The sequence below is a fragment of the Ammospiza caudacuta genome, chromosome 6 (genome assembly GCF_027887145.1).
Source record: "Ammospiza caudacuta isolate bAmmCau1 chromosome 6, bAmmCau1.pri, whole genome shotgun sequence".
Classification (NCBI taxonomy): Eukaryota; Metazoa; Chordata; class Aves; order Passeriformes; family Passerellidae; genus Ammospiza; species Ammospiza caudacuta.
Window position 1 is genome coordinate 192,778 of NC_080598.1, and position 248,320 is coordinate 441,097.

Below are 248,320 nucleotides of genomic sequence, written 5' to 3' on the forward strand. Positions count from 1 at the left end.
TGTGACAAACTGTGGCACACCCACAAGTGAGTGTCTGCCTCCCTCTGCCGGATCTCAGCTGTGTAGCTGTGATGGCCCCAGCATTGGAAAATGCACCCAAAAAACACACACAGGCAACTTCTGTGTCAAAACTCTGCTCTTTGCATCATCTTGTCTGTCCATATGCAGAGCAACTGCAACTGCCCAAAAAACACACACAGGCAACTTTTATCTCAAAACTCTGCTCTTTGCATCATTTATCTGTCTATATGCAGAGTAACTGCAACTGCACCCAAAAAACACACACGGGCAACTTTTGTCTCAAAACTCTGCTCTTTGCATCATTTATGTCTGTCTATTCATGTCTGCATCATTTATGTCTGTCTACATGCAGAGCCCAGGGTTAAGTGTTTCCAGTTTTGCTACCAAAGTTTCAAGGCCAAAGGTGGAAGGCAGGTGTGTGAACTGTGTGTGACACTATAAATAAGGCACAGGGATCTTTGCTAAAAGCAGAATTTTCTCACCTCTCACAGCATGGCAGTCTTGATGGGCAGAAAAGAACTGTCTGAAATTCATCAAAGGCCAAAAGGTCCTGCAGCAGGCTGGGGGCCAACCTGCTGGAAAGCAGCTCTGGAGAAGGACCTGGAGGTCTTGGTGGACAAAAATATCTGTCCCTGAACCTGAAGTGTGTCCTGCAAGCCAAGAAGGCCAATGGCATCCTGTGGGGCATTTTCCCTCCCACCACACCCAAACATTGCCAGCAGGTCAGGGAGGTGATTCTGCCCCTGAGCATGAGGAAAAAATTCTTTACTGTGCAGGGGACTGAGCACAAGAACAGGATGCCTAGAGAGAATCTTGTTATCAGACATCTGCTCTGATCTGTGTTTATTTCAAATACCTGTGTTCCATTTACAAAATATGCAACCTGTACTGGGATTGCACTGGTACTGGAATTTTAATTATTTAGGCACATTGCATGTAACACAACTCTGACTTAGAACTCTAACCCTTAACACTGTGCTGTAAAATAAAATACTGAGTGACTCCTGCCACTACTTTTCTGTCCCCACCACTTTTCAGGGCACTGACTGTCACTCTGGTGACAGCCAGCACCTGTAGATCTGACAAGTTGCAAAACATTCACATCAGCATTGCCTCACAGCTCAAAGCACTGCACTTAAAAGTGCACACAAGTTCTGCTTCTAGAAAATCTTTTGAGTTTATTCAAGGGAAGGATTGAAAAATGGAATTTACTCCAGAGTACACAGCAATCCCTTCGGGTACTGCTGAAGCCTGCTCAAGGCTGCATTAGTAGTGCAGTGGGATTTTCACCCCTTTTTAAGTGAATTTATTGATCCTGAATAACCTCCACAGCCCCTGCAGTCACCAATACTTTATCAACAGCACTGGTACAGGAGCTCTATTACTAGGGCTGTCCAGAATACCTCAAATCAGCCTAAATCCATGCCAAAAGTCCTCCTGCTGGAAGCCTGAGAGGATCTTTTTGGCCTGCTCTGAGCTCCACAGAAGCAATCAGCAGTGCCCTCACATTTTGCCTAGGGCTGGAGGAGGGTTGCCATATTTAATGGAGAGAAGCCAGGCTAAAGAAATAATTACCAACCACTATTAATGACAGGTCCCATCCTCAAATACAAACAAGCAAAATGGGGAGAAGGTGAACAACTATCCCCACCCACCAAAACCCCCAGAATCCTCAACAGCAGACATGCAGAGCATCAGCCACCCATGCACAACCACCTGAAGATGAATTTTCCCCTCATTTAATCACCAAAACCCTTCCGTTGTCAGTATCTGGCTTATTTCACTTACAGCCTTGAAGAAAATCCTCAAAAAGTTGAAAACTTTTAGGACAGTTGAAAACTTTTAGGACAGTTTCCTCTCTTCCTTTAACCAATGCCATTTCCAGAGTTTACTGCGCCCTTTCAAACACCCATTCTTGACCCAGATATAAAACCATTGGGTTGAGGTTTTTTGAGGAGGACGGGTGGGTTTTGGTTTGGGGATTTTTTATGCCTCCAACTATCCCTGGCCTTTATTTTACTCATTGCTACTCGATATATTTTGCATGTACCAAAACCCTCTCAATTGACTGGTGTCTGTGTTGGTTTTTTTGTTGTCGCATCGCGACTTTGAGGGATTTGTTCCTTTGTGCAGCAGTGACTACACCTGTACTTTGTCTGACTCCTCTAACCTGGCTCCATTTCCATGGGAAAACTGGGAAGATGCTGGTGTTATAAATAAGGAGCTTGACGAGGCCAATATTCAAGCAGCAATAAATTTATTAATTAATATGGTCAAGCATGAGCAATACAGCACAGGGTGCAGTGGAGGAAGTTTTCCCTCCAACTGCACACCCATACTTGAGGCTTACAGGTATTTATAGGGGTACTCATCAGATTTCTCAGCAGTTTCTATTCCAAATTTTTATGTCACAATTCTATACACTACTGTGGTTTAGTTTTTCTCAGGATGTATCCCAAAAGGAGTATTCCCAGATGATGGTGGTTGGTTTCCAAAAGAAGGAAGAAGTCTCCCATCTGGTGAGGTCCAGCTCCCCAGATGTGCGTCCACCTTTTAATTGCAAGGACTATAAATCTCATAACAGTGATGTCCAGCTTCCCTTGGTCGAAATTATAAATCCTTGAGTTAATGTTCATCTTCCTTTCTCAAGCTGCTTTTCTCTGTTTGGTTTCCGTTATATATATTCCAAAGCTATAGCTTCAAGGATACAAGCAATATTCTAAAATTATACTGCAAAAGGTTATTATTGCAGAACTCTTTAAGGCTTAACTACAAGCAAAGAGCAACATCCTTAATGCTTTAATTCAAATGCTCCTAAATTGTGAAAAATGCACGTATTTTATGATTGGCTTTTCGCAAATATTAAAATGAATATTATATGTGTTGTGTTAGAAAGTGATGCCGTATTAATTCTTAAGTACTGTGTTAAATATGATTTTAGGTTATAAAAAAATGTTAAAATAGAAACGATGCCATGTAGGATACTTTTCTTAAAGGAAGGACTTGCACTGAGATAGCAGCCACAGGACACCTGAATCTTTCAGAGAAAGAGAACTTATTGCTCCATTATCAGAAGAAATGAACTTCTTCCTGCCTTGAAGGTGCTGTTTTAGGATTCAGAGGAAGAAGTTGATGATGACCAGACAGAATCCTGTGTTTTAATGGAATTTATGCATCATGTAACAAGACAACCAGTATGAATATGCAACAGGCTGTTGCTTTTAAGGGTTGATCCTTTTGTCCTTTTTCGGGCTCGTGCTGCCCAGAAAAAGGCACCTGGACCTCCGTAACTCTTTATCTCTATTGTCTCATATTGTCCTAATTCAATTTGTCCAAATTGTTATTAGTCCTATTTTATTACTCTTTTTTATAACCATTTTATTACTACTAAACTTTTGAAATTTTAAAAAGAAGTGATTGGCGTTCTTCACATAAATCAACTAAGGCTAATTGCAAACAAAAGATAGGTTCAAAGGCCTTCTTCCATGCTTTACTTTCCTCAGTCATTATTAGAATTCGTCTTTAGAACTGTCTTTAGAGGTGGACAAAAGCCTCATCCAGGTGTGTTGCTGTTGTCAGATGTATCAGGGTGGCATCGCTGACTGTCTGGATAGATGCAATCGGCTGCTCCCGGCCGGGGTAGTCAAAAGACATGGTTTGGATTTCACAATATTTTTATACCATACATTAATAGCATGAATTATCTCTACCATATATTACATACCTGACATGAAACACGGCTTTGTGTTTCACACCAGGGAGCCTCGGGGACAACGGTGGAGACTGTCCCGGGGACACCCGCGGGGCTGTGCCGGGTGTGAAAAATGCATGTATTTTAGGATTGGCTTTTCGCAAATATTAAAATGAATATTATATGTGTTGTGTTAGAAAGCAATGCTGTATTCATTCTCTTAAGTACTGTGTTAAATATAGTTTTAGGTTATAAAAATTGTTAAAATAGAAACGATGCTATGTAGGATGCTTTGTTTAACAGAAAGGGCTTGCAGCGAGATAGCAGCCACAGGACACCTGAATCTTTCAGAGAAAGGAAATTTATTGCCTTCTTATCAGAAGAAACGAACTTCTTCCCGCCTTGGAGGCGCTGTTAGAATTAGAAGGAAGAAGCTGACGCTGACCAGACAGAATCTTGCGTTTGAATGGAATTTATGCATCATGGATGGGATGTATGAATATGCAACAGGTTATTGGTTTTAAGGGTTAATCCTTTGTTAACGGGTGTCCTTTTTCGGGCTTGTGCTGCCCAGAAAAAGGTACCCGGACGTCCATAACTCTTTGTATTTATTCTCTCATATTGTCCTAATTCAGTTTGTCCAAATTGTTATTACTCTAATTGTGCTACTATTTTTACAACCATTTTATTACTATTACACTTTTAAAATTTTAAAAACGAGTGATTGGCGTTTTTCACACGGGGATAACGGCGGGGACTGTCCCGGGGAGCCTCGGGGATACCCACGGGGCTGTCCCGGGGATAACGGCGGGGCTGTCCCGGGGAGCCTCGGGGACAACCGCCGGTCTCGCCGGGCGGTGCCGGGCGCCGCGGGGACAACGGCCGGCTGCAGCGGCAGTGCCTCGGCTGTGCCATGACCGTGCAGCGCCCGTCGTGGCCGCCGCTGTACTTCCCGCACTTCCACGGCACGGAGCCGGTGCCGCGGCCGGCGGGCGGCGCCTGGGCCCCGCTGGCCGCCCTGTGCTGGCCGTGGCAGCCGCTGCCGGCCGCGGCCGGGCCGCCCCGCTACGCCGCGCTGCCCGCGCCCGTGGTGCCGGAGCCGCCGCGCCTCTGCTGCCCGCCCGCAGCGCCGCGGGCCGGGGAGGTGGCGCGGCGGCCCCCGGAGCTGGCGCAGCTGCAGCTGCAGGAGGAGATGTGCGAGCTGGGCATCCGCCTCAAGGAGCTGGAGCTGGCGGCGCTCATCGGCGACGGCTTCGATGCCAGGCAGTGTGCGTGCGCCGCCCGCCGCGCCCGGGCTGCGCGGGGCGGTGCGGGAGGAGCTGCGGGCATCGGCACCGGCACCGCCCCGCACAGCCCGGGTACCCCGGCAGGGAGCCCGGAATAGGGCAGGATGGATGTGGGGCGGGTTTGGGGTATCTCCGCCCCGCAGCGCCCTAGCGCCAGCCCGGGGCAGCGCAGGTGCGTGCGGGAACAAAAGGCATTAATTGTCCCGGGTCAGCCCGGTCACCGCTCAGGGAAGCCGGCTGAGGGCACGGTTAGAAGAGTCACGCGAACTACGGGTGTAGTAGTCACTCGCGTAGTCACAAAACCCCCAAAGTCGTTAAATGACAGCAAACAAACCAACGCAGGCATCACTCAAGCGAGAGGGAGTTGGTACATGCAAAATGTATGGAGTAGCAGCGAGACCCTGCGGTTGTGCACCGGCACCGGCCCCGCAGTCCGGCCGCGGGTCCCCCTGGCAGGGAGCCCTAAAGCAGGATGAGAGTGTGAGGCAAGTTTAGGGTATCTCTGCTCTGCAGCGCCCTAGAGCCAGCCCGGGGACACTGCGAGGCGGCACTGCAGGGACAAATGGCATTGATTGTCCCGGGTCAGCCCGGTCACCACTCAGGGCACTCCCCCGCACACCACAAACCACGTAAAACAACGACGCATTAACCAGACAACTAGCATTGTAATTGCCATCTTAACCACCATGTCCGTCATCCTCCTTCCTATATCCCCTATCATCCTTACCATCGTCTGAGAAATTTAGGATTACCTAAGGAGTCACACGAAGTACAGGTGTAGTCACTGTCATAGTCACAAATCCCCCAAAGTTGTTAAACGACAACAAACAAACCAGTGCAGGCATCACTCAAGCGAGAGAGAGTTGGTACATGCAAAATGTATCAAGTAGCAATGAGACCCTGCAGTTGTCCATCAGCTTTGATGTCAAATATAGGCCAGGGATAGTTGGAGGCATAAAAAAATCCTCGAACCAAAACACAACTGGCTCCCCCAAAAACCTCAAAACAACCCACACCAAAAGAAACCACCAACCAAACAGAAACCCTCCTGTGAATTTGGCATTTTAATTTTGCAACCTGCTGGCCATGAAGAAAATGCAAGGAATAAAATAGTTCAGCAGATGATGGTGGTACTGAGAGTTCAGGTGGGGAGGCCAACAACTGTAAGGATTTCATGCTCATCTTTTCCTCCAAGGTCAAACAAACCAACGCAGACATCAGTCAAGCGAGAGGGAGTGGGTACATGCAAAATGTATAGAGTAGCAATGAGACCCTGCAGTTGTGCATCAGTTTTAATGTCAAATAAAGGCCAGGGATAGTTGGAGGCATAAAAAAATCTCCAAACCAAAACACACCTGCCCTCCAAAAAACTTCAACCCCTTGGTTTTATTTCTGGGTCAGGAATGGGTGTTTGAAAGGGTGCAGTAAACACTGGAAATGGCATTGGTTAAAGGAAGTGAGGAAGGAACTGTCTTAAAAGTTTTTAACTTTTTGAGGATTTGATGTAAAATAAAGGCCAGGGATAATTGGAGGCATAAAAAAATCCCCAAACCAAAACCCAGTTCCCCCAAAAAACGTCAAAACAACGCACACCAAAAGAAACCACCAATCAAACAGAAACCCTCCCATTAAATTATAAGTGAACTTGGCATTTTAATTTTGCAACCTGCTGGCCATGAAGAAAATGCAAGGAATAAAATAGTTCAGCAGATGATGGTGGTACTGAGAGCTCAGGTAGGGAGGCCAACAACTGTAAGGATTTCATGCTTATTTTTTCCTCCAAGATCACAGGAAACTTTCAGGAGTGCAAGAGTTACAGGAACACAGGGGAAATGCCCATCAGATACATGCATTCAAAGCAAAATCTCAAAAGAAATTCCACTTGGTAGTTTGCATGTATTTTCCCCTTCATTATAGCAGTACACACCACTTTCCATTTTTAATACCTAGTATTTTGAGAAACTCTAATTTTGAGGTATTTGCTAGCCAAGGCATTGTAAGGATTATTAGTTTGCTTAATACATTATTGGATTTACTTAAAAGTACTGTAAATTGTTAATGACATCATTAATGACAATTCGTGTTTCATTCCTGTTTAGATAAAATCCTGAAGGCACTGGAAGAAAAGAAGATACAAAGCATGAAAGCAATGCAGAACATGAAGTAATGTCCACCAACACACTGTGGATTATTTCAGCTGGATATTTTGCCACTATGACTGTGGATTGTTTTAATGAGTCTTTAATATTGGGTTTCTACTCACCATATGTTGTTCTCCTCCTCTTAAAAGTATAGCATATTGTTGACTTCTTTTGTGTATTATTTGTCTGGTACTAGTTACTGATAACACTACTGTGTATTTGAACCTTTTTCTTTTTATCCAATTACTTTATGCAGGAAGCATATAATATTTTCTTCAAAAACACTGAGAAATTAACACTGTTTTTGTCAGGATTCTCAGCGGTCCATATCTGCAGCTGGGAAATGCAGAAATGGCAAATATAAAATATGGTTGGGTTTTGTTTTTTTTTAATTCTAAGTATATTAAGTGCAATTTTGAGTAAACAGGTATGGCCAAAAGTCCTAAGCCTCTAAACCAGCTTAAAGAACTACTTTCACCTTAGCATAAAAAAAACTTTTTTATAATCACAGTGTATTCCTTTATAACCATAAAATTACAGAAGCTGTGACTTGAGTTGGTTTTTAACAGAGCAGGCACATGACATTTAGTGTTAACTGATATTTTACCATAATTTTAGGAATAACAGTGCTTGGGCCAAAGCCTGTGGCAGTTTTTGAAGTGACAACATCCTTATGTTTGGAAGGTACATCCTTTCATAAGTAAAAATGGACAGAGGCAGGGATGGCAGACTGAAGATCTGGACAGCATTCAGCATTCAAAAATAATGTCACCCATTAAGAACACCACAAAGGAGCAAATAGGCTCATCAGACTGATAAAAAAATACTGATTACTTTTTCCTATTCCATTTCCAAAGCAGTAGGTGGCAGCATGAAATAATAAAGTTACCGACCCTGAAGCTGCAATATTTTGGCAAAGAGCTTTATTTTTAGGAGGACTATTTTAACCTCTGTTTATTTAAACTGTGTTCAAATTACTCAGCTGTGAAATGTTTTAATACAATCCAATATCAAAAATTTATTTCCTCTTACTGTTTATTGCAACATTCATCCTTATAGGGCCTCAATCTTTCTAGCCAGATTTTGATCTACTGTACACAGAGTTTATATATTTTTTTTTAATCTAGTTTATAACTCCCATTTGTCAATCATCAAATTACAGCAATCACATTTTAATGTGATTACAAATGAACATTAGAAATCTGGGCTGCAGTGTTTCACTGCTCCCTCTGCAGAAAGAGGATAAAAAGTCTCTCAAAGGGTTTTGAGGCTTAAGTAGAAATGGTCAATTGCAGTGAAAATGTGAATGGTTAAGCTGAAATTGTTGGTTTCAATGAAAATGAGAACTGGTTTAGTATCCAAATTAAATATCAGAAAACAAATTTGGATTGGACAAAAAGGGCCATTATACAGAGGCCTTCAGAGGCTTTGTGGGCAAGTGAGGGCTTTAAAATCAAGGTAGGTAACAGAGGAACTATCTTGATTGTCCCAATCTCCAGATCAGTTTAGTTCCTAAACCACAATAAATTTTCCAAGGTTACTGCAAGGGCCTACAGAGGTTTCCATTACATGGAATTGCTGCTTCCTAACAATTACTTCTCAGCTTTTACCAAGTCTTTGACTTTACATCCAGCTCTCATCAGCCATTATTCACTTTTTTTCTTTATTCCTTTGTTTTCTTGGCTTAAACAGACCTGCTTCCCACGGCACACAGTTGAAATATTTTCCATCTGTTGTTCTGTTTTTCATATGGCCTTTATGTTGAAACAACACTTGGAGTTTAATTACTGGATGATAACACAAGGAATAGCATCAATTAATGTGTAATCTCAGAGCTGCCTGGGATCACACATCTCCTGAAAAAATCATCTGGACCATGGCATTTAGCAGAGTGATCACCCTTGTGTCACCCACAGCACTCCTCCATCAGGATGCTTTGGTCAAAACCTTTCCTTTGGGGAAAAAAATAAAAGGGGGGAGAAAAAGGCTATTGGTGCATAATGGCAATTAGGCTGATTTCCATTTGCCCCTAAACATTTAACTTACTTACCTTTACTTTTCTGCTCTGTTTCCACCTGATCTTCTTAAATCCAGTAATTTGCTCTCATCTGAGGGCTTATGGTTTCATCTCAAAGCTGGTCTGTTTATCATTCCCTTTGTAAAAATTAAGCCATGTATTAGACAAAATAGAACAGCATTCTTACCACATTTTCCTTTATTCACAAAGGACGTGCCATTCATTTTTTAATTGTTTCTGTTCTCTTAGATTGCTCAGGGGAGGCTAAACCTGGCATTCAGATGAAGGAACAATTCAGATCTCTCTCATGTAGCTGCCTTGTGACTCAACAAATCTATCCCTATTGCATTCAAGGCAGAAATTTAAGGCTACAAATTTGATTCCTAGGCAGAGATCTCCAAACATCAGTAGGTTGCTCCAATTTCTAATCCCAAATAAGGCAAGCCTCTCAAAAAGCAGAGTGTCACACCTTCCCAGCCTGAGCCTGCACCTGCAGTGACACCCAGGTGCTCCCCAAGGAGAGCTTCAGGTCTCACTTGTGAAACCTCAAATGGCCTTGGCTGCTTTATGGTGGGCAAAATGAGATACAAAGCTATTCAAGAACCAGAATGCATTTCAACTTTATTTTATATCAAACGGTTGGGTCCATTAAATTTCACACTGCTGTGTTTGAGTTTGCCACATTAAAATTCTCCAAATAGATATTCAGCCTTATTACAATGGATCATTAGAATTTAAATTAATCTTCAAGTCAAGCTGCCTTAATTAGTTCAGGGGCAGATTAGAAAGGAAATCCAAAAGCAGTAAGCCATCATGAAATGATTTTTCTGCTTTCAGCAGCGTCTTCTGCATTTTGGATTCACCTGATCTGAAAATTCAGAGCTAATATCTCAAGGGGAGGTAGGGAAATTGAGAAGCACCTAACTCTGGGAAAGTTGTCCTCATTTGTGAAAACTTGTCAACATTTGTGAAACAGCCTCAGATTTTGGTGTATCTTGAGAAAAGCCAGAACAACCCCCTGAGGCAGTTTAAGTACTCACAGTCACAGCATGTATATAAAATATATAAATACATATATACATTTAAAAAATTATATCATAATTAGGCCATCTGTCTAGAACCTTATTAGTGATACTTACACTAGGAATTTCATTTATCGTCTATTTTTGGAAGATCCTTTCCAGCCTCTTTCTTCCTCTGAAACTACAAAGTAGTAGTAAAGGAACTTTTTATTCCGAATTTCTTGCATGACAAATTATACAAAAGCAGCCCTGTCAAAAGCTGCATTTTCCTCTTCCTTCTGCTTCAGACTGACAGCACGAAACTTAGGCCTGCATAAATTATATTAAAAACCACAAAAACTGGATCTAAAGAGGAGGAGACAGCAGGAACAACCAATAAGTAGCAACACAGATTTTAAAACATATTTTATTTCATGTGCAAAGTTGCCAAGGAAAACACACGTACAACTTCAGCTAAGCTATAGCCACTAACATGAAAGGAACTATTCTATGTACTCATAAGCTTTATTTCTAGAATCACCCTATGGCTCAGAGTAAAAACATAAGGATTTGGTAATGATCCAGAACATTTTAAATCCCCCCTTTTCAGTCATATGTAAAATTCTACCATCAGCATGTAGTTTTAAGTAACAGGTCTTGGAGATTTTCCTTCTGATTGCATAGTATAAAATTTTAATTATTTCTTATTCTCTTGATTTAATCCCTAGACTCAGCTTTAAATTTGCTCTCAATGTTGCAGCTTCAGAAAATTAATTTTCCCACTTACAGCTGAAATACTCATAAATTTTGAGCAAGTTTCACAGACACAGCCGTTACAATTCAGTTGAATCAAGCTGTGAACACCAAAGATAACATGGATTTTTGTAATCATGCAGAGCTAGTCCTTTCCATAGTTCAAAGATGTAAGAAAAGTTCATTTCCTTGGAAAGTGAGATCTGTTGCCTGGGAAGTGAGACAGTTTATTGATATAAATTCTGTAAATCTCTGTAAAAAAGTGTAGAGGCTGTTATTGGAAAGGCTTCCTAGAACATACTGCAATATTTTCAAGAGGTTTTTTATTTTCCCTTGTAAATTCACATTTATTGAAATGCTACCATAGGAATAGGTACTTTATAGTCCTGAACAATTCCCAAAGCTCCATGAAGTAATAAAGTAGCCACTGCAGTCCAGGTCTGAGTTTCAGCAGAGCAGTGAGGAGAGGCAGTTCCTTCACCCTGCCCACACATGGGACACTGAGGCACAGACACATTTTGGACCAATCCAGAATCCTGAAGAGCAGCAAACTGACCTCCCATCTCCCAGTTTCCAGCCACCCATAACCAGACAGCATCCTTCCTCTCCTGGCACAGTTTTAAGACACTTGTGATGGCTAATTTATTGGGGGGGTTACTGCTCAGCCCTGTTCTCCTTGAAGGGAGCAGGTGTTTTGCCAGTAAACAAAAAAAAAACAAAAACAAAAACAACAAAACAAAACAAAACAAAAAAACAAAAAAAAAACAAAAAAAAATTGCCAGTAAACAAAATCTTGCAGCAGAAAATTTACCTGTAGCTGTGGTTTGCCTCAACACTAAAAGGAGAACACACAAAAGCACACTGTGGGCTGAAGCCATGCAGTGCCATGGCTGTTTAAAAATTCTGTCCTGTGTTGGTTCTTACTTCTGTCACACCAGCTGTCAGCAAGGTAAACAGTGCACTTCTTTGTGTACAACATGTCAAATTCATATTCAGAATGCACAGCAATGGCAGGGAAGACTTCAAATGAAAATAAAAAGTCAAAAAGCATAAGAATATCTGTGCTGGACAAACATGATTTCTGATGAATCCAAAGAACTGCCCTGTTGTTAGGCCTGAGCTGTTTCTGTTGGGTTGCTAAATCCTGCATCAAAATTTAAGCCTCAGCAAAATGGGTTCTATCATATTTTCCAAAATCCTTGGCTTCACTCTCATTTTTTTTCTATCAAGTATGACGTTGAATACAGCTTGCAGAAGTCAGCAGCAAGATGAAATGAAAAAGCCTTCCCAGTCAATTTGTCACAGAAGGAAATATTAAAATTTGTTTGTTGCAAAAAAAAGTGTTCAGGTTTTTCCTCATTGCAGCATGGAGAGTATGAGATAAAGACAGGGATAAAGAATAAATTTCAGTTTTACTTACATCCAGATCTCCTTGCCAGATACACAAGACCTTAACTGATGACCCAGTGTTTGGACTGGTTTACACAGCACAGAAATGCTCTGGCCTCCAGTGAAGAGAGAATACTCTGGAAGAGAAATTCACCTGCTCTCTAAATATTGTAATCAGTGGAATCACCTTTCCTTGTGATTTACAGTCCTTTGCACCCATTATTGCCCAGTGGCTAAATGTAAATTTCTAAAGTTACAAAATTGTTTACAGACCCCAATATAGTAACAACTTACTCCTTGGGTATGAATTGAGTGTGGAAAATTCATGAAGTCAAACTTCCTAAAACAAGAATTATTTTTAACAAATTCAAAAAAAGAAAAAGAAAATCAAACTCCTGAAACACCTCTTCATGACACTTGTAATTATTTTCAACACATCTATGATACATTTGACCACCTAACTATTTAAAGCCCATTTCTCCTCTTCCATGAGCTTCATAACAGAACAACTCTGAGATTTATCTCTTCATTACTACCTCTCTACCCCTTAAGGAACCTGAAATGGATGGGGACAAATTGATGGACAAATAGAACCAGTTTTGAAAAAATATTTAAATATTTTTTGACACACAGATATATAGATACGCATGAATATGATACAATATTCATCAGAATATGGTCTTAAAGCAATTTTAAAAGCATGAAATATTATATGATTTGGGGGCATTTCAACTATTTTTAAAATCAGCACCTAAACCACTTTGTGCAATGCAGTTATTTTCAGGAGAAATTCTGCAGTATTGACCAGCTGTGCCTTTATGACTTGGTCATCTTGAAAGATTTTTAAAGAGCAAGTCAGTATGCAATTTCTTTACTTATCTATATATAAATCTCATTTCCACAAGTTGAGTTTTGCATTATTTATTTCTGAGAGAAAGGCAAAAGTTCAAAAAAAGCATTCTCAGAGAGTATTCTTCTCCTTAAAAAATGAGAAGAAAAAAATAAAAAAAATTTGAATTCTTTTGATAAACAAAAAAGAAATCTGCTGCTCATTCCTGGAGTTAAAAATTAACCCATGAAGGGAAAGCTGCATTTTCTAGTATGTGTGAGCAACATGCAAGATCCCTGTCTCGCTGCCATTTCATGTCAGTGTGGGCTGGGAAGCCACTGGGATTTATTAGTGTATAAGAAATTCAAGAGCAGGACAATAACTGGTTGGACACAGAGTTTGGAACTCCTGGGACGTGCACAGGATGAACAGGGGCAGCAAAATGCAGTGAGCTCAGAAAACTTGCTGCTTTTAAGCTCCCTCTGACTTCCAGAGGCTGGCAGTCAGCTCTTACACTGGCAATGCAGGGCTAAAAAACATACATTAAATGTCATTAATTCCTTAGCAATCAGACATCTTGAAATGTAATGGAAACTGTGGTCAGCTTGGTACATATCAGCCCTTAAACAAAACAATTCTGTCACTCAACCTAATGTTGCATTTTCTACCTGCCTCTCATTTTTACCTCACACTTCTTATGTGTCTCTTTCAAAGAGAGTCTAAAAAAGAAATGATCACAGTTTAAGATAATACCCTCATTTCTATATATAGGGCTTGCATGCACCTTTATCAAGTTCTACTCACAGTATTATGACATAAAAATATTACTCATATTTCCAGACTGAGTGCTAGAGTTTCCAACACAGATTATATGTCAAGAAATGACTCTCAACAAGTCAAGAAATTACTGCCAACAAGTTCCCTTTTATCCTTTTACTGTTCTACTGATGCTAATAAATGTCACAAGTGTTTTTTCCAAGTGAAAGTGGTCAGGACACACAAACCAAGAAGGATTTTTTTTGTTGTTTCATTTGCAACTGTTTCTACTGATGATTTACAACTCTGAAGACAGACAGTGGTCAGAACATCAAGATTTTGTGTGCACAGTAAACAGTACTTTCACCTTAACATTTAACATATCTTTAAAGAAAATTGGGGCATTGAATAGAAAAAACTAAATTACTACTTTTTTCTCAGTAAAAGTGGTATGGATATATCTGGACAAGGTTATCACTTTAAACACAAATACTTTCTTCTTTGAAATCAGTATTGAAAAACTATATTGTACTCGTAGCCATACAAAATGTTTATTATATTACAAATAATTTGTACACTATATTTTCACTTTATCATTGCTTTGTGCTCAGACAGTATAAATATTACAGCATGATTTTTCTTTCCCAGCAATGTCCTAACTGTCCTGATATAATCTGACTTGATACTTAAAAAAAAATTACAGAAACATATTACAAACAGGATAAAAAGGCATCATGAATGAAGAATGTAAGATGGTTTTCTGAATAAAGTGCACGACAATGGTTTCAGTGATGATTCAGGAAATATTCAGTAGACTGCACATCATCCATAATAATACCAAACAAAATAAATTTTGAATCTCTAACAGGTCTTCATCAGAAGTATGAAGAGTACTTTGTTTAACTATACTGAAATGGTTTTTCTTTCTAGAAGGCCATTTAAATGCTTTTGCTCAGGGGTTTTCCATTTTCTACAGACATCCAAACCCTGGACATCTCTATATTTTCCAAAATTTTTAGTTTCCAGTATGGCAAGATACAAGATCCATTGTGTAAGATGTATGAGACTTTACCCTCACACATTTTTAATAGAACTATTAAATTGCCACAATTTAAGAATGGGAACAGACTTACAAACAGAGTTAAGTGTCCAAAAGATGCTGTTTAAAACTGGAATGCCCTGTTTCCTGTGACTTTTTTGGGAATACACTGTTACATCTCCCTTCCCACCTCTATGGCTTCAGCGTGCTCATCCATGGGATCCTGGCTGCTTGCACAATTTCAGCTTCAGGAGAACTCTGCAAAACTGGCTAGAGAAATGTATTACACAGCACATTTCACCCCCATTGCTTAGAAGGACCCATTTACTTGCAAAATTTCACTGGGCTACATAGAAGAATCATTCAAAAACTGATAATAAAGCTGATGCAGAATGTGGCTGGCACAACCTGGTGTAGGTTTACTTTCCAGGTTAGCCCAAGGCAGCTGTGAACTAGCTGAGGCTAAATAAAATCAGCTGCTCTTCCATTATATCTGCACTCATGTTACAGTGATCCAACTGACTGAAAAATAAACAAAATTCTGTTTGAGGGATCTAGTGAAATTTGCTTTTATAGACAAAGCCCAATAGAGAAAATAAACCCTGCTGTCAGTGAGTGAAATTCCCACTGAAGCCAACCAGAACCTGTCTTTCTGTGGTACACTGAGTTCGGCCCAGTATTTTTCAGCTGTTATTCTTAAAGTGTGATGCTCTTAGCCAGCTATTCATTTAACCAAATTTGGCTGTGTTGTATCACACTGATAATATCAGCATTACCTGGCTGACAGGTAACTGAGACAGCAGTCAGCCTTTACTAGACTTGCATTTATATGAAAAATTGAGTTTCTTTGGTTGTTTAGTATCCAAGTCACCCAATTGTATATTTGTGTACTCCAGACATAGCACGATTATACTGATCAGTAAAATTATCAGGGTTTGTTCTTTCTTTTTCCACTTAGTTTATGGAAATTTTCTGACTATAGCAGACTAGTCACTTATATAAATATACAGCACATATATACATAGAAATTACAAAAATACATTTTTTTATATCTGATTTTAAATAATAAAAATGAAATTTCACATTTATCGAAAGATTAGCTAGCATTCCAAATGCTTCTGCAATATTCAAGGTATTGGAGCAGAGGATGTCTGTATATTCTAGGATAATTACGCATCACAGTCTCAGGGTTTATAGTATAATTATTAAAGGGAAAAATAGCTCTGCTTTAAAAGTTTGTGCTTCATCAATTTCTTCCTCTATCCCCTATTCTAGTCTTCTTTCTCCTTCTCTCAATTTACTGATGGCCAAAAAAGCTAAACCAAGTTCCCTTTCTCACATCAGTTAAGACCAAAGAAACTCAGAGAAATGAAATGATCAGACAAAATAGTAATTGAGGATAACTAAATAACCCACTGAAATGAAGGACATTACCTTTAACTCCAGTTGACATCAAACACCCAACACAACAAACTTTGCAAAAACTTCAGATCCTGAAGCTAATTGCTGAAGGAACTGAAAACAACTGTTCATGTCTCCAACTAGTTTGTACAACTGCAAAATATTAACTACTGTCCCATCCCAAGTGGTTTGATTTTCTTTTGGGATTGGATTCCTACCACAACGCAGTGTAACAATCAGTGACCTTTATCTTGCACAATATGAAGTCAACATCATTTCTGGCAATGCTCTCTTTTTCACAGAACATTCATATTTTTGTTAATCCATGTAGCTGTTAACTTATTTACAAGTTAATATAGTAATTAGGTCCTCTACATTCAGAACTTCCTGGGTGCGCATTCACCGTGCCAGCACAATCAAAATCAACTGCAGCTTCAGGTAGCACTTTCTGGCATCACTTTAGTAGATAGCATTGCTAAAGAAAGAGGGAAAAAAGCACTGTGTTGAACAGAGGTTTCCCTGTCCAAGCAGGTGTATTCATTTTTCCAGGTTGGAAGGATTTAAAGGTCTCAGGTTTACCAGCTTCACATGCTTTCAGAGTGAAAAGCCCGATTATAAAGCAAACAGGAAAAACCTTTTTTCATTTATCTGGGAAGCTTTTAGCACCAATATCCTTTGCTGGCTCTTCATGCATTGTATTCTTTCACGCTGAAAAAAAAAATCTCCTCCATAATTCATCAGTGTCACTGAATGACAAGGTAGCCACCAATCACGGAAATGTTATTCACCTTCTCTACAGTCCTCTCTTCTTTCACTTCTTTGCACTGTTAATAGGATGAAGAGACTCTGAGCTATTTACAGGACTTTTATTTGTATTACTTAATTGTGTTGAATTCTTTTGGTTTGAATATAGTGTCTGGGATGAAAAGGCCAAAATGACTCTGCATTGCTGAAATCAGCACCCCTTATACAATGTCCCACAGCAGACAATTAACACGGCCACTGCCACACCAGCCATGGCCTCCAGCAAACCCTGTTATGCAGATTTTTTCTTCTCTTATCAAAGTTTTGGCATGCAGAAGTTATTTTCAGCAGCTCTGCCTCTGGGCCTGTAAATGGAACTTCTTGTGGCACAGACATGTTCAGCAGCATCTTTAGTGAGGATGGGTCATAATACGAGAGCAAAGTGACAAACAATTGCATATGGTTGATCTCATCAGTATGAAACAGTTTCCTGGCAGCTTTTCCTCAGCTGGAAAGCAGAATTTCATTTCTTCAGAGCCCTGTTGCTCTGCTTTAAGTCATTTCATAGTGTTGACTTTTCATACAGATTAAAACGCCATCGCTTTGGCACAATTCACAGAAAGTTAGTGGCTGAAAATTAAAGGAGCTGCTTTCTTGGCTTCCCCAGGTCACAAGACACAAACACCGTGCACAGAAGATACATTAGACCTGGAACTCAAACATATCTGTCTGCTTCTTGGCCAGCTTGGCCACTTCTTCCCTTATTGCCTTGACGAGGGCAGCCGTGGAGATGTTGGTGAGCGGCGCGTCCGAGGGGTCGTTATCGGCCAGGCTGTGCTGCGAGGCGGCAGCGGAGGCCAGCGGGGCCTGCTCCAGGCTGGGGTGCAGGCTGCCCTGCTGGCTGTACTGCCTGGGCAGCCTGGAGGGGGAGTTGTGCTGGTAGCGGGGCCTCGGGTAAGCCTCGATGTAGCCAGGCAGGGGCACCTGCAGGAATTATATTGCACAGGGTTATGCGGAACAATCGATCCGCCAGCGACCACAAACCTCCCTGGGGCAGAGGTGAGAGAGAGAGCACCAAAGGAAGGGAATGCAAACCTCAGAATTAATTCCCAGCTTCAGGGTGACCCCAACTTCTGGGAATGATTGGCATCTGACTCCATGATTCAGAAGAGTGAAATATTGCCTTATTAAAACTATATTCTATCACATTATACTATTCTAAAGAGATACTATGCTGAAGAGATACTAAAGAAAAACCCATGACTGTCTCCAGACAGTCAGGACACAACTTGGACCTAATAGGCCAATTAACATAAACAACCATCACCAGAATCCAATTAAGAACTCACTCTCAGTAAGCAATCTCCATAACACATTCCACATGTGCAAAAACAACAGGAGCAGTGAATAGAGATAAGAATTGTTTTCTCTTCTTCTCTCTGTGCTTCTCCAGGAAAAATCCTGGGACAGAGAATTATATCTCCCTCTGTTCAGAGAATGTGAATGCCACAAGCTTCTGCCTACACATGCCTGTCCTGGCATGTACCATTTATGTACGTCCCAGCTGTGGCAGCAGAAACATCTGCTTGTCCTCATTTATCATCACCTCCAAAAGTCCAAGGGAAAAGGTTTTTCTGGAAGTGAGCTCTCTGCTTAGCAAACACTTAGGTTTTAAACAAACAGCATGATTTTAGTACACCAAAAACCTGTAACAGAAAAGCAGTTTTCTGATTTCTAGCTAATCCAAGCTAGCCAAGTGTCTGGCCTCACTGGTCCTAACAGAAACTCACTAGATCCAGACACCAGGGATAAGCTCAGGTGTGCCAGTTTGGAAATTCAAGGCTCAAAGGGATGTTTGACTGCTCAGAAGTGTCAGGATTTCTGGCCATGTCTAACAGAATAACATGAGGGATTAATAATTTTTGTAACTCCACAGATTTACAAGCCCCATGTTAGCTAAAACTAAAACAATAACATAGGCCCTTAAGTCACAATGAGAGATTAAATTTCTTTCACCAGTCTTTTTGGCACTCAGAAGATTTTAATGCATCAAATAAAAATCAATATTTATGATTTCCAAAAGTCTATAAAATGGGAATCTACAGGCCTTAATTTTGAAGAAGGCTTTATGCCTGAAGCTTGACCTCTACACAGCCTTGGGTATCCATCAAATGCTGAAGAGAATGTCAAACATGTTCACTATGGTGTGATGAGACAAATGTAGGAAGCAGGTATGGTACGAAAGTGATCATTAGATGTAGGCACCTCTGTTTAGTTTACAACAGGCTCTTCAAAAGGTGATTGTACTACAACAATATGTGATCACACCACTAGAGGCCACCAAGTTACTCTTTTCACTAAGCATCCAGCAGCTGGGAAAATAATTGCTTTGTGGATACAGTTTCATTGTCCCACAGAACTTAGTGTTTCAACGCTTACCATTTGTCTCAGAGAATAATATATTACAGTAATTGTGCTTATAAAATAGTTCCTTGTTGTAAAATCTCCTGTTTCCTCCCTTGTTTACAGTCTAGGCTAGCAGAAATGTGTGGAAAATGAAGAATCTTATAGATATTTAGCCTCTGTTCTCAATAATTTTAAGAAAATCTTGGAATTGTGATCAAGCTATAATAAAAAGGCTCAAAACCTAAGACATGTCCAGGAATTCAAGCCCTGAGTATTAGTGAGAAAATCTGAGCATTACTTCAGATCTTTATGCTATTCACTTTTATTCAGGCTTTCTGACTGTGCTATATTGCTAATGCTATTACTAGCTCCTCTAGTAACGATTTTCAAATAAAGACAATTTCCTGACACATTTGCAAAATCATTATAGAAACTGCAGTAGTTTCTACATTTTTAACCCTTCTGCAAAGCCACTGGAGGGTTGAAATTTTGACTAACAAGGAATTGTTAAAGCTCTGCCATGGGTAAGTGAAAAGGGACATTTTTTTCCTCTGAATTCTATATTGCCATGGTTATTTTTCTGACAGTTTTTTACATCCCTCTTCATTCCTCTTTCCCTGAAGGAAACCCACAACAGGTTTATACTCTTCACTTTCCAGAGGAAGGAGCTGGGGGCTGGAGACTTGGTTTGCAGTTTTGACCCATTTGTTTCAGTCTCCACTTTTGACAAGTGATACCTGACTCTATTTCCACAGGACTGCAATCAAGAGTAGGGATACAGGAGAGAGAATGAATGGGAAACAAGTAAAATTTCCTTATTTGTTTCATGGCTTTTTCCCTTCTTAGAGAAAAAGTTCAAAATCGTTGCTAAGATACAATGGGCCTCCTGGATTTAAGATGTAAGGGTTAAAAACACACATAAAACAAATAAATAAAAAAAACCCCCACCAAAACAACAAAGGAAAATAAAGCTTTTCATGCTTTAAAAGGCAGCTCTGAGAAGGAAATTTATACCAGAGCATCACAAGCCTCCAGGAGTCAGGGGCACATCAGCAGGTGTGCTCAGCTTACAAATGAACAGCTTTTCTTTTTTTTTTTCCTGACAGTTCAGCCTTCAAATTCAGACTTGCACCTCAAAGTCATACTGAATTGTTTTCCTCACAGGCATTGGGAGCAGTAATGAAGAGTGAAAACAAAAAAAGCTGCCCCCAGGAACATTTATATGACTGTGTTGTCTCCTGCTTATCTGCTCAAAGCCAACTTAGATTTCAACTGCAATTCATTAAAATGTTCTGTGGACGATTTGCACAAGGAAATTGAATCTGTCTCCCAGGTTTTTTAGTCAGAGTGGTTCTGCATAGATACCAGATATGAGCTCAAGTAGAAGAATTTATCTTTTTTTTCCCTTGTGTAAAAAAAGCCCTACATTTGAGAAATTGTTTCAAACATGATAAACTACTGCAATTCATTTTAGGATGTTTCAACTTCAATTCTTTGAAATGTAGGTTTACTTTGGGCTAAAAATTACATCTGTTCCAGTCTGGGATTGTGCAATTAATTATTTAATTTATGATATGTCACTGCAGCCTTTGGGAGGATTTGAAACACTGCACAGCAGGGCTGCAGCAGTGCTGGGAGGTAAGATTTGGGAGCCAGGCTGTCTTGAGAAAAGCCTCCATGAGGGTAAGATGCTTCCCCAACTTTCAGACAGCTCAGGACTGTCTTGAGAGGCAGCATCACCTTTTCCTGACACGTGTCTATCTCAAAATTTAACCTTTCTCAGGAAAGGAAAATGACATCTAACCCACCAACTTTAAACAGGTGCCAGGCCCTAACCTAGTGAAGGATTCCACCCTCTAAAGATCTTGCCCACAGTTCCTGCTTGAACAGCTGAAGTATCTATGTCTAAGCCATCTCTTATGGCTTTTCACTGCTAGAGATTATTCCCATTCAAGGAAAAATTATCCTTTTCTGCTTCTTTGACGACCAGTGAAGAATTGCTGAAAATCCCTCCTGTGCAAAACACATAAAAAACAGGTGGTTAGAAAAGCAAGGATGCTTACAGAGTCTGCCCACTGCCCTGGCAACTCATTCTCTCCAGCATAGGGCATCCAGGCTTGGTTCCTGTAGGCAGTGGGAGGAGTTGGGATGAAGTAGCCCGTGAAGCCAGGTCGGTTTGCTGGAATGGCAAACACTGCTGGTACCGTATTTCCTGGCAAAGACAAAAACAGTAGGCACCATTAATAGCTGAGATTTTCACTTGTAAATCAGATGATAGTGCTTATGAAATAGGGACTTCATGCTTGTTTGTTGAGGTTTTTTTTTGTCTGGGGCTTTGGGTTTGGTTTGTTTTGTTGTTTTGGTATTTTTTGTCCTACCATCTGACTACTGCAACTTCATAATGCTGGGAAATACTGGAGAAGGCAAAATTTGCAGTTGTCCTCATAACCAGGTACAGCCTTCAGGTAAAGAGTCCCTAGGATTTGATCCTTGTAACAAATGATCTTTGTCAAAACTTTGACTCATTAGAGAAAAGGATTTTTTCCCTTAAGTTTGCCTCCTTGTATTCAATTTTCAGCTGTTGTTACGATGGGTTTCAGTGTAATGCACCTCTCTTTTCACTGTTTATCCAGTCTTTCATGATATCTATATTATTAATATTATGATTAATACCTATATTGTATTATATGCAGGTAAAAAACCCACAAAAATGAGTGACTGATATGTTTAACAGTCTGTACTCTCAACAATTCCATCATAAAACTTCAATGCTTCTGTAAAAAATACCAAGGTTCTACCTGTTCAGTTCCTTTCCCAAGAACAGTCTATGGCTGCCATAAATGACACAGCAACAACTCAAAGAAATATTTCTTGATTATTTCCAAATCTGGTTTATCACCTCCTGATTAAGATGCATGCCATAGGAATATCCAGGAAGCCTCCTGGATTAAAATCCCACTTTCACATTCCAATTTGTGTGGAAGGAGCCAGAGTTTCAGCCAAATCTCTGGGTAGGGTCACATCTGCTTTCAGGGAAGGTTGATTCCTGTGGCCCACAGAGATGCAGAGAACAATTTGTTACAGAAATAATCCACTGGACTGTCTGGAAGACCAGCATCCTAATGTGCATATTTCCCTTGAGATATTCTTCATATATTCCCTTTGCTATCATAACTCTGTGTATTTTCCTAGTTAAAAATAGACTACAAACAACTTTCTTGCCCAGTCAAGTCTTCCTTCCTCTAGTGTCTATTTACATGCAAAGACAGACTCCAGCAGTGAATCACCAACATCACACTGAGGGCATGAAATCTTCACCCCTAAATCCTGGATGGGACAGCTGCATATCCTCTTCATCAGTTATTACATTTTCAGTTTATTCAGTTATATTACATGGACATGTATCTTACTTTTCAGACAGCAAATATAACATCATTTACATGAAAGCAGAAGGGCAGGAAACCCTTTAAAACCACAGCAAAGTACAACTCCAGCATTTTCACTGAGGAACAGAAGCACAGCAGCATTACACAGCTGGGCAGATTCAATGTAGTAGAATTAATGCAGAGAAAATAAAATTTCTCCCCCTTCCAACTGCACATCATTTGAATATTGCTGCTAATTGCTCTCAGTAGCTATGATACCACTATGCTGACAAAATCACAAAGACATGGGAAGGCCCATGGAATTCATACAGAGTATAATTGAATTAGCATCAATTACTGGCTGCTTCAAATATCCATTCCCCAGAATCTCATTTACAGCCCTGGCATATTTTTTGTTCCTGAACAACCTACCAGAGGGCTATCCTGGTAGGCTATCCAACCTACTCTGACAGATGCTGGGACATTGCATGGGCAGGTGCACAGAGACAGAAAGACTCCACCAGTGACATCCATCCCCAAAGCAGTCTCCATAAACCCAGATATTTACGGTTTCTCAATGACCTCCCATGCAGTCCCAGGCCAGAATTGCTATGGATGCAATCAGGAGTAACAGAAGAGGAGTAAAATATGGTTTTTAGCACATTTTTCTCCAGAGCAGAAACACACCACCTCTATCCCAATTCCTCCAGCCCCATGGTTTGGAAGAGGGTGGGCTAAGAGAAGAGGTGTGTCAATCATTTGTCCTTCCAGGCAAGAAAGAGCACAAGGGTTGCTATTTTAAATGAGTTAGCAAGGCTGAAAAGGAGCATTCTTCATACATGTACAGAGAAGAAAATGCTGCTCCTGTACATGGCAAAGGGCTCCTACACTAAAACACTCTTTCTATTTAACCACAGCAAAAGGAGCTACTACTCAAAATGAATATTCAATTGGCTGATATTATACCTTATCCTAAACCATTATTGCAACATCCTTATCTTAGAGCTGATGCTGGGCTGCATGAAGGTCATTTTGTCTCTTCTGAACTGCAGCCACCCTTCAGCAACACACAATAATAAAATCTCCCCATCTCTGGACCCAATCAAAAAGTGTATCCCAGAGATCCCATTACTGCACACATAAAGAAGAGGTCTTGGTAGTGTGGCACATTTCATAGCTTGAAATGTTTTGAAATGGGAGGGTGAGCATCTGCTCCTTTCAGGTACTGCACCATGTGCAGAAGGTATGACAACAAGTGGGAGCAGAATGGATCCTGCAAACCTACTCTATTTAATTAATTGACAACTCATTTGCTTAGCCACATCATGATTCTCAGTCAGTGATGTCAAAGACAATGCAGATAACTCTCTATTACTTCTGAGGAAGCTAAGAAAGAATTTTTTTCTGGGAGATTAACGCAGCAATATCTAACAAACCACTAATTTCAAAGCTTTGAACTAATGGAAAATTCTTTTGAATATTGGAAGCTCTTTTCCATAACTCTTCAAGAAAACACATTTTGCCAATAAAAAGCCATTTGAAGTATTTTTTCCAGCTAAATATTTTCCAGACACCATCAAAACAGTCTATCAGCTTCATCTCATGATTAAATCAATTCATTTATAAATACCTATCAAAAGGACCAGGAACTGACTAGACATTTAAAACTGGGACTTTTACACCCAAAACAAGTTCTGGGCAGAAACTATATTCTCCAGAATAGGAAGGGTGAAGAGCTAACAGATTACCTTTGACTGTGCAATAGCACCACCGTTTTGTGTTTTGAAGGGAAGGGGCCATGTACCTTCAATTTGCCTTCCTCAGTAGCCCACTGTTGTGACAAGAGTAGGGATAAAGTTTCTCAAGAGGCCATCAGGAGCCTTTAAAAAGTTTTCAAGCACTTGGATCAGTATTCTTGACTGACAAAATATTGCAAGGATCTAACTCATTTCTCCCCCATCGCCTGTCTCTCCCATTTTGCTTGGTTGGTACAAAGTGCAACACAAACAAGTCACACAGCTGTCCCAATACTGCATCTTATTTTGCTACCAACACCTTCTAGATCCTCCCTAAAAATTCTACTGGGTTTTGCTGTACAAATGAGCAGTTTTACTGGGTTTTATCAATTCAGAGTTCTTGAACACAGAACATCTGGGACATTACTGCTGCATCCTACCTTCAGAAAAGGCCATTTCCTGGTGCTACTGCAGGATGAGTATTTTAGGATGCAGCTGGTGCTGCACTTACAAAGGGACAGGCCATCTTCTGCAGGGCTCCTTCAGCTGCACCAGGAAAAACCCCACCTAATACAGTCTTTCTCCAAATAATCATCCTTATTTGCTATATCCCATACTTTCATTTCTGTCCAAAATAACTTATAAGGTTCTCAAAGCTGAATCGTGTCACCTGAGTGAAAAGCAGATTGATCGAGTGGACCGACAGACATGGGAGCTCTGGAACCCGGTGCAAAAGGTGTCTGATCATGGTGCTGGGCCTGATCTGCTCCACTGGACTCAGGTATTCTCACTTTGCTGCCAATATCTGATGTAGACCTGTGTGTTAAAAAGAAAAATAATACAAATTTTTTGTTATTCTGACCTACAGATGTGATTTGTAGGTACATACATGCCTATCAGCTCCAGCAGGACAAACCAGTGAGGAGCGATCTGCCCAACTTTGCTCTGGCATGACAGAAGCCTGGAGAACAACTGCACAACAGAATTTTGGAGAAGTCTGGAGAAGTTTGCAAACAACCCTTTTAGTTTTTGGTTGCTCTTTTTACCAAAGCATCGTATAGGGCCTCTGCTTTCTGCTTCAAACAAATGCTTGAGAAACACACCACTAAAACCAGAGATTTACCATAAATTCACCAGAGCTTTACCATACTTGATTCACCACCACAGACTACAGACAGTCACAACAGTGTACATGACATGGTATCATACAGTTGGAGACCACTGTGGTAAATAACATTACTGTACTTGGGAAGTGCTGAGGTCTTTGGAAATGTTGCAATTTCAGGAAAGCAGGAGAATGATGGTGTGAATTATCTGCCTCAATCCAGCACATCATTATGAGAGCTGAGGCAAAGAATGCTTTAAAACAAACAAGAGCCTGCAGATCCTAATTTTATTGACGCAGACTGGCTAACAGAAAACTCATTGTTATTTAATTTTGTGTTAAAATGAAACAAAACCAACATGTTTCTAATTTTAGGAATGGATCTTTTTAAGTGCTCCTTCAGGGTTTGGCCCAGTTATTATGACAGTGGGCTTTAGAGACCATGCCTAAAATAAAACAAGAGATAAATACCTCCTGAGAGAGGCAACAGCCACAGGACCAGTTCTGGGAGGGACAGGAGGGGGAGGAGAACCCATTACCATCTCAGGAAGCTGAGAAAATCTATAAGCCTGTAAGAGAGAAAAATACATATTTTTTGAAACACCAGTAGATCTCAGTCAAATTGAAAAACAAAACAAAATCAGAACTTAAATACTTGCTCTGTGTGCCAGTCAACTGGAAGCTAACTTTTTGTGGCCTCAACAATAATTGCATGTATTTGGGAATTTCCACTGCTTTGGTAATTTTTGAATGTGGAAGAAAACCTGAAAATTAGCTCAGAGACAAGATGAAGTCTAATCAAAATATAACATATTAAACACTGTCTCTGTGGCATTTGTAGCTTGCTGGCAAAGCAGATCTGTTGTGATTATGTGAGATTCAACAACTGCTCAGGATCATGGGGAAAAGACATGAGTATTTTCACTTTCTCAAGGAAAAAAGTATTTCAAAGATTCAGAAAGAACCCTCAGACCAGTGTGTACTGCAGTGAAGCTGCCTGTGAGCAACCCATATTTCAACCTCTTCCTTTCAGCCTTCAAGAGATGAAAAGAAAATTTTCCACAAAACCCCCCAAATTCTGTAACTTTCCAAAACAGCAACAAGGACCTCAAACAGTTCTGAAAAGGCAGACTGATCCAGAGGAACACCAGGCCCACCCACAAAATCACAAAATTAAGCAGCTTGCCTGCAGTAATTCTGAATTTCATCACCAATACACGTGAAGGAGGACTAATTATGTGCATGAAACTCAGGGCACCCCAGAAATGACATGAAGGACAAAATTTTCCTCCAAAATCCTTTGCACTGCTATAGATTAGAGGCTGTAATTTTTCAAATACACATAGAGGAATGATATCTCACTAGATGCTTCACTACATCATGGGTGAGGGTTTTGTTTTCCTATTGCTTTTTGTTTTATTATTTAGTTGTGATTCTTTTTTAGTTGTGGTTTGCATGACGATGATTCAAAGCAGTGCATGGGAATAAAGATAAAATCAGAGGAATAACAAATAAAAAATACGGGAAGGTTGACCATTATTAAGACACTGGCATTTTGAAAAATAAAAAAGGGATCCAGTGGTGGGACTTTGGCCCTCTAAACAAGAGGAATCTGGTTTACCCAGAGAAACTCCTCCACAAACAGCAGTGAAAGTTAAAAGCACATTAAAACACATGGGATGAGTCACACTCTGTCTCCTGCCCAGAGAAAGAGCATACAGGATTTACGTGATTATTTCAGACTTACCACCTACATTTAGATTGGAATTTGGCAATATAAATCCCACACTATATATCAGAAAAAGCCTTCTGTAATCATCTTGTAAAATTACACATTTAGACCATATTCCAAATGCCTTCATTCTCAAATACCTGCAAAACTAGGTCAACAAAAAGAAAAGGTAACTTATCAAATTGATTTTTGATGTGTCTCCAAGGGAAAAGCAGTACAGACCCAGCATCTTTCTCTGTCCTCTCACTGCTACCCCTTCTAAAACATGTTAAAAACCCTCAAAGGCATGTCTTTGAAAATAATTTTTTCTTGCATGCCACCTACAAATTCTCCTAATATTTACTTTCACCATGCTACCATGATATTTAAAGCATTTCTACATTTAAGTGGGAGGAAAAAAAGAAGTCTAAAAAGACACTGCTACATTTCTTAGCCAGGGGTCAGAAACACTTGATTTTTAATGAAAGAACTGTAAGGGAAAAACAAATGTTATTTGCATCAAAGAAAACCTCAATTATATTTCTCCTGATAGTGCTGGATGTGGAATGGTCTGCAGTGCCTCTTCTGCATCTCAAAGGCTGGCAGTGCCCTCACAGGCTGCCTGAACTCTCCCTTCTGCCTCCACGAGCCTTTCATCCCACATCTTGCTCGCAGCATGCATTTCATAAAAAGCATGAAATCCTTTTTATTCCCCCTGTTTTAAAGGAACAGCACATGGGATAATGTTTGGTAGTGGAAAGCGAGTCCAGACAGTTTAGCAGGGTAGGCAGAGACTCAGATTTGGGTTTTCTCTTGTGTGTTGTGCTTTGGAAGAGGGACATCAAAGGAGGTATTAGGTATTTTAAGGAATCACAGTTCACAAATATGCTGTGACTTGCACTGGAAATTTTGAGGAAAAAAGTAAAATAGAAAATCTAAGCCTTTATTTTGCTGCTTACACAGAAGATGAGCAATTTTGAGTGAGTGGCAATATTTTGCTAATGGCTGGGCAGAGAGAATTCTGTTAAAGTGAAAAATCTTGTAAAAAGATCTGCTCCACCACGCTGAGGAACTGTTTGTCCAGCAGGGACAGGAGTCAGCCCTCATTGCCCTGAGATGCCACACACCAACATGGTTGTGGGAGGGAATTCCAGTGAAATTTCTAGAGTTTCTCTAACCTGTTGGGGCGTTAGTGTTTTCCTGCAGGCAACATATAAATGGGAAAGAAGTGTTCAGAAGCTAAATGAAGCCAGGGTTTTACCACAGATGCCTGTTAAAGATTTGTATGAGCCCTTAGGCTCTTGGCCAATGGGCCTGATTGTAGAATTAAAGTCACTTCACCACTGTGAAACGAGTCAAAGAGGAAAACAACAAACAGAAAACACAACCCAGCTGATTTCACAGATTTGCCTAATTTTACTCTTCAAATATTTATCTTTTTTAAATGATCTCTTGGTTTTTAGCAAAAGAAAAATCCAACCAGACAAAAACAAACAAACAAACCAAAAGCCCAAAAACGAACAAAAGAAAACAATCTTAAGAAGGAAAACATTCTGCATGGGTTCCAAACTCTATTTTATGAAAAATTAGAGAGTCTGTAACACAAAGGCTATAACAACCAGGCAGAGGCAACCCCACTTGAGACCCAGGACAGACTGCACAGGTAGCAGAGAGCAGACCCTGTGTCTCCCTTTCAGTAAGAAATGCCAGTGAAGGAGTCTGCTATGGCTAGAACACTGACAATTTAAAAAGCAAACCAATAAATAACTTTTAAAAGTAGGAAGTGCAGTTTAGCAGCCATTGGGCCAAGTACAATAAATCATCTGGAGGATAAAGTCCAGCCACCAGCAGAGACCATTGTCTCCTACAACCCACGGGAGCCCAAGGTACCACTTGTCGGGATGGAGAAAAGAAAAGAAAACTCACAGACTGGCTTGGAAGGCACCTTAAAGATTATCTAGGCCCAAGCCCTTTGCAACAGACAGGGACTCCTTCCACTAGACCGGGTTGTTCAAAGCCCCAACCAGCCTGGCCATGGATGGGCCACACACAACTTTTTGGGCAGCCTAGTCCAGTGCCTCAGCACCCTCACAGTACAGAATTCCTTACCCATATCTAATCTAACCCTGCCCTCTCTCAGTTCAGAGTCATTCCCACTTTACTTGCCCTTGTAAAAAGCCCCTCTCCAGCTCTCTTGTAGCTCTTTTAGGTACTGGAAGGTGCTCTAAAGTCTCCCTGGAGCTGTCTCTTCTCCAGGCTGAACAAACCCAAGCCTGTGTTCATAGGTCAGCACAAAATAACTAATGTCCAAAGCAGAAACTTTGCAGTTAGTTTTAAGGCTACATTTTCCTAGCTCAAATATTTAAATATTTTTACCACTTTCCACTTACAGATTTGTCCTGAGTGAAAGTATTCTATGTTGCCTTCTAATTACAGAAATATCCATCTCCTTACATCTCACCATAGGAATTAAAAGGCCAGTGTCCTTGCTAACTCATGGAATGATTTAACTTATTTGTTTATTACATTGCAATCCAGGAATAATGCAAATTTATTGATTTGGCTTTGCCTTTATAGCTGTCCTGCTTCGTACTAAGCAGCTGTTACTGAAAGTGGCTGAATTTGGGTAAAATACTCCTGCTTTACCCCTGTTAAATGAAGGGGAGCTCTGAGAACAAGGATGCTTTATCAGTCTCTCAGGCTGTAAGTTCTGGTCATCAGTGCCTGTTTGTGGTGCTGGCTCTCACCTTGGGACCCAGAGCTCTGTTTCTCTCACTCCTCTTTCCAGAGCACTAAAGAGGAAAGATGGAAACTGGTCCAGCCTTGTAATGGGGGAGGGTTTTCTTCTCTGCTCTTAGCTCTCACTTGACTCAGCTGAGCATATTTCCAAAGCAAATTTCCAAACAAGATCGACCAAGGCACGGAGCTGGCGGTTGGTGTCACACGTTCAACACTTTAACTCCATCCTCCAGTCACAGCACACCAGCTGGGTGCCAAGGACTCAACCAAGTGTTACTCATCATGTTTTGGAAGCTCCAGAACAACAATTTGCATTCCACTGGCTTTCCTCTGCATGAGCCCTGTGTGGAGGAATCCTCTTTTCACAGGTCACCCAACAGGCAGGTTGGCAAACAGGCATTCCCTCACAAGAGCTACAGATAATTTCAGTATTAATGGCAGCACATCCAGAAAAACATAAACAAACAAATAAAAAATACGCAGAATGCCTCAAAATGGAGAAGAAAAAGGAGAAGGAAAAAAAAATGTGTGCACACTCTGGAGAGATACACAAACGATTGATGGTGGGACTAGCCAAGAAGTTGATAACAAAAAAATAAAGATCCACAATTTGGAGGACACCAGAAGCGACACAGAACTAAAGAGTGGCTCTGGACCCCTCAGCACTTGCTCCATCTAAGCAGACAAAATGCCCTTGAATTTTCAAAGATGAAATTTTCATTTTCAAAATTCTCAGCGTTTTGAATTGTAACAGCATTGTTGATGTTGACTTCTAATTGCCACTCAGAACTGAATTTTAAGAAAGGGAAAAATTACTAATTATTGGTTTACAGAGGTAACAAACACCCCAGTGCACAGGTACCTCTCATCCCCAAAGATGGGGATATTTTCAATTCCAACCCTCCATGCCCATGAGAACAAACCAGGAAATGGGGTGGTTGAAGCACAGTGCATATACATGAAACTGATATGCAGAAAACTATGAATTACTAGCCCTTATCCATAGCCCAGCAGTCTGTGCCTATACTCATCTGTGGCAATCAACTATCTGCAGGGAATTCAACTCTTTAACTCTGTCTTCAGAATGCCAGAAAGATAAGCAAAAGGTTCCAAACATGCAGATGATTTAGGAGAGTAATAAGTCTTAGAAAGACAACAGTGAATCATTCACCATGAGAAGAGCGGCTATTATATTTTTTTAAAAACCTCTCACCATATAATATTTTGAATTTCATTTAAAAAGGATTCTTTTAAGTGTCAAGGTAATTTGACTCCCTATTAGCTGTCTCTTAAGCTTTTAATCGAATTCTAACCATAAAAAATGATTATACGCTGTACGAATTTCATCGGACCAATTTCAAAGTGTCAGAAATAACCTAAGCATGATTTAAATAGCACCAACCTGAACCTTTGCACTGGCTTTCAGCTGTGTTCAGAATAGTTCAGAAGCAGCATCCCTTAATGTATTTTTTTATTGTCAAGGAAGTCATGGTAAGGGTGATTTTGAACTGAGGACATTTTTCTGCATTATCCTCTTATTCTAGCCAGAGTGTTAGGAACTCAATTTGAAATATATTCTTAAAAAAATATTCTGACCAAAAAAAAGGCCTTAAAATGAACAATTTATCACATTGGCATTGTTAGATGGGCTATTTCTTATCTGAAAGCAATCACCTCTTGGTTTAGATTTGTATCTGACACAAAAGAAAATATATTGTTGAGTTTCACATTACCATATGTGGGAATTCAGGGGCAGTTTCTCATGTGAGGGTGTGCACAGTGCTAGTGTCACTGCTGTCCAGACCCCTACAAAATTCCATTATCAATTTCCACCCTCGGGTTTAAGTTCCTAATTCACGTATTACTCTGCAAGGTGAGCTGCTTGAGGCTAGAAAATGAAGGATAAAGTCAGTTATAAGGTCAGCTGAGACCTGTGGAATTCAATCTTCTCTAGATTTCTTCTCTAGAGACCCAAGCTAATAGCTGTAAGTGCAAGATTACCAATTACAGCCCACATTTCATGTTGCTCTTCAGTGCTCAACCTCCCCAGTGATGCAGAAGAGTTGGTGTTCCCTACCCAGAAGTCACCATAGTTAATCCATAAAACCACATTGCTTCCTAATATCCATTGCCTGAGCAGAAGGAAATGGGCAAACAAGTTTGGTGTGAGTTGTACAGCACTTCACTCTAACAACTAAAAATTGAGTCATATTTCTCTCTCTACAAGGCTTTTTAAGGAAAAACTGTTTAAATAAGAAATTATACGTCAAATATTTTTACTTTTACCTTAATAACTAAGTACCCATGGTTCATAATGTGGACTTTTTAATCTAATTACATAATATTACTTAAGCCCATGAACAAGAAGGTGAAAAAGAAGGACTAGCTTCTAAAGGTCTATCTAGTCTTAAGGACCAGCTTTAAAACACCTATCTTGTTTTAAATATATTATTATATTCTAAAACTCTCAGTTTTCCACTATGTGATATTACGCACTTCTATTCAAACAATACACTTATAATCTTAGCTCTATCATTTAATTTTGGAAGCTTTCTCTACAGCTTCAGGTGAAACACAGTGTTCTCTTGGGGATCAGTGTCTATCAGTACAGAAAGTCTAAAATTCTCAGCAGCAGGGTTCCAAGAGTTTGGGGTCTGTTGGACAGCCTATTTTAAATCTTCAGCCTATTCTGCAGCCTATTCTTTTAAATCTTAGTACAACTTAGAAAAGACCACCTTGCTGCTAAAATAAATACTGATAAAATAGAGTCATTCATGGTGTACATGTGTGGCTCATGGTGTATGTGTGTAGCCCAACTGCAAAGTCTAGGTTGGTGTTTAGGCAAGCACACATGTAGATGTATATATATATACACATCACCCTACACACACTTATTTTTTGGTTTTAAGCACCTAAATGGGACTACTTAAAAAAAAAAAAACACCGCTCAGAGCAGAAGCACCCTTCTGACATTACAGTGTGGCAAAGAGAAGCTCCACTTACGGGCCTTGGCAAGCTGTACTGGTACATTTCTGGCCTGTAGGTGGGCACCCACTGCACGCCCGCCCGCGGCCGGCTCATGGTGCCAGGGGCACTGGTCACCACCTCGGAGTAGGGCAGGTGTGGGGCCGAGCCGTAGGCGTCCTGCCGGGGCTGGCCCCCGTGGCCAGCAGAGGCCAGGCTGAAGGCCTCCTCCAGCAGCATGTGCATCTGCTGCCGCACCTCGTCGATGGACGGCTGCGAGCTCAGCGTCGACGTCTCCGAGTGGCCCTTGGCCTGACGGGCCCTGCCGTAATTCCGTGGCTCGTTGACCCGGTCAACGTTGGTTTCTTCTATGATTTCAGGCTCGGTCTGGTGGGGGGAATAGAAGTGGATGTCACAGGCTTTACATGTGCTTTGATAGCATTTACAAATCGCATTTGTGCCGCGTCAGCATTCTCAAACGCAGACATAACACACACAGATGTAACACACACAGACATAACACAGACATAATACACACAGACATAACACACAGAGGTAAGACAGACGTAACTCACAGAGACATAACGCACACAGACGTAACACACACAGATGTAACGCACACAGACATAACACACACGTAATGCACCCAGACATAACGCACATGTAACACACACAGACGTAACGCACACAGACGTAACACACACGTAACACAGATGTAACGCACACAGACGTACCGCACAGACGTTATACAGACATAATACAGACATAACACAGACGTAACACACACAGACGTAACACGGACATGACGCACACGGACGTAACGCACATGTAACACACACGAAACACACCCAGACGTAACATACATGTAACACACAGAGACGTAACACACACAGACGTAACACACCCGGATGTAACACACCCGGATGTAACGCACTCATAACGCAGGCAGACGTAACGCACACAGACATAACGCACACAGACATAACGCACACAGACATAACGCACACAGACATAACGCACACAGACATAACGCACACGTAACACACACGTAACGCACACGTAACGCACACAGACATAACACACGGAGACGTAACGCACACAGACGTAATGCAGACGTAACTCACACAGACATAACGCACACACAATCAGGAATTGTAATAATGTAGACACATGGAAAATGGAAAAATAGAAACTCCCACAGACACAGGAGGGTTTGATGTGCAGTCTTGGGAGAATGTTGATGTAAAAATAAAATATACAGACATTAAGCAGAAAAATCATAAATGTGTGTTTCTGTAGTTGTAAGTAAGAATATGTCTTAAGTAAGTAAAAAAATGTATTAATAAGATGGTGAAGGGTTTATAATGTAGGGGTGTAACTGTATAGAGTAAGCTAAGAGTTTAGATTTCTAATAGAAGCATAGGTGTGTATGTGTAATAGTAGCCCATTGGATAAAAGTATCTGCATTGCAGTAGAAGTAAAGGTAATAGGTTAGGAAAGCAAAATAAACCCTATGGCAACTGTTCATTGGATTAAAAAGTTAATATATTGTCTTGTAACAAAAAACCTGTGACTACTTTGTGCTATGGCCAACTGCTTGCTCTCATAAATCTCACAGCCTCTGATACTGATGTTTATCTGAGCAATAAATCATTTTCAGCCCAACTGTGGTCCCATCCCTTTACTTAAAGCAGCAATAATGATATAGACACACAACAAATATTGGAAAGAAATAATACAATGCAGGGGAGTATAATAGCCCTTTATATTCTACATTCTTTGCTGGGAAAAGTAGCAGGGACACTCTGTAGCAGATTAAACTGTCAATGGCTCACTTAAAACCAATTAGAATTAACATTTGAATTCTTGTCTTAGTTGTATCAATGGCAGTGCAACTGTGCCAGGAAGAGAACGGTTCCCCAAATAGTACCATCACTGTGAAGGACCCCTTACAAGGGACAGATTATTATAGCTAGAGACACTGAAATTCCTTTGTTCAGGCTCTCACATTAAGATTTCTGAAGAACTAAACTTCAGGAGTTCTTCTGAACTTCCACAATGACATCACAAATTCAGCCCTGCCCCTTGCAGAGAACACCGTGGCCCAGCTCACGTGTCTTACACAGCCCCCATGCAGGAGTCACAGGTATTTACTCAAAGTTAACCTGGGAACAGGGAATCAAGCACATTCTCCCACAACCAGACAGTGCTTGGGCAGCTTAGCTTGAAGGGCTACTCCTAGGGTGATTCCTTCTCTACAGATAAGTACAAACAGAAATCACCTCCCTTTTTTTTTGGCTCTAACTCCATGACAGAAATCAATCACATTGCAAGAAGCTGAAAGTAGAATACCACACTTCATCTGCATTTTTTAAGATCAATTTTACAGCCCAGAGTTTTAAAAACATATGTTTTTAACCAGCAACTATAATTATATTTATAAAATATATAAATATATAATAATAAATATATAATTATAATTATAATTTAAAATTCTTTAAATACCTGTAAAATGCATTGACTGTGAAGGATAAATGGGATGAGCAATAGGATCTGTGCCTCCTTCTATATATAGCATGTGCTTAGAAACTGTGCTAGTGTTTAAAATAGCCCTAAATAAAAGAATACAACAGGATGTTCTTGCTAAAAATTCCAGCACTATCCTGATCATTTCAGTGTTCTGTAGCTCCTAGTGTGGTATATCTTTTTCCCCTGTAATAGTGATTTTCTACACCTGAACAGATAAGTGACTGTGCCCCCAAACTTTTGGGACAAAAGCTGTGGGACAATCATAAAATATATTTATTCCTTTTCAGAGGGAAATACCAAACTGGTGTTCTTTTTCTGTTATCAGCCACTCATAAAAGAGTTATACTGGTAGTGAAAACTGATAATAAATCTAAGTAAAATACTAATTTGCTTTCCCTGTTTTAAGCATACCTATTTTGTATTGAATGAAATTATGGCAGTAAAAAAGAAAGAAAAATTAAGATAAAAATTAAACATTTGCACATTAGAATTTAGCCATAATTTACATAGTCATAGTTACACAGTATATTATCTAAATTCAAAGCCAGAAACTCAAATTCAGGCTTCCCAAGTGGTACACACATCAGATTGGGTGAAGGGGAATGCAACTGCACCAAATTATCTTAAATGGAAAAACTTCGTAGGAAATCTTCAACTAAAACCTCTCCTATAATTTCATTCCTTCATTTTAATTCCATTGGTGCTTGTGTTGCTACAATAAATAAAAATCAGACACATTTTAGAAAGCTGACTATAAAATGCAATGGTAGTTTGTGTAAGTGCAGCCAAAGAGCCTCTGAAATCATAATATCCTGACTGGATGATTAACAACCATGGTTCTTCCATTTGCTCATGCCTGCAAAAATGTAAGTGGAATCCCACATAGACCTATTAGTACCCAAAGCTGAAATAAATCAGTTTTTTTTACTACAACTCACTGCTGAAGCCATTAGACCCCCACAGAATGTTTAAAATATATCACATGTATACAAGATTTATATTAGCAGCCAACATTAAGGCAGCTTTGAATCATCAATATAAAAGCTGACATGTAGATTTTGCAGAAAAATAATAATAATTTCTTTTCCTCCTATTTTAAAATCTATTTCAATTCATCCTATCACTTTCTGAGTGTTATTTGTTATTTTGTTTGTTATCCTTTCAACAGAAACACTTAGCTATCCTAAATAGAGGCCACCATTACACAAAATCATACACAGGTACTGCACAATAGAAGGGACTAGAGGTACTTGAAGAAAGCAAACAAAACCCTGCAGTGAGAGACAGACTCTCTATATCTCTTGAATAATTCTGCTGCTGCAACATTTTCAGTAAAATTCTTTATGTGAACGTTAATCTATAACCTTTGGGGTGCATTGCATTAATTTAGCTATATCAACTAAATTATGCCCATGAATTCTTTTGTATACTGATTATTTAGATATGTATAATAAGGTCATTTTCTTCCTTTGATAGCAAAACCAGCCTAAATATTTTCTGCTCTGGTATAAGTCTAGAGGTTCTAGAATCTTTTGTTATGGCATGTACTCTACACAGAGTTGTTCATGAACTTGTTGAAAATAATAAACATGTTAATAAAGTCTTCTGAATCTAATTCCTACTTGAAGGTGATGGTAGTGAAACCTGTTGGGACTCCTTAAAATGGAAAGCTAGATACTGGTCAATAATAATTCATTTATAAAGGCACTATGAAGGCAAGTAATATACTGAGAACATCAAACAGTAGAACGTATACTCAAAAATAATATTAAAAGCTACATATTCCATATGGACAAATGTAAAATATTGGATCTTTATCCTCATATCTTCACCAGTTTTTAGCTCTGAGAAACAGAACCACAATTCAAAGAAATATCACAAAAATTAATTATAGAGAATGAAGTATTTTCAGAAAAGTATAAATGAAGTATTTTAGCAAATCATTTAGAAATTTGTTATTGAAAGGAAACTTTGTGGTTGTGCACATGAATGAGGAATTCTTAAAAAGTTTTTTTAAAGAATCTGGGAGATCTCAATCTCTTTTCTTTAAAAATAAAAGCATTATTGTTGCTGGGAACGAAAACCTCAACACATAACCTGGGTGTACTGGTAACAGCTCAAATTCCCTCCACAAATTTTTATGCTGTAAAAAAAGTCTCCCGACTTTTTTTAGGCAATACAAACTATTTGATTCATAAATTGAATGATTTGGCACTGCTTATAAAATGCAGATTTCACTATTCTTTGGAAGCACCTGCTGCTAAATAACATGCTGGGAGGAAGAGTTTAGCAGCACTCTGAGAAGGCTGGAACATTTAATATGACAAATTGGATGTCAAAAATGGGTGCCAAGTGTTGCTGTATGAAACAGAAAGGGCACATGAGTCAGCACTCAGAGCAGCCCTTCCTCACCCATTTTCAGAGGTCAGATTTGCAGAGGTGTTTAGCTGGTGGGATCCATGAATTCAGCCATCAGTGGGTATCCTGGGAGACAGAGCCTGTCAGACACAGCTCCCAGGAGCCTCAAACAGGAGAGGGGGACCAGCCCACGCTGCAGGCTTAGGCTTGGCAGCTAAATTTCAATATCCTGTCCCATTTCCCAGCAGCATTTCTGTGCTTTCAGATGAGAAATGCATTCAGAGCTGGAAGAGGTGCACTGCAGTGAATCTGCAGTGCATCGGGCAGAGGGATTTTATGTAACTTATCAGTGAAGCACTGTGCCAGGGACAGGTTGCCCGACTGCAGCACCAAAGGCAAGGCAAAAGCAATGTTTTCTGTGATGTGCACACATCTCACAGCTTAAAATTACTCTGAGGACACTTCAGAATCTGCATAAGCTCATTAATCTACTTCCAAGGTTTTTAATATATTTTCTTTTTTAAATGGTTTTTATATAGCATACACAATATATTGAAATATATTTTTAAAATCTGCTGCCGTGCCTGCTCCCCGAATGTTTTCAACACTGATTTCCTGGGAAATATCCCCTGTGAAAAACTAGCTTTTATTAGCATAGTATTGGCATCCTAATTCCTCAGAAAGCAGTGTACCAGTCAGCCCACTCACACAGCTCCAGATGACTTCTGCAGTCTGATGGGAAGTGTCCAAATGCAGGGAATCATTTCAGAAATCTGACAACTACAACTTACCCTGAAGAATTCCGTAAAAGGTTTAAACTTTCCTGAACACATCCCCCCAACTTTGGTACTTTCTTTCTCCTTGCTAAAATCACATTCCTGGCAGAGAGAGGGTTGACAATGAAACATCCCCCCACAAAAAATGTTTTTCACCTACAATGTTTAGAGGATGGGCAACCACAGGTGAACTTCCTTGTTTTCCAGAATGGTTTAGACCCTCTCTAGGACTGATCTTCAGGGCTGGCTGAGCAACAGTAGTTTGCACATGTGACAAAGGATTGAAAAACTCAACATTTCCCCAGTGTGGGGGGATATTTTTAATCCTCCTTCTGGGTTCACACAGCATCAACTTGCACCCAGTGTTTGTTCAGACTGCACAAGACAACTCCTCTGCCTTGTGCTGCCTGCATGAACTCCTTGGACCACAAAGCAGCATCACCTCTAGCTGAGTTTGACATTTACCTACACAAAACTCCCCCAGTTCTGATGGGAGCAAGAGGACAATCCCTGTCCCCAGGGGATTTCCAAAAACACTGCCATTGGGACTTAGTTCTTAGGATGAACTCCTAAGTTCATCCTCTGTTTATTCTTCTGAACCAAGAGAGCAGCTCCAGGCTGTTCTTCAGAACAGAGAATTTTAATTGCAATGAAGAAAGCTCACTGTCAAGTAGCCACACACTTAGAAGAACTATCTAAATTCAAGATTTAATACTTTGGCAAATAATGGGGTTTGGGCAAAGGTTTTCTTTGCATTTCAGACTGTAAAATGATGTAGAATGATAAAGTACACGAAAGAGTCTGAGCTTTCTTCAGGATGCTGAGTGTGGGATCTCAGCACCTCAGGATGGAGGTGCAGAGAGGCCGAGACCACCCTTGGGGGGCTCGGGAATCCTGGAATGTTGCCAGAAGTGTCTGGTGGCAGGATTTTGATCCTACACAGGAGATGAGACCTGTATGAGGACTGGGAGGATTCCACTGGGTGAATGGTGAAGGGATAAGTTAGTTAAAGTGTAAAACACAGGGTTTAGGATTTTGGTACAGGGGGGTCTAAAGAAGTAAGATGGAGGAATTGGGGCGTGTCCTGTCCTTCTTCTTCTTCTTCTTGGCCTCCATCTTCTGTGGTGGTGGTGGCACTTGGGGATTGGTTGTTACTAGAAGTGCACAGGTTAATAAGAGTAGAAAGTATTGGAGAAAAATGATAAATATTGTACACGTAACTTAGGGTATAAAGATAAGTGACCGCCCGGGGGCTTGGGAGTGTGCCCATGGCTGACTTGCTGCGCAGACCTCTGTCGGGCTGAAAGAAAATCTTTTAGATAAACAATTAATAAACACCGAGACCGAGACAAGATCAGAAGTCTCTCCTCGTTCTTTGAAGCGTCGGCTCTCCAAGGCCATCCCTGGGCCTTTCCAGGCCACCTAAACAGCAACAGCCAGAAAACCCTACAGCTGAGTGCACATAAACTCCTGTAACACTAAATATCTCATGGCAATCTGTCTTGTGGCTTATGAATTGTTGCCTGGAGCAAGTTAAGGCTTTGCTGAGCAGATTTCTGTGCCTATACCCAACAAACTTACATCATATCCACTGTTCCGGATGCCACGCCTCGGCCTTTCTCGAGTCACCAGCAGATCCATCTCCGTTTCCCCTGGGCTGGGACTGTTCAGGGACTGCCTGCTTCTGTACACTGAGTTCTTCAGGGGCTGCCTAGAAAACATGAAACAAGAAAATGGTAAAATGAGAAAGAAGAAATTATGACAGACAGTAATTGCCAATACTCACCTTTATTCTAAAATTATGACGTTCATAAAAACGCCACTTTGTTACAGGATATTCTTTCTACATACATGAAGTGCTAGAAATCTGTAACCTTATTAAGAGATGATTAATTGCTTGTTACAGTTTAAGGAAAATAAAAGTTACGTAAAAGGCATGGACATTGTATGTGGGAGCTTGCCAGATGAAATATGTCCCAAGAAGATATCAGGACCCTTTTAACTTCAGCTGATATGATTCAAACTAATTTTAAAAAACATATTAAAAAATAACAGGCTCTCCCACACACACAGATGGGGAGCAGAGCTTTTGGTTGCTGATCCTGAGCGCTGAGAGAGAAGCAGGAAAAAGCTCCAATGAAACAAACCCCCAGCACAGGGAAAGGGAAGAGATGCAGCAGTGGGAGGAAACTGTTGCAAGATGCTGGTTTTAAATAGCCAGTTTGGTAACTGGCCACAGCTTTCTCTGAGAGCTGTCCTTCCTGGCATTCAGCTGCTTCACTGGGACAAAGTGCTGCTCATCCCTGGGCACTGAGCTCCCACTGCTGGGTGCTCCAAGCCAAGAGGAAGGAAATGCAATAGAAAGGCAGAATAAAAGTGAATATCCAAAATACCTGGTAATCTCTCCAGCAAAACAATTTCTGCTCTTGTTGCTGGTTATACAAAAACAAATGCAGCATCCCTCTGTGAAATACAAAGCATATCTGTACATATCTGTAGGAGGGTTTGCCAAATGGTGCTACAGGAACTTTATGCTTCATCAAGCTGCATCTTTTAGGAAGGCTACTTCTACACCAGCAGAGTTTGTGAGTTGTTCTCATGCTTTGTCTGGTCATTACTCATTTTGTTGCACAGTCCAGAGGAGCATTGCTCCTGAAGTAGATCAGCAACAGATGAAATCATGGCATGCCAGCTTCATTTATTAACACAGCAATTACTCTGCTAGAGCCTGATACAAAGTTATCTTTGCCTAGCCATGCTATTTTTCTGCCTTGTGCAATTACTCCATTCAGAATATTAAAATTAGATCAGGTCATCTAACATCTCTGTGCTGCTTATTTCACACAGAGGACCTGCCAGTGCTCATAGTGAACTAAGACAAGTTGCACTATTATGTCTGAAGTCACATTTTCAAGTCACTCCATGGTTTAACATCTCAAGAACCATCAATGAAATGAACAGACAAGACAGTCCAAATTAATTCACTGATAAATAATTCTTCAGTTATTCCAGATCTTGTTAACAGCACTTTTTGCCTTGACAGATTAGAGCAGCAGAAACTGGTTTGCAGAAATCCAGAAAGTAGGACATTTACATGATCAGACAGGATAAAAGGTAGGACAAAAAAACCCAATTTCACGCTTCTGATTAAATAAATTACTCAGGCATGTACTTAGTTCTAAGACAACTTTCCAAAACTTCTGTGTGACCTTTGATCACAAATCACCGTGCTTGTGTTTCAAAATCCCAAATGCACTTCCAAAGCAGAAGGCAAGCAGAGCTTTTGGAATAAGTTTCTCCTAGAAAAATAATATTGAGTAAATTCTTTCTTGCTATATAGTCTTTCTCTGACTATATCGTTGGTATTAACAGAAAACAGGGTTATGCACAGGGTAACCAGATCTGACAACCTCCATCTTCTTACATCAAAAGTCTCCAAAATTTCATATGTTTTACAATAGGTCCATAAATACTTAGTTGAGGCAATCGTGATATATTTTATAAGGGATTCAAATATTCAGCTCTGTGAAACGTGCAGATTCTTGACCTGATTGCAAACTATTAAAGAAAACCCAAGAATAGTGCATCTCATCATTAGGCTCTTAAAAATTACCTTGAGATTGCCAATTACCTCATTTAAGAGAGTTTTACTAATGAGAAAGGAGGTATGAACAGGAACAACTGGCATCAAATGGGTTAGGAAGTGCCTTCTGGGAACACAGCTGGAATGTTTTAAAACATGGGGATTATGGTACTGATGACTGAAACGTACCTAGAGCACAAAGCTCTGTTCTGGAAAACAAACCAAATCATTTAGCAGTAATGCTTTGTAAATCACTTTTAAATACAATTTTAAATTAATTCAAAATATTAAGGTAACCTTAAGTAATCAACTGCATCCCTATTTTCTGATATGTTTTAGAAGTACTGTAACAATGCAACTTAAGTTAGAGGAATATATAAAAAACAGAAAATATGCTTACCCAGATTGCTTTTAAAGCAATTTTATCTCATTACAGAAATGCAATTGTTTTGATTAATTTATCAATAACCAAACCTCACACTACCTTGTTGTATTTTTCAAGGTTTTCCTTCAGCAGTGTAATATTTTAGCCATCTTAGAAAACTAAGGGCAATAATTTTCATACCAAATTTAGTTCCAGTGTGGAAATTTTAGCACAGAATTCAGAACTGGTTTGTTTGTAAACACTGCAGCATCTGTAAAGTTCATTAAGGGTTCTGTATCTTCACAGAAATGCATCAGAAGCAATTCTCTCTCCTCATGTGGGGATACAGGTCATATATTTAACAAGTCCAGCAGCCAGCCTTTCACGGTGCAGCTGGAATCATTCCTCCACAGGAGTTTCTGTCATTCCAGGGATCCCTGGCTGAAATAGACTGTGGCAAATTTACACAACACACAGGAAAAAATGTATGGGATCCTCCCACACACTGGCACGTGAACAAACATCAGTGTGTTTAACAAAAGGCACGTGGCTGTGTTAAAGCTTGAGTTTAAAACTTTAAACACTTCCTGTGAGCTATGTGACACATAATAAGCATCCAAATTAATGTGTCACAGCCACACCAATGTGTTGAGGGACTCTGGACTAAATGCATTCCTCAACACAAGTTCCCAGTGCTCTGTCTGTACCTCCTGGACACAGAGTGTGCAGAGCAGTGCTCCCATGTAAGGACAGGCTCCATTTTTTACCTTCTCAGTGTACAATAAATTGGAAAACTCCACAAGGAAATGGTGCCCCAGGACATCCAACATAACATACAGCTGAGTCAGTCTTTTCTCCTCAGTGACCTCTGCAGCCCTGGCAAACAGCTCTTCCAGGGCAGTATCCCTCAGCCACTGAACTCTAGACCTACAGAAACACATCTGATCTCAACTTTTGCCCATAATCTGAGGCAACAGTGCTCTTGTAATTCCCATTACAGTCTTTTTCATGCCTGTGCCCAGAGGGTAATTGCTGCAGCTGCACTGTGTGCAGTGCCTGTGTCACCAGCAGTACTCTGATTGCAGTCCACTCATGCTCATGGGAAAATTCTGGTCTGAGCTTTCCAGGAGATGGGATGCAAGATTGCACCTGCAGGCATGAGGGCCATTTCCAGGGGAAAGGTGCTTCAGTATCCCTTTTTCTCTCATGGATCAACTGATGTTAGTCCCTGATTACAGTACGAACCAGAGCCCTCCTGTGTAAGGTGCAATGGCAAACACATTCTCTTACCATCACTCATCCTCCAGAGCTCCCAAGGAAGAGGAATCTGCACACTGTGCCATTCCTGGGGTAGGACTGGTGTGATCTCCTCTTTCCAACGTGCCAGTTTGTGTTTCAGAGAGCACCAGCAACAGAGCACCCACCCACAGCTCAGGCACAATCAGCACCTGCTCTCCCTCCTCATTTCTAAAATGGGGTTTTGAATGCTACTGCTATGCCATCCTCAGGAGACAGTGAAGTGTTAATCAAACATTGGCAATGTTATACAACATGCCAGCTTCACGTGACAGATGAGCAAATTATGAATTTCTCTGTTAAAGGCACTGGAAGATCACCAATAACAGGCACACAGATACTATCACTGCAGGACTTACAGGGACAATGCACTGGTTCTGCTATCTCATGCCCTCTGCAATAGTTATATTCAGATTAAAATAGTGACAAAATAGTAACACCACTGTATTTTGAAAAAGAATCAATGCTAACTTCCTGCCTAAAGTCTGCTCTGAGTATCACCAATAACATTAATACCACTTTTTCTGTTTACCTTTGAGAATGACTCACAAGAACTTGCAACAGTCCCTTCCCTTATTTTTTCTCTTTCCATTTGTTTGTTTTTATCCACACTGCAGTTTTACCAGAGAACACGTTTTCCATGGGCTGTATGAATTTTCTTCATAAAGCAGAAGGGGCAGTGACCAGATACAACAAACACCTGGCTCATTAAAATGGCCCCCCTGACTCCCAGGACATCAACTCTCTTCCCAGATGAAGAACTGCAAATAAAAAGTCTCACCTGTTCTTAGGCTCAGCAAATGGAGATGAGACATCTGCATCTGGATCCAAAATATGGTCAAGTTCTTTCTGGTTTTTCTCATACATCCTTTTTCTGTCTGTCAGTGCCTTGCTGCTATCAACCTGTGGGAAATCATAGTACCCTTTCCTCTTGGCTTTCAGGCGCAGCTTGTTGCGGTAGTGCTCTATATCAGACTTCTGCTTCAAAGCCTTGTTCACCTAAAAGGCAAGAAGATGTTTCAGGGCTGCTGGTGGGCTGGCTACCTCCAAAGGATCTCGTCAGCGCGTGTTTGATGCGCCGCGTGTGTCATCTCTCTGTAGCACACTGTGCCATCTGCAAGCAGCGAGGAACTGCAAGTGAACAGAGCCGCTGCATTTTTATGGCTTGGCAGATGGTTAAATAATTTTAGCCTAAAAAAACTGTGTACCATTACAACAGTGACTCAGAGACACCCACTGAGGAAAAACACGAGTGGTGTCAGCCAGCCGCCATGACCCAGCGCTGCATGTGCTTCAGGGCACAGCATGAAAACTCTGAAACCATGAAAACTCTGCTGGGGTACAGAGACATCCCCCCTGACTGCACAAAACCTGAAATAAGTCACCACTGATGGCTGGGGAAGAAGTCCAGTGAAATGTCATCAAATGTCTATTTTGTTTATATGCTTTCTGATGGGCTCCTGTGTGGTGGTGTTCACAGGGGTCTTAGGATGAGGGAAGAGACGACAATGTTGACTCTGTTTCAGAAGGCTTGATTTGTTATTTTATTATATATATATTATATTAAAACTATACTAATAGAATAGAAGAAAGGATTTTATTAGAAGGCTAGCTAAGAATAGAAAAGGAATGATAACAAAGGCTTGTGACTGACCAAGACAGTCCGGACAGCTGGACTGTGATTGGCCATTAATTAGAAACCACTAACACAAACCAATCACAGATCCACTTGTTGCATTCCACAACAGCAGATAATTATTGTTTACATTTTGTTCTTGAGGCTTCTCAGCTTCTCAAGAGAAAAAAAATCTTAAAGAAAAGATTTTTCATAAAACATGTCTGTGACACTCCTGTCAGAGAGGAACCTTTAAAAAATGGGTGTTTGCTCCATCCTGATACAGCTTAGTCCCATGGTTTCTCTAAAGTACTGAAAAAACTTCCCTCCTGCTTCAAACTGCAAGTTACCTGGAAATCAGGGATGTACTTCATCTTCCATAGTCAAATTCCACAATCTCCTCAAACTACAGGAAGTGTGTGTGTAAGGGTGCACACAGCACCAGCAGTGTCATCCTGCTGCCTTACAGAAAAGAGATGTTGAATGCTAAATAAGCCTGTCTCCAAGTTTGGAAGCTACATGGCACATCAGGACTTAAAATGCCAGTATGAAATGGAGCACAACAGGCTGCAATAATCCAGGCCCACATGGGACCTCTGTCTTTTACAGTGTCCCTGGCAGCAGCCCTCCCTGCTGCTTTTAAACTGTTTTTAGCTGTTTAAATGACTGTTGCAATGCGAGTTTGTAAACAAGGCACCTCTGTGGCTTGTTCCCATCATGTTCAACAACTTCATGAAAGCCTCAGTCCTTTGTAAATGGACTGGTCTTGATTAAATCTACATCAAAATATGAGTATAAAATAAGTATTGCAGTCAAAGCATGCTTTTTGGCCAGCATCTGGAGCAGACATTCGTGCCATCCCATTTTTTCCTTCAAAACAAGTGCACCCTCTGTGCAGGGAAGAGGCTGGAGTGCAGAGCAAGGCCAGGGTCCCACTGCCCCCCTTCTCACTCTGATTGAGATATAGTGCTCAGTACAGAAAGATCAGCCTGGCACCCAGATGATCTATACACATTTTCATAACCAGCTACAGAATTCACATAGGAAAAGATGTTATTCTGCTGCCTTCATTAATTATTTTTTTCAAATAGGAGAGAGGGACACTGGGAGGGTAGGAATATAGAAAATCACCTCTTCCAAGGTCACAGGCACTCACAGGTGCATTGTGAAAGAGCAGATCTTAAATTCTCAGGTCTGTGCACCCACAGTGCTAATGGAACTTTATGTAGCATAAAGGTGACAAGCTCCTAGCAGCCCTCAGCTTTAATAGGCTTAAGATCCTTCCACTTGTGGCTGTAGCCAAGGAAACACCTGGAGACACTTCTCAGGCAGTCCTTACCTCCCCATTGGTGATGGCAGACTCCTGGCTCCTCTCTGAAGCAGCATGGACAGCAGGGAGGGCCACAGGTTTGATGGCGATGAGCTGCACTGAGCCCGAGGAGGTGTCGAAGGGGTCCACAGCAGATTTGGCCACATTGTCAAAGAGAATCCCTCCTTCCTCTTCATCACTCACAGCCACTAGAGCACATCAAACTCACTCAGCACAAAGACACAGACATTTCTGCGGCCTGCTCGAGGGGAAATTCAGCAAGCACACGCTTTGGATTAATGATGTGCTCAGTGCACTCGAGGTGCAGGCCTGGGAGACCTTTACACCAGGGAAAAACATCCCATTAGAGCACAGGAAATATTATGGATTCAAAGGATTGTCTGTCCCTTCCCCAAAGAAGGTTCCAATCCGTGCTAATAAGATGGGAAAAAGGAGAAGAAGGACACGGGAAATGGTATGAAAATGACAGTGAAAGTTAAGGTAGATGTTTTTCTAGGTTTCACATGGAAACACACACACAGGTGCCCACGTGCCAAGGCATCAGTAGCTACACCTGATCAAACCCAAGAGTGCAGCTTTTTTTCTGTCTTATGCTGCAAGAGCAAGGGCATACTCAAAATATGCTAAAATAAGTTTTGAAAAAGAAACCTGTTTATTAATGCTAAAAACACCACTTATTAAAATAAAAGCATTTTCTGCTGTGTGTTAAAAATGCTTAAGAAACTGATGGTATCTAATCTTATGTTAATTTTTTGCTTTGTAAGCAGTACCTCAGGTCTCTGTGAAGTTAAACTTTACAATTTCTTAAGAACCAGAAGAAGGTTTCTGTAAATCTTTAAAATTAAATGGCATGGCAAAGTATTTTTAGTTTTAGATTTCTATATAAATAAATAAATCTCCCACATGCAATTGGGCTCTTTCTCCTCCAAATTTTCTTTGCAAACCTGCATCACTTTGTCAGCTGTTGAATCTGAAAAATCTTACCCACATTTTGAAATAAAAGAATGACAGTAAAGCATAAGCACAAATTCTACAAAGAGATCCTTCCAAATATTTTTGAATAATTATGCTATTAGAGGGAAGAATGCTTGCTCCATCTCCTAGCTGACAGGAGCAGAGATCCTCTGCTAAAGAACAAAGTGGTCTGCTCTAAATTTATTTCCTCTGAAAATAAACTCTAGTTTAATATTTAATCACTGCACGAATTACAATGGACTTGTATAAACTCAGCAGTTTAGACAGCCAATGATTTTGGTAAGAAAATATTTGACAGCAGTAACATAAAACATGAACCCACTGAGTAAGCTCATTATCTCTGTCTGTGCTCAGTGTGACTGCACTTGGCACCACTTGAGCTTTTGAGCAATGGATGGGTTAAATCACTGTGTCATTAAATACTGTCCCTGCAGCACCACACAAGTGTCCAAACATTGAGGCTTCAGTGGGTGTTGAGTGGCCCTGTCCCTCCTGGGGGTCCTTAAACACCCCAGATGTGTGTGCCCTGTCCCTCCTGGGGGTCCTCAAACACTCCAGATGTGTGTGCCCTGTCCCTGCTGGGGGTCCTCAAACACTCCAGATATGTGTGCCCTGTCCCTCCTGGGGGTCCTCAAACACCCCAGATGTGTGTGCCCTGTCCCTCCTGGGGGTCCTCAAACACTCCAGATGTGTGTGCCCTGTCCCTCCTGGGGGTCCTCAAACACCCCAGATGTGTGTGCCCTGTCCCTCCTGGGGGTCCTCAAACACTCCAGATGTGTGTGCCCTGTCCCTGCTGGGGTTACTCAAACACTCCAGATGTGTGTGCCCTGTCCCTGCTGGGGTTACTCAAACACTCCAGATGTGTGTGCCCTGTCCCTGCTGGGGTTACTCAAACACCCCAGATGTGTGTGCCCTGTCCCCAGATGTGTGTGCCCTGGGGCTGCTCAAGCCCTCCAGATGTGTGTGCTCAGTGGAATGAGCAGCTCACAAGCCCAGCTCAGTGACAGTGCCCCAGACTGCCAGGGACCACCAGGACACCACAGCAGCAGAAGCAGGGAATTAGGGGGTCCTCTCCTGGCACTGACCACATGTTTCACATTTCAGTGAGTTCAAAGGCATGTCTTTATACTCACTGTAAGCATGGGTGCTCTTCCCTGGGGGCATTTTGAAACCTGGTAGCCACAGAGAGCTCAGCTACCTGCAGATGCATGGGGTGTCCCCTCAGACCTGGTTTCAGGAGCAGAAACCAAGAGTTTTTCTTAATGAAAGATAATTCCTCTAGGACTCATTAAAGGAAAGGAAAATTAAGGGTGAAAAGAATCAGAAACCACAGATAACAGCTAATTCTGATGGGGAGCACTCTCAGTATCAGCCCTCTCAAAGGTAAGCACAACTCCTGCACCTACTGCAGTGCTACCAGCATAGAAATGAGAGCCAAATGGGGCTAGAAACTGGAGTTTTATTCCATCCCACCTTAGCATTTGTTCATTTATAGTGTAAAAGTAGGGTTTTTTCCCCACTGCCCCTTTTCCACTGGAAGATGATAAAGAGAGCCTGTGATCTGCAGCCACTGGCACACTGCTATAACAGGGCAGGGAACTGTAGCAAGCACTGGGAAATTCATCCTTTGCTCCTATCCATCTCCTCCCAAGAGAATTTACAGCAACCATTTATGACATGACTGAACCATAACAACCTCCAAGCTTTGAAAAACAACCCAAAGGAAGTCCAGAGAAATGTTGGAGAAATCCTGGTGTGTTTGTTTTTGCTGTGTATCCCTGCCCTGGGTCAGTCCATCCATGGGTGAATAACTAGCCAGCATGGGAAACTTCAGGAAACTGCCCACACATTCTTTATAGTCACTCACAATAATCACCTTTGCTTGTTATAGCTGGCAACATGGTTTAAAAGTGATCTTTTACATTTCTGTTTCCAAACAGATGCATTCCATCACTATTGTGGAGTTCTACTCCTGCCTCCACTGTGTGAGCACAGAGACTCAGAAGCCCAGTGGCAGAAAAGGGCAAACCACAACTTAATCAACTACTTAACAGCACTTTCCCACCTCTGAAATACCTCGTGCCACCTATCTCATGCCACATGATCCACTGAGATGGAATTACTCTTTCTAATCTTTCTGTGGCTGCAGCACATGATGATCTACCCAGAGCAATCATTGATGCAGGTCGAGTGCCAGGTGCAGTGAAGAGCAGGGTGGCACTGGGTCCCTGAGTGTGGCCTTGTGAGCTCCCCAGGACAAGGTGAGAGAGGAGAATTTGACCCCATGCCAGAAGACTGATTTATTATTTCATGACATTATATTATATTAAAGAATGCTATACTAAAACTATACTAAAGAAAGAGAAAGGATACATCAGAAGGCTAGAAAACAATGATAATGAAAGCTCATGATGGACTCCTCAGAGTCCAACACAGCTGGCTGTGACTGTTTATCCAAACATGTGAATTGTTTTTAATTAATGGCCAATCTCCAGTCCACATTCCAGAGCAGCAAAAACATGGAGGATCTTAGGCTTCTCATCTTCCCAGGAGAAGAAATCCTGGCGAAGGGATTTTTCAGACAATGTCACAGTGACACCTGAGGAGCAGCAGCATCCCTGAAGTTCTGTCTCCACACCTCTGCAGCCACCAGAACACGAGGTCTGCCTCAGGGATGCTGTGCTCCCATTTTCAGGCAGCTCTGAGCTATTCCAGCCAGCAATGCCAGCAGGTGGTGCTGCCCACTCGTGACCAGCTGGTCCCATGGAAAAGGGGCTCTGGGACTGCAGCTCTGAGCAGTTAAAAAACAATTAGGCAGGTAAAGTAGTCTGGTTTTATCTAGTTAATTATTTAGAGTTTTTAAAAAAAGTGATGCTTTTGTCAGCCAAAGATTTCAATGAGGCCACGGAAGATTCCTTGTCTCCTCTCTCTTTCCCTCTACCTTGTCTTTCTTCCCCTCTCCCTCATCAAAATAAGCCAGAATGAAGCAAAACAAGGATTGAAATACTTGCACTTAAAAAAAAAAATTAAGGACATTTAAATTGCCTGTGAATCAGGTAACCTTCCAGCCAAACACCTGAAACAAAGATTTGTGCTGTCCTGCTCAGAAAGATTTTGGAAGCCCTCAGAAAAAGAATGACATCAATAGAGAAAAACACATAAAGCCATAACTTGGGATTCACCTGCAAGAAGGTGGACATGCTCTGACTTTTCTTACATCACTTAATGAAATATTTATGAAGATTTATTTTAGATGAAGGGAGGGCAAACATTGTAAGCATACCTAGAGTACATTTATACCTGCAGTTTGACAAAGAGCAAGCACTGTCACCTATCTAAAAAAGCTCCTTAGGAAAAAGCCCAGGTATCAGTATTTCAAACAGAAATCCTGACACCTGAATATGATTTAATAATAAGGAACTAATTTTCATATTAGAGAAAATCTCTATATAAAGAAAAAAATATATACTTTTTTTCTATATCATCCAAGTTATTCCATTGGTAAGATGACTATCTCCAGAAAGATACAAAGAGATGCTTTAAACAATAAAAAAAAATCTGTTTCTGAAGGAGTTTATAGGTCTATAAGTAAAATATAACTTTCCCCACATTAGCATCTGAACCTATCTGGACAGAAATACCTGTCTGTAAGATATTGCAGTGTAATAGAAAACACATTTGTGTACACACACCCTTCCACAATTACACCCAGCTCTGAAACACTCTGCAATGCTAAACCTCCCTCAAACAGCACAAATATTGTATTTTCAGAAGCAGGCAGCTTACAGACTAATGGAAGCAGCTCATGATTCCTCCTGGACAGTATTTCCTTGGGTGTAAATTCTGCTAAATGCTTGGTGATGTGCCTCAAGTGTTGCAGTCCTGGCTTTGCCTGGGATCCTGAAGCAGGAGCCACCTGAGCAGGTCATTGGAGATCTCCAAAGTGGTATTTGCAGTTTTCCAATGAAACTGTGTACACAGGGTGAGTATTTGTCCCTTAGCTGCTTGTTTGGTTCCCTTTTTGTGAAGGTTTCCTGTTCTTATAAGCAGGGATCTCTCTCTCTCTCTCTGGTTATGTCTTCTTCTCCAACCACATCTGCCTCATCTTTCTAAACATCAAAGTCTTTCAAAAAAAAGACCATAAATTTCATAATGCTTCCAGTGAATCCACCAGCCCCTTTTCTTGGCTGACACTTCTGTAATAAGCAGGTATGTTCACTAATTAAAAGAAAATTATTTAACTGACAAGGATGATGAACACACAAAGACAGGGAAGACATGAGAGCCTACAACAGAAGCTTCTTCAAGGAAATGGTGCTGCAGGAGTTTTAAAAACCTTTGCAAAAATAGTTTTCTGTTTGCACAATAAAACTGTGCATTTGTCTTCTTCAGTGCTGACATGTAAGTGAAAAATCCCAGCCATCCAGACTGCCACTGGGTCTGATAGCGTGAACATCTACATGCTCTTTACACTGCTGCTTGGATGAAAACTCCTGTCAGACTCCATTAGTGGTAGAGCCAAAGTCATCTAGAGGGGGAGGCAAACGTGAATGAAGAAATATTTAACTGTGTGACCAAGTGCAGATCCCAGATCCCTCAGAGATCTGCTGCAACAGGCACCATAGAAACAGCATGCAGTATTTTCTTGCCATGAAAACAGCAACCAAAAAGGGTCAAAAAAAAAAAAAAAAGAAAAGAAAAGAAATTCTATTGACTAAGTCTGAAGAAAAAAATATTCACAGTCACGAGCAGGATGCTAGCAGGGTCACAGTGCTCTCACTATTTAAAGCAAATAAACAACAAAAACAAGGGCAGTAGAAGAAATAGAAACACTAAGGGGAATAATTAGTCTGTGTCACACAAGCTGAAATCTTGGGAGAAAAGGGAATCAGTGTGTAAAGCTTCTGGGAGGTTCAATAGCAACTTGTGCCAACACACAGGATTGCAGCTGAACAGGTGGATTTTGTTTGTTCTTTGGGATTTTTACCCCCCTCCAGTTAAATGTAGTAAGTTACTCCAAAAAGCCTAGGAGTTTGCTGTGAGGAGGTGAAGAGGCAGATGAAATTCCAAATTAACACCCATCTGGGGGCAAATGAAAATAATGCCTCAGGATGAGGGAATGGAGGATGAAAAGAGTAGGCTCCTTTCTCCACACCACAAATTCTTCCCAGCACTCTGATTTCTCAGCCTTTCCAAGACACAGGCATCATGAAGAGGAATCATCTCACTCCAAATCTGCACAGCTGCTCCTTTCTGACTGGATCTTACCTCCAGAGATCCCAGCTGGCCATGACCCTCTGGAAGCAGTCCTTTCCATTCTGATTTGTATTTCACTCAGCACAAAAAAGGCAGAAGAAGGGTGCTGGGTGTCTGTTGGGATCCACCAGCTCCCCCAGCTAACTCTGTGTCCAAGATGCCACCAGACAACGTTGCTGTTGCCATATTTCCCTTTATTTTGAATCACCATAGACAACTGCTCAGAAATTCAGAAAAACAGACTCTGATGCTGAGCTGCCACATCAGACAGAGTGAAAACTAGTGGCTCACGCTTCTGTAGAATAAAGGAGGCAATGTATCATAGCTAGGCTGAGTTACATCCAAAAATCCCTTTGATTTTAGCTAAACCAATAACACAGATGATTTTTCTTTTTTCCCTGCTACTTTGCTCCTGTAGACAGCTCTTGCCTTGACAAAAGAAATTATAGTCTTAGAGACTGGTATTTTAAAAAGGAGTGAGGCCCTTGACTGAATGATTTCTGAAAAGTACTGTTTTCAAAGACATTGTCCAAATGATTGGAAAATGAGAAATTGGTCCAGCTGGGGAAGGTTTCTTACACAAAGAAGTTTGACGCTTGGGGAATGCTGCTTGTACATCTCCACCTGTGGTGATGAGGTTTAAGTATAAACCTGAGCTCAACTACACAAGTTCTTAACTCAACTTCACAAGTTCCCCACAAGTTGGGGAGTCATATGCTTCATTAAGAATTGATAACAAATCAAAACTTTTGGTTTTCCCTAAAAAAAGAAACAAACACTCACACTCTTCCAAAGGTGTTAATGGGAAGACTGCAAGATCAAGCACTTAAACGTTGAAAAACAACCTACATCAATTTCATTGGCTCCATTTAGTGAGGAGCTGCTGAAAGGAAAGGTTGCACTGTGGGCTGCTTTAGCTCTCTAGGTCTGAGTGGGTTCAGCTTTTTGCTTCTCCCTGAATGATGTTTGGCCTGATAAATGATGGGCAGAACTGCTAATATCCTGTTCTTCTCTTCCACATTCTCTCACAAACCCATCTCAGAAACTGCCAGTACCTCTGTTGGCTGATTCATCCATATTACAGTCCTCTAACATACATAACTAGGCACTTTTAAAAAGTGTTTAGGGTTTTTTTAATTACCTAAAGTAAATGAATGTAGAACTCATTAACTTTTAGAAAGAAAACTTCCTATTAATATAATAATAAATGTTATTCAAGAAAAAAAACATGCCATTATCTTACAAAATCTTATCACTGTTTGATTCAAGTAGTTATTTTATGTTTTCTGTAGAAATAATGCTCAGCTGAAGAGTTCTCCTGATCCTCCAAAGCATCAAGTCCTGAAGCAAAGCCTGTCAGTCCGTGCTGGTTTCACATTGTTCACTCACAGCCCTGACACACTCCATGTGGAGTCAATTTTGATACAAGCCATATAGAATTTAAATACTGAGGTAACATCCAGTGCTGTCATTCCTCCCTGCAACTAAATGTCAGCAAGAAATAGAATCTAAAATTGGTCTGTAACTATGGCAACTAATGAGCCATTCTGACTTGGAGTCCCCAAATCCAACATGTGACCATCAAGGGATTCATTCCAGTTTGAAGATGCTGCTTCTCAGAGAAGAAAATCTGCTGCTGCTTGTGCCAACATTTGTGTGAGAGCCACCAGCCAGGCTGGAGAGCTGGAGCAGGCTCAGGCAAATAACTGGGAGAAAAGCAGCTTCTTTCTGAAACTGGAAGGAAGAACAGACACCACCTTCTGTGGATGTTAAACACTCTGGGTCAAGGTAAAACCCTGCAGAAAGCACAAACTGTCCAAGCTGACAATGATGGTCATAATCACAGTACAGGGGAACCAAGGGCTGGCTCTGTGATGAGAACTAATGGGTGCCTTGAGGCTTTGGATTTTAATTTCAATTTCAATAGGCATTTGGGATCACACAGCTCCAAACTGAACTCCATTAATTCTGACAAGGGGAGGTCATTTCATCTGCCATGATCACGTCCTCCTTCTCAGAAGCTGTTCTGAAAGAGTTGTTTAAGGAAACTCTCTTAAATATAAATTAAAAGATATCCCTATAGCTAAAAAGTTCTCCTGTCTTTACTAGGGAGCAAGGTATTTATTCCCTTTCATATCTCTGCAAGGAGACCCTTTTTAGTGCCACGGCAGTCAAGTGAAGAGAGTTCTACCAGAAGCAGCTGAAGTCTCTACCAGGAGGGCAGATGTGGTGTCTCATGCACAGGTTTCTCCTAAATTTTTTCTCCTAAGTTTTTTCTCCTAAATTTTAATGAAGTTAAGATTTAAAATGAAGGGTCACTATTTCCTTCCATTACCTTCAGAGGTTTATTTAGGTAGCATGTGTATGTTCTAGAAATGCACTACAGCCCAGATCAGAAGAAAGGATGTTAGTTGCTAGTCAATTCTTTAAAACAAACAAACAAAACTGAGTTCTTACCAATTTTCTTTGAAGATGTAAAACCTAACAAAACACAAAATACTTTAACTGAAATATTTTGTCTACCCATGTAAGCAGCACTTAGCATTGGTTTGAATATTGGCTTTCCTGGGTGGGTAAGAAAAAAGACATCATAAATTACAGCTTTTAATTCTGGGAAACACAAATGTTGTTGTCTTGTAAAATGAGCCACATTTCTTACTGTGACAAAATAATTAACCCCTTTGAAACTTAGAACCTGTTAGCCAATTTTCTATTCATAAGGAAAACATAGCTATGGGAACAATGGTATAACTCAGGAAAAATAAGCAAAGAGAAGAAAAACAAGAAAGAAACAGGATTGGGTACTTCTCTCATCCATCATGGATCATCACTGATCCCTCTCGAGGCACAAGGTCACCACCATCAACTAAGGTCTTAGTAAGAAACATCCAGTGTGACATCCCAGGTGCATTCAGGAAAAGCTGCCAGTAAATGTTAATGACAAACAGGTGGGCCATGGATGTGAGGAAAGACAAAGCACTGGATGTTTCACACTTTCTCAAATTAATTTCTATCTAATTAATTCATCTTCATCAGATCTGGGCCAGCTTAGCAGGAGTAGCAGAGAAAATTAATATCTTAGGGAACTACAAAACAAAAAAAAAAGGTGTAAACCCTACTAGGAAGCATCATGTCTTCATTAGTTTACTGGTATTCCAAGGAAAAAAAAAGGGGGCAGGGAATAAACAAAAAGCAAGAAAACTTGCAAAGAGCAAGCACCACGATGTTTCATGGGATCTGGAGAAACAGTTAAAGCAGTAAAGGCGAAGGAGAAAACCCAACAAATGAGCCACACACAGAATGCCCAGGGATTGCTGAGGGTACAAGACATTGTTTCCAGCTGGTGCCTGCGTGGATGTGGCAGTGGGGGTGAGCACAACGAACCCTTCTCACCGTTCCTTTTCCTGCCCTCGTCTTTTGCCGCTTTCTGCGGTGCCATCACTTTCTGCAGGGAGCTCCGGCCGGAGCTGGGCTTTCCCGACCCATTACTGAGGATGGAGCCGTTCTGGCTCGGGGAGCGGCTGCAAGAAACCATAGCAACAAGGCAGGATGTGAGTTCTCCCTCCTCAACCTCGTTTCAAGGTTATTTCACTCGCGCGGTTTGCATCACTGAGTTTTCAACTCTGATTTGGTACCGAAAGGAGACAGAATAGAAACAGCACACGGCAACACGGTAAAGGTAGGAGCACAGTGATGGGAGGGGAGCACGACTTTCCCAATTAGTTCAGGGCTGATGGGCATCTTGGTGCCTTGGAATGCTCCTCGTGCATAAGCCCCACAATGATAAAAGTGCCACCACCGAGGACAAAAAGTCCCGTTGTCAATTCAGGGTCGTTAACCCAGACAAAATAAAGTAGACCTTTGTTTTAGGATGCATGGCTAAATCGATTCCTTTATTATTCAGCCTGCATTTACAGTCAGCTGTTGTCAGCCACAATGCAAAGAACACTCACTCACTTTGCACTTATGCACACACAATAAGAAATTTCTCCTTTTGGCACATACCCTGGTTTAAGCAGCGCCCTCATTGGCTGAAACCCCTAAGAAAATGCTTGTTTTAATCAGCCATTGCACATCCTTGTCCTGAAACTGGTCCCTGCCCAGGGTGAGGAGGGAGGGCAGGGCAGAACCACTGAGCATCCAGTCCCAGCAAGGAGCAGGGACAGAAATGAGCAGCAAGTGAGTGAGCTCCCACCACAGCTCCTCTGCTTTTTGGGGTGTACAAGTCACTCAAATCCTAATGCACAAGTTGACAAAAGCAGACCACTAGTAGATAATAGCACATTTAGTGCTAGTCAGCACCCAGACACAGTCACTTTTTTTTACATGTGAAACTGCCACAAAGGGAATGAAAACACTCCACAGGACCTGTGTAGTTATTCACAAATCTGCAATGTACCACTGGGTTTTCATGGGCAGTGACAGGGTGATGTGAAGAGGTTACACTAGAGGAAAATAAATGGGCCTAGGCACAGAGGCTTCCATTTACAGAGGAAAAGAATCAAATCAAATTCTATTGCTGTCACAATGGTTTTATAACCAGAAAATGGTACTAAAACAAAACAAATGTCAAAACCATCCTGTAAATCACTGCCAATACTGTATCATCAGCTTGAAACATTCATTTTCAGGCCAGGTCTGGCCACCCTACCCGGTGTAAGTAGAAAGCATTCACTGTGGTCAGAAGAGCAAGGGACAAATATGAGAAAAGCAATTCTTGGGGATTCCCTTTTGAAGATAGCCTAAGTGGAAATATGTATAATTTGAGACTGGCTCTTTCCAGCAACAGGACTCCAGGAGAATTCAGCATGCAACCCCACTCAGTCCAGCCTGAGGGTTTCCTTTGGAAATTCTATTAAAAATAAGTATTCTTGAGAAGCAAGATTCCTCCCTATAAACCTGTCTGTCACTGCTAAATGGATAATCCCAGCCCAGTATAAAAGATCCATCCAGGGACAGACCAACACCTGAAGAAAATCTGCTCAACTTGGGAGCATAGAAAAGAAGCGAACATGGATAGCTTGCACAATGATTTCTGTGGTGACACTAATCCAAATATTCATCCTTTTTAAGTGGTCCTCATATTATTAACTGAGAAGTTTCTTTCAGTGGTGATAGCAAAGATACTTTGATCAGTTACCAGCCACTTCATGGCTGTCTGGTTTGAATTGACATTTCCAGGCTATAAAGTACCCTGAATGAAAGAGCAAATACATAAAGGGCAAGAAAGATTTCTTCATCTTCAGCAACCATTAAATTCCATTTCCAGACACAGCTCCTGGGAATCAAAAAAACTGAACTTCTACATGTTCTTACTTACTCCAGTAATCACCCTGAAGGAGGGAAAACTAACTCTTAGTTATTTGCTTAGAAGGGCACCAAGGTTCAGCACATTTTGTTATGAGAATAACTTTCTTGGATCGAGTTTGCTTATCAGCATTTGTTTAAAATGGTGCAGATTAAGTGGGGGATTTCTGCACTCACTCAAAGGACTGAGTGAAGTGTTTAATCACTTTGGGTAGAGGATTAATTAACAGGGCTGATTTACTTTTTTTTTTTTTTTTTGTGTGTGTGTGTGTATTTACACATGGCTTTGGAGAGGTTTCAAAACATTTTAAAGTACAATTCCTGCAAAGACTTGACCTGCCCAGCACCAGCAACCACTGAGGGTGTCACAGTCATCTTCCAGTTGTCATTTCTTCAGTGGATGGAAGGCTTTGGAAAGGACAAGTGCTGTTTGGTTCACATAGACCTAACCCTCATATTGCAGTGACTTGGAGCCTGAACAGCACCTCACTGGCATTAAATGACAGAATAACAGTTTCCATCCAATTGCAGCTGGCTCACTCCTCTCTGCTGGTACACCCTGCAGACAGCCCTTCCCACATTCCAGGTGATTTACTGCCCAGCCAATGGAATATGATAAACCAGGATCCTTCTGTCTGTTTTTCTGCAAGGAAAACCTCAACTGATGACCACTGGGGATAATCTACCCACCCCTGCTATCCTCCAGCCCCACACCATGCTGGCTGACATCTTCCCCTTCCAGCATGTCCCTGACACAGTGTGCAGCAACACTGTGCTGAGTATTCCAAGATTTCCCATTATTCCAGAGGGGGACATATCAGACAAGATGAGATGACTCAGCTAGGAAGGCTTGGTTTTCTCTAGAATTTCTCTGCATTAGTCAGCTGCTTTTCTTGTATGTTATCAAATCCCTTCAAGAGGCCAGGCCCGTGGAATGCCTGTGAGCCACACAACAACAGTTACCTCTATTCAGGCTGTTTGTCTAACAGGTTTGTTTTCCTCTCTTCCCTTCAGTATCCATCCTCAGCTCCACTCTCATTTAATGCCAAGGAGAGTGGATCAAGGAAAAACTGGCTTCAAAGCATGCAAAACAGCTGGGATAAAGGGATAATCTGTTTTCCTCGCCTGCAAGGACCAAGACAAGGAATATTCAGCTATTCTGTTGATGGGTGAGGGCAGACATGAGGTAAAACTTCCTAACAGGAAAGGCAGGAGAGAACAGATTGCTGGAGGAGGTTGTGATCATCCCACCAGTGGAAGACTTTAAAATAAGGTAGATAAAGTTGAGTTAGGGGGGCTGTTGGACCCTGCAGCAGAGAAGAGGAGCCATATAGCTCCCTGGGGATCTTGTATCCATGATCCTACAAGCCTAGAGACTTCATATGAAGAGAGTGCAAACCTGGGACACTTCACCCTAGACACTGACATCATCTAGTCTATTCTTACACTTCTAAAGTTTGGTCCTGCTGTAGATGCTTTGGATCTAGAAGTCTTCCACATTTAGTGGATATTTGGGGTTTCCCCCTCTGCTGGTGAAGGCATTGGGTTCAATTCTGAAGTGGCAGAGCCTGCCAGTGGAGTGACTGAGTGGAGCAATTTACAGTGGCTGAGGACCTGTCTTTTCGTTGCTTGAGAAATTACCAGTGCTCATGTTACATGTGACATTTGGGCTCATCTTTATGGAGCACCAACATGCACACAAAAGCCACTTCACCTCCTCAGTAAGACTTCACTTGGTTTTATCTCAAATTTTGCAGCAACGTTACCCAGCACAGACCAGCGTCATGCCAAGGACACATCATGGAGGGGAACTAGATTACACTGAGTGCCAAACCTTTCAGCAACCAGCTGCAAATATCCTCTTTAACCCCTGTGTGGAAAGGCAGCAGCTGCCAGCCCATACCTTTTCCTTGTTTCGTTGGATTTGGCAGTTTTGATGGTGCTCCCATCCTGGGTTGTTTCCCTCTCCTGGGAGGCAGGAGCATCTCTGACTGGAAGTGGAAGGATGACAGTCTCCTGAGTCACAGGTAAAACCTCATCCTCTGCTCCCTGCTGGCCCAAGTGTTGCTTGGCATAGTCAAAGCCTTGGACTGGCTGCAAAAAACAGGAGAAATAACAGAAATTTCTGGCGTGTATTAGATTTAATAGAAATTTTCAAATTCAATGTAAAATTTTTCACTACTCCTTAACTTGTTTAATTACATAAGTGACAGGTTAAAATACATAGATACAATGTGAATACCCAACAGGAAACCAATTTTCTCATGAGATCTCCATTCCACACATTTTAAACATGATTAGTTAGTATAAAATTGACCTTGGCTAACCTTTCTTACCCTGCTGTAACACCCCCAGAAATTACTTTGACAGACAGTGGGAGAACAAGGATGTGGAAGAAAAAATTGGGAGTAAAAAAAATAAAACCCTACAGAAAACTTTCTTTGACAAAACCCTTGTGCTTCCAAAGAGGGTGGGAGTAATTTATTCCCAGTCAAGCCAAAGTAAAAAAGGCACACATCAGAAAGTTTAATGGGCAACATTTTCCAGAAAGTAATCTTTTTCAGATCAGTAAAATTAGATTTCCCCTGGCTTGCCAGTTGCCTACTGGGAAGGATATTACTGACTTCACTTGTTTCTCTTGGGAAGTGGCATTTCACCAGAGCCTTGCAGCAAGGCAGTTCCTGCCCAGCAGAACTAACACATGCCTTCTGGGCAAAGCAGCCAAGGAAAGGTGGATTCTCTCAATGGAAAAATTAAACATTTAGACAAAACATGACTTTCCAAACTGCATTTTCAGCTGGAAGGAAAAGAGAATGGGAAAAAAAATAAAAAAGGAAAAAAACCCAACAACAACAAAACCAACCTGCATTATCTGTTGGGAAAAAAAATATGAAAAGTAAATTACTCAAAGAAATTCATAACCACCTCCAGAAAACGTGTTCTTGTTACACTAAATAAAACTACCTTACCAAAAATGGGAAGGTTGCTCTTCCTGAAGTAAAAAGACAATTGACAAAATGCTAAGAAAGGACCACAAAACACTTCAAAGCTGAGAAAGTGCAGGTTTTAAACCTCACACATACTTTGGAATTAGTTCATGACTGATTACTCCACGTTCCTGTCATGTCATCATTGAATATTTTAGTTCCAAAAGAAAGTAAGCATGAGAAAAAAAAATACTGTTGGCACAGAAGAAGGACAAGCTCTGAAAAGCATTTGCTCTTGTTGTGTCCCTTAGTAAATCTGGGCTGCAGCTCTAAATTCTGATACATTTCACAGGTGATCTCAGTCTGAAAATAATGGTGCTGTTTTTCACTTTTTGAAACATAAAAAATGCTTTTACTTTGTGTGGACCTGCATGGCATTCCCAAGCTCCTGCTCAGACTGAGGCTAATGGTTCCTAATGTGTTTCCATCCTTCAGCATTCCTCTGATAAGAAGCTTCAATGCATTAAGGAGCAGGCTAATGCTGATAAGGGAGAGCAGACAACTCCACAAATCACCCCCATGGAACTCGCAATATATCAGAGAAATGCTAATTCACCATCACCCCTCCATGGCAAGCAGGGTATCACAAAACAGCCAACAGCAAATGAAGGAAGGGAAGCAGAAGCTGTGTGAAGAACAGTTAGGAAGAAATTCTGCACAACATCCTACATAATAATATTGTTAATTAAAATATTGCTTTTCAACCTCATTAAAAATATTGAGACAGTTAAGACACCCCTAGATATTCTGAAAAAAGGTAACAAGAGAGAAGAGGTGATTAAATCAGTTATTTCTCCCTCCATGCCTTTGAAAGAGTCAAATAATTTCAACTTAATCTCTTAATTAAAAAAAAAAAACAAACAAAAAAATCACCTCTCCAAACAAAAAAACAAACCAAACCAGAATCTGCAGGACATGAGAATTACTGAAGAATTCTGCAGTGTCCCAGCTCAGATCTGCCCACAGGAAGAAAATGAAGGATTATTTTAATAATCAGAGTTCTACTTACCACCATGTCCAGTAACAAAGTGCAATAAAAGGAGAGCTGAGAAAGTCATCCTCATCAGCAGACATATTGCGTTAAATAAAATTTGTTCTTGGATCCCTGCTCTGTAAAAGCCCACAGGAGCAGATGGTTCTGCCACCCCTGGAGGGAACTGGCAAGGCTAAATCACAACCAGGTACAGCTGAAGCACTGCAAATGTACATGTCCAATACATCCAAAATACTGACAAAGACTGTAGGACTGAGATTCTAATATCGCTTTTGAAATAATAAATGGAGAGAGAGAGACCACTAGATTACCTTGCCTGGCAAAGGGCAGACTGAATACAGTTGTTTCTGGGACTCTTTTTCCTTGTAATGATTGTGAAAAAGACTCTAAAGATGTTAAAAAAATATGTCAAAAAAGGAAGTAAAGGAGGAAGGAAGGAAGGAAGGAAGGAAGGAAGGAAGGAAGGAAGGAAGGAAGGAAGGAAGGAAGGAAGGAAGGAAGGAAGGAAGGAAGGAAGGAAGGAAGGAAGGAAGGAAGGAAGGAAGGAAGGAAGGAAGGAAGGAAGGAAGGAAGGAAGGAAGGAAGGAAGGAAGGAAGGAAGGAAGGAAGGAAGGAAGGAAGGAAGGAAGGAAGGAAGGAAGGAAGGAAGGAAGGAAGGGAAAAAGAGAGGGAGGGAGGGAAGAAGGAAGAGAAATAAGGAAGAGAGAAATAAAAGAAATAAAGAAAGAGAAAATAGAAAGGAGAGAGAAAATAGAAAGGAGAGAAAATGGAGAGAAAAGGGAGAGAAAAGGGAGAGAAAAGGGAGAGAAAAGGGAGAGAAAAGGGAGAGAAAAGGGAGAGAAAAGGGAGAGAAACAGAGAGAGAGAAAAAGAGAGAGAAATAAATAGAAGGAAGAGAAAAGACAGGACAGGGGAAAGAAAAGGAAAAGGAAAAGGAAAAGGAAAAGGAAAAGGAATCAGCCCCTCCCCTCTGTTGGTATACTCAGGTACAGTCTGACTTTTTTTCTGTGCCCTTTATCAAACTGATAAGGCTTGTTTTCCCAAGGCATGCAGCACTTACTTGCTTTTGCTTGTGGGTCTTAGACTACAGATCTTATCTCTCCTTACCTGCAAACTTATTCTTTCATGGTCAAAAAAAAAAAAAAAAAAACTTAGTTGAGAGGACAAATGAGATTCTAGACTTTAAAAAAGCATGCTGTGAATTAGAAAGTAAGGAAGGCAACAGTTAACATTCATCCAAAACCTCAAAGGAAAAACAGTTCCTTAAGATAAAAACAGCATTGAAATAAAAACATTAAAATAAAATCCCATCAGAATTTCACCAATTTGAATTTATACTTCTTTCACCTTACAGCTAGAGAGAAAATTGGAAAAAATGGTATTTTCCAATCTTCCTTTTCCCTGCAGCTGCATCCAGATGTCCCTAACTGCTGAGGCAATTCACAACAGCACCACAATTCCCAGGAGAGCTCCTACAAACTACGCTGCGTACGAGAGCTCATTCTGCAAACTTCATTTCTTTACCCTTCAGTGTGCCACGACACAGAAGTCACGCCTTCATCGCCAGGCTCCGGCAGCAGCCCCGCCGCTCTGCTCCGTGCCCTGGTGCCCTCCCGCTGCCGCACACGGTGTTTGATGGTGGATGCGTGGTTCCCCTGGGCGCTGTCCCGCCGCAGGATGCGGGGATGTGGCAGCTGCGCTCCGGCAGGACCCGCAGCCTCCCTCCCTCCCTCCCGCAGGACTGCAGCACCGAGCAGCTCTGCCCTGCCCGTCCCCTTGGAGCTGGGCTACTGGAGCCAGCACACGCACCTGGCATCCCAGCAGGCAGGTGGCACATGGGATCCTTGCTGGCTGCTCGAAAGGGGTCACAAAAGTGCTCCGGGCATTCTACAGCCCATCTCGGATGCACGGAGGCAAAATACTAAAGCGGCTGCTTAAACTACAAATCACTCCACGGTGACTCCACTTCGAGCAGAGTCAGCATTAATCAGCAGTCTCGGGCACTTTGCTCAGCCATGAAATACAACAGACTCGTTTTAAATGTGACATGAATATGTGTTCATTTGTAATCCCAAACTGCATGAAATATGGCAATTACAGTTCAAGCAATTATCACTAGCCCTAACACTGGAATTAAAAATAAAACAAAAAATCTTCTTTTCAAAATTACCTTCTTTCCTTATCTTCTCAAAATATGTTTCTTAGCCTTATTTTAATTAAAGATGCTGAAATTAGGAATGACCAAACCAGTCCATTCCCAGTCCCACTGCAGGATTCATTTTCCACAGTCCATATACCAGCATAAACTCTAAACTAGACCTGGCAGAACCTTTCTCATGGAGGCATCATTGTGAAACTAAATGGAAAGCAATTTAGTTTTCATTTAGAAATGCACCACTTTTCAGATAATGAATTAAATTAAATTTTATGGAGTCTCAAAATAAACCGGAAAGGGGAAATGCTCTGGGGAAGGGAACCTTCTGCACTCCAGCTGCAACGAGAACAAACCTGCAGGGAAAGCTGGAAAACAAACCTGCCGGAAAAGGACTGTGGTGTGGGTGCTGGGAGCTCAGCACCAATTGTTTCATTCCAGCAACTGCAGATCCAGCTCCCATCTGATGCTTTGAAGGCTGATGCAAATGTAACCAGCCTGAACAGGCTTCAACCTGAGTGTGTATCTTACAGCCTGATTAAATCTGAGGAACAGTAAAAATCCAATTTTGTATTTCTTTTTGGAATGAAAACAATGGATTAAAATATGAAAATACTTTCAAGTTTTTCCTGTGCTATAATTTCAACCAGCAGTAGGTTGTTTTGGTTTTTTTTACATAGCAACTTGCTTCAGCTGGTAAGCATCCCATATTGATGGGCAGTTCAAAACAATGTACAAGGTTTACCTCATTTTTTTTTCCCTTTAGCTGGGACCAAGATTACATATAAAACCAATCAAATGGTGCATAGCATTGGAAACAACCCCTAATAAAGCATAATTTGCATTTTTAGGGGCTTCAATGGGGCATCTAATAGCACTGCAGTGATATTAATTCCTGTCTGTGTTTGTGATATTGTGTGTTACACTTTTGCAGATCTAGTCTTAAAACTGGATGGATAATAGTGGATAAACAGATGAGCACACTGGAACCAAAATGGAAATGTCTTTTCTGAATCATTTTTGATACAAATGTCTGGTTTCCAACTGGCACCAGCTGCACCCATCTGCAACGAACCTAAGATAAGGAGAAAAGAGCTGTCAAATGCCTCATGCCTTCCTTCAACTCTCCTTCCAATCTACATTTTTCAGCAGAAGCAACAGAGCTGAAATCTCAATAATCATGCTGTCTGTAGCATTAAGAAACCAAAGAAAAAATTAATCATCTCAATCCCATGCCAGCAGAGAAGAGCAAAGCCAGCTAAAAGGGCAAAGGAACAGCCTGACTTACACAGAGCCTCATAGGCTAAAAACTCCTATCTTTGGTTGGACCTGATCAAGAGCCATTTAATACCAACATTGAGAGGACAGACTTTTTCACTATGGAGATAAAAGAGTATTGTGTGACTTTTTTTTTTCTATCAGAGGATTAAACTGGAAGTGCATTTGATTTGGGAAAAGAAAATATTGTAATTGATATGGATTAGTAACTTTAAGAAAACCATAATTCCTTGAACCTGACCAGCAATATACATAAATTAGAAAGTCCAAAACACCTAAAAGAAAAATAGCAGTAGGAGAAAAAAAAAAAATCAAAGAATGTCTATTCTGGATTTTATGGGGGAATCAGAAAGGGGAAATGTTCTGGAAGAGGATCTTCCAGCAATTTGGGAGGAGAACTTTGGTTAGGGCCAGATCTGAATTGCTACCAAACTTCAGACATTCCCACCTTCAGCAGGCAGGAACAGCTCAGGCTACAGATCCTACAGGAGATGTGCCAATCCAGGCTGTGAGTACCAATCCTTTCAGTTCCAAACATCCTTCAACTGCGCCTATCCAAGAGCCACAGCCTCAGCAGGCAAATGGACCTTTGGATGTGGGGCTGGGTCACTGACCTTGGCTCTCTGAGGCAGGTTCATCATGGTGTCTGGTTTGAAGTCGTTCTTGTTCTTCCTGCAGAGCACCGCGGTGATGATGATGATGATGACGGTGACCACCGCGATGGGAGCCAGCACAGCTGCAATGATCCACAGGTTGTTTGGGGGGTTCTTCACCACAGCTGCAGAAAAAGGCAAACCACCAGTGGTGACTTGACTGGGAAAGGCTCCTGCTGCTTCCAGCCTTCAACTGCCTCCATGTAGAAATTAGTATAAAAAGTACTGCTAAGTAATCTAGCTTTCTGTACAAGGGAATACCTCTTTTATTACTTTAATAAGAATAAAAAGGGGAAAATCAACAACACTTTTTGTTGAATTTGATTTGATTTGATTTGTTGAATTTACAAATCCCTAGACTCTCTTTTCTTAATTTTATGTTACCTGGTTATATGCAAAAGCAGACATCCACTCCAAAGTCAAGATAGATCCCATCTGAGATATCACTCCAATGATACACTCACACAATAAACAAACAAATAAAAGGTGCAAATAATGCATCCTTAACTATTTTTCAAACACAAGGCCAGCTTAGAGCAAAGTAGCATAGCATGTGTGTTAAAAGAACACACGTGGAGTCCATACACGGTGTCAAAGACTGACTGGCTCAACAGGAGCAAACCGGCAGAGCTTTTTAAAAAACAATGAAACTAGCTGGAATAGTTACTATCAATATCAATAAGGCAATAAGAAGATGCTTCTCTTCTTAAGTGCTCTAGAAATAATTTATCATAGTTAAGGTCAAGAAGAATTCATTATTTCTGAAGGACTAGAAATAATGAGGCTGAAAAGAGCTACTTGCAGACATATTAATGATGGCATCAGGAAAAGGGTACATTTCTGAAATGCAGCAAGGCAAAACCATTTTAGACTCCATTTCATCAGAATAATCTCTCTTAGTTATGAACCTTCAACTTGTTCACACATCCTCCTGTGACACATTCCCAGTTCTCTCATTTCATTTTGTTCTGGCAAAACAATCAGACAACCTCTTTATGGTGCTGAACTTTGCTGTAGTGGAATATTTAGTGGACTTCCCCGTGCTATCCCTGTTTATTTTGCTGTGGCACTGGTTGCTGGTGTGGGCAGGCAATTGTGAGAACACCAGCACAAAGCAGCCGTTCCCATTTCCTGGGGGACCGGCGCTTTCAAATGTCATTGAGCTTATGAGCTGTCGGGGGCACTCAGCATCTCTCAGGATCAGACTTCAAATACAAACCAGCTTCTTCTGCAGCAGGCACTGGGAACTTTACAGTTCTCCAGCTGAAAGCCTGGCTGGAGCCTGAGCCTGTTCTCTTTGTAGATTTGCAGTGTTTTGCAAAGCCAGTGAAGTTTTTGGGGGGATGTAGGAACAGCATCATTAGGCTCAGAGCTTGAGCACAAGACTGCAAAAAGGCCAGGTTGGAAACTTTCAAGGTTTACTTTTCAACAGACTTGCAGAATTCTTAATTATTGACTTTGACATTTAGTTTGGGGATGAGAGGGCTGTGGGGAAGGAAACGGAATCTGAATTTTAACAAATAACAGAAACTTTAATTATAGTCTGCTGCTGTGGAAGCAGCAAACAATGGTTGAAAAATTATACTTATGCCTTCTAAGGGATGCAGAGGAAATGATGACCTTATGGCTAATAGGATAGTCATTTAGGAGTCCTAATTTACATCTTTAATTCAGTTACCAGACCCCAATGTGACCTAAAGTCAACCCATGGTTCATTGAACTCAGTAAGACTTCAGTGGAATTTGAAACAAGCCTTTCATTCTGTTGTAACTCAGTCTCTGGCTTATAACACAGGAACATCCATTTTTTGTGTTATTATTCGTCTGTCTCATTTAATCCAGCTATGAGGTCCCGAGGGTACATGTCTTTTCTCACAGTATTTTGGGACAGAACTTTTCATTCTGCTAGAACAGAAATTATAATGAGCAAAAATGAAATCCACACAAAGTATTTTATGCGGCAATGCAGACTACAAATAACCATGTCCAAAAGGAAAGAAATTGTGTTTTTTCCATAATAAGGTATAAAGATGGAATTACTTCCTACATTTCTAATACTCTACCTTCAGAATCTCACGTACCTCAGGTCACAATTTCAGTTCCTGTCTATTCTATTTTTACAGTGTTCTATGCATACGTGGCTGGTATGAAAATCTACAGATGAATGAGGTTGCCTTATCAGACCATGGAAATACAAAGTTAGATGATGAGCGGTAGCTTCCATAATTGCCTAAATCCCCACATAAATATAAATCACATCATTGCACAAAGAGCTAAGAAATTGCCATATCTATCTCTTCTATAGTAAAGAATGCATTAAAGAAATATTCTCATGGAAAACAAAATTACTTGGAATGTAAATGCTGGAATTTATGGAATGGAGATCCTTGGGTTCAGCTGAATTAAAGTCAGAAGCAGACCATGATCAGATCAAATATCAGATACAGTACATGGTGCATTCTGTGAAAATTGTATCATATTTCAGTCTTCTTACTCAATCCTATGTTTATGGATGATACACAAATTACTTATTATAGTGGTCTCTTCTTTTCCTGTCACAATTTTACGTAATTATTTCAGTACCACCACTCCTCCAGGCAGATATAATTGCACCAGGGATAATTTTATGTTCTGTTTCACCAGTAAGGAGATCCAGTGCAGAAGTCTACTACATAATTTTGATTCCTTCTTAAGAAATACTTTGGTAAGGTGGAGAAATCCAGTTAGCAAAAGGCATGGGTTTATACATTGCATGAAGCATAATTATACATTATGTTAACTGCATGAAAAAACACTCCAAGCTTCACCACAGGTTTATGACTATGACAAGTATATAGGAATATCTGAAAAACCATTTAAAGAAACCTGTGTCTACAATCACTCAGTAACTGATGAAGGTTTTGAAAGAGAAATTTGAAAACATTTTACTTTTCAAGAATGGAGTAATTTTGACCACATTTTTCTGAATGATACTATCCTATCTTGAATCTGAAAACTGCCCATATGCACAAGTAGCTCTTTTCTACTTCACTTTTCTGATTTGTATCTAAATATTTTTAACAACCATGTAGTTTTCTTGGTGAAAATTGTTATTCAAGGGAATAATAATCCCTTTGAGACAGAAAGAATCTATACTATTTTGATGAAGTCAAAAATAAGGGACATCTTAACAGCCACCACATTTTACATTTTTTGGCCAAGTTACATGAATAGCAACTTTGCCCCAGTCATCATTAGTGTGTGCTGTCATGGTTTTGTCAGTATCAGAATTAATTGTGGCTTTCCATAGTGCTCAGTTCATGGAATAAAGCAATGGTTAAGTATGGAATTTTTGAAAGGACTCTTACGATCAGCTTGAACTTGGATGACATAGCCCAGGGTCAAGGCCATCCTCTGCGAGTCAACTGTACTCAGAATTTTGGCAGCTGCAGTGCCCAGCAAAGGCTTCCCATTGTATAAAGTGTAATATGTCAGTTCAGCTGGCTCCTTGGGTCCTGGAATACGCTGAATTTTGACCATCTTTAAGGGAAATAAATAAATTGAGGAGAGAAAGAGAAATAAACTGTGTTTGTGTTACACCACTGCAAAACTTGCCAGAAGCTATTTGGAGGCAGTGTCCACAGGGAGCACCTTCAAGACCGCCCACAAGCATAAGCTCCATGCAAATATCCTCATAGGATCAGAGTTTCTCCCCTTCAGAGCCCAGGCTATTAAATCAGTCAGAAAAACAACTAAAATTCTTCTTGAAAAAAAAATTAAACATAATCCTAAGGTAAAACCCTACACTAAGAAAAGCATGCAGCAAAGAGGAAAGGATCAAATTTTTAGACATTACAGTCCTCTGTAAAGGGGGAATTCTTATAATCTGCTCTAATACTGAAAACTCTACTTTATTGGCATATTGCAGTTGAAAATCAGCCTCCCATTTTCCTTCTATACTTATTATTTTTTGTCCCAGGTTGATAACAAAGGAATCATGCTTTTCCCATTTTATTCTGCAGAACACTGGCAGAATTTTTCCATTGTACATCTACCTTTTCTGAGAGTGGAGAAAATGTCAGATATTTCTAATGATGAGAAGAAAAAGGAGTTTTATGATTCTTCTCCATTATGCTATGGACAAAAATTTTACAAAGGTTCACACTTCTGGCAAGTAAAATGTGTTCCTTCTTTTAAATTCTTTCAGTGGAACAACACAAAGAATTGTGTGGGCAAATGGGAAATGCAATTACTTGGGTTTATACCTTACAATAAACAATTCTTGGAAAACAATTTAATTATTTTTTTAAAAATAACTAATTTTTGAAGATTGAAGAAGAAATCTTTTAATTGCCCACAGCATCATTTGGCTTAATGGTGAGAAAACAAAACATGATCAGTTCAAAATACTGAATGAAAAATGCTGTAAAGAAGAGAAAGATGATTAATAAATTACTCAGTCTCAAGTCTCTACTTCATAGCATGATCTGGGGCCACATGATTTGATGACTAACCCTGTATAAATAAAGGCTGCCTCTTACATTTTTTTCCAACAAAAAGAGAAAAAAAAAAGAAATTCTAGCTTTGAGTTACCTAGGAAACTTTTATCAAGAAGAAAGAACTTGGAACTCTTCATTATGCTGAATACGCTAAAATATGTACTTTGTACCAATCCTCATAGCAACCAGAGAGAAAATATTTATGAACACTGATTAACTAATGATGATTTCTGGAGGATGACAGGCATGCCAACATGGCTGGCTGCAAAAAAAGGCACCATCAGCAGTGCCAGGCATTCTGCATTGATACCCATGAGAAATACAGGAAATTTCAGCCTAGAAATTCAGTTAGGCATGTCTTTTACAGGAACTGAAGCAGGACCGATGCAAGCCAAGCACGTTTTTTCCACACACTGAGCACCTGCACAGTGTAGCTGCCCACGGTGGTGGCACGTCTGAAGCGCCTTCCCTGCTGGTGGGACATCATGAACAGCGGGGCCAAGCGCTGCTCCATCAGCCTGGCAAAGCTCTGGTTGTTGAGCCCCAGCAAAGCAATATCCACCCCTTGGATCACTGTGGGAACACAGAAAAAACACAGATCAGCACTTCATGCACCCACAGGAGAAGTAACACGTGGTCTGTGGGACAGTTTGGGACAGGGAAGTGCAGACTAACTTGGAAATGAAACACCTGGACACTGTTATCCCCTCTCAGTAATTCCCTGTGAGGATATAATACACTTCTGTTTCAGCCGCTGCACAGCTCATCTCAGATAATAGCAAAATACCATTTCTAGGCCTTCAGTTTACTACTCTGTGATCTTCAATGTAAAAATTAGGTTCAAGCCTATTTGAGAGCTGCTAGATTTATGCTTACTGCCAGATGCTCCTGTTAACTAGTTTCTATCCTGAGGATTTGAGCTCTGAAGTTTCAATTTTGTACAGTCTCAAACAAGATATCCTGTCTAAAAGCACTGAAACCTCAATAAACATTTCTGAAGTATAAATGAAGGCATCTGAAGTATAAATCAATGCAAGATTTAAAAGACACTGGATTCTAAAGTTCAAAAAAAGTGATATGACATGCAGATTCGTTTCATACATATGTATGGGTTTTTTAGCATTATTTCAAAAAAGTCTTCTGGGACCAACAGGATCTTTTTGAAAACAGAGTTTCTATTGTAATATCAATAATAATCCATCACAGCAAGTGCACAGAGGCAAGAAATGGAGTATCAGGTTCACAGGCTCCATACTGGGAAGAGCTGCACTACTCCCTTCAGAAGATCATCATCTCTGCATAAACTTATGTTTTATTTTAAATTTATGAAAAGATGGAACTGGTACCAAGCCTATTTCATGTCAGAGCCCTTTGCTCTTGCTCTCCTGAGCATTAAACAATTCCAGGTACAGACACACCAGCTAGAAAGGCTTTGGTATCACTCAAAGATGTCTGAGGGAAAGGGTCTCTTTCTTGCCCAGTTATCATTTCTGAAGTCAAAATGATTGTGCATGAGAAGGTGGCACCTGTGAAATAACTTGATAAAAGAAGTGGTTTGAAGCCTAAGAGCTTCAAGTGAAAGATGCAAAAAATCTCTACACCCAGATAGTCAGCAAATCATAACAAAGTTCCTTGGTGTAACGCCTCACCTCTGCTGCTGGGTTATGTCTCTGTGTCCTTTTTGATTTCAGATTTAAATCCATGTCCAAGGATATTAAATAAATAAATAAATAAATAAATAAATAAATAAATAAATAAATAAATAGTCTGTTTGTGTCTCAAAACTCTTGGAAAATAATGCTGCTCTCGGAACTGTTTCAACCAAAGTGCTATAAATTCTGAGCTGGGTGTTGCTTGCTGGAGATGTCACTGCTCAAGATGATCTATCACTTATGCCACAGAGTGACTGTAAGTGCATCTGCCCAGCTGAAGGCGGGTTCAGTGGGCAGCCACTTATTCTGTGTAAAATTACTGCACTGCTGAGTTGATATAAATGAGCACTAAAAATTATTACCTGGAGTGCCTGGAGGAGGGAAGGACATTAGAAAGTACCTGTTATCACCCAGTAGTCTCTAGTTGATTCCGAGACATCGAGGTTTGGATACTCCAAAGCTTTAAAAATAGAAGAGTAAATTATGTCATAATATTCCAACATCCTACACATTATGCATAACAAAACTGGCTACCCTGACAACAGTAAACAAAATTGAACCATGGCCCAAGAGGAGATCTAGAGCGTAATTTTCAGGGTTACAATTTCTCTTCTGTCTGACAAAGAACACCAAGTGTAAACAAAAGAAGCCCTGCCATACAAAGTAGAACATATATCTCCTGTTGCCAAAATACGGCTGGGACAGAGTCTGGGATGAAGCCCAGGAATGCCCAGAACCAAGAAAGACAGGTAATAGGTGTTGTATTCATCTCTGCTGCTTTCTGCCCTGCAGAAAACCAGATGAGATTGCATGATGATTCTGTGATTGATCCTTATGTAGCCTAGAATATAGTTTCAGCTTAAAATAACATGAAAATATGCCAGGGTCAGACTCCACATGGACTGCAAACAAGACTAACAAAACTGTGAGCACACCTTGGAGTGTGGTGCTCTCTCACTGTGCACCATTTAAGGTATTACAACCATATGTATCTGCATCTGTGAGAAACGGATATTTGCTGTTGTGATGCTTTTTGTTAGCTCCTCCATCTCCAAAGTGCATGAGGCTGTAAAGCTCAATATGCTGCTAATTCATTCCACAGCTCAGCGTTTGTTCAATTGATGAATACCAGGAACTTAATTCAGAAAACAACCATGCTCTGCACGTTGATAGGCTGCTACTGAGTCACCTTGATTTTTAAACCCCAAAGTGGCTCAGAATAGTAAACATTGTAAGGGAATTGATTACACACAGTAGCTGCTTTTGAGGAGGATTTCACAGCGTGCCCTGAGCTCTGCATTTCCAGGACAGACTGCAAAGGCTCTGGAGGAGCCTACTGGGAAATAACATGCTTGGAGAACAACCTCAATATTTGTTTGATAAACTGAGACAACTACACTGCCACATGAATAAGCATCAAACACTCTTCAAAGGAAACATTTTCCAGACACGCTCTCAGTCTGGAGCCGTAAACACTGCGCGTGCATTAAGTTCATAAGTTTGCAGTGCAGCTGCTACACTGGGAATAAAACCAAGAGCTCCAAAATGAAATATAAGCCATTAGTTGGTAAAGAAACACTAGCTAAAGACTTCATCAGGTCTGTTCATCATGTGTGGGGATCAGCAGACAACTGCAGTACCACATAAGACTTGCTGTGTGACGAATGGCTTGCACAGCTCCTGACTACCAAGCATGTGCTTGTACTGCCTGAGAAGCACCACAATCCTCCTCCTATGCAACAGGCCTATTTTGGAGGCCAAACACTTGAACTGAGCACGGCCAGCACCAAAACTTCCTCCTGAAAGCTCCTGGATGGCCCATGAAGACATGTCCTGCACACCAGCCATCAAAAAGGAGCCTCTCTATTGAGGAATGGGGGACATCCCTTCTAGGTCCATGACCACATCCTTTACCAACAGCCTCCCTCCCTCTGCCTCCCCTCGCCTGTGGAAAGACTTTATGAAAACACAAGCCCACTGTCAGAACTCTGGATGCTGAGAATTTTAGACTTACTGTGCAGACAGAATCTGACCCCCAGGAGATCACTGTATTTGACCTGAGGCTGTGGAGAAGGCTTCCAAATTCAAATGATAGAACTGGGATTATGGGTGTGTAGTTTGACTGGAAGTGTGCAATATCATGTGGTGAAAAACTTAGAGTTTAGGGTTTTAGAAGATGGTATGTATCTCTTACCCTGTGATGCAAACTCAGATTCAGAAGTGTACCAACACAGTGCAAGAACTTACAGGGCAGTTTCACCTATTTGTTTCCAAATATTGTAATTTGATAGGTAACGCCTCAAGAAGGACATCCAAACCTCCTTTCCCAAAGATTTGCACAGCCACCTAAGCTAGGTGTGATTCCTGACTGCCTCACAGCAAAGAGACCACTTATCCCACAGAAAGCTCATTCTGCAAGTCACTGGTGAACTGCACCATGTAATTTCCCTGCTGTTGGGCTGTTTGCAAAAAAAATGGATTGACAAAAAAAAAAAAAAAGGTAATTTGTGTTTTCCTCAGTGCTCACTTTCCAACAGTGTGCTTCTGCATGTACCCAGCATGTCTCTTCTCACTCCCAGAAAATACAGAATCCAGTCTGCAGCAAGCTTAATATCACACATCTCATTAACAAGCAGATTAAACAGAACTCCCCATAATCAAGTGTCTTGTCCCTTTAATCATTTTAAAGAAATCAACAGGCAGTCAGAGAGCACATGCACACACGGGCTGCCCACACAATTGTCTCCAGCTCTTTGTACCTCAGAGCCTTCATAGGAACTGGAACTCAGGAAAACCATTGATGCCAAAGTGCTCAGACCACGTGTAAACTGAGGATGCAGGTCTCAGCAAATGCACCAACAGCTTTTTAAAATAGAAGCACAGGTGGAGCTCACCCCACTACCCAAATACACAGTCACAGCCTGATCCCAGCCCTGGAGCAACCACCAGGGCTGAGGAATCCCCTGAAGCAAAGGGCTTTGCTGAAGCTAAAGCTCATTCAGCGCTGTGCTAAGCACTCCTGAAATGAAGACTTTGGGACCTTTTGTGCTTTGCTTTTCACAAAACTACAATTTTATTTTGTTTGTAACCTAGCACAGGAATTTTTTTTGTTAGTGACAGAGTATATATGTTTTTTCCTTTGCTTTTTGCCAGTGTTGCTAAAAGCCAAAATAAACACTGAACCCAGGGGAAAAAAATAATCTAATTCTCCCTCTCCCCCTTTCTTTTGTAACAAAATACAGTTTAAAAAGTTAGCTGAAAAAGCTACCTACAATCCCTGAGCTTGACAACAAAGCCAAATTCTGGTGCTGGCTAATCTTGATGGTGGGAAGCACATACTTACATTCAGCAATGGTGAGAGGTGGGTAGGTGAGGTAGAAACCCACCAGCTCAGCTGACAGCTGATTAAGAAGGTTGCTGGAAATAGTGCCATTTAGAGTTGTGCTTTGATTTTTCACTACATAAAACAGAGTGACAGCTTGGGAGACATTGGAGGTGTTCAAAATCTGAAACAGAGGCAAAACATAATGTGTTGCTGTGGTTTAGCTCATTATTAAAAAAAAAAAAAAAAACAAAACAAAAAACAAACAAACAAACAAAAAAAAAAACAGAAAAAAAAAAAAAAAACACAAACCACCAAGGCAATGCAAAGAAACTGGGGAAATGTTAACCTGAAGAATGGATTAGCTACATCTCATCCAACTTGACTTGTGTGATACTTTAATCCCTGCTTTAGCACTTGCAGGGTTCCTGGAGGACAGCAGCAGGCAGAAAAGGTGCAGCCAGGACTGAAAATGTTTTCCCCTGTTTTTACCAGGGAATGTGGGATGAGGGAGAGGAGGCTTATCAGAAAAACCATTCAGTGCTTGATGCAGACAAATTGTGTTGTTTATCTTGCTGTCTTTGCTGCCTTCCTACTGCTGGTTTATAGACCCACACATTTTTCATATGAAATTAAGGGATATCATATCTTTGTGTTCCTAACATCATATGAATCTCTGTGCTCCTCCCCACTCTAGCTCAGTGCCAGTCTCTTGCTGAGCCCCAATCTGATTACTATGTTTTGAGGACCAATTCCATTCAGCAAGTACTGGATGAGATTCTCCAACACCAGGAACAAAACCCACATGTTTTCTTGAAAAACTTATGCCCAAGGGCAAGAGGGGTGGGGTTATTTGGCTACTGATAGGTAGGCCTGACAGCATTCATAAATGTTATTTAAATGCCCCATTTTTATGGTATGGATCACCAAGTTAAAAGAAAAACCATGATACAAAATGAAGCATCAGAAGAGCCCAAGGTCAGACCAAAAGTCTGCCTAGCCAAAGTCCACCTACAAATGGCTGGAGCAGAGGGTTGGAGAATTAGCACGGGACAAGAGAAATAATGGCTCTCAACATGGTAAGATTATCCCATAGCTGTGTCAGAGCCATAAATCATATGCCTGGGTTTAAAAAGGGTTGATAACTTTTTATTCTATATCTTTGGCCAAATGTTTTTTGTAATTTCCTTTTTTTTTCTCCAGTTACATCTGGACATCTTTATACACATTGTGTGAAAGGATGCTTCTTTTTATTTAAATTTGAGTAGTTTTGTTATGGGAAACTCCAAGTGGCAACTCCTGATTCACTACTGGCTGGAAAGCCATGGCCAATTTAATTTCTCCTTGCATGGAAGATGCTTCATGCCTTTTATCCACCTTCCCTCTATTCTCCTAAGGCAGCAATACCTTTTCTGAACTGGCTCTGTCTGCTCCAGAACTGTTCCCCAGTTTTCAATTAATCTAAAACTCTCATAGAGTATTTTGTTGCATGGACTTAGTCTTTAGCATGATACTGGAATAACTTCAAAAAAATGTATCATGAAGATCACACCCTTGAGCCTCTTACTTCCCAGCCTATATGTTGCCTCCAGGACCTCCATCCTATCTCTCCTTAAATTGGCAATATCCACAAAAACAGCCACTACCTTCTCCTAGGACTCTTTCCAAAATTGCTTAGGTGCTTTTTGAGATCTTCATAAAACTACTTCCACCACAAGCAAATCAGGTACCATGAAGTTCCCCTGAGAAACTTGATAATCCCTGGCAGGCCCTCTCTTGCCCTGTGCTTTGCTGCCTCTCTGAGCTCCACCACTTTGAGCTCAAGCTCACAAGAAACAGCACAAAAATAATTAGCAGAGCCCTGACAGCAAAATTTTCTCCTTCTGAGGAGCACAATCCATACACAGAGTTTTATCAAAAATCAAAAAAGATATCATTATATTGCCCAGAAGATCATTTCTCTAGTTCCAAAGTGTGGCATAGAATGTAGGAGTGTTGGCCCACTATACATATAAAGGTGTGTAAAAATTTGTAGTGAATTTGTGCCCATGGGTATGAAACTGAAGTGCATACCATGAGAAAGAAATCTATTCCATTACTTCAGATCTCAAAAACAACTGTGCCTAGCACCATTTCCATACCTGAATAGCTTCACTGAAAGCAACTAATGTGTCAGAATAACATGTTCAGTAAAAACATAAATTTGGAAGACTGTGTTTTTATAGTTGGAATTTCATTTATATGGCTGAAGTGCAAGCAGTAAAACTCCAATTCATGAAAAGCCTTCTATAAATCATGCATCTGTAAGTTTTCCTGCAATGCATAAACGATCTTATTGCAGATGAAAACATAAACTTCCTTCCACAGTGGTTAGCAAAGGCACTGTGCTGGAATAAAACATACACCTGGCAAAGAATAACCAGGAGGGATTGGCAACAAGCAAAGTACACAACACTGTACCTGAACAGTTAAGTTGTTGCTGGTGTTTAAGACCTTTCTTTCAGCATCCTGGAATGCTCTCTGGAGCCGCTGCTCCATGGTCTGAACAAATTTGCACGACTGAATGTTGTCTGTTTGACCCACAAACTGCAGCTCTGGAAAAAAGGAAGGCATTAGCATTTGGACAAAGTATTCTCGTTGCAGCACCAAGAACAAAATGATCAATTTACACATTAAGCAGGTGAAGATTATGCCACTTCAGGAACTGCACTAAATTAGCCTTAATTAAGACAAAATGTAAGAATTAAATTGCATTATTAGAGCTAATACTCTCCACAAACAAATGGAGATTGCTTCAGCAATGATATATAAGATGGTAAGGCCTGTTCACTGTGCATATACTAGCTCAGAGCCAGGCAATAATCAAAGTCATTCTAAAAACAAGTTATAATCTTAAATCTTGCAGGTCATCTGGTCCTGCAAAATATAATCAATCATAATATTGATTCTCATTCTGGTTTATTTTCACTCTAGAAAAAATGTACTTGTAACTGCCGTAAGTATGTGTATACAAATATTGTAAGCACACATGTAGGAAATATTTTTTTATCATTTAAGGTATCATTTCAGAGCACTCTGCCCTCTTCTAATCTTACAGTGCCCCACAATTACTCTGCACTGGCATATCCCCTTGACGCTTTTTTGGGACTACCTAAAACCAGACAAAATTAAGGGAAAAAAATTGAAGGCCCTTCAGGTACATTTCAGGCAGACAAAGCCCCCCTCAGGGGCTACACCCGAAAACATGGATGACAAGTCTTGGGTTTCATACTTTTGTAAGTTTTGTCCATTTGCATATTGGGGGTTAATCTTCCAAATACAGCTTCAGGTAATGAAACCATTTACCCCAGGTTTGCTGCCCCCAACTCACTCTTGGGATCTGAGACAGTGAGATGTCCTTGATTCCCAGGCCTGGAGAGGAATTGCTCTGCCTGACCAATCTGGGAGAACAGTAGTAACACTCTATATAGAGTTTAGAGTTACACACTAAAGAATTACAGGGTCACAAATATATGAAAAATATAAAAGCTAATACCCTAAGGCATCACCCTCACAGCAGCGTCCACAGCCCTGGCAGCAGAGCCAAGCTCGGAGGTGCCCACAGGGATGTCCCTGATTCCCAGGCCTGAGAGGAATTGTTTTGCCCAACCAAACTGGGAGGTAGTTAACACTTTATATAGAGTTACACACTAAAGAATTGCAGGGTTACAAATATACAAAAAATACAAAAGCTAAAACCCTAAGGCATCACCCTCACAGCAGCTCCCTAGCAGCAGAGCCAAGCACAGGGGTGCCCACAGGGGTGTCCTTGATTCCCAGGCCTGAGAGGAATTGTTTTGCCCAACCAAACTGGGAGGTAGTTAACACTTTATATAGAGTTACACACTAAAGAATTGCAGGGTTACAAATATACAAAAAATACAAAAGCTAAAACCCTAAGGCATCACCCTCACAGCAGCTCCCTAGCAGCAGAGCTGAGCACAGGGGTGCCCACAGGGGTGTCCTTGATTCCCAGGCCTGGACAGGAATTGTTTTGCCTGACCAAACTGGGAGAACAGTAGCTAACACTCTGTATGGAGTTCAGAGTTGTACACTAAGGAATTGCAGGGTTAAAAATATACAAAAAATACAAAAGCTAATACCCTAAGGCATCACCCTCACAGCAGTGCTCTGGCAGCAGAGCTGAGCCCAGGGGTGCCCACAGGACACCTGACCCCACAGCAGAGCCTGTCCTGCTGCCACCCCCCTGCCCAGAGAGGGCACCACGGGCACACACCCAGCCCAGGCAGGTTTCCCTCACTCACCTGTCTTCAGCTGGAAGTGGTAGGCGGGCAGGGGCTGCCAGGGCAGGGCCAGGGCCACCAGGGCCTGCAGGTGTGGCACGTGCTGCTTCATGTCAGCCGAGGCGTTGGCCAGGCCGTAGGCCAGCAGCTTCTCGGCGACGGCAGCCGGCGTGAAAACCAGCCTGCCTTGTGTGACATAGTAACCCACGGTCAAGTTACTCGACTGCTCCAGGATTTCAACCTAAAACACACAGGGCAGCATGGTTTTTAATTTTTTTTTATTATTTTGCTCGCAGTTTGCGGAAAGCCAGGGCGCCAAGAATATTTCTGGGGTGTGCTGACCCCCAGGGGAGCACTGACTGACACTTATTCATGGAGAAAGTTTCCTAGACTTCAAGACAGACTAGAATCCACAAAAGTGTGAAATAGATTACAGAGAGAAGTGTAGGTGTATCACTTGGTGAGAAATTGAGGTTTTGGGATTTTTGGTATATTGTCGATGGAAGCAAGATGGAGGGCACAGGGTGTCATCCTGGGTTTCTTCTTCATGCTTCTTGTTCTTCATGGGTTTGGGTGGCTTTTTGTAATTGGGCAGAAAAGTCCATTGCAGCTCTTTAGGATTAGTTATTGGGTTAAAAGGGAAAATAATCTAGGTGTCAGTTCTTAATTGGATAGTTTAGTCTTAAAAGACCTTGTAACAAGAGACAGCCATTTTGTGCTTTGCTAATGAAAAAGCTGCCAAACTCATGGTTGTGAGACTGTTTTACTGATAAGAAATAATAAACCCCTTCATGAGTATGAACATGAACTGTTGTCTTAAGTGCCTTCAATCCAGACCCAGAGAAACCAGCAGTTCAGATGCTGTTTGTGGATGTGACAGCCTGGTCAGAGAGTGAGAAAACTAGATAAGTTTCCCCAGAATCAGCCTGGGAGACTTTAGGGAGTTGAAGAAAAACAATGATATCCAATTATTAAAAACAACCTGCAGGTGTTGTTTTCCTAATGTCTGTTTTCTTGTTATTCTCATAAGATTGTTTATAAATGGGGGTGTCTTGTTAATTAGCCAATCAGGTGAAATGTATTGATTGGTTGAATGACCAATCAGGTCCACCTGTATCAGAACAGTGTATAAAACAGCATATAAAAGAAGTAAAGACGACTCTGTGTCATTTCTTACTAAACAATGACAGCGGTTTATGGGGTTTCTCACCCTGAATATCTGTCCCTGGCAAGGTTTTTATCCTGCAATCCTCTAGAAACCCTGTGGGATCAGTTAGTGTCATATCAGACATGGTGTGGATGTCGAGAACTAGTCAGAGAAGAAAGTCAGATAATCTTACCCAGGAATTGCTCTTTGAAGTTTTGGGAAAGTTCAGAGAAGGAATTAAAACAGTTCTTCATTTTGCAGCTGGTGTTGTTTTCACATAAGATATTTACAAGATAGTGGTGTGCCTAATTAGCCAATGGTGTGAGGGATGTTGATTGAGGACCAGTCAGGTCCACCTGTATCGTAACTGTCTACAAAAAGTGTGTGGTTTTTAATAAAATAGCATTTTGCCTTCTGAGACTTTGGAGTCCATGTGTCACCTTATTCATCCATCCTCAATACAATAACGACAGACACGGTATTAGCAGAGCTGCTCAGAGAGTTTTAGGCTCAGCCCATGCAGCATAGACTCCAAATTAAAGGAGTGCAGAACTGCTACCACAGCTGCAAAGCTCCAGGTCAGGCTGGCCCTTCACCCATGCACAGATACAGGGACATTTTACACATATGTGGAAAAACACAAAGAGCGTCTAGCTCTCACTCTGTGTCCAAACTTCACTGACTTTTTGAAAGACAAAAGTTTCCAATATTTGATTGGGCTGTATCTTACCTCCTCCTGTACTGTCCCAGATGGTTAAGTCTATCAGCAGACCTATATGAGTGGAAATGCCAAACCACAAGAACAGACACACTGAGTCAAAACTCAAATCATGACCTGAGTTTTACCTCAAAATTCAGTATTTTCCAAAAAGCTTTAGCCCTGGAACTGGTTCTCCTCACTAAGTTTTAGCTGGTTTCCTCTGTTAGAAGAGGGCAGCTTCTCTCAATTTGTAGAAAGGTAGGGGACTAAACCTGGCAGTGTTTATTGCTGCTGCCAAGGAGCACACAATTCCCAAAGCAACTGACATCCTCCATACTTGCAGCAATATAGTGTGAGGACCAAAAACAACTTGGATAACCTCTGTTTTGAGGAAAATTACTTTTTTCCTTCCCAGAGGCTTGGACCCCACACAAACCCCAGCTTGAGTGCAGAGGAAGCTGTGCCTCAAGGAAAAGGGCTCTGGCAGCCCACCCAAGCCTGCTCCCACACACAGCAGTGCAGAGGTTCATGCAATTTAGCTGCAAAGTGATGAACACATCACCTCCATTTATTTTCAATAAAACATGCTTTCTCCCTGCTTGGGATTCTGGTTCCTGTGAAATTGCACCTGTCAGGTACTGGGTTTTCAGAGCAGGGAGCGGACTGACTGCACTGACATCCCATTTACAGCCATGCTCTTGCCATTGATCCAGGCTGAGCACAGCAGCACCTGGCTGCCCCTGAGCAGAAGTCACTCCTGAGCTGCAGGGGGAAGAGGAAGCTGCTGTCAGTAGTCATTTCCCAGAGCACACTAAAAACAAGTCTGCGTTTTTCTCTTCTTCATCATCAAATAAACCACTAAAAGCTTTAGAGTATTCCTGATATTTTTAGAGACCAGAGTAGGTGCCACCTCTGCCTGCTCTCCATAGGAAAATCTCAGAGCTCTCCTCCAAGAGGCTTCCTGCGTCCAGGGACACCACTGGAGCTGCAGGCAGCTGTGGTTCTTTGGTGGGAAAGCTGTTTTGGTGAAATTAAGCAGGGAAAGCCAAGCACGCTTACCTGAGCACTGACATTCTGGTTGAAAGCTTGTCTCAGCACTTGGTTGAGGCCTTTTCTCACACTCTCCCTGAAGGCATTGCTGATCATCATCCTCCTTGTGTTCAGAAACAGAACTGTGGAGCAACAAAAGCCACAGGGTGGTTTGACACATCCCTACGCTCTTGTTTGCTTTCTTTAATTGTTTTTCATTGGGCTGGCTGTGCAGGGATCATCAAAGCAGCCTGGATTAGCAGCAGCTCCAAAGACAAGAACTGCAAGGGCTCAGCAGCTCCTGAGTTCCCTATTCATCCCATGGCAATAGCCCATTGTTTCTATGATTCCAGAGCAAGGTCTAACAAATACAATTTCATTAGCAGCAATAACAAGGCTTTGCCATGCTGCCTCTCCAAGGAGGCATGAGGCCACTCACTGCCTGAGGACAGACTGGCACAGCATTCCCAGGGGACTGAGCCAGAGCTGCACAGGCAGGCTTCACGTCTTCATGGCCACAGTTATATAAAGTAAATCTGCTGCTCCACTGCTGCAATTATTTTCTATTTAGAAAGCATCTCTATGCTTTCTTTAATAAAACTATCACTATCTTCTTATTTTTCTCCTATAATTTTCAGGAAGATCTTTTTAGCTGTGCTTGAGTGCTTTCAATCATATACTGTACACAAGCTACTTTTATCTTTAGAAAGAGCTATTGTACTCATCATGCTACCAATGAGGATATTTAGCAGCTAACAAACACACCTCAGGTCCAAAAGCTGCTTATTTCACTGTAGCCTGCATCATGCAAGGTCACAATCTCTTTTCTGCACCTATTCTTTGCTGAGATCTCCCAGACACACACATCTTCTGGTGCTGTGCTGCCACAAGGAGTCCATGAGGAGCCTGGGCAAGGTACCTCTCCAGGCCCCTTTAATTCAGAGTTCTTACAGCTAAGGAGAAGATGCCCATGAAAAAGCAGCCAGAGCCAGAAGCAGCACTGTTCACATAGAAAACTCAAAATCCTCCCATTTCAAAGTGTGCAACTCTAAATGCTAAACATAATTTTCAAATGGATCTGTACTGATAGAATAAGGTGTTCATACTAGAACAGAATTAGGGTTTTGTGGATAAACAGGGCTGAGGACCAAGGCAGGTCACTGCACTGTCCTCTCCAGCAGCACAGACTCCTCACTGCAAAGCAGGCACCAAACCATCCCAGCTTACAGGGCTGTCCCACCACTGCAGGTGGTCCCACAGTGACCCCTGAATCCACAGCACCTGATCTCACCACTTCATTTGACACACTCATGTCAAAACCCAGCCACAAGCAAAGCCAACACCATTTCCAACTAACAACCCTGCCCGTACCCATCTGATTCACCAGCACAGCGGATCAATCACTGCTGCCCCACATTCCTGGACACTGGGGTGTGTGTCTCACACCTCACAGACACAAGGGAGCCCTTCAGCAGAGGCTGCACGTACCTGTTTTCACCATCATGTTGGCAGAGAGCCGGCAATCCAGGGAGGGAGCTGCCGTCATGTTAGCGAAAGCAGCGGCTGCCGTGGCGCCGGGAGGAGCAGGGCTGAGTTCCACGGCAGGAGGGGGGAGCCTAGTTGTTTTCGCTGATGCTGTAATAGATGTCAAAGCTGCTGTCATTGTCAGTGGGGATGGGGTTGGCCTTTTGGTGATGTCTGAGCTCGGGAACTTCTGGGTGTCAGTTACTGTTGTTTCTATCTGCCTTGGTACGTGGGCTGTGGGTGCGAGTGTGGAAGCTGTGGCCGTGCTGCTCTTGGGGGTTATGAGCAGAGCTGGCGTGTCCAGAGGTGAGGCAGTCACATTTCTTGTTGCAAAAGGAAAATCTGCCTGTGTTCCTACTGAGCTTGGATCCAGCGCCAGTTTTGTGGCAGTGTTATTTTTTGTTAGTGTCAGGATCGGTGTGCTTAAAGCCATCACGGATGGCAAAGGGGTGTTTTCAGTGCCTAGAGAAAAGAAGGAAGAAGCTGGCACTGGTGAAGCTGGAGATGATTTTCTTGTTAGTGGTTTTGCTTCTGAAGTTTCTACTGTAGGTATTGCACCAGAAGATACTCCAGATAACACTGCAAGAACAGAATGGGTAAAGTTGGTTGTTGGCAAAAAAGGAGACTCTATCTGTGTTGGTGATGCATGGACAGAAGTTATGATGACTTGACTGCGGAGCACTGGTGGTAGGGGTTTGCAATGGGATGCCCTTGGTAGCTTTATTAGATATGTTATTTAGATCTAGACTATGACTTGTAGCACTTGTGTCCCACTCCTCCTCACTGAATGTGGCTGGATATTTATCAGCCATAAAGAAATAACCAGGGGACTCAACTGGTTGTCTGCAAATTCCAGAAAATTCCCAGAACCAGTGTCTTCTCAGATTAAACTATTCAAGAGAGTTGGGAGAGAGTTGAGCCTTCTTAACCAGAAGGCTTGGTGACAGGGAAGGAGTACTAGGCTGGCAGTGTGCTGAGGGTGACACTGCTTCTGTTTGGGGCTGAAGTAGTCAAGCTGCCAGTGAGCTGAAAACCAACACTGCTGCTGTGCCTGTTTCCATCAGTAATCTTTCCAGCATCATTTGTTTGGGATTCTAGAGAGCTAGGGAGAGCACCTGTAGCATTAACAGGAGGCACATGGAAATGGAGAGGGTTCTTTCTCACGTATACTGATAGGAACTTCTCCAACACGGAAGAAATCAGCAATGTTTTCGGCCGTGTTTCCATGCTTTTTTTTGCAGAGTGTCAGGCATTGTCAATGCAATAGCGATGGATGAATACTGAACGGGAGATGTTTTCAGTGCAAGAGCATCTACATCAAATTCTGAAAAGTTTTTCTTTTCAGGAAAGGGTAAATCTGAAATGTTTTGACTATAGGATGTATATGTATAATTTGCTGAAGGGGTGGAGAAGAGAGGCTGCTGATTTGTATTAATTTTGTTTTGCAGACTTGACACTACTGAGTATGGTGCATAGCACTCATCTTCCAATGGAAAACTACTTGGAGCAACTTCCCTTTTTTCCTTTCAGACTGAAGTTTTTACTGAAGGAATAGTAATGCCAGCTGCAGACAGCAACGCTTTATTGGTCCACATAGAAGCTGAAGTTACAACTTCAGGAAGGCTGGCAGGATCTAAATTGCTTTCAGAGCCTGCATTCAAAATCCTGGAAGAGCCACAACTGTGGCTGCCCATCACTGTTGTCAAGGAAACAATGATGGCAGTGTACCCCATGCTGGAGGCATGATAGAGGCCAGTGGCTTTTTATCGACTGAATGCAAAGCCTGACCAGAGGTTAAATTATTTAAAGTTCTTGGAGATGAATATTCTGCGTGTGGGTTCACATGAGTGGTTATTCCCATCCTTCTGTCTTCATTTGCAGTTACATCTGAACTTTCTGCATCTCCAGGTGGAAGATGTGCAGTCACAAAAGCAGTAGTGGCAGAAGTATTTGTGATAGCAGGTTCATGTTTGGAAAGGCATACAGGGGAAGTAATTAATGGCACTGCAGCTAGATCAAGAGTCATCATGGCCATCTCCAAAACAGTGTCTAGTATCCTTGATCCTGTGAGAAGTACACAGATTTGGATACCTGGAGAAACTTTGAGAAGCTGAGTTCCATAACACAGAACATCATTAGCATTAAAGTTCATGGACATCTTTGCTGTCACTCCTTTGGTGAAAGGCTGTTGAGCTGTCCTTGCCACAGGAAAGCCACCAGGATTTGGGAGAGCAGGGCCGACGCAGCTGGGAGTCTCATGCTATTTGCCTGCTAAGTTCCATCAGTCCAATTTCTGCAAAATTCTGATTCAGAGGCAGCAGGAGGAGGGATCTGCAGCCTGTCCTGGTTGGCTGCTGCCACCCTGGGACTGGCTGTGCGTGCTGCCCCAGTAAACACCTCGTTTGTCTCCATTAGCAAGGGAGACCTTGGGCTTGTTGGAGAGGAGTGTGCTGCATTTCTAAAGAGAAAATCTGTTTTGCTTCTAAATTCTCCTACTGGCAGCACTGCACTGCGAGCGTGCTTTGCATCTGGAAAAAGCGATATTGGCAGTAAAAGGGAGAACTCTGTGCTCAGCTAGAGACCTCAGCCGAGCTCTTGGAGGCTGATGACATGAAAGGTGCAGGGTGAGAGGCTGTAGTGGAATTATTCAGTGCTGTGAAAGACTGAGGGTGACTCATTGGCGGTGTTGGATGTGGAGTACCCGCAGCATGGAAGACTGATGTGGGAACAGCTGCTTTATCCTGAAAAACTGATGATGACAGAAGAGTGGTACCACTGATTGTGCCAGTCAGTGCTGCCCTAAATGTCTGCTTCTACCCCAGTAGAAGAGACATTTTACATACTCTCATCAAGGAACCATGACAAACTTTTGGAAATTACTGTCAGGGAAGACTGATTCTTTTTTACCCAGGAATATCAGAATATACAGATGACAACGAGGTCCTTTCCAAAGGAAACCCTTTTCCCACTAACTCTGTGAAATGCACTGTGGTTGATCCAATTAAAAGCATGGCCCCCATAAACAAGGTGGGACCCTCCTGTGATTCACCACACTGGAATGCACCACGCTTAGAGCACTATTCCTGCTTTCACTAACCTGTGAGCTAGCTGAATCTGTGCTGAAGAAACCTTCAGGATCTGCAGACAAAGGCACTTGGATGGGCAGTACAGCTGGTTTAGAAAGGTTAATGGCATGAGGTGACTGGATTACCAATGAGGAGAATGATGGTGATGGAACAGCGGCAAGCATGTCTGATCCTGATGTGCTTTCTCTGCAAATGGAGGGTGGTTTCTAATGGCACTGGCTGGGATGGCACAGCTGTACCCAAATGTGTCACTGGTGGTGTGGTGGGCAGTGTGGCAAACATACCAAGCTGAGGCAAACCTGTTAGAGCAGCTGTGTCATCTGCATCGTGAGGCGATGGCCTCAGCGGCGACTCGGCCGAGACCTCAGCGGGTTCCTGGGGTGCACTGCTCCCACTGCCCTGGTACAGGGAGGGTGACAGGTGCATCTGATCCAAAGTCCTGGCACGGGCACCAGTCAGCGTTGTTCTGATCATCTGAAGCAAGTCTGCGTTCTCCAAAGTCTGTCCCAGGGAAAGATCAGCTATTGAGGGGGTCTTGGTTTCTGTGGAAGGCCGTGTTGGTGATAGTATAGATCTCCAGTTAGGAAAAGATCCCGTAGAAGGAGCATCGTTGACATGCTGTTGCCTGACACCTGTAAAACAATAAGGAAAATTAGCATATTCTTCCCCAAAATGAAGAGTTATCTTGTTGCTACAAATCCCAACACAAAATGCATTAAGTTTGGTAAAACAAGTGAATTTTTTTGTTGTTGTTTTCAGAGTGCATAAAAATTCAGAGAACATTTACAAAAAAAAAAAAAAAAAGCCAACAACAAACCACAAACCCAGTGAAAGGTTCAACACAACAGATTTTAAACCCCTCAACTTCTTTCATCTGACAGAAGAATAAGGAAAGCTGCCTTAGCCATGCTATTCCAAAATCCTACTTTTACCAGGGATGTCTCAACATACTAAAAGACACATCCCTGAGCCTGGGACAGTTCTTGAGGTTATCATGAGTCACCCTGTGTCAAAATGCTGTGTGAGAAGATGGGTTTAGAAGCAGTGCAGAAAGGGAATGGGTTTTGACAAGCAAACTTCACTGCCTTGGCATGCAGTCTGACATGGGAATAGAGTCAGCACTGGCTGTGTTCCTGCAGGATGCATCTGGAGGTGCTCATCCTGCCAGCTCTAATAATGTGTGCAATTACAGGCACAAAAGGGAGAAAATAAAACAGGGATGAACAAGAGGAGAGGGGGGAAGATCCAAAACAAAATAGGACATTAAACACTTCTTTATTTGACATGTGCAGATGCTCAACACATCATTTCAAACACCAGTTTACTCTGCCTTCAACACCATAATGTTCCTAGGCTTTGTTTTCTTGAAATGATTACAGTTATCCTGAAATCACAGAATGGGAACACTTGCATTTGTACTAATTCAAAGATTAAGATTCACTCAAGGATAAAATTTAAGGTGATGGGGTTTCTTTTTCCCTTCCCCCATGTCAAAACAATAGATCAAACCTTAGTCCTAGCACTTGGTACCATGCCAATCTGTGTCCCCTTGCATAGCCAAGCAGAGGGAAAACATGGAGCTAAATCCTGCCCTCCAGCTGCAGCACATCTGGATCAGACACAGGGGATGCCAACCTCCTCCACAGCCCTGCGAATAACCCAACATAATGGTGTGGAAAAGCAAGCAGAGCAGATCTTGAGACACATAAAATGGGCTGGACACTGGCTCCAGCCACCCAAGAACCTAAGGGTCAGCAGAGCCAACAGCACCAACTGGGATCAGCCCACATGGACAGGAGCCAGCAGCAGGAGACCTTCCAGCACAAGGGAGGAAAATGGGTCATGCTGCACCTATCTGAATCTAAGTTTCTTTCTTTCTACAGTTTTCTTTCCTCATAAGTTTTTACACCACCATCCTCCATATGCACAGGCCACAGTACTTGATTGGAGACCAGCTCCTTCAGGCTCCTGTGTGCATTCCACAGAAATGTGCTGGAATTATGTTCAGCACTTTCTCTCTCTAAAAAAAAAAATAAGAAAACCAAAACAATGTGAGATCTCCCATTTTATCCCTGTATTTAGGAGTTTTATTAAGCCATGGTGGAAAACAGCCATTACTATCTCCTTCACTGAGATGCAAGAATAATTATAGTCTCCAGAAGCAACTTGGTTTAGGGAAGCAGCTCCAGGATGGACAACAGAACAGAGCTCTGTCCTCCACACAACCAAAATCCCCAGACCTTCCACTTGACACAGGCTAACTTGTATACAACTGATCTGGAGAAAAGCAAAGGGAGGCAGACACAGGGCTACATATGGAAAGGAGGGATAAGCAGGGGAACAAGGAGCCCAATCCACTTTTATGGAGCTGCTCCAGAAGGTCAGCAGGCTGGACAAGAGGCTGCAGAGTCCACCAGGGAATTTGACCCACCAGGAGAGGTTTGCAGCACAGAAGGGACACTTTTGTACTTGGGCCTTGGCTGCTGATGTGTCCTCACAGACTGGTGTGGCCTGGTTTCTGATACTCTCCATGCTCCACCCTGTGTTGGAAGGCACATTGTGTTCTAGACTGTGTTTTGGTGGCTTTTCCTTCCTTGTGAGCATGGCAGACTTTTAACAGAAGGTAAGAAAGAAGATAAGATGAATCTTGGTCAGCTGGAATGTATTCAAACATGTGGAATGGATTGGAATGGATTCAAACATGTGCCTGAAATTAAGAACTAGCTGATGTGCTTTGCAAAACCAGACTTTAGGCAACCTGCAGCTTAAATATCTCTGCTGGTGAAGTCATCATTACCCAACCTGTTGCACCTCTGACTGTCTTGTTTCACCAGAACTGAAAAATGACTGCAAAGCCTTTGTGTGGGATTTCTTATAGCACTTAGTCCTAGAACTAATCTAGCACAAGTCCTAAAGGGACTTAAGCAAGTCAATGTTTTCTGTTTTTCCAAAACAGCAAAACCTGTCAATCCTCTCACAGACTGCACTGTTCTTCACACATTTCTTCACACATTGGTTTAATGAGAATGATTACAAGCAGAGGGACAACATAAACCTGGAAAAAGCATTGAAGTTACCTCATATTGACAAGAAGTGAAGAAAAGTTCAAATATTGCAAAGAAGATAAAACACCAAATAAAAATATCCTCTAGCCACTTCTTTATTCCAATCCTTCAGTTCTTGTTCCCTCCATTCCCTACCAACTGCCAGCTTCTCTGTTCATGCCCATTAATGAAGTCAAGCTCCAGAGTTACTGAAGCATTAAGAAAATTATACAATATGCTGCAACCTATGAGTGATGCTGGCATTTCACTGCAGCAGATTTTCTTTTATTCTATGCCTATGGAAAGATATCGACTGCCAGCATCTGTTTAAAACTGCCATAAATTCAGCATCCTGGTAGAAACCAGACAGACACAACACATGGAGGTGCAACTGAAGGAGGTACTGTGTGCTTGAGAATTGTTAGGATGGCACCAAGCACTACAGCTCCCTACCAAAAACTGTGCAAACCAGGACTGAATCATGGAAAAAAGGGCAGACAGGAAAACATTGCACTTCTGCATCTATCAACAGCTAAACACACTTGATGAAGGAGGAGACAACCAATTCAAATCAGCAGGAAAGCCACAATGAGAGCTCCCCACAGCATGCACTGTGCATACTGGCACACAGCAGTAGCTGCTCCTCCTGCCTCTAGATTACCTGTTATTCTCTCATATCTCAGCCTACTGATGAACCACTACCTCCAACAGTCCCAAAAATCCATCTAGCAGTAACCTCATTACCGCAGCCATCACTGATGAGGGACTTTTCCAGTAGCAACAATGAGGAACACTTCCAATATGCCAGAGCAAGAAGTTAAAAATCAGTCCCGTTTGGAGAAAAGCATGTTTTCTACATTTCTGAGCACTTCTGTGCACACCTCAAGGTGTGATAAGGACCCTCACCTCTCCCCTTTAATAAAGTGAGGGTCCCCATGAGGAAGGTGTGGGATACCATGAGGGCACCCCTCACCTTCTCTTCTCCAAGCTGAGCAAGCCAAGGGACTTCAGCCACTTCCTCCACATCTTGCCCTCAAGGTCCTTCATCACCTTAATCAAGGTCTTTTCCAACCCTCATGATTCTAGGATTCAAGAAGAACAGCAAGCCACCTACAAGAATTTTTCCAACCCTCATGATTCTTGGATTCGAGAAGAACGACAAGCCACCTACAAGTATTGCTGAGAGACCCTTTAGCATTTTACCCCACCCTAGCCAGTACCAGATAGGGCTATCCCAGGGCTACACCTGCTCTTTATCTTTAGAACAATGCCACTAACATACCAAAAAAAGCTTTTTTTTCCTTCTCAAAAGTACAATGCTTCCCACTTATTATTGTTTTACCATAAGAGATTGAGTGCCCAAAGGTCAGATATGACTGGTAGGGGATACAATAAGAAAATTAACAGAATTAACAGAAATTAACAGTAATCTCTGTTACACCAGTGAACAAATGCACACCCTAATCACAGGGTTCTGCAATTTATTTCCATTGAAGAGCATTGAGCCTACACTATACGATGATAGCACCACTTCAGAGTTTTCCTAATGCTGTCATTTTTTTTCATTATTCATTAAGAATTTACAAATGGCACAAAAATACAGACTTCATGAGCCAAAGGATGTGAAATACACTATGAACAAAAATACAAATGCTCAGCAAAGCATTTATAAAAATAGCTATGCAGCATATCAAAATCTTGCTCACTGTACAGAATGGCAAAAACCTATGCCTCCATCATATGTTATCCCAATTTTACATTGATGAGATCATTACATCCCAACTTATGTATCCCATACATCTCACTTTGGCATCATTCCACAGGCCTTTGCAGCTTAATTACACACTTTTTGCAAAACAATTAACTTGTAAGTGTTGCCTAGCCCTGACAACAAGCCAACCCACAAGACACCTGTGCTGAGCCCTGGTTCCCACAGGCCAAGCCATGCCTGCTCCTCTGGTCAGTGTGCTTTGTGCTCATCCTCCAGGAAATCTGCCTGCAGGGCCCACCAGGATCACCCTGGAAGGGAGAACAAAGGTGGTTTCAGCAGCTGCCAAGCCCACAGCTACTACAGCAGGAAGGGATGGTGGAGAGCCAGAGAAAACTGCAAAAGAGGGAAGGTAAAGAAACCAGAAAACTAAATCCTGTTCTTCACAGGTATCTCATTCATATCCTTTTTATTTTTCAAGCAGATTCTAGGAAAATTTAAGCAGTTCAACAGACACCTTCTCACATTTGTTTCAGCTGTAACTTTCCCCAGATTAGATCTTGACCTTCCAAACCCAAAATTCTGTCCTGATGGATGTAAACCCAGATTATTTTACCTACAGCTGAGATTGCTTACATCCTAGCCATTGGGACCCTGGATGCTGAGAATTTTAGACTTTCTGTGTTGAAAGGCACAGACCCTCAAGAGAACACTGCATTTGATCTGAGACTGTGGAGAAGAATTCCAAAATTGAATTATAGAACTGGGATTGTGGGTGTGGAGTTTGAATAGAAGGGTGTAATGTCACATGGTGGAAAACTCAGAGTTCAAGGTTTTAGACTATGGTAATATACATAAAGCTAAGATGGAGGGTTTAGGGTCAATGGAGGTTTTTATCAGTTTATGTCTACAAGAACCAGACAATAAAAAAGCACCGTTACATCCAAAAAAAGCCTTTTTTCCTGTGATCTTAGAAAATTGAAACTGAAAACTATTATTAATTTAGTTTGACAACCAGGAAAAAATATTTTTTCCTGATACTATCAGAATTCTGTTGGTAAACAGAAATTGAACAGTTTTACCGTGAGGAAAAATCTCTGTGAGGAGGTACCACATTGCACAAGGTTTCCTTCTCAACAAACAAAAGTTTGGACTTTGTAACAAATAATAGAAAAACGTTAGGGCACAATATTTGGTCATTTCAATTGCACTGCCATGTGTTTTTACACATGAAAACCAAAGCAGAAATTTTCTGTTTGGGATGGTGGTGAACTCTCCTTGCCCTCACAGTCTAAGTTCCCTTTGGGTCCCAACGCTCCAGCAGCACATCAGGGACAACCTCTTGGCTATCAATTAAAATACAGGGCTGCAAGGAAAATGCCCTTTTTGCCAAGAAAGCTTTTGGCATGGCCTGTCTTGCTGGCTTGCCCAGCCCAAATGTCAGCTGCAGGGATTCGGGAGCTCCACGACTGTCACCAGCCCTGCTCTGGGAAGCCACAGGCTGCTGTGACATGTCCTGAGTGCCAGCCTGGCCTGGGGCTCCAAAATGTCCCTTCTGCCGCCCAGGAGGCTCTGCTGGGAGGCTTTAATCTGCTCCAGCAGCATGAGGGAGGTTTTGAGCAGTGCAATGGATCAGCCAGGGTGAGAAAACCACACTCTGGTGGCAGTGGGGCCAGCTCTGCCAGCAGTGGTCCCAGCAGCATCATCTGTGGCATTCACTTTTACTGGAAAAATCCTTCATCCAGGATTTTTCTCCTGGGAAGATGAGAAGCCTCAGAGAAAAGGAAAACAATAATTATCTGATTTACTTCTCCTGTGTTTTGCTCCTTTGGAATGTGTTTGGAGATTGTTTACCCACAGGTGATTGTTTCATTGGATTCTGCTGTGAGTTGTTTTTACTCTTTGGCCAAACAGTGCCAAGCTGTGTTGGGACACTGGAAACAGTCACAAGTTTTCATTGTTATCCTTTTAGCCTTCTGTAAGTATCCTCTCTGTATTCTTAGTATAGTTTACTATAGCATACTTTAATATAATATAGTATCATAAAATAATAAATTAGTCTTCTGAGAACATGGAGTCAGATTCATTATTCCTGCCTTCATCTGGGAGCAACCCAAATACAATAATCATCTGCACATTGGATTCAGAGCAGATGCTCAGCTGGATCCTTAGGAAATGAGAGTGCAAGGGAGGAGGGTTCATCACCACACCACGCCATGGGATAACTGCACAAAGTCACACAGAAACCACAACCTGCAGCAATGGCTTTGAACAATTCAGGCCACATTGTGCCCCAGCCAAATCACTTGTAACTATTCCCTTCAGAGCCCTCTGCAATGCATCAAGGTTTTTAAGACATAAATTGTGTTAAATTAAGGAGGAAGAGGCTGAGAAACAGAAAGCCAAGACCACAAGGATTGGATAAAAGAGGGAAGCAGCTGGACTGTAACCCGTCACATACTCTGAGAAGAGCATGCAGAACCCATGGACAAGATGGAGGCTCCAATCAGGAAATGTGTGTGCAGCAGTTCTAGAACGTATCAATAGTGCATCATGTAAACAATAAATGGCTTCTGCTTAATCATATTGGCTAGTTGTCCTGATTCCCTGCAAGAACCTGCTCTGAGGGCTCTGCTGAATGTCCCCATGATCATTTCTGCCTGAGCTGATCTGGTTTTTCAAAAGATTGAAGTGAATAAATGATGCATACATTTATGTATTTGTTATTATTTTATGTGTTTGTTATTATTTTAATTAATTTGTAGTGCTTTTTTAGAAACATTTTCAGGATCAATACCTTTGTGAGCCTGACAGCCTGCTTTAGCGTGCTGCTTACCTCTTTATTTGTAAACAGACATTTGCACAAAGCTTTGCAATGGAATTGTGTTTATTCAGGAAAGTTGCTGTAGACACTGCTAGCATTAGCATTAATGATTTAATGAACAATGTAGCAAAAAAATTCAAGGTCATTTGGGAGCATACCAACAGCAAAGCTGCCAGTTCTCCTGCTTTTACCTTGAGTTTTACAATATTTGAGAGGCTTTTCATGGAAAAAACAAAAGAAACACCCCAAAAAAAATCTTAAGTAAAACACACTATATTAGTAGCTGATTTTTCATTCTTTACGTGGAAATTCTGAATTCTTAAAATTGTGGAAGAAAAAAGAAAACTAAATTGTTTTTAAATGATGTGATTTTTAAGCATATGACATTTTCGCAGGACTGGTTAAAGTTATTTACTTATTTTAAATTTCCAGAGCTATGATAGACTAGAAGGATGGCATCAAATTCTCAAAAAGCATGAGAAGAGTTTTGGGTTGCAAACTCTGATCTTCTTAGGCTCTGGAGTTAGGCAGAGCGTAAGAAGCCAACAATAGTAATAGTAGTACAGCTTTATTATTATATGCAACAAAAATATGTATTTTCTTAACTAGAAGCTACTCCTTTATTAAAGCTTTCAGAATTTAAACTCCCCCCCAAAGTCAGCACAAAAGGAGACAGCAGAGAGCTCTTCCTAAAAGCCATTTAGATTATTCTCCAAAGGAAAAAAAAAAATAAAACTATTGTTTGCAGAACTTTCCTAAAGAAATGACAGCGCTTCCAAAAGGTTGAACTGTGGGCCAAATTACATAATACAATACATTCTGACATGCTTGTTGAGCAATTGTGAATGTTCCCTTGAGCCAAAAGGCTTTCTGCTCACCAACCCAAGCTCATCTTCAAGGGAACATTTGAGGCCACAGCCCAGGAGCAGAGAAGACCCTCTGGACCAGGAGCAGCTCAGCCAACGTCTCCCCCAGAAGGGAGACCCAACCTGGGGCCGCAGGAGGCTCAACCAGGCCACCAACACAAGGATGTGCAGGTACATCCCTACATTCACACGTGTTCCTGACATGCCTGGGGTGCCACAGCTCAGCAGAGAGGAGGTGACAAACAGGCTGGCAGCACCAGCACCTCCAGCCACTGCTGCTGCTAACTGAGCTCCAGGGTCAGCACCCTCATTCTGATTCATTTCAGAGCTCTGGAGCTGCAGTTTGCAGAGGTAACACGCATACACAGACACACACACACAAGCTCTGTGAGCTTTTCAGTGCCTATTTCAGGCCAAGATGTGGAGGGCAAGCAGGGAAGCTGTGCCCTGGGGGCAGAGCCTATTTGGGCTCAGTTGCACTAAGACAACCAGGAGAGAAGTTAATCCTGCCTTAGGAGAGATGCCAGAGGTGCCAAGCTCACAGCATCACCACAAGGACCCAGGTTCCCACCTTGCCTTTTGCTGCTTTCCACTGCCTGTGATGAAGGATAAAGAAATGAAGACCAGGAAAGAAATGTAGGTCAGACACAGAGCTACATTTCTCTGTCTGCACAGGGTTCAATATTGCCCCACTGATAATGCTTTCAAAATACAGAAGTCTGCCCTTAAAAAGTTAAATATTATATTGATTTTTAGATTGCAAAGCTGAAGAGAGGGTGAGAAAAGAGCAAATGACATATCTATTTTTAAAAAATGCAACAAAATAATCAAATCCAAATTCCATTTTCTCTTCAAGATCTGCACCAAATAACCAGTGTTTATCCATCCTGGTATACAATGTGATTTTTGAGCCCAAAAAACTGCAGTCTATTGCACAGGCCCAAAGGGAGAAAGGTTAAAATACTGAATATACGAATGGCCCAATAGACAAATATTGAGTTGAAATGTTGGGCCATTCTTCTTTGGAGGGGAATGCTCCTTATGACCATGAATGGGACTACAAACAGAAGGTGTTGCTGAAAAACAGTCCACATAAAATGCATGTTTTTTCTTAGATTAGAAAAACTCTATTCTGGAGCAGGATAGACAGCACTGAAGGTAAGGGACAGCACTGAAAGTGGCTTTAAAAGGCTTTGGAATTTTCCTCTCTCCCCACTTAAAAAGGACAGAAACTAGGGAAAAAGTCTTATACGCAACACATCGTTCTTCCTTACGTATAGACTTTTCAAAAATTACTCATTGTAAAGCAATCCCTTTAAAAAAAAAAAATCTGATTTTTTTTTTTTTAGTTCAATATTGCCCTTTGATTCCTACCTTTTACAAATGTAGCAAAGGCCCAGTCTCAAAAAGGGAAAAACACTCTCATGTGAAAAACACTTTCAGCTTCCAGGAAGCAGCCAGAGAACATCCTGAGGTCAAGCCAGGATAACAGGCAGCAATTAAATTCTCCTGAACAACAAATCAACCTGCAACTTTGCTATGACCTGCTCTGGGTGTTCAACACTAAGTGCAATATCCTTTACACATTAATGAACTATGCGTATCAACTAGCTAATTAATTCTTAAGCTCCTTGTCTGTTCTACAGTAAACAGAGACTTGGCTCAGGCTAGAAACTATCATGAAGCTGTTTAAAAGTTATTTCTATTTCCTATGACTTTCACTGTGTACAGCCCATTAGTCTTTATTTTCAGGGTCTTTGCTGCATAAAAGTGTCAATAGCTCAGGTTTTTAACAATATGTTGCCTCATTCCCTTTTCTCACATCTTAGAAACAAATGCAAATATTTATCTCTACTGTCCGAAACAAAAAAATCAGCCATACTCATGGACAGAGGACAAGAGGTAAAAGCAGCAAGGGAGAGCCCAGTCACTGGTGGCAAAAATGTTAAAAAACTGCCCAGTCAAATCTCACTTTCCAGTCCAAAATCCAGAAGAAACATGGCACAGATGCAAATATTTGAGAATTGCTTTTAAATCTGAAAAATCAGTAGGAACCTTGGCAAACTGTGGGGTTGCCAAAAATGCTGCAGAATTACTTTAACTCCCAGCCCAGCTGCAGGGATCTCCCCTGGAAGCAATGAACACTCAAATCACCACCAGGACAAGGTGCCTGCACCTGCTCCTCACCTATTTCCTGCAAAAATGATGGATCTGTCTGAATCATTTGGGATTTTAATTCCCAGGTATCCAAGCAACAAACCCAAAACTCAGGAAGAGCCAAACACAGGGATAAAGCAGGTAGATGCACCCAAAGGCAGCAGCTCTGTGCTTGCATTGGCTGCCTAAGCACAAAAATATCACCACTAAAGGGTGATGTGGTGTGAAAAAGTTGATTCTTCTCCCTGAGATAAAGGCATTAGCATTTTCTGTCAGATCATTAGACAACATCTTCCCTGTGAAATGACAGGAGCCCTAAAAAAAGCACTTTAAAAAGCAGGATCTCTGCTACAGGGCCAACAATATTCTACTAATAGCTGAAGTCACTTTTAATTGTAAATGGTTAACCATTATCCAGTGACCAGCTTTCTCAAAAGTCAGACACCGCCTGGAAGAAAGGGCATTATTAGAAAGAAAAGATGATGCCATTTCCAGATGGTGAAAAGCACTGCATAAGTTGGTGGGTCTCCTAATTTATATCTCCAAGGTACAGGAGAAAGATTTGAGGCTTTTAAATAGAGAGTGACTAAAAGATTCCCTCTGAAAAGTTCAAAACAAAACCAAATAAGATGCATTTTTCCCTCCACAGTTATATGAGTTTCTTGGCTGCCTTCTGCTGTGCTTGCTTATGGAACTCACATGCTCCATCACACTGAATGGCAAACATGGCTCTGGTAGGACAAAAATAAAAAATCTTCCCCTCAGATCCCCAGCTGAACCCCATCTTTTTAACTTCTAGCTTAACTCAGAACTAAACCCCCAAAAATCCCATCTCTGTGACCCACTTTGGGTACTGCCACGATATTTCTTGTCACTTGATTGCTGCTCTTTTTTGCTAAAGTTTCAGAAGATTCTGTTCTCCAAAAATTTCTGGGAGCTATTTCTAAAAACAGCCTCCAACAAAAGCAGACCCTAATTTCTTCCCAGCCACTCAGTTAATCTTTAGGGACATGCACAGTCACTTCTAACAAAAGGAGAAAGACGATGCCATACTCAGACAGGCTTTTCCTTTGTACACACACTGTGGAAACATTTTGCATTCATGTCAGTATAACTGAATATCTGGATTTTAAAGCCCTCAGCCAAACTAGGATTTTAGGAGCTTTATTGCTACACTGTCAAACACATGCACTATATAGTATTTAAGAAGGTTTTCCATTAATCTGCTCTATGCTGGTATTGTTATTGAAATGAGCTCATTCAAATGAGATCGGGATAACCAGAGGAACTAAAGAATACAGGTTATTTCTTAAAATTAAAGAGATATATGAAGGAAGAAGGTGCTAAAACTTTCAGGTCATGCAGCCATTTATTACTCATTTTACTCAGTTAAGAGTTTAATCAGTCAAAGGATCAGCATTACAATCCAAGTACCTGATGCTACAAAAAAGCAACCCTGACCATCCAAGACTTTGCTCCAGAAGGTGAAGGTGAAAGCTTCTTCCCACAACTTTCCTGACATGTGACATATTGCACAAACCAGGGCAGAGCATCAGCAAATTTCTCAAGTCAGATTTATGGCACTTCAGGTACCCTTTCAACACATGCTCTTCCTCACTGTCGAGATTTACTGGCCTGGATGTCAGAAAACATCTCGGGAACGGGGAGTGCAAACACAGAGGTGACACACCACACTCATGGGAAGAAATTTCCATCCAAAGGTTGCTGCCTTTCTGTCATCAGTCAGGACACTGGTGACTTCATGGGTGAGCCATAAACTAAAGCTGTGAGTACAGTAAAGAGTTACAGCGTGGATGCAGGACATGAAAAAATCAGAAGATGCCCATTACAATTTCACCAGCAGGAAAAAAAAAAAAGTATCTAAATTATTTTTTTCAAATATTTATTTGCCTCAGGTGCATGTACCTGATGATTTTCAAAATTCTCCCAATGAAAGGTGCTTCTTTGCCACCTTTTCCTCCAGGGTCCTCTCCTTCCCTGCAAGCCCCAAGAGGAGCATGAGCTGCGGGACCTGCCCTGCTCCCCAGCAGCTCTCGCACCACACCTATTGCAGTTTTCCTGTCCTCCTGGCACTCTCCAAGGGTCCCAGGCAGGAGTTTACAAAGAATTGGAGTTCCCTGGGGCAAAGTTAGCCACAGGGAAAGTCGGTTTGCACAGTGCCAAAGGGGCTGCCTTGAAAGAGCAAAGCAGCTGAGGGGTGGGGGGGAAAAAGCTGAAAAATCAAGACAGCTTCTGGTTTCACAATTAGCTAAGACCAGATCAGAGCTGAGCAGCAGAAGGAAAGCCCAAAATGCTCCTTTGCAGCTCTGTAACATGGTGAACATCACTCTTCCAGCTCACACTGCTGGAGACTCCTCTGGCCCCACAAGGACAGGGACGCAACTTGTCCTTACCTCAATATCTGGGCTCAAAGACAGGTGCTATTCTGAATTACCTTAAACTGGAGCCAAATGATTTCTGCAGGAAAGGGCAGAAATGAGATTGTAAATTCTGGTCATAGTCTAGAGATTTGTCTTGTTGGCTTTCCCATTAATTTCTTTTCCATGGTTTTACCAAAAGCAATCTGAATCTTAAGAAAAGACTAACAATTCATTTCATTCTTCACTGGCTGCTGCTTTTTCATTAGCAGGTGGTGCCTAAAACAGTACAAGGAATGTTCCCAGAATTCCAATTAAAAAACCAAATAATAGCCATTTCCTACAAAGATTTGTCATCTCAGAAGTTGCCATTTCAAAGTCATAAATATGTTTCAGTCACATCCCCTTCCTGCCAACCACGGGGCACCATATTTCTCAACCAAAAGCTTCTTTTACTGCATCAGTTATTTAAAACTCTGCCTAGAAACATTAAAATGCTGACAATAACAAAAATACATTTTGACAACAGAAGGCAGTATTTTACATGACTTAATAGCATCAATCACAGGACCTCAGTTGGCAGCTATCACAATGAGCCTGCACTGTTATGAAATAAGATGGTTCATTGGCAGTGCAAAATTTAGCTAGAAGCTAAAAAATTAATGCCACGCATTTATCCCCATCACAAAGAAACAATGGATTAGAAAGGGAGCCTGCACTGCAGGGTGAGCCAGGATGGGATTAAACTCTGGCTCCCTGTGTGTGACTTGTGTTCTACCATGAAGGCACAATTCTCTTATCTTCTCAGCAAGACCTTGCACAGCAGCATTTGCACAAACATTGGTTCCTAAACATTTGTTTAGGAGAGAGCTCTTTAAATGGAAATACAGCCAGCTTTCTTCTCAGTCACCGAATTTTTTTTACTTTTTTTTTTTTTTTAGTTATTTACATAAATACATTCCAACCTACTGCACACATGGCAAATCTAATCCCCATTTCCCTGAACCCACTGAACCACTTGAGTTTTAGTAAAGCTCATCTTAACTGCAGTCACTTAATCCCATCTCATATCCAAGGAAGGGACTGGAAGTGCTAAAATATCTTGGCTCCTGTTTTTAAAACCTATCCTTTCTAAGAATAAAGGCCCATCTGTTGATCTGGCAGCATTTTGATCCTGCTTTTCACAGCTGCAAACAGCTGCAAGAACAGCAGGGCAGGGATGAATCACACCTGCTGCTTCAGCACTCAGATCCAGACAGCTCTGGAAAGTTTGGCATAAAATTATGCCAGAAATCAGCAATTGTTTCTATCTTGTTATTATTTTTTACCCTTTTTATTTTATTTTTTCTCCTTAGTTTTGGTCCCCAGCTTTTCAAGGGACCCAAGGCTATTGAGGAAAGGAAACCAGAAATGAGATTTCTGGGAAATCACCCAGCAGCACACCCAGACAGAAGAGGTGCAAAAGCAAAGGAAATGGATAATCCTACAGGCAAGTCTTACTTTCTGAATTCCAATGAGAAATAAATTAATTTTCATTGAAATTCCCCCCCCCCCGCCCTTTTTACAAGCCTTTTTGTAAGCTATTCTGTTAATCACTTTCATTCTCAGGTAGGAATGAAATGAGATAGGTGAAGAATCAGTAATGAAATGTACTATATACCTGCAAGTAATCTAGCCAGAAAAAAACAAGTCCCAATTTAAATCTGATACTCAGTAGATCAAAATTGGGTAGATTACAGGTAACAGGTTAAAATGAGAGACTGCACCTCTGCTGAGGCAAATTCAGGAAATCCAATTTACCATAATGGATGCAGTACCACAACTGCAACTGTCAGCATCAAAGTCTTTGAAATTTCTTGGCACTATCACATGAAAAAATAAATCTCCAGGAACTTTATTTAATTGTGGATGCCCATTAGTCACGCTGTCACACTGCCCTTGGTACCACACAACGTGCCTGGAGGTATTGCATTCCAGTTATCCAAGAGCTACCACAGCCAGCTAAGTGAAAACAACATTTGGGAGATAAAAAATATCTGCCAGTGGTTCCCCTCAGCGTGGCAAAGGGCTCCAAGGTTAAAAATATATTGGTATATTTAGTGTTCTGTAAGAGCTCAGGCATCCTGCACTGATTCAGCCTCTGAGCTGACCTGAGCCACGTTTGCTGAGGGGTTTGGAGGAAGAGCCACCAGTGATTTAACTACAAAATCAGTTCTTGCTGGGCCACTGTTTCTCCAGGAAAAAGTGGTCTCTAAGCAGAGACAAATAAATCATGGGGTAAGGTGTCACAGACATCTTTTATGAAAAATCCTTTCCTCCTGAGAAGCTGAGAGGCCTCAGGAACAAAATGTAAACAATGGTTATCTGCTGCTGTGGGATGCAACAGGTGCATCTGTGATTGGCCCATGTTGGATGTTTGTAATTAATGGCCAATCACAGTGAGCTGGCTCAGACTCTCTGGTCAGTCACAAACCTTTGTTATTCATTCCTTTTCTATTCTTAGCCAGCCTTCTGATGAAATCCTTTCTTCTATTCCTTTAGTATAGTTTTAATGTAATATATATCATAAAATAATAAATCAGCCTTCTGAAACATGAGTCAGATCCTCATCTCTTCCCTCAACCTGAGACCCCTGTGAACACCGTCACAGTAAGGTTTGCACCAGTGCTGAGCATAATGTTGCTCCCTGCTTGCAAGAAACAATGCCAAAAACAAAAGCACACCATTTAGCCAAATATCCTTAAGATAATACCACTCCCTTGGAAAAACAGGCAGAGGAAGAATCTGTGTTTAGTGATCAATGACCTGCTGCTTGGCCACAAACTACCTGACAATTTAGCAAGCAGGATTCTCTGCAGACAAGCCATTCCTTTTTTTAAAAAACGAGAAAAGAAACACCATTACAGTTTTATGTAGATAATTAATAATGTTGCTTTTGATTTTTTATTATATATTGAATAATATAGACAGAGTTGCTTAGGTAAACTGCAATGCAACCTCATCAACATCCAGGTGAGTCAAAGCATCACCAAGAAGTTTCTACCCAAAATATCAAGTATCTTCTTTAACTGAGCACCCAAACATTATTTTCCTGTGGCCTCTGATTTTCCCTTTTTACCTTCCCTGCTCTCTCTGGAAGGGTTTCAGACCCAGCTTTGCCTGCCAGGCCTCCAAGGAGAGCTGCTCTGGACCACAAACCCCACCAAGGCACAAGTTTGGAGCAGTGGTTTGGACACTTGTACCAAACCCCCTCTCGCTGCAAATCATCTCCCTGCTGGGGCAAATCCCATCCCCACGTTCACCCACCATCCCTGACTCATGGACACGCTCCCTCAGAAAGGATGTGTAGGTCTCTGCAGTGCTCTCCATGAAGATATTTATTCTCTCTGTGGGAAGGAGGAGGTTGTACAGAAGCATCACTGAATCCTGTGCCCAACCAGCCTCCCTTCCTTCCCCCTATATTCCCAAAGCTTGCAGGGACCAGGCTGGGACACAGAGTGACAGTGCTGTGTGACATGTCAGAGGGAAACTGCCCAGAGCCTGCCCCTTCTTTCTGCAGTTTTAGTTATTTATAGCAACATTTGCAAACTTGGTGGGCTAAATTCCAGAGCAACCTGTTTTCCAGAGCTGTGCATCTGCTCATTACCCAGGGATCAAAGATTTCAAGAATCATTTACAAAGACAGCTACATTTGTGATTCCTGTCCTCAAACAAGACCCCCTAAATGCCTGCATTTCAGCTATTTGGCCTAAAGTATATTTGCTGCTGAGCAGAGGCACATTAACTTCCAAGAAAATGAAAATATAAGGAGAGGAAGCTAAAATAAACAAGATTGCATTCCTGTGGGGTTTCTTCTCACCTCCCTCTGCAATGAGTTCACTAAACAGTAATTTAAAATTCCATGCATTAAAGATTTACATGGTGGCTTGGTCTTCTGAAATACATAAACACTTTAACACAATATGAAGGATCCTCAGAGATCTGTCACAGTTTTGGGGCTCTGGAATTTCTTTACAGGGTTTATGTATATGCACAAACAGACACATACACACACATACTTTTTTTTTTTTCCCTCAAAAAGAGGCTCAGTTTGCAAGCTTCTCATCAGCTGAAGTGCCTGAAAATAATTTCATAAACATCTAATAAGCACTTGGCATTTACAAGCTGCCAGGCACACGGCAATCAACATTTTCATGCAGAGTCTGGACATCTGCCCTCTGTGATCTGCCCTCTCTACAATTAAAAGTAAATTCAAAATAAATTTTAGGCATACAAATTTATATACTTAAAAATTTAGGTATAAAAATTTATTTAGGTATAAAATTTTATTAAAAATTTAGGTATAAAAATTTATGATTTAAAATCACCTCTTCTTTTCAAGGTGATTTTATGGGTTTTTTTTACCCTAGAAAAAGTCTTGGAGGCATTACTACTTTGGGCAGATAACGGAGTATTTTTAAGAAAAGTAAATTTTAACACTAACTGCCACTTTTTGGAAATAAATGCATCTGATTTCCAAGCATATGCTGGTCTAAATGGTATTAGAATTGAAATAAGGGCAGAAAAAAAATCTCAGAGAATTATTCCAATCCAGATGACGAAAATAGTAAAGAATTTTTAATGGAGCTATTTAAAATTAAATAAAAAGCAGGTAAAAAAAAATAACCAAACAAAAAAATCAACTCACAAGGAAATATTCCTGAACTCACTGAAATCTCTCTCCACTCCCCTCCACAGAGGAGAGAAACTCCAACAAAGGGTTCAGATAAGGTCTGGGGGAGATATCCCCAAAATATCATCCCAGGCAAAACAGGCTCCAATTAGAGGTATTAACTGAATTTATTACTGACAAAAGCTGAGCAGGATAATGAGAAGTAAAAAAAAAAAAAAAAAAATCTTTACAAACTCCTTCCCTTCACCCTTCCCTCCTTCCTTCACAGAAGGACAAACACTTATTTCTATATCTAAACTCTCTGACTGGGATGCTCATTCCAGATACAATTTACTAAAAAACCACAAAGCATGAAAACAGATGTGTTTGTTCACCAGAAATAAAAGCAGATAATTATTTAAAAAGCTGAGAGAAAACAAATATTTTTATTTCTGTCGGTAACATAACAAATTTGCTGCATTTCCAATGAGACCAAGAACAACCTTTTCCACACACAGAGAGGCAAGATCTCAACAAGCATTCACCCAGAACTAATGTCACAGTACCAACTCCCAGGGGCTGCTCATTAAAATATCACAGCACCAACAGAGAGGGCATAAAACACACAATTTCCTAAATTCTTCAAATGCCAGCAAGATGAAGAAATGCCTCTCAGGATCTCACTCAAGAGAAAAAGGAGCTGCAGCTGGAACACCAACAGGACAGGGTTTGTTTCCATTCTGCTGACCCCACATGACCTTGCATCATCCTGGATCCTTTGCTTGAATTTGGATCCAGCCTTGATATTTAGATCCAGCCTTGATATTTAGATCCAGCCTTGATATTTGGAGCCTGTGCCAGTCCTGAGCTGGTTTCCATGTCCATGGCCAAGCTTGCTGAGGATTCAGCAGGGGAAGGGGGACCCTGCCCACCTATCCAAACACCTCTTTTCTTTTTCCTAACTTAATAAGATAATTATTTTACCCAGGACCACATGAGGGCAAAAAATAATATTGTCTTCTTTACCTGGCAAGGAGAGAGCCCTGCATGCAGATCCAGCCCTCTGGAGCCCAAACACACCTTTACAGAGCACTGCACCCCTGCAGCGATCAGCCCTGCTCATTCTGCCAGCTTTAAGAGCCTTTCTGCTTGTGTTCTGCGCTGTGCTGCTCTGTCTGCTCTCCAGTGCAGGTTTTGATTAACTTTACAACCAATACTGTGCCATGAGCGAAGTCACAGCTGGACAACTCACATGGCTCTAGAGAGAAACATTTTGGAGCTCTTTTCCCTTGTCACAGCATCTGCTTCACCCTGCAATGGCCATTTTTTTTTTTCCCTGCTCATTCATGCTGCAAAACAAATGTCTCCTCCAGGACAGGCACTTTTCCAGCCTGAAATGCTACATATGCTGCTGAAGCAGCCTCAGAAGCCCTCCAGTGAGCTGTCAGGTTGGGGGTCCCACACCCCAGCAGGAGTCAATCAGCCAGAAACCCGGAGAGAAAGCAGTCAGCAAAATCAGGTCACACCAATGAAACCTTGCCTTTACTCCAGCTCTGGTCTTCACAACCTGGTCTCTTCAATCCAGCAGCAAATCCAGCCTTTACTAAAACCAGGCCACTTATTTGGGGGAAGAAGTTATGGGAGGGGATGGGCTGGAGGTGAATCCTCCTCAGGGGGCAACTCACCTTCCTGCCTCAATGAAGCTCACTAATAGGTTTAGGAGGTGTTATTAAAAAGATTTTCTGTGTGAGGGATTTTCTTTATAATCCACAGTCCCTGGGCACAGAGAAAACACACTTTTCCAATTAGTTAAGAGCCATTATTTTATTTTTCAAGCCACCTAAGAAGCCACAGAACAATAAAAATCTGCATTTAATGAGTCATTTATGCTCACACGCCTGCTTCTACAGAGCACACCAAAACGACATCAAAGGGATCTGTAAGAGTCAGAAGCCCAATTTTCCTCTGATTCAAGACAAAGAAAATTCACAGGTCTGACCTCTAGGTACTGAGATGGTAAAATACATTTACATTTATCACCTGCCATTCTTTGTTTGCTCATCAAAAGCTAGTATCAGTCCAAGAGCAAAGTGATACCAACTACAATACTGCATTTTCTCCTAAATGGCAATACAATTTTTTAAAATTTATTCAAAAGCAAAAGTTATTCACATATTTCTTGCACATCTTACCGTGGATCCTGCAGACAACTGCAGATTGATACATCCTGAGAAAAACACCTCAAATTCCTCAAAAAAAAAAAAAAATCAGGAAAATAAGTAAAGCATATCAAAAATAAAAAAATTGTTAAAACTTGGTTATTTCTTTACAGTTTACCAGGCATGAAGCCCACCAACTCACAAGGCAGAAGTAAGATTGTTTTCCCACCATCATGGATACGTGTTCATGATTCCATAGCAAATTAAAAGCAATTTAAAAATCATCTGCCACTTGTATTGGCAAAATACAAGAATGTAGGAAATACTTCAGAAACGGCTTTTCTGGAGAGAAGTACTTTAATTTTGGACACAGTAACTGCTGTGCACACTCAAAGCCTAAGAACATTTCTCTCTGAAGCAGAAAAATCTTGGCCATGGCTTACATTTTTCTCAGTAATTTAAGGCCAAACTAACCCACAAAACCTTGAGGTGAAGGGGTTGTAAAAATCTGAACTGTCAGCATTTCAAGAGCAGCCCCTCTGCCTTTTGCCTCCAGAGCAACACTGCAGCAGGGCACAGGTGCTTCTTACAATGCCAGGAGGAGTTTTCACTGCAGCAATCCAAACAAAAATGGGAAATTCAACTATTTTCTGTGCTTAGACCAACGACCCCAGAAGTGCCCAAATGTCACTGAGAGTTTAAAGTGTAGCAGGCACATTTCAGGCCGGCACTGAAGCTCTCAGCCACAGCATCAAACACACCTTGTGGTGCAGGGATGGTCTGTCTCATGCTTGATTGAGCTGAATATACAAAAACATGGCTTACCCTTTTAAATATTTTTTTTTTCACAATTTTAATTTGTAGTTATAGCAACATATAAAAACTTCAGGAGTAAGGTGAGGTGGAGTGGTGATTTGACTTCAGGATAACCCTGGGTTATTATTATAACCCTTTAATTCCTGGGCTGCACTTCAACAGAGCAGGTCTTCTTGCCTCCAGAGAGGAGAGGATGAAGATTCTTAAATGTCTGTGATGCTGGAGTTTGCCATGATCCTCCCTCCTCCAAAAGGGCCACACATGGACCACACCGGCTCTTTTCTGGCACTTCAGTTCGTTCCTCCAGCCTGACTCCCAGGGATTCTAGAGGAACTACAGCTTGGTCCTTCAGCAACTGCTCCTCACATTTCCATGAGATGGCTGGAGAGAGGTGGGAAAGATCTCAAAGGATTTTCTGAGCAGGACAAAGGAACTGAAGGACTGTGGGGCTGGGGAGTGGTCACTGCCCTCCTCTCCCAAGCACAGAGACCAGAGAGAGACAGGTCCCATTCTCAAGGCCTCACCTCTCCACAGCAGCCAAAAGGGACAACTGGTGCCTAGCGCATTTCTTTGTTGTAGAATGAGAGAAGATAAGGAGCAAATGCTAAAAACACTTGCAAAATGCTGGGACAGTGACTCACACCCACTGCTGAACCCCTGCCAAACCTTAGGAACCCTCCCTCACACATGTGACCCACTCCCAGCAACTCTTTCTCCAGGACACAGCCCCAGATGTGACAAATGCTCTGCTCTCCCAGCTGCGCCGTGCCAGCACCTCGGGGACACCACAAATGCAGGGAGCAGGCTCAGCCACCACAGCCTGGCACACAGCCCCGCTGCAAGGTGGTTTTATCTTAAAACAAAACTCCTTTCACTCCCTCACAGCCTGCAACCCACACTGCCACGTGTTGGAACCCTGGATGCTGAGAATTTCAGACTCTCCCTGTTGAAAGGCACCAACCCCCAGGAGAACACTTCATTTGACCTGAGAAGGTTTCCAAAATGGAATGACAGGACTGGGATTGTGGGTGTGGAGTTTGAACAGAAGTGTGTGATATCACAGAGTTAGGTTTAGTGTGTGTAATATCATATAGAGTTTTTAATAAGTTAGAAGTGCATAATATCACACAGAGTTTAAGGTTATAGAACATAGTAATAGATATAAAGCAAGATGGAGGTTTTAGAGCAGAGGCTGGTCCTTCTTCACCTTCTTCTCCTTGGGCTTGGGTGGTTTTGTGTAATTGGATAAAAAGTCCACATTGCAGACATGGGTGGTTGGTTATTGGGTCAAAAGTGAAAATAATTTAGGTGTCATTTCTTAATTGGACAGTTTATCCTTAAAAGATCTTGTAGAGAGAGAGATACAGGGCCATTTTTAGTTTGTTAGAGTGAAGTGCTGTAGAACTCACAGTGTGTGAGACTGTGATATAGATGAGAACTAACAAACATCTGAGTCTGAACACAAAAAATTGTCCCACGATTTAATCCCGACCCTGACCGAGAAGGAAGAAGATAAAACTCAACACCCACACGTGCCCAGAGGAGTGTGATGAAGAGCTTTTGACAAAGAGCTCAGTGACTCCCCGTTTGCAGCATGTCCTTTGTTTCAGCCTGGGTAAATCCCTCCTCACTGCTATCTCCTGAGATGTGTTTCATTCCTGTTCCTTTTTTCTGCCATCCCTTCTGCCCCCAGGCACCCCCACTCTCACACCAACCTCACCAGCCCTCCCTGTAACAGAGCACCAGGAAAACATCTCCAGATTTATCACAGCTCGCACTGTGATATCCATTACACAATATTCCTTAACACATTTCCCTTGAGCTGGCTTGATGCTTTTTCCAACACAAATCCTGAAAAGGGAAGGAAATGCCAAACAAGTGGGAGCTTTCTAGGAGGTGTTTTATTGGGACACACAAGACAGATGATGGACTTTGGACCTGGTATGCATAAGACATTTGATAACCAAGATGCCTTGGCAAGAGCAAGCAGAACTTTGAGGATTAAATTAAGATCGCAAGAAGATTAAATCAGACTGATTTACCGGAAAAAGAAAATCAAATCAAACTCTGCAAGCAAGAAATGTTGCATAATGCATGGTTTTTTATGTGATGATTAACCCAATCATTGTAGTAAAACATTACTAGCCTTCCTAAAATACTATATAAGCATAGGTATTCCACAATAAATTTGGATTCTTTTGGCCATCTCACAGTCCCCCCCATCTCTCATCATCACCCAGAGTGTCTCACCTATAACAGTGAGATCAGCGTGAAGGAAGACTGATGGTGAATGAGCAACTCAAGTGACTAATTTATTATCACATCATCCTTCCCCAGTTGTCTTATAAATGGCTGCCAATTAAGTCAAAACAAGATGAACTTTAGAGATTTTCATTGATTACTACTTTTTTAATGGCCTGCCAGACTCAGAGGCCACACAAAGGCAGATTTTCTGTGGAAAGCCTGAGACTCTGAAACACAACAGACTGCTAACAACAGCCTTCCCCTCACTGATAAAAAATGGATTTTAACTCTCATCTGGTGGCTTCAAGGCAATTATGAACAAATAAAATGGGTACATTGATTAAAATTAAATGAATGGAAATATAAAGTATTAGTAAGTCTGAATAACTTCTCATAACAATAAATCTGATGTTATCTGGCAATAATTTTAATATATAGGAAGTCTGAAGGAGAGCAAAGCACTCAATGGCAAAGGAACCTCTCCAGTCAAACACTGAACTTGTAATCCCAGCTTTAGAACACAGCAGCAACAGACTCAGTTTCAACATTAAAAAAAAAAAAAAGCTGATAAATACAGCAAAAATATATTGTGATCCTCATAAACAACAAAACCAGTGACATTTAAGGTACATAAAAAAATGAGTGAAACTTCAGCATCCTAATAGAAATGGTTCCATAATTCATACAGAAATGTTCCTTTCTTTTTCACACACCCTGTAAGGATAACTCATGAAGAAAATCATGGAGTGGTGAACTCAATAACCATGTTGTGGGCAAAATGAAGCAGAGGTTAATCCAATAACATATTCCCCTATATGAAACACCAAGCTGACCCTTCCATAAAGTGACATTTCAAAGTATGAGCTACCATCACAAAGTTCTGTTATTTGGTGGTGCAGGATCTGACACAGCGAGTCAGAGGACACCAAAGGCTGAGGCTCCACTCAGAGCCCTGGGTCTGAGCAGCTCAATGCCTTGCTCTCCCTTTCTGCTATTTCCACTGACATGACAAAGATTTTGTACAACAGTGCTGAATATCTCATTTCATCCCAAACTGAAACCTGATGTTATAAATGTTACTCAAATTGGAAAGTCAAGTGTTCCAAAATTAGAAAATGTTCCTCTTACAACAGCCTTTGATTGCAGACCCTTTCCTCCAGATCCTTGCCTCATTCAGCAGAGGAACTGGATAGCAATCAGGAATTAAGATGCCAGTTCATGTTTTTTTTTAATCATCCCCTTCACACCATACATTTGCCATATTTGCTGCCTGCACCATGTTTCAGTCATGAGTTCCTGTTTCCTGTTTATCACTGAGGATGCTGTCCCTGACAAAATTGTCTCAGCCATTCCCTGAATGAAAAGAAAAAAAAAGGAGTTTTCACATCAAGAATCTGAGGCACAGGAAAATGAATGCCAAAATTCTTCCTCTATAAAGTTGGAATCCCAAGAAACTGATTTTTCCAAGTCTATTGCTCTTGGGATGCCAGAGTCCAAAACAGATACTAAATATTCATTCTCTATAATTCTCTTTTAAAGAAAAACAAAACAGGAAAACATAAATAGAAATGTAATTGACTTATCTGTTAAGTACATGGTAAGAGGAGACTGAAAGGACTCAAACCCTGTACATTTTTCACGTCTTAAAGAGCAATCCACCTCTTCCTCTCTCTTGTAAGGTCCTGAAAGATGTTCTAATTCATACCTGTCTAACTCTACTCTGAGCACCTCTATTCATGCATTCAGCTTGGCAAGATGCTGCTCTTCTTTCACATCTAAGAGATGAAGAAAGGCTCGCGCATCTGGAAGAGGAATTCTGTCAGCTCTGCAAGCTGTTCCCAAAGAAACACCTCATCTATAAACCTCTATAGTTCCTGCCTATAACCCTACACCATCCCTGTTGCAAAAGTGCCACCAATGAGGGGAGTTTAAAAAGCACAGAAAAAGAGAAAAAGACACAGAAAAAAAGAGTTTGTGAGATGATCTTTTCTCCTCCATCCTTTTATCTCCGTCAGAGGTTTTGCATACATTTTATGGACAAAAGCACCAGCAGAACACATACAAACCTTAAACCCTAATAAGAAAAAGGCACAGGGAAGGGATATACAAACTCCCTCTTATCCAGATCCGTACAGACAGCAAAGAAAAAATTCTTCACTCATGGTCTGTGAATTACAAAACACCAAAGTCTTATTGAAAATTATCTTACGATTTGCATCCTTTGGGGGGAAAAAAAAGAGGAAAAAAAAGCCTTAAAATTGTAAATATGAAGAGCAATATGCTCCAGAGATATTTGCAGTGAAGTTGGTGCTGCATGGGAAGGTTGTAAACATTTCTGCTGAATTAGGGAAAAGTCAGTTATTGATTGCAAGGGGTTAAAAATAGCTAAGTGATTAAAAAACCATTAGTGTTTGTATTTCCTTTGTTCCTGTTGAATGCAACAAATATCTCATTTAGCAGAAATATTCATGGGTAAGAGATGATTTTTCTGCAGAAGAAAGTGAGACAAATGGCATATTTTTAGGAAAGGCTATTAATTTCCAGAGTGGGTTTTGATGTGCCTCTGAATAGCCATATTTCTGGCTTGCCCACAGTTACAGCAATCAGTGCTTTCCTAGAGCAGCCTGGCTTGATGTGTGTGCTTCATTTTTCATACCCATAAACCAGGAGGTTTTTTTTCATTTTTCAGCCTTAAACCAGGAGCTGTGAGTGCTTGTCCCTCCCTTCAAAAGACTTTCACATGCCCAAGCAATTCTTTCACTTCAGTATCACCACAAAGTGTTCATGAAGCAAACAAGTAGAATTCCAACAGCACATTTGGAATATGTGAGAATGTAAGAAGCTATTCACACTTACTAATACTTTACTTTTCCATTAATTTCATTTTAATCAATGTACTCATTTTATTTGTTTATAATTGTCTTGAAGCCACCAGATGAGATTTAATTTTTTTGAATTGAATATAGAGCTACCTCTGCTCCACACACTGAGATCAGGAGGGGTAGGATCAGTGCTGCTGAATTAGTCACTCCCTCTAGGTAAAACTGGCCAGATTTTATCTGTCATAAATCAGTGTAAAATCTACTGATGGTCAAAGCATGCCAAGAAGTACCTTTCCCCTTCAATATTGTTTCATAATCACTTAAAGAAGTACATATTCCTCATGGAAGCAAAGGCATCCTGTTCTGCTGCAATTATCCAGCACTTTAATGATGTTGTCACCTGTGATCACCTTGCTTGGAAAATATTTACTTTTAGAGAAGAATTTGTGATTTCTCTTTGGAATTTATTTAAAATAGAGAAAAGAGGGATTCCTTTGGAGCCAATCCTGACTGTAGGACTTTGAGCAGCACTGATGGCATGGCCAGTGAGGTTGTGATTCTGTGGTAATCCACAAAATCAGAGGGTTTGGGAAAGCTGCAAAAGGCAGGCCTCAGAGACAGCAGAACTGTGATTGGAGCTAAGCAGCAGCCATGAGATTGGTCAGCAGAAAAATTATTTAAACTGTAGAAAAGCAAGGGCAAATAGAACAATGGTCTGTGTATTAACACTTGTCTAGAATAACTCCCTAAGCTACAGAAAAGTTTATCTAGTGAGATTTTAGGAAGGTTGGAGCTTAATAATGGAGCTGTGTGCATTGTGCTTTAAGGCTTACAAGCAGGTGGTGTATTTGAAATAAGCCAGCATTGTTTAACCAAAGGCACGTGTGCTTATAGTGGTTGGATGCAAGTACTCTCAATGCGCTTTTGCTTTGTGTGATTGGGCAAAAAAACTTATAAAGTGAGTTGTAGCATTAAGTTCTTGGTCTGCTGCCTGGGATGTGAGCTGCTGGTATCTTCCCATTGCCATAACCATGTAATGAGGCTGATGCTGGAAAATAAACAGCTCAAGGCACGTTCCCAGCAGTCCCATCCTGTTTGTGACCTGTACACAGCCCCCAGCTGGCGATCTGGTCCCTCTCCCATTGCCAGGGAAGGGAGGGAGGCTGTGCCCAGGGCAGGGGAAGCAGGTGGGACAGGCAGGCCAGCAGGAGCACGTGGGAGCTGTCTGCAGGCAGGGAAAGTGTGAGAAAACAAGTGGTGCAGCGGGACCAGAAATTTCGCATCCAAATTTCATCTCCAGATTTCATTTCATCCAGATTTCATCCAAATAATTTAGGAGCACAGGCTGGAGTAACCCCTCCAGCATGCACCATGACAGCAAAGCCCTAAAACCAACCTCACTGGGGGGACAACAGTGCAGAAAGAAGATTTAGACTTAAAATGGCAAGCTGAAAAACAACTAGAGTGCTCTCTGACACCAGGTGATGGATTTGTTATTAATGGAAAGCACTGAATTGAATGCACCTTAAAAAAGCAGGTGACAGAGCACGTGAGAAAGCCTTTAAAAAACTCCAAGTCTTTCTAGAGGGAAGTAGACATTTTCACAAAATGCACAGACATAATACCAAAAAAAAACCTATTAAAATATTCATTAGAAAAATACAAGCTAAATCAGGATGTGAAGAGACTCAGATTTTCTTCTCAGGCTGTGAGAAGAAGATTTTCAGGGCAGCAGCTTGGCTTGCATTTTCATTTTGCTAGTCAGAGCAAGCAGATATTCACCTGCATGTTGCCAGCTAAAAGTGCACATGCTGCAATTATATTCCACTTCATAAGGTGTTTTTTAACTGTCTCAGAAATTCACTTTCCTGCATCAAAGTCACAGAAGGCTTCAGTTCTGCAGCAGCCTCTGCAAATATAAAACCCTACTCTGTTACATGAGCTCCTACAAATCTGAGGCTCATAAATCAAAATTCTGATACCTTTTCTATGAAATACAAACAGGCTTTAATTAAGTGTGTAGTAGTTAAATCAAGAGATCAAAGGTACTTTCATTCTGTGTGTCCTGTGTTCTCAGCACCCAAGGGAATTGCATGAGAGATCCCTGCAAATCTGAAATGCATTTCAGACTCCGGGGCTCAGCTTTGGACAATAATTCCTTGTGTGAGCCTCTGGACAGGATTTAATCTCTTCATGCTTTTGTGCCCCACTTGCAGTAGGTGTAAAGAGTGATCATGTGAGAGGCAGTGGTCTCATTTTAATTATTTTCATATTTACAGAAGTTCAGTTAAATTCTTGAATGCAGGGTTGAATAAAGGGGTTGGAACACATCCTTATGGCAAACTTGTGCCTGAGGTGGGAGAGTGAGGCATTTCTGGGGCTTTACTGGGAGAGGGTTCTGCCAGCTAGGCTAATTCCTGGTGGATTGGAGACCCCTCCAACCAGGGCTGTGATAGGGAGACACACCAAACGAGAAAGAGGCAAAAAAAGAAAATCCTAAATCTGTAAAATAATTCGTTTTCAAAGTTACTGTAGAAACACCAATACATAAAAATTCAGCTGCACAAAACTCAGACAGTGATCTGTTTATGCCCGGTTTCTGCTTACCAGAGTGACCCAGATGATCAGTTAGCACAGCAAACACTCCCATGCTGGAAAACAGCTCATGGTGCTGAATAAGGCACAAAGTAAACAGATCTTACAGGAAATTCACTCTCACCACACACAGCTTTAGAGCTTCTGCTAAAAATCCACTGCAAACAGTAAAAGCTCCCATCAGCCAAAAAAGAATCTGCCCAAAGCATCTCACATTTGCAGGGGGTTACAGGAGGTCTGTCCTGATGGGATTAACAGCCTAGGTCTGTGCTCAGAACATTTCTATCGTCAAAAAATGTAAATTTGGTCTTTGAAGTGATCTCCCTATAATGAACCTTGCTGGTTTTTAACCAAAGGGTATAGAAACTGCAACACACAGAAATTGTAGAAATCAGTTTTTAGTTGAACTCTTGATGCTGTGACTGAGGCAACAATATTCCATGCTCTGGATGAAAGGGAGTAATAATTTACTACTGGAAGACACAAAACGATTCATTTTGCAGCAAGCAAGATCCAACCAGCATTGCAATGATTCCTTTTATGGCCTCAAACAAATACTGAATAAATAAAGAAAATAAACCCTTTTTGGATTTCATTTTCAAAGCAACTCTGAAATGGCTATATTGGGGGCTTTGTTGTAATGTCATTTTTACTGAATTGTTACATTTTGCTGAGTTGCTGCTACCAAGAGATGGAGTCAACATCCCTGTCAAGAAGCTGCAGACCTTCATGCCTCTGTCCCATGGCTAAGGAAATATTTTTATAGAGTAAGAGAGCTCAAGAGAGCTCTTCTGGGGGAAGAGCTTTGAGTTTTCAGCCCTTTCAGCACAAGCCAGTCTTGCAGAAAATGGCAATGGAAAGAAATGAGTCTGGGCCCCACCAAGCCTAAGATCAGGATTCTCCTGCTCAGACAGAGAAGGAGCCATAGTTCACCTGTACCCTCAGCCCTTCTGCCACAACACTTGCAAGGCATTGTTTCAATGTGCTAAGTAAGGAAGCAAAGCCAGTGAATCCTAATCCATGGATTAATGGGAGTTTTATGACACCACTGAGCAGGTTTTGGCTGCCCTTCTACTCATAAAGCCTCCCCACTGGCAAATATTGTCTGGAAATTACCAACTGCATGCACACCACGAAACAACACCATGGCAATAGGCAGAACAAATTTGTATTTATCTATTCAGTGCGGGGGGGGAGGAAAGTCTGCAGCAAGAGAAGGCTTTAAAGGGAAAAAGTTGTGCTAGCAGAGCCTTTTCTGCTTCCCAGGAGCACAGATTAACAGCTAGGGTGGCTGGTGAGTGGGAAGCTGCCTAGCAGGCAACAGCAAGTGAGCTGGTGGATGTGCCACTGGAGCTCCATCAGCAGCTGTGCAATGCAAAGATTAGATCTTGGTTACATTTTGTCAGCCTTCCCCAAAGGACTCGGACCTCTGCTTGTGTCCCCAGGCTAGAACATAATCACCACCCAGCCAGAAATCTGCATTCTGTGTGCCATCCCCACAGTGGGATGGAGAAACCTGTTAGCCACAGCACAGAAGATGCATCTGAGAGATGAAAGTGAGCTGAGGAAGGGCTCAGGAGTCAGGAGCAATAAATAAAATGCTTGTTCTGTTACCAAACACTGATTCATTCTCCCAGCCTCTCTACATTATCAAAATTACCAGTACAGGCAACAAGTGCAGAAGCAGCATCAGGCAATACCCTCTCAGACATAATAATAATAATAATAATGCACCTTTCTCATCATGTGTTGGCAGCAGGAGAGGCTCTGGGGTTCTTGTCCAGAGAATCCAGTGAATTTGTCACGCTATCCAAGCAGAAATATATCTGCAGCTTCATGTTTTCCTTCACAGCCCAAACCTTACAGCAGCCCTGTTGGCTCCCTATTACATTCAAATTTATTTCCTTTTCTTTTCTCCACACAAACACTATCTGTAATTTTTTTCATGCTGTGGAGTACTTGCAGGGCTGATTGAATAGGCTCTGCCTATCCCAGATGCTGTTTCCTGATAACTTCTGAGTTAACCTCCAGAAGATGCCCTGCTCCTGTCAGCTTGGGAGCTATGAGAACAGCAAGTGTTGGAGATGGCTCTTCTGATGGCAAAGGATTTGTGGTAAAGCTAATCCTCCCAAAAAAAGCAGGAGACAGACACAGCAATATTTTTTACTACCTAGACAAAGCTCAGGAAATGCTCTGAATGGATGCACTGAGTGTCTCTCCAAGGACAGGGGCACACTCAGCAAGGCCACGCTGAAAACAAATACATGTATAAAATAAAACTCAAAATAAGGTCAGGAAACTTAACAGCTATTCCATGGTACAACAAGTATTCAAATAGAAACAATAACCTAAGATAAGATTATAACACACTGTTTTTACAGCCTGGTTTTGTGGGATTACTAAACACAGCTCAGCTTCATTTAACAGGTCGAAGTTTTATCCATTTATCCTGTTCCACTTCAAGCACTGTTTTTTTTTAAGTTTATAGAAAGCATTTGCAGCAAAGAATTTCTTAGGAGCTCCTTACTCTTCCAGCACTATAATTTATGTGCCATATTTTTCCATTCCTCATTTAAATGCATCAGATTTCCCTGGAACTTATTTTACTAATAATAAAATCTAAAAAAAAAGTTGACAACTACGTATAAATGTATCTACTAATGGGTAGGGATGTTATGAGTAATATCAAATTATTAAATCAGGATTTCCTTTGTCAGTAAGGAGCAGCTGCTACATCCTCTGCAAAGCTAACAGAGTAACTGAGACTGAATCAGACTGCAGTGTCTACAGGCCACTTCACAAAAATCAAGTGAGAAACAATCACCACTTTTACATACCCTGGAGAAGGAGATTCGAGGTTCTGTACTGATTCCCTCCCAGAAGATATCAACTGTGGTGAAAAAAGGTTTTCCACCACAATGCAAAGACAGAGAAGTACAGTCAAGGATTTCTCGAGCTCTACAGAAGCTATAAATTGATTGCCCCTCATCCCCACACTCAAGGCAGCAAATACTGTGAAATAACATGGGAACCACCTGGGGAAAATGGAATTTTGGGCTGCATGAAGCAGTTAACAAGTTAGACCAATCTTCCCAGAGAACATTGAGTGTACTGAGAGTTCCAATGCTTCTTCCCACAGCCCTGCCAGTGGAGTTTTCCTGCTGCTCACAGTTCATCTGAGAGCACTGGGGTTTGGAACAAGTAAATAACAAGTGACAGGTGTGACTCAGCCAGCTCTGGCTGAAACTGAAGCAGCACAGTAACTATTGACAGATTGAGGGGGGAAAATGGGAGAAAGGAGAGTTATGGTGATGGTCTCAGCCAGGTCTAACTCACAGCAGGGCTGTGACACAACAGGAATGTGTTTGTGAGAGATAGAGAGTGACAAGACATCCACACTGTGCCTCCTGGCCAGTAATAATGCCATCACCTCTCACTGGCAAATAGCTGAATTTTATTCCTAACAAATTGCAACATTTCAGAGGTACGCAACAAAAAACTCCAATGAATCTTGGGTATTGTGTTGCCTTATCCACCACAAAATTATGAGGCCTTTTCAAAAGAAGTCCAGCTGGACAAGTTCTTGGTGCAGCTTGAAAAGGGCATCCTGATCAGGCTGCAGGAGTGCATGTGATGGTCAACATTATCTCAATATTATCTCTGTCATCTGCTGGAGTTCTTCTGCCCATTGGTGTAATTTTGCTCCTGAATACCAACTGATTCAATGTTTCAGTTGATTTACGAATTACAGCTGACATATTTTATCCTGTCAGAAAGCATTTGGCTCTTGAGGCAAGTCAAGCCAGGGAGCAAGATACCAGAGGGAGGTTCCTTCGCTGCCCCGGGGCTGGGAGACCTGCAGGCTGCAAAACCATTGATACCACTTGACGTCCAAAGGACAGAAAGAGAAATGGAGGCCAAGGAAAAGGACAGTGAAAATGCAAACCTTCCACCAGGCCAAGTGTGCTGGATCAGTGAATGTCCATTCTGTGCTTCTTTTCTGCCAGGGTCAGGGTTAAATGTGTGAGGTGGTATTTCTTGTTGGGACTCAGATGTTTGTTCTTATCTATGTCACAGTCTGAGTAACCATGAGTTCTACAGCACTTTACCAAGCTACAAAATGGAGCTGTATCTCTCTCTACAAGATCTTTTAAGGATAAACTGTCCAGTTAAGAAATGACACCTAAATTATTTTTACTTTTAACCCAATAACCAACCATGCAACATGGACTTTTTTATCCAATGACACAAAACCTCCCAAACCCAAGGAGAAGAAGGACCAGCCTCCATCCTAAAACCTCCATCTTGCTTTTTATATATTACTCTATTCTGAAACCTTAAACTCTTAAATTTCCCACCCTGTGATATTACACATTCTATTCAAACTCCACATCCACAATCCCAGTTGTCATTCCATTTTGGAAGCCTTGTCCACAGCCTCAGGTCAATGCAGTGTTCTCTTGGGGGTCAGTGCCTGTCAGCACAGAAAGTCTGAATAAAGACAATAAACTGTGTCTTATTTAACTGGTCCATTGTCAGAGCTTATAAAGACAACGTTTCAGAGTTAAGCAGGTCAGCTCGTTTCAGACTTAATTTTTCACTACCTTTCTTTCTAATGGTCTCAGCCAAACCACTCGGGGATATTTCCAGTGAAAATTAGAAACCCTGTGGAATAATTCCTATATGTGTATGGATGGTGAAAATGAAGCTGCAAGGCCAAATTTTTCCTCCATGGAACTGTACAGGACACAAGGTGAGTTGAATTAAACCATTAGGAGGGGTTTGGAAGGGATGAATTTGAATGCAAACCCTGATCATGTTTGGAGCTGTGCTATAAAACTCTACATTTCTCTGCTCTAATCACACATAAAAGCTGAGCCCATAATAATAATAAAATCAGATATGCCCAGTTTCAGATCTCTGTTTCACTCCAGCAGTTCTAAAAATGCGCCTCCAACCTGCTCCACATTCAAAATCACCGTCATGGTACCCTGGTTTTCAAGCTTAGCTCCTGTACTGATTCTGTGATTTTTAAGTTCCACACTCTGTCATTTTGTTTTGTAGGTGACCTCCAAATCTGCAAAGGCTTTCAGGTGTGTTGTTACAAATTTAAGTCTGAAATGAGCTGACCTGCTTAATTTAGGATGCCCATAGAGTTTAATGGAACAATCTAGTGCTTCAGGATTTTTTGTGCCAAAGGCTCCTGGTTTCTCACAGCTACAACAGAGGCATCTAAACTCAAATTGTAATTTATAATGCTGCTTACAAAAAATTCTGCACAATCTGGTCACACCTTCAAAGCCTACTTCCCATTGGTGCACCCATTTAGTGTAAACCTTGCTTTTCGTTTTTGGCTCATACCTTCCTGGAAAATCTTTAGTGCCTCACCCCCTGCTTTTGGGGGAAAAAAATCTATTTGGTAATCTCAGTTCTTGACAGAAAGGTGGACTTGGAGGAGCACCTGTGGTGGCCAGTGCATCACCTGGAGAAGGAACATTGTCCACAATGGAGAAGGAAAAGCTCCTGCCAGGGCAAGGAAAAATGAGCGGCTGGTCCAAGTCTCTGAACAATTAGCTCAATTCTCCCCTGCTGGCAGATGCAATCTTCTGTAGAGGACACCATCTTAGACCTTAAAAACTTGTGTTATCCATGTGCTAACTACTTCTCCTACCCTTACCTTCTGCTGCCTACTGTTTTCCTGCACTTTCAGCGCAAATGTCTGCTGTAGCAATTTGATATAATTGGGTTTTTCTGTTAATTTCATTGAACTGCTTTCAGTGCTCTAAGCAATAAAACTGACTCCATTTCACTGCTGACAGACAGACACACAGACTCTGCTCAGGGTACCTTGTTCACTATCAAAATTTCAACTGTGTTCATACAGTTTGACAACCCTGCAAGCTCTAATCCAGCAGATTTGAGGCTGTTTCCTTAGGAAAAGGAGCAGCCTGCCTAAATGTCATGTTTTACAATAACCATGCAGCATTTAGAAGTTTCCCAAGAATCAGAAATGCCAGAAAATAAGGTAAAATGGAAGAAGGTTTAAGGAAGACATTGGATTGGAAAATATTACTTTGACATGACAGGAGGCATTTTTGGAGAACCTCACTCACATTTTGGAGAACCTTCTTTATCATTTTGGAGCTGTTTCTATCTACATGAGAAAATTTCTCCTTCCTGAAAGGGTTTTGTAAACCATCACCTTGCCCTCTGTGCAATGCTGCAGCACAGAGTTTTATACTGCTCTAAATATTTGTATATATTTATATTGTTGCATATATTTGTATATGTTGCTATTGTTGTGTATATTTATATTGTTGTATATATTTGACTGTTGTAAATACTTGTATATATTTATACTGTTGGACATATTTGTAATATATTTGTATATTTTTATATTGTTGTGTGTGTTTATATTGCATATATTTGTAATTTATTTGTATATATTTATATTGATGTGTATCTTTATACTGTTGCATATATTTGTAATATATTTTTATGTGTTTATATTGTTATGTACATTTATATTGCTGTATGTATTTGACTGTTGTAAATACTTGTATATGTTTATATTGTTGTGCGTGTTTGTAATGTATTCGTATATGTTTATATTGTTGTGCGTGTTTGTAATGCATTCGTATATGTTTATATTGTTGTGCGTGTTTGTAATGTATTCGTATATGTTTATATTGTTGTGCGTGTTTGTAATGTATTCGTATATGTTTATATTGTTGTGCGTGTTTGTAATGTATTCGTATATGTTTATATTGTTGTGTATATTTATTTTGTTGTATATATTTGTAATATATTTGTATATGTTATATTTATATTGTTGTATATATTTGACCACCCTCACAGTAAAAAAGAGGGTTTTGTGCCAATGAGAATGGCACAGTGAGTAAGCTGAAGTTATAAGCTATTTTTTATGGTGAAACACTACAAAATTCAACAAATTTCTGTGGAACTCATTCATGAGCCTAGAGGAATTCACAGAACGCTCTCTGCTGAGCTGTAGAGATTTTTAAAGGAAGCCTCATTTCTATAAAACCCACCAATTACACCCATCCAAAATTCTATAGGCCTGTTCTCCTGGGTTTTGTTATCCCAGCAATCCAGGCCAAGAGCAATGCTCAGCTACCACTCACTCCCAAACCCTGACCAACAGACGCCTTGATCAGCCCCCTGCAAGCCCTGCAGGTGATATTTCATTTTTCTTCCCATAATGAACCAAAATGACCCAATCTGAGCACAGCAAACAGCCACTGGAGGATTGTTCACTACGAGCCACACATTTCCAAAACAGTCACAAAAGAAATTGCTGCTTAACCCTGGCTGCAGGTCAATGGGCATTCAGAAAGGGCTGATCAGAGGTTTTCATGCAACAGGAGGTGCACAGGTGAGGGGCAGCCCAAATGCAGTCACTCATGCCACAAAACCACAGCAGGAGCACCTGCCAAGCAGGGAAGGAAAATGTCCCCGTTCCTCCTCTCAATGCACCAGTGGCTGAGTCACCACAGCCTCAACAAACACTCCTTAATTAGGCTTGTTCATTTTATCAATACCGAGGAGCTCTGGAGGAATGGCTGTAAATATTTATTACCATTTCCAGGTACCTGTCTTGGCAGCTCCTTCAGAGGGGAATGAGCATTTCCCTGTGAAACCAGAGCTAATGCTCTGAAACCCTCTTCACAAAGCATCATGAATCACACCCCACTGAAGACTTCAAAAGAAGGGAAGGCAAGAAATCCCCCAGTGCTGATGTGCTGGGCTGGTGGGTGTGAGCTCAGCTCCCAGATCTCACCTGCAGCTTTGGTTGTGGCACTCTTTGTGTGACAGGGAGGCATCCCTGCAGCTCAGCCTGCTAAATTCCCTCCATAGGGCCCTATTTTCACCTCCTCCTGTTTCCTAAACTGCAATATTCAACAGGGGGTTTGGTACAGAGATGATCCTTAAATCGGACCTGGAGATAAAGAGATGTGGCTTTTTCAATAAAATAGATTACAGGGGGGGTTTGGGTTTTTTTAGAAAAAAAAAATTCAGGATGAAATTTGATGCTCTGTCATCACAGAAATTCCTGCAGCTCTTTCTTTGAGAAATACAAGCATACAAAATTCTTCTGAGCAGGAGTGTGAAATACAGCAATGTGTCATTCACTGTCCCTACAATTATCCAGCCAAATCTACTCATTACAAGCCTCTGAAAAATGACAATTCACTCATTCTAAAGACCTGTTAGAATTTGGCAGCATTGTCAAAACTCCCTCTTCTCAACACACATTCCAAATCAGGCCCCAGATTTCTCAAACTAGACACTCAGGAAAAGGGTGAACTCAAGTTTGATTTGAAACATTTTGCATTGGCATTGTGAACAAACCCTCTTGTGCTCACTCTTTGCATTCAAAAGCACCAAGCCCGTGGCTGCTGCCTTGTCCCAAGAGCCCTTTCCCTTTCTGCATTTGTTCTCCACAGCAAAAATCATCTCCCAAATCCTACAGCTGAGACAGAGCTCTCACTGATAACAGCCCTGCTTCATTCCTAGTGTTTCATCCATTATTTACTGAAATAGATAAAAACTTTCAAGGGCTTAAAAAATAAGTGTCATGGTTTGATGCTGGTGCAATGCCAGTGCCCCCATGAAAATTCCTTCTCCCTGGTTTCTGCTGTGAGATGTGACCAGGAATAAGCAAAGCAGGCTCCCACTTAGAAATAAAGAAAAATTTGTTAACTAAACTACAAGTAAAAAGAAACACACAGGGAAAATGAAAACCTTACAAATACATTTCCTCCTCCCCCCACCAAATTTCCAATATATCTATCCTCCAAATCACCAACTCTTGGTCCATCACCACCCTGTAGATAATCAATTCTCAATTTGTCAAGAGGAGAGAAAGTCCTTCTTGGGCCATAGTGACCTCTTCCTTTCAAGAGAGCACAAACACAGGTATCCTGTTATTATTTGTTATGACAAATACCAGGTGTGTATCACCACTGAACACAGACCAGAGCTGCTTCAAGGGTCATTTTTCAAGGATGTTTTGTCCCATTCCAAAAAAAACAATGGTCTCACCTTTGGGACACCTGTCCCCCCACAAATTTCCACCCCCTGGGGCCAACACTGAACCCTCTTGGCTCTGAGGCATTGCCTCCCCCTGGATGCAGTCTCTCTATCACAAGAAACATGGTTCTGTCCATGGCTATGCAAAAAGAGTCCAGCAAAAGCCATTCCATCATCTCTCCCCACTAAGATTCTTCTCTATTCTTCCAACACCTCTCCCTTGCCCAGACCTTCACCACACTTGCACATTTCCTTCTTCATCTTCCACTCTATCTCCCTTCTAGGAAAGGTTAATGTTCCGTAAAGTTTTCATTGTCCAAAAAGGGGTTAAAAGCTCTCACAAGCAGCCAGACACCTTCTAGATATCAAATTTCAAGGTAACAGTCCCAAGAGAGCTTCCCAGGGGAGTTAGAGAACTCCCTTTTTAACCCCTTTGTTCTTTTTTACTTTTTTAACCCCTGTGCTCTCAGAGGCGTATCCAATGGCCCAGTGGCCACACCAGGTGCCAATATTCAAATCTGAGCACCCATTGGCCTGACCACCTCATCCCAGAAAACTCACTACCTCTCAAACCATGTCAATACTTAAGAAAAGAGACTGTGAAATTAAAGACTATTCTGTAAGTATTCTAAAGCAAGGTTTCCCTGTTTCCAGACTCCTTGCAGCACCATTGCTGTGTCAGTGCATTTGCTCTGGTTGTACACCAATGAAAACCAACAGCAACAACAGCTTCCCCTCAGCCCCAGGTGGTTCCCAGGTCTGCCTACTGCTCATTAAGGTGAGAATCTTTGCAAGTATATGACCATAAAGGAGCAGGTCATGCAATGATTTCACTCCAGAATCTGAAGTGCTGTCTGGTAATACTGCCCAAGCAAGAAAAAAATATTATTTATCCAAGCAACTATTAAAAACTCCTTACCTTGGCTCTAACTAGTGAGGTTTAGTGTAAATGGTACTGGTTACATTTGCAATTTGAAATCCATTCACCTCATCACTTAATTATCAACATACAGGGCTCAATAATAGTTCACTTATTTAATTGCTGCAACTGAGAATACGCTAAATATGTAAAGGTAATAGTTAGCAAATCATGATGCACCACTGGAGTGCTGGCAACAGCAATTCAACAAAAACAGCCACATGGAGGCTTCTCCCACCCTGATCAGCAGTATTCAGCCATTCTCAATAAATTAATAGCAAATGAGTTCTGGTTGCAGTGCAGAAACTCCCCATCATGAGCACACTTTAGCTGCAGAGAAGTTGCATGGAAGATGCTTCAGGTGCCTCATTCCACATCCTCCCTCCATTCTCTTTGGAGGAGAAACGAGCTGAGAGGTTCAAAGAAGAGAGCACAAACACAGGTATCCTGTGTTATGACAAATAATTACCAGGTGTGTATCAATGCCAGGCTTCCTGACGGAATAAACCATTAATAATAGGAGCCCTGCCAATGCACACCTTGAGAGATTAGTGCAATCCTGCTCATAAATGACATTAATAACACAGTGAGTGCGCTGCAGGTGAGGAAAATCAACCCTGCCATGAAATCACAGTGTTCATTTAGAAACCAGCCCATCAAAAATGCAAAAAAAATTAATAATTAGCCCTACACCACATGTGATTTTCCATTTTGATATGAATGTGAGTTTATTACACTGCAATTTCAGTCCAAGTATCTGCTGTAGCAATTTGATATAATTGGGTTTTTCTGTTAATTTCATTGAACTGCTTTCAGTGCTTTAAGTAGTAAAATGCCTACTCCATTTCACTGCTGACAGACAGACAGACTCTGCTCAGGGTACCTTGTTCACTATCAAAATTTAAACTGTGTTCATACAGTTTGACAACCCTGCAAGCCCTAATCCAGCAGATTTGAGGATAAGCAGCAGCCTACCTTAATGTCATATTTTACAATAACCATGCAGAATTCAGTAGTTTCCCAAAAATTAGAAATGCCAGAAAATAAAGGAGCAGAAGAAAGTTTACGGAAGAGGTTTGATTGATTAATATTACCTTGGCATAACAGAAAGCATTTTTTAGAGAACCTCACTGCACTCCCTCTCCTTTATCTTTGCAAAACGATAATTGCAAAACAACCCTGAGCCACTGAGTTTAGTACCCATTATCCTAATCATGTAATGCAATGTCAACATTTAGGGAAAGGATTAATTAAAAAATGCCCTGTGTAGCTCCCTGAAGTAAATTGACTGTACCTTCAGCTAGGAAAAGGGGAAGACACATTTTCTCACTTGCAAATGCTTTCATCAGCAAAGAATGCATGTTTGGGGAAAGGGAGGAAAATCCAGTTTTGTGGTGCCAGAAGATGCTCGCATTTCACTCCTGAACACCTGATCTAGGAACTGTGTTGCCTGTATGGGACCAAACACCCACAGAGTCACTTGGGAAGTGAATGGAAGAGGAAAACTACTGCAGAGCAGTAGAGAGGGCTTTGCCCATCAGCAGTGGGCTGAGCAGGACACAGAAGCATGAGGAGCTGCTGGGGAAAGTGACCCTTGAGCCTGGCTTTTGTACAGCACTCAGTGGTAAGAAGCCCAGGTTTAAATGAAAATAATAAAAGAAAAGAGCCAGTAGTGAGTCTCTATTCACAACCTTGATCATTTCAAGATTAACATTCATCTTTTCCAGGCTAAAGCATTTCCATATGCTCCATCCTCACGAAGCACAGGCCAGGGATGGCAGCGATGGAGGCACGCAGAGATCTGGGCAGGCAGGACAAACAGAAATGTTCTTGCATCTCCCCTAACAAACATGTCACCCTTTCCATGTTCCTGTCACACTGATTGCCCTGCTGGGCACCAGGCAGAGCAGTGAGGGGAGGCACAGGAGCCACCCTGGAAATGTGCACATCCCTCCTGTGGGAAATGCTGCAGCAGCTGCAGTGCTGCTGCTTGTGCCACCAGCTTCGGGTGCTGCAGGGAGCAGGGGCTGGAAGCCTTGCTCAATTCCCCCCATTTATAATGCCAATTTTGTGAAAGGGCTCTCTGGTGTGATTATCCCCAGCATCAAGCATCCTCACTGGGCAGGTGCCTGATGCAGCTGCACCTGGAGATGAAAGGGAGATTGCAAAGTCTGCAAAGTGTGAGGGGATATGACCCAAAAACATGAAGAAATCCTGCAGCCTGTTGGGTGCTACCCTTGTGGCATGGCCTTGTCCCAGTGCAGGGGGAAATGAGGAGGAGACAGCTCTGCTCTGCTGCAGAGCCTCCCCAGCTACACCAACCTGTGAGAAACGGTGTGGGTGGCCCTCGAGTCAAATGCAAATCAGGAGCGAACACAAATTTGAGGAAATAAATATAGGGAGAGAGTTACTTTCCATTTCTTTCATATATTCTGAAATTGCAGCGATTGTTGATTCATTAACATAAATCACGGAGCTGGGCACGGCTGTATCAGATCAAATATTCATGAAAACAGCAGCTGTAAAGATATCACCTTCACATAAACAGATGTTGGCCTTACAGAAACATGGGGGGAAAGCAGGGATTCAGAAAAGCACATCCACTTGCAGACAGGCCATACATTCACATAAAAATACATTTACTTAATATTCCAGTCTAGCACAGCTACCGAAATGTTCCTTGCCATAAGAGCCATAAGCTCCTTGCCAAAAGAGCGTGAAACACACATGGACACATGCACAGGGCAAAGATTCTTTCACCTTTAAAAGGGCATATGTGCCTCTTGAGAGCCATAAGTCAGAATTAAGCAGCACTTTTTGCTCACAGGCAGCACTGAACAGCCCCAGCACCTTGCACCAACTCTGCTTAACCACTGCAAAATTAACGCTGGTGTGTGCCAGCTATTTTTAATTCCTTAAGTACCAGCAACACGAAGGGCTGGTGTTTCATGTTTAGCACTAAAGGCAAGCAAAGAGACTTGGAGCTGCGTGAAAGCTGCTGAGAGAATAACCTGCAATGCATAACCTTGCAAACAAACCAGAGCCTGCACGGATGGCAAAACAAACACCAGTACAGAGCTTGGAACAATTCATCACAAGTGCCTCAGGGGCAGATTCACAAATGAGGCATGTAAGTGCCTCATGTAAGACTTGCAGGAGCTGCCAGCTAACACCCACTCACTCGAGCAGCCCCTCGAAGAGGCAATGAATGCAATTCCTGTGCAATTCCTAAATTCCTCCAGTGATCTGCCAGTGCAGGCACCCAAACGCCTCTGTAACTCTCAGCAGCTCTGGTACCACTGACTCACTGAAAATCACTGCTGCCTGAGCTGCCCATGGTGCTTAAACTGAGCCTGTAGAAAGCCCTGAGCACTTCGAATGGGCGGTGGGTTTTTTTATTTCCCTTTGACAAAAGGGCAAAGATGACAAGAAACGGGATATTGTAAAATCTCAGCTTGTGGCTCACTAAAGCCTTGGTGAAAATCCTGGCTGGGATATTAGAGGCACTAATGAGGAGTAGCACTCCAGCAGCTAAAACGCCAAATATCAGGGAGCCAGGGAGGAGCCATGCAGGATGCTGCTTTAGGTTGTCACATGCACAGGATTACAGGCAGAGTTCAGCAAACTCAAAATAGGGATGACTTTCTGCTGGGATCCTCCCTTTTCACCCCTGTAATCATGGGAGCCCCTTCACAAGCCCTGACCCAGCTGCCCAGGAGTGACGAGCAGGTTTTAGTTTCATTCCAGGCACGAGCAGGAAAGAGAAGCTTCCAAGAGCCCAACTTGCTATTTACTTCCAAGCATTTTCTGCAAGCTCCAACTGGAACATATTGCTATTTTTGCACCAAAGTTTATGTTCATTTCATCTTGTTTTACCATAAAAGCTTAAACCACACTTTGTGATCATGTAAATCACTGATCTGAAAACTCCCCACTGCAGTGTGTCCTCTTTTTTTCCCCCTCTCCCCAAAGAAATGGCTGAGCACCAGTGATTTGCATCACCTCTTCGTGGGATTACCCAAAAACTTGATGCCAGTTAGTTAACAACTTCTGAATAATCTCTCAGACGAAAAGAAAAGCCTATTTCAAGAAAGTTGTTGAGTGTTTGACACTTGATAACTTAAATGCAAGATATCTTGGAAGACAAAATATAATTTTGTATCTTTGAGATGTGCACTGAGGGAGTTTGGGGCAGTTGGTTGGTTGGTTTTTGGCAGTTTTCTGATAATTCCACCATGGAAAACTGCTGAAAAGTTCAAATTTCTGCCCCAGTGATAAATGCAGGACCCAGAGCTGCAAGGGAGCACTCAGCAGGACGATGCTTATGGAATAAAAGAGGATTATTGCACATGTACATGTGTTTGTGTAAACAAGACCAAGTGCTGACAGGAGTTTTGCTTCAAACGAGAAAAGCCTGGGGAAACAGGTCAGACCTTTTAAGAGATAATTTGTATTTCTTGGTACTGTGTGCTGGAGGAACGGAACAGCAACTGTGCCAGCAATGCATCTGCACTCATGGTTACTTGGTTCCTGGGAAGTGGGGACACAGAAATATTTTACACAAATATTTCTGACTTCTATGGGGTTTTGCAAATGCATTGATTTTTGATCGTGCAAGAAGCACAAGGTAACATTTCAGTGTTTGTCACCCCTCTCTGTCCCTACACCCAGCATCGTGGCCAAATCCGAGTTTGTCTGCCAGGGCCAGGCACAGGCAGTGCCCCTGTGCCACAATAAAACATAAATTGATGGGGGAGTCGTGCCCAGCAGAGGAATCCAGCTCACCCACACCCTCCAAAGCCCCTTCCCCTCCTCCTGCCCATCCCTCCCCATGCCAGCATCCCCACACTGCACCCAGAGCTCCCTCAGACAGCAGCTCCATCACAGCTTCCATCAGGAAATGGCAGATAACAGCCCAGCGTTTGTTATCAGCTCCCCTCCATCTCTGCAGGCACAGAATCGTGTGAAAGCAGGAAGAAACTGAGACAGCAGACAGCTCTATCTCTGACAAACGTGATGGAAACCGGCCAAAGGATTCAAAAGTTACTGAGAAAGGTTGTGCTTTGTCAATCTTTCAGATGGGCTGGGGAGAGAAAGGTAAAATCCACAAAAGGCTTTAGTTTTGTTTCCCTAGGAAAGCAACCAAAATACCTCAAAATGTTACCTTGTGCTTATTGCACTATCAAACTGTATCAAAAGTCAGTGTATTTGCAAAACCCCAGAGAAGCCTGAAAGGTTTGTGTGACCGATTTCTGCCAGCAGCATCAGGCAGGGAGCAGCCTGAGGGAAGAGAAGTGTGTACCCCAGGGCTGCAGGCAGGCTCTGCACTGGGTATTTGGGTATGGGGTACACGCTGTGCTTTGGGGATTCCAGGCTGGATTCAGGGTCAGTGCTCCCACCCTTTCCGAGGGTTCTGTGCCAACCACTGAGCAGCAGAAATCCACATGGAACTCAAGAACAAAATGCTACATTTGTTTTGATCACATTAAAGCCAGAAGGAGCTATTAAAAGAAGTTGTAGCAGATGACTGGGTCTCGAAGAACCACAGGCAATAAATTCACATGGCAGCTTTGTTTCATAACTTCAGTCCTACTTATTCTTTCTTTGTCTATTCTAATTACTCCCTGATATGGAATTAATGCAGAAACCAAATTAAGTGCTTGGGAGAGTGCACGAATCAGCTGGCCTGAACGAAACAGCTATTAAAAACAATTAGATAAAAACATCAATCCAGAAATGCACAGCAGGTTTGTGCCTGAGTCAAAGAACAAACACACAGCCAAGATGGAGGGAGCCCTGTGATGCCAGGAAAGGAGCAGCCTCTCGGGGTGCTCTGGAGGTGTTTGACACCACCAGGCTGGTGGCCTGCTGCCTCCAGAGAGCACCAGGGCTGGCAGGTGGCTCTGGGGAGAAGCACACGCAGATCTGTATTGCCTTTTTGCTGCAAATCCTCCCCAAAGGGTGCTGCCACACGGGCATGGCAAACACTGTGAGCTCGGAGCAGGGATGCTGCACTGGGACCACGCAGATTGTTGGATCTGAGTCAAGCCAAGCTAACAGCAAAAAGTGAAGATTGTGACCATGTTCACAGGGGTTCTTGGATGAGGGAAGAGATGAGGATCTGACTCCATGTTTCAGAAGGCTTGATTTATTATTTTATAATATATATTACATTAAAACTATACTAAAAGAATAGAAGAAACGGTCTCATCAGAAGGCTGGCTAAGAATAGAAAGGAAAGAATGATAACAAAGGTTTGTGTCTCAGCTCTCTGTCCAAGCCAGCTGACTGTGATTGGCCATTAATTGCAAACAATCCCAGATGCACCTGTTGCGTTCCACAGCAGCAGATAATCAATGTTTACATTTTGTTCCTGAGGCTTCTCAGCTTCTCAGGAGGAAAAATCCTAAGGAAAGGATTTTCCATAAAAGATGTCTGCAATAGAAGATGAAAATTTGATGCTTTACACTGAGATTAACACAGCAAAAGCAACCACAGGTAAGGAAATCCAGTAAAATGGATTGGGGCCCTCCCTCTCCTCCGGATTTAGAGACAAGAATTATTGGCCATGACCACTGTTTCCCAAGAAATACATAAAGAAACAGGGGTCAGCACAGCAAGAACCATGAGTGTCACCATCACATTTTCTGAAAAATCCCTTTGCCTGGGATTTCTCTCCTGGGAAGCTGAGAAGCCTTAGAGAAAAAGGAAAAAAGACATTATCTCATTTGCTTCTCCTGTGCTTTGCTATGTGGTTGGAGATTGTTTATCCAACATGTGAACTGTTTTTACTTACTGGCCAATTGGGGCCAAGCTGTGTCAGACTCTGAAAAGAGAGCCATGAGTTTTCATTAGCGTCTTTTAGACTTCTGTCAGTATCCTTTCTGTATTCTTTAGTATAGTTTAGTATAGTATACTTTAATATAATATAGTATCATAAAATAATAAATTAGCCTTCTGAGAACATGGGGTCAGATTCACCATTTCCTCCCAACGACGGGGGTCTCAGAGAATCCCACACCTGTATTATAATATACAGGTATATTATATATACTGTATATATATATATATATATATATAATATATATACACACTATATATATAAAACATATCTATAATATATATTATATAATATACTATATAATATACTATATAATATACTATATAATATACTATATAATATACTATATAATATACTATATAATATACTATGTATGTTATATATATTATATATACAGTATATATATATACAGGTATATTATATATACTATATAATGCACCTGAGTGTATTACTGACTCTGCATTGGTGAAGCTCCTGCAATTTGGGACATTTTGGAAGCGAAATGTGCAATAGTGTGGATGGCAGCAGCCTGAGCTGACTGGATGTAAATCCTGCTGCAGGTGTGGTGAGCACAGACACTCATCAGGGTGCACAAATCCTCCAGAGCTGATGGTATGAACAAGGGTGCCTAATGTCATCTCTGGCACATAATTGTCATCTGTGCCAGCAGGAGCCGTGCAGCCAGGCCCAGGCTGAGCTGAACCAAAGCCTTTCAGAGTCCTGCACACCTCAGGGAGGACCAGAGGGGTTTGACTCAGGCTGGCCATGAGGAGCAGCAAGCTTGGAGCCAATGCAGGAAACACCTGACACCAGCGATGCCTCAGGTTCATATTTTTATAAAATATAAACTTTTATATTTTCCACATTCTGTGCTACTTTGGTGTGTGGGTCTGGGCTTCACATTCAGGGATGGTGAGCTCTGTGCACAGAGCAGGGAGACAAAACAATTCCTGCTCCAGCTGGGCACCAAGGACAAATGATCCCAATCTCAGCCCCAGAGCACAAACCCCGTGGGCTGCAGAGAGAAAAACAAGCAGGCTGGGAGTGCCTGGGCTAAAGCTGCAATGGGACAATGAACTGCAAGGTGCAAATGGAGCAGAACTGATCCCAGGGAGAGAGCCCGGCAGCGCTCGTGCATTTTGGGGCCATTTTGGGTCATCTTGGGTGCAGCCCTGGCTGGGCTCTGGTGCTGCCCAAGGTGGATCCATGGAGGAGATGCTTTGAATCAATCCCTGCTTTATCCTGTAGCTCTGTCCAGCCTCTGCTCTAGGGCAGCCTGCTCAAGGCACCACCAGGAGCCCCACAAAAACAAGAGCACAGCACACAGAGCACAATTTCCAGCATGGAAACCCCAGAAGAGCTGAAAATCTGCAGATGAACCCAAAGATCCCTGCAGCACACCTTCCCTCCGGGGCCAGGCTCAGTGTGACTGCAGGATGTGAACCCTCGGTTCCCTTGAGCAGATGAAGAGCTTCCCCTGGTTTTCCAGCTGAGGGAACTCAAAACAGGAACACAAACACAAACCCCTTGCAAACGCTGAGGGACCCACAGGAGGCATTTCCTTAAGTGATTTCACTGCCTCTCTCCTCTTGAATGCTACATCCAGCAAAGACAGCTTAGCCAGTGAGCCTAAAAACACTCCTAAGAACAATTTCTAGCACACAATGGGATATGTACAGGTTGGCAAATATTTCAAAATAATTCCCATGGCACCCCACTGGCAAAAACACACACCAGAAACCTCATCTAAATGCCACTGTATCAACACTGTCAGTATTCATTTTAGGAATAAAAATATGATTTCTTGCATAAAACTCTATTTATTCTAAAGTTTCCCATATCATATTGCCACCTCAGCCATAAGAATACACATGTATTAAACATAAAGCCTTTCTGTGATCCAAATTGACATTATGTTCCCCTTTTAGACATGAAAATCAAAGGTGCAGTGTTAATAGCCATCAAAAGTTGTTTCCCTGAGGAGACTGTGACATCAGCTAGAATAGCAACCCTCCAGTTATTTACAAGAGCAAATGCCAATATTATCACTGGGAAAAGCACTGATACAGCAGAAGAATTCCAAGAGTTACTCAGATGGGACTTCCTTCATAGAGAAATAAAAGACATCACTTCTCATTCTGTAATTGCTATCATTTTTTTTTAAACATTTCCCATGTTTAAATAGTGCTGAAGAGAAACAATGACATTGTCCTGATATTTAAAAGCCCATAAAAAGAGGAAGGTGCTCTGTGGCTAATAAATCTTTGTTTGCAGAGGCACACATTGAGTGCCTAAGAGGCAAAACCATGTTATTTCTATCAAGATGTGCTGAAACACTGAGATACACACAAAGATACTGAAAAGTGGAATTTGCTGCTCACAGCAGCTTTCAGACACACAATTTGACTTGTTCTTAAATGGTTAAATGGTAGTTAAATGGTAGTTTTGTGGTGGGTGATGTAAGATGCATGCACTTTTCAAGTTAATTACTCCCAAACTAGATTTCCACAAAAGCCAAGGAAACAAGAGGGACCACAGAGGGACCAAACTTTCTCTAACAAGCGAAGGATGAATCAATATACTTGTCTTGACTCTCAACCAAAATGTATTTGGATTTAAAAACAACAACAACAAAATAATGAGTGTGAAGACACATACACATATCCCTGCATTTCTTTCTTCTTTCTGGAAAGAGAAATCAACAGTATCCAGCAGCAAGTGTGCACCACTCTGAACTCACAGCATGCCTGAAAATGAAATAAAGCTCACAGCATTCCTGAAAATGTCACACTCACACTGAGGCAGATGTCTCAGCACTGCAGTTTAACTAATGCAGGCTACTTCATACTCTGCTGTCTGGCTAACAATTATATTTACTGAAAAGACCTGCCATTTATTGAGGGGAAAAGCAGTTTTAAGAAGGCACAGACAACTCAGATACCACACTGCAGCTATTCCTTTTCCAGATAAATCCTTACTGTGTTTATTTCCATTGTGCCAGCCACTGAAGGGCTCAAGAGATGAGCAGTACAACTTGCTGGGCACCTTAAAATGGAAATTTCAGTCGGTTTAAGCCTGCACTTCAGGGGAGCATCTTCTACACTTGATGTTCTCCATACTAGTCTCACCTTTTACCTTGGTCATTATTGTAGAACAAACAAGAAAAATCCTGAAAACCTTCTGAAAACCTCTCCTAACCCAGGTTAGACCTAATTAGCCATTAAACACCCAAGCACTTTAATTCACCACCAATTCAGTGAATCTAGCCTGGATACAATGTTAAGAATTCTGCTCTGTGTGCACAAGTAGATGGCATTGATTTCAGCAATAATTGCCTAGAAAGACAATTTTAGAACCAAATTAGCAGTTAAATAATTGTAGGAATTATACAGAGGGATTTCTTTGATTGGACAGTTGCAATAATAGCTGCAGAAATCTGTCCTACACAGACTCTGCAAAATGTGCTACATTATTGTAGCCTAAAGTTAATATTGTTGAAAACACACTGAATTCTGAGAACAGAAGCTCCTGTAAGATTATGTCTTTGGGGTGACTTTAATTATCTGCATTAAACTGGAAATATTAGCTATATTTAAATATCTGATAAACCTTGCCTATTGCACATATTATTATCTCACTCCTGCTGCCATTATCTATTACTTTTAATTCTGATTTTTTTTTTAGAGAACCCACAGAGCCCATGCAGCAGGGATGAGTGTTCTGCAGCATGTTGGAGGGCTGGAGTGTAATTTCAGATAAGCATTAAACGTGCTTCCCTTCCAGCATCCCAAGGCTTTCATTAATTGCAGAGGCTGACTTGGGGCCTTTTGGAGGACAAAAAGGAGATTAATATCAAGATGCCATTGGTCTCCTACCCAGGGCACCAAGGCCCATGCTGCAAAACAGAGAAAAAAAGCTATCACAAAACAAATTAAACTATCACAAAAGGAAGAGCCCTACAGCCAGAGCGAGAGGGAAGCATCACTGACTGGTTTGGAATAAGGGTTTTTTTGTTGGGTTTTTTCCTCAATTGTTGATTGTCTCCTTATTGCTAGTGCCAGGAGACAAAGCAAACAAAGAACAGTGTTTACCTTTGTTCTCTAATATTGTGGCATTTAAACAGGGTAAAGGCAAACTGTCAAATAGAGATTTTGATATTGATGACAATGATAGACTGGATTAGCAGAGAAAGGATTAGATTGATGATGGAACAAAAAGAAGATGGAATAATTAATGCCCAGGATTGAATTTTTATGGACAATCAGCCCCTTTAAATTCATTTTACATTCCTACCAGACTAAATTTTTGATCTAGCATTCTTAAATTTCAGGCAAGCATTTGACTTTATATCTCCCATTTTGATGAATAAAACATAAAATTGATACAGTGCCTATGCAACAGACTCTAAATGATTAAATTGAGCAGCAGTGCTTTTAATAGACTCACGTGGGGACTGATCCACAGCCTTGCAGCCAACATTCCTGTCAGGGGGAAGTCGAAACTCTCTGATAAAAGCTCCCAGATGACGGGTGGGGAGGTGAGCAACAACGAGGTCCAGCAGATGCAGCCAAGGACCAGAGCACACATGTGGAAACAAGGGCTGGAGAGCAATTTTCCAGGGTGGGAGAGTCACAGGGGCAGCAGGGACGGAGGGCTGGGGCTGCTGAGCAGCCTCCTTGAGGAGAGGAGAAGCACTTGGGCTGCAGGGCCATTCATCTTGCTTCTCTCAATTACAGAGTCTGCAGAGCAGGCTTGTTCCAAAAGAAAAAAAAAAAAAAAAAGCCACAAAAAAAAGTAAGTCTTGGAAGCAGAGATGAATAATCTGCTCAATGGGCAGCACTACAGGAGTGGCCTTAATTCAACTTTCACACGTGGGGAGATCAGCACTACAACAAAAACTTGCATTACACCTGACTGGGGACACCAGGCCTCGGAGGCTGCAGCTCCAGAGGGACCCCAGGCTGGAAACACCTCCAAGAGGAGGCACCAGGATGGAGAAAGGGGTGGGAAATAACCTTTAAATAACCTTTGATGGAACCCTCTGGGAGCTCAAAGCAACAGGCCAGGCTTGACCACATCAGCCACTAAAGCTCACACGATTCAGAAGGCAAATTTGGCTCACCAGTGGCTCCTTTGTGACCTAAATGCCTGGAAATGTTTCACCAGAAAATGTTTTCCTGTGTTCTGTACTCCTTCTTATGGCCAGCCAGCACCCTTCTCCAGCCTGCACTTCTTTATTCTTTATTCTTTTGGATTTGGGATTACTGGAGGAAAATCTCCACGTGCTCAGGAGTAACCCCAGCTGGTCAGCAGCATTTTTGTACTCCCAGTAAAACAAAGGTTTTACTGCACTCACTACAACACAAAGAGCTCTTGGTAGGTAATAATCTGGTGAAATTCCTTTTGATAATAACTCACTAAAACTCACTGTTTTCCTTCTGAAAATAACTCACTAGCTTCATGTTAATTACCATAAAATTCATGATCTTTTTATGGTGTTTCAATGGCCTAAAGAAAGGTGTACATAGAAAATAATGGGGTTTTTTTAATAGCAGGAGAGCCACAAAGAACACCTCATAAGATGTCCAATTAACACTCCCACTTATTTTACTTAGCAAGAGATCACTGCCTGTAGACAATTTAGAGGTCAAGCTCTATTAGTCCAATAAAGTCAAACATTTGCTTTTGAACAGCAACAAACACATTTTAGATACCAAATCTTGCACAGGGAAACACACTGACAAATTCAGGAGGCTGGAGCTTTGAAAACATCCCTGTTGTATCCACTATGAGAGCTCTTGGCTGTTTCTGGACTGACAGCCAACAGCACACAAGAGTTTTCAAGTCTAATTTTATGTGTATTTAATTCAGCAGCTACACACAGAAAAAAAAAAAAAAAAAAACAAAACCAAATGAACAAACAGGAAAAAAAATTTTAAACCCCAATGAAACCGACCAAATAAACAAAGAAAACCACACATGAGGTTCTGAGAACTTTCAGAACTGGTGAGCACCAGAAGATTCAGACAAACCTGTCAGAGAATACTGGACAGCTACAACAATCAAACCTGCAGCAGTCCTAAAAACATTCAGCCAAGACCACAGGACCACAGACGTACTTTAAAGTCACAATATTGTGGAAGGCCAGACCAGAAAATGCTAAATAAAACCAAAACCATCTGTTTCAAGAGTTTTGAAAACTACCCCTAAAATTTCTCATCAAAGACAATGACAGAAAACTGTCCTGATTAGCCACGACCCCTACAAAAATCCAATTTTTCACTACTGACACATTCATCTGCCAAAGCTACTCATCAGATTAAAAGAAAGCTACACAAAAGAAGAACTCATCAAGTCTGTAATGGTTTCCTTTAAATCACTTTTTCAGAACTTGAGTGACAAAGAACATCACATAAGCGAAATAATTTTCATTATTTTCAAAACAAAGAGCAACTATCTGGTAAGAAACTGCTTCCTCAGGCAAACTTCCATATTCCAACTCTTTTCTTACCATTTTTACATCAGTTGCCAAAATATCATGCTGGTGTCAGTTATTTCATTGTATGAGAAACAGCACAGAAAACCAACACGTCTTTGTTTCCCATTCCTTTGGAACCTGGGGTGGGTTTTTTTGACATTTTAATTTCCACGCACTTAGCCTTTTTCTTGTCTTGGTAACACTTAAAAATCAGTCTCTCAGCCTTGTGAATGATGTGCATTTATGCACCAATCTCGTGTTGGCCCAGCTAGGAATGCCACCAGGTTTAATTTACAGAATCCATACCTGTCAAAGGCAGGGCACCAATTTCCTCAAAGCCTCCTCACACCTTTCCAGCTGCAGACACTGCAGTGAGACCATCACATCCCTGGGCAGCAGAGTGGTGCAGGACACCTCTGCTGCTTGTTTTTATTATTATTTACATGTATTATTGTTACCTGGGATTACAGATGGGCGGCAACTCACAGCAGCTCCCTCCAGGAAGGTTTTCATCCTTTCACCCATCTGCAGGAGCACCGAGGAAAGCACAGCCCAGAGGGTGTCTCAGCAAAAAGGCTTTCCCAGAGAGCAGCCAAAACCCCTTTCCAGCCATTACAAGGAAAATGCAGGCACATGAGGGCAATTCAGGAGAAATTTCAGAAGATGAGCTGCAGCTGCTCCCCTGCTGATGCACCACACCTGAGGATAACACCTGAAAATTGTCGGCCCAGACTGGGGCTGGGTGTTTACAGCCCTACCCTGAGTTTGCTGCCATTTCTCCCACCTGCTCCTCCCATTCAGAGAGGATCAGTTCCCTAAAAAGGTTGCTAACAGGTGATAAAATGACAGACAAGGTGTTGTGGACAGTTTCTCACTCCACAGCAAAGCACGGTGGAGAAATCATGGAAAGAGCACTGTCTTATGAGTCTGAGGTTTTATTGTTTTCCTCTTTCATTTTTCCTTTTTTCTTCCTGCTCTCAGAATGCAGAAAAGTATTTCTTCTGATTTAACCTCCAGATCAAGTAGAAATGTGTGTTACATTTTGCTACATGTGCTGTATATACCTCCAAAAAGTAATCACGATTTAAATATATTATTCATATTAATTATACATTATATAATACTACATTAAAATGTAGAACTATATATTATATAATTAATTATATATCTAGTTAATATATAATATAATATGATATGATATGATATAATATAATATAATATAATATAATATAATATAATATAATATAATATAATATAACATCATATAATATAAATGCAATATATAATATATAACACATTATATATAATATATAATATATAATAATATATATCATATAATTAACTTTTATATATTATTCTATACTATATCTAGAATAAGATATATAATTAATTATATTATATTATATTATATATTGCAGATTAATATCTAATTAATATATTCTAGATATTATTCTAGATTAATCATATATTCTAGATTAATATCTAGTTAATAGATATTAACTAGATATTATATATTATATAATATCTAGTTATATATTCTAGATTATATATCTAGAACATATAACTAGATATATATTCTAGATATATAATATATATTATCTTCTATATTATATATTCTAGATTAATATCTAGATTATATAACTAGATATATAATATATTATATATCTAGTTATATATTCTCGATTATATATCTAGAATATATAACAGATATATATTCTAGATATATAATATATATTATCTTCTATATTATATATTCTAGATTAATATCTAGTAATATCTATTAAATACCCTCACTGGGAGTTTTCCTGTGTGCTGTTTGAGCTGAGAAATGCCCTGTGCAAAGCCCCTCAGTGCTATCCCACCTTGCTGGCTTAGCAGTAAAAGGCAGGCCAGTTCAGAAAGCACAGCAGCTCCTCCACTGGACTCAGCAGAATGGAGTGAGAACAGTAAATAACCACCAAAATCCTTATTTCTTTTTTTAATGAAATGTTGACATGTTTGGACATGGAATGAAATTAATCTGCAAACACTCCCGATATTTACCAGCAGCAGAAACAACCTTTCCCACACGACTAAGAAAATACCATAAACAGTAAATTATTCACAGTCCCCTTCCTCTTGTTCATTGGCCTGACCTCAAGAAAGTGTGAAATGTTTTATAAAAACAGCCCAGTGAAGACTAGGAACATGCAATACACTCCTGGGCAAGTTAACACGTCAGAAAATAAGATTTAAAAGTCCCTTTACCATAAAGAGCCAGTCAGCATTCCCTACAGGAAAAACATGGACACCCTTCCATCTACTCTGAGCTACTTGCTTGTCTTCATCTATGGAGAACATCAGGAAACATCTATGGAGCTTCATCAGAAGGGTTTCAGTGTGTATGAATTTAGAACATTCTCTGGCTGTATGGATAGAGTTATTTACTGTCAGCTAATTATTCATCATCAGCTCAGATCCAGGAATGCAGTGGCAGAGGGTAACTCATGGCTGGAGGGTCTGTGCCAAGCACATCCATGAAAACCTCAAATCCTGCCAAAGAGGCACCTTCCTGAGTGCCCCTGGCAGCCCATTTCCAGCCCTTGCTGCAGATCCCTGATGATTTGACTAAAATGAGGCAGAACTGGGGCCTTTCACTGCTCTTTCACAGGGCACCCGAGGTGTCTGCACGCATTTTGCTCTCTTGGAGTGATCAGAACATTGAAAGAGCAACATGACCAGTCTGAGACTACTGATCTTGCAAAATGCTGGACTGGGAACTGTGGAAAGCGACCACAGGAGATGGAGGGTGCCTTTTCCTCTGTCCTCATCCTTTTCCTCTGACCTCATCCTTTTCCTGTGTCCTCATCCTTCTCCTGTGTGTTCATCCTTTTCCTGTGTCCTTATCCTTTTCCTCTGACCTCATCCTTTTCCTGTGTCCTCATCCTTCTCCTGTGTCCATATCCTTTTCCTGTGTCCTCATCCTTTTCCTATGTCCTCACCCTTTTCCTATGTCCTCATCCTCTTCCTATGTCCTTATCCTTCACCTATGTGTTCATCCTTTTCCTGTGTCCTCATCCTTTTCCTGTGTCCTCATCCTTTTCCTGTGTCCTCATCCTTTTCCTGTGTCCTCATCCTTTTCCTGTGTCCTCATCCTTTTCCCGTGTCCTCATCCTTTTCCTGTGTCCTCATCCTTTTCCTGTGTCCTCATCCTTTTCTCATGTCCTTATCCTTTTCCTGTGTTCTCATCCTTTTCCTATGTCTTCATCCTTTTTCCATGTCCTTTTTCCTGAGTCCTTATCCTTCTCCTATGTGTTCACCCTTTTCCTGTGTTCTCATCCTTCTCCTGTGTCCTTTTCCCTTTCCACATAGCTGGATCTAGGGAAGGACTGGTGCCCCATGTACTCACAGCCCTTGGGCAGTGAGGACAGCAGCCCATGCACTCCCAGATGCACCAGTTCTGGTGCTTTTTGGGCAGTTTCGGGAGCTGCCATCCATCGGGAGCTGTGGCCTGTGGGAGGTGGCTCTGGCAATTCAGCAGCTGGCACAGAGCACTCTGTGAGTTGTTCAATCACAGCTCCAGCTGGGAGAAGCAGCCCTGGCGCTGGAGGTGTCCTTATTGTTTGTGAAATCATTGTTAATTAAGGTGAGATCTCGCTGTGCTGGTGCTCAGCCAGCACAGGGGGAAATGGACCTTTCCCTGACAAGTTTATCACTCAAGCAGCCTCCACGAGCAAGCAGAAAGGGTGATTCAAAATGTAAAAGGTTTGGTTTATTGTTTCTGAAAACTTTATTTCCATGGGCCCCCCACTGCAGTGCCTCTGATTAGCTGATCAATCTCACGAGCAGCACAAGCATGAGCAATGTGCCTTTCCCTCTGCTTTACCCAAACCATGGTGACACTGGCTGAGAGATGCTCCAGCAACACCAGATCAGCTTTCAACAGCTGCCATTCCAACCTGTGCCCTTCTTCTTCTTCTTCTCCCAGGGAAAATGGCTCTTGGTCACTGGTTGGAGTCAGCCCAAACCCTCAGATTCCCTCCCTCCATTTCTGGTGCTTTACTTTTTTTCTTTCTTGACAGATTATGTTCAGTTTGACCTCATTTTTGCCCTGGCCATTCTGTAATCCTGATTTATGGTGGGCAATGTAACCTTGTTTTCAACCTGAACTCAAGCAGTGGTCCTGGGGTCCTGACACACTGTGGAAATTAATTATTAACTCTGCATGTCACTGGGCAGTATGGCATGCACCCAGCCAAAGGAGCATGAAATACCTGCAAAACTACAAATAAAACTCCTCATCTGATTTCTGAAACCTAATCACTCTGTAGTCCATGGTGAAAGTGTCCCAGGGCACTGAGCCCCTCATACAGAGATAACTAATGTCTCTGAGCCCAACAGCTAGAAACTGAATGCTCATCCTGCCAGGATCTCTCTTCGAGGAGATTGTTGCCCTTTGTGTTCAATTTTTTGTTAGTCCAAGGAAATATGGTTGATCTCAGAGATCAGGAAAAATTTGGGTTGTCTCCTGAAGCAGCAGCAGCACCAGACTCAAACAGGTTTTCCCCTCCATGCTCCTGGTCCCCTGCTTTGTCTTCACACGCTGCAATGCTGCACACAAACCCAAAAGAAGACTGGAGCATTTACCCACGAGCGTGTGCATCTGTACAGACAGAATTCACCCAGAGAGGCAAACACTGCCCAGAGGAGGAAGCTGGAGTAGAAATGGTGCATGACAAGTGCTGCTCCCAGTGTTTGCTGCATCCTCCATCACCACTTGGACCCCATGGCAGTAGATCAGATCTATCAATCACACACATTCCTGTAGTCATGACCAAAATGAGTAAAACCACTTTTGCTTAAAAGAAATCCAGGCCTGGGCTGCTCTTTATAAACATTCCTAGGCACAAATTATGTTCTTGACTGAAAATTTGGCTTTACCACATTTTGCTCCTGACTTCAACGGGAGGCAGCACTGCATGTGCTCTGGAAGGCAGAGCTTTCAAGGTTAATTGACATCCAATTAATGCAGCTCAGCAACCATATCTAGCGATCAACACGGCACAGGAATAGTAAAGTTTTATTTGCAATTTCAGCTGCAAAGCTCAAAGCCATCAAATATAACAAATTATGTTAAGTATCTCAGTGTAACTACCCAATAACCTGAAATTCCCAAGCAAAGCCTATCAGTGACAGTATTTTCCACTGTGTGGTCTGTGTACACTGTGATGATGCACTTTGGCTTGGTGCTGTTGTTGCTTCTCACCCCTTTTTCTCTTTTCCAAGCTGTTTGGCTATGAGATACCTACAAATACAGAGTTTTCTTCACTTACAAATGAGATCATGGCGGTGCCATAAATACACGCAGACCACAAAGGAAGAAACAGAATATTATTAATATTAATTAATATTATTTAATCCTGCTCCTGAATCTCATCCTGGAGCATGGAGAGGTGTCTTGTTGCATTGTCAGAAACACCTCAGCTCTGAAAGCCTGGCTGCCTCCAAGGGAAGGAGCACATCTCATAACTCAGGTGTGGTGCAAGAGATCTTGAGAAATCCAGACTGATTTGACAAGCAAAGGTAAAAAATCAGCCATTGCTCTGATCATTGTGTCACAGAGGTAAATCAGACTGTGGCATTTACATGCCCAGCACAAGTAATGCAGAGAGAGGCACTGTTCCACCAACCTACAACCTGCAGATGACAAACCTTATTATGTTATGGCTGTAAAACTGACACCAATGGCATACAATTACTGAACATTCCTGTTAACAGCTTCCAAATGTGGGCTCACACACCTAGCCCTTTCTTAAACCATTGCAATAATCTAGCCCTATATCAATTTTAGCCTCTTTTAGCATAGCCTCGGGATTATATTTGGCATCTCGATCCGGCACACACAATAACTGCCAGCAACAGTAACCATTTCTGCATTGAGGTCACCGAGAAGTCTGGAGAGCACGGGACACTGCCCGGCTCAAAAAGTCCAGAGAAACGGGAAAAAAAAAAAACCCAGAAATTGTCGGAGCTTTCTTTCAGCTGCATTTGAGATTTTCGCTCAGATCTCAGCACAGCTTGCCCTCTGCTAACCCCTCCTTATCTTCCCCTCCTCCCCTCACACACACACAGAGAACCACCAGAATCGATTTAACAAAAGCCTCTGCCCGGGCAAGGAGCGAGGATCCCGTCCCATCGGGAATGCGCCAGGCAGCGCTGGCTGTCTCGGGGAAAGGCACCAACCCCGAGCAGCATCCCCGGCGCACAGAGCGCCTCGCTAGGAACGGGATGCGGCAGACAAAGAGCAGGCGGTACCGGGCACCGGGCACGCTTCGCCTTCTCCCGCATCCCTCCGGCACGGGCTGGGCTGGCTCCCGGTGGGGGCGATGCTGCTCGGAGCATCTCCCGCGCCGCTGCTGCCGCTGCTGCCGCTGCTGCTTACCGGGCTGGGCGCGGGCGCTCGGCGGTCCGGCCGCGCTCAGGGCCAGGAGCAGCAGCACGGCCGGGCCCGCTCCTCCTCCTCCTCCTCCTCCACCTCCTCCTCCTCCTCCTGCTGCTGCTGCTGCTGCTGCTCGTCCCGCGGGCCGGGCGCTGCGCGGGGGCGCTGGGCCGGGCGCTGCCGCCCGCCGCATCCCCGCGCCTGGCACGGCCGCGCTCAGCGGGCAGCGCTGCCCATGGCCGGCCGGGCTCTGGAGCGGCGGCTCCGCAGGCGGGCGGCGGCCGAGGGGGCGGAGCGGGGGCCCCGCATGCCGCCCGCGGGGCTCTGCCCGCCCAGCGCCGCCCGGCCCGGCTGCTGGGGAACCGAGCTGCACCCGCCCAGCCAGCCAGACACCCACAAAGGGCTCTAGCGCCGGCCCCGCTCCCCGCCCTCCGAGCGTGGGGAGGCGGGAGAGGGGGCGGCGCTGCCGGGGCCGCCCGCGGGGAACCCTCCGCAGCCCCCGGGGCCGAGGAGCGGGGAGCGGCTCCCGGGGATGGGGCACTGGGTCCCGGGATGGGGCACTCGGTCCCGGGATGGGGCACTGGGTCCCGGGGATGGGGCACTGGGTCCCGGGATGGGGCACTGGGTCCTGGCCCGTGCCCGGCCGATACCGGCTCCCGGGGATGGGTCACTCGGTCCTGGGGATGTGTCTCTGGGTCCCGGGGATGTGTCACTCGATCCCGGCCCGTGCTCGTCTCTCGGGGATGTGTCACTCGGTCCTGGCCCGTGCCCGGCTGACAGTGGCTCTCGGGATGTGTCACTCGGTCCCGGGGATGTGTCACTCGTTATCCCGGCCCGTGCCCGGCCGACAGCGGCTCTCGGGGATGTGCCACCTCCCCGTGTGCTCCGCACCACCTTTGGGTGCAAGCGGCGGTGCTGCGACACGGCCAGGCTGGAAGTGACTCCGTGCCCGCTGATGTCCCGAGCTGGGAGTGGCCGGGCCGGGACATCTCCAAAGACGTCCCTCGTTATCGCAGGCACAGCAGCCAGCACCTCCTCCCGGCAAAGCAGCCCGAGCATCCCTGGCAGCATTTCTGCGAGTGCAGCAGCAGCTCTGGGGATAAAGGAGCTCGAGGGTAGCGCAGGAGGTGACAAAAGTGGCAGCTGCGTGCTCAGCCAGCCGCTGTGCACAAACACAGGAGAGGTTTTCTCTGATCGCTCCATCGCTCCCTGCCTGGCCGGGATGGGGTCAGACACCCAGGCTCGCAGGGAAGCTCCAGGACAGAGAGGATCCCCACTGTTTTGCTTTAGGGTACAACACGAAGCGCACGGGATGTGCTCTGGACAGCAGAGGGCACGGTCACACCCGGCACTGGGCACTCCATTTAGCGTTTTCTCCAAGTCCTGTTTGCAGCAGAAGCAGCGGGAATTCCTTATCCTGGCATCATCTCTTTGCTGAACTGCATCCATGAACTCTTTCACGGTCGCAGCCCGCGCCTGCGGGTGATGGTGGGAGGAGGAGCAGTGCAGGGGCGGCTTTGGGGCGCAGCTCCGGGAGCCCCAGAGCTGCTCCTGACAGGCTGCAGCATTGCTTACACGCAGGAAAGCCGCCCCAGCCTCCCAGGAACTCTGCTCTGATGGAAGTTGTCGTGCTGAGAAATTCTTAGAAGTCAGGTTTGAGGGCGAGCAAACCTCAGCATGGGCCAGCCACAGCTTGACACCCGGGTACCCAGGCGCTGGCAGCATCCACAGCCCTGATAACCCATAGTTACACATTTATCTGACTGGTGTCACCAAAGCAATTATGCTGTCCCATTTCCACCGCTTTGCTTTTCCCCCCCAAATCACTAATTCATTCCGTGCAAAATTAGCTTCTCCTTGATGAGTGCCAGCGATTATCCGGAGCAAAGATGGCAGTTTGTGATTATTATTATTATAGTGAAATGGAGCTTGCTCATCACTCTGCTCAATCCAGGGCCAGCACGTTTAGTGCGGGGCCCTCTGCTGGCACACACCTCATTTCATCGTTCTCCCATTTTTCTAGGTTTTGACAGAACTCGACTTTGTAATAGAGCCATCAATAAGTTAATTTTCACAGTACTTTTTTCAGTCTAGCTCTCAAGTATTATGGTTTTCTCTTAATTTTCCATTACAGGGTGTGTGTGCATGTATTATGTAGAAAATACAAGTAGCAGATTGAGTTATTTCAAAGGATTTTAAAAATATGTATTTTCCAGAATGAGGAATGGATCTTACACAGCTTGTGAAAAAACACTGGGGTTTTACCAAACAACTGTAATTAGCTACTTCCTAAATTTAACTTTTCTAATCCTCTTTGGGTTGTTTGTTTTTTTTTTCCAGATCCAAAACTGCATTGCTTGCACTAGACCTACTGCAAGCATCCCAAATCTTGCTTCTTCTTATGAGGGATCCCATAAGATGAGGATTTCGTTCATGGATGAGAAGTGACTGTGGCCAGGCACTGACACTTGAAAATGAAAATGAAAAAATGAAAACTCAAGCACAGAATGGAGTCCAGCCTCCAGGCACCTCTGCCAAGATGCTCCCACCCTGCCATTTCAGGGTCTAAGGAGAAGAATCCATCCAAATGTGTACTTCATCCCCTCAGCATAAAGCTTTATTATTCTAACAAAACATACTCAGTGCTGTTCCCCACGACAAGGGCAGATAGAATTATCTGAACCTGCTTAGAGCACAAACCCACCCCTCCCGAGAGAGAAAATGCAACTTCCTTCCTACAGGTGGGAGGCAGGAAGACCTAATTAACATTAATCACCCTCAAACCTTCCCCATGACTTAATGAGCCTTCCTGCACAGCAGGGCAGGAGAGGCAGGAGGGGCTGCAGCCTTTTCCTGGTGCTCCCAGAGCTCTGCCCTGCTCACACAGCACCTGATGAACCTTTCCCTCTCCAGTGGGGAGCAGCACTGCCCACAGCCCCCCCAAAACTTCCACTTGTGCTGCCTCAGCCCCCTGCAGGAGCTTGACAGTGTGCATGAGCTGCAGGGCTGAGTGTGACTCCACCTGCCCAGCTGAAAAGCCAGGCTCATTCACTGAACCCCTCGGTCCTGCATGTGACAGCCCCATGTGACTCTGGAAGGTTTTCCTTGAATGAATTTGCCATCTTCACTGCAGTACAAACATGTACTTTGCATTTAGTGACAGGGAAAATACCCAATTTCAAAGCAGTGTTTGTCATCCTGAAGACAGTTAAAGAGGAAGGTGACTTACACATAACTCCCTGTGCACAGGATGGGAAAGAACACAGGGGATAGTTGGACATCATTACTAACAGAAAGCAAGAACAGAACAGACTTCACAGGCAGAGAATTCACTTTGAAAGGCTCAGGCTGCCTTTCCTTCTTTGTTAGATGTTGCCAGAAGTGAGAGCGTGAAACACACCGAGCCAGAGGCCCTGTCTGCTATGGGAAAAGTGGGATCTAGACACCAACATGCATTTAAAAGTCAACAGTACACGAGGCTAGCTGTAAAGAAGGGAAAGGAAGCAGGTTTTGAAGCCACAGGTGTCTGCAGAATTTGGACAGAGGCGTTTACACATCACCTGAGGCACAGAGCTGCAGGAAAAGCTTTGCAGACGCTGTGACAGATCCACATCAGCAGGATCTGATCCTCATCACATCTTAGCAAATCTCATCTGATTCTTACATTTAGCATTCTGTCAAGTCTGAACTATTCTGACATCAAAAATACACTGCACTGTCATTTCAGCCTTTCACATTTCATTTCTGACTAACCCTAAAACACAGTGCTGTGACGCTGTTCACAGGGGCTCTTAGATGAAGTAAGAGATGAAGATCTGACTCCATGTTTCAGAAAGCTTAATTTGTTATTTTATGGTGAATATTATATTAAGACTATACTAAAAGAATAGAAGAAAAGGTTTCATCAGAAGGCTAGCTAAGAATAGAAAAGAATGATAACAAAGCTTCTGTCTCGGACAGAGAGTCCGAGCCAGCTGACTGTGACTGACCATTAATTAGAAACATCCAAAATGAGCCAATCACAGATGCACCTGTTGCATTCCACAGCAGCGGATAATCAATGTTTACATTTTGTAAATTTACATTTTGTCCCTGAGGCCTCTCAGCTTCTCAGGAGGAAAAATCCTAAGGAAAGGATTTTTCATAAAAGATGTCTGCAAGACAGTGCCAGGCACAGAAACCCCCACCCAACCACGAGGTTTAGGAAGCACTGCACCCCCAGGGCAGAGTGAGCACATTTGGCTGACAACAGCAGGGCCAAATGTGCCTTCCATGGATGTCTGGTCCATAGCAGGTGGCCATCTGGAGGCACTGACCGTGTGGGGCCATCTGTGGCAGCAGCAGCAGCTGCCACCAGCCTGGCACAAAGCTCAGCAGCAGCGAGGTGTCTGCTGCTATCTGGGCCACATCACCTTCCTCTGAGCCTGTCAAAGTGGGACATCCAGAACAAAGAGCCTTCGAGGTGTGGCTGCACTGAAGATGGATTCTCAAGACCCTCTGAAGCAAGCTAATAAAATTTAAAATTTCAAAAAGAAGCTCAGTTGAATGATCATGTCAGGATTTTAGAGCCCTCTCGATGAATTTTCATCGTCTTTGCCTTCGTGTAATACAGTAACAAAATAAAAGCCACCACAAGTCATCTGCTGCAATATATATTTTAATTCAAAGTGAATCTTGACAGTAATACACCATAAATTCTTATTTTGACACTCACCAAAATAGTCACCTGGAAAACCCGCTTTTTGTGACAAAGTACAGAAGGCTTGGTCACATTTAAATCACTGAGAACTAGAAAGAAATACTATCGCAAACTGTAAGAGACATTACATCCATAAAAAATTTTCCCAGTCCTCATATTGTAATATTGCACAGTGCAATTGCTACATGGCCAACTAGTGTAGCAGAGAAATCCAAAGCAAAAAAAAAGCCACAATTCTACAAATTGTTAAACAGTAACAGTTCAACCTCATTAATCAAGTCTCTATCACTGGGTGTTTCTAGAACAAGTCTTCCTACAGCTTGCAGTGTGATTTAACTTTTACTTAACACAAACCACGTTAATTAGCAGTAAAAACAGAAAATTTAAAAATTAAAACAAAACAAAAAAAGAGGAGTTAATACAGTAGCATATTTGACCAATAAAACACCCTGAAGTTAAAAACTGAACACAAGAAATTCATCATATAAAACCTTGCAAATTAAAGTAATATGCAGATATGCAATTCCATAGTCATGCAGTGTTTTATTTAAAAAAGGCATTAAAACGGTATTGTGTAAAAATGCTTCTCAGAGGATGACTTTTTTCACAGAAAAGGCCCTCATCCTGAAAGCTTTTATTTTTCTGCAGATGGGCCCCAGACACTTGCAGCGACAAGAGTCTGTTCTCTCAGAGTACATTGCGGGAGGAGGGGGGAAAGTCATCTGGGGTGTTGACTTTAAGCTGTGACAGGATCCCAAATATTTCATTCTTTGAAATGCAGACATTTCTAAGATTACAATACAAAGAAAGAGCAGCAGATCTAATTTGGGGGAGCATTTCCAGCAACCCTTCCCTGCAGAGGGCAGGACACTGTGGGGGTGATACACAGAGAACCGTGTCAATTCAACAAGTACGTCAGCTCCAAACCTCAAGCACAGTAAAAAGAAAGGACAGAAAATACATCAGACCCATGATGATCCCCATGGCCCCAGGAAAAAAAAAACAAAAAAACAAAAAAAAACAAAAAAAAAACCAACAGGGTTTTTTTGTTGTTGTTTGGTTTTTGTTACCAGGATACAAAAACCAATGTGCTCTGCTTGTATTGGTGGTTCTTGGTGTGTCCATTGCCTGCAATGGAGTGAGCACCAAAAAAAAGGGAGTGAACAGAAAAACAGCACGAGTTTGAAGTGGTAAAGGTGGACATCCAATTTGACTCCCCATGTTTAGGCTTTACATACGGGTTGGTAAGATTTCAAATTCATCAGGATACTCCTAAGTTGCTAATGTATACTTTATATACACACACACTTGTACAAAATGCATAGAGTTGATTACTAAAAACATTGAAAGTTTTGGGAAAAATTACGTTTCTTAATTTTCAGTGTGATTAAAAATGTACTGCTGGTATTTTCTCTTTTTTTTTTTTTTTTGTTCTAATACTGTTGTATTTCAGTTATTACTTAAAAAATAAATCAAGTGTAGGCACATTTATTTAATTCAGACATTCATTAAATAAAACACTGCTTGTGTTAGTGGAGTAAAGAAAAAGATTACCAGTTATTAGCTTATTGACAGAGTTAAACTCAAATGCTTTGCACTCTTATTCCAGTCAACATTGCAAGGATTGTATTCCAGATTTTGTTTTAAAAAAAGTTAAGTCAAGCCTGCAAGATGCAGCTTCTTAAGTGTCTACACAATGCCAATATGAAAACATAAAAAAATTAAGTTACATTAATACATCCACTTATATGCAGTGATGAGCTCAAAGTTAATGGAGATAAAATACTGATGCAAGTAACACACCCCAAAAAAACATATGCAATCATCTTCCATCATTTACAGTATAGTAGTTACGACACTTCAAACATGAAAACAAAAACAAAAATTAAAAAAAAAAATTAAAATAAACCAAACCCAAACCCCAGCTTCTATTTCATGTAATTAGACTTGTACAGAAATTAGAAGGCTAAGAAAGAACTAGTTAATCACCTAATTTCACAGCTATCTGAAGTGGCAATCATTATATAGCAGCTTATCTATGATACATTCAAGATAAATGATACAATTTATTACTTGCCCATAAGCTAAAACACAGCCTCAGCTTAATACCTTCCATAAATCCCATCTCTACACTACAGTATACTTGAGGTCTATGAAAAAGTAGCTACCTTTTATAGGAAATGGATGATTAAGTCTTTGGTGCTGCAAAAGCAACTTCATTTGAACAAAACAAAAAACGAAAAGACACACTTCCTAAGGAGAGAAAAAAAAAAAAAAATGCAAAAAGCATGTAATTTACGTCCCTGACGGAATGTATTAAATAAGCAAACACCCACAATAGGCTAAAACAAATACTATTAATGTAAAAAGACTAAAATCTCTCCCATGCATAAATGAAAGATTGCACACAAAGAACTCACATCTTTTTCAAGCTTCAACAGTAAATATTCTGCTACTAGTTATCAAATACTGCATGGTTTGCTCAAGCTAAGATGAAACCACATCATGGATCAACGAGCACTTGGCTTCTCCTTTCATTAGCTAGTCAGTCATGCCTATCTCACCTCTAAACATTTTATTATGTCCAATTAGACAAACACTTTTAAAATAAACTACTTAGGTCGTATTGCAGTTCCATTTACCAGTATGAAATACTGTCTTGCATGTTTCTACTCAATAGCTACTGAATCAACTTTCCTTAAGCACTACTAAAGTCCTGTCCTGAAGCTAGATCATTCTGGGGGGGAAAAAAAAAGACAGCAAAATTCAGCTACAGCAAAACATGCTGCCTTCTCAATCAGGAAAATACACCCAATACTAAAATAATACCACACAAAACCCAAAATGAGCATTACGCTATCAAAAAATCAGCAGATCTGAATTTTTAAGTGCTGCAGTCCTCAACATTTATATATAAGTAATAACATTAACAACCTCAAATATTTAAGGCACTATGTGTGGGAACAGTTTACAATGCAGCTGAGATTATTAGGACAACAACATTTAAGAGCAATGTCTAGGCCTTTTCTTTGCCCATGCAAAAGACACATGCAATGTGAAGAACAACAGCTCAACTTTTAGATAAGTGACTCAACATTTAAACACCAAGATACGCAACACAAACGAGTTTACTTCCACACCTGTACTGCTGACACATGTGCATCTGTTGCTCTAGTTCTGTACACTGAATGGCTTCCCAAATGTAGACGTGTCTTGCACTAGTTAGAAGGCAATTTTATAAAAAATAGCAGGAGCAAAACCAGATTTCTGCTCCCATAAGTCACCTGTCTAAAGTTACCATATAAGAAGATAACATGACCAAAGACAAGTTATACCAAATGTGCAAAACACATTAAAAGTGAGTTTGTTTTTTGTTTTGTTTTGTTTTTTTTTTTTTTTTTTTTTAAAGCTCAGAGTTGTTTAAATTGCACCCAAGTCTACATGATTCAAAAAAATAATTTTCCTGTTGTGCCATGGCTAAATACGTAACAAACACCACGTTTCCTCTCCAGCCAGAGCTCCTGAGCACGGGGCGAGCTCTCACATGAAGGGGTACTGGCCGAGCTTGCTGGGGCTCAGCGGGAAGGCGGCGTAGGCGGCGGGCGAGGCGGCCACGTAGGAGTGGGGCGGGAAGAGGGCTTTGTACTGAGTCTGCTGCAGGCTGGGCGAGGGCAGCAGGCGGGGGTTGATGCCCACGGGCACCTGGTGCACGATGCCATTGCCAGGGTGGCTCAGCCCGTAGGGCGGGTGCTGCAGCAGCGCGCGCGACGCGCAGGGCGAGGCCAGCAGGTGCGCCACGGGCGCCGGGGAGGCGTAGGGCAGCAAGGTGGGCTGCCCACCCAGGTGGGAGCTGCCTGGCAGGTGGCTGGGGCTGCCCTGGGGCAGGGAGAAGGCGTGGCTGGCCACGGTGCCCACCAGGAAAGGCTGCTGCTGCTGCTGCTGGGGCTGCTGCGGGCGGCGCGGGGCGAAGTTGCCGTTGTTCCACTCCTGCGGCCCCGAGGAGAAGTGCTGGACCTGGCCACACACACAAACACAGAGAGAGAGAGAGAGAAACAGGCAGGGCTTAGAGATCCACGGAGCACAGAGAGGGGAAAAATGGAGGAGAATGCACTAAAACTAGTCAACTTAAAATCGGGAGGAATATAGAGACGGGGATTATTAATGCTTCGACAGCACAAAAAAAAAAGAGACATTAGCTATTTAGGCAGCAGCACAGACAATAAGAGATGGAAAATGGAACACAAGTTATTTTTAATGCTCTTGCAAAGGGGAAAAAAAAAAAAAAGGATAAAATGCCATGCTGGGCTGTTTTAACAGAAATACCATGTATCACATGAGCAAGGTGCTTATTCCACTCTACTCAGCACTGGCTTGGCATCAATTGGAAGTGCTGCATTCAGTTTGGGCACCATAATGAGGCACAAAGAGGACAAATAGGAGAGAAATTTTAGAGGAGAGCAGGAAAAATAATAAACGGATTGAAAAATATCTGAGACAACTAGGCAAACAGAAGTCTAGGTCTATGATCACAGGAAGATGTGGCAATCATTAACAGTTATAAAGAGAAAAGACTAAAAATCAATTAAACCCATTAAATGATGCAGATTTCAAACTACACAGGGCATCTACCAAAGAAGAAAGGATCAGCATAAATTTTTGTAATGAAAAATAACGTTCTACACTTTCTGCCAAGAGGCTGAGGAGCTGCAGACACTGAAGAGATTAAAAATTAATACCATGCTGATCATATTAAGGTTTGCTTAGAATTAATTAAACCAATCCTTTTGCATAATCATGCAGAAGGGGAGACTGTGTCACCCACCCAAATGTTTCTTTCAATCTAAACTATTCAACTCATTATTGCTAAATCCTCTTATCTACATATAGCATGCTTTCATTTAGCATTTAACTGACAATATTCACAGTTTCTCTGTAAGACTTACACAAACAGGTACTGCTCTAACATTAATGTACCTCCAGCTATCTAACCAAAAGCTCAATGCAGCCACAGCTCCAAGATAATTAATTAAAAGGGGCTTAAGCTTGATGTCACATGTCAGCTTCAGTCCTCAGCCACAGCAGACACATTTGCTGCGTTGTTGGGCAATGACAAAAGTAACTTCTAAATTAGCTTTAGGTATCTTCTAACATTGGATGGAACTACAATCACAGTCTCATCTCCCCTCCAGCTTCATTACCTGGCAGCAAAGGTAAGAAATAGTTGGGTTTGCTGAGCTATATCTCACCTCTGGACACTCAAACGAAAATATTTTCATGCACACTACTGACAGAACAACACTGCCATACAGCTGCACATTTTAACCGCACACTATGAGTATTTTAGCATTTGGATGTAGGAATAATAAATGCCAACATATTTTTCTTTTTGTCTGGCGTTTTGATATAGTGCAAGCACTGACAATTTTCCCAGTGTGGCTTTTCTGTCATTTTTTTTAAAATAGAGTCAGCTGTGTTAAGATAATTACCCAAAATAAAAGATACTTATGACTTGCCCAGTAAGTTGAAATCCACTTTTCAAGATTTGAACACTTCTTTACTCAAGCTGCTGGAAACCTGCAGCTGCCACAGACAGCGACTGAAACTGCGAGCGCTCGGTTTGGAACTCAACTTGTGGAGTGTCTGGGGCTTGCTGGGTGTGAGTGCACATACCTGACTGAAGTGGCCATGGTGCTGATGGAATGCTGATGCCAGTTTCTGCTGACGGCTCCCCACCACACAAGACTGGTTTATTCTCCCCAGGACGGACCGACCCTTCCTCAGTGGCTGGCACGGAGCATCTTCCAAGGGAAAAAATACACAATGTTATGCTTTTGTTGGCACTATTCTCTTCTGGCAACAGTTAGATAAGGCTTCATTTGCTTAGGCATGCAGGGAGAAATAATAATACAGTACACCAATTGAAGTCAAACCCCAGCACTGTTTAGGAGTGGTTACTACAGATTAGCAGTTGCATGAGTAGATCAAAATCTTCATTCATATATATATATATATATATATATATATGTATGTATATAATAAGTAAATACTGAAACTTCTATTCTTATCTACTGGCATAGAAAAACACCTGAACTAACTTACCTGTATTCACCATCTGTTCCTCAAGATGTAACCTGTTTTCAAGTCTCATGGGTGGTACCACTACTGTGCAAACAGTTGATTTGGTTTCAGGGTTAACTGAGGCTCTTGCTTCCTTATTTTTATTGTTATTGTCTACAAAGCCATTTTCCACAAAGGGGCTGTCGTGTCCTGAGGAGTCTGAGCTTGGGGAACCATCCACTGTATCACATCCACTTTCCTGTTCATCATCTGACATGCTGTCAAAAAATAAAAGTATTGCAATGAAGCAGAGAGATTTTGATAGAGGTACATTTTCTTAAATTAACACATTAAATTTCTATTGAAATTACTATAATTTAAAGTTAAATTATATACAGAAATTGCTCAAAGGTGGATAAAAATGATGCACTGTAATTACACAAGCACATATATTCAAACTCATCCTACCCATATTTTGCAAGGCTCAAAGAAAATAAATAACTTCTTTATATTAAAAATTGATGGAATACATTCTTAACTTTAAGCATACAAGAAACAGCAGTGAATTCACTAATGCCTAAATGCAAGGTCAAGTCCTTTAGTGATTTACAGCTCATGCAACATGTCCTTATTGCATGCTGTTTAAAACAGGACATCACAAATAAAACCTCTTGTGAAAATTAACCTTTTGTGAAGAGTACTTTGACACTATGAGGGCCAGCACAAAAGCCTGAAGATTCAACCAACAGAATCAGGTAATTCTGAGTAGTTTTTTCAAGTAACAAACAGTGACAATGTGAAAACTACTGAACAATTAATTGTACTTCTGTATCATTAACTTTTGATTAGAGTTGCTAATTATAGGACTTCGTAGAATGCTACTGAAACCAGAATCCAACACACTCCTCTGCTATTGACAAAGGTGAATTAGCAAGGGGAAGTAAATTACAGGTCAGCTCCTTACAATTCAAAGAAAATACCCTAAAATCAAGCAGGTCTTTATAAAAACTTACCTGAATTTTTGAATGTTTTGATATTAAAGAATACCAAAGGACTGACAGAGTTAACTACCAAACCAGAATGACTACCTGATAGAGACTCAGAGTTCCACCTCCTTGTCAATACATGCTCTGATAGAATCTTTAATTATTCTAAACAAACTTTTTTCATTAGGACCTTAATTAGAATTCATTTTGCACCATGAAACTGCTGAAGGCTCAAGCTAGACACGAGGCAGTGAAGATAAAACATTTAAAAGCTGTTCACAGCACAGCAACACTGTTCACCTAAGTGAGCCTTACTTTTAGTAGAAGAAAAAAGGCATCAATTTCATAGATTACAAGATACACAATGGGAAAACCAGAGGCTGTAAAAATTAAAAAATACATGGTGACCAAATCTGTCACATACTACTCAGACTTATTTAATCCTCGTACTCTAGAAGATTTTTATTCCAAAGGAAGTTGCATGCAACATGTTTATATTTTCTGTGTGAACACCATTCATTCTGAAAGCTTGCACTGCAGCAAGACAGATCTGTTAGGAACAAGAGCAGAGCAGTCTGTGCTGTGCAACTGCAGGCCAGCAGATCAATTTTTAAACAGATCATTTACCCTCACCAGCTGGCAACATAACAAAACCTGTGCATTTGTTAGTATCAGCTGGGCCTGCTGTATACCAAGACCTTTCTTTCTGGTGCAAGGAGACCGAGTTTTCACCTGTTGGATCTCTTGCAAGGAGAGGGGCTGGAGTGCTCGGAGGAGCTGGTGCTGAGCGTGCTGTCAGGGCTGCTCAGGGAGCACACACGGTCCATGTTCAGGGTGTTCTGGCAGGCTTCACACTCCAGGCTCCCCTTACACCTGCACACACAAACACAGTCAGCAAACACACGCTCATCACTCACCTAGGTAAAACTGTGCAATAAAAAAGGACACATTGTCGCAGACATCTTTTTAGGAAAAATCCTTTCCTTAGGATTTTCCTCCTGAGAAGCTGAGAAGCCTCAGGAACAAAACGTAAACAATGGTTATCTGCTGCTGTGGAATGCAACAGGTGCATCTGGGATTGGTCTCGTGGTTGTTTGTAATTAACGGCCAATCACAGCCCAGCTGGCTTGGACAGAGAGAGTCCGAGACAGCTGCCTTTGTTATCATTTTTTCTTATTTTATTCTTAGCTTAGCCAGCCTTCTAATGAAACTTTTTCTTCTATTCTTTTAGTATAGTTTTAATGTAATATATATAATAAAATAATAAATCAGCCTTCTGAAACATGGAGTCAGATCCTCATCTCTTCCCTCAGCCTGAAACCTCTGTGAACACCGTCACAGCCCATCATTACAAAAGACCCCTTAAATCTAAACTAACATCCAATTCCTTCTTTCTTTCACATTCAAACCAGGTTTTAAACCTTTACAGTGTTCTTTTTTGAAACCTACTAAATGGGTAATTGTTTTTTTACTGAATCAATAATAAAAGAAGTAGATAAAAATGTTCTACTACAGCAGTTCAGAGCCTTGAAACTTTTGACAAAGCTGAGATGTAAAATACATGTTCCTCCAGCTCAGAATTATTACAAGTAAGGAGGAAGTCAAACAAACATTAAACTTTTACGCCTTGCATGCTTCTGTGATGGCTCTGTGAAAGAAAACTTTACTGGAGGACAATACAGACAAAGGTTCACCTTTTCACACTGTTGGAGAAGTATTTTCTACCCACAGGTATGTAATAGTATCTACTGGGTGCTACTGCTAGAATGGTAACATGAAGTATATACAGCAAAGATACTGTTCTTTAAGAAATAAATAGGGCATGGCATTATGAAAAAAGCTCTAAAAAACTATGGTTTGAAAAGGCATAACACACACAGATTAATGTGGTAGTTTTTTGACAGTGTTATTCCCTTTCAGTAAGAGTGCTACAGAGTTAACTTTCTGCTGAAAATTCATTAGGAGCAAAATGTTTGTCCTTTTTTAATTCAGATTCATTAGCTGTGCTGATGCCTAGAGAGGCTACCTGGGACAGAGGCTAGACAGAGTTAAAGAATAAAGTAGGGATTTATTAATAGGCCTTCAAGGGATACACCTGGGCAGTACAAGAGCCTGGCCAGGGCTACCCCCAAGATGGACTCCAAGTCACAAGTTTTCACACTATTTATAAGTTTTGGTCGATTTCCATATTGGGGTTAATTGTCCAAGGTAATGAAGTCCCATCCTCCCAGTTTCCTCTCCTCAATTCACTGCTGTTTTACACATTTTAGGCCTGAAGCTGCAATGGTGTCCTTGGGCTGGAAAAGGATTGTTTTGTCTAACTAGACTGTGGGGAGAACTCGCTAACACTTTATTTGAAATTCAGAGTTATATACTAAAGCAGTACAAAATCTGAATTGAATATGAAGTTCAGAATTACATACTAAAGCAATACAAAGCATCATTAGCACTGATGCCTTCAGGTTTAGATTTCATGAAAATCTAAATTATGAAATCTAAACCTGAAGGCATCAGTGCTAATGATGGTTTGAGAAGGCTGCCCTAGAGCAGAGGCTGGACAGAGCTACAGGATAAAGCAGGGATTGATTCAAAGCATCTCCTCCATGGATCCACCTTGGGCAGCACCAGAGCCCAGCCAGGGCTGCACCCAAGATGACCCAAAATGGCCCCAAAATGCACGAGCGCTGCCGGGCTCTCTCCCTGGGATCAGTTCTGCTCCATTTGCACCTTGCAGTTCATTGTCCCATTGCAGCTTTAGCCCAGGCACTCCCAGCCTGCTTGTTTTTCTCTCTGCAGCCCACGGGGTTTGTGCTCTGGGGCTGAGATTGGGATCATTTGTCCTTGGTGCCCAGCTGGAGCAGGAATTGTTTTGTCTCCCTGCTCTGTGCACAGAGCTCACCATCCCTGAATGTGGAGCCCAGACCCACACACTAAAGCAGCACAGAATGTGGAAACCAGAAAAGCTAAACGGCTGGGACAGCACAGAATTTGGAAAACCAGCAAAGCTAAATGGCGGGGACAGCTGTATCTAAGCCAAGCCTGACAAAAGCCAAGGTGATGCTCACTCCCTCAGCGAGTGCGTCCGCGCCACGTCGTCCTCGTCGGTGTCGCTGCTGATGGTGATGACGCTGACGGGGCTGGGGGAGCTGCCCAGGAACAGCGCCTGCCGGGGGCTGCTGGGGACAGGGGGCTCAGGGGCCAGCCTCAGAGAGGCCTCCTGCCCCTCCGAGTTCAGATTGTCCTGTGCTTCTATACAGCTTATCCTCTTGACAGCCTTCAGGTTGAGGATCTTTGGAGAGATAAAGGCTGAGTTTTGGATGTTGGTGTTTTGTAGCATGTTGCTCCTGAGGAGGAAACAACAACAATTTGGCATTTAGTGAATCTCAGCCTGTGAAAACTGGGCTGTTTTCAACAAAACCAAAGCAGGCAACGTAGGCTAAGTCACCAATTTAAAAAAATAGCAGGCAATATAGTCTAAATCACCAATTTAGAAAAACACAGAAAACCACCAATTTAGAAAAACACAGTAAACACAGGCAAAAATACTTGGCATGGATGGTTTCAGACAAAAAGTACGTACTATCCAAGACATCAACATTGAATACAGTATACTGAAAACTCCACGTTCTTATGAAGGTAAAACCAGATGAAAATCCCATGTGGGTGAAAAACAAGCAAACAAAACCCAGCTGGATTTCCTGCAAGGATTCTCCTTGAAAACAAAAGCTGGTAGCCTCCAGATGAACCCCTTGCTTAATACAGGACTGCTGACACTGCCCACATAACCCATACACTTTCCCCCTCATGGAGCATGCCACACCTTTGCCATTACTTTGCATGGCACTTCAGCAAGCAGCTGAAGTATTTTTGGCTGTCAGTGAAAGGTGACTGCAAGGCACACAGCAGCCCTGTTATACAGCCTCTCTTTTTTTTATTTGTCTAAACCTGATATATCCTCCTTCATGTAAACATAGGAATATCTCATTAGAGCTACCTCAGGCTGCAAAGACAACATTCCACCATGACAGGCACAAACTAACCAAAAAATAATGAAAACTAACTAGCATTGCAAGTATTGTTCCATCTAGTCTACCACCAAAATAACTTAAAGAGAAAGGACACATTTTCCCAAAAGACTAAGAGGAATTGTGTCCAAAAAAGATATCATTATACAAGTTGTTCCCTTCCCCACAGCAGTAACAGCTGTGGGAATCCATAAAGTCAGAGGGTTTTGGGAAAGCTGCAAAAGGCAGGCCTCAGAGACAGCAGAACTGTGATTAGAGCTAAGCAGTAGCCATGAGATTGGTCAGCAGAAAAATTATGTAAGAAGTAGAAGAGTAAGGACAAATAGAACAATGGTCTGTGTATTAACACTTGGCTAGAATAACTCCCTAAGCTGCAGAAAAGTTTATCTAGCAAGATTTTAGGAAGTTCTAAGCTTATTAAGGGACATCTGTGCATTGTGTTTTAAGGCTTACAAGCAGGTGGTGTATTTGAAATAAGCAAGCATTGTTTAACCAAAGATATGTGTGCTTATAGTGGTTGGATGCAACTACTCTCAATGTGCTTTTGCTTTGTGTGATTGGTCAAAAAACTTATAAAGTGAGTTGTAGAATTAAGTTCTTGGCCTGCTGCCTGGGATGTGAGCTGCTGGTATCTTCTCATTGCCATAACCATGTAATGAGGCTGATGCTGGAAAAGAAACAAGCTCAAGGCACGTTCCCAGCAGTCCCATCCTGTTTGTGATTTGTACACAGCCCCAGCTGGCGAACACAGAATATGTTCTGTCTTAGAAATATTCTACTGACCTGTTCTGGCACAGTTTGTTCCTCTTGGTAGCTGCAGGCTGAGGCCAGACAACGTGTGCAATGCCCACACTAATTGGCTGAGGGGCAGACAAGGTTATCTGATGTGTTAAAAGAGGCTGTGGTATCATTGAGCTGTAGTGGGTGCCCTGGGTAATCATCTTCCTGAGGAAAAGGAAAGGCAGGTTCATACTGCAGGTCTTTCTCACCAGCAGCCCCACTCCTTGTTAAATCCCAGCCACTGAGGTGTGGCACAAAAGCAGGACTCACCCCCATTCTCCAAGCCTCTGTGGGCCAGCCACAGGATCAGAGGGCAGAGATGTTGGTGGAGCTGCCACTGGTGCTACCTGCTGCCACGCAGGAACCAGGATCTGCTGCGTCTGGTTGGACCACGCCTGCTGGGGAGCACAGAGCTTTTATGGCACAGGCAACTCACTGCAGCTACACTTGCTGCTTGGAGTTCAGCACAGAGCAGCTCAAAACATTCACTAATTCAGTAAGGGAGAGTTTTGCTTTAAAGCAGGCCAACCTGAGAAAGGATTCCTGCTCGAATCTGTAGTGGCTGAATTGCGTGGGCTTGGGTCACCAGTGGGACTGCATTATCCACCCTCAGGGAGAAACTGGTGGGTTTGCTGTGGCTTGTAGGAATTCCTGGCAGGGAGAAAAACATACACAAGCTTTAGGCAAACAGCAGTCTTGCATGTATTTTATGAGCAAACATAGAGGACAATTTTAAAACAGTTCACTGGTTTTTAAAATGTGTTTATGATCTAATTCCATAATTTAGACTTTCAAGCCAAACAAATTAACACCTAAAAGATTTTTGCGCCATAACTTATCTGCAGAAATATTCGAGCTGTAGTTTCCAGAAAGAACTGCCAATAGCTACTAGCTGGAAACAGACTACTAGAAGGAGGAATGACTTTGGCAGAAAATTCTGCAGAGCTAAGCATTTACTCCTTATCACAAACTACATTAAAAGATTTTGAAGGGAAGCAGGCAAAAGTAAGCAGAACTGCATTTCAAAGCTTCTCAGAATGGACTCCTGCACACCTCATGCTCTGTATTTCCAGCAGGCTGAAACACATTCTTCTCAGCTTTTATAGCTGGCAATGCCACATGTATAATGTCCCTCTTTGCTACCACCTCTTTGGTGGGAAACAATGTAAAATCTTCTGTCTACCTCATCAAATATTTGCAGTAGAATCCATACTCCTTTTCCTCTCTTCATCAAAATAATGCAAACTATAGTAAACCATAATATAATAATCTATAATCTATAATAAGTAATATATCTATAATCTATCACATATCATACATCACATATCATACATCACATATCATACATCACATATCATACATCACATATCATACATCACATACCATACATCACATACCATACATCACATAAAAATATATTATATATAATATATATATCATATATGTATTATGTAATATATAATATATATAATGCAAACTGCTCACCAGAGCACAATATAAGAAAGATGCATCTCATATCTTGTATAGATTTCATTATCATTACAGGAAACTAAAAAACCTATGGCAATGCTGCAATGTTTACTACAATAATATTTCTTTTACACAGTAATGCCAAACTATAATGAAAGAGGAATTTTTCTTAACAGACATTGCAACAGAACAGCCATGCTTGAAGAAAATACTGGCTAGGAAATAGAAAAAGATATCCCTGGTCTCATCTTCTAACTGCACTTCATGCCTCATGCTTTACTCAAAGATTAAGCAGAGCTGTTCACAGGTAACTACTAAGGAATTACTACACTGAAGTTTGTAAGTGATTTGGATGGGGTTTTTTTAATCTTTACAGTAAGTAGAGGATGAAATAAAGTTTTCATCTGATGTAATTCTCTCATGTCATAACACAATACTCGGTTATAACCACGCACTTCAAAGCTTTTCATTTTGAAATGCACTTGACTGATTTTTTTCCCCACAGCCATCTAGAAGAGAAGCATCTTAACTCTGACAGAAGTAGAGACTTTTAGCACTTCAGATACTCCACAGAGCAGCCAAGCTGGGAAACTTTGAAGCAGTGCCAGATACCATTAATATCCCTTTTCATCTGTGCCAGCAACTCGTCACCTATGTGATGAAAACAATATATCCCCTCCACTTCAGCTGTAGCAGAAATTAAATTTGGAAAGTTATCATCATATTAAGAATACAGTATACAAATCACAGATAAAGTATCTGCTTGTGCTGTTTTTGGTTTTTTTCTATAAATCACTTTATTCACCTGGGAATAATGAAAACAATAGTGGGGTTTTTTTATTATGGAGTATGTCATTGTGTAAAGAACATAAACAATTTAAAGAATTAACTGCTCAGAAGGAAATCTGTGTGAAGCAGCCTGTGAATAGTCAGACCTTTCTCAAGTTTCTGGAACCCAAGGTAAATGCAGCTGCTACAAAAAATATTATTGATAAAGTCTGCTGCACCTGTCTTTATCTATAGAGATTAAGACTTCCTGGGCTTTAAGTTTAGGTAGAATATTTCTGGTTTGTTTCATTTCAGAATGTATCTAGAGTGATTTCCGAAGCTTTAAAATGCAGAGGGAAAACTAAGGTCATTCTTAAAAAAAAACCTACTCCCCTATAAATTCCATAACTTCAAGACCTATCTCAACACAAAGCTGAACATCACCAAGATAAATAAATTACACCTTTGGAACAAAGACTATAATCAAGCTAAGTTAATAAGTAAACAATATAAACTGCCTTCCCATTTCCATAAATGACTATTACTAGATAATACATTGATATTCACTCCATCTTTCCTGTTTCCTCTCCAATTTTACTTCAGAACACCCTCCTTATTGCTTCTCCTTTCACACTTTTTTCTCCTATTGTACCCAAGACATAAATTTATCTCTCTGTGTGTGTAGTATATGAAGATGGGCTCTGGATTGCTTAAATCATTTTCTGCAGGTGCTGATTTGATGCTTCTTTCAGAAAGATGCAATGAATCTGCATCTGCCTCACATGCCGATTTTTAATGGCATAATTAAGTTGGTTTAAATATAAACCTTAAGTGGATATAACAGAAAACTCAAATATTGCTAACAGCCAGGCAGTAATACTCATATTTTAGGGACAACTGCAGATAAATATACCTTGAATAGCTGGAGGACATATAATCAATGCTTGCTGGAAAACATCACTGCAACCAAACTGAGCAGTTCCTGCCTGCAGTGGAATCCCCTGGTGCAGAACTGAGTGGGCAGATGCAGTTAATGCCTATGGGAACAGATTCAACACAGGCAAGGTTATTAGAACTGTGAAACTACATCTCTCACACACTTGTCCCACCACGCTATACAGTAAATAACTAAAACAAACTTATAAAAATGCACGATTCTAATCCATTTCACAGGAAGACATCACACTGGGCCACTGGAGGGCACCAGAATACAGCACTGGCAACCCCAGCTTGTAAATTAATCTGGAACATATTCTAAATTATTTGTCTAAGAAAACATTAGGGGAAAAACAGAGTAAAAGACAGAAGATTTTACCACCTAACAGATGTAATTTTTTCAATTATTAAATTGATTAAAAAAACTACATTAATTGAACTGACAGTAAAAACAAAACAACGTAAAACAAAACCAAACCAAGAAAAACATGAACCATTGATTTTACCTGACTTCTCACTGGACCAATTTTGGAAAAGCTTGCAGTCAGGTTGGCTGCACTGCCTGAGGCAACTGATCTCATGAGTGATGTTTTATTGCAATTGCTTAAGTCATACAGGTTTGATCGGCATTTGCAAATATCCATGATATGAAAGCAGGACTTCACTCTGTCAGAACCAGAAAATAAGTTGCTTTAATCATCATTTCATGCTGTTAAAGGTAAAAAACAATTCCTCAAAATAAGGGGAAAAAAATTAGTTCAAACCCTCCATTTCTCAGTTTCACAGAATGGGATCATCCACACAGGTAGAAAAACAGAAACACTGTTGTTACTATGGTCACATCAAGCCTCTCTGATGCATATTTTAAATTCAAGAAAAATTCTGCTGTTTCTTTCTCTTTTCATCTAACAGCTGTTTACACCATTTTCTAACAGCTGTTTACAAACAGGAAAGATAGGAAATTAAATAGATGGGAAAAGCTTGCTCTTTCAGTGAAATGCTTGCAACTTTAGGAAATTCACGGTGAAATATACAACTCCAGAACTGCAAGAAAAGTTTCAATATATTCCACATTAATCAATACATGAAAGGAAGTATTTGAGATGTTAACTTCAAGAGGAAATGCCCACCCTAGCCCTCAATGACTGATAGCAATTAGGGCTCCTCATACTTCCAAAAATCACACCCAAATTTCTGCAGTGCTGGAATTTTAACAATCATACATAAAACCAACTTAGGAATCTATTGCCCTAACTGTTACTTTCAGAGAAAAACATAGTAATTCAAGCAGTTTCCTTGACCCAACAGATGTATCTAATACTGCAAGCACTTGAAAGAATTTTCTAAGACACTGCAATAATGATGAAAGATTTCTTTTTCTCTCTGATAGCAGGAGAAACAACATTTTTATACAAATGAATTGCAACAACAGAGATTTCTATGTTACATACTGGTTGCTATGAGGAAAATCAAGGAGGTGCTTCATGGTAACAAAAGAATGGTTCAGGGTCTCAGCTGGAGTGATTCTTAAATCAGCATCAATAAGCAACATTTTCTTCAACAGACTGACAAATTCCCTCCTATCTGCCTTCTCTGCCAACAGGTCACTTCCTTCCAAATCCATCACCATGTTCACCTGGCACAGAACAAAACAGTCAGACAGAAGATGTGCATATTAATTTAACTCTTCCTGGTACTGTTTTCTGCTATAAAATACTGATAGTCAGCATTTTTATCACATGGGGTATGGTGGATTTGTCTTAACCCAAAACAGCTGGCTTGGAATTGGTGACTTTTTTTAAGCATGCACACTACTCCCCCCTTGCAACCTCCCCAGTTAAAAACTGCTGAAGGCTTTATTCCAGTTTGGGACTTGCAATTTAAGAAGTAAGATTTGGAATAAAGATCTTTTTATGGTCTAACTTGAACTACAGAGTTGATCTTCAAAAAACAATTTAAAGCACATATTAATGTCAACCTTGCAACAAGATCTGATCCTTTTCTCAGGATGTAAAAGACAACAAAAAACTGCTTTTTCTTATTGACTAGAGAGGTATAAAGCTAAAGAAAAGTGAGGAAACAGGTTTTAGAAACATAATTTAGGAAACTACACTTAGAATTCTATTGTTAACAGAATTATACTAGAAATCAAACAATAAACAAAGCAGGTTCCATATGCATTCTTTTGTTTATTCTTTGCCACAGTGGCAGATAAGGTAGAAGAGAAAGTATACAATTTACACAAAATTCAAGGGTTCCCCCACCACAAGGACAAGTTCCACTGTTTAACACAAGCAATGGAAAAGGAAGATCTTTACTAAAACTCAAAGGGCTGAAAGAGCCAGACATTTTCCTCAGAGCAGCAGAGAAGAGTGAATATGACTGAGGCACAATAAACAATATTCTAAAAGGCATTTCTTTCCAAACCAGTACAATGGTTTCAAATCACCAGTCATCCCCACACATTCCTTCTGCAGAGGAAGGAGGCTTTAATACTCACGTGCACTATATCATCCAAACTGTTGAAAATATACTTTCTGGCCTCTTTAGACTTCATACCTGTTTCTGCCTCGTGTTCTTCCAATGTCTCAACAAAAAGAAAAGGAAAGCTTAGTTTAGAATCTGTCAAAAAAGGTCACCTATAACTACAAAGTGACTTTATGTACTTATTGACTTAAAAACCACTATTTTTTCCCCAAATTATTAGTATATCAGTTATATATTTGTATGTTGCTTTACAGACTACTTCCATTCTCTAAATCAAAAGACAATAACTAGAATGTTTTACATCTGACAAATCACAGTACTGGATTACAACAGATAGTTTATGAATCACACAGGAAGTGCTGAAAGCCTAGCATAGAGCAGTTTAATGAAACTCCTGTATTTTTATGTATCACAGCTTTTCTGTTATTGTATTTTACCAATTTTCTCAAACTCAGATCTTAAACCTCAAGCAGCAGCAATATCACATCACTGTGAAAGAAATAAACCAAAAACCAGGCAGTATCTGTTCAACTTCTTGGTTTCCTCTTTTCTTTTTTTATTATGTTTATTTCTATTTTTATTATTATATTATTAATAATATTGTTATATTTATTTTTATTTATATTTATTTTTATTATTACATTTATTCCTCCACATACACATCAAATGGTGTAAATATTTTAAATACTTCAGTATGAAACAAAAACACACTAGAGAATGAATGGTTTGTGAGTTGGTATAGTACCTTCTGTTACAATTTTCCTTCCTCAACACAGACAGTAGGTGCTGCAAGAGGCAAGGTGGGACTTCAGGGAAAAAGCTTTTAACACACAGAATACAGAAAAGCTTCCAAAATGAACTTTGACAAAAACTGCAAGTAATGAGCAACTGCCCATATCAAAACCCCTAATTAACCTCTGCAAGGTAACAAGGAGCTCCTGGAAGTGAGGAGGGCTTTTTGCACCAAGAACTTGCTCTGACATGGAGAAGGCAGATGTAAAGTGTCACCTAAAGCCCAAGTGCTTGAGCAAGCAGAGGGAGGGATTAACCAGGTGTGGGTGTAATTGCAGAAATGTTACATAACCCCAGAGCTGCTGGGGATTTACCAACTTGCTGGGGGATCTTATGCAACGGGAGCTGGCAGCTGTTTGTTACTGCAGAGATCCCTGTCAGCCCCAAGTGCTGCCCGAGCCCTCTGTAAACCCAGCGAAGCTGGGCCATGGAGAAACACAATTTTAAAAAAAATTAAATTATTTGTGTGGGAAGCAAAGGCACTGCTCATGGCAATAATGTTGCTTAGAGAGAAGCAAGGTGTGCAGAACACAAAAGTACATTTTGTTTTAACTTTGTCTGCACCCATTGTATTGCAGCTTTCAGCCAACAAAGGCTGGTTTAGCAGGAGATCTAAAAGAAATGAGCTGTATACACAGCCATGTTATTTCTTAATCTCCCTTTTCCTGTTAGGAACTTCTGATCCTGAAGCCAGTTCTGGACAAATGTTGTCAGAGCAGTGTGGGCCTCAGAGACAAATTCCTTACATGAAGTGAAAAGCAGGAACAGAGGAAAAAAGGGAAGAAAACAAACCAAACACATTCATTGAGCACCTCTGGAGATACAAGGCTTAATCTGAATTCCCCACCTGGCCACAGCACAGCCTGGCAGCTGCACCTTGGGGGACAGAAGAAATGGAAGGGATAAAGAGCAGGAGCTGCTAAAAACCACAGGAGATGCACCAGGGACAGAATGGTCTTGTAGTGAATCTTGGCTTCTCTCCTTTGTCTGCTCACAGAATATGGTGTTTTTACTACATTACACTGTTTACCTTTAATCTCCAACTAGAATATGGTGCATCTGTTTCTCTACAGAAAAATCTTGCAGTTTTCGTTCCCATGCTTAACAACTGCTCTCCTGGCAAACCTTGAGTCTGTGAAATATAACGAATCTGAGGAAAAAACAGAACAGGGAAAAGCATTTACCTCTTGTTTTCAAAACGTGATCCCCACACAGTTAAAAATTTGTAATTTCATTTGAGAAATGACAAAATGAACCATGCTCAGAGATCCATGAGTACATCTTACAGAGGGGAGAAGCCTAACCCTGAGCACTCGGCACCGCTCTCTCCATCTCTAGAGAGAGCCACACACAAACAAACCTCTCAGGTGACCTATATAAGCAAGCTTTTTGGGTTGGTTCACAGTACAAGGAGCTGGGGAGAGTGGCTGCCATTACCTCCTCAACCCACTCAAATCCTAAATGTATTTTTTTCATTCTAAACAGGAAAATCAGTAGGAGTATTTTGTTTGCTTACAGAATTTCCATGATTTTTTTTTGGCCTGTTCTCATTATGTAACTAGATAAAAATCCTTCCATTTTGCTGTTTCCAGTGTATCAGTCTTTTACACATCTGACACACCTGCATTTCAAGGAAGCATTCCATGTGGAAAGGGAGTGTCTGTACAAGCTCCAGGCAGCAAAAGATAGTGTTGTTGTCCAAGAAAATCTGCTACTGAATGGACTGGCTTTATGCCTGAAAAAAACCTTGCTCTGAAATGATCAAAATGCATTTATTTTAGATTATTTACTATGCATTTTGCATAACCTATCATAGCTGGTGATCATATGATTGCCTAGAAAAGTTAAGTTTCAAGGCTTCAACAGAAATCTGTTGAAACATGATGTGTTTTAACTACTGGGCATGCAACTCACTCTACAAGGGGGGAGTTATCCCAGAGGCAACATTGCTTCCAAAATTAAAAAACCACCTTGGAATTGGAAGTATAATTGGCAATAACTGAAAACCAAGCTTGCTGCAGGTCAGGATGGAGAGGATACTGAATTTCTGAAGGACAGGGTCCCACAGCACAGAGGGGCTGCTGGGGTGAGCCAGCCCCTGGAAAAGGAGCAGCAGCCAAGGAACAAGAGAGAAGAAAGGGGAAAAAAATCAAAAGGAGAGAGTGGCCAAACACACCAAATCAGAAACTGAGAGATGAGAAGATAAAGTCAATGGAAGAGAGAGGACTTGAGAGGTGGGAGCACCAGAGAGGAGAAAAACTGATGGGCAGTTTAGAGTAAAAGGAACATGAGAGGCTTCTGCTGAAAAGTGACAGACCCAAGTGGGGAGGAACTAAACACAGCTTCTGGGGTTTACTATCCTCCATAATTCCCAGCCTCAGGGGATAAGGAGTAACATTTGACCAGAGATGTTTCTAGACCATTTATAATGTCCTCAGAAAACACAGAGTCTTAAAAAGTAAAGGGGGAAAGCCAGTGCATTAATTCAAAAATTCAGCAGTTAAGGGCCTGTGCCTGTTTCTAATGAGCATTACAGCTCAGAAGCCAGGGCTGTTTTCCTCTGAGAAACACAGCTGCTACTGCTTCTAACCACACATGAATGGAAGAACCAAGAGCTCCCTTTCAAGGGCCAGTGTGTTGGCTGCCACACACCAGGGGGACAGGGGGGAAATGCAGCACAAAGCCTGTTTGTTTGCTCAGTGACACACACCACGTAGCAGGAGGACAGGAATTCCCTTGGAAGCCATCTCCTGCTCCTGCTGTACTCATGGATACTGAGGAAAACCCTGAATCCATTTTCTCCAAGCGAGTTTTGCAGGGCAGCCGGAGCACAGTTACAACAAGGCAATTCCTGATGGTGCAGAGGAGATTGCAGCCCCTCTTCCACAACTTCTCCAGCATGAGGATCAGGCAAGTTGCTAAATGAGGCCTCCAGCAAACTTGAATGATATGTAAGAGGTAAATAAACTTGCTGTGTTTATGGAAATTTTTGAGAGAGCGTTATAGATTCTTTCCAAAAAACAAAATGCCTTCACTTGATCCTTAAAAAGAACAGTGAGTTATATGGGTTGTTAGATGTTTCCTCTTTTATTTTCCATTTTAACAGCAATAGTCTACAAAAAGGTCTTCTAAATGCATCAAAGCATCAACCCACATTCCATTCATAGCTCACTTCCCCATGTGAAATGCTGAGTTTCATGTAAATGAAGGAAACTGAAATAGAAACATCACCAACATCAACACAAAATTATTATATCCCCTGAAAATGGTTCTAACAAACAGATTTTCAGAAAAGTAGGTCTGATCTGTCAGTGCAGGAAGCCAAAAGCCCACTTCATGAGCAGGACTTGAATAACCCAAACAACATGCTCTGAACTAAATGCTGAATCCAAGACCAGAACTTAGCAAGAAGCCAGTGCTGCTCCTTCTGGGATTTTCCAGAGATTGCTTCACTTGCAAAGTTCAAAACCAGGTGGGCATGCTCAGGATGCTGATTGCATTCCTCCCAAATTCCACATTATTTTCTAAGTGTTTAAAATAAAAATGTTCTACATCTTTCATGAGAAACAACATGGAGTTGTATGAAGTTTGCTCACTAATGCTCATGGTGTCAGCACTGAAAACTCCAACAAAGCAAGGGCAGAGCTTTAAGAGCTCCAAGCTTTACCCCTGCCTAGCTACAGTATGATTGTGACAGTTCATTCTTGTTCCTCGTGAAGTACAGGCTCTCAAATCCTTGAGCTTTGTTGGATTTCCAGAAAGCATCAGAAAGTATTCAGAGCACAATTAATCCTGACATCTGAATAGACATTCCAGAGTCAACCCTGTTCATGGCAAATGAAAGAGAGATTATAATGCAGTGATGGTAGCAGCCAACTTTGCTTCCCATTATCATCTATTTCATAAGATGGAGGGGAGAGGACAAATGGAAACTTAATTTTAAAAAAAAAAGCACAAGTCTGGGTCAGAATCAGGATTTATGTTTCTAGGACAATCAATAAGGCTATGTTAAAAGCATTGAACAGACTTGAAGAAATGCTACATAATAGGGGATATTATTAGCATTTAAAATTCTGTATTTAATGACCTGAAAGTCTTAAGCGGCAGAAAGCGCACATATGCTTGTGAAATTTATTCTACTACCTGGTCATATTCCAGTGCTCCTGGGTACAGTGGCCATCCAAGAAAGAGCTCTGCAATCACACACCCTAACGACCACATGTCTATGGCTTCACAAAACGGCAATCCCAGTATGATCTCTGGTGCTCTGCAAATCAAACATGGTTACTGAGGCTTTCTCCTTGGGGAAGAAACAATTCATTCAACAATCCAACATGACAAACAAAAAAACCACCCAAAAAACGAAAACCAAATCTGTTTCTTGATAATTATTTCAGTAAAATCACAGCATCAGAAATTGCATTTTTATTTATCTAAGTAACCTGTGCTAGTATTTTGCAGCTCTGGGATTTTTTTCCTACAAGTACCAGTTTGCTATATATATGAAAATAACTGATATGCCTAGAAAACAGAATATCCCTGATTCAGAACTTTTTCCATTCCTCCAGTATGTCTCAAATGAGTTGTCCACTCAATGTCATATGTCTGTAACTATATTCCAAACACATCAGTCTTTCATCTCAAAAAAAAACCCAACTAGAAGTTTCATCTGAAAATCCACTTGCACACTTCTCAACTGTACAGTACAGTTAAAGCTATTTAAAATATCAATTTAATTATCTAACTGCAAATCCCTTAATGTACTCAAATTGAATGTGATCAATTTTTAAATCACTTAAATGAAAGCACTGCATTTGCTAAACAGAGCAGGTGTTATTTTTCACCTAAAACAAATGTGAATTATTTAACCAACGCCATCTGAATTTATGTCTCCACTCAAGAACCAGAAAAATTGGTATTGACACAGCTGCTAAAGGGGCTTTTAACATCTCTGTTCACGTGGAATGGAACTCAAGTATTTCACAAATATCCATTTTCATTGTATTTGTCCTTTTAAAATCTTCCCTCCCAGCTCATTCAAGCTATTAACAAAAGGAAAAAGAATGAATTTATATCTGCATTCTAACATGGAAAGACGCCTGGAGATGTAAAATATTATTTCAAGCATCACACTAGGAATGGATCCACTTTTAAAGCAGACAAGCTTGTTGTTTGCTCAGCATGCCACAGGAGAGCAGGAAGGTGGTTAAAACCAAGAGGGTAATTCAATGCAGCTGGGCAGAACGGGAGCATCCAACTGACCAGGAAATGTGGGATTTCTCACCTGGGGAAAAGCTCACCAATCCTATGCTTCAGCACATCCTGACACAGTCTACTGACATTCCACACACAAAACAAGACTCTGATCATAGTAGATACCTACATATCTCATTCTCCTCTGACATTTATCCTTATCAAAATATTCTTTAATTTAATGTCATGTACTGGATTGGGAACAAATTCCTATTTTTATGCTACACTGGGACAGAGAAGCTATCTTGTAGCTGTAGAGCAGACCAAAAACTGAAGCATCTCCATCCCCTTTCACAAGGGGTAGTTGGTAGAAGCTGTACACAGACATATTTCAAGCTCCAAGGATGAATGTTCACCACCAGGGAAAGGACTCCCAATGCTCTGCCCCATCTCTGACCAGTGAAGCCATTCAGGCATCTGCCACAGGGAAAATCCAACACTCTTTAGATGAGAAAATCTATAGAACAGGATATTCTGTTAAATAATTACATACTTTCCATTCATGCTGGCACTTCAGTTCTCCCCATCCTTGCCACAAGCCATTTTGGATGTGATTCTATGAAGGCTAAATCTTGTCACGCTGGCAGTGAAACTGGAGAGGCTCAGTTTTCCACTGCCCCCAAAGATTTGACTACAATAAACTTCTGGGGATCAAACATACGTATTTTTGCAATGCAGGATCCTGACACTGCAGTAAGTCTTAGCTAGTTTCATTATCCAAGAAATCAATGCAACATCTCTGGATGCCACAAGACAGAAATAGCAGCGAGCAGCGTCTGCCTTTCCCCCTGGCTGGGTGCCAGGCTGCCTATGGTTGTTACAGATCTCTGTTAAAATACACTTCCTTTTGTTGTATTGTGTTACAGCCTGAATAGTTAATGAATATACACACAGCCTATGGATACAGGGGCTTTAACAAATGCTTCTGCTAAAATAAGCTCTGTAAAACCTCTTAGGTTTACTCAATGGTTAATATGTGCGCTGCGCAAAAATAGCCGCAGTCCGTCGGTCCCTGTGGAGAGACAGGATCCCAAAGGAGAGAAGGATGAGGGGAGATACAATGCCAAAAGAAAAAAAAAAAAAAAAAAGACAGAATACTTGCTGTGTTCCAAAATACAGTAATCTGGTAGTTTTTCCACAAAGAAAAGCAGTAGTAAGTACTTCAAAGGAAAAGGGAGGTATTTCATGAGAGGAGAAGCGCTCCTCACTTGCCAACACCAGACCTGCCATCCAGAAAGAAGAGGAAATCAATGTGCTCCTGAGCACAGCTACCTGCACCCTTCCACAAAAAAAGATTTTCAGGCTAGCTTGAATAGAGGAAGATGAAGAGCTGCTGCTCTTTCAGGCACCTACCATGCTAGTCCTTAAAATGGAGCAACTTTCTCACAGCAAATTCTTTCTCACAGCAAATTAAGTTGCAGCAAAACTGTAACTGAGTTTGATTATGTTTGGAGTGATCTTAACCAGCTCAAATATTTTTGTTAAACAAAAGTTTGGTAATGTCATGCTCAAAAACACCTGCTTCTGTTTCTCCTTCTTTTAAAGTTCCTGTTAAAAATCTGTCTGGAGAGCTGGAGAGAAAAGTGTTAAAGCAGTGAGAATTATTCTTCAATTTTTGTTTTTAAGACGACCCACAGCTGTTTTCTCCTATAAGGAATATTTCACCATGCACCTCAAAAGGAAGATACTCCCTTTCCTAACTACAAGCATAGACAGGAGAGGGGTAGGAACTGCAGATGTCCCAACAGCCCCTTTACCATCACATTACTCAAAAAACAGTGTAACTAAGTATTTCTCTCTCTCAAAACAGCACCACATGCTCAAAAAAACACACACACTCCTGCTTGGATTTTTACTGCAGATCACAAGATATTCAGTGCACCAGAAGACACCACACTCTCCACCTGAGCAAACAGCACCTGTTATCCCATCCCAAGACATCAAGGAGAACACCAGAATTTTCTAAACTTCTTAAGGACACTGAATCTTACTTAAATGCACTTAAACTAAAAGCAAGATTTTAGAGAGAAAGCACTTATTTCCTTCTTGCCAGTGTTAATTAAACATTAATTTAAAACATTATCATAAAACAGCACAGCTTAGACTTTACAATTAGAAAGATCTAAAAAGATGAAAGGCAAATGAATACCTGTTTCAGCTGCTTGTTTGGATAGCCACATTTCCATTTATTACATCACAGATCATAAACACATACACTATCCTATAACTTTTTATAAGCTTGTGAGGAAAGAAATCACACAATTTGTTCCATTAACTTGGTCAAAGACAAGAATATTTCATAAAATAGTTTAGCTTCAGCATGTTAGCCAGCTTGGAATAAAGCAACAAAATTAACAAATTTGAAGAAAAATGAGATTGTTCATTGATGGAGGATTAAAAAAATCTTTAAAAATAAAAACAAACCCCAAGCACAAACTTGCTAAAAAAAATCAAAACTGCAGCATAGTAACAGAAAATTTCTTCCAACCCTTACACTCAGGGAACAAAGAATGAAGAGCAAGAATTACCCATACTACAAAAATAAGTAATAAAAAAATCTGTAAGAAGTCAAACCATTTCAGATGATCATCACCTATGAATGGCTGGTTAGAAATCCAATTTAGAACAGAAGTTACACGAAAAGCTAAAACCCAACAGTTGTACAAAGTAAAAACTGAAGAACAACACAAGACAATGAGAACAGCAGCCTCCCTTTTTCACTTTCAGGAAAAATTCAGTTGAATGCAGGAATAATTTCTCAAATATGTTCCCACTGAAGATTCTACAACACAATCACACTACACATACCCCCTCAGAGATCAAGGAAGTGAGACTGAAGATTGAGCAATTTTTATTTCTATTTCTTTGAGAGCGTGGGAGGGTCAATGTATCAACTGTTGATCACAGCACTGCCTTGTTTACCTGCTGCTCTCCAGACTGGGCAGTTTGGAAATAGCCTTCCTCCCCTGAAACTTTACTACCAAACTCTACTATCTCTATTTACTACTGTGCTGACAATGCCTATTAATTACCTACTCTGGTCACAACAACAATGATAGAAATACTAATGCAAGGAAGCCATCAAAAGGGTGGGATGTTTATAATTTTTTTTTTTTAACTAATGACCTGTTTAAAGCCCTGATATAGACCACTCATGCAAATGAATCCAGTTTGCAAGAGTTAAAGTCAAACCAGATTAGCAGCCCGAGTAAAACCAGACTTTGCCCCGGTGCCATCATGAGCACAATGCAAGCACATCCCTCCTGAAAGGAATAACCACACGTGGCTTGTGAGATGCACAACTCTTCTCCTAAAGAAAGGAAGCCTAGGAGAAGGAGCAGATGCAGTGAGTGAGTTAATGAGAGATGGCAGTGGGCATCCTGATGAGTTCTCATCTCAATTCACTCCCTTCACCTAGCAGTGTTCGCCACGTGCACGAAGGAATGCAAACCTTTCTTCAAGATCTGCAAGAACACAGGAAAGACTCTCGGCTGGAGGGATCAAAATCAAGGTGGCAGAAAACACCCAGAAAAAACTTCCAGGCAAGTACAGCTCAGTAATCTGAAGGATGAAAGGGGAAGGAACCGTGTAATGACAAAACCTGGAAATGATGAAGGATACAAAGATCAGTTGGCTCGGTAGTGGATTCGTGATGGTCTTCAGAAGGCATTTCAAATATGCAATTACATCAACACAAAAACAGGAAGTAGAGTATACATGGTGTATAGTAAACCATAGTGAAAATTAATGTACCATATTCATTAATTAATTACCCAGAAGAAATTATGTTATAAATTAACCAACTTTTCAATGAAAAGTCTAGACAACTTTACAGATTACTCAAGAAAAATATTTTACAATTGGGAGCAAAAATAATCAGGATATCAGTATTTATTTTTAAAGGACAAGGACATATTAAAAATATTATGCCTTATATAAAACTAGTGATATTCCCTCACCTTGAATAGTGTGTGTTCAGTTTTGAATTCTGGGTTCAGTTTTGGTCACCCCCATCTGAAAAAGGATACATCAAATAGAAAAGACGCAGAAAAGAACAATACAAATTAAAGACTTGAAGAGATTTGGGTACAAGAAGAAACCGTGGTTAGAACTATAAAGCTTCAAGGATGAATGAATGATCAGTAACATTACTCAAATTATATCATAAATAAGGGAAGAGAAGCAGACAGGTGTTTCTAATGCCCCTGCCTCACTCTAGAAGACCAAGGAATCCCCCACCCACTTTGAGCTAAAGGCTGATGTAAACATAAAAGTGGATTTTTAAAGCCAGAATTGCAATTACTCTCAAAATCACAGGTCACTGTTGAGATAAAAAATATTAAGAGTATTTAAGAATGGATAGACAGGGAAATATCCACAAGTAAGGGTTGAATCCATGTAGAACAAGAACAGCCATCAACTGTGTAGAGCTGTAAGAAAATTGCATCAGAAGACACTGAAGTGCAACCTCATGCTACAATAAATTTTCTGCAGCAACAAAAGACTAAGATACATAGACTGCTGATCCGAGAACATACATTTCCTACATGTTAAAATCACTATTCTTGCACAAATATATGAGTTATCCAAGCAAATCCCTTGACAGCAGCTACAAGCTTCTGTACAACCTTCTAGTCTTGACAATCTTCCTCAGGGTCAGAATAATTGTTACTTGCAATGTCCTTTTGTTAAAATAAGAATTATATCAACATTATTTACAGGTGTCTTTAAAGTAGTTGTGTTACACATTTAAAAAACCCACTCAACTGCACTTCCCAAGAGCACTTTTATGGTTGAATTTATTGTCTCTTGCTTTTAAGTGCACTGAGATGTCAGAGGCAGACTGGCAGTGTCATGTGCTGACATATATTTGATCTTAGAAATGCATGCATGACACACCATGCCAGGCAACGAGCCTTCCTCCCCATTCTTTGGAAGGAAAACTGCTGCAAATCAAAAATCAAAAACTGAATTATAGATTTACATTCACACTCCTGGCTTTTGTAGGAGTGTGAATATACATCTATAATTTTGTAGGCTTCTTTTAACTCTTCCAGGATTAGGCATTAGGAATTACATAAGTAGCATACTCTGATGGGGGCATTTTTTTAAAATTCTAAGAATGTAAGAGGACTTGGAAATCAAAAATGAAGTGCTCAGACTCAGGAAATGTTAGCTAAGCTGGATAGGGGTATCTTTGTCTTTGAGGCAGCAGCAAAGACTCAATTCCACCACTCTCTGCAATTCAAGGCCTGTACCTTAAAATAGAGTGAGAATAATTATGTTCAAGCTGATATGGGAAGTTACCCCCTCATTCCTAGTCTCACTGCTCCTCTGAAGAAGTTTGGTGCATGGGAGTGGTAGTGAAGACAAAGGCAAATCAGTCTCTGTACCTCCTGTAAAATCCTACAGCCACAGGACGAGTTTTTCTACAGAAAAACCTCATTTTTGCCTAATAAAACATTTTCATGGGACTATGCATTCTCAACAGCTAGAAAAGCCTAATTCCCTTCAGAGCCTCCCAGTGAGATATATATATATTTAGATATAGATATATAACATACAAGACTGACATGCAGCTGCCAGTTTAACTTTGAACCCTGATCTGCCCTAGAGGGGGATTTAAAACTCTTCTATAGAAAGCAGCCCATGTATGTGACTACTTTAAAAAAGAAGCAATCACTGCAAAAAAATTCTTTAGAACTTACGGCTCATAACTGAACAGGGAAAAGAAAATTCACCTAGAAATTAAATGAGACAAAAAATAAAATCCTAGGTGATTTCCTCAAAAATTAAAAAAACCCATAAACTATTCTAGATCTTTTTCCTGATAGTAAAAAACATTTTGTTTTGAAAGAGCAAGCACAAATTTTAAGCTAATCTACATTCTCAAACCATGTACCAAAAATACTGAAGATAATAATTTAGCTATTCCTCTTTGATTTATTCAGATGAGAATAAAACAAGTGATTTCAGCAGGCTCTTTTCTAATTATCCACTATCTCTTGTGAAAGGAGGAGTTGATTTTATTAAAACCAGATGTTTATGCTTCTGCCTTTTCATGATTTTGATTTTCCTTGAAAAGACTTACAGAGTAATTTATTTATACACTTGATAGGTTAAGCAGTTTTTGAATTACATGAAAATTAAGCAAAGTAGATACTGATGCAGCAACAGAATGAACAAAATGGTGTAGATATAAACTCTTCAGATGCTTTAGTGATAAATAAAGCCTGCTATTTAATACATTTACATTTTGGAGAGCAAAGTGTCTTTATTTTAAGTGTCAAATGAGGTTACTTACCAATAACTGAATTTGGACAATAGTGTTTGAGTGGATGGAGGATTTACTCCTAACTGTGGGACCACCCTACAGCGCTTTATCCTTCTCAGTGTCTGTGAGATGGTCACACAGACACTGCCTCTGCCCACAAGAGGAGAACACCCAAACTCTCACACAGAGCTTTTGTACATAACAAAGCCCTGAGAGGAGCTGCTCAATTGCCCAGATTATTTCTGAAGAAAACCAGACTTGAAATGAGCTTGTCTGGAGCAGAGATTGCAGTCAAGGCAAGCACAAGGGGCTGTGGGGCTGCTGGCAGCCCCGGGCTGACCTCCACCCCAGGAGAGGATCAAACACACATTTCCAGCTCTGGAGGAGGACAAGAGAAGAGCACAGCGTGGGATGTTTCAAGGCCTCACAGCTCAGACATGTCAGAATTTAATTCCCTCCCTGCTTTACTTTGTTATTGTTGATTCTGTGGGAATAACAATTTCTAACCCTATGGACTTGCACTGCTGAAGAACAGGTTGAGAGCTCCTACAAAAGAGTAAAAAGCACAGCAGTATTTGCTTTTAGCATCCTTGTCAAGAGTGTCAAGGCCTTATAAATCAGTTTTCTGCACAGGCCTTTTGTGTTTTAGCCCTTGGTGACAACAGCCCAACTGGGCTCAGGGTACAAAGGTATGGTGATGCTAAAGAAGCAAGCAGACAGATCCTGCTGTAAAAAAACCTAGCAGTGGAAAGAGGAATTATTTTCTAATATGACTGATCAGCATGAGCATCTGTTACTGGCATAGTTCATGTTAAAAAAAAAAAAAATCCAAACAAAAAAAAAAAAAAAAAAAAAAAAAAAAAAAAAAAAGAAACCAAAACCAACCAACCAAACAAAAAGCCCCCACAAGGATGTTGCTCTTGTGTCAAGAAATCAAGTGTATCATAACATATTACTTTATTTTAGGCAGCTATTAAAAAAACAAACAAAAAAGTCAAAATAAAACACAAAAAACCAACACCCCCCCCAAAAAACCCCAAAATCACTCACAAAAAAATATCCCCAATACCAAAGAAAAGCTAACCTGAAAACACAAAGGAAAATTTCTTTGATTCTTGAGCAAAACTTGTGAGAGAATTTGCTCCCCAACACAGGGCAACAAGCTCAGCCCAAGAGCTCAATAAGCCATGAAAGCACGGAACTATTTGAAATCATTTTCCAGCATGAAGCTGTGGCACAGCAATTCTGCACTGGAGATGAACACACCCCACAAATGCTGCAGAGTAAGAAAATCTGCCCACATCCTTGTCCTTTGTAAAAAGGGTTTTTTAAACTTCTGATACCTGCCCATCTGGGTGATGCAAAGTTGTGTTCTGGTGAAATTTTGCAACTCAGACTGATAAATTTTGACTTCAAATTACATTGCTTAAATTCTAGAAAGCTCACCAAAAATTAACAGAAAAAAAAAATCATCTTAGCGAAAAAATCTATGTTTTCATTACAGATAATTAATCTAGTGACACTAGATTATAAAAACCACTCTCAAATTAAGATTCAACACTGACAACATGACATCAGGATAAACAGATATGATAGGCTTGTTAAAACTGTTTAATTTTAGAAGACAAGCAACAGACTTGTAGGAGAAGCTAGCATTTGTTTAAAAATATCTATTAACAGGAAATGTGATCACTTAGAATTCAAATATTCAAAGCACATACAATTTAAACAGTAGCGTCTTGCAAAATGTCATGTATTGATGCCACAGCTTCACATTGGAGGTTCATGTCCTGTTCACTACCTAAATGGAACATCAAAATCCATTTCCCTTTGATAGTCCCCTACATAAAATGTTATCTGGACACAGTACCTATGCCAGCTGCAAAATGAAACACAAAAAATTAGAAAGAACAGTAAGAAAAAAGAAAGTTATTACAGAATACCTACAGAGCAACAATGTGATGAATTAACACACATGAAATTAAATCTGCCTTCTCAAGGTTACACTAGTAGAGACCTTTTGGTGAATAAAAATATTTTTAAATGTTTTAGTCAGTAAATGTTCTGTTGTATTAATACCCATACATGTCTGGCTCAATGTCCTGTGGGAATCTCTAACTTCCACAGAACTCTGCAGAAAAACACACCCAACACACAGCAACACTTAATTTTAATTGGAATTCTGCTGCAGTTATTTATGCCCTGGCAAGTGAACTCCGTGGCTGACTTGCTGAGTTTTTCCCATACAAATTTCTATGATTAGGCCTGTGGTGTAAACATGACACCACCAGAACAAGTCTCATCCTTACCCATGGCTTAGCAATCCCACTGACACATCCATGGGGAAACACAGCAGCACCTCAGCTTTGGGGCACGGCAAAACAAACACCTGGTGATGTTCTGACAGAGCTAAAAAATTACTGTAGAATATTTAAAGGTTATTTTTCTCCCCCTCCCTATGAATTTAACCTATGGAGTGGTAATAGGAAAACTACACAAGTCTATTTTGGTAGGCTAGACTGTTCAGCCTTCCAGCCCATCCCATTACACCACAGCCTCCCGAAAGAATTCAGCTGCAATGGTCCCTCCAAATGTTTCACCCCAGCCTTGAACCCTAATAAAAATCCTCTTTAATTGTTCTCCTAAATGCTTTTTTCTCTCTGCTTTTTCTTCCTATTTTTCCTTCCCTATTATTCCATTTTAGTTTATTTGTCCTTTCCCGTTGAAAGGAGAGCCTGTCTATTCTTAGAAGGGTTTTGGATCCTAAAATAAACTGCTTAACTATGTATCTATTACATTCAGAACTGATGTCACATCAGACCTGCCAACGTGCTACAACAGGAATGTGACCACAGCAAGGAGCCCCAGCATTTCTGCAAGCCCTGCTTTGCGAAGATTCTTGAAATAAATTTACATTCAAAAATGCATCTACCCAAACATTAAAATATTTGGTACGGATTTTTTTTCCATTTCTTCTTCTCACTACATAATTGTCATATTTTTAAAGCAGTTCTTGCCTGATATCTAATATTAAACCCCAGACCCTCTAGCACCACACTGGAGGAAGAAATCAGGGTAATCTGATTATACTGAGAATTCTTTTTAATTATGCTGAATGTTAAAATGTTGCTGTGAGCAAATGGAAGTTAAAAACAGGTAATGCAGTTTAAAGAAATACAACAAAAATAAAACTGAGATCTAGATAATAAATGGATAATAATGGGAGCCTTTCATCTGAGTGAACCCTTTGAGTCTGGTCCAGGACACTAATAATTACAAGTAGCTCATTAGTTACGGCTAAAAACTTCATTCTGTTCCCAATATAGCCAGACACTCATGTTAGGAAAAGGCACACTTGTTGACAATAACAACAGAAGCAACAAGGATCAAATAGACAAGCATTCCTCATTTAGGAAGAGCTACTGCTCAAATTGGGCTGAAGCACAAGGACTACTCAGTGCCCTGAGCTGGGCTGGAGAATTTTTGTCTCCAAGAGGAAAATGAAAGGGAAGTTATCTTCACTGCCTGCTCTTCTCAGAGTGCTAAGAAAGAATTACACAGAATTTCACAAGGCCCCCACAAGGTTCTGCTGGAAAAGCGTGAGGGGCAATAAACATTTCCTGGACTTTAAAAAATAACAGCAATAGTTATTTCAAGAACACAACTTTGTCATTTCATTTGAGCTATTAAACATGCATTAATATAATATCAATATGTCAAATATCTCAAATATGTCCTCAACAGAGAATAGAAATATACACTACATAAAGCCCACAATCCATTTAAGTACCATACCAGGCCAGGGAGATATTTTGGGTTCAGCTTTCAAATGACTTGTACCAAAATATAAAACCAAGACAATGCCAACTAAAAATTTATTTAAAGCATCAACAACTAACAAAAATTGCAAAAATAAAATAATTGTGAAGTTGGATTGTTTTGCATGTGATAGCCAAACCCTGAACACTATGGGATTACGAGAGTCTGCACAGTGGGAGTATTTACCAGGAACTCCTGCTCCTTGAAAAGGTGAAAACTGAAGTCCAGTTGACAAATCTCTACTAAAAAGGTATCTGTGATTTGCTTGGATATCTGTACAATTCCACATTGGTTTGTTTCCAGCATATATGAAGTTTCCATGGGGGGAAAAACAAATCCTCAAATCAAAGCACAACTTTTTCTTAGTGCCAGGAACTATTTTTAGGTTATGTTGTCACACCACAAATTGATAGGACAAACTTTCAAAGGCCAGCCCTGCATTATTTCATTGCTTTTTAGTAAAGCTCCTAGCACTGGCCTTGCTGTGCCGTTGCTAACAGAGTTAATATCTCCTTTTGAGTCAAGCTCATTTCATTTTCTGGCAGTTTTACATTGTGCTTTTCACTTTTAGGAAGAAGACAAGCTACAAAAATAAGTGTAAACTGCATATGCTAAAATTGGGAGGGGTGGGGGGAAATGTCTTATTGAAAGAAACAAACACCTGCCAAAAGCAGCCACCCCCAGCTCCTTTTCAGCAATGTCCTACTTTGCTGCCTGCAGGCTGAGCAGTCCCTACACACACACCTCAATTAGTCAGGGAAATCTTGGTGGTTTTCTTCTAGATTCATCAAGGTGCTATAGTTCTTTTGGGTCCCTGACACAAAGTTTCTAGGTGAAATCATCAGCTCAGTGGGACTTCTGTGTAACATAATTTTCCCCATAATCAGTTTTCCTGAATGGAAAATGGCAAATTCCTCACAAAATGGCAATTTTCAAATTGACATCAGTGAACAGTATTGGCTATACAAGAATAAGAATTTATATTATTCATGAATAGGGTAGCATAAACCACCACAAGCAGGCCAATACACTAAATAAATCCTTGGCAGTAATCCTACTGCCAAGACAGGCTTACAAATTTGTTTGCAATTACCCAGGAAGAGGTGCTGTCAACCAGCATTGTCATGGCACTGTAAATAACATATACATTAATGATGCTGCTGGGAAAGGAGAAGCAAAATTATCCATTATCAGACAATTGCTGAGAAGCTGGAATACTTGAAGCCTTCTACAGAAATAGCCCCTTGAGAATAAATAGCTACAAACAAGAACAGTATCAGATCTACATCAAAATCAAAATAGAAGAGAATTAGAGCCTGGTAACATAACCTTATGAGGAAGAGTCCATTAGAGCATAATGATAAATGCAGGTATTTTCATTAGTCATTTCAGAACTAGACAAACTCTTCATTCTTATTATCATTTTCTGTCTCTGACGCTGGAAATGGCCTTAGGGCAAATCAGCTTATGCTATGATTTAAGATTACGGACTTTTACAAACATAAACAGAAATAACCTACCGAGAAAGACACAAAATCCAGTAGACATCAAAACAAAAATCCCCAAAAACGCATTTTTGAAATAAATTTTCATTTGAAGGTGAAAATCTCTGGATTTGACAAAAAGTATGTCACTGCCTTATCAAGCCTTGTAGGGTACTGTAAGTACCTAAAGACAGAAAGCTGCTTTGGTGAGGTAGCAAGGAAACAGGCCTTTACCTCAGTGACCTCAAACTAAAGTGTCCCTGGAAATAACAGGCAAGATGGCCTTGTTACAAAACAGAGAACATCACATTCTGCTGCCTTTTCAGGTACTCCAAGGATGGCCAATGGGATGTTACAGCATTCACTTTAAGGCTTATTAACTATCATGTAGCAATAAAGTGCATTATGATTACTAAGTGCTTTCTCCAAGGTGGTTACAGCTCCATAGAGTAAGAAGTGATCGTTTTTGCAATTTAAAAGTCTAACTACACAACATATTCATGGAGCTGCAGCAGTTAAACCTGATGTAAACAGGTCGACTGATTTATAAATCTATAGGTGTGAAGGTTTCTCAAAGATGCCAGGCGTGTTCCTAAATCAATTTTATGATTTTAAACCTGACAAAAACAGACTCAAATGCATATCCCCGATATCATTTTATGTTCATACAAACTGTGGATGACAGCAGGCAGATGACAGGCTTCCACTCACTAGATTCCATAAACTTTCCAACATCAAAGCAGCATGGTAAACCACCAGGAACACCAACAAACCAACCTAACAAGCATCATCAGACTTCATCTGCCAAGGTCAGGGGGAGAGGGTGTTCCATTTTCAGGGATTATAGTTTCAGCAGCAGAAAAAAAAAAAAAAAAAAAAAAAAAAAAAAAAGAAAAAAAAAAAAAAAAAACCAAACAATCAAGCCTACCAAATTGAAGAGGACTACCAAAAATAGGCTTTGTTCTGGAGAATAAGCACATACCTCACTGTGTTGTGTATTTCTTATGCCCCACTGGTGCCAGTTATACCCACTGAAATGAGAGACAAGTGAAATCATAGTGGTTTTTGTTTCACTGTTCAGAACAGAAAACAAAACTATGTTAAAAATCTACTGAGAGATTAAAGTTCCCCAAGGGGTTAACTGCAGGAACTCATCATGCATTTAACTGGCTCTTCTTCCTCCTAGGGGATTCCATCACCAAACCTCCAGAGGGGGAAGAGGATCCAGGGGGATCTCTGGGGTGAAAACTGACCCCTGGGAACACCCACTAACCAGGTAAAGCAGGCTACATAAACTCCTCCAAATCATCCGTGTGTCTCAATGCAAGCTTGCTATCATTTAGAGCTGTTGTATAAACACAAGCTCCATTACAATTGTCATACATTTGGTATTTTCTAAACATAAACAGGAACAGGCAAAAACTAGCTGATGAAGTCAGTGCCTACACGTATCAACACGGCTTTAGATAAGAATGTTCTGAAATAAATAGCATCCAAAGCTTCTGCGTGTGCCACTGCTTCAATAAGAAGGTATTGCTGTGTCATAACTGTGTCAAAAAAAGGAATCATAAAAATATCGAGGCAATGTTTACAAGTTGCATGATTACTTTAAAGGTAATTATTTAGCTAGAACACATGACTCTTATTTCCCTATGAAAGGCTCTCTACTTAACTGGATTAACACACTATTGATAGCTAAATTCCACTGCCAGAGGCTACTGTCAAGTCATCATTTCCAGAACAAACCTATAAGCTATTTTCTTTATCCTGTGTGCAACTATTACACCAAGCTCATCATGAATTTGTTTCCAAAGTGCTCTAAAAAAAAACTGCTGCAAAGAACATTCAAGAGATGCATGACACAGGATTACCTGTTCTAATGAAATTAGACCATACATCAGTCACAGGTTGGAAGGCTAAATATGTTTAGCAGCCAATCAAGAACCTAACATCTGATTTTTAACATTGGTGATTTTTTTTTTTTTTAGTTTAAAGGTGATTCAATTTTGATGCTGTGAAAATTGACTACTGCCTGGAACTCAACTCTCAGATGTTTTCAAGGGAAAGCAAATCCAGCTCTGCATTCTCAGCAAATACTCCTCATGAAAATGTTTACATTTTCTTTTCTTATCAAAAGCAACCCGCAGATATGTACACTCACTTCTCCACCCATTTCTTAGCACACACAATACACAAGTTTTACACAGAGATGTGAGATAGCAAAGACAGAAATAACCTTCTCCAAGATAACCTTTCCTGCACAAAGTTGCATTCAGGGTAATGCCACTGGCACAGAATGCGGCACATTTTCCATTCCCCTCTGCAGAGCCCTCACCCTCACATTGCTGTGGGATGCTATCACAGAGGTAAACAAGGAAAAGGAACTTCTGACCTCTCTGCTTTCATGGAATCATCAAGAACAATGTCAATACAAGCAGGACCCTCATTTTTTTCAAATCTCATTTCCATTTGCAGCATCCAACTGAAATCGGAAAGAAACTGAAAGAAAAAACCCTGCAAGTGGCGTCATCATTTGTTACTACTGCACTTCACATCAAGGGAATTTATTCTAAAGTTGTTAGGCTTAGCAACAGGAACAAAAACAATAAAAAAACCTAACTGCTTCCAAACTGGGGAATTTTGAAGTCTAACTTCCTTCCTTCCTCATCTCCCAACAGCACTCTGTGTTTCCTGATGTTGATAATGCTGGGTGGGAGACAGAGCACAGGCCTCCCTCATGGAGGGCCCCAAAACCCCCCGGAAGGGCCAAAGGGGAATAAGCAAAAAGGTTAAAGGACACAGGGAGCACAATCCAAAGAAAACATGTTTGTTACATGGACAGGCCGATGTGCTGGCTGCACAAAGGACTGGGAAAGCAAGTTCCAGTTTCCCCATTCTGCACTGGCAAAAATGCTACACACTGCACAGACACAGGGAAATGCTGCTTGGAAAATGTCACCCATCCTTCCTACACCGTTCTCCCTGTTTCCCTGGGCTCTTGGCTGCCTCAGCAACATCAGCAGCCACTGATCACACTTCAAAGCACTGGTCACTCATGCAATAAAATTGCCTGTTGCACCACACAGCAGCTCCTCATCAGGACCTTTTCACACAACAGATACAGAACCTATTTCATAAAACAGAACTGGACTGGCCAGAAGTGTAGTATGTCATTAACTCAAAAAAAAAAGAAAAAAAGAAAAAAGAAAAAAAAAAAGGAAGATAAAAGAAGCAGCAAAATCTACCTTTAAGGTGCTACAGAGGCTGGACACTGATTGCATCTTTGAGTTTACATTCTTCACTTCTTCATTAAGTTATTAGAGACAGCCCTCTGCCTCATCCCATCTTTTACAGAATGGGTTGTTTGACACAGGAAAAATAATGAGACTGAGCATAGGAAGATTCCCCCTTTACAGGGAAAATCATATTGTACTTACACCTAGGTCTACTTGAGATACATTTGCTGATCACAGACAAGAGTGTTGAGTACTTATTTTTATTATTTCAAAATGTATCAAAAACATTACCCCTAAGCATAAAGTTGTCAATTATGCAAATTATTCAAATCAGGTTTCAAAGCACAACAAAATTTTTGCATTTTTCTTAGATAAGCCACATCTGAGCCCAATAAAGCAAAAAAGACAATAGCTAATGAAAAAGGAAAAACAAATAAGAAACTTAGTCTGATTATAAATGGAAAGCACAAAAATTAAAATATTTTCTTTAAAATCCAGTTAAAATTAAAAGCTAAGTTTGACAAAAAATAAAAAGGCTGTGTTAAACCACATCATAAATTAACACCTAGGGTATTAATCCCTTTCAGCTACCAGCTCTCTAGTAAAATGTAACAGCTCATTCAATGTTAAAAAAAGAAATGGAATAACTGTTTACAAGAGATTTTAGAGAGGAAAAAAAAGCTATTTTGACTTGCAAAAGAAAATATTGTTAATTGCACACAGTCCCTTTGCAGTGACTCCCAGCCCTGCGCACGCTGAAATTCCAGCCTGGAGCCGCCAGGAGCGTGGGAAGGGTCCCATTGCGTAAGATGTTATTAAGGCAGCAAAGCCTGCCTGCTTAACTGCAGATACTTAAATACTCTAAATAATTACACAGATTAGCCAGGCACAGCGCTGCCGACCTGCAGCAGCAGGGAGCTGCTCCTGCACAGCCTCTCCAGGTGCATTCCGTGCCCAGGGACTGAGCTGGGAGATGCTGAGCCCTGGGTGTTTCACAGCAGGCACAACAGGACTGGCCTCCACTCCTGCTAGACCCACACCATTCCAAGTGATGGAAGAATTCCCCAAGCACAGAACTAATTGTGCTCTATCAACAAGGTCAATGTGACTCCCACTGAATTTAATTTACAGACATAAAGTACTTTTCCTGCCTGCTCAAGCTGCTGCAGTTGCAGGCTAGTGCTTAGGAGAAATATGTGAGGAATCCCACATTACAATATTTCAGATGTCAAGCATCGAAGCGTAGTTTACAACAATCTGGGCTAATTTTAATTTTTCATCTATTTACTCAGAGGCTCAGACCTAGAGAAGTTTGGCACAAGATACTACATACTAGTTAAAGCAAGCAAGACGTTATAAAGTATTTGTTTCTTCACAGGATGGCTAAAAACCCAACCAAAGGACCTAAGAGAAGAAAAATGAAATACAGCAGTACACTGCTCTGAGGAGGCAATCCTTGAAGTACAGGTGTATACACTACAGTTATCTCTGAGCATGCACTCCCTTCCCATTCCCCAGTACATTTTTTGGGTGGGGATGTCTTTTGCTTTTGGGGGTTTGTGGCTTTTTGTTTGGTTGGTTTGGTTGCTGGGTGGAGGGCTTTTTGTTTGTATGTATGGGGCTATGGCTGCTTTCTCTTATTTTTTTGTTTTTTAAAATAAAGTTCCCTGCTCTATCTGCAGAGTTTTTGTTCCTCTTGCAGTGGCAGTGCCATGAGAAGCAGGAGTTGAGCAATGAGCTGGAGAGAGAACTAAGAACACAGGCTCTTAGTCAACATCAGGAAACTATTTCCACTTCAGAAGTCAGGAAGCCTCTCGCACTTGTGCCACATTCTGCTGAAGAAGAGAATCTGCTGTCATGCCACACAAATGTAAACAGACCTATCAACAACCAGTGCACTTAATTACACTTCTCTGTTGCTGCTTCTTCAAATTTGCACTGCTGCTCTCCCCAGACAGCAATGAACAACCCTCAATCTCCGTTTTGTTTTCTATAGCACACAAAGGCACCACACGTGTTATTGAGTTAGTCCAGAGCTATGCACACAGTGACTTGCCAAATAGCTACTGCAAAAAAGCAAGGACAACCACCAACTTCTTCCTTTTCACCCTGCAGGAGTCACTTTGAATCCTCTCTCTACTCTGCAGCTGCTGTTTGTACCTCTGGCACCTTGGGGATTTTCATCTCCTGTCAGATTTGGGTTGAAGTACTCAAAGGTTCAGTGGTGCTGGGACAAAGGCAAACTTTATGCACATTAATCAGACAAAAAAAGCTCAGAGGCCAGCTCTCAAGCTTTTCCAAAAATCCCCACTAGATTACACCCACCCAGCAAACATCCCATTTCTTACTGCAGGAGTTTCTTGCAGTACCCATTTCAGAAGTGCCACCTCCAACAAGCTCATCACAGTCTATTTTCAAAAAAAGGGCTCTTGCTTGTTCTCACAGCTCAACCAAAGTTAAAGGTGCAGCACAAACAGAGACATTTCAGAAATTTATCTGTAACTATTCTCTCATGAAAAACTCAAAACATTTGAAGAATCTTTAAGAGGAGCTAAATGGACATTGTCTCATGCAGAAGAAAAATTCAGCTACATCACTGTAACTTAAAAACTGCAGAATGAATCCACTCCAATGACTGCCATTAAATCATTCATACTTTTTGATTTGCTAAAACACACTGACCTGTGTGCTGCCTTTCACCTCAAAGCATGTAAATCACATGCCTGACAAAATGTTAAGTTTGTCTCACAAAGGAAAGAGCTGTCTCTTAAAGGACAGCCACAAGAAAAATAAAAAAGGAAAAATATTTGAAAATATCTTTCTAACCTCAGAAAGCAAAGCTAAAATCACAGCACAACAGCACAGAGAAATGAGTTGTTACATCCAATTTCATACATATTTAAAATGCAGCTCATGACCAAGAAGGACTGAGAGCATGCATGTGTGCAATACTCAGTGGTGGGATGTACAAATAAACCATGCAAAGCAGCTTTCTGCCACACTTCAGCAACCACAAATGAACACAGCAGCTTTCCAAAAGGTGCACATTTTGTCACACAGTCTCTGGCTCCCCTGAGCACCCTCAGCAGGGCCCCCACCATCAGAAACACATGGAAACCCAAAACAAAGGCCATGCCAAAACTAGGAAATTGCAGCTCTCCTGTGTCTGGAGAGAGATCAGCACTAATTATAAAGTGATTAACTTCTATTAGACTTTTTGTTGTGTCAGTAAAGGAGAGGTAAGGGCTGAGGGTGCTGTTATGAATTTGGCATTCCACATCCATGTAACACCACCTTCTTTGAAATGATGACATTGATGCAGATTCTCTATCTTGGGGGAATGTGACCTCTATACATTGGTTAACAACCTGATAGAAGGGGTATTTTACTGGCAGTATTTCATACAGGCCTGCAGGAGAGAGTCAGTGGTCTCACATAAGCTCAGTCCTCTGGATACACAGAGAATGAAAATGCTGAAGTGTTAAAAAATACCTGCAGAACAGGAAAACATGTATGGGCATGATCTCCACCCAATTTAGTAAATTAAATATTACACTAAGTTTGGGGGTTTCTCTATGAGGATTTTTGAAGGAGTTTTGAGTGAGGTAGAAACAGGACTTCTGAGTTTTTAGATGGTGCAGTTTATTTTCTTATCTTCTGCATAGGCAGGAAGGGTGAGTTCAGCTCACACCTTCACTGCATGGCTCAGAAGGCCACAAGACCCTCAGTTACAAGACATTTTAAGGAGTTATTGACCAATAAAACACTGCCAACAAGGGTATTTATGGCTTAGACCCAATCCTTAAATATTTCATCTTATGGGCCCATGTTACAGTGTAAGCTTTCTTATCAATCATGTTATGACACACAAACCTACAGTGCTGCATTCTAAACGCCTCATCTACCTCTGTAACCACTCCTATTTTAAACTAAAACTCTAAACTTTCCTCCACTTAATGTATCTCTACTTCAAACTATAAATTCACATTCTCACTTCTAACACCTAAGTTTGGAAGCCTTTTCCAAGGTCTCAGATCAAATCCTGTGTTTAATCCTAAGCTTTGGCTTACAAGCCCAAAGTTCTAAGAATTCCTTGCATTTCAAGTTCCAACATTTCTCTTTAAATTTTATATCAGATAGCTCTATGTTAGACCAGAGTCAGTGGGGAGTCATTTGATGATATTTGTACACAGTCTAATGATTCTAGGGACAGACACATGAAGAAAAGATGCTTTATATATGTAGATACTTAATAACCATAACCTCAGAAGAAGTGGTGTGTAGAGAGATTAAATGGAACAAAATTAGTGCTAATTTGTCTTTGGCAATCCTGAAGTTGCTCTTTCAGGAAGGCAACTACATGGCTACAAATTGAATATCCCAAATGACACATGGCACCATTCCACCAGCAACCAGCCCTGTGGGACAGTCATTCTGCAGGCAGGGTGGAGTACTGGGGCACTAATGACACAAGCTAATTCCTAATTATCCTGCTATGTAATACCCTGCAGGGTTGCAGGGGTTTTCCCTAAGTTTTTTTTTTTTTTGGTAGGCTTTTAGCAGCTTAACAACTGCTGTCTATATTAAACACTACATCAAATAGGAAAATTACATAAAGCAAGAAAACACTAGGGATGTGAATGGTGTTGGTCAGAAAAAAACAGGTCACTGTCAACTCAGTGAGAGAAGATTCCCAGTTCATGGCAGGGCCAAGAGACCAGTTAAAAACCAGCAGAAATAAAGCTGAGAATCAGTGAAGCACTCCACATTTTTAGTGTCTCTCAGCATAGTCAGACATCAACTGCAGAGCTGTCCCAGCTCCTCTGTGTGCTTTCCATTTAACAATACTTTCTTACTGGAAATTGTTGAAATAATTCAAGGCTATATGAAAACGAAAGCAGTCAGCAGCCATACCATATAATTTACAAATTACATCCCCCTGTTCTGCTTTCCAGCTCTTGTTACCAAAAACGCTGAGGCCCTTTGCTCTACTCCTAGCTACTTTTCCAGGGAGGTGAAGTGTCCAAAATCAGCTGCATCTCCACACAATGCTGGTCCAGAGAAAAGCAACAAAGCTGGTGAAGGACCTGGAACATAAATCCTATGAGGAGCAGCTGAGAGAGCTGGGAGGGTTTAGCCTGGAGAAGAGGTGCGGGGGAGACATTGTATTCTTGAAGAATACTTCAAGGTATTTCAACAAAATACGTGTAGACATAAAGCATAATTTATATTTTAAAACACAACTAGATCTTGGTTGGATAGCAAGCAGTGAAAGAGTGTGGAAATCAGGAGCTCAAAAATTTAAACATTAACTGGGGTTCAAAAAAAAAGGCACAGAGAACAACATCCAAATACTATTAGTGTAAACATCCTGGCTTTTGGCAGCATATCTTTTTGGCAAGTATCAAGTGCCAGTACTGATCTATGACCTACAGCACACCCTAACAGTTTTTCAGTTGATAAAACAACAGTAATATGCAGTTTAAAAGTTTCATATAGTGTTGTATTTATACAAAAGCCTTGTACATAAGTGAAGTGGTGCCTGCAGTTTTTCAAAGAAGCCATGACTTGAACATGTTTGAAAGTTATCAGGGAACTAAGTTTTATTGAGAGAAAGTCAAAAAAATAATGGTAAAATCTGTTTCACTTCAATTCCTGGAATCAATTTGGGGCAATTAAAATACATTTTAAATTCACACTAATTTTGAATCTTCAACATTTAAAAAGGTTTTGTGCACTGCACTTGAAACAAAGTGTACTCTTGTGAAAGATTTCATTGTGTGCTTTTAACATTTTGAATACCTAAAGATTCACTATAAGGGTAAGACCCTATCATTCTCAAAAGCATCCAAGAAAGCATTCAAATACTAATGAAAATTCAACAGTGCAGTTCTGAAAAAAGGTAATCACATAAAGAGATGATATTTTGTGGGAGACTGCTGTGCTGTCCTGGGACAACTGAAACAACCTTGGTATTTACAAAGGGGGGAAATGTTCTTAAGGTAATGTCATAGTCTCAAAATGCAACTGCTTGAACATCTTATCTGTGAAATGCTTTTGGCTTGTTTCTCCCAGCCCTCTAATCCCATTTCACTTTTTAGAAGCTGTTTTAACAGCCAAATAAAAAGAAAAAAAAACCTTGAAAACATTAGCTAGCACTGTAGGACCAATATTCAAATATACAGTGTAAAATTTAACAGTCCAGACATTTCAGGCCATTTATATTCATACAAACTTGAATTCTACTTAATTGCATCCCAAACAGTTATTTCTATCCTAGACACCAATACCACTTTCCAATCAGTGCCTGAATTCACAAAAGGTCTCTTCTATTGTCAGTGTTTTGGTTTTTAATCCCCTGGTATTTTTATTCCTGGTTTTGGTCTGACTCCACGTGAGTGTAAAACATGCTCACACATCCATCTGCACTCACTCAAGCTGCTTGATTTTCCAGGTAACAGACTTCCAACACATCTGCTCCATCCTCCTCACTCCTGGAGGAAGCCATGGATGCAGAAGGAGCCTCCACCCACAGAACACCTCTCCCCTATAGCCAAGGATGCCAGGTGGAGGAGCAGAGGCTTGGCTTTCCACCACCTGGATTCACATCTAGTCCTACCTGCTCCTACACCAGCAAAGCCATATTCTCACAGGAGCCCCACAGTGGGAGCCATTTGTCACAATATTTACAAATATTAGCATTTACAAATGGTAGCACTGCAGCTACCACTGATATTTTCTGCAAGTGAGATACCTGATATAGCCACGCTCACGTACGAGGAACAGATCTTTGGGACTTAAATATCAGTGCAGTGAAAAAAAAAAGGATCACATTTCAGTAGATCTATTTTCATGTGTGAAAAATAAAAGCTGCTTCCCAAAACTTTAGCCGTGGCAAACAGGTCTATCATTCAAGCTCAGCAGAAATTAAATATAGCAAGAACCAAGAGCTCTTTTGCCTTGAAAATCATGAAAGAATTTCCCTTCTGTTAAACTGAAGCAACCTAAAGACTAAGAGAACCCTTATCTTAACTCTGATTCACATTGCTGCTCCAGCCATCATAATTAACTTGAAATCTGGGCTGACATTACTAGAATCTCCAGCAGGTATATGGTACCTTCAAATGCTCCATGTGTTATCCCAGGTTATGTTACTCAGAAAATCTCTAGCTCAGGAAAAAACCCAACATGAAGGCTGGATGGCATTTCATCCACTCCCATCCTCGTGATTCTCCTATGGATCTTCAGAGAAGATTAAAAAAAAAAAAACACTTGCAAAATAACAGCAACCCTGACACTCTTTTCTACAGAATTACAAAAAAAAAAAAAATCCCAAACATGAAACCAAAAAACCACACCATTACCAAAAAAATCTACTCTCGTTTTCTGCTTCTATGAACAGAGAATAATAAGGTATTAGAGACCACATTATGTTGACTAGAAAATAATGAGAGAATTGAAAATGCATTTATTATCAAACAGCTACATAAAAATGAAGTTATGATGAGTTAAGATTGCCACTCCTGGATGATACTCGTAATGGTTTTTGTTTGGCCCTATTAATCATGAAGTTTAAAACAGGAATTCAATAAAACAATTAATGAACAGTATGCAAAAAGTACAAACAAAGTCTTGCCAAATCAATAAAACAATTTGTTCACAGACACAAGCCACAAAGGCTTATCTTGACATTAAGTTCCGTTTGCGCCGATAAGGAAATCAACCAGCAGCCGCAGCTCTGTGACTTTAAAGAGGGGGGGGGGGAAAATTGTAAAGTGTCCCAATTCACTTGTAACAGCAATTCCTTACATTATCAGGACTCTCTTATATATACCCCTGACTGCAAGCATGCTCACAGCAGAGCAGCTGACTTTGAACAGGCTGACCTTGAGCAAGCCAACGACCTCAGCAGCATGTACTTCTGGCTTATTTCACTGCAGCAGCGAAACAGCCTCACCATCTATAGAAGTCTACCGTTCCTGGCCACCACCCCTGACTATTTTAAGATATCCCAATACACTTCAGTGATGCACAGTTCAAAGTGATAGAATAACATCTGCTAGCATGTTGAAGTGGAAGTTGTTTACAGAGGCATTTTTAGCTTGTTCTCGCACCGCGCTTCCCAAACTGACAGAAAAATCAATTGTTTAACAGGGCTTTGCTTCTCATTTAAACTTATCAACCCCAAAATTTAATAAACACTGAGCAAGAATTCTAGGCATTGCGAAAGGAGAAAAAACACCGAGACACCCCACTCTAGATAAAGCCCATTTAGAAGCTTCAAGTATGCAACAGCAATGGGTGAACTTGAAAAGGCAGTTGCTTCCCAAGATGTCAGTTTTCACAGCTTCTCCCCTTGCTCACGGCTTTAAAGAAAAGCTGTATGAAGAGATATGTTTATTTGTATGTAGGTTTTTAACTGCTATTTGAAACATACAGAAGTTGTATGCTGATCCAACCTTAGGGGAAGATAATAGTCTGCTGGGATGCAACGGTTGTGTCACTGAGCCGTAACAACCCATCCTGCTGACAAGCCCAACCTACAGAGAGAAAACATTCAATTTCCAAATCCCACTCCAGGGAGAGGCACTGTCACTCTGTGATCCCAGGAGTCCCTGGAGTGACAAAGACCAAGTTACAAAGGCCAGGGAGAAAACAAGCCTCTCTGGGAATTCATGGCCATGAGAATATTTTTTTCTAATTTTGAAGGAATGCATGTAAGAAAGGAGAACAAGAAGTCAAGTATATTGCATACAGTTGAGGGGAGAAAAAACCAGCATAAGCTGAGGGTGATTTATTCTGAAACTTAGCATGAAGCTGCAAAAGTCATAAATAAAAAGCTGTCCTGCTGCAACGGCCTCAGAGCACGCACAGAGCCCTTGCTGAGCCCAGCTCAGGGGTAGTAATTAAACCACACAGCTCAACTACTTTATTCTCCTTCCAAAACCCTTTAATACAGAAGGGCCCATATCAGACCAAATCGCTCTTTGAGCTGCAGCAGAACTGACTGGGCAAGTGAAAACAGCGTCATGACCACAGAACACAAATATTATCACTTTTCCTCTGTCCTCTCTGATCTTCATGGGAGAGGAGGGTAAGAGAAGGAGAGGGGAAAAGCCTGCTGTCAGCCACCAGGAATACATCCAACAGCGATTTTTCCATCTCTCTGAGCTCCATTGCAACACTATTGACATTTGGCATTTTGTCTGGAACGAGTCTGTTGATTAGGCACTACCCTTAGTTGGAAGGCTGGAGGGAGAATATCACTGTCCAGCTCTGGAATGGGGCGACTGCACTGAGTGCACCTACTCACATCACTTGCTTTTCCTTATGAGTGCACTGCTGAATACCCAGGATCGTATTTTACTGCTGTCACCAGTGGAACAGAAAAACATTTCTGAGCTACGAGCATCTCTTACTAACCAGACACCTTCCATTCTGCCACACCACTGCAGCTGCCCAGCAGCCTATGGGGTCCAGCTGGTGCCCAGTTTAATCTGGACATCATTATTTATATTGCTTCCCACTCGCTTTGTTTTCCCAATAAATCTGGCTATGCTAAACAACAGTTTGCCTGCAGATCCCTGGATGCCTAAAGGAACACCCTTTGGATGGGAAACCAAGGGATTATGATGCCTCAGGTTTCAGCTTTTATATTTTCCCAATTCTGTGCTGCTTTAGTGTGTGGGTCTGGGCTCCACATTCAGGGATGGTGAGCTCTGTGCACAGAGCAGGGAGACAAAACAATTCCTGCTCCAGCTGGGCACCAAGGACAAATGATCCCAATCTCAGCCCCAGAGCACAAACCCCGTGGGCTGCAGAGAGAAAAACAAGCAGGCTGGGAGTGCCTGGGCTAAAGCTGCAATGGGACAATGAACTGCAAGGTGCAAATGGAGCAGAACTGATCCCAGGGAGAGAGCCCGGCAGCGCTCGTGCATTTTGGGGCCATTTTGGGTCATCTTGGGTGCAGCCCTGGCTGGGCTCTGGTGCTGCCCAAGGTGGATCCATGGAGGAGATGCTTTGAATCAATCCCTGCTTTATTCTGTAGCTCTGTCCAGCCTCTGCTCTAGGGCAGCCTGCACAAGGCATCATTTATCCTCAAAACACATTTTCAGTCAAGCTTCCAGCTGCACTCTACCAGCAATATAATCTGACACAGCACAAAGGTGATGATGTTTTCCTTGGAGACAGGAGGTGAAATAACCGTGGAGGCAGCCACAGGGGCTGGTGCTGAGCCACTGTTGAGCTCCTTTTGGGGGCTGTGCTGCAGGATCCTGCAATGAAGTAGCACACTCAATGGCTACTGTCAGATCCACAGTGCTACAGGGATTTGATGAATGATGAGTTTGGTAAGGTTTACTGAAGACTCAATTTTCAAATCCCCTCAGGAAGGGAACCCAAATTAAATCAATACAAAGGTGATTCCCCTTGGAAAAAAAACTGAGCAGTAATTTCCTGAAGAGTTCCCCCTGAGTGCCATACACTGAGAGGGCCACTGCTTCCCATGGCAACAGAAAGGAAAGAAGGAAAGTAACCTGGCTCCCTGACGCAGATGGACAGCAGCACCTTGACCATTTCACTCCACTCCTCTTGGACGCTACTGCTAATTGCAGACAGCCATTCTGAAGCCTCTCTCTCATACTAGCTTTCCCAAATGCATCTCACCTCAAGAAAGAGCCAAAACAAGGAAAAATGACTTCCAGAGAGAAACACCATGCCCTGGGAGAACTTTCTGCCTTGCCAGATGAGCACAAGAGACCAGACTTAGAAACAGATGCTTTGATTCTCCTTCTCCACAGCCTGCACTGCTTTCCATTTGGGATGCAACACTCCCCTTCTCATGATTTGGGGCACAGTTGACCAAAAGGAGAGCAACACACTGCTCATACCATGTCCATAAATGACAAAAGCTTCATCACCTACGCTGCATGTAAGGGTATTTTCTTTTGAAAATGTACACACTGCTTAGTTATTTACCTCCTTAGATCACTCATAAAAGGTCAGCAGTCTTAATGTGTGAGGCCAGAAGCAGAAAAGGGCTTCAAATACCAGATCTCTCTAGTCCACAGCTATTAAAATCCAGACCAGCATAAAAAGAGCATGTAAGCACAGACACTGCCTTTCAGGGAAAGAGCATTGAGAATAACATCTGATCTTTAAAACAAATAAAAAAAAATAATCTCTGACTTCAGACAGCGAATTGTAGCTAGTATTTATTCATATCCATACTCAACAATTTCTAGCAATACAACAAAGAGGAGCTTCCCAAAAGGTAACAAAATGTCAAATCTATTTTTCATAATTCTTTTAACCATTTTCTTATTTTCTCTTTGCTTGTCAAAGCTGAAACAGAAACAGGAAACATCAAGTCATTATCACTCCATACAGTCTGTGTCCATTTTTCTGCTTGCTTATACCCTTTTAAAATCCAGTTAGTCTCACGTGTTTAGGAGCTCTCCTCATACAAAAGTACCCTAATATTTCCAATTATCATTAGGTCACCTCTCCTGCTGCTATAGGCAAGGTAAGCCAGCCCATTATCCATTCACCTGGCTACATCATGTTCCCCTCTTTAAGTCCTAATCCTCTTATTACTCATTTTTCCAACTCATTACTCACTTCCTCTTACAGATGCAAAATAGTGACACTAGAATTCAAAATAAACAGCTATTTTATTTATATAGGCTGCATATAAACAAAATAGGATTATTTATTTAATCCTGGACATTGGGGCATTCTCCATTCTCATGATCATTAGTTCACTCTGATCCCAGGAACAAAAAAACACAAGTAATGATCAGATCAGGGGAGAAAAAAAACCAAAATAAAACCAAAAAGCACCACCAACAAACAACCTTTTCTCTTTACTCAGTTTTGTAAAACTTGTTTTGACACGTCACAGTCAAACAGGTCAAACCTGCACTATCACTCCCAGGCTCTTCTAATACAAAAAGCATTTAAGTACAGTTATATTTTATGTATAACTGCTCCTTATTTGATTGACCAAAAGCACAACCTCTCTTAAAACAAATGACATCTCAAAACAAGATATTCTCTCAAGGCCCTTCAAATTCTTCTGTAAAACTTTTCAATTAAAATTTCCCCAGTTTCATCTATTTTAAAAGCTTTTAAAAGATTTTTTAATCAAATCCCTATTTTCTGCTATTATTTGCACTAGTCTGGTGCTTCCAATGGAGCAAAAAGAAATTTTGAGGAACTTCCAGTCTACACAAAGCTAGTTTGAATCACTCAACTGGTAGAGAACTACACATCCATGATGAAATCCAGCATGTTGAAAACCTGTTCAGAAGTAAAAACTTCTGTTGAAAGTAATTTTGAAGTATAGTTGTTTGGTGGTTTGTTTTTTCAAAATTATCTCAACCAATATTTAGATATTAAAAAAACAATTCAAGTAAATGGACCCTAACCATTTTTCTTCTTTTTATTTTCAAACATTTCTGACTTATATGCCGCTTTATAGAAGAATTACAAAACTATACAAAACAAAGAATATGATCTACTGAAACCTGAATATTTACAAAGCACTTAAGCATAACTTAATAATTAGGAAATTTTAGGTGCACACACATATAAGCCCGTATCATTCAACAGCATTGAGGCAAGACAAGTATATGCACACACAAACCTTATCTTATTCTTGGGGGATGATATATTTGAATAAATACCCACAGGGAACTCCACTAAGTCACATTTGAGTGTAATGCAAGCATCCAAAATGCCAAGGAGTTGCACGTTGATCCTGCCAGCAATGGACCTGCCCAAACCCTTAAGTGTGCCAGAATTCTACTGAGAGCTGCAAAGCAACATCAAGCCAAGTAAAACACAACTACAGCTACTGCATTTTTATGTAGGGAACTAAAAAAACAACAATATCTTGCCTATTGAGGCATCTGAACCAGAAAAAAAAAATGCTGAAAGGAGTTAGTTGAGGCTGAAGTACTGCAATAGGACCACCCAGCCTGGCTGTCCACAGTCTCCCCTCTGCTCTTGGGGAGAAAGGAGTGAAAAATGGCAATAGCTCACAATAATCTGTAATTGCTTCAATAAATAAAAAAGCCAGAATAGGTAGGGAAACATTCTCAGACCTTGAGTATCTGCTGGATGCTGATTCTGCACAGACCAGCTCAAGGTGAGACCTTTGCACTTGTCCAGAGCCTCTCAGAACTTCTGCCATCCTTGCAAACCTGGCCTGATTTGTCCTGAGAGGCCCAAAACCAGAGTATCTTTTGATTTTACACAAAAATTTATCACAGATTTTACACCAAAATGAACTCCCAACTTACTTAACTTTTCATTCCCTCTCACATATATTTTTTTATAATGTAAACATGCATCAATCCATAACATTTCCCAATTTAGTTTTCTGTTGATGAACTTCATGAAGTTTTTAAATCCTCTGCTGCAGTTTGCAATTAAGTAATAGAGAGTGCAGGTGATGAATTAGAATATTTTATGTGAGCACTGTACATGAAGCATTCTTGTTTACAAGCTACAGTCAAAAAATAGATTCCTCTGGTATGAACTCCAATCACTAATTTCATCAAGCCTAGAATTGCAGTGCACAAGTTTTCCTTTCCAGCATGAATAGCTGTAAAATATTTAAAATTTTCTTCCAAGTACTCATTGTCCTAGTTTACTAGATTCTTACTCAATCAGCAGATGGGCAATACACAGCACATACTACTGCCAGTGATGCAAAGCAGAACTGAAAGATCTTCAATCAAGACAAGTTTAGCTCATAAGGAAAACAAAAGGACTAAATATTGGTAATTTTTAAATGCCAGGCAGATTGGGTAACTATTCAAAGAAAGCTTAAAAAAAATAACCAAACAAAGTATTGAAAACATACATCCATTTTCAGGCAAAAGTTAAATGCAACCATACACCAAAATCACTTTGAACACCCTTCTGGTATCACCCTAAACATTTAAGCATCGTATCACTCCCTAACTCCAGAAGTTTACTGAACTCCACAGCTGCTGAAGGCACTCAGACAGAATGGAGTTTCTAAGAACTAGGGAAAATATTTACAAGTGCTGGAGAAAAACAGAGGCATTTACATAATCTTTGGCAACAGGATACAGACACATGGCACTTCTAGGACACTGTCCAGCTGCTTACAGGAAAAAAAATCCATCATGTTGGGAAGGCTGGAGAGACATCCCAAACAAGCAAGCAAAAGATAATTTTTTTTCTTTTCCTTTTCAACAGTCTCAGAGGTCTCAAAATAGCAGTAAGTGATGGCTTCAGAGAACAACACAAAACATACTTCCAGGAAAAAGACAAGACTATAAAAATATTCAAAGCAAGTATTCACATTCAAAATGGCAACCAACTACAGAACTCTCACATTCCTAGATGGTTTTATCTTTTCCAAACCATTACTAGTTACCTGGAGGAGCAATTATTTAAGCCACTGACTTTAAGAAATGCTAAAACCTTGTTCCATAACAGGTAAAAAAATCAAAGTATTAGACACCTACCTGTAATACCGAGATTGTAAATAAGTTGAACAAATAGTCTTTGATACATGGCTGGCAGACCCAAAGTCTATGACTTTGACCCGGTAAGGCTGCCGAACAGGATCCACCAACATAATGTTCTCTGGTTTGAGGTCAGCATGGATTAAACCCAGACTTTTGAGTTTTTTCAGTGCAGTGGCCACCTGTTGCAGAATAGGCCTTATTACTTTCAGTTGCAGAGGGCTGAATTTGTTTTGTTTCAGGAAGTCGTACAAGTTCTGTTCCAACATCTCAAAAACCAGGCAGGTGTGGTTACGATGCTGAAAGCATTCGTAGGCTCTCACAAAGTTAAACTCATCAGCATTCTCAGTGCTCAGCCTCGCTAAGATGCTCACTTCTATCTGCCCTTGGCGCACGTACGAAGGGTGATTCTTCAAGATTTTGATTGCCACGATCTCGTTCGTCCCCCTTTTCCAGCACTTGACCACTTGCCCAAAGGTCCCTCGTCCCAGGAAGTCGAGAACCTCGTAGGTGTTTTTCACGGAGCACAGCACCTCGTGCTGCACCAGCTGGTAATCCCCGTCGCCGCCGGTGCCGCCCTGCTTGGAGGCGGCGGCCGTGGCCACCACCGTCACGGGGTTGGCCACGCCGCTCTGCAGCATGGCAGGCAGGATGGACAGCTCGTCAACAATCTGCATCGCGCTGCTCTGGTTCTCCAGCTCCTCGCTCTTACGCTTCAGCCCGCATCGCTGGGCTCCCTCCAGGAGATCCCCGCGGCTTCCCTGCGTCCCGGCCGCCTCCGGCTGCGGTTGCTGCGCCCACGCTGCCAACGCTGCTTTTGTAGCACCTGCAGTATTTTTTAAAGCAACGGCATTTGACTGCAACCAAAAGCTCTGTCCTCGAGGTCTATCAAATGGGTTTTTAGTCTGAAAGAAAGTACTAACCCTGTGGGGAGAAATTCCAAAGTTTTTACCATTCACATAGATTTGCGGGTAGGTTCTTTCGTGGTACACGCAACTGCTTGGTTCTAGTTTGAGTTTCTTCACACTACAAAAGGCACTTGACTGGGTTTGATAAACATATGGTGGATAGACCAAGACTTGTGAGGCCATACCTACAGGGGGAGAGGAAAAGAAAAAAACAAGTGAAAATTGTGCGCATTCCCAAGCTTTCCAGGAGCTGCTGCTTCTAAAAGAAAAATCAGGACACAATTATGTTCTCCAAATGAGCTGGTCTAAAGTTGTTTTATATTTAGTTTCTTCTGGCAGAACAAGGCCCTCACACTTTGCCAGTGCCCACAGGAGGACTTTAGCAGCAGCAGGTTCCTGCAGTTAAGTGCTTGAGCTGGTTGCACAGGACTGAGACAGGCTGCAGCACAGCGCTGCATGGCATTTTTCAAACAGGGGTCCTACCTTTGTGCTGTTAAATTCAACTTTCATTTAAAACCTCCCACCACTTCTACACACAAAAGTAGCACAGTGCTCAGTAACACAACTGGAAAACCAATTCAGATGTCCAACGACGACGGCAAAAAATAATTCAGGAGTTGATAATTGTGAGTCAATGCTACCTGTTCCACAAGGAATCTAACCTATTCACTGTAAACACCAGCAACCTTCTGAGAACAGACAAATGTCACAACAGACCAAAGAATTTCACTGGGATGAAAATGAAAGTGATCAAGCCATGTGATGGGGCCCAAAATAGCTCAGGGGGCATGGGTATGTACACATAAACAACGACAAGGTTCCAGTAACTTACATGTACAGTAACCTAATCCATTCACCAAAGGCAGGTGCTTTCCTTGAGCTCTGCTCCAACCCGCTGCAGAAATTCCTGTATCAGTGACAGAGTCAGGGGCTAGAGGCACTGAATTTACCTTCCAGGTGTCCTCTATGCACTGACCCAGTGTCCCCTTCCAGACCTGTCAAACACCAGCCTTAAACTGTCTTGTAGTTAAGCTAAATACTAAGGAAAAGGCTCTGGATGGACCCCAGAGGGACTACAAGGTGTCAGGGAAGTTATGGTTTATACCAGTCTGATCAGCTCCCAGAGACAAATTCAATACAATAATACCTTAATTAGATCACTTAATCGTACCAAGTACATGAAAATTCTGGTAATAGGTATTTAAATTGCAGATGAGTCACATAAAACTTGAGCTAGACATTGCAGTGACTCTGATCAAATGAAAACTAACCAAAAGCACAGCATAATTATTCTGAAGCTGTGATTTGATTTATGCAAATGAACATTTAGATATCTTAAGAGCAATTAAAATAATCATACAAACACCTCAGTTTAGAATCCTCTAATGGATTTTGTCCCAGCTGCAGAAGAAAACTTCAAAGCCTTCTCCTTCCCAAAGCTGTTTTCTCAGAGCCAGACGATGTAGAAAGCTGGAGACAGCCAGGAAACAGCTGGGCTCTTCTGCCACCAAACATGATGGGACTGCCACTGGCCTCCTGCTCCACACCAAGGATTTAACACTAACTATTAACCTCAAAACACAGGAAAAAATTCCTCAAGCTCTTGACTTTTCACTTAAATAATGTGCCCCATTACAAGGTGCATAAGCATTACTGTTGACTAGGAGATCTGTCATAATTATATTTAAATAAATCACTTACCCTGATCATATTATTTAGATATCCAAAATTCAGACCTCACTGACTGCCCCAGAAAACACATACATGCAAGCCCCTCTGGAGCTTCCAGGGGCACCTGCACAGCTCAGGCCAAGCCCAACCTTCTATCAGCACCTTACTACTCCTCCAGTTCTGACAGGACTCAAATATCAGGCCTGCCAAAGACACTAAAATATCAAAATAACCCTTGGGGGTTTTCTTCTTAAAACCTTTCAGAGGTTCCCACTACAAAATACTCTGCCTGCTTGTTCATCGCAATCCCCTTACTTTTTGACACACGTGTGCTTGAAACAAGATATTCAAACTCAAAAATCATTTACACTTCAAAGCAAAGAAACTTCTCAAGGACACACTAGTGTGTTATCCCAGTTTGCTGACAGGGGGGTTCAGATGACCAGAATCACTTTCCTGACAGACAAACCCAAATGCTGGGCAGGAAGAGGTCCCATGCACATCCAGGCAGGAGGGACTGAGGACACCTGGCCCACAGGTGACAACCCGGCCAAGCTGCAGCAGCCCCAGCAGGTCAGTCTGCCCTGGATCTACCTAACAGCAAAAATCTCGCTCCACTGAACTTCTGGAGAAGGCATGTTCCTGTGGAAGCAGGTCACCAAAGCTGAGGGCAACTAATGATGATGATAAGTACTTTGAAAAAGCTACACTGAAATTAAGGATGGTTTTGGAAGACAGGACAGTCGAGCACGAGGAGAACCAGAGGGACCAGAGGTCCACTCAAATCCCCACCTGAGCCTGTGAGGACCACTGGCATGTAAAAATGTGTAAATTTTCTAGAGCTCCTGCTGCTCAAACCAGTCCAGAAGGTCTGGAGGAACACAACCCCAGCTTTCTCTTCAATACTAATTTCAGCTGGATAAGAAAAACTAGACTATCATCTTTTGGGGTTAGTGTGTTTCTTACAGGACTAACTCCACGACCCTGAACTCCAACCACACTAACAGCTCTGTTCACAGATAAGAAGTGTTTACTGAGTTATTACAAGAACATTTTTACCAACTCAAAAAAAAAAAAAAAAAAGACTAAAAAAAGAAAATTGACCATTAAATGGAACAGATAACATACCCTGGAACAGCCTTTGATACAATCAGCACAGACTGAACTAATAAAATAAAATTTTACTCCACACAAAAACAGACTTGTACAATCATCATATTTTTTACCTTCCCCTAAACACTTCTTCACAACTCTCATAATTTTGCTTGTCTTTTTCTAAACACACACTTCTAGATGCCAATGTCATTTGGAGAAGCTACGGTATCTTCACATTAGCAGTGAATCCTGTGAAACAGGCACATAAAACTCTGCAGCATCCTACACCTGACACTGCTTAAAGACCTGCGCCACACACTCAGTGTTCAGAAGACATTTCAGACAGAAGCACACTCTACCCAACCTATATGCAATGAAACCCATCAGAACAGCATGGAGCTATCCAATACAAGCAGATGCTGGAGGCCTTTGAGAAGCTAAGTTGATAAACAGAACTGACTTCCCCCCAAACAGATGAAAACAAACCCCCACAGACAGCAAAGCTGCACAAAAAACCTTGAAGAGAAAGGGAAAATACCACAACACCCTCTACGGTAACAGCACTGCTGTGTTTTAAGGGATTTTTGTTGGTTTGGGGTTGTGGATTTTTTTGTGGTTGAGGATGGTTTGGTTTTTTGGTTCTGTTTTTCTTACTGGGTTGATTTGTTTGTGGGGTTCAGAAGCTTTTTTTAAAACTATTTTGAGGTATTTGGATTACAATACAATCCTATGGATAGCAGCTACACCTGAAAGAATAGACTTACTGTGTTGCAGGTTTTTTGTTGCCTTTTTTTTTTTTTTAAACCAGGACTCCCAGTAAAAGAAAAAAATACACAGCACATTTTCACCTAGCAGAGAGTGGATCTTTCTTTTCCCCTGCCACAAAACATTTCACTGAGTTCATACATCCTTCTGCATACTTGTTAATGAGACTGTTCCTGCTTCCTCATACAAACTGAAGCAGGTCAGACTGCACCTACATTAAACAGCCCAGCTGCAGAAAAAGAGAGGGATCTGTAGAGCCAAACGGTGCTGAAAGAAAGAAAAAAAAATCATCTGTGCTCATTTCAGGGAGGTTGCTCGAGCCTGAACACACATAAGGAGCTGGTGCACATCTCCCAGTTAAATTTAATTTAAAATAAAAACCGAATTGTGCACTGCAAGACCCCCCCAGGATGCAAACCAAAGCATCAGAAGGTCTGAAAAGTGCAATTTCCAGGGGACAGTACCACAGGCAGCCCTGGAGTAACTCCCCACTTGACTTTCGGTTTTAGTCCATGTAGTCCATTGCTCCACACCTATTTTTAAAGTCCTCTTCTCCTTCACTGAGTGCAAAGCAAGTGTAACCACTTCAGCACAGGCAGTGGCACACACAAGCTAAATTTGGCTCTGGAGTTCTGCAGCTTGTATTCTCCAACTAGAGGCTGCTGCATCCCACCTTACTGCTAGGGAATAGTGCAGGGAAGAGTTTTGGGTTCTGTTACCACCTCTAGAAAGGCTTCCTTCAAAGAAACCAGTCCTCTTAGTTTGAAGCAGAGAGAGCTGGGAAAATCTGGCTCGTTAAACATAAAGCTATACAAAACACGAGACTTCTGACCAGAGTTAAGGCTGTAAATTCTGGGCTTCTGAAAAAAGTATGAACAAAGTAACAAAGCAAATATATTTCAACTAAGTAAATTCGTTGTTTATTCCTTTAAATTAATTAACAAGTGGATTTTCACAAAGTAATGTCAGCGGACAGGAGGCACTTCGGTTTTTCCCCCCACAACCAAACTTCTCTGTACAGAAACTGAGCAGGGAACCAGGCAGATGCACCTCTGGTTAACACCTTGCTAATGTTCACCTAGGTGTAACAATGCTCTCTACTTCTCCAAATTACATCTGCAGCCTTCTGGGGCTAGGCAAACTCAGCAGCACGACCCACCTGGCACACTGCGACAACCTGGAGCAGCACAGGCTGTTCCAGGCCTGAGCACCATTAATAATTAACTGTACAGTGACATTTCCACATGGCTGAGTTGGGGGGGAAGTGTGGCAAAATAACTGGTTAATAACTGCAGGGGAGCTCAGGAGAAACTGCCACAGTGCTCTCCTAATTTGTCTGTGAAATGCACAGCTCCTGCCCCCAGCACTGCAATCACCCTGCTGCTCCTGGTGTAGTAAATTCCCAGCAGCCAGAGGCAGCCGCCTAATAACAGAGTTAAACTTTAACCCAAGAAAACTTGTTTTCCAACTTCTTTCAGGCCTCCGTGGGCAAAAACCGGCTCCAAAACTCTCACATCCTTCTCACAGGGGAGCTGGGCATCAAGGGAGGCTTTCTAAACACTCAGTAACTTCCAGCAAACGCACAATTGGAGCAGTGGCACTTAAGAAATGTTTTGTTTACATCATGCATCACTTTGGAAACACTGTAAGGATACTAACTGTCATTTTTTCCAGGTAAAACAATTGTTCTTTTCATATTAGGTGCCACCCAACTTCTCAAGTTATTCAGCAAGTACAAAGCTGAAATAGTTGCCCTCTCTTTCAGCACAGATGAAAGTTCATTACCAGTAGTAGCAGCACCTCTACGTTATTGTTTATTTTGGATAGGTAGCTGAACAAGCTGTACTGATGCAAGTACTTTCATACCCCATGATCTGTTCACCCTGAGGAATTCCCTCACTCCAGCTGGACAATTAATAACAAAGCACTGGCAATTGAGGTTTCATGCAATTTATAAAGGAAAACATGTCCACAGAGAGTGCAAAGTGTCCAGAAGCACAAGCCCAGGGAGTCCCAACCCTCTGGCCACCTCAAAACCAGCTCTGTGACCCACAGAAGGGAGAGAGCAGAGCAAAGAAGAAAGCACTGAGGTATTCCAGGTAATCTGTGCCCTATAAACACTTTCCTCAATGACAGAGGGAATTCTGCACACACACTGCCCCACAGAGAACCAGGAGATGCACGAGCAGCTGATGATATCTCACCAAAGAAACCAACACCCAGCTCTGGGGCAGCAACCAGAGATGCAATTTCACGAAATTGCAAAAGAAATCATTAGATTCTTGACTAAAAAATGTATTCCAGAGCTCAGGGATGTTGGCTCATTATTCACCAGGAGCATTCAGCTGAGCCAACACAGCCTTTGCCCCACATGAAACCTCCATCCAGGCTGAAAGGCCAAAGGTTGGCTCCAAGTTTTAGTGGGAAGCAAAGGATACAATGATCCAATTCTGCCCTCGTAGAATTTAGTTACCAACCACCCAAAAAAATGTTACAGCGCTGGTTAAGGTCTGTGCAACAGCAGAGATATTTTTAATCAGACACCACCAAGGTTGCACTGATAGCAGAAATTGAAAATACCAGTTGGTTTAAGTGTCACACAAACCAGTCTCAATTGCAGCATTGTCTCCATCCTTGGAAACAGGACTGACGCCATCCACTGAGCACAAACATATTTTACATAAAATATCAGAGTGAACTGCTGTGACTCAATGCTGCCATAGCACCAGCACTCAGGAACACAATTGCTTTATTCATATTTTCCACCAATATCAAAAGCTAAACCTTGTGATACCAATATGACTGCAATCACAGCTAAAAAGATAAATGAACCAGTACTGGAAGCATTTCTTTTTCTTCTGGGCAAGCTGGAAAGCAGGCACAAGCAGTGCAGCCTTGGCCACCAGCCCCAGGGAGAAACATCAGAATGTGCCACCATCAACATAAACAGCACATTTCAACCAGCCAGGGCTTCACCAGCCTAATCTCTTCTTTTGCAAGACTAATTCTTTTTGAACCTGGAAACAGCAGGCACTCTCAAATAAAAGTCTCTGACAGTGGGGATTAGGAGAGCCCACACCTGCTGCAGGACAAAAGTGCTGGAGGATCCACCCAAACCATTCCTGTCTGCCACCCTTCAATGCAGCAGGAGGGCCAAGGCAAGCAGAGAGGCAGGGCACTTCTTCCACTGCCACCTTCCCTAAAGCAGAAATAAAATCTGATAGAGAGGATTAGCCCAAACTGCATGTTGGCATGTCACATGTTCAAATGCCACTGTACTTTAAAAAAAAAAAAAAAAAAAAATTCCTTCTTAGTCCTTTCTTATTTCCAGTCATTTTATTTTTGTGCAATTGCTCAATTTTGCATTTTTTAGAATGCTGGCCATTTGTTAGAACTAGAAATGGATCAACCGATCTAAGCAATTTATTTTGGAATTTCATTTTAAAATAGCTCTAGACAATACCAAAAGCAGCTCCTGTAAGAATATACATTTAGAAGTTTGCTGCCACTTCACAGAAGGTAAGGCAGCACATCTGCATGCAAAGGAACTCTACTTACATAGAGTTCATCAAGTCCTCTCAATTACTCAATGAGGAGGAAACTCATCCAAAATTACCTTTCTTCCTCTCAGGAAAAAGATTTTCACCTGGACAAAAACAAGCAACAAAAACCAAAGCAAACAAAACACCCCAAACAACAACAACCCAAAATTCCCGTTCTCCCCACAGGACCTGCATATTAATTCTGCAGCAGCACACACACAAAAAACCTGTCGAGCTCATTGAACTGACATGCAATGCAAAAATTTGCAAATCAGGCTCTCCTGTAGCAAGGAGGTGAATACAACTTTCCTACACATTGAGAACCACTTGGTAGAAGCAATAGTTGAGTTAAAACTTTGCCCAAATACATGGAAAAATCAGTCCCTCTTCCAAGAAGACCAACAAGAATGTCAATATCAAGTGGTTACTGAGTTGTGAAGACAACACACCTAGAGCACATTCAACTTCCTCTGCAACCAAAATGCCAGAGTAAATAAGAACATTAGCCTTTATTTGTTTTAAAACTGACTTAACTGCAGCACAAAAAGATCAATCAAGGTAAGTGGGTGGGATTAGATGCCTTGATTATTTTTCAGTTTTCAGGTCAGTTGCCCCAGCTACATCTAGTAACAACTCTCAAACATATACAGACTGAGGTAAACACACACACACACAATAAGCAGGAAGGTATTTTTAAACATACACAAACAAAAAAAAAAAAAAAAACTTCTGAAGTCCCAGTATTTTTCCCATAATAGAAGTTTGTTATTTAAAAGTGGTTTCAATATTCTGCTTTTATATAGCAGGTGTTTTTCTTTCCTTGTGAGCAACACCATCATGAAAATAGCATTAGTTGCTTGCAGAAAACAGCTGTATAAATTGGACATGGCATTTACTGTAGAACAGTAAAAAAAAATAGAGGGGAAAGGTGTTTACCCCTTCTTTCAGCTTTCTAAGGATGCAGAGAAGCAGTATTTCCTACAGATAAATATCAGTGCACTAGAAATCCATTCTTTCTCACAGAAGGATCAGCCTTAGGTCCTACTGAACCAATAACTGTAATAACCCATATTATAATGCAAGGGCAAGAAATGTCTCCCTCTCCCCTGTGCAAAGAAACTTCCTGATTTAACTACACAGAAAGCACGGGCAAAGAAAGATTATATGCAGCATACAACCCACTACCTGGGGACATAATAATACTGCTAAATGTGCATACATTTTTTTCTCTGTTGTATTCCCTTCCATGTTTAATAATCTTTCCACTTTAGCATAAATAAACCTTTAACAGCCACTCTTGTTTTAACCTTGAGGAGAATGTTTAGACACCTCTGTGACAGAGTTTTTAAAACACATCTAGTCTCAAGCAGCATTTGTCACAAAGAGCTCCCAAAGCATTTCTTGGCAACACTTCCCACCGTGGCCTCCTCTTGCTGGGCTCAGAGCTGACACGTGCAAAGGAAGAAGCCATAGGGAAAAGTTATTAAAATCAGTCTTTATGAAAAACAATCTGCTCCTATCAGGCTGAATACCAACTAATTCTGCAAATCACAAAATAAGTTGGTATTAAAGGGAAAAAAGTTCTTGGTCTCCTCTTTCTCCTCTGAGGAGCAAATCTGGCTCCTTCTAAAGGGCTTCACAACATCTCAAACACCAAAATTCCCACACTTAACAGATTGAAACGCTGAAAAATAAGGATTATCTGAGTACCTCTTCTACCCACATGCAATCCCTAACAATCTTCAAAGAGAAGCTGTGGAAAAAAACTTCTCAACTGAACACACAGACTGCAGATAAACAACCAAGTCCAACAGTTAAAAAGAAAAAAAAAGGGAAGAATTAAAAGGAAAGGGGTAAGAAGCAGCAGATGACCAAAGTTTCTAAGAAAAACTCAAGAAGGAAGATGTTGATAAAACAATGATGGACATCAACAGCTTCAGTCAAAACAGGCAGAAAGGCATCTTACAAGAAACAACTACAAATCCTCCTGGAAATTGTGTAAGGCCCACCAATTGTGCCAACACACAAAAAAAATGTGCACCATAGGAAAGAGGGGAAAAATTAATATATTTTACTTAAACTAGTGGAATTTGGTAAAAAAAAAAAAAAAAAAAAAAAAAAAAAAAAAAAAGCTATGTCAACTTTTAATGCAGACAAAGGACCAAAACAAAACAAAACAGCAAAACAGTAAACATGTTGAGACTGTGGAAACACAAGAGAAGAACCATTTATTCTATCTACACATGAAAAAGTAAATTACTTAAATTACTTTTGCAAAAGTGAATTAAAGCTTTAGAAATAAATGTGTATATGAACACTTTTTATGGATACCTGGTATTAGTGGTTATTCATGTCCTCCAAAGGGAACTTAGATCACCAGTAAGAAAAACCTTTTTTCCTTCCTTACAGAACTTTCTAGTGATTATTGGAGTTGAGGCCCTTTTCCCTCTGCATTTTTGCCCTGACAGGTGAGCCTTCTCGTGCAGCCCTTGATGGGGGCATGCATTAGAGGTCCCTGCACCAGACGGTCTCAGCCTATTCCAGCAGGAGCAGGGAGAGGTTCAGGTGTCAGCTGGCAGCCAGGGAGCAGGCCTGCAGGGATCTGGCCACGCTAATAAAAGCAGCAAACATCTCTGCAATGAGGACACTGCAGCCCCACACAAAGCACAGCTGCACCACTCATTGCAGCCCCAGCTCTCCTGGCTCTTTCTCCTGCCCAGGGACCAGTTCTGCCATCTCAAGGCGAGGAGATCCACTTCCATCTCACAGCTCAGAGCCATGTATAACTAGAGAAAACCCCTGAAACAACCCAAAACCTGTTTTCTCAGGCACTGGTGGCTGCTTGCCCCAAGGCAAGCGAACAACCAAGCCAAGCTTGGTGATAGAAATCTTGCCTCACCCAGTAATTTAAGTTCCTTGGAGGTTTTAGTGTCCTGGTGACACGAAGAGCAGCTGCAGGACAGTGGAGTGTGGTGACCCAGAGCAGCCTCCAGAACACAGGAGAGAACAAGACACACTCAGAACAGTGGATTATGAAATCCAACAGGCTGGAGAAGTGGCCATGGGCATCTCCAAAACCTCCTCTTTTCAGGGTGTTTATGGGACTCGGCACAGGTATCAGGAGCTGAGCTTTCCTGCCCAGAAGTTTTCCAGGACCACATGTATCCAGCAAGTGATCACACAAATAAAAGCTGACTTTTTACATTAAAAACGTTATTTGTACTTCATTTGTAGTGCACTTTAAAAAGCACTAAAAAGTCTTCTAGAGCTGTTACATTATTTCAGCAAGAATGGAAAGCATGAGTTTAAGATTACTGATGTTAAAGATAGCTTTTTTGATGGGAGCGCCCCTCCTAACATGCAAAAAGAGTTCTCTGTATGTAAGAACCCAATTAATACCCAACTCCCAGTTTAATACTGGGAGTTGCTGTAGCCTTGATCATCCTAAAAGATAGGAAAATATTTCTTATGTCTATTTTGTCTTTGGATGTTTGACTGCATTTTCTTTTATTCCTCTGTTTCGGAACTTGAACTTTGCATTTTCCTGTTATAGCCAAATACTGTAGCGCATATGAGAACTGGATAAAAGGGTTATATTCCTTACTTACTAAAAGGAATAATTTCCTCATATTTTTGTACTGCATGTTATGCTTTTAGAAAAAGTTTACACAATGCTGGAATTAATAAATATGTACAGTTAATATTCAGAGAGCTATTTTGAAATTACACTGACTCCAAGCCTCAGCATAAGGAAAAAAAACACAACTAAACTATTTGAGTCTACTTGTTTAAAAAACACTTGTTATTTGGCTCTTCTTCCTTTTCCAAGCCAAACTGCTAAACCAGAGATTGTGAAAAAGTTACCCACTATCAAAAATGCAGTATTAAAATGCTATACGGAAAAGTGATATACAATGAAAAAAATACTACAAAGCTTTACAAATATTATCCCTAAACTGCATCTAAAACCAAGACTCACACCAACTCCTGTCATCTTTTTCAATATTCACTATATTGAAATAAAACAACTGAAGAACTGGGGAGAAGAACCTAACCTATAGGAAATACATTATCAAATATAAAATCCACCTTCACAGTTACATGATGCTGTTCCCCTGCTCACCTGTCACTCAAAGCACAGCGACTCTGAAGAAAAAGTTATAATTTCTTTAAAATTCTGTATAAGAGGTAGAAGCTCTAAATTAAAACACTCTCTAAAGGGGTGGGGGGGGGGGGGAAGCCAAGACCAGGTAACAGGATTTTCCAGGCTTTATCCTTCATTATAGGTTATTTCAGGTTAAACAGAGGGTGCTGAGTGCCTGCAGAAGTCAGGAAAGGTAACCCATTACTAACCCATATCATAGCATCAGTTATTTCAGGCTGCTTTAAATTGAGTTAAATGGTCATTTCAGGTGCACTGCACTCCCAGCATGGTCTGCAACACGCTCAGTGCTCATCCTCCTCCTTTCCCCATGTCTCATGTTGTGCTCAGCCCAGTCACAATTCTGCAGCACAGCTCAGACACCTGAAGTCCCATCCTACACTCATGATCTATTAAAATTAATTAATTATTTTCTTTCAAGACCTATTAAAAGTAATTCATTGTTTTCCAAGATCTTGTAAATACCAACTAATTCTGCAAATTACAAAAGAAGTTGGTATTAAAAGGAAAGAGGAGACCTTTTCTTTCAAGATCCATTAAAAGTAATTAATTATTTTCTACTCCACCTCTGACTGTCAGTGAAGGGATGACAAGAAACAGAATATTTCAGTGACTTAGGAACTTGGACAACACAAAATGGTACAAACAAGCTTTTTTGAAGTCTGAAAGGCAGATGCTATTTCACAAAACCCAACAGCCAACTCGTGACAGAGGAATGTTGGTGGCACCACCGTGACACTTCCACATTCCTTCTTCCCTCAGCCAAGGATCACCAGGTGATTACCAGGCCTGCTCTACCCAACTAGTACTTCTGGCAGTCACAGCACTTTCATTCAGCTCTAATGCCTCTGCAGATCAGATGAAATCATTTCATATATTCAGAAAAGCTGAGGCTGGTCTAATAAAAAAAATGTAGGAAGGCCTCTCTGTCCTCTGCTTTACTCCCCAAAGTTCTGTGCAGAAAGCAGCACAGTAAAAAAAGAAATAGAGGGGAAAGGTGTTTAGCGCTCCTTTCAGCTTTCTAAGGATGTAGAGAAGCAGTATTTCCTACAGGTAAATATCTAGTACACTAGAAATACATTCTATCTCACAGAAGGATCAGCCTTCTGCCTCCTAATGAATCAGATCAGGTGAAATCATTTATATATTCAGAAAAGCTGAGGATGATCTAATAAAAAAATGCAGGAAGGCCTCTCTGTCCTCTGCTTTTCTCCCTAAAGTTCTGTGCAGAAAGCAGCACAGTTAAAAAAAAAAAAATATAGAGGGGAAAGGTGTTTACCCCTTCTTTCAGCTTTCTACGGACATAGAGAAGCAGTATTTCCTACAGGTAAATATCTAGTGCAGTGTAACACTAGAAATCCCTTCTCTCTCACAGAAGGATCAGCCTTCTGCCTCCTAATGAATCAGATCAGATGAAATAATTTCATATATTCAGAAAAGCTGAGGCTGATCTAATAAAAGAATATAGGAAGGCCTCTCTATTCTCTGCTTTACTCCCCAAAGTTCTGTGCAGAAAGCAGCACTGTGTGCAGGAACTGTTCTGTAAGTGCCACGACACCCCACACTGCAACAGCGAAATTTAGCTCCACTAAAAGCAGTTTCTCCTCCTGAATTTAACATCCCTCCAAAATACATGTCCAGCCTCAAATGACAGTGCTGTTCCCGTGCCAAACGCTGCTTTTCTCCCCTCTCACACACAAGAAAGGCAACCACAAAATTCCCGTTCCAAAAGGCACCGCTTTGTCAAAAGGGCCTTTGTTGCCGTGATCGGCACGCTGGCAAATGGGAAAATACAAGAAAGAGATCCTATGGAGAGGTAAAAAGAAAACTGCTCTGAAAACAGGAAGCGTGCAGTCCCTTCAGAGAGGGGTACACACACCTCAACACGTGAGCTTGGGGAAACACAGCCTGACATTCCTACACCTCTGCACTGGGCTTTCCACAGGAATTCAGTACAGTTAATTCTGTTCCACCCAGGGGCTGGTGAGCTGACCAACCCTCTGCCTCTGAAAATGCTGCTGAGCCTCCCATCCCCTTCCACAGATGCCATCAACCCCACAGATGCTTTTGGAAAAAAAAAAAAGAATTGTTTTGAAGCAACTGCTGCAAACTGTAGGACACAAGGAGAAAAGCAGCGCATGCAAATAAATTCTGGTGGTTTTTTATCAGTTAGTTCTGAAAGATGAGTTGCAAGCTCAGCCTCCCTCCCCACACCCTGTCTTTGTCTCTGCTATCTTGTTATGCAGGAGCCTGTCTCATTTCCCTGTTTCCACAGGTAGTTGTTTGAAAGAGACGAGGGAGGAAAACACGCAAACACACACACACACAAAAAAAAAAAAAACAAACAAAAAAAAAAACCGAAACAAAGGAAAATTCACAAGCGCCGCAGAGACCCCAGGGCAGGGGCAGCTTCCCGAGCAATTTTTCAATGTAACTTTATTCCAGCTCATGGAACCCATCCAATTCCACACCGCCCCCAAGCCCGGAGAGCCACGCACCACCACCACCGCAGTCGGAACCAGAACACCCGGCCAAATTTATCTATTGAAAAAAAAAATTCATAAATTAATTTCCAAGCACGAGCGGTGCCACACCCTAGCAGAGAAGCCCCCAGGAAGAAGAGGAGGCAGCGAAAAGTCCGAGGGCTCCCAGCATGTGCTACCATAAAAGGTCCGCAGATAAAGGCGCCCCACGGCTCCAGCGGGATCGGTTTTCCCCCGGTAAGCCCGCGTTAACACTTTGCTCTATTTATTTGCCATCTCACCACGCCGCTTCGTAATACAGTATTGACCTATTTTCCAGGTGCTTAATTAATCTCTCCGCTGGCTGCCACGCTTGTTAGGCAGCTACTGTGTGTATTTTAAACTTTAGTTTATAGAAAGCTCTAGCAAATTAAGTCTGTTACGGAATTATTATGTCAGTCCTCAGAGTTCATCCCAGCTTTCCTACTTAGTGCGACATCAATCAGAGCCTAAACTTTTTGCAAACGATGTCATGGGGAGGTAATACCGGGCAGAAAATGAATAATCACAGAAACATGCATTGTTATCGACAACTACAGCTTCAACTAATGTAATCGTCGCTCATAGTAACATACTTTCCCACAATTTCAAAACGCTGAAATAAACAAGGCGATACGCAAGTAGGGAGATGTGAAACACACAAGCAGGAAGATGCAAAAACATCAGAGCGCCACATAATTTCTGGCAAGTCAAGCCCCGGAGCGCCAAAAACTAAGTTAACAAGGAAACAAACAATCGCAGTTTCTGACATTTTAAGTCAGATGCAACAGTTAGCAACAAAAGTACAACCTCAAAAGAAAGCTCTTTATTATATACGTGTAAGCACATAGCATTGACGATCGAGGGCTCGATCTAAATAAAAGTAATTTTTACACACTCATCACAATTTCCTACAGCGTTAAACACATGCAAACGCACCTGCCAGCTTTACAATTGATACCACGACGAATCCAGAACAAACCCCGCACAATCCCTGCCGCAACCATTACGGCAAAGCCTCCGGCACACAAACCCCTCCGCTTTCACAGAGCCCGTTCTTGGGAACTGACCAAATTTTAAAGCGTCCACTTCCTTTCCAGTTGCTGTTAGCGATGCCGGCCCCGGGCACCATTTGCCGCCCCAGCCTCCCCCCAGCGCGTGTCTCTGCTCGGGGCTCAGGGCCGAGGGTCGCGTCCCGCCGGGACTGCCAGGAGCGGCCGCGCCGGCGGCCGAGCAGCACCGGGGCGGGAGGAGCCGCGGCCGCGCCCCGGGACCCCCCGCAGCCCGCCCGGCCCCGGCGCTCCATACAAGGCACGGCAGGAGGCGGCGCGCCCGGAGCGGAGCGGGGCAGCGCCGGCAGCGGGCGAGGGGCGGCCACACCTCCCCCGCCGGGCGGCGCCGGCCTCGCCCGGCACCCGGGGCGGCTCCGGGAGGGGCGCCGGGCCGCGCCGCGGAACGGGAAACTTCGGGGACGCGGCGGGGCGGGCGCCGTCGAGGGCAGCGGGAAGGGGAAGCGGCGCTGCCCGCTCGCCGCCGCCGCGCTCGGCCAGGCCGGCGGCGCTGCCCCGGGCAGGGGGGTCGGGTGTGCCGCGGAGCCCCCCGCGGGCAGGGCGCGATCGCCGCCGGCGGAGGCAGAGGCAGCGCCGCTCTCCGCCCGCGGGGCCGGCCCCGCTCGCCGCCGGCCGCTCACCTTCACGGGTCGGGCCGCGCTGGCGTCCGCGCTGGAGCTGCCGCCGCCGCCCTGGGCATGTCCGGGAGCGCTCCGGGAAGCGCCGCTCCGGCCGGGCTCAGCCGCTCAGCCCCGCCGCCGCTGCTGGCGCCGCCGCCTCGGCCGCTGCCATCTTGTCCTGGCGGCTACGAGGGAAGAGCCCCGGCTCAGCCCGCTCGACAGACCGGGCCTCCGCCTCATCTTCCCGGGGAGGGACCCAACCCGCCCCCGGCCGCCGCCTCCTCCGCCTCCGCCTCCTCCCGCCTCCGCCCTGCCCGCGGCGGCCTAGCGGCGCCCGCCGCCGCCCATCGCCCCGGAGCGGCGGCCGCGGCCCCGCCGAGCGCTGCGGAGGGGGCGCCGGCCGAGCCCCGCTCCGGCGCGCCCCGGCCCCCGCCCAGCCCGCGGGGCGCAGCCTGCGGGGCGCTCCCGCCGCCTCCCGCTCCGCTCCGCCCGGCCCGGCCCGCCGGCAGCGCCCCCGCCCGGCCCCGCCGCGCAACGCAGCCGCCGCCGCCGCCCCGCCCGGCCCGGCCCCGCTGCCGCTCCTCTGCTGCCCTCCCGCACCGACCGGCCGGGGCTGCTGGGCCATCACCGCCCATGGCAGCAGCTCGGCGGCGGAGCCCCCTCAGCGCCAGCTGATGGTCCCCCCGGGAAGTCACCCCTGGGAGGACAACTCGGGATGCTCCTGCAGCGAACTCCCCCTGGGAGGACAAGTTGAGATGCTCCTACCCCGAACTCCCGTGACGGTCCCCCTGGAAGTCCTGGGAGGACGAGTTGAGATGCTCCTACCGCGAACTCGCCTCCCTGCCCTCCCCGGTCTGTCACTACCTGGAGGAAGGCAGCCTGGTGCTTTGTGGGGGCTCTGCCAGGGGCACCTGTACAACTCCCAAATCCTCCGGTGCTGGCCATCCCGATCACCGCACCCGGAATCGGTGAGCTCTCCCTGCCAGCTCCCAGCTAGCTGCCAACTCCCGTAACACTCATTCACAAGCACTCAACGTGCATAACGATGAGCAAACTGGTGCCAGGACAAAGGCCTGGCTCTCAGGACCTGGAGCTTAGAAGATGACAAGGTGAGAATGAATTTACCACCTCCTAACTCATTTAAATGAGTGGTAAGACAAATAGGCTTCCCCAGCCAGCCCTGGAAACAAGTGTGAAGCATCAACCTTCCAGATCTGGTCTGGCATCCTTCCCTGGCTCGCAGTCCTTGCCACGCTAGCCCGAGCCCGTCAGACACACCACCAGCTTGAGAGCAAGCAGGACAGAGCAAATGTATTGCCCAGTTTGCATCCTGCATTACAGTTCAGCATTTTGCCTTGCTCAACTCTTCACAAAATAACAGGATACACCCTCAGTAACAACATGTCCCTAATACTATACATCACTTAAATATTAGTGGTTTGTAGGACTGGTCATCTTCTCTGCAAACAGCATTCTTGACCCGAAATAGTGTTCAGCTGATGTGGGGCAAAAAAGGAATTACTGTTTGCCTATAAAGTATTTAGCCCCAAGATAAATCCTTGGCAACAGCTCCAAATGGACATCACATGCTTCTCCACCTCTTGCCAAAAATAACAAAGAATTTCTTTATTTACTTGCACAACTACACGTACTCTGCTATTTTTTTCTCACTACTTGTTCCAATATTTTCAACACGTGTCTGCTTGACTTTCACCTTTATTTAGGACCAATCCTTGTAATAAAGATTGTTAGGATGTGAAGTCAGAATTTGAATTAATTAATTGGAGAAGCCAGACTTATTGTACGGAAGTGCTAAAACCTAACATTGGTTTTACTACCACAACACCACCAATTTTCAGTCTTGTAAGTAATGAGCCATATAATTTAGGGCTGGGGAAGAAATAGGTGGGTGTCAATGGTAGTAAATTATAGCACTCAAGAGCTGCTCATAACATCTATTGCTTACTAATTTTAGAAATATTAATCAAGCTCCTAAAAAATAACATCCTACAGAGTTATTTCTACACGTTTTATTAACATATAAATAGACAGTAAATGTTGATAAACATTCTTGTTGATTACTTAACCATACAAACTCTAAAATGGCTTAACAAAAAAAAGCACATTAAATATATGCTGATTCAATCCATACTTGATCTGCAAACTTAAATTGGTGTATATCACCCCAAATTGTGATCCGCTGACGAGTATCAACATGTTTTTTAGGATCTATTTCTAGCAAATTTCTCGTGTTTCACAATGCACCTTCTTACAATTTGATAACCAAACCAATCCAAATACAGTTGTTAATTTCAGTGTTACCAATCCTCTACTAACAGGCAAAATGATGAATCCAGTGTTCCATGGATACATCTGCATAATTTTAACCAACTTTCAGAAACAGATTTGAATTTAGATGTAGAAAAGAAGGGGTGCCTTTGGGCTCATTAACATCTCTTATCATGCTGTTCTCTCGCTGGAGTTTTGGGTGGGTCGCGTTTGTCACAGCACCTCCTGAAACATCCCAGCACGGTCAGTTCTCTCCTCGTGTTCCAGTTTTTGCTAATTAGATCAAGCTAGACTCCCACTCACCTTGCAACAGGAGTATCACCAGCTTGTAATCAAACTCTCAAATCTCGTTGGAAGTCCTTCAGCTGCTCCTGTGGAGCACAGCACCGCTCTGCAGATCCATTGTTCGCCCTTTTTTCCTTTCAAGCTCCCTCAAGGGGCTCCCTTCTTTGGCAGCTGTTTCAATTGAAGCTTTCCTCAGCCTTAGGGCTGAGGGCTGGCCAGAGCCAGTGTGAGCTGGAGGGATGAACCTCCTCTGTCAGTGACTCCTAGGGATGGCTTTGGCCACAAAATAGTTTTGAAGTGCCCACAAAGCACAATAAAACAACATTAGATGTATCAGCAAGCTTTAAACACTCTGATGACCGTTTCTATCAGAGGTTAAATCTGTGATCGTGTCTCAGAAGCCCTCACATGACTTTTTTTTTGTCAGCTGGAAAGCAGCAAACACTTCCCTGTCCTAATTTTCTCTTGGCAGGTCCATTTGTGCTGGTAGGCAACAGAGGGGTTAATGTGGAAACTCCTGTTACACCTGTAAGTGCTCTGGGCTCCTGATACCTTTTGGAGGGGAGGGTTTTGTTTCAAAGTGCTTAAGTAACTCGGTGGAAGGAGGCTCTGTGTCATTTAGATTCATTTATGAAGTTCAGCACTGAAACACACACCCCCGTGGGCTCCTGTTCCTCCTTGTCTGCAAGCCCTTGCAGAGGATAAGCACTAGTTAGGTGTGAGCGCTCTGAGTGGAAAATAAAACCCAGAAGTTAGAAGAAGAAGATATTTCCAACAGATGCGATCTATTATACAGCAAAAAGAAACAATCTGAGGACAAACACAGGCTAGAAGCTTTTGGCAGAACACCTCGCAATGACATTTTGTGCTATTTTTGTTACCAAAATCCCAAGTGTAGATGGAGGCTGAAAATGCTTTGGCTAGAACAATTTGTTTTACTCCTCAAACTGCTATAAGCTGTATCATCAAAACACTTTTTACAGCCGGGATGAGTTGCTCATATCAGCTTATGGGTCGCTTGCATCAGCTTGACTCTTAATTTTTGACCAAGCTTGGAGTCCTGAACGAGGCTGTGCCATCACAGGAGAAGCATTTTTAACTGATGTTATTGTCACTTAAGTATGACTTGTATTATGAAAAACAAGCATTCGATATTCTGCATTTGGATCAAAATTTTTCAAGGTCCAAATTCCTGTGGAAACATGTAAAGGGGTTAAACCGATAAAGTAACTGAGAGTTAAGCTGATAAAAACTGCTCTTTTAAAATATAAAAATTTAAATGTACACTTCCCACTGATTACCATCAGATTCAGACAAGCACAGTTCAAAGTGCCCCATCTCCCCTCCCCATAGATATGTTTACTAGATATACCCAAAATCCAGCCTTCTGTTGCTGGGTGTAAATGGAAAACTACTTTCAAATTTAAAGCAAACATACACTTTGCTCCTTTTGCAACAACTGGAAGGACAGTTGAGAAGCACTGTGTTTCCTCAATTAAAAAACACACAGTTTTCTCTATGCATTTTCCACTGAGACATTTGCAAAAATAAGTACAAATTTCACCCTTTATTTCCACTTTATTTTTTGCAGATTTAATGCAGAACTAAAAAAATAAAAAATATCCAGACAAGTTGGTGAATTGTTTGTTTGTTTGTTTGTTGTTTGCTGTTTGCCTTACAAATTCAAAAGCCTGGCTCCTCTGGAAAGACTTAAAAGCTGCTAGGGACAGAAAATGCTTTCCATGGGCTCATGGTGGTTTCTGGGCCTTTGTTCATTTCACAAAGACACCACAGGTCCATGTGCTTCTCCATCCACTGGATGGCTCTTCCAAAGAAGAAAATCAGATTAAAGCATTCTTCAGATTGCCTCTCTTTCTACTTGTTCCTTCCTCAGCCTTTAAAGCCCAGCTCCAAGAAACCTCCTGCACCATCCTGACATTGCTGTTTCAAATTCTGCCAGGTAATGGAATTTTCTCTAAGGAAATAATTTTGTCTGGTATCTAAAGGTAAGGATAGGATGACTGAAATGGTAATTCTTAGAAAATGTAGAAGGCAGGGTGACTAAAATGGTAATTCCTAGAAAATGTGAGAAGGAATCTAAAATCTTTTTGGTTATCATGTGGATAAAAGCTGGCTGACTTGAGATGAAATGCACTCCTCACCCAAACTAAAACACTAATCCCCTAACTTTTCACAGCAGAGAAAGGCAGAATAACAACACTGTAGAATCATTAAGGTTTGAAAAATCCTCCAAGATCATCGAGTCCAACTTTTAATAAAGAGTGATGTCAATGTGCAAGGAAAAGGGAAAAACATAAGTAGAAAAATACAATTAATTTATCTTGAAATTACACAAATACCTACTAGTTCAATTTAGGTTTTATACAGAACTTTTCTCTCTCTCTATTTTTTTTTTTTTTATTGTTTCTTTTCAACCTTCTTGTCCTTTTCAGTGCCATAGTTGTTGAAACAGCTAACTGGGACAACTATAATTTAAAAATATGGCACCCTGCTAATTGTCACAGATGATTTTGCTCAGGGACACTGTGAGATATTTATTTCTCTGCTTGTGGTCATATTACATCAATAGGTGAAGATTTGACAGATGCTTCATTGCTGTCTTTTAAACTATGCTAAGATCTTTTTCATATTAACATATTTTCTTTAATAAAGAGTTAAAGAAATGCAATATTTTGGGGGTAGTTGAAATATCTTTACTGGACCATGTAAATGCTAAGGTATCGTGGTATTGTATTTTTCAGGCTGTATTTTTATTTTTCAGGCCTGGTTTTCCACTTACTTTATTAGAGCCATAGAAGTAGATAATTCCTCACTCAAGTACCTTAGGAGATCCACAAGGAAAGGATTTGTCTTCAGGAAATGTGTCACAATAATTTGCATTTCTAGTCTGACACTCTAAATTTTCTTGCATTTTCTTTACTATTTTCATGTAGTCATTAGCCTTTGTGGTACCTGTCACAGAAGTGTATTTAATAATTACATTTTAATGTTCACTCTCTCATAGCAGGAAAAGAGCTGGAAGTGGCTGTTAGGGTTAATGAATGTTAAATGTGGACAAAAATACAATAGGTTTCTATTTTCAAGGTGTTTGGCAAGGACAAATATATTTTACAATATCTGACTATTACAACAGAAAATAGAGAGAATCTGATATAAATTGAGAATGATAATATTCAAGGCAATCAATAAAAAATTAGATAATCCACTCCCAATTTAATGATATCCAAACATTGGAAAAATGTTTACTTTACATAAAAGTTGAAAAAAACTCTGAAAAACTTTTTCTATGGAGGAGAAAAATAACCTTTTAAAATAAAAAGCATATTTAAAATTAAAATTCCAATTATATTGTGCTAATTTTAAAAAACTTTCATAGCAAATATTGCCATTTCTTCCTGTTGTTTTGAAATAAGCATCAATAAGGACTCTACATTCAAGAATATCCGTAGAGTACCACCCACTAATACTACAATAGTTCAATTTTTACAGGTGAGTAATGACTTCTGTCTTCAGTGACTGATACATTGCAAGATCAAGGTGAAGAGCACAACCAATGTTCCAGCTGACCTCACTTTCCAAAACTCATCGTTCCTTCAAATAAACATCATTGAACACAGGCAGGCCGTGGAGTGACAGAATTCAAACACAATCCTGCATTACTCCAGTGAGTTTGTGCTAATTAGCAGCAATGTCTACTGATTGCAGGAAAAATACTGACAGCACTAAAGGTTTCTGGAGCTGTGCTTTTGCAGCATCTGAAAAATGCCTATTTTATGATTGGATTTTTGCAAATATTAAAATGAATATTATATATGTTATGTAAGAAAGTTATGCTGTAATAATTCTCTTAAGTAGTGTGTTAAATATAGTTTTAGATTATAACATAATCTTAAAATAGAAACTATGCTGTGTGGGATACTTGAATTTTTAAAGAAAGGACTCCCAGTGAGACAGCAGCCACAGGACACCTGAATCTTTCAGAGAAAGAGAATTTATTGTTCCCTTATCAGAAGAAACGAACTTCATCCTGCCTCGCTCAGCCATGATGACACTGTGAGGATTCAGAGGCAGAAGCTGGCACTGCCCAGACAGAATCCTGTGTTTGAATGGAATTTATGCATCATGGATGAGGTGTATGAATATGCAACAGGCTCTTGTTTTTAAGGGTTAATCCTCTGTTAATGTGGGGCCTTTTTCGGGCTCCTGCTGCCCAGAAAAAGGTACCTGGACGTCCGTAGCTCTTTGTCTCTATTGTCTCATATTGTCCTAATCCAAATTGTCCAAATTATTATTACTCTAATTATATTGCTATTTTTATAACCATTTTATTACTATTAAAATGTTAACATTTTAAAAACAAGCGATTGGCATTTTTCACGCAGCGTATTCCAAAGTAAATCGTCTGATTAGCTGGCTGCTGGTCCAGGCTGATGTTTTCCCATGGCAAAGAGAAGTTTTACCCTCATGCAGGATTTGTCAGCCTCCCCAGCAGCCCCACAGGAGTGGAGCCTGCTTTAAATTCAACTCTGCACTGAATCACAGCCAAGCCTATTTTAGAATTAAATGGAAGATGACCTCTTTACCTGCCTCTCTCCAAGCTCACTGTGAAAGCACTTGAGGACTGAGCCAGGGCTTTGCTATCAGCAGCTAAAAACAAACCCAAAGGGCACAAAAAGCCCCTTTTGTGGCACTGGGGCAAGGCCCTATCACTAATCTGTCTGTGGCACAAATCCCACCTGAGAAGCAGTTTTACCCCAGTCCACGTCCACCTGCACCCTCCCTTATCAGTTTAATACATCAGCAACTTCTCCATGGGTTTTCCTACTTTTTAAAAGCCGATAGCCTTATTTCTCCCCATCCCCCATGAGATATCCTTAATGGAAAACCAGTTAAAAGTATCTTCTAAAGGTGTAAATTACCACATTAAGGACTTTCCTCCTCGAATGAACAACAGAAAAGGCATATTAATTACATGAGTTATGAAAACAGATCAAACCATTATAATGAAAAAAACATTTCCTTCTTTAGTAAAGAACATATTTCCCTATAAATGTGTTTTATAGGGAAGGATTCTTGCAAAAGTCACAAAACTTGTGCTTATTTTTTATTTTCCTGTTCCAAACCAGTAACAGCCCAAACGCTTTCCAGAGGAAAAGGTGATGCTCGGCAGCAGTTTAATGAATTGTTTTGACCCAGTGGAACACATCGTGTCCCCTCCTGGTAATGAGACACTCGGCAGAAAGTGTCACATGGCAGGAACAATGGCAGCAGGCTGTCACTACGGCCACAAAGCCCCTTCACCTCGGAGCAATCTCTCCCCAGACAATGCAGGGGAAGATCAGGTAACACTTCTGAGCTAACTGCATCTGCACTTGGTGCTGCTGGTGGTGCTTTGACCTGTAGCATTTTCATTTAATGAGAACTATTATTATTATTATTATTATTATTATTATTATTATTATTATTATTATTATTATTATCATCATCATCATCATCATAATCATCATCATCATCATCATCATAATTACCATCGTTATAATTTTATTTTAGAAATATTTTATATTTATAATTTATGTACAAATATTTATATTAATTATATATAAATATATATTTGTGTGTATATTTTATCTATATACATTCATTTGAATGTATATTATATATTTATATAATATAGAAATAATTTCTTATTTATATATTTGTATATTGCATATTTATATATTTGTATATTTACATATTTACATATGATATATTTTTATAAATGGCTTCTATTGAATTTTTACTTTTATAAATATTTTTATTTACTTTTTAAACACCTCTTGGCTAGTTAGACGTAAAGCTTGTGTTGTTTTCTGACTCACGGGCACTCTCGATTAAACAAATTGAATTTTAAAGTGTTTTAGTGTGAAATACACAAAAATATCATGTGTACCCACGTGCCATTTTAATTAGATTTTGTGCAAAGGTAGATATGAAATCGGAGGGGTTTTATGGCTTTCTCATATTTTGATATAATTACTACTCTCTGCTACTGAAACAGGGAGTGCAGCCTTACACACTTATGGCCTGATGTTGAAAAGAATGGGAGAAATAATTAAATAAATAATATTTATTATAAATATATATAATAAATATATATTTTTATATAAAATAAAATACATGGTCATAAATAAAAACATGGTCATAAACATCACATCACGCTCAACACCCAAATGAGCAGCAGCGAGATCCAACAGGTGAGAAAATGAAAGGACAGAAACTGCAGAGCACAGGACACTGCCAATAGCCCAGGAGGACTGAGCCTGGGGAGATCCTGGTGAGATTTGACCCAAAATCATGTACGTGCAAAGGTTCTCATGGCACCCTCAAAGTCTGGTAGCAGCACCCCTGATTTTGCTGGATTTTGCTGGATTTTCCCTTGGAGGGGTGTCACTGTCATATTTTATGGAAAAATCCCTTCACCAGGATTTCTTCTTCTGGGAAGCTGGGAAGCCTCAGAGAAAAAGGGAAACAATATTATCTCATTTGCTTCTCCTGTGTTTTGCTGCTTTGGAATGTGGCTGGAGATTGTTTATCCAACATGTGAATTGTTTTTACTTAATGACCAATCACGGTCAGGCTGTGTTGGACTCTGGAGAGGGTCACGAGTTTTAATTCGTATCTTGTTAAACCTTCTGTCTGTGTCCTTTCTCTATTCTTTAGTAGAGTTTTAGTATAGCATTCTTTAATATAATATAATATAATATCATAAAATAATAACTTAGCCTTCTAAGAACATGGAGTCAGATTCAGCTTTCTTTCCAATGATGGGGACCCCAGAAAATGCCACAGAGGGGAGCAGGGAGCCCAAGGAAGGCAGAATTGCCATCAGGACACAGAGGGGAGCACAAGGAAAGGCCCACAGCTCCAGGCTCAGATGCTCCTTCAATGGAGGTCTCAAGAAAACTGGAGATCCTTCTATAGCTAAGTTATTTTTGTCAATGTATACTTGTGACTTGAAAAACAGAGTTTCCACAGTTCTAATATATGCACTAAATCTGCAGATCATTTTCAGGTTTATTTTTCTTTTTTGAATACAAACTGCATATCTCAGAATAAGATAAGGAAGGGGTGCGTGTTACATAAATAGTACACGTGTCAGGGATTGGAGTACTTCCATTCATACCTCTTGTGCCATGTCTTACAAAGGAAATTTGTACACCTATTCCTGACAACAACAATTTAATATGTCCAAATTACACTATCCTTTTTCTACCTCACTGAAAAAAATGCATCTGTATAGACTTCATTATTTTTCTATGGGCAGGTAATAAAATAATTTAGAAATAAAAAAATATAAATCTGACAGTGGAGATATTTTCATTTAAAATATGCTTTATTAATAAATTTAATTTATTATTTAATTACGTAAATGTGGGAGACTGTCATCGATAGTTCTTATTCAAAGTCTCACAATGCTTATATTAAACTACTAATGAACATTTAGGGCAACTACCCAGAATATCAGTACTAATTTTAATGGATATAGAAACAGCAGTATTAACAAAGTAGCCTCAATTATGGACCAGAAATTCCTGGTCAGGAGTAAAAAATATAAAAATATTAAAAATATTTTAATATAATAAATATTTATATTATTTAAAATATTTTTAAATAAAATAAATATTTCTATTTATTTATATAATAAATATATTATATTTATTATTTATATTATAATAGATATAATCAGGAAAGATGGCTTCCAAATGAAATCTTTCAGAGCTTGCCATCCAAGTATCAGACAAGAGATGACAGATGGATTCATGGAGAAAAAGAGGAGTGTAGAAGGAATGAGGAGACAACCTTGGCCAGCACTGTAGGGAACATCATTTCAGTGCACCAGCTGCCCACCTGCCTCAGGAGTCCTTATTTCCTGAAGGAAGAAATTCTGCCATTGCCAGTTTTTATTCATTATTGTAGGACTGCCAACACTTTTTCTGAAAGACAAAAACCTGTGTGTATTTGTGTAAAGCCCAATAAATATCATGCAAGTCGCGCTGAAATCTTCAAAAAGTACATCAGTAGCGTGGGTGGGATCAAGATTTTACTCAGATATTTTCAATTTCTTCAGGTACTGGTTAGACATGTATTCATCCCCCCTCAAAAGCCAGCCTTTGGAGATGGCAATTGAATGAGAAAAGTATTAAAAAAAAACCCCAAACAAACCTGGATTGTTAGTGTGGTTCCACTAATCATTACATTCCATCATAAAGACAAGGAAATCAGCTTTTTATAGCCTGGCATGGTGACAGCTCTTTGACTCCTGAACTCAAAAGCAGTATAAATATTTTTGGTTTAACACATGAAATGTAATAATCAGACATCAACTGTTCTTCACCATTTAAATGCATTTCTTCAGGAGAAGCAAATTCATGTATTATAGCAGAAACTAATAACTATTTCACAGCAGGGTATGAGTAGCTTCTCATTCATTTTTTATTAAATAGTTGTATCTGTTACATGTGTGAAAGATTACTTTAGCTGCTTATATGAGGCTTTTAAAGCAGAATATCATTCCACTCAGCAGACAATACTGAAAAGCTCCAGTTTAATTCAATAATTAACTTCCTTGTGTTTCATTTCCAAGCACAAATTATTACCTTTAATTAAAAACACAATAGGAAATTGCCTAGTTATCCAGTTCTTTAACAATGTACTTCTTAGTGGAAGGCACTTAAAACTCATTTAATCATTGTCTGTAGCTTTTGCACTAAGTCATACTTTAAAATGAGCTGGTTAACTCATGTCCCCTAAGTTAAGCTTTATACCAAAGCAAAAAGATGCTTTATACCAGAAGCATCTCCTGGCTTTATTTCTGACCAGTGGTGGAGCATCTTGATGGCAACAACCTGGCCATTTATCCTTTGCCCCTTTCATTTCAGTGAGTGTATCTCACATTTTCCACAGCAGCCTCCAAAATGCTTCTGCTCCAGCAGACTCAATTCTGTCATTTCTAACATCATTTGCATTTATGTTATTTACAACTTTACATTGCCTTTTGTACCTTATTAAACTAAGTGACTGTGGAATCAAACTTCCTCATTAAAACATCTCTAGCAAAGCTCCTTTCTGAATCATAATTTTCATTTAGTTTCTATTCAGAGTATAATTTGGAAAGCTTGATGTTTATTAGACAAACAATAATGGAGTTGTGGGGCCTCCAAAGTGATTTATTGTTGAGACCTCTTTCTAACCTTTTAATTTAAATCTTAATTTGGAATTAGTTTAACATGAAAAAGTGAGATCTATTTTTCACTCTAATCCTAAATCAATATTAGCTCAGAAAATTATTCTGTCTGAGCCAGAGAGCATATATTATACCAATAAAGTAACCTTTTGCAGGGAATATCACTAATGCTGCCTAAAAAGAAGTCATTTCCACAAATCAGAATGAGAAATCCATGGGGTTTTTTTTTGCCCAGACACCTTAAAATAATTTTGCCTCTCTATAATCCTTCTCTGTATACTATTCCTGCTTAATTGCTGCTAATGAGTATGTAAAATAAGGGATAACACATCCCCTAGAATGTTTGCCTTGACAAATGTAAAAAGGTTCTTCTACCTCAGACACTCCAAGACAGCCCACAGAAGGAATTGACCTGAAGGACATTGGAAGAAAATCATGATTTAAATTCAACAGTTTGATTACATTGCAACATGTTGGCATTATTTATTGCAGATATCTATAAAATCATTACACTTGCATGAATTCTTCCAGTTGAGTCAAATCAGTCTTTCTTAGTAGAGATCCAGGTTTAATCAGTATTTCCCAGAAAAGAATGGTTAACACTGCAAAATTGCTGAACTTGATTTAGGTATTAATTCAAATGAAACTCACTGAATATTTTTTTCTAAGAAAACCTTACCAATATAACCCCATCTTGGCACTGGGAATACACAATTATTGCAAATTGTGTGGTTTGGTTTAGAAAAAATAATTTTTTTTTTTTTTAAGTTGCTAAGCTGTTTCCTTTTCCACTGATCATCACTCCCTTATTTTTAAAGCCCTCGAGATGAGTTTGTCTCCTGAGATCTCTGAGACTCCCTGCAGAATTTCCTCTCCCTGATGCACCCATGGATGTGTCCACAGCAGCTGTGGTGTCACTGCATGCCCTGATGGTCCCAGGGACACGGGGCAGGACTGAAACCCAGCCAAAGAATCAAAGAAAAACAGTGCTAAAATCAGATTATTCTTCTTGCCATCACAAAGCTTTCCAGGAAATTCGCTTTCCAGCTGAGGGAAGTGGTAGTGCTCTGTGAGGAAGTACAAAATCAGCTGCAATATCAGCAAGGTTTTCTTTTTCTTCAAATGAGACGGTATTAAACATTAGAAACATTACACGTTGGGATCTTTAGCTTGTCACAGTGACCCCGAGGAAAGTTCCACAGTCTCTTTTCCCAGCCCGGCGCTCCAAGAAGGAGTCAGAGCTCTTCATTTCTCAGTCTCAAGGTTGTTTATTGTATCTTATCTATAAAAAATTTTCTCCTGCCCTGCTGAGGTCCATCCTACAGGACAGTTCAGGCACTCTGCCTGCCCCCAGGGCAGTGTTATGTCTTTATACTAAAAACTACGTGTACAATGTTTACAATCACTTTCCAACACCTATCACCTATGTTAGATGGTGAGTTTCTACTCTAAACCAATCTAGAAGTGCCACCACCACAGCAGAAGATGGAGGCCAAGAAGAAGGAGAAAGGCTGGACATGCCCAAATTCCTCCATCTTGCCCCCTGAACCCCCATTCTAAAAACCCCAAAATGTACTTTTTCACCTTGTGATAAATTCACTATCATTCTACTTAATTTGTCTTGGCTTTCAGATCTTCATCTAAGGTTGGAAATTGGCTCCATGGGTCATAATCAGAACCACAGGGGCATTTATGAGCTCTGTGCCAGGGTCTCTGAGATCCCTGGCAGGGGTCTGGGCTGCTCAGGACAGCCAGAGGGATGTCCTGGGGTCCGACAATTATATACATTTAACATTATTAAATTCAGCCAGGGCACACACAGGATTCCATCCCCTGCTGCAATGGCCTTGGGGAGCTTGTCAGCCAGGAGCAAACTCATCTTTCACAGACTAAAACCCAAAGGTATCACTCAGTCCTGTGCATTCCCCACTTTTCTCTTCCAGCCAACGTTCTGGTTTGTCTTTTCCTGGTTTGTCCTTTATCCTCTACAAGCAGCTGTGATATTCAATTGATTTTCTATTAAAGGCTATTGCTTTCTCACAGTTACATATCTGCTGTAATTCAGATTTATTTTGGTCTGGTCTGGGACCATGACAGAGGTTAACCCAATTCACAGATCAGATCAGATACATGAAAAGTTTCCCAGGTCACTCAAGGTGGAACAGGATTTCAGATGCAATACCCTCTTACAGAAAAAAAACAATATTCAGGTGATTGCTGAATAAAGATTTGCAATAAAATTCTGACTAACAAGAAGAACTGGAAACAGTGTTCTCCCACATTTTGTGCTCCCTGCACACAGCAGCCACGAGCCCTGACACGTACAAAGCATCGTCTAACAAAATGAAATCCCAGTGCTGATGAAACCCTGATTACCACCCACTGAAATGCCCAATTCTCCCTGTGCCTTTTTGCATATTTCCCCCCCACCCAGCTGGCTGAGCCATCCTGCTGCAGTCCTGAGGTGTCTGCTTGTAAGTCTCTGTCTCTCAGAATATATTTTTATTATTATTAAGATTTTTTATTTCCAGTAAGGATTTTTATTTTGCCTCTGTTTTTTCTTATTTCTGAAAAACGGCACATTCTCCAGTTTGAAAAAAAAAAAGTTGAGACAGAGTGTGAACACTAATTAGTAAAATGACTTCAAAGTATGTACTTTATATTTTTCAAGTATATTCTACACATTATCAAAAAAAAAAAACCAACCGCAACCTAATGGAGCTCAGGCAGTGAAGTTATTCTGTACTGATGGTACTAGGAAAACCTCTTTTACAGATATAAAATTATTGGTTTGCAATGTCATAAAGAAGAAAAAAAGTTAAAGGTTGCCCAGAAATATCAAAAACATATGCTTTTTATGGAGAGCATACTGCAGAAACCATCTCATCTCCATGAATTAGCATTTGCTCATCCTCATTAACAGACTCATATGCCTGCTTGTCCTGTAACTTAACATTGAAGGCCAAATTTAAAAGATGTCATACACCAGTTGCTGAACAGAAATTATCCATATAAAAAGTTCATTATTTAAAAGACTCTTAAGAGGATGCCAGCATTGATTTGAATTGACTCCGGGCATTTCTCTGCTGATTATTTGGAAGGTTGTAAGTTGCACTTACAAGGTTGGAAGTGACATTTCACTTTGACACAAAAAGGTATGATGCAAAACTGAAATCAGGGTAATAAACTCTGACAGAAAGAAGACATTAATAGGAGCAACCAATGACAAAATAAACTGTAGATCTAAGCAATGGCTTATCAAACCTAAGAGGATTTGCCTAATTAATCCTGTGTTGCACAGCTATCCAAATGGCTTTTCTGTCCAATCCATATTGTTGCTATTCATTACTTACTCTTGGCTTTCTAGAAACAAGAGACATATCACATAACAAGCTAAACAGTATCACCTATTTTTGAACTGCTTTACTGTACTATCCTGTAAGCAGTTAATTAATGCACTGCACAAAATAGTTCCAGAGCTCCAAACTGTTTGCTTCCTTTTTAAATGACAACCCAAAAGGTAACAGCAAACATTAGTTGTTTGGAGAGCAGCATTTGCCTTCAGAAGGGAACATCTCTTTTTAGAATAAATTGTGGAAAAAGGACTTTGTGTCTGCATACTTCATGTTTGGGTTTGAGTTAACCAGAGAAAATGTGCAGGCTAACAAGAAGGGTATTGTCAGTGAAACCCAAATGGCCACAGCTTCAAGGCTGCTCTAATTGATAAATGTAAAATGTCTGACAAAGACTCTTCAGAGTGTGGCAGGTGTGTGTCATGTATAGTTTTACTGTCTAAGTAAAGCAAACATATGAAGAGATTAAAAAAATAGATTAAGTGTTTTATAAGCTACTGCTGGCCTACACTAGCCAGCTGAAGGCTTTAAATAATTTAATCCCTTCAGCAACTGCCAGTCCCAACTGCAATACTGAAACAAGGTCTGAATTCAGTTTGAAACCCAACAGGTGCAGTCTAATACTGCTTCCTTAATTCAGCTACTGATCTATGTTTATGCTTGTAGAGAACAGCATATTCTTAAATCCACCATGGCATTAATTAAATTAGTCTAAGTGCCTCTTGTTTTATCCCATCTTCTACTATCAAATTTACCTCAGACAGCTCTCTGTTTCTTTCCCCTCCCCTCCAGAAATGCTCCTCATGCCAGATGAAAGACAAAGATTTCTCAAAAAGCTTTTAAAATAGATTTTTCTTTATATATAAACTTGCAGAAAAACACAAAATTAACCAGGGCGACTAAACAAAAGGAAATATTTGATATTGGTTTTCTTAGCCTGAGTTTTAATATTTGAAAGTGGAAGGAGATACTTAAAGTTATCAGCAAGCCAAGTCTCTGATGCCATATCACCACTTCTACTCACTCCTTTCTTTGAATAATCCAGGCAATTTAAGTTGTACCTGATACCTTGTGCATAAGCTATTTATCATTCTTATATGCTAAATATTTTTATCAATGTTTGCTAATAGCATGAAATAATGCATATTAACCAAAGCAATAATTCATTAGGAAAAAAAAAAGAAAAGAAAACTCTGAGTAAAAAATAAGCAGCATCACTGCAAAGTTCCCAGCAATGGTAACAGGGAGGGTCCCCAGCACCTTCCTTCTCTTTCCAATCATGGACTGCTTAACAAACCACAGGGAAATGCTGCTTAGTACCCTACCCAAAGGTTATTTAGGAAAATAACCTTTTCTGGTTAAATTTTAGGTAAAATTCCCTTTAAAGGAAATTTAAAGATCAAGCTGCATTTTTCTCCAATCACAGGACAAGAGAAGAGGAAAATTCCCACCACCTCCCTGCTCTCACTTTGCATGGAGAGCTGGAAGATGGGACAATCCAAGGCACAACTTCCTTTCCCTTCCTTGCACTTGCTCTTCGGATGCACATGCAGAGATTTTAATTTTAAGCAATTAAGCAGCATCTTTGGCACGTGCAAATGAGAGGACAGCATTACCTTTTAATGCAATCTTCACTCCAAATTTCTGGATGCTTAAGTGAGGAGCCATTGGAATAGGAAGGCCAGCTCAGACAGCAGATGACAATTCAATGTCATTCAATCAACCAAGAATATAATAAGCCGTGCAAGGGACAAGCAGCCTTCTGAAAATGAGAACAGATTCCATGTACATTAAACAAAATGTTTTCTTAAATCTTAAGCTGCTCAAAACAGTAATACCTAGCTAAAAAACAAAAAAAAAGGCAAAGAATCGTCATCCATAACAAATGTCTTGTGATTATAACAAAAAGTGAACTCTGGTATGCCAGAGTTGAACTCCCAAAAATTTCACAGATTTGAATTCCCAAAAATTCTACCAGCACATTGACTAACAGTACCCCTCAGTATATTAAAATCATCTTGGAAATCTTTGACATTTCCATTGTTTTGCATGTATGGAATAGAAATTTTAATTACTAATCAACAACTATTCTTTTGATTATGTGAAGTAAGACAGGCACCATCCCTCCTCTATTTCAAAACTGGATGGATAATGTTGAGGTCTCTCGATTTTTTTAACACTGACAATGTGTTCTCTGATCCCAGTTGTACTTCAAAGCACCAAATGAATCAAAATTTGGAGCACAGAATAACCCAAAGTGAATTCAAAGCTTCTGAAATGGCTCTACCATTTCAGAAAGCAAGCCTGAATGCAAGCCTGAAATTTAAAATTCAGTTTCAAAACCATCTATTCCAGGACTTTGGCTTTTGAAAGAAGGAAAAGACAGGAGGGAGGAAATTTACAAGACATTGTAGGAAGGCTCAGCTGTGATTATAACTATATTCTACCAACAAAGCCCAGTTTTAATTCAGAACTCCCTCTATGTCAAATAACTTACAATATCTATATGATTTTATTCCTGTAAAAATGTTTTTACATGAGCAACTTTTAGTCATGTGAATAATCACCGCTTAGTAATTCCCCACATAATCATCTGGGATCAAGTTTGTAGTATCAGACCTTTTTAAAGTATTTAATGAATATTATACTCAGGAAAATGCCAACTCCCTTGGCATTGCAGTGGTAAAATTCTATAGTACCCCATGGAGTTTTGGGGCAAAAGCTGTGCTTCTACCAAGAGCTGCACTCCCAGACACAGTTGGTACAATAATGTGTGTGAAAGCATGATACAGACCTACAAACCAGAGTCAGGCATCTTAAAGACTTCAAAATAATAATAAATACTGGGTTACTTTAAATTCCAGTCTTTGTCTTTTTAATGGTCACTACTTTGTTTTTGTTCTCTAAAACAGTTGCTCAAGAAAACCTATATTAACTGGACTTATTTTTCAAGACCAGCAGGATTTTAAAGAAAAACCCAAACCAAAACCAAACCAGCTACACTGAAATGAGGAGAGACTCCTAAAAGCTGCCACTTGAATAGAAGGCATTGCAGCTCCTCCTTTCTGTGTCCTGTAGAGATTTAATGGGGAATGAAACCATCATGGTCCTCTTGGTCATTCCTTTCCTGGCAACATTTGTCCCCAGGTGGACACACCTAGCTGGAGAAATGACTTTTGGACTGTAACAATTTCTGGAGCAGAAATTTTTGAATGGAGCAGGCCAGGCCCCTCTAGAGATTCCCGATTTCATGACAGATGCTTGCCACAAACCAAAGGGAGCCTCCAAATTAGCAAAAAATGTTTGCCTTTGAATGGCATCTTTTCTTCCAAAGCTGGAAAAGGATGTTTCAAACACACATTCATGTATTTTAATAGGCAGAATTTGGCAGAGAAGCACGCTGGAGAGAAATCCAGCCCTGCCCTGCTTGTGCCAATACGAACTTGATCACTCGTTCTTTAAAGTGAATAGTCAAGTCTCAAGTATCCACCGTGCCTCTGTAAAAACAGCACTTATTAAGCAGGTTAATTAATAGCCTTGTTTTATGGAAATAAGATTAGTAATCCCTTATTCCATTTGGGTTCCATCCCATGCCCAGTCACCTCAGAATGACTGTCTCTATCTAGTCAAGTAAATGGCAGATTTGTGACTGCAGGGTTTTTTCCACCTCTTCCAGAAGAGGAAAATTTAATGTTAAATTAATACCTCTTGCACATGAGAGAAAAAGTGGTCCAGTTTGTGTCAATTCTCCGTTCCTGTGAGAATTAACTCCAAGAGCACACAGCAGCCCCCCTGTTGTCAAGTGGCTGTAAGTGATATGTGGTAAGTGATACATGGAACAGGAGCACTGGGCTACACCCACAGTGGTGTTAGTGCAAGGAAACGTGTCACACCAAGATTAACCTAAACTGTGCACACCAAAGCTTCGCCTAAACCTGCCGCTCTGCATGATCCCCCTGCACCTCTGGGGCTCCAGCTCCTGTCCCCACGCACAGAGGCACGAGGAGTCCAGCCAGGGTGGGCCCTTCCTTGCTGGGCTTTCTTTGGGAAGGACATATCAGTGGTGAGATGAGCTAGCCCTCCACACAAAACCCTTGCAGCTTCCTCTCACCATGCCCAGCTCACCAGCAATCACTGCACATGCAATTTTCAGCAGCTGAGTGCTGCAACATTGCCTTAGGCTGGGGGTGTGTGTTCTGTCCCATCTGTCAGAGCTGGGGCAGTTCTCTGCTGTCCATTGGGCAGTTTTCTTTATCTCTCCCACAGCCAATCCTCCCTCCAGGAGATCCTTGCTGTCCATGGCCACTGAGTGTCCCTGCAGGGCTGATCCAATCCCAGCATCCCATGGGGAGCTGCTCCACCCAGGGGAGGAGCCAAGCATTCCTACCTGGATCCAATCTGAGGTTTGGGACATTCCTGCCTGGATACAATCTGAGGTTTGGGACATTCCTACCTGGATCCAATCTGAGGTTTGGGACATTCCTGCCTGGATCCAATCTGAGCTTTGGGACACCCCAGCAGCCTTTGCCCCCTGCATTGCCAGAGGAGCAGCTTTCTGCTGCCCTGCATGGCCAGGGGGAGCCCAGGCCCATCTGCAGCAGCCCTGGAGCTGCAGAGGAAAACTCCCCCCTTGTGCAGGATCCCTGCTGCAGCAGAGCCACAGCTGGCACTGCAGGAGGGCTGAGCCCCCATGGGATTGGGCTGGGACACCTCCCTGACACACAGGGACTGGGCGTGGTCTGACTCTGGCAGTGTTTTTTTATTTTATTTTTGTATTATTGCATTTGTATTTGTAATTTTCCTAGTAAATAACTGTTATTCCTACTCCCATATCTTTCCCTGAGAGCCACTTAATTTCAAAATTACAATAATTCAGAGGGAGGGGGTTCACATTTTCCATTTCAAGGGAGGCTCCTGCCTTCCTTAGCAGACACCTGTCCTTCCAAACCCAGACAAACACCCACTCCTGTGAACGTGTGTGACCTCTGAGTCCCTGCTGAGCCCCATGGTACCCAGCCTTGGTGAGAGTAAAGTGTGGCACAGCAAGGAAAACTCCAAGTACTAAATGTGTCAATTCATAACTATCCTGATTATTCTTAGTACTTAGGACTCTTATCCCCGCCACCACCATCCTTTTCCCTCAAGCTCATTTTCTAATTTCTCTTCACCATTTGTACTCATTTCTATTTCAAGTTGTGTGTATAGGGTTTTAATTATCTTCTATTTTGGGGCATTAAAAGATTCTGAATCATCCCACCTTCTGGGAGATTAGTAAATCCAGTGATTATCAACAAAAACGCTGTTGAATGCCTATTATCCATGCTAATTATTCAATTAAAAAATATGCTGGAGCCATCAGCAGGACACTTCCATTTCATGGTTGAATAAAAGAAAAAACATCTTTCAAAATTGCTCTAAAGCAATTATTTTAAAACTTGCTTTTCAGAGCTAATCTTTCCCCAGTACCTCCATGCTGGTACAATAAAACCTGTGCATAGAGATCAATGGATGTGGCAACTCATGCAGAAAAATTCAGGAGATGCAGAGACTTGTCTTGGACACCCCACTAAGACAAGGCCCTAATTTGTACTCCTTTTCTCCTGAGTAGAGTACATTTTGTTTCCGCATAACCTTTCCAAACACATGGATGCTGCCAACACATGTCAGTATCATGACACTTCTGGTCTCAGTATCTTCAGTATACATTTAGGATCATGAAAGTAATTTTCAGCCTAATTAGTCTTAAGACCACCAGTAGTTCAGTCTTTAGAGTGATTTCTCCACTTGCTAGCACTTCACCCCTTTAAAAAAAAAATTAATCATGATTTTGCAATCACAGTGCTTAGATCCCATCTTATCATTTGGCTACAGTCTGAAATGACTTGCCTGACTAAACTGGGAAGGAAACCCAGCAGCAGGTGAAAAAGTAGCCTAGGATGGGCCTTTCCCAGCAGGTATTTACACCTGTCAAAGCACTCACCAAGACATGCTTCCTCCCAGGTCTGTCAAGCCAGTCTGAAATTCAGAGATGCCCTTATAATTCATCACCAGAAACTGAGCTACTCCCAAACTCCTCTAAAGCCTCCTGACAAAACCCTGGGTGGATTTCAAAGGAATCTTTCATTTCTGGGATCTGTTTGTGGCACCTGTGGAACAGGAGTTAGGCAACACGGAGCAGCTTGCCAAAACAAGCAGTTTTGAAATTAGCTAATCCAACAAGCACCACCACACGAAGATCTCACACCACCTGTCTGAGATTTCCCTTATCAGGACATTTAGCTATTACAAAAAAAGGTGCCCTAGAATGCAGGATTTGAGCAGAAAAGCCATCTGGAGGTACACCTGTATTAGGCAACTACTTGCAAGGCTTGCCTGCGTTTTATACTTCAACAAAGATTTTCAAGAGGACTTTCAAAGGGCCACCACAGAACAGTATCTACACATACTCTGCTTTGGGGCAGGATGGGAATAAACAGGAGTTTTATTTCAAGGGATGGCATGTGCAGGAAGCCTGCCAGTGCCTTGTAATTGCAGAAACGGTCTGTGCCCAGCCTAGCAGCAAAAGCAGCATGGATGTTCCCTGTGCTGGATGGGCTCTGGAGATCCCTGGGAGCCAGCCATGCAAGATGCAAATGAGCAGGGCAGGGAGCGCCATGAAAGGCTCCCAAGGGACATATTTGTACACATATTTTTATGCATAAATATACACACAAGCTTTAAAATACGAAACAAGGGTGAATAAATAAGTTCCAGACTTGCTATTTTCAGGTGAATTAGCATCTGCTCTACAGACACAAAAGGCCAAAAAGGTTAGGCAAATTACTATATGCAACTGGTGACTTAATGTGAGAGAACTGTGCCTGCCTCTAGCGTCTGTTCTTCCTTTTGGGGCTAAGTGGGCAGGTTCCTGCTCCCCTTCTATTTCCAGCCAAATGGCAAAGCTGTGGCTGCAGCACAGCACTCCAACCACCACAGCCACACGTGTTTAGAGCAACACAGTCACATCCTTCACTGGGTCACACCTTGGTGTGGCCACGAGGGACAAAACACCCCATGGAGAAAGTTCTCCATATCTAACGGAGAAAATACTCTTCCCAGTCCAACCTGGAGTGATTCTGCTCAACCTTCGGGGTCAGACTTGACAGAGAAGACAACTGCCATTTGGTAAAGCCACCCACCCATCTGTCTCATGAAGACTGAGGTCAGCCAACAAGCAGCACTTCTGTTCTCTCCTACCCAGAGCTGAATACGGAAAAGTAACGTAAAATCGAGATATCGAAAAATCCTTCATTCCGTCTCCATTTGCTTTTCTTGGTTGCTTAACTTGGAAAAACAAAGGAGGCAAATGTTAATGCAGAGCCCTGTGCATGTACACGTCTGACACGCCCCAGTGACTTGTTTTCACAGGAGGTGCACAGCAGTCCCTGTGTTGCCTCAGTAGCAACTCCTACACTGGGACACTTGAGGAAACCAGGGCACAACTGAATGAGCACCATGGCACGTACTCTGCAGTCCTAAATCTACTCCAGCAGTGTCTGGGAGGAGCCAGTTACTCCTTACCTTCCCGTTTTCCAAGAGAATATGAAGCAGACTGTGTCACCCATGACACATGTACAAACCCCAGGGCTGTGCAGAGGAATTATTCCAGAGAAATTACCAAAATATTTGGTTTGGAGTCTTCTCTTAAATGTCTTCATGTCCTCTACCTTTTTTTTAAACCTTGTCTGAATGCAATTTATTAAATCAAATATTCTGTAAGAATGGAGAAACAAAGAACTAAATGATAGGAAAAAAACCAAAACAAAACAAAAAAAACCCCAACAACAACAAAAAACCCAAACAACAACAACAACAAAAAAAACAAACAACAACAACAAAAAAAAACACAACAGTGTTAGCCTTGAGATGGAACAGGGAAGATCCTGGATCCTGTAAGGAAAACATCCCAGCTCAGCACCCACTAGACTGGAGATGTTTTCCAGTACCCAGCCCCTGTTGTGGATTTCAAATGCTGCCTTTGGAGGGGAGCTAGCCTGTAGTAAAGGAGAGCTGATGAGCCGCAAGCACATCATTGGTAGCAGAAACAGCAATGAAAAAAGCAACACAGATGCTTTATGAATAGCAGAGCTGGATGTGACAGGGTTCTCAAAAGCTGGTAGGGAAAGTTTAAGAGGTTAGCAAATAAACAAGCTAATATGTCTTCTTCTGGGTTTACCTTTTTACTCTTTGCAATTGTAATCTTTCTTACAAAAGCTGCTTACTTTTCCCCTACTCCAACAGCCTGGAGCTGCCAGACCAGTCTGGACTGAACTCCCCTCTTTTTAATGCCTTTTTTTAAATACCTTTTTGCTTTTCTGGCCAGGAAACAAGCAGAGAGGAAAGATAGGGGCCAGAGAGCAAATTCAATAAGGATTTTGTGATTTTTTTTTTCCCAAAGATAGCCAGTTCCTAAAAGGATTTGAAGGGTCAATAGGTGTCGAGGAACCAATTTGCTCTGGAACTACAGCACCTCTTCACATTTTGATAGTAATTGCTAGGGACAAGACATTATTCTTGCAATTAGGGGACAAATGCAACAGCCGACAGGATCTGACACAGCTGATGTGCAGAAAACAGCATTGCACTTGGAAACGAGATGGCCACCTCAAATATGTACCCCATTTTGAGCTGTAACCCCATTTTGAGCTGAAGCTTTGCAAATTCCAGCAAGTGATGATTCTTTAGAGGGAGGTAACAAGGTCTTTGTGAGCTTTACAACTACCTTCTCTAGGATCAGAATTTAACCCAAAGACAAGGGCAATCTAAAGAGAAGAAATGAAGGTCCAAGATAGCCATGTGGGAAGTACAAACTCTTCAGATGGCATGTTTGGACTTGGTCTTCCTTTAGTAATGGTGAAGCCAGGTCTGGTTTTTGTTTATTTTTATACTTTCTTTCAAAATGCACTTCAATATTCAGCATTCATTACTCCCTGGAGATGAACTTGACAGTAAATTTCAGTGCTGATTCAAGGGTGCCTAGGGTTTGAAGGAGATAAATTATACAGGCTTTGGCACACTGAAGATTTTAGCTCTGTATCTTACAATTTTTTATTTACAAAATTGGCTGAAGAGAAAGCAAAGGGCTACTACACTTCTCTTACTCTATCCCCCTCAAGTTCTGTCTATGGCAGGTTTAATTCTTACACATTTTAATACTGCATTCTAAATATGGTTTCAAACCTGACCACAAAATAGTAACACAAATGTTTCTCTGAATTTTGTCATTTTACAAGCGCCTAAAGTATTTGCTTACCCTTTTATTCTCAGCCTACAAGGGAAACTGTATTTATTCGAAATATTTCTAAAATACAAAAACAAATTAATTGAATTGAATCATATATTCAGATAATCCTTGGGAATAATATTTTTTTCTGAATTCACAAAAATACAAGATAAATTAGCTCTTCTCAAGATAGCTGCTTGTTTTTCATTCCTCTTTCTTACGTTGCTGGAATTTCTCAGTCATTTGTTGTTCTGTGTCACTGGGATGTTTTACTGAAATAGATGGCAATGTCACCAGAAAGTTCTGTCAGATGGCTGTCAGGCAAAACACTCTACCACCCTAAATGTAGTTTTTGGCCTACATTTGGTAACAATTTCAGTTCATATTCTAGAACCCTGTGTCAAGCACACAAGAGATGAGAAAAATGTATAAGCAGTGCCCTGAGTATACAATGCAAGAGCACAAAAAAATTGCTCCTAGGGGAATTCTTAGCTAAATTGTATTTTAATAATATGAAATATTTTAAATTTATTTAGAAAAAACAATCAGAACCTCCAGATGCAGGACTGAAATTGCCTTTCAACACAGACACCTTATGTCTGGGGTTTATTTATAAACCTTTATAGGGTTTATTTATAAACATTTATATATCTTTATTTATAAACCTTCTTATACCTTTGTCTGTGCGGTTACCGTGTGCTGGGTGTCCTCCTTTTCAAGTGTTAAAGGCAAAATTCAGAACAAATGAAATTCAGCTGGGAAAGAGGAACTGTTTACTCAATTTAATATATACACACAGATATAGGAGTTTTAAAAAGCTGTAGAGACACTTTAAATGTATTTAATGTAAGCAGTTAATTCTTTCAGATAGCAGTGATTCTGTGTAACAGCTGCTCCTGCTTTTAAGTACAAAAGAGAGGGATAAAGCAGTCATTAACAGTTTTTAATCCCCAGCATTCCTCTGAAGCCTTTGAAAATGTGAGCAGATATGGGTTTGATATTTATCATAGTTGTAAGGGCCATTTACCGCTGTACTTTAAACAGTGGCGTTTTTCCTCATTATTGCTTGGTATTAACATTCCTCACAGTGTTCTCCCTTTTCTGGTGCATACAGCAGTGCTTTTCCTTACAGACTTGAATTCGGTCTGAAATTAAAAGATATGTCATGATCTAGCACATAGTTTAGGCGTGGTTCTCTAACGCTGGTAACTGGTACCTCCTGAGAGAAAAATGAAGACAAAAATCAAAAAACCTCATGAATTTATAAGCATGAATTCTGAAAGCAAGCCTGAAAAGAAGAGAGGCAAAAGGAAGGAGTGGGACTCATTACGAAACCCAGCAGATAATTGTAGCAAATGCGTCTCATGAAGATGAGTCACACTGCAAAGGCTGAAACAAAAGGCAGCGAGAGCACCGAGACAGGGCCGGGGAAAAGCACATCGAGTAGATAACACACGCAATGCACTCAGCGCTGCAAGCACTGCACACAACCAGCACAGCCTGCTGGCTCTCCTTTCTAAACACAATTACCTCCTTTGATGAGCAAATAACTCCCCAGAGCTATCGCAGTGCCATCCTTCAGTCGCACACAGCTCACTTATCACGCTGCCTTAGCGTTGTCTTCATTACCTGAAACCAAGGGGTAACTTGAAGTAGATGAGGTATAAATATCGTGATAATTACGGTTTATTTTTTAAAGGGTTTTTTTGTTTGTTTGTTTAATGGTGTAACGTTTAGTTAACTAAACAGATTATTTAATTATGATTTTTTTTAAATTTTGAGTTTGGTCATATTTTTTGGCAATTGTTGTATGTCTTCATGTGTAGATATTGAATGGTTGGAAAGGTGCCACACTTGAGTCCATCACATGCCCACGGTAATCAGCTCACTTATCACGCTGCCTTAACATCGTCTTCATTATCTGAACCAAGGGGTAACTTGAAATAGATGAGGTATAAATATTATGATAATTACGGTTTATTTTTAAAGTTTTTTTTATAATGGTGTATGGTTTAGTTAACTAAACAATTTATTTAATAATGATTTATTTTAAATTTTGAGTTTGGTAACATTTTTTTTGTAATTGCTGTATGTTTTCATGTATAGATATTGAATGGTTGGAAAGGTGCCACACTTCAGTCCATCACATGCCCACGGTAATCAGCTCACTTATCACACTGCCTTAACACTGTCTTCATTATCTGAAGCAAGCAGTAACTTGAAGTAGATGAGGTATAAATATCATGATAATTACGGCTTCTTTTTTAAGTTTTTTTTTAATAATGGTGTATGGTTTAGTTAACTAAACAAATTATTTAATTTTTTTTTTTTTTTTTAGTTTGGTCATATTTTTTGGTAATTGTATGTTTTCATGTGTAGATATTGAATGGTTGGAAAGGTGCCATGCTTTGGAAAGGTCCAAAAGGGAGACAGAGGAGTCCTTTTACTTTATTGGAATAAAGGGAGAGGCCATGGGGCATTCCTCTGGGATCTCTCAAATTATTGGAGGACGCAGCCTCCTTTTTATCCCAATTTCCCATATTTCCCTTCTCTCTTTCCCCATTGGCTGAGGTACTTGAGAGGTTCAGACTCCCTGATACCGAAGATTTCCCACTAATGTATTACTCTCCCTTTTAATTTTTAATTCTTACAGAATTTAGGGTTTTTTCTTCCCTATTGTTTCTTTCACCTCTCAATGTTTAATTTCGTTTATCAGCAAACCTAAAGTTCTTTTTGTAAAAGCAAATCTCTTTTTCCATTCATCAATCAGTGGAACCCTTCCCATTGTTCCTTCTATCTCCCAGTGATAGTTTTACCTACAGCTTGTGGGAGAAAGTGCCCTGGTCCTTGCAGCATCCCAACTACATCCCAGAGCCCTGTTTCTCCCATTCTGTGAGAACAATTGCTGATTAATTGCTCCAAATCTCCCGGCAATATGTTTGTAACTGGGAAAGCTGCAGTTCTTGCAACGGGTGCCTGGATTTACAAGGTAATTAGTGTTGACAGTGTTCCCAAACCTGCTGTCGCGTCTGAGTGGATGGCACTTCCAAACTGTGCTGGGATACACACGTCCTTCTGTGCTCATGGTTTCTAACGAATTACAACAGGGGAAAAAAGGGGGAAACATAAAAAAAAAAAAAAAAAAAAAAAAAAAAAAGGAAAGTTGTGGGATTCATTCATTTTCGACCAAACTTACATTGAAAATCTGTTTTTCATATAATGGATGCACACTTCTGATATACAGCAGCTCAGTTCTTTGCTCCCAAGACAAACAACTGCAACGAGAGTGACAACGGAAAGCCTGAATGATGAGAAATAAAGACACATCATTTCTGGTCAAGGAGCAAACAAATATAATAAAAATCCAAGGCACCTCATTTTTTCATGTTAAATCACTGCAGGATCATTACATTTTGAGTCATTTCCCCAGGAATTGTCCCCAGTCTTTGGAAAGAAGCTACATGGAACAAGTACTAACTAATATATAAGCATTACATTTCCTTTTCTGCCTCATTGCCCTCTGTATGCTAATAAAATGAAATGGCTGTTCCAGAGTAAACACTCACCCATGTATTATTATTTAAAAACTGTCAAAACAACACAAGGAAAAAAATAACAAATGCATGCATGTAACATGAAATGAACTGTAATGCAAGATTTAAGTACAATCAATACATAATTAGAGCAGCCTGGAAGAGGCAATACTTTTCAGACTGTTGACCTGAAGGGTTCTTTTTCTTATGAGACATTTCTCTTAAATAAGATTTTGAAGTGCAGTGTTATATTTCAGAAATGCAACAACAAAGCAAATTCTACTGTAGCATGTGGTGATTGGGCTGGGGTGTCATTACAGGTTCAAATGCAGTGTAAGCTTAGCCAGAAAAGAGAACATAAGAGCACCTCCTTAGCTTTGTGTCCTTGTTAATTTACTAAAAAATGGCACACAAGGAAACTTGGAATCACTGGTTTAACTACAGAAGACAGCTCTGTTAACATGAATCCCAGTTTCCTACAGGAAAGGACCCCAGCATTGCAGTTATCACTAAGCACAAGTGGATCTGTCTGCTTGGCTGGTGTGATCACCATGGCACCCAGCTGCTTTAGAGATAAATATGAAAACACAGTCCTTAATTCAAAGTGCATGCAATCGGTCAAGGTAAATTCACACAAACTCCTAGGGGGCTGGGATTTCATGAGCAGGTCTGGACGAGGTGACATCAGAAGCGCAGGAGATTCACACAGAGGTCAGGAACATCAGTCATTT

At 41.3% G+C, this 248,320-nt stretch overlaps 3 protein-coding genes across 6 annotated transcripts; 1 reads left to right on the forward strand and 2 right to left on the reverse strand.

The window, feature by feature from the left end:
* The first annotated feature begins 4,625 nt into the window (after window positions 1–4,625).
* C6H11orf91 (chromosome 6 C11orf91 homolog) lies at window positions 4,626–7,165 on the forward strand. Its single transcript, XM_058807979.1, has 2 exons — window positions 4,626–4,980; window positions 7,098–7,165. Exons 1-2 carry the CDS (start codon window positions 4,626–4,628, stop codon window positions 7,163–7,165), a joined length of 423 nt encoding a protein of 140 aa, XP_058663962.1.
* A 7,245-nt stretch (window positions 7,166–14,410) lies between these two features.
* Window positions 14,411–145,834, reverse strand: KIAA1549L (KIAA1549 like; the record flags this gene model as incomplete). The annotated part of the gene is made up of 22 exons (XM_058806928.1): window positions 14,411–18,052; window positions 21,538–21,686; window positions 25,246–25,391; window positions 26,152–26,249; window positions 33,134–33,481; window positions 40,339–40,468; window positions 44,782–44,999; window positions 46,955–47,133; window positions 55,634–55,657; window positions 56,570–56,697; window positions 60,387–60,577; window positions 66,508–66,671; window positions 69,893–70,064; window positions 71,445–71,596; window positions 73,076–73,135; window positions 76,019–76,181; window positions 78,458–78,591; window positions 80,302–80,521; window positions 83,187–83,299; window positions 84,645–85,259; window positions 88,051–88,398; window positions 145,744–145,834. Coding segments are annotated over 22 exons (4,125 nt in total), but the record flags the coding sequence as incomplete, so codon positions are not given.
* A 4,547-nt stretch (window positions 145,835–150,381) lies between these two features.
* HIPK3 (homeodomain interacting protein kinase 3) lies at window positions 150,382–219,815 on the reverse strand. Of its 4 annotated transcripts, none has more exons than XM_058806583.1 (16): window positions 219,645–219,815; window positions 203,311–204,403; window positions 172,884–173,007; window positions 169,771–169,890; window positions 167,962–168,048; window positions 166,913–167,097; window positions 165,968–166,127; window positions 165,439–165,562; window positions 162,817–162,938; window positions 162,558–162,682; window positions 162,291–162,452; window positions 160,548–160,826; window positions 158,215–158,355; window positions 156,539–156,774; window positions 156,110–156,237; window positions 150,382–154,453 (listed from the first exon to the last, which is right to left on the reverse strand). In XM_058806583.1, exons 2-16 carry the CDS (start codon window positions 204,399–204,401, stop codon window positions 153,980–153,982), a joined length of 3,558 nt encoding a protein of 1,185 aa, XP_058662566.1. In that variant the 5' UTR covers window positions 204,402–204,403; window positions 219,645–219,815; the 3' UTR covers window positions 150,382–153,979. The 4 variants fall into 4 exon arrangements, with proteins under 4 accessions (XP_058662566.1, XP_058662564.1, XP_058662567.1 ...); XM_058806581.1 differs by having other exon boundaries at window positions 162,558–162,685; XM_058806584.1 differs by lacking the exon at window positions 219,645–219,815 and having other exon boundaries at window positions 162,558–162,685; window positions 203,311–204,136; window positions 204,234–204,376.
* Window positions 219,816–248,320: the final 28,505 nt, after the last annotated feature.

Coding starts and splice junctions, on each gene's coding strand:
- C6H11orf91 (XM_058807979.1), top strand. CDS start 4,626: ATGACCGTGCAGCGCCCGTCGTGGCCGCCGCTGTACTTCCCGCACTTC. Junction 4,981..7,097: donor CGGCTTCGATGCCAGGCAGT/GTGCGTGCGCCG, acceptor ATTCCTGTTTAG/ATAAAATCCTGAAGGCACTG.
- HIPK3 (XM_058806581.1), bottom strand. CDS start 204,401: ATGGCCTCACAAGTCTTGGTCTATCCACCATATGTTTATCAAACCCAG. Junction 167,098..167,961: donor GTTTGGATGATATAGTGCAC/GTGAGTATTAAA, acceptor GTTCTGTGCCAG/GTGAACATGGTGATGGATTT. Junction 156,775..158,214: donor CCTTGCAAGAGATCCAACAG/GTGAAAACTCGG, acceptor ATTTTTTGACAG/CATGTCAGATGATGAACAGG.